The sequence below is a fragment of the Pantherophis guttatus genome, chromosome 4 (assembly GCF_059756535.1).
Source record: "Pantherophis guttatus breed Tessera chromosome 4, ASM5975653v1, whole genome shotgun sequence".
In the NCBI taxonomy this organism is placed as follows: domain Eukaryota; kingdom Metazoa; phylum Chordata; class Lepidosauria; order Squamata; family Colubridae; genus Pantherophis; species Pantherophis guttatus.
Window position 1 is genome coordinate 154,205,558 of NC_142066.1, and position 283,362 is coordinate 154,488,919.

General features: G+C 42.7%; 3 protein-coding genes across 6 annotated transcripts; 1 reads left to right on the plus strand and 2 right to left on the minus strand.

Moving 5' to 3' along the window:
- Positions 1-2,654: 2,654 nt before the first annotated feature.
- On the plus strand, positions 2,655-76,287 carry DLEC1 (DLEC1 cilia and flagella associated protein). 3 transcript variants are annotated; one of them, XM_034401630.3, is made up of 38 exons: positions 2,655-2,863; positions 8,810-8,950; positions 10,392-10,548; positions 12,098-12,208; positions 12,363-12,559; positions 15,565-15,788; positions 17,553-17,634; positions 18,996-19,083; positions 21,481-21,654; positions 22,561-22,697; positions 24,722-24,814; positions 27,810-27,900; positions 30,000-30,162; positions 34,724-34,916; positions 36,613-36,671; positions 39,183-39,354; positions 40,446-40,539; positions 41,895-42,025; positions 44,507-44,665; positions 45,331-45,470; positions 46,825-46,975; positions 47,069-47,179; positions 49,540-49,658; positions 52,237-52,419; positions 54,297-54,358; positions 54,536-54,687; positions 55,516-55,625; positions 56,984-57,054; positions 57,864-58,063; positions 60,077-60,226; positions 62,718-62,840; positions 65,465-65,559; positions 67,444-67,522; positions 69,175-69,369; positions 70,812-70,973; positions 72,408-72,561; positions 74,113-74,233; positions 76,061-76,287. In XM_034401630.3, exons 1-38 carry the CDS (start codon positions 2,765-2,767, stop codon positions 76,185-76,187), a joined length of 5,070 nt encoding a protein of 1,689 aa, XP_034257521.1. In that variant the 5' UTR covers positions 2,655-2,764; the 3' UTR covers positions 76,188-76,287. The 3 variants fall into 3 exon arrangements, with proteins under 3 accessions (XP_034257521.1, XP_087749245.1, XP_034257522.1); XM_034401631.3 differs by having other exon boundaries at positions 2,683-2,863; positions 15,568-15,788; XM_087893119.1 differs by lacking the exon at positions 76,061-76,287 and having other exon boundaries at positions 2,657-2,863; positions 74,113-74,368.
- A 973-nt stretch (positions 76,288-77,260) lies between these two features.
- ACAA1 (acetyl-CoA acyltransferase 1) lies at positions 77,261-93,705 on the minus strand. The gene is made up of 12 exons (XM_060683190.2): positions 93,474-93,705; positions 92,499-92,592; positions 92,244-92,301; positions 90,938-91,017; positions 90,343-90,385; positions 85,306-85,404; positions 84,581-84,661; positions 82,545-82,735; positions 81,635-81,814; positions 81,008-81,063; positions 79,032-79,177; positions 77,261-78,306 (listed from the first exon to the last, which is right to left on the minus strand). Exons 1-12 carry the CDS (start codon positions 93,633-93,635, stop codon positions 78,231-78,233), a joined length of 1,266 nt encoding a protein of 421 aa, XP_060539173.1. The 5' UTR covers positions 93,636-93,705; the 3' UTR covers positions 77,261-78,230.
- A 6,393-nt stretch (positions 93,706-100,098) lies between these two features.
- On the minus strand, positions 100,099-200,361 carry LOC117654825 (mitogen-activated protein kinase kinase kinase 3-like). Of its 2 annotated transcripts, none has more exons than XM_034401748.3 (17): positions 199,808-200,361; positions 168,275-168,354; positions 154,426-154,529; positions 146,523-146,566; positions 145,160-145,259; positions 140,613-140,726; positions 139,235-139,346; positions 132,045-132,178; positions 131,812-131,885; positions 130,082-130,149; positions 126,181-126,270; positions 117,980-118,177; positions 115,455-115,603; positions 111,063-111,194; positions 107,159-107,288; positions 104,277-104,454; positions 100,099-103,775 (listed from the first exon to the last, which is right to left on the minus strand). In XM_034401748.3, the coding sequence occupies exons 2-17, from the start codon at positions 168,276-168,278 to the stop codon at positions 103,547-103,549; spliced, it is 1,860 nt and encodes a 619-aa protein (XP_034257639.1). In that variant the 5' UTR covers positions 168,279-168,354; positions 199,808-200,361; the 3' UTR covers positions 100,099-103,546. The 2 variants fall into 2 exon arrangements, with proteins under 2 accessions (XP_034257639.1, XP_034257637.1); XM_034401746.3 differs by having other exon boundaries at positions 168,275-168,359; positions 199,808-200,343.
- Positions 200,362-283,362: the final 83,001 nt, after the last annotated feature.

The window sequence follows — 283,362 nt, forward strand, 5'->3', positions numbered from 1 at the left end:
TTTCTCAGCCGGACCTTGCTGGCAAGAGAACAAAGGAAAAAATGTGTGAAGCAAGTGAAAGAATGCGGACATGCGTAGTAAAATACTGATAAGGAACTTGGCAAACTACAGTAAGTCTATTAGTCCAAAAATAATGAAGCTCAGCTGGGAAATAAAAAAACACAGTGACAGCATAGAAATACGAAAAATAAATAAATAAATAAATAAATAAATAAATAAATAAATAAATAAATAAATAGTAACACAGTTGTTAAGGTAATCTGGCTTTCCCATTGACATTGCTTGTCAGAATGCCACAAAAGGGGGGTCACATGACCCCAGGACACTGCGACCGTCATAAATATGAACCAACTGCCAAGCATCTGAATGTAAATCACATGACGATTGGGAATGCTGCAACGGTCATAAGTGTGACTAATGGTCACTTTTTTCAGTGGTGTTGTAACTTTGAAGTGTCACTAAATGAGCTGTTGTAAGTGGAGGACTACCTGTACCTTTTCTAAAAGAGAATCCAACCAAGGTACAAAATAATAATTAAAGCTATTAATTCCTGTACATCCCATTTTGTATTATGAGTTTTGATTTTAAAGGAGATGGCTGAGGAATTCTGAGATTTTAAGTCCACATATCTTTCTGTGGCTGAGGCTGAAGAATTCTGAAATGGTGGGAACTAATGCAGTGTTCTTCAGCCTCAGTCACTTAATTAGAGAAATTTTTGAAAAGTTGGAATTCTGCAGCTAAACTGAGACCAACAATAATAGTAGAGTGTGAAAGCTTGGCATTCTGGAAGTTGTAGTCTCAATCTTTTAGGAGGCCATCAGGATGGAGAAGATGGATTTCAATACAGGTAGTCCTCAACTTACAACAGTTCACTTAGTGACCATTCAAAGTTACAGTGGCATTGAAAAAAGTGACTTAGGACCATTTTTCACATTTATGAAAAATGTTGCAGCATCCCCATGGTCATGTGATCAGAATTATAACACTTGGCAACTGGCATGTACTTATGACAGTTTAAGTGTTCCGGGGTCATGTGATCCCCTTTTGTGACCTTCTGATTAGCAAAGGTAATGGAAAAACAAGATTCATTTAACAACTAATTTTACTAATTTCATAATTGCAGTGATTCACTTAAAAAATGTGGCAAGAAAAGGCGTAAAATGGGGCAAAATGCACCTAACAAATTTCTCATTTAACAACATAAATTTTGGGCTCAATTGCAGTCATAAGTGGAGGACTACCTGTATGACCTCATTGGTGACCACCAACTTTCAATTTGAGAATACAGTGGTATCTTCGTACTTAACGGCATTGAAACTTGTCGAATTTCATACTCAACGCATTTTGATGCGAAAATTTTGTCCTAGTACTTACTCATTGTGTGTTCAGTACTCAACGCACAAGCTAGAACTTGTGTCGGCTATCTTGTGACTCACTACATTATTCCTTAAGGGAAAATATTCATAGTTTTTGGTACTCGTACACCTCCTGAACCAATTAATGATGAAGCTTGAGGCACCACTGCATTAACAGAGGGATAGAATCAAGATCACGAGAAGTGTTAATACCACTTTATAAGGCCTTGGTAAGGCCACGCTTGAAATACCACACCCTGTTTTGGTCATCACAATGTAAAAAAGATGTTGAGACTCTAGAAAGAGTGCAGAGAAGAGCAACAAAGAGGATTAGGGGACTGGAGGCTAAAATAGTCAAAGAACGGTTGCTGGAATTGGGTATATCTAGTTTAAGGAAAAGAAGGACTTGGGGTGATATGAATCCAGGACAGGGATGGAAAGAATTGTAGGTAGTTCTCTACATACAACCATAACTGAGTCTGCAATAGTTAAGAGAACCCATTGCTTAATCAATTGGAGCTGAAGGGACCTTGGAAGTCTTCTAGTCTAACACTTTGCTTATGCAGGAGTCCTGCTTTCTGGTGCTTTAGAAAATAAGTTGACTCTCCCCCCCCCCTCTTATTTGTAGCAGGCCCTCAAATGTTGGAATGCTGCTATCATATCTCCTTTTTAATAAAAATAAGTGGGAGTGACAATATCTTAGGGGCTGCAACAAAGAATAGAATAGAATAACAGAGTTGGAAGGGACCTTGGAGGTCTTCTAGTCCAACCCACTGCTTAGGCAGGAAACCCTACACCACTTCAGATACATGGTTCTCCAACATTTTCTTAAAAACTTCCAGTGTTGGAGCATTCAAAACTTCTGGAGGCAAGTTCTTCCACTGGTTAATTGTTCTGACTGTCAGGAAATTTCTTTTTAGTTCTAGGTTGGTTCTCTCCTTGATGAGTTTCCACCCATTGCTTCTTGTCCTTCTACCCTCAGGTGCTTTGGAGAACAGCTTGACTCCCTCTTCTTTGTGGCAGCCCCTGAGATATTGGAAGACTGCTATCATGTCTCCCCTAATCCCCTAGTCCTTAGAAGAAAGGGGTTCAAGCTATTCTCCAAAACACCTGAAGGCAGGACAAAAAGCAACAGATGGAAAGTAATCAAGGAGAGAAGCAACCTGGAACTAAGGAGAAATAAAACCATTTATACGACTACATTTCCCACAAGTCCTAGCGCGCTGGCTATGATTTCTGGGAATGGTAGGCAAACGACGAGATCCACCGGGCTAGATTGGAAAAAAAAAAAATCAGAGCTCGGAGGCGGGGGCTTCCGGAAGAGACCGGAAGTCGCTGTTGCTAAGGGCCCGGTTTTCGCTTCTCAGAAAGCAGGCTCTTAGCAACCGGGGAAAGGGCGCTGCGAGAAGATGCTGCCCGCCGAGGAAAGGGGCGCCCTGCGCCCCAAGGATTCTCCGGGCCCCGAGCCCTCGATGTACAGGCACAGGCCTGCCTCGGAGCTGACTCAGGTGAACGAAGAGCCGCTCCTGCTTCTGCCGCCTCGCCCTCCGGTTTTAAGTAACCTTGCAGGGCGTGTTTTTGTGTGTGTGTGTGTGTGTTTTTAGCACCTGGCCTGGGGTGACAAAACGATTCCTATCTGAGCATGGGCAGAGTGCCACCTGCAGTGTCTCTTTCCTGTGTCCAGATGCCCCCATAGACCCCGAGATGGTATTTTGGGCGCCCTAGGCACAGGATTCCTGGGCATGTGCAGAGTGCTTATTCAGCCTACCTGCAGCACAAGGGGGAAGTGGGCAGTGGAGGCACCTACCTAGTCCATTTTATTGATGATTTGATTGTATTTAACACATTTCTATCATCGGCCATTTATCTGGGCGATGGAGAGAAACGTTCTTTTTTTAAAAAAAAACATATATATATATATATATATATATATATTTTTAAAGGTGAGAAAGTATTTAAGATACAATGATTTTATAAACAGGTTCTTTCATCGAGGATTTAAACACACCCCTTTATATTCAGAATTTATTTATTTATTTATTTATTTATTGGTTCGATTTTTAATTTTTTTTAATTTGATTTATATGCCGCCCTTCTCCGGAGACTCAGGGCGGCTTACAATGCGTTAAGCAATAGCCTTCATACTTTTGTATATACCCGCTTAGTAGGGCTTTCGGCACCCCCCCCCAGCGGTCTTCTTTTTTATACAAAGTCAGATTATTGCCCCCACAATCCGGGTCCTCATTTTACCTACCTCGAAAGGATGGAAGGCTGAGTCAACCGTGAGCCTGGTGAGATTCGAACTTGCAATAATTGCAGACAGTTGGTGTTATTTTAACAGCACTTTAATCTGCTGCGCCACCAAGGCTCTTGGTGCCTTATCTGGGCGATGGAGAGAAACATTTAAAAAAAATCAACTGATTTATTTATTTTTTAAAAGGTGAGAAAGTATTTAAGATGTAACGATTTTATAAACAGGTTCTTTCATTGAGGATTTAAACACCTTTAAACACCCTTTATATTCAGAAAATGTTGTAAACACTTTTATTTCACAGGGAGAAGAACCACAACGAAGAAAACAGTAATTGCAAAACACCCTAAGCCTAACCCCTAACCCTGTGACAATATCTTTAATATTATTAAACAACATCTGTCTTATCCCAAGGACACGTGGACAAAAAAGACAAATGCAATCTGAACGTCTTAACTGATTGTATGACCAACCATAATAATATTTTCTTTCCCCTGGAAAAATTCCCTTATCTTTAACAGTATGTTTCCAGAGCTGCCTGCAAGTTTACGAAAATACAACCAGCCACCAAAAGTTGGCCCAAGTGCAGGAGAACAAAGCTTTTGTGTTCAGGATTTCCTGTATGTGTGTCAGTGTTTGTGTTTAAAAATGGAGCAAAACATTAGGAATGATCAGATGAGATTGCTTACGTTGCTGCAGGAAAAGAGGAAGGCTTGGTATGTGTTCCATTTTTAAAATTTTCCAGTACTTAACCCACTGGGGAAAATTGTTGAGGTGAGTCAATATTAGCTGAGATGAAGGACTAAATCAAAATATGGAACCTGCGTGGAGAAATATTAACTTCTTTTGATTTAGTGCTGGTGTTCTTACTCAAAAATGGAATCTACACAGCAGGCACAATATTTTTAAAAATACTATGGAGATATCTTGATTGTAGGTTTGCTTGTTGATTCAGTTGACCTTTGGCCATAGAGGAGTCTTCAATTTAAAACTGGTTGCTTAGCAACCATTAAAAATTATACTAGTTAGGTCTCGGTTTTGACGGTCAGGGCCGTTTCTGTGGTCACATGACCAAACTTTAGACACTCAATAATGAGTGCATTTATGATGTTTGCAGCATCCCACGGTCCCAGTTGATCACAGTTTACAATGATTTTGCTGAAAATTAGCATGTACTTTTGTTTTTAGCAAAACTCTGCCCATAACAAATTATTGGTATGCTTGATGACTTTGGCATTCTACAGGAGGTCTTCGACTTACGAATTGAGGCCAAAATTTCTGTCGTTATGTGAGATATTTGTTAAGTGAGTTTTGCCCCATTTTATGATCTTTCTTGCCACAGTTGTTAAATGAATCACTGCAGTTCAAAAACTTAACAAGACGGTTGTTAAGTGAATCTGGCTTCCACATTGATTTAGCCTTTCAAAGGTCGCAAAAGGTGATCACATGATCCCAGGACACTGCAACCGTCATAAGTATGAGTCAGTTGCCAAGCAGCTGAATTTTGATTACGTGATAATTGGGATGTTACAAAGTGTTAAAAACAGTCATAAGTCACTTTTTTCAGTTCTGCTGTAACTTTGAACAGTCACTAAATGAACTGTTGTAAGTAGAGTACTGCCTGTATTAACAACTGCTGCAAAAAAAAATGCTGTAACATTTTACAACCATAACAAAAAAAACAAAAAACCATAATGTGCAAACTCCATTAAAGTCATATGTTGAGGACTACATTCTTAGGCATAGACTATAGCCAGCCTGTAGAAATCTGAGCTTTCACATAAATTAGAATCTTTAGAGATGATGAGGCTAGGAATATACATTTTAGGAAATTAATAACTATTGTACTCCATATGGCCCCTATGGATTGAATTCAAAAAACCTGCTGGAGGTTTTGAGAGTCTGAAAGGTAATTTTCCCCCCTGTCCTGTTTCTCATAAAACTAATCCCTAAACTCAAATTGGAATAACCCCCAGAGAAGCCTTGGTTGCAATTATAAGAAAATCCTAATGAATACCCAGAAACACTGATTTATTAATTCACTTGCATCAGTTTTATGTTCTTCATTCTCAAAGCTTCTGAGGGCGTAAAAGAGAAGCAATAACACCCAGGAGTCTGTTCCACAGTCGACAGCACTTATATTTAGAAAATAATTCCTGATTTACAACTGAGTTATTTCTTGTTGTTACTGAGGGGCTGCCACAAAGAAGAGGGGGTCAACTTATTCTCCAAAGCAGTTGAAAGCAGGACAAAAAACAATGGATGGAACAGTCAAGGAGAGAAGCAACCTGGAATTAAGGAGAAACTTTCTAACAGTGAGAACAGCTTGCCTTCAGAAGTTGTGGGTGCTCCATCACTGGAGATTTTTAAGAAGAGACTGGACAGTCACTTGTCTGAAATGGCATAGGGCAGTGATGGCTAACCTTTTTGCCATTGTGTGCCAGGAGCAGGGGGTCGGCGGGGGATGTCATGTGCGTGTGTGCCCACACCCATAATTCTATGCACCCTGCCCCCACACATATTTATTTATTTATTTGTCAGATTTATATGCCGCTTTTCTCCTGTAGGACTCGGGGCAGCTCACAGCAATAAAAACAACCCGACAATAGATAAAATTAGATAGTGTTAAAACCAATTAAAATCCCCAAGTTAAAATCCACGGCAGATCAGGGAAGTTGCTGAAAGAGCCATGTCTTTAGGTCGGCGCAGAAGGTGTGGAGGTCGGGGGCCGTCCAGAGCCCGGTGGGCAACCCATTCCAGAAGGTCAGTGCGACCGCAGATCACATATGTGCATGACCCCCCGGTCCTGGCACACAATGGCCTGGTAGGCCCGTTTTTCTCTCTCACCAGGCTCTAGAGTTTTCCTAGGAGTCTGGGGAGGCAAAAACAGCCTTCTTCACCCCACCCCCCGGAGACCCTCTTGAGGCCAGAAATGGCCCATTTGCCAACTTCCGGTGGAACCAGAAGGCCCGTTTTTTGCTGTCTCCAGTCTCCAGAGCCTTTCTAGGAGTCTGGGGAGGGAGAAAATGGCCTCTCCCCCTCCCAGAGGCCCTCCGGAGGCCGGAAACGGCCCGTTTGCTAACCTCTGGTGGGATCTGCGTGGCGGAGCTGAGCTCACGTGCCCACCGATATGGCTACGCGTGCCATAGGTTCGCCATCACGGGTATAGGATCTCCTGCTCAAGCAATGAGTTGGAATAAGACCTCCAAGGTCCTTCCAGCTCTGTTCTGATTGATTGTAATTTAAAGCCACTGTTTCTTGACCCTAACTCTACACAATCTACACAAATATAGAAGATCCTAAATATTGAAATCATTGTAACTTTAGCATTTTATATATGAATATCTTGTACCTGGCTTGAGGCCAGTGGTGATGTTACTTTTGTTGTTGTTGTTCCGTAACAATGTAATAATTGTAGGATCCGATCTGGGTTGGTCACTGGAACCAGAGTTTTAGTCTTCTGATATTTTGGACTTGTGCTGGAGCTCATGCTCAGGGAACTTGTCTCTCACCATGTTTCACATTCACTCTTCACTCTTCACTCACCATGTTTCAGATTATGGTGAGAGAGAAGTCCGAAAGCTCGGAAGACTAAACCTCTGATCCCAGCAACCGACCCAGATTAGATCCTGCAACATTATCCTGGGACACGTTGATTCGCCTTCATTCGTAATGTAATAATTGGTTGTTCTTTTTAGGACTGCCTTGTTTGCTTATTGACTGCGACAAAAAAGGTTGTAAAAACAGGTTGGTCACATGAACAAATCATTTTAGAATAGAATAGAATTTTTTATTGGCCAAGTGTGATTGGACACACAAGGAATTTGTCTTGGTGCATACGCTCTCGAAGTACATAAAAGAAAAGATACGTTCATCAAGTATCATAAGATACAACACTTAATGATAGTCATAAGGTACAAATAAGCAATCAGGAAACAATATCAATATAAATCATAAGGATACAAGCAACAAAATTACAGTCATACAGTCATAAGTGGAAGAAGATGGGTGATAGGAACGATGAGATTAATAGTAATGCAGACTTAGTGAATAGTTTGACAGTGTTGTGGGAATTATTTGTTTAGCAGAGTGATGGCATTCAGGGAAAAACCGTTCTTGTGTCTAGTTGTTCTGGTGTGCAGTGCTCTATTGCGTCGTTTTGAGGGTAGGAGTTGAAACAATTTATGTCCAGGAAGCGAGGGGTCTGTAAATATTTTCACAGCCCTCTTTTTTTACTTGTGCAGTATACAGGTCCTCCATGGAAGGCAGGTTGGTAGTAATTGTTTTTTCTGCAGTTCTAATTATCCTCTGAAGTCTGTGTCTGTCTTGTTGGGTTGCAGAGCCAAACCAGACAGTTATTGAGGTGCAGATGACAGACTCAATAATTTTATAACCATCATGACATGCAACTGTCATAAGATTCTCTTACGGTCACTAACTGTATCATCAGAACTCAGCAATAGGAAATAAGAGCAACTGTGTAGTTTGGACTGAATTTTAAAAAAGCCTTATTAATTTCAAACACAAGTTATTTTCTGTCACTGTTATCAGTAATTAGTTAGACATAATAGCAAGAAACTCGTCTGCTAAACTTATTGTCATTATACGGGTAGTCCTTGACTTACAACAGTTCATTCAGTGACCATTCAAAGTTACAACCGCACTGAAAAAAGTGACTTATGACTGTTTTTCGCACTTAACGATCGTTGAAGCCTCCCCATGGTCACATGATCAAAATTAAAATGCTCGGCAACTGATTCATATTTATGACAGTTGCAGGGTTCTGGGGCCACCGTTTGTGATCTTCTAACGGGCAAAGACATGGAAGAAGCCAGATTCACTTAACAATCTTGTTACTAATTTAACAATTGTAGTGATTTACTTAACAACTGTGGCAAGAAAGGTCTTAAAATGGGTCAAAATTCATTTAACAAATGTTTCACTTAGCAACAGAAATTTTGGGCTCAATTGTGGTCATAAGTCGAAGACTATCTGTATTGTCAATTTAATTGGCATGCTGAAGATTTTTAACATTGAACACATATGCATTGTAATTTTCAATATGAAGGTTGCTTTATGCCAGTTCTCAAGAAGTTATTTAACTGTACTATTTATTGACGTGAAATCCGCTCTTATTGTAGGGTCACCAAATCAAATATTTCTACATCTGTTTCTAATTATTTCTCCTCCTATCCCTACTCAGGACGTTTCCCATGTTCTAACCAAAGTCTTCAAGAGCTTATATACTTCAGAGGTGATAGCAGCAGACATGGTGGATAATATGATCAAATCCCGTGGAGGAAAAAATCCCCATCATGAATACTTTGTGGAAGAATTGAGAAAGGTAAACTTTCCATTTATCTCTGTTCAGGAAAACATATAAGAATTAGGTGATTTAAACTTGCAAAGTTCTGCTTAATAACCATTCAGAATTGAATCATTTTGGAACAGTAGGAGATAGATGGAGAAGCAGGCCGGCAGACATTTTAGTTTACTTTATTGTCATTGCACCTCGTACAACGAAATTAAGTGCCATCTTCAGTGTACATTATAACTATTAAAATAAAACAAAAACACATATCCTTCACATTCTATATACAATTGAATTGAAAACTTGATATTGCATTAGTGTTGCACTCTACAGTAGAATTCAATATAGTTACTGCCCTGGGGTAGAAACTGTTTTTTCAGCCTATTTGTCCTTGTTTTTATTATCCTGTACCATCTGCCAGATGGTAAAAGTTCAAAAAAAGGGTGAGATCCAGGATGAGATGGATCTTTAAGAATGTTTTGAACTTTTCTTAAGGCAGCGGGAGCTATAAAGCTCTTCCAAAGAGAGGAGAGAGCAACCAATGATCCTCTGGGCAATGACGTTGGCCCTCTGGAGTGCTGTCGTATCTGCCAATATATCCAAAGACAGATAAACACACACAAGCATAACATTAATAAACATAAACATATGTTTATTAATTATGTACAAAATTAGAATAAATGTAATTGACTACATCAGAATCAGATCATCCTCTTCACGACCTGTTTTCCTGGTTAACTTCTGGAAGGAGACTTCGTGGTATCTGAAGCGGAATATCATGGGTGTCAAACTCGCGGCGTCACGTTGCCGTCACGTGATGTTTTGCAACATTTTCCCCCCTTTGCGGAGCTGGTGTGGCCGTAGCCGGCGCATGATACACCTGGCCTGCGGGCGGCCAGTTTGACACCCCCGATCTAGATTCAGTCACAGTTTTGTTTCATATAGTGGTATCAATCTTGTGAATTCTTAAGTTTCCTCTTTCCGCTATGTATACAAAATGGATAGCAATTGATATATGTATGTATGTGTATATCTGTGTATGTATCTGTGTTTGTGTAGGTATACATATTTATATATATAGCATGTGTATATGCATATTATATATGTAGTAGATATATACTTTTCTTTTGAGAGCAGGCAACATAATTTCATTTTTAATGTGTGCCACACAGTAGAAAAATGACAATAAATAGAATAGATTAGAATAGAATTTTTAATTGGCCAAGTGTGATTGGACAATCACACAGGAATTTGTCTTGATGCATATGCTCTTAGTGTACATAAAATAAAAGATATGTTCATCAAGAATCATAAGATAACATGTTATCTTATGTTATCTTAATCTTTATCAGAAGTCAATGGCCCATTTCTATCTTTAGCAGAATTCCTCTTTTTTGCATATAATATAAAAGATTTGTATTTTGATGTCAAATAAATTGAATCTATATTTAAATGTTAACCATGACAATAATAGCTCCGTGAAGAGTATAATCACCGGCAAATGGAGGCACAAATGTTGGAAAAACATATCATCCAAGCAAGGGCCCGGGCCATGGCAGAAGAGGAAAGGATCTTGAGTTTGTATCAGCTAGAAATTCCAGAAACCTACCGCCGAGCTGCAATGCCATCAGGTGAAGGAATGAACATTTCCTATGTTCCCTTTTACAGGTAATCCTCGACCCGCGATCACATTGGAGCCCAACATTTCTGTTGCTAAGTGAGACAGTTGTTAAGTGGGTTTTTCCCCTCCCCCCATTTTATGACCTTTCTTGCCACAGTTGAATAGCTGCAGTTGTTAAATTAGTAATATGGTTGTTAAGTGAATCTGACTTCCCAATTGACTTCGCTTGTCAGAAGGTCACAAAAAAGGATCATATGACTCCAGGGACACTGCAGCCATCATAAATACATGCCAGTTGCCAAGCATCAGAATTTTGATCATGTAACCGCAGGGATGCTGCAAAGGTTGTAAGTGTGAAAAATGATCACTTTTTTTAGTGCTGTTATAACTTTAAATGGTCCCTAAACAAATGGTTGTAAATTGAGGATTGCTTCTATTCTAATATAACTTATACCATGGAAAAGTGTCCTTTGGTTTTCTAGAAATTAGTAAGGATTTGTTTTGACCTTGTTGGTATGCGAAGGATTGATGGCAAGGAACTTCATCTTCTTCTTGTGCCATATCTGTCATTGGACGTTGGCGATCATGTTAGCGATCCTATTTTTATCAACAGCCGCATGAAAAAGAGCTGTTGAGTTTTGTCCAAAGCAGTCCCTTCGATTTTAAAGCCATGATGTTCTTCTTCTGCCTGGACCTTGTTTACCTTCAATCTTTCCCTGGAGGAGTAAGTGAAGTATGCCATATTTTTCCAGGTGTGACATCAAATGTCCAAAATATTCTAACTTTCACTTTTTGATGGTTTTGATGATTTTCCTTGGCTTACCCAGGTGGCTTATCACCTCCTCATTTCTGATTTTCTCAACCCAGTTTATACATAACAGCCGCCTATAAATCCACATTTCAAATGCACACAAATCCTATTTGGTTGGTTTACTGAAAAATTAGAAAAATTAAAATTAAGATGAAGAGACAAAAGGAAAGTCTTTTTATTTGTCTGCTCCCATTTTTCAGCCCAGGATAATTCCTGTGAAAAATAAGTGCCTCCAAAGCTATTCTTTTTTTTTCTTTTCTTTTTTTGGTGGGTGTGGAAATTGATTACAAGTAGTCCTTGACTTGCAACTATTTGTTTAGCGACTGTTGAAAGTTGGAACGATACTAAAAAACCTGATGGCTGTTGCCGCATCCCCATGGCCAGATGATCAAAATTTGGGTGCTTGGCAACCAGCATTTGTTTACAATTGTTGCAGCATCCCTGGATTGTGTGATCATCCTTTGCGACCTTCCCAGCTGGCTTGCAACAAAATCAATGGCAGACCACATGATTCATTTAACAACTGCAGTGATTCATGGCAAAAAAAAGATTGAAAAACAGGGCAGATGTTTTATGTAACATCTGTCTTATTCAGCAACGGAAATTCTGATCCCAATTATGCTTGTAAGTCAAAGATTAGCTGTCCTGGCCTGTTTCCCTTCCAAAATGTTCTATTCCCCTATATAAAGAAATAATGGGAACGATTTATTTTTAAAAACTTACCTCTCTTAAATGTGCCTTTGCCTAGTGAAGTCTACGTTCAGATGGTGTGTGGATGGCGCCCTTCTTAAAAAACACCATTTAATCTGTCCTGATGATTACATCACAGATCCGGTACTACTAACCCATGCTCCTAAAGGTAACTAGAAAGACGAAGGTGACTTTTTCCAGGACGCAATGTATAGTCATACCTGAAAGTATATGAGATTGTCATTTTAAAAAAAATACATGTATGAACGATGAACGTTCTGTTTCTAGATTTCTTTCTGAACTTAACTTTTCTCTAAATGCAGATTTCTCAGAACCGGGCTATTTGAAAGAAACTGATTGTAAACACTACGTTCCTCCTGACTCAGAGGTTCTCCAATTCAAGGAAAATTCACGTATCAAAAAGCTATGGGCAAGTCTTCCAGATGTGTCTTTGTCCAGTTTAACTCTGGACTCTTCAGATGCTGATTTTTCAGACAGATCTGTGGCATGGCTCTATAAGGTACAGCCTAGTTTTGTTTTGCTACTGCTTTGACATTGTTTTCTGATCCATCCCCACAGGGAATAAACAGATAAAACAGATAAAACAGGGACAGCCCGTTTCCTGTTTTATATATTTTAATATATTTTATTTTTTAAATGCTAACTGCTCGATGTAGAATTTGTAGGGACATTTCCCTCCCAAAACAGAGGCCATATTGTCCTTGCTTAAATGTGTCTTGGGAAACATAAGGAGCCTGGATAGCTCTGCAGACTAAGCACTGTGATTTAACACCAGCTGTCTGCAATTAAAGTAAGTTCGAATCTCGCCAGGCTCAAGGTTGACTCAGCCTTCCATCCTTTCTAAGGTAGGTAAATTGAGGACCCAGTTTGTGGGGGCAATAAGCTGACTTTGTATAAAATATACAAAAGTATTAAGGCTATTGCTTAACGCACTGTAAGCCGCCCTGAGTCTCCGGAGAAAGGCAGCATATAAATCAATTTTTTTTTTAAAAAGTGCCTGCTTCAACTGCAGAAACGATGTTGGCAGTTTTTGGTGCTCTCTGAGCTTGGCTATACATGTATAAACGTTTCATTACCCTACTAGGTGACAGCACTGATGATGCTACCTCGTTGGGTAATGAAATGTCTGCAAGCAAACAGCCAAGTTTTTTTTTTAAGTTTTTTATTTTTTAGACAAACAAACATTTAATACATCGATTATCTCTTCCCTGGGACATCTCGGTGTTATCTTCCATAATTCTTTCTTCTTCTGTATAGTTATTACTTCTTCGATTTTGATCCTTATCCAATCCATAGTATCAATTCGTCACTAATATAATATTCTACTCATCACATATTTATACATACTTATATAGTTAATCATTTATATCTCTTCTCCAACCAATAATAGAAATAATTCCAAATTTTAAAATACTCTGAGTCTTCTCTATCCTTAACCATCAAAGTTAATCTATTCATTTCAGCACAGTCTAGGATTTTTTTTATTACTTCTTCTTCCAAAGGTATTTTCTCTGCTTTTCAATTTTGTGCATAAACAATCCTTGCAGCTGTTATTACATGTATTATCAAATAAGCATTTTCCTTACTCGTTTTTTCTGGTAGGATACCCAATAGGAATAGCTCTGATTTAAATTCACTACGTTGATGTATCATTTCCTCCAACCATGTCTTAATTTTACTCCAATAGTTTTTGGCTTCCAAACATGTCCACCACATATGATAATATGATCCTGGAAGTTGATGACACTTCCAACATTTGGCTGATTTATCTTTAAACATTTTTGCTAATTTCTCAGGTGGCATGTGCCATCTATAAAACATTTTATATTGATTTTCCTTATATGCAGTGGATATTGTTAATTTATAGTTCCTTTCCCATAGTTGTTGCCATTTTTCCAAATCAATTGAATATCCAAAATTTCTTCCCCAAGCTATCATTGTTGCAAACAGCCAAGTTTAGGGGGCACAGAGGACTCTTCAATTTCAACCCTGAGCTACAAATATTCTCTTCCGTTAGAAAAGATTTTGCATAGAAGAAGGTCTGTTTGTTTGTTTGTTTATTAATTTTATATGCTGCCCATCTTCCTGACAGGGTGATTCTGGGAGGCTTACAGTTCATAAAAAGATAAATAGGAAAGGAATTAAAAATTAAAATCTAAGGATATTAAAACTATAGGCAGTTCTCAATTTACAACAGTTCATTTAGTAACCATTCAAAGTTACAACAAAAACTGACTATTTTATGACTATTTTTCACACTTGCGACTGTTGCAACATCCCCATGGTTGTGTGATCAAAATTCAATTGTCTGGCAATTGACTCATATTTATGACGGTCGCAGTCTCCCGGGGTCATGTGATCCGCTCTTGTGACCTTCTTGTGACAAGCAAAGTCAATGAGAGAAGCCAGATTCACCTAACAGTTGTGTTACTAATTTAGCAACTGCAGTGATTCACTTAACCACTGTGGCAAGAAAAGTCGTAAAATGGGGCAAAACTCACATGTCGGAACAGCTCTCAGTCTGCTAGTAGATGTTTGTGGAGATTCTCAGTCATCCAGGTCAAAGATTCTTTTTTTTTTTTCCTCTTCAAAAGGACACTGGAGTGTTTTTTCTTTAAGGAGGAAGAAGAAAAAAAAAACATTTTGCTCCTCATCCAAGAAGGATAAGTTCTGATAGGAACTTCAGGTGCAGAAAAACATACATATATGTTTCCCAGTAAGAGAAATGGAGATAGGTAGTCCTCCACTTGCGACTTCAATTGAGCCCAAAATTTCTGTTGCTAAGTGAGACATTTATTAAGTGAATTTTGCCCCTTTTTAATGACCTTTCTTGCTACAGTTGTTAAGCGAATCATTGCAGTTTTTAAGTTAGTAACAAGATGGTTAAGTGAATCTGGCTTCTCCTATTGACTTTGCTTGTTAGGAGATCGCAAAAGGTTGACCCTAGGACTCTGCAACTCAGTGGTGGGTTGCTACCAGTTTGCCCCAATTCAGGTGAACTGGTAGCAGCGGCGGTAGGAGGCTTCGCCCACCCGCCCGGACGTCATCAAATACGCTCTGCACATGCGCAGAAGTGGTGTGTGTGCGAGCGAAGTAGTAGCAAAGGTAAATGAAACCCACCCCTGTCTGTCATAAATATAAATCAGTTGCCAAGCATTTGAATTTTGACCACGTGACCATGGGGATGCTGCAAATTTTTTCAGCCCCCTTGTAACTTCAAATGGTCACTAAATGAACTATTAAGTCAAAAAAGATCAATACCGGATACTGAAACTTATTATCAAGAAAGATGTTGGGGTCCACTTTGCTGGACCAAACAGGAACTGGACAAGCTCTCTGTTGGGAGGTTTTAAATAAGATTCTTGCCCTAAGCAAAATACAGTGGCTCCTTCCGTTCTAGGGTTTTGAAAATCTCTAAATTTGTGGGATCAGTTTTTGGTGATACAGGTTGAATCTTATATAAAAGTCTATCTGAAAGCATGTTTCTTGTTTCATCTTTGATAGAAGAAAGCTAAAGCCTTGGGCAAACCCGTCTGGATGGATGAAATGTCCAGAGCTGACCGGCAGAAAGACCGTCTATATCTTCAGAGAATGAAAGAGCGCCACAATTTCCTGAAAAATCCTCGCTTTTTCCCACCTAATTCACTCCATGGAGGCAAGTCCTTGATTCTGCCTCAAAAGAAGGCGGAGCGGATAATAGGAGGAAGAAGAAAGTTTGTGACGGAAAGGTAGCTCTTTTTAAAACACTTACCCAACTGGCCCTCTTAGCTGCAGCAGTGGTATTTAACATTTATGTGCTTCTCCCTCTCCCAAACATTCCAAGACATTCTATACCTGAATGCAAAAAATCTTTATGTTGCTCAGGGAATACAGCCTGCCTGTTGCAAAAAAGGGAAGAGGAAATTTTACACAAGGTTGTTGCTTTTGATAGCAAGGTAGGGCACATCCTGCCTTCAAAGACCAGCTGATATAAACTCACTGTGAAGCACAACTGTGGGAGCATCGCCAGTTGGCACATCTTCTGCTTTGAGAAAACGAAATCGACCCCAGATGCTGAACATGGAGGAGTCGCCTAGCCTTTCAGGGCTCAGATTCAAAAAATGTCAGAATCACAATATTCTTCAGCCAGGGTGCCACTGAAATATTGACATCACCGCCTCCTCTTTCAGGAGGGCATGGGGTGGTTTATGTCTGCACCAAAAGATAATTTCTTTCATTTTGGCTAAAACAAAAGGCCATGCCTACCTTTGGAGATGCAGGGACTCAGTGGCTAAGACGCTGAGCTTGTCGATCGAAAGGTCGCCAGTTCAGCGGCTTGAATCCCTAGTGCCGCATAACAGGGTGAGCTCCCATTACTTGTCCCAGCTTCTGCCAACCCAGCAGTTAGAAAGCACGTAAAATTTGCAAGTAGAAAAACGGGGATCATCTTTGGTGGGAAGGTCACAGTATTCTGTGCATCTTTGGAGTTTAGTAATGTCGGCCACACGACCACGGAGACGTCTTCGGACAGCTTTGGGTCTTCAGTTTTGAAACGGATATGAGCACCGCCCCCTAGAGTCAGGAATGACTAGCACATATGTGCGAGGGGAACCTTTACCTTTACCTTTGGAGCAGCATGATGGCGCAGAGTTGGGAAGAAACTTAGTGGCCCTAAGGCTGAAATATATGTTTGAGAGTGCAGTGTTTCTGAACCTCCATAATTTCACAATGTCCTTCCTGGCTGGGGAAATTCTGGGAGTTGAAGCCCACACATCTTAAAAGTTGTTAAGATTGAGAAGCACTGTGAGAGATTTCAATATAATGAAGTTCACTTTACAGATGGTCCTCAGTTTACAAACACAATGGAGCCCCAAATTTCTGTTGTAAGCAAAACAGTTCTTCAGTGAATTTTGCGCCATTTTACAAGCTTTCTTGCCACAGCTGTTGAATCACTGCAGCTGTTAAGTTAATAATTTAACAGTTATTTTTATTTTTATTTACATGGTCTTTTTATATCCTTGTAAACTGCCCTGTAAACAAACAAACTCGCTTCTTGAGTGAATCTGGCTTCCCCTATTGACTTTGCTTGTCAGAAGGTCGCAAAAAGGGATCACATGACCCCGGGACCCTGCAAACCGTCATAAATACGAACCAGTTGCCAAGTGTCTGAATTTTGATCATGTGACCACAGGGCTGCCGCAGCAGTCGTAAGTGTGAAAAACGGTCCTAAGTCACTTTTTTCAGTGCCGTTGTAACTTTGAATGGCCACTAAACCAACTGTCGTAAGCCGAGGACTGCCTGTACTGAAGTCAGGAAGCCTAACCCTTTTCTCCTGTCACATTAAATACCTACAGTCATTTTTCTGGAGAAACTGTGGGGCCAGAGGCAAGCTCTGAGGAGAATGCAGAGACGTACCGTAACCCCCATTCAAGCCAAGCAGACCTGGCTGACATGCAGCCCGTCCTGATAATTCTCTTGACCATCTTTTTTTTTCTTTTTCTTTTTAATTTCAGCGATTCCCAGTCAGTACCGATCTTCCTATCAAACCCTCCTGCAGTGGTGTTTACAGAATATGAAGTTGGCCAGGTTTATGAGGTAAAAGTCACTCAGGAGAATTTCTGACATCCGCTGGTCTATTAATTTGCTTTTTTCTTCCCAACTGGATCGGAGTAAAGGGATACTTTTAATTGAATAGAGGGAGTCCTCGATTTATGACTGGTCACTTAACGATCAGTTCAAGTTTCAGTGGACCCCCTATAAAGGTGCTTAACATTCCAAAGTTCAAACAGCCATCCTCCCCCATTTATCCTCCATAAATGACTGCATTTATGGTTATTTGCTGCGTCCTGTGGTCATATGATTGTGTTTTTGCTGAAAACGGGCATTTATTTCTGGTTTCCAGCAAAAGCAGGGGTGAAATCCAGCAGGTTCTGACTGGTTCTGGAGAACTGGTAGCAGAAATTTTGAGTAGTTTGGAGAACCAGCAAATACCACCTCTGGCTGGCCCCAGAGTGGGGAGGGAATGGGGATTTTGCAGTATCCTTCCCCTGCCACGCCTGCCAAGCCACACCCATCAAGCCACACCATGCCCACCATGCCACGCCCACAGAACCGGTAGTAAAAAAATTTGGATTTCACCACTGGGCAAAAGCCACCCCATAATGAACAACGGCTTCAGTTAATGTCCGTGGCTCTTGTTTAAAGACAGCCACAAGAAAAGTTGTAAAATTGGGTTTGTCACATAACCTGACTAGGTGGCTCAGTGGCTAAGACACTGAGCTTGGCAATCAGAAAGGTCGGCAGTTCAGCGGTTCAAGTCTCCGTGAGCAGGGGGTTGGACTAGATGACCTCCAAGGTCCCTTCCAACTCTGTTACTGTTACATGGTGACTGCTTTATGTCTATGACAATTTAAAACTGCAATTCTCAGGCTCATTTACAGCCTTAAGTCAAGGACTACCTATAAATCAAACCTATGAACTCTTCTCTCCTTCAAGGATAGATCCATCACTGGAGGTTTTTAAGAAGAGACTGGACTGTCACTTGTTGGAAATGGTATAGGTTCTCGTGCTTGAGCAGGGGGATGGACTAGAAGACCTCCAAGGTCCCTTCCAGCTCTATTCTGATTCTGATTCTAATATCACAGTCAATCTTTTCACAATCAAGGGCCCTCATATGTTTTATAAATTTGTAGGCAATGAAAAATGGGTGCAATGATAACAGTGCCAAAAATGTTCTGACTGTTTTGGGCAGGAGAATAGTTGTAGGCTTTTTAAGGATAAAAATTGGCTGTGCTTGGCTTTCAGACCCTTGACATATCGATTCCCACTTATTTTTGCCTTCCCTTCATCCCCCAATTTTTTGGTGCTGAATATTGTCGTTATGCTTTGGGGGCTACTCTTTGGATTACAAACTGTCTGGGGGAGCTGCATTGGCTCTGTCCTTCCTTTCTTTGTAGATGACAATAGAGTTACAGAACATGACCTCCACATCCCAAAGTGTCAGAATTATTCCTCCAGCTACATCTGCCTTCTCAGTTGTGATGGGTGAGTTCTTGCCAGATGCTATGTCAGTTTCTAATCAGATGTTTTTTTTGGCAAAAATTGGTTTCCATGGATTGCTTCCAAAAGATGGAAATGGCCTCAAAAGAATGCTACAGCAGATGGCAGCAGCTGACTGTTTTTGAAAAATAGCTAAGCAGAGTCAGATCTGATGAATATATTTTATTTATTAATTTGTATTATTATTATTATTGTTGCAAATAATTCAAAGCAGCGAATATAGCTAGCACATCTTCCCTTTACTTTCCCAAGCCAGTAACCCTGTGAATTGGGTTGTGGGGGAGAAGGAGAGTAAGAGGGAGAGAAACTGGCCTAAGATCACTGATTAAGCTTTCATGCTTAAGGCTGGACTAGAACTCATAGCCTTCCACTTTCAAGTCTGGTGTCTTAACCAACTAGATCAAAATGGTTGGGAAAACACTCAAAGAATCTCAAGATGACAGAATAGAGCAGGGATTCCCAACCGAGGGTGCTCGCACCCTCTGTGGGGTGCAAGACAATATTCCAGGGCGTGCAAAAACGTGGGTTTAGAAGTTTCAAAATTACAGTGTATATGCATAATTATATGCACATAATTATTTTTTTAAGGGGTGCGAGAATAGATCAGAGGTGCGGGGTATAGAAAAGGTTGGGAACCCCTGGAATAGAGTATAGATAGCCTTTGAGTTACGGCCATAAAGGAGCTCGCATATTATGAACATAAATTGTGATAGTCATAAGCGGGGTTGGTCATGTGACTGGTTTCTTCTACCATGGGGCTTTGTTATCACTTTTACCAGTTGCTCCTTAACGGCTCACTTCCTCCAAGGCCAGTTCTAAAATCCTTTACACCATGGGAGAGAACTGGTGTGCCTTACACGGTGGGATTCCCTTCCCTTTCCTACCAGTTTGCAAATGTAAGCGTGCATGCACCTCTGTGTATGCGCATGGCCTCCCATGCATGTACATTGCTTGCCCATTACGTCTGGGCAGGTGGGCGGAGCCTCCTGCAGTCGCCACTACCGGTTCGCCCGAACCGGATAGAACCGGCTGAATCCCAACAGTGCTTTCACATCTACCAGGTTCACACACGCTCCTAAGCCATTTTTAAGCACATGGCTTATTAAATAAACCATAATAGGCTGGTTTCAGTCACCTGGCTAACTTAGATCAGATTATTTTATCATAATATGATTGCAAAATCTGCAGGGCGCTATATTAATGGTGTCAGACCATGCTGGCCTTCATAAAAGCCACAAAGACCTGGCTTTTTCAGCCCCTCTTGAGTGTGTGGAGCTGGGTTGATTGATATTAATTCTCTTTCATACGATGCTATGAAATAGGGTTACAAGTCATGATTTTGTGAATCCGCTTTTTATGGTTATGTTGTTCTCCAACATGGTAACTGACTTTTATCGTGTTTCTGTTTTTACTATGTTTCTTACAAATAATTACACAATTAGATACATATACAGGCAGTCCTCAACTTACAACCACAATTGAGACCAGAATTTCCATTGCTAAGCAAGACAGTTGTTAAGTGAGTTTTGCCCCATTTTATTACCTTTTTATGCCACAGTTGCTAAGTGAATCATGCTTTTATTAAGCAAATCTGGATTCCCTCATTGACTTTGTTCATTGGAACCAGCTGGGAAGCTTACAAACTCTAGTCACATGACTCCAGGAGATGCAACCATCATAAATAACCCGCCAGTTGCCAAGTGCTGGAATTTTGACCATGTGACAATGGGGATGGCTGCAATGGTCATAAGTATGAAAAATAGTTTGCAAGTCACTTTTCCCAGTGCCGTTGTAATTTTGAACTGTTGCTAAATGAATGGTTGTAAGTCGAGGGCTATCTGTATACTATTATAAAGAGTTCCCACCAGTGGTGGGATTCAAATAATTTAACAACCGGTTCTCTGCCCTAATGATCAGCTGGATGGGTGTGGCCATGGTGGGTGTGGCCAGAGGGTGTGACAGGTAGAACTTGGCCTCCTGCACCCCCCTGGGAGAAAAAAATGGGCTGTGGGGGGATGTGCCCCCCCCGCACCCTGTTTTGGGCCTAGTAGGCCTCTATACACCGCCCTGGGAGTGAAAATGGGCCCAGGAAGCCTTCCTGAAGCCTTCTGGGAGCGAAAACGGGCCATGGGGGGTATTGCGCCACCTCCCTACACCCCGTTTTGGGTCTAGGAGGCCTCACTGCATTTTCCTGGGGGACAAAATGGGGTATGTAGGGAGTCCTGGAAGGGGCGGGGCAGAGTGAGGCCAGCCAGCAATTTAACTACCAGTTTGCCCGAACCGGCTGAATCCCACCACTGGTTCCCACCATTGTGGTGTTATGTGACAAGCACAAGCGACCCATGCAGTCAGAATTTTCTAACGAAAGTCCTTCCTTTCCAGGGAAGTTTCCAGGTGAAGGTGGACTCGTTGCTCCTGGGATGAGCTGTTTCTACATCATCCAGTTTATTCCTGAATATCTTGCAGAGTATGATGATTATCTACTGGTGGAATCACAGGCAGCCTATCCGCTCCTGGTCCCTCTGCAAGGCAGAAGGCCACCTCCCATCTTAACACGTGAGCTGATTATGTGACAATCACCCAAGGGAGAGTTTTTCTTTTAGTGCTTTGCTTTTCCACTTAATAAGGCTTCATTAGCAAAATGAAATGTCAGTGCAAGTAGTCTTCAACTATCAATTGAGTCCAACATTTCCGTTGCTAAATGAGGCAGTTGTTCAGTGAGCTTTGCACCATTTTACGGCCTTTCTTCCCACCGTTGTTAAGTGAATCTCTGCACCTGCTAAGTGAGTAACTGGCTTCCCCATTAACTTTGCTTGTCAGAAGGTAGCAAAAGGGGATCCCATGACCCCGGGACACTGCCACTGTCATAAATACGAGTCAGTTGCCAGGTGTCATGATCTTATGACCATGGGGATGCTGCAAGGGTCGTAAGTCTGAAAAACGGTCATGAGTCACTTTTTTTCAGTCCCATCGTAACTTTGAATGGTCATTATGATTGTAAGTCAAGGACTACCTGTAATGATGTCATGAAAACCTTCAATGAATGAGATTAGGCCAAAGGCCCAGCATCTATGACCAGCTATCTTTAGATATCTGTGCCTGCTTCATCTTTAAGTATGGCAGCTTCTGCCTAGTCTCACTGCTGGAGACTTGAGAATAGTCATAAAGGAGAATATTTGTAGCTCAGGGTTGACATGAGGGGTCCTTGTTGCTCTAGTTTGGGGAAATGAAACTTCTGCAAGAAAACAAGCAAGTTCAGAGAGCACCAAGGACTCCTCACTTGAGAACACAAATCTGCAGGGCCTTGTCTCCCGCAAGTCATTTCCTCCTTACCCTTCCTAGTCTCCTGTGTACTGTGGAAGCCACTCTTCCAGATTCATTCACCATTTTTCAACTTTAAATAATCAAAATGTGATTCTCGCCCATTTTCGTTTGCTACTTTTTCATCTGTCCTTCTTTCAGTGCCACAGATCCTGGATTGTGGAGCCTGCTTGGTGGGCGGAGTAAAATTTGTAGAGTTTGAGTGCAAAAACGAAGGGCTCAGTGTTGGAAAGTTTTGCATCATGCCGAAGGAAATGTGGCCACCGCCTAACTTTCGGGTAAGTGTTGCAGAGCCCGATGCTCTTTCTTTACCGCACCAGTCCTATTGAAAAAGGGCCCTTGTGGCTCAGCAGACTGATAGCATTGTGATTAACACCAGCTGTCTGCAATTACTATAAGTTAGAATCTCACCAGGCTCAAGGTTGACTCAGCCTTCCATCCTTTCTAAGGTAGGTGAAATGAGGACCCAGATTGTGGGGGCAATAAGCTGACTTTGTATAAATATACAAAAGTATGAAGGCTATTGCTTAATGCATTGTAAGCCACCCTGAGTCTCCGGAGAAGGGCGGCATATAAATCAAATTAAAAAAGAAAAAAAAAAGAAGTAGAACCGAAAGGGGACGATTTCTGGCCACATATGTTTGTATTCTGGGTTTCTGAGGGACCAGAAAGGATGTAGATAGTCCTTGACTTTAAGAAATCTCTTTTTGAATATCCACCACTTCTTCCGCTTTGTCCACTGCGATAGCCAGGTGAATTCATCCCTTGGTTGGTGGATTCCCCTGATTCATTAGCTTCCTGTTCCAGTAAAAAAAGGAAAGGGAAAAAAAACCCCCACCCACTTGAAGTTTCAGATCCTGGAATGTAGATGGTGAAAGTGCAAAACTTTTGCCACTTTCACTTTGTTAAAAAAAACTGTGCAAGGCGGGACAGCTCCATCTTTTCTCTCCACTTCTCTGTGAATTTACCTGTTCACCATGTGCAGAGAAGAGCAATAAAGATAGAATAGAGTAGAATAGAATATAGTAGAGTTGAATAGAATAGAGTAGAATAGAATAGAATAGAATAGAATAGAATAGAATAGAATAGAATAGAATAGAATATGGAATAGAATGGAATGGAATGGAATAGAATAGAATAGAATAGAATAGAATAGAATAGAATAGAATAGAATATGGAATAGAATGGAATAGAAAATGGAATGGAATAGAATAGAAAATGGAATAGAATGGAATGGAATGGAATAGAATAGAATAGAATAGAATAGAATAGAATAGAATAGAATAGAATAGAATAGAATAGAATAGCAGAGTTGATGATGTTACTGGTGGCTAAATTGTAGGATGGACATTTGAGGAAGCTAGCTATGGTCTAGCCTATCAAGGAGAAGGATTTGGGGTGGGGCCATGATAGCAGGGTTCCAATATCTAAGGGGCTGTCCCAGAGAAGAGGGGGCCAATCTATTCTCCAAAGCACCAGAGGGTAGGGCAAGAAGCAATGGATGGAACCTAATGACGGAAAGAAGCAACCTAGAAACAAGGAGCAATTTCCTGACAGTGAGAACAATTAAGCAGTGGACCAGCAGTTAATATAAGTGCTCCATCACTGGAGGATTTTAAGAAGAGATTGGACAGCCATTTGAGGGGGATATTATAAGGGATATTATAATCTCCTGCCTTGAGCAGGGGGTGGGGGGTTGGATTAGAAGACTTCCAAGGTCTCTTCCAGCTCTATGATCTTCTATGTTCTTATTTAAAAAATGAGGGCTGTGAAAAGCAGGAACTAGGAGGGGAGATTGTGTGTCAATGCATAGGAGCAAATTGGTGAGTAGGAGTTTGCCTAAAATAAAATAAATTGCATCACTGCCTCAGCTGGCACAGGTCCGAAAAGCCAATTTTTGGGGGGAGGAATAGCAAAAACAGCCACGGTGGCACAGTGGTTAGAGTGCAGTACTGCAGGCTACTTCTGCTGCCTGCCGGTTGCCTGCAATTTGGCAGATCGAATCTCACCAGGCTCAAGGTTGACTCAGCCTTCCATCCTTCCGAGGTGGGTAGAACGAGGACCCAGATTGTTGGGGGCCATAGGCTGATTCTGTAAAACTGCTTAGAGAGGGCTGTAAAAACACTGTGAAGCGGTACATAAGTCTAAGTGCTATTGCTAACAGACGAGTGGAAGCTGCCTGGGTTGAATAGTAGGAAGAATTCACCCATTTGGAAAATAGGGTTCTCTCCTTCTCCTGGGGCAAACTGGTCATGCGAATCAGCTCTTAATCGGATTCATTTTTTCCCCTCTTGATTTGAAGTCTGTCGCCACTCTGGGTTACGTGGAACAATATCCATTTGGAATTTGTCCGGCTGTCTTCGAACTTGCTCCGGGTCAGTCTATCCCAATTGAGGTCAGTTCCTGGCAATATCGCTCATGCTTCCAGCCTACTTGCAAACTTAATAATGCCATTTTCATTTTATTTTCATTTCGGTCATTCTCTAAGCCGGATGTAGCCGATGCTCCCTTCATTTGACTAGGGAATTTATATTAGGATCAGCTGCTCTCAAAGTCCCAGGAGGATTTTATGTAGAACTGTTATCAGGTAGTTATTTTTTTGTTTAGTTATTTGTATCCTGCCTTTATTATTTTCACCAATAGATCAAGGCAGTGAACATGTCCAACACATCATCTTCCTCCTATTTTACCTCACAACAACAACCTTGTAAGGTGGGCTGAGAGAGAATGACTGGCCCACAGTCATCTAGCCAGTTTTCATGTCTAAGGCAGGACTAGAATTCAGAGTCTTCTTGTGATTGGCCCAAAGTCACTCAACTTTCAAGGCTAAAGTGCAACTAGACCAAATTTTATAGTGAGTTATAGTTATAGCGAGTATGCTTTGTTCACAGTTTGTTCTCACACTGAAAGATAAGAAAAGTTTCACAGCGTCACGATTTTCTCAGATTTTTCAAGTACAAGTAGTCCTTGACTTACAACAGTTCATTTAGTGACTGTTCAAAGTTACAATGGCACTGAAAAAAAGTTACTTATGATCATTTTTCACACTTACAAACTTTGTAGCATCCCATGATCATGTAATCAACATGCTTGGCAACCGACTCATACTTATGACCATTGCTGTGTTTCCAAGGTCATGTGATCCCCTTTTGCAACCTTTTGACAAGCAAAAACAACTGGGAAGCCAGATTCACTTAACAACCATGTTACTAACTTAGCAACTGCGGTGATTCAGTTAACAACTGTGGTAAGAAAGTAGTAAAATGGGGCTAAACTCACTTAACATCTCTCTCATGTAGCAACAGAAATTTGGGGTTCAATTGTGGTCGTAAATCAAGGACTACCTGTATGATATTTTGATTTACAGATGATAAGCAAATTTGATGAATAAAATAAAAAAGAGAAGAAAATAGAAAAATTTCCCCCTTCTTTTTTCCATGCTAGAAGTAGTTTTACTACACTTATTTCTGACTTTTCTTTGATATTAGAAGCTTACCATTAGGAAGAAAATAGCTTAACGCTTCTTGACTAAATGAGGAGGAGGAGGAGGAGGAGGAGGAAGAAATACAGGCAGTTGTCAATTAAAAACCATTCATTTAGCGACCATTCAATGTCATTACAGCATTGAACAAAGAGACTTAATGATCAGTCCTCAAAGTTGTGGCAGTTGTTGTGATCATACGGTTGCAATTTTGGTGCTTGGTTAACAGGCTTGCAGTTACAACAATCACAGGGTCCCATTTATCATGTGATCTGTAGGGTCTGTTTGGGCAGGGGGTTGGACTAGATGACCTACAAGATCCCTTCCAACTCTGTTAATCTGTTAACTTCTGATCGCCAATTTCAACCTTCGTTGCTAGCTTCTGACAAGCAGAGTCAATGGTAAAGCTAGCAGGAGGTCACAAATGGCGATCACGTGATGTCAGATTTAACGACCAAGCAGGTTTCACTGAACCGTAAGGGGAAGCGCTGGAACTGCTATTGTGAGTTGGGGTGGTCACATGACCTTGTACTTTACAACAATAACCAGTTTTCCTGGTCTCAATTACCGTAGTTAACAGAAGACTATCTGTATATATATAAAAAAAATCTCCTTGATAGCCGATTCTAAAGCATTAGATTGATAATCTGGAAATGTAAGTTCTGGCATTACATTTTGAAAGGAGAAATGGTACAGGTAGTCCTCGATTTACAACCACTTAATGACCGTGCAGAATTATAACAGCACTGAAAAAAGTGACTTATGACCATTTTTTTTTATAAAATAATTTTTATTGAGTATTTTACATTTTAAAACCAAACACACAATACCAAAAGAAATCAAGAAATAAAAACAAAAAACAAAAACACACATACACCAGACGTTAAAATACAATACTAACAACAGATATATACAATATGCATCAACTTTTATCTTTACTCTTAGCTTTTATCCTCCTGCTCCTTCTCTTTATTTTTAAATATTCATAATTAGCTGTTTTGTTAGCAGGATCCTTATTTACATTTATATCCAGTATGTTAATATTTAATTTCTCTTTATATTCTTATTTCTTAATTTGATTTCTGTTTTCCAGCCATGTATAAAACCTATTCCACACTTTATAATAATCCAAGTCTTCTCTTTCTTTGATCTCCATCGTTAATTTATCCATTTCGGCGCATTCGAGGATTTTCTTTATTATTGTTTCTTCCGATGGTGTATTGGTCGACTTCCACATTTGCGCTAGAGTAATTCTAGCTGCCATTAGAATATGCAATATAATATAATAGAGACTTTTTTCAATTTTTCTATCAATCATTCCTAGGAGGAACATCTCTGGTTTAAAATCTATCTTTTGGAGTGTAAGACTTATGACCATTTTTCAGACTTATGACCGTTGCAGCATCCCCATGGTCACATAATTTACATTCGCATGCTTGATAATTGACTCACATTTATGACAGTTGCAGTGGGTCCCGGGGTCATGTGATCCCTTTTGCGACCTTCTGACCAGCAAAATCAATGGGGGAAGCCAGATTCATTTAACAACAGTATTACTAATTTAACAACTGCAGTGATTCACTTAACAAATGTGTCAAGAAAAGTCATAAAATGGGGCAAAACTCACCGAACCAATTTCTTACTTAGCAACATAAATTTTGGACTCAATTATGGTCATAAGTTGAGGATTACCTGTAGTAAGGACAGTTGCAGCAAAACATATTTATTTTTTTAAAAAACGTTTATAAAATAAGAATTAGATCAGTAACTGGGATTCTCAGAGAATTGCTAGACTACATCCTGGAGAAAATTCACGATGACATTTGCCATTTTTAGTTTCTTACGTCTTTAAAAAAAAAAATTCTTAAAATTGCTGGTGTTTTGATGATGCAGAAATGTTTATTTTCAGGTAGTGTTTATGCCCATTTCTGCTGAAATCCTAACAGTGACATACATCACCGTTTGTGACAACTGCCATATCAACGAGATAACCGTGACAGGTTTGCCACTAACATCTCTTTGTTTGTTTTTCCGTTAAATGTAAAATGCCTGAGGTTTGGGCTAGAGATTGGGCATCACTAATAGCAATAGCATTTAGATTTATATACCACTTCACAGTGCTTTACAACCTTCTCTAAGCAGTTTACAGAGTCAGGCTTCCCCCCCACCCCCAACAATCTGGGTCCTCATTTTACTGACCTCAGAAAGATGGAAGGCTGAATCAACCTTGAGCTGGTCAGGGTCGAACTGCTGGCAGTCGGCAGAGTTAGCTTGCAATACTGCATTCTAACCACCACGTCACCACAGCTTGAATAAGATCCTTTAACTGGCAGCATCATGTTTGCAGCTGGAGTTCTCAAGGTGCAAATTCACAAAACTGCAAGCCAAGCTGAGTAGATTCTTAGAGATTTCATTCTTTAACCGTAGCATTAGAGAGCCAGGATAATGTACGAGTAGTCTTTGAGTTATGACCATAAATGAAACCAGAGTTTCCTTTGCTAAGCAAGGCAATTATTAAGAGAATTGTGCTTGATTTTATAACCTTTTTTGCCATATTAAGCAAATCTACTGCAGTTGTTAAGTGAATTTGGGTCAATTATGAGCTGCGGTGGCGCATTAGTTAAGAGTGCAGTACTGCAGGCTATTTCTGCTGATCACCAGCTGCCAGCAGTTTGGCAGATTGAATCTCACCAGGCTCAAGGCTGACTCTGCCTTCCATCCTTCCAAGGTTGGTAAAATGAGGACCCAGATTGTTGGGGTAATAGGCTGGCTCTGTAAACCGCTTAGGGAGGGCTGTAAAAGCTCTGTGAAGCGGTATATAAGTCTAAGTGCTATTGCTATTATCAGGCGATAGGGAATTCTAGTCTTAGGCATGAAAGCCAGCTGGATGACTTTAGTCCCACTCTCTCAGCCCAATCCACCTCACAAGGTTGATGTTGGGGGAAAATAGGAAGAGGAAGGAGAATTAGGTATGTTTGCCACCATGAGTTATTTATAACTTGATATGGGTGAATGTTAAGGAAAGCTTCCTAATGGTAATTGCAACCTGAAACTGAGATCAGTGACCTGGTGAGGGGATGAGATTTTCCTGGTGCAGGGGTCGGCAACTTTAAACACTCAAAGACCCACAAAGGTCCTAACCAGAAACCTCCCATTCAATTCTGGAACCAACTGGAAGTCCAGTTCCCCCACCATAAAGTCTCCTCCTAGTGCGGTGTCCTTTTTTCCTCTGCCGGCAGGAAGTCCAGTTCCCCCACCATAGAGTCTGCTCCTAGCGCGGCATCCTTTTTCCTCTATTTGTCCTAACCGAAAGCCCTATCAATTGTGGAGCCGACTGGCGACAGGAAGCTGCAGCAGAGGGATGAAAAAGCCACATGTGGCTCCAGAGCTGCAGGTTGCTGACCCCTGTCCTGATGGGATGTACTTAAGCAGAAATGAGCGCACCAGTGGTGGGTTCCTCCCAGTTCTTCCCGGTTCCGCCAAGCCGGTAGCTGTGACGATATGATGTCACCGAACCGGTTCTACGCACACCCCCCATTATTCTTACCTTTTATTTGGCCCCACCCCCAATCTATTGCTGCGTCCTGAGTCTCAGCTGATGGCTAGAGGGAAAAAACCTGTTTAAACTCTTGCCGCGGGGCTTCAAAGGGCCGTCCTACACCTGATCAGTGTTAAAAGGAAACAAATGAGTAGACTGGTGCCTGCAAAAATACATGAGTAGATCGGTGCCTGCAAAAATAAATGGGTAGATCAGTACAGCTCTGCAAGCAGTTAAAAGCCTGGTAGACCAGTATCTGCTGAATCCTAAATAATTGTCACATGACCATCAAGCCACACCCACAAAATAAACCACGCCCACAGAACCGGTAGTAAAAAAATTTAGAACCCACCCCTGGAGCGCACCCTCTGTGGGAATAATTTAATCAGAAGTCCTGCAGTGAGGAACTCCCCCACTGATGGTTAGACATGGTGCCTTCTTGTGGCACCTTTCAACTCCAAGATGTTATGATAGAGTGCATGGTGAGCTAATCATCTCATCCCTATATGTTGGTTGCAAGATTTTTTTAAAAAAAGACTCTTGTATTCTGTTCTTTCCCAGGACGTGGAGAGCTGATAGCATTGGAACTTTTGTCCGTTTCTGGTGGAGAGAGCAATCCTCTGCCCGGCGAGCTTATAGACATGACCTCGCAGCATCTTATACGCTTCAAGCCACTGAATCCACATTCTACGGCAGAGAAAACACTGATTCTGAGAAATATAACGTATGTATGATGCTTACATTGTAGTGCAGGAATGGGGGAGATTTGGGCAGGTCTGCAGGTGGGGAACAGGTCCAGTTGCATTTCCCCCCCATGAGTGAGATTTAAATCATGACTCATTTTCATTTAATGACCCCATAATTCCTTGTGGGGTGGAGTCTGGGCAACTGATTAGAGTTGAGTGTTTACTGGCCGGATGCCCTTCCTGTCGCCAATATGGAATTATATTCAGCAGATATATTCTCATCGTGGCCAGAGAGAGAAATATTTGCCTCTACCTAGGATCGAACTCAGGGCCTCCTGATTGTGAGGCGAGAGCTCCACCTCTAAGCCACTGCGCCACTCAGATTTCAATCATGACTATCTTCCAATAAATCACACTGACCCACACTGAGAACCAGTTTGATGTAGTGGATAAGGCATTAGGCTAGAAAGCAAGAGACTGTGAATTCTAGTTCTGCCTTAGGCATGAAAGCCCACTGGGTGACTTTGGGCCAATCGCCAGGAGACTCTGAGTTCCAGTTTTAGTTCTGCCTTAGGCACGAAAGCTGGTGGGTGACTTTGGATCAATCACCAGGAGACTGTGAGTTCTAATCTCATCTTAGACACAAGAGCCGACTAGGTGACTTTGGGGCAGTCATTCTCTATCAACTAACTCACTTTGCAGCCATATTGTTGTGGGGAAATAAGAGGAGAAAAGAGTATTTGCCATCTTGAGTTCTTTATAAAAATAAAAAAGGTAGGATTAAAATAATCTAAACAAAATGTTCTGAGTCACTGTGAAGAACTTAGTTCATAATCCCCATCAAAAATGGAGCTTGAAATATTTGCCTATCTTGTCACAAAGGTGCTTTTCCCAAAAGATATTTGGACTTGCTTTGTTTTTCCTTGAAGAAATTTCTCATCCAAGAAGCTTCTTCAGTTTTGACACTAGGCCAGGGGTGTCAAACTCGATTTCATTGAGGGCCTCATCAGGGTTGTATTTCACCTTGGGGGGCTGGGGTGGGTGTGGCCAGCTCGAAGTCACTCATGTCCGAGGCGCCTGTGGCAGCCGGAGCGCTTTGCCAGCGAAAACGGGCTCCCAAGCTCTGTTTCGGCTGCAATGACCTGCCACCCTCTGCCAGTGAAAGCAGAGCTCGGGATGGCCACCTCAGATCTAGCCCCTGGGCCTTGAGTTTGGCACCCCTGCTCTAGGTGGTTTATAACAGTAAAAACAGAAATGAAAAGAAGTGTAAATATAGCAGTAGCAAAATTGTGAAACAATAAACAGTGAAATAATAATAACAAGGAAAAATGAGATTAAAAGATGGGCAGAGGGAAGCAGGGAATGCAAAGGAGGGAGGTGGCTTTTGATACCAATCTGATGTCCACCTCCAGTGTGGTGCTCTCCCATTGGGTCCCCAGGCCAGACCTGGCAGAACCAGGTCTTGTGGAAGGATAGAAGGGTGGTGGCAGATCTCATCCTGAAGGGTAAAATAATAGCAGAACTTGCTTTCCAGTTTCTCAAACTCTTTTTCTTGAAGGCTTAAATAGGTGAAAGGGTTTAATTATCTGGATTTAGACATCCCTATATGACAACTGCATGGATGGAGTTCGTCCACTTCGATGTCCGATTGGATCTGGTTTTCACTCCATTTAATCTCTTGAGAATTAATTGACTGGATATATTGGTTTCTTTTTGATATTCTCATAAGGGAGTCACTTTTCTATTGACCTAGGTCATAGTGTTGTGTGAACAGGGCCAATGTGGAGCTCCTTGAATATCCCAGGCCAAATTTCTCCATTACAGTTGATCAGTTTTGCTTTTCAGAGAGGAGAGGAGAACGGTCCATAATCAAAGAACACAGAAAGCACAAAGAAACCCTGATTGTGGCCTATCAGGGTGAGGTTAAGTGCAGACTCTGTGGCTTGATTTCCATAGAAAACAAAAAACTTCCTGTCTACTCTCTGCTAGATCAAGTATGGTCCAGCCGATTAAGCTTGACAATGTCCAGATTTCCATGGGACAAACAGATAGAGGAACAAAAGAGTCCATGGGAACCGTCCCATAATGATTTAACTGATGGCACTATCTGGACATGCAATGACTGCTTTTAAGACTCCAGTCTTGTACGTTGATTGATTAGGGTGTGTTGGGAAGGCAATTGCTAGCAGTTGTCACTGATTTCTTGATTTATTTTAATGATGAATTGCATTGCAACCCACTGTAGTTGCAAGGCTCTACGTGGTTGTCAGGAATAAAGTCAATGAAAAACAAAAATAAAATATGCACACTAAAATGAAAATCAGTTATATAATTGCACATTGCTATGAAAAAAAAATCAGAAGCCAGTGTTTTCGTATTTGTGTGATTGAATTACCCTGAAGGATATACAAGCCATGTGCATGAGGGCGAGTACAGGTAGTCCTCGACTTACGACCACAATTGAGCCCCAAATTTCTGTTGCTAAGTGAGACAGTGAATTAAGTGAATTTTTCCCCATTTTATGACCTTTCTGGCCACAATTGTTAAGTGAATCACTGCAGTTAAGTTAGTAATGTGGTTGTTAAATGAGTCTGGCCTTCCCATTGACTTTGCTTGGCAGAAGCTCACAAAAGGTGACCACATGACCCCAACACACTGCAACCGTCATAAATATGAGTCAGTTGCCAAGCGCCTGAATTCTGATCTACAACGATAATGAGTGTGAGAAATGGTCATAAGGAGGGGCGGGCTGCTGCCGGTTCGGACCGGTTTGCCTGAACCGTTTTTTCCAATTCTGTGAGGTTCGGAGAACCGGCAAATCGGACCACTGGATAGCCCTGCCCCCCGCCCGTTTTTTGAGCTGTTTTCAGGCCCTTTTTCCAGCCAAAATCAGCCCGAAAAACAGCCTGAATACCCCAGAATAGGTAGGGTTTTTTGGCCCATTTTCAGGCCATTTTTCTGGCCAAAATTGGCCTGAAAATGGCCCGAAATATATCCCGAAATATAGCCAAAAAATGGCCCAAAAAAGCTGGCTGCGATAGGAATTTGGAGTCCACCACTGGTCATAAGCCACTTTTTTCAGTGCTTTTGTAACTTCAAATGGTCACTAAAGGAACTGTTGTAAGTCAAGGACTCTTTGTAAATGTGACTAACTTAGCACTCTTGTCATCAGAATTTCTCCTCTCCTAGTCTCCCTGAGTCCCTTGCCCAGGCAGGCTTTTCTCAAAGAAAAATAAGATGCCAGGTGGTATTTAAATTGTAGGGCAATCTGATTAGTTAATAACTGTCCTCTCAGCCAGTGTAAGATGTGTAGATTTCACATTCCAGAATTCTCCAGCCAGCATGCTGTTCTAAAGCCTCAGACCAAGGTATTTCCTGGCCTTACTGCTTGCATTCTGGAACCTGAGACCTTCTATAATCAGAACATGAGCATATTGTTGTCACTGTTCCTCTCTTTCCAACGTGGGTGAATCATAGCTTGGTGATGGATCTAACAGATTTTTGAGCCATATCTCAGTGGCATAGCTTGTGGAAGGCCACTGAATCAACACTTGGCAAAGCCAGCCAAAGGGGATAGGTAAAAGGGGAGAATCAAGCCTTATGTCTCACCTGCTTTGCTGTGAGACATTTGCATCAAGTTAGGTGACCAACTTGGAGCCCTGGAATGCAACTTTCTGGATTCGTTTGGAGGAGCAGATGCTGCTCACACAACCACTATCCTGGTCCCACATCCCCATAGTTACAGGACACATGTGGATAGTTAAATGTCAAACACATGGTCCAAAGTAGCTTAAAGGTAAAGGTTCCCCTTGCACATATGTGCTAGTTGTTCCCGACTCTAGGGGGCGGTGCTCATCTCCGTTTCAAAGCCGAAGAGCCAGCGCTGTCCAGAGATATCTCTGTGGTCCTCTGGCTGGCATGACTCAACGCCAAAGGCGCACGGAACGCTGTTCCCTTCCCACCAAAGGTGGTCCCTATTTTTCTACTTGCATTTTTTACCTGCTTTCGAACTGCTGGGTTGGCAGAAGCTGGGACAAGTAACGGGAGCTCACCCCCATTACGCAGCACTAGGGATTCGAACCGCTGAACTGCCAACCTTTCGATCGACAAGCTCAGCGTTTTAGCCACTGAGCCATTGCGTTCCTTAGATAGATGATAGAGAGATACAGATAGAGAGGTAGAGAGATAAGTTGATTGATAGAGAGAGAGGGGGGGACAGAAAGATAGAGCTAGATGATAGAGAGATATAAATAGAAGAGATTTTATACATATCTTTCATTCGGAGAGGTTTATAATTTTGAATGAAGCAGATCCTCTTTCCTATTTATAACTGTGATGGTTGGGAAATTCAGTCTCACTGGGGCTAGCTGTTCCCTCCCCCCCCCCTTTTATCCTCTTTGGATGCATCAGTGACTACCAAGTCTACAAAGAAAGCAGTCAGCTCAGAGAGCACCAGGGATCCCTCATTTCATCCCTGAGCTACAAATATTCTCCTTTATCGACATTTAAACTTAAGAGTTTTCTTCCATTTCTTACCTTGCAGGTTTGCAGGAAAAAGGACAGCTGTCAATGGATTTCTTTCTTATTGTCTTTATACAGCCACGTAGAACTTCCTTTCTTCTGGCAGATAGTGAAGCCCAACCTGCAGTCACTAACACTGGAAGGAAAAATGGACATTTCAAATATAAAGTACAACCTGGATACAGAGACCGCTTTCTCTGTCATTCCTAATTCTGGGACTCTGCAGCCCCATTCCGATCATCCATTCACCCTCTGTTTCTCTCCACAGCAGGTATGTTTCCAGGGGTGGGTGCTACTTACTTTTACTACCAGTTCGCATCGTGCCCGCGCATCCACAGATCACGTCCGGGTCAGTGGGCAGAGCCTCCCACCGGTTTTACTACAGGTTCTTGTGAACCGGTCTGAACCGGGGGCAACCCACCACTGTATGGTTCCCTACCAGGCCTTTTTAAAAGACCCCGGCCTGCATTGACTTTTTGCAATAAGGAAATAAATATTTTTGCAAAATTATGTAATTCAAAATAAACTTGAATTTACCCAATTTTTCGGAGTATAAGATGCACTTCCCCCCCCCAAAAAGAGTGTGGAAATGTTGGTGCGTCTTATCCACTGAATACAGCCATTTTTGGCCTCCCAAAGCCCCACCCTGCTCATCCCATTTTTGCGAAAAATGGGCCTGTTTTTGCGAAAAACGGGGCACACAGAGGGTTTGGGAGGCCTGCAGAGTGCTCCTGGGGACTGGGGAGGGCAAAAATGGGGGGTTTTTTTATTACTTACTTCTTCAAAATCTTGTTGCATCTTATACACTGGTGCGTCTTACAGTCCAAAAAATACGGTAAATGCTAAATATATGTACATATAGAGATGAACCCACCCATCATTCTTTTCCAAACAGTTTCCACCTCCTCTTTCCTTATGCTTGCTTTTTATTCATTTTGTTGGAAAGTTCAATTCGTTAATTTGTTGATAACTTTTACAGAAAGAACTCTCGCAAGAGTCAGGTCCTTCCCATAACACTTCCCGTTAAACCTGTCGTGGCTGTTCATTTGCAAAGCTTCACACTCCCCAGATCCAGCACTTTATTGACCTATTTTGAAGAAGTGGGGAGGGAGGGGGTGAAGTAGCTGCAGAATCTAGAGGTCCATTGTCCTTCGCAGCCAGAACGGACCGCAGGGGTGGACAAAGGGAGCAGATAAAGGAGGATAGAGCAGAAACAATCGGAGCCATAAGGTTTTATGGGGCAGAGCACGTCCGCCAATATTGTGAGGCAGAATAATTAAAGGAAATACACTTCCACTTCCACAGCTGTTTGGATTGCCTTAGTTGTGGGAAGTCATAGATATTACCCAGGGGTAGGCTGCTGGGAGTTCACGGTGATTCGGGAGAACCTCTAGCTAAGATTCTGTGCAGTTTGAAGAACCCCCCAAATTCCACTCCTGGCTGGCCCTGCCCACTCCACCCTGCCCTTCCCAGGAGTCCCCACGTGGCCCGTTTTGGATGCAGGTAAGTGCAGGGTGCATGTGGAGGCTCAGGGAGGGCGAAAAACGGGCCTACCAGAGAGTCTCCGGAGCCTGGGGAGGCTGTTTTTGCCCTCCTGGAGGCTCGAGGAAAGCCTCCTGAGCCTGGAGAGGGCAAAAACGCCTCCCCCCCGCCGCCATGGTGCAGGAGGCTGACTAGGCCACACCCACCATGGCCACACCCACTCAGCAACCAGGCAGAGAACCCCTTGCTAAAATTTTTGAAGTGCACCCCTGAAATTAGCAAGACAGGTGGACGAGTGCTCAGAATTAAGGGGTGCTGTGTGGATTTACCCCCAGTCTTAAATCCCAACTTCAGAGATAAACTTCAATCGTGATAAACATTTACTGCTCTATCTCTGTGATGAGTACCCTTAAAAAGTAAGAAATATGTATATTTTTGAAAGTTCTTTGTATATAAACTAACCACTATTTTTTCCTCTCTCATAGCTGGAGAATTATCACAGTGTGCTTCAAATAGTGCTGGAGGATATCCCAGCATCACATTGGTAAGTTTTCATGATGCTCTTCTGATCTGGATAGCTACCTATTTTGATATTCTTGGCCAATTAGACTACAGGTAGTCCTCAATTTATGACTGCAGTTGAGCCTGGAATTATGGTTGCAACTCCTGCTGGTTGTCCCAAAGGTGCTTTTTCAAGAGGCAACTGGGCTTTCCGGCTTTTCTCTGAAGATGTTTCGCTTCTCATTCAAAGAAGCTTCTTCAGCTCTGACTGGATGGTGGGGAACGGAAGGATTTGAAGAGGAATATAAATCTTCCCATTAACCACCATCCAGTCAGAGCTGAAGAAGCTTCTTGGATGAGAAGCAAAATGTCTTCAGAGAAAAACCCGGAAAGTCCAGTTGCCTCTTGAGAAAGCACCTTTGAGACAGCCATGACCTGGATGACTGAGAATCTCCATGGACAACTCGTGCTGGTTGTTAGTAACTGTGATTGCCTTTTTATTGTGGCTGTTAAATGAGCCTATTTTCTACAATGGTTTTACTGGAAACTGGAAGTAAACCCCGGTTTCCGGCAAAAAAACGTAAATCACAGCCATGTGATTGCTGGACACTGCAAACAGTCCCTCTCTCTCTCTCAGCCCAACCTACCTCACAGGGTTGTTGTTGTGAGGAAAACAGGAGGAAGAAGGTGTGTTGCATATGTTTGCCGCCTTGAGTCATTTGTATAGTAATAAAAGTGGGGTAAAAATCAAAGGAACAAATGTGTTTGTCCTCAGCTTTTGAACTAGTATCAAAAGTGATTTTTACTTTTGAAAAATTAAAAGCCACTTTTTGATACAACTATGATCTGGATGACTGAGAATCTTCATAGACCTTTGAATCTATGGTTACAATGGAAAAAGTGAGCAGCGCAATTCTCCGTAGGCAATTGTTATCTGGAAAGAGCTCCTTTTATACATCTGCTCAGGGGTGAAATGCTCCTGGTTCGGACCGGATGGCCCGATCCGGTAGCGATAGAGGCGGGTGGTTTGGAGAACCGGTAGCAAAAATCCCTCCCCCCCCCATGCCCAGCTGAGCTGCCTGATCATCAGAGGCTTTTTTTCTTTTAAGTGCCTCTGACGATCCAAGCTGAGTTGCCTGATTGGCAGAGGGTTTTTTAAAAAGCCTCTGATGATCAGGCAACTCAGCTGGGATCGTCAAAGGCTTTTGAAAGCATTTTTTTACAACCTCTTCGCCGAAGAGGTTGTAGAAAAAATGGTTTTAAAAGTTAAAAAAAAAAAAAAAAGTTGGCCACGCCTACCCAGTCACATTACTACCACCACCCCGCAAGCCAGGCCCACAGAACCGGTAGTAACAAATTTTAGATTTCACCACTGCATCTGCTGCAATATATTTACATATGTCGCTTTGTTTATTTTTGTTTGGGTACATAAACATAGCTTTGTGTTTCTATGAAGGTTTTCTTATTTTCCTCCTCCTTTCAAGTTTAGTACATTATAGCAATAAAAATAAACCGAAAAAGAGTGGCCACACATGCAAATACAACTGAGATATGAGAAAGATATTAAAACATATGGTTATTATAAAGAGCCAACAACACTAGATCAGATATTATTAGTGGCAGATGAAAAATTAATAAAGAAAACATATAGTTTTTTACTAAGCCTAAAAATGGGAGATGAACAGGTAAAAGAAACGATGATAGTATGGGCTAAAAACTCCCATATACTATAGAATTAGACAAATGGCAAAAACTTTGGGATAGGAATTATAAATTGACAATGGCAACTATTTATAAGGAAAACCTGTACAAAATAGGTTTTATAGGTGGCATCTACCAATGGCAAGGTTAGCAAAGATGTTCCAAAACATGTCCGCCAAATGTTGGAAATGCAATCAGACACCGGGCACATATTATCACACGTGGTGGACATATGCAAAGTCAAAAAAGTTTTGGACGAAAATGCACACATAGTTAGAAAAAATGTTAAAGCAACACATAGATTATAAGGCAGAAATATTTTTGTTAGGTATAGTACCAGAAAAGTATGATAAAGGGTATATATACTTAATATTGCATGTCTTGGCAGCAGCAAGAATTGTATTTGTACAGCACTGGAAAAATGAGGAAATACCTACAGGGGAGAGAGTAATTAAAAAAATAGTAGATTATGCAGAAATGAATAGGCTGACATTAAAGATAAAGGATAAAGAAGACACAGAATTTTTTTAAAACATGGAATTTGTTTTATCAATGGCTTAATAATAGACATAGAGATTAGAAATTGGATAAATATTATTATGTGTAAGCAAATTGACCCAGACAATACACTCTTCACAAAGCACTTATGCATATAAAGAAACATGTATAAATAATTTTTTTAAAAAAAACCTCCCGAAAAAGATCATATTTGGGCTGTATCATTTTAACATTTGCTAGTATATCAGTGAAGCAACTGTGCAAGCATAGTTTCTGTTAAAGGAAAAATTACCCTGGTGGATGTTCCTTTTGGGATATCTTTCCAAGAGCCATTTTAAGCCTATTCTTTATGCAGTCTTCAGAATTCAGAGTGCTACGAAAGTGGAGAACGGAGAAAGGAAGACGTGATTGTCATAGAAATTGACACCAAAGGCTCCACGGAAGCATATCAAATCATGCTGGAACCTACTGCTATAATCATTCCAGGAGAAAACTACATTAGTGTGAATATTAGGAGAACATTTAAGGTAAAAAAATGTCTGCATCCACGTTGAGTTTAGGGATTGACCGTGAAACTTCATCTGTAAAAGAATGGTACCTCTGTATAATAAGGACAATCAGTCCTCAACTTACGACCACAATGGAGCCCCAAATTTCTGTTGCTAAGTGGGACACTTGTTGAGTGGATTTTGCCCCGTTGTGTGACCTTTCTGCCACTTTTGTTAAGTAAATCCCTGCAGTTGTTAATTTAGGAACAAGGTTGTTAAGTGAATCTGGCTTCCCCATTGACTTCGCTTGGAAGAAGGTCTCAAAAAGTGATCACATGACCCCTGGACACCGCAATCATCGTAAGTATGAGTCATTTGCCAAGCGTGTGGATTTTTATCACATGACCACGGGGATGCCGCAATGGTCTTGTGTGAAAAATGGTATTAAGCCACTTTTCTCAGTGCCGTTGTAACTTTGAACGGTCACTTAACAAATGTCTCAATTAACAACATAAATTTTGAGCTCAATTGTGATCGTAAGTCAAGGACTACCTATACTCCATATTTAATGGAGTGGAGTGTAGGCCACAATAGCTTATGCAAAATGTTTATTTGTTGTGGTTGCAGCAGAGTGGACATGGCTGTCTTGTGGGAAAGTATGTTTTACCTACAGGTAGTTCCCAACTTAAAACCATTGATTTAGTGACAGTTTGAAGTAACTTATTCTTTGCCTCTTGTACTTATAACCACCACAACATCCACATGGTTACGTGATCAAAATTTGGGTGCTTGGCAACTGGTATGTATTTATGATTATTGCAATGTCTTGGGGTCACGTGGTCCCCCTTCCCAGCTGGCTTCCAAAAAGCAGACTGAAAGGGGGAAGCTGGATTCGCTTAATGACTGCATGCTTCACTTAACAACTGCAGAGATTCATTTAACAACCATGGCAAACAAGTTGATAAAATTGGGCACAACTCATTTAGCAACCGCCTTGCTTAGTTAGCCATGGAAACTCTGGTCCTAATGGTGATCGTAACTCAAGTACTATCTATGTTTTAATTAAATGAAAATGAAGACTTTTATCCTGTATGAGGGGATTAACTGCTCCTTCATTTCTGGAATTGTAGATGCTTAATAATAGCAACTCTGCCGTCACATTTAGATGGGGGAAAATCTTTGACTGCGATATAGTGGAAGTTGAACCTTCTACCGGAAAGTTAGGTAAAATATCTTTTTATTGTTGGCTGTAATAAAGAGAATATTGTTGCATCTCTTTCTGGATCAGGACACATTAAATACGGTCACTCATGCCCTCGTCACTTCCCGCATGGACTACTGCAATGCTCTCTACATGGGGCTCCCCTTGAGGAGCACCCGGAGGCTCCAGCTGGTCCAGAATGCGGCTGCGCGGGTGGTTATGGGAGTGACGTGGTGCTCCCATGTGACTCCGCTCCTGCGAGAGCTGCACTGGCTCCCGGTGGTCTTCTGGGTGCGCTTCAAGGTTTTGGTTACCACCTTTAGAGCGCTCCATGGCCTAGGACCGGGGTATCTACGAGACCGCCTTCTGCCACCAGTAGCCTCTCACCAACCAGTACGCTCCCATAGAGAGGGGCTTCTTAGAGTGCCGTCGGTCAAACAGTGTCGACTGGCGGCCCCCAGGGGGAGAGCCTTCTCTGTGGGAGCACCTGCCATCTGGAACGAGCTCCCCCCGGAGATACAGAGGATTACAGCTTTCCGCCATGCCCTCAAAACATTCCTATTTCAGCAGGCCGGCCTGGCCTAACCTCTTTTTAAACTGTTTTTAAATTTTTTAAATTTTAAATTTGTCTTATAAATTTGGGGTATTTTAAATTTTGTTTTTCTGGGCCAAATTATTTAATCGTATTTTAATCGTTTTTTTAACATTTGTATTATATGTATTTTATCTTTTGGCTGTTCACCGCCCTGAGTCCTTTGGGAGTAGGGCGGTATATAAATTTAATTTATTATTATTATTATTATTATTATTATTATTATTATTAATATTAATATTAATATTAATATTAAAATAAGGAAACTTGGTAAGACCACACTTGGAATTTGGGTCGCCCCGATATAAAAAAGATGTGGGAACTCTAGAAAGAGTTCAGAGAAGAGCAAAAAAGATGATTAGAGGCCTGGAAGTTAAACCACATGATGGATAATTAAGGGAACTGGGAATGTCTAATGGTAGCAGTCTGACCACAACACAGTCTTCCAATATTTGAGGGGCTGTTATAGAGAAGAGGGGGGTCCATCTATTCTCCAAAGCAACTGAAGGCAGGAGAAAAAGCAATGGATGGAACCTATTCAAGGAGAGAACCAACCTAGAACGAAGGAGAAATTTCCTGACAGTGAGAACAATTAATCAGTAGAACGGATTGCTTCCAGGAGTTGTGGATGCTCCATCACAAGGTTTTCAAGAAGAGATTGGACAACCCAAATGATACAGGGTTTCCTCCTGATTTTAGTTTGGGTATAATTGTTGACTTTAAAAAAAATGGTATCATCCCCCTCCCCCCCGCCAGATAAGCATTTAAGAGACTTGTCTTTTCTAGGTGCAGGCGGAAGTCATATTTTTGAGTTTGTGATCACAGGAGGGAAACCAGGCCATTCCTGCCACAAGCTAGAATGTGAAATCACTCACTCACAGGAGTCTGTCTTTTTGTACATCGAGGCTGACTTTAAGGTAGGTGTTGTTCTCCGCCAGCAGCCTGCAGGGCTGGCAGTGAAGTCAGACAGTGAGGAGGCTGGGGAGGACAATGGGCGGGTCCTGGAGTCAGGGGAGGGCCCGGATGGGGGCTCTGTTTCGGAGCAGAGATGGAGCCAGGGCCATTTGGGAGTGATGTGCAGACTCCGGAGCCTCCAGAGGCGGATAGCAGAGAGGCAGAGGAACAGGAAGAGCCTGTTCCTAGTGCACACATCTGAAGAGCTGCCAGAAGGCAAGAGCAGCTAAAGCAAAAAGGATGACTTGGGAGTAAGGCTAGGAGATGACAAGGCCCTCCCAGAAGGCTTAAAAGAGCAGCAAAGGCTCTTGGGATCTTTGTAGGAAAGCAACGTTGCTACATTTTATTTCTTGTCTTGCTACCGAGTCTCTTGCTTCTGAACTTTTGCCAAGAAAAGTCTTTGGCAGAGTGCCAAAGAAGACAAAGGCTGGTGATAAGGCCGAAGGACTATTTATGAAGAATTTGTTTTGGACTTAATTTGGACTAAGCTGAGAATGAAGTAATGAAGAATGAAATAATTCTCAACTGTTCTAATAAAATATGTTTGTTTAGGACTGATTGTGCCTGCTAATAACTACTTGGGCCTAGGTCACAACAATAGGAATGTCTTCACCAGGTTTTGCCTTTTTCAGGTGAATTTTCACAACATTTTCCCTATGATTAACCTTGACTAGCAATTCTGAGAGTTGTCATTCTGCTTTATCGGACCAGGAGGAATGGATTATGTATAAAGATACCAGATTTAAATATATGAAATGTCTTATAATTTTGCTGATATTGAGCAGAGAGTAGCAATTCCCACTGTAAGGGAAAAAAATGAGGGAACAGAATTGAGAGTGACTGTCATTCCTGCATTCTTCAATCTTGTTGACATCTGGCTATTTCAGGAGGCTTCAGGGATTGAGTATTTCTGGTCCTGATGGATGTTTGGTTTCATGTTAGTGGATAATGTTTAGGAACAGATTGTCCTGGAGAAAATCTGTTCACTGTATCTGTTTACAAGTGTGGATAAACATATGAACTAAGGCAGAACACCAATAAATAGCCTGAACTTGCAAAGATGAACTCATGAAAACTAAGGCTCAGAACGAAGTAAGACTTGCAACAAATATCAAAAACAATAAAAAAGTTTCTTTCAACATATAAATAGCAAGAAAAAAGTCAAGGAAATGATCAGTCCACAAAAGAGAGAAGATGGCAAGGAAGTAACAGGCAGTAGAGAGAAAGCAGAGCTGCTTAACTCGTTCTTTGCATCGGTCTTCACGCAAAAAGAAATCATAGCCCAACCTACCAAAAACCTATTTACAGTTGTAAAAGACAGACTAGAAATAAAAAAAAATTAAAGTAAGCAAAGAAATGATAAGAGAACACCTGTCTGACCTTGATGAATATAAATCACCGGGACCTCATGGATTACATCCCAGAGTTCTGAAGGAGCTGGCAGATATCATCTCAGAACCCTTGTACCAGAGGTGGGTTTCAGCAGGTTCTGACCAGTTCTGGAGAACCGGTAGTGGAAATTTTGAGTAGTTCGGAGAACCGGTAGTAAAAATTCTGACTGGCCCTGCCCCCATCTATTCTCTGCCTCCCAAGTCCCAGCTGATTGGGATGAAATGGGGATTTTGCAGTAACCTTCCCCTGGAGTGGGGTGGGAATAGAGATTTTACAGTATCTTTCCCCTGCTATGCCCACCAAGCCATGCCCACCAAGCCACATCCACAGAACCGGTAGTAAAAAAATTTGAAACCCACCACTGCATTGTACCATATCTTTCAAAGATCCTGAGAAACCGGGAAACTACCTGAAGACTGGAAAAAGACAACAACTTGATAGCACATAATCCGTTTTAAGATATTTGCACTAGAATTTCATTTTTAAAGTTTGTGTTTATTTTTATCTTTATTTGCTCTTTATGTACATAGCTTTGTTGTTGTTAGTTGCGAAGTCGTGTCCGACTCATCGTGACCCTGTGGACAACTTTCCTCCAGGCCTTCCTGTCCTCTACCATCCCCCGGAGACATTTTAAGCTCAATATATCTTAGAACCTTTTAGATCAAAGCAGAATTCAGAAACCATGTGCCCATTCACAATTATTGCAGAGTAGAGTGTGTTTTCTTAAACCTGAACCTCTCTGCAGTCCTGGCTAAGAATGGTCTGCTTCTCTGGCCAGCCTCCAAGTCCCATGGCATGCCAAGAAATGGAGGGTAGGGTAAATCTCAGGGGCAGAGTTGTCCTCAAGTTTTGTTCCCAAAAAGTAAAGATGACAGGGACGCACATTAAAAAACAGTCAGAGCTTTGATTGTGGCAACCATCTTGATTTCCCCCCCTACCCTGCAGAAAAGCTCTGAAAGTGATTGTATCCTTCGCATGAGGAAAGAAAGAAATGTCAAAAATAATAATAAAAGAAGTTTCTTTCAACATGTAATTGACGTAATTTTTCCTAGGGGCCTCTTCTTTCCTTTGACGTGACATCCATCGATATGGGTCTGATTAAACTGGGAGAAAAAGTGACGTGTGCTTTGGAAATAGAAAACTTAAGTCAGCTGCCAGGAAAATGGAAAATTCAGGAAAGACCTACCTGCATAACAGAAAGAGGCGAGGAGGTAATGTTGCTTCTCATCTCATTTCCCTAATTCTGTCATCTGTTTCACTGACCAATTGGTTGTCAGGTCACAGCCAAGAGATTCCACCTTAACTTTGCCTTCTTCATTTCGATACCCTGTGGCTGGACATGGGTTTAAATTGAAAAGCTCTCTAATGCAGAACACAAGTCGAGCTATCCTCATCCTGAGACAGGCAGTCCTTGACATACAACAGTTCATTTAGTGACCATTCGAAGTTACAACTGAAAAAAAGTGACATATGACTGTTTTTCACACTTATGACCTTTGCGATATCCCCATGATCACGTGATCCGTGACGTGATCCGTGGTCAAACTTGTGATCCAAGCTCAGATGATTGCTGTGTCCCTGGAGTCATGTGATCATCTTTTGCGACCTTCTTGACAGGCAAAGTCAGATTCACTTAACCGTGTTACCAACTTAACAAATTGCAATGATTCACTTAACAACTGTGGCAAGAAAGGATATAAAATGGGGCAAAACTCACTTAACAAATGTCTCACTTAGCAATAGAAATTTTGGACTTAGTTGTGGTCATAAGTCGAGGATTACCTGTACTCTGGATTGTTTGAACAACGTATCCCATTGTTTCCCACCCGGCCTCGAGGGTTCTGGATTAAATGAGCATTCAATTTTCTTTCTGCAGGTTTCTGCATTCAAAATTCAGCCTTCTAGTGGGGAATTGTGTCCTCTTGGCAAATGCCGTGTCTCGGTATTGTTTACATCATATACATGTCATCATCTCCAAACTGCATTAGAGATGGACGTGGAAAACGGAGTTGGAAGGTAAAGATGGGAAAAGGAAGAGAAGTCATTCCAATTTCTGGGAATCAAATTTTCCCTGCAAATACAGTTGATCAAAATCTTTGAGCCACTCTAGAAAAAGAAAGGTAGAAGTTAGCTGCCACGTTGAAAGTGGGCCAATAAAATAAGTGATCCATTTATTATATATATATTGTATTCTTATGATTGTATCAGATATGGGAATTGCGTTATACATGTATTTTATATTTTTTATAGGCCACCAGAATCCCAAATGACTCTTAAGTGGTTTATAACTCCCAAAAAATAACTTATTAATATAAAATAGAAAACAGTAAAAGAACAGAAACAAAATTATTTATTTTATTCCCAGCTTGCTTGCTAGAATTTTAACATAGGGCATTTTGTTTGACATTCATTGCTGAGCTGCTGTGATATCACAAAATGTTTAGGAATATTCTCTCCACTGAATGAAATAAATGGTCAACAGCAAAAGTCAGCCAATCGGTTCACTTGATCTATCAGCCTTTTGGGCAACAGGAGTCCCATAAATAACTCAACTATGAGTTGCCTTGAAGGATGAGACGGGGAATGAATGAAAAAAAAGGCTGAAGAGACAAAAAACAGAGGAAAGAATTGAAAAAGAAAGCAGGCAAAATGCTAAATTGGTAAACTGGATTTTGGAGAAATGTAGATAAAAGACAGGGGGGAAAGTGCAGCGATAGCAACAAAAGAATGAAAGGAGGGTTATATATACAGGTAGTTCTCCACTTAAGACCACAGTTGAGCCCAAACTTTATGTTGTAAACTGAGAATTTGTTAAGTGAGTTTTGCCCATTTTACGACATTTCTTGGTTGTTAAGCGAATCACTGCAGCAGATAAGTTAAGTAACCTGGTTGTTAAGTGAATCAGCTTCCCCATTGACTTTGCTCATCAGAAGGTTGCAAAAAGTGATCACATGACCCCGGGGCGCTGCAAAGGTCATAAGTATGAGCCATTTCTGAATTTTGATCACATGATCATGGGGATGCTGCAGAGGTTGTAACTGTGAAAAACGGTCCTAAGTCACTATTTTCAGTGCCCTTGTAACTTTGAATGGTCACTAAATAAACTGCTGTAGGTCCAGGACTACCTGTATATTCAGGCTGGGCAGAATGTAACCCTTCCCGAAAGCCTTCGGTTTGTCCTGAGTCAGAGTTTCTCAACCTTGGCCCCTTGAAGATGTGAGAACTCCAACTCCCAGAATTCCCCAGCCAACCATGCAGAAGTTCACACATCTTCAGGTGGCCAGGATTCAGAAACATTGGTCCTGTTGCTTATCAACAGAGGCTTGTAAACCAGCATTGATGGTGACTGAGCACCTCCCTCTCTTTCCAGCCACATCCCTGTATCTGTGGAGGTGCAGGTGCCCCAGGTGTGTCTGCTGCCGAGTCACTTACACTTCGAACTTTCCATTGGGATCCCCGCCGAAGCAACAGCCCACCTCTTCAACCAGACGTTGCTCCCCACGCCCTTTAAATGGGGAGAGGTAAGCGGGTGGGTCGTGGCGTTCACAACCAATCTAAAGAATCCCATCTTTGTCCTCCTGTTAAATGATCTGACACTCTGATTGCCTCAACAGCTGCTTGGAGGCCAGGCATCTTCGTGTGTGCTGAGCATCTCTCCAGACACGGGTGTTTTGGGCCCAAATGAGAAGAAGGAGTTGCGTGTGGTGATGACGTATAATAGGAAGGTTAGTTTGCTTGGAAATCCTTGCCTCTCAACACGCAGAGGTGTATCATGGTTGCTTGTTTCAATCATTGCCAGCCAACCCACTTCTCTTTCACTCTGTTTTGATGTGCTGCACCCGTCTCTGTTTCTAAACTCCTTTTTGTATTTTTTTTTTTTACAAATAAATTTTATTAATTTTCTATTAATTACACTTCTTATGGCTTAATAAACATCGTGTTGTCTGGGTTTGCTTAACAATACAGATTCCATTTTTAATCTCCACCCCTTTTTTCTAACTATTGGTAGGATAAGTTCCATGTTTGATAATTCCATGTCTCTATCTTCTTTCTGTTTGATTTTCAATGTAAGTCTATCCATTTCTGCACAATCTAATATCTTCTTAATTATCTCTTCAACTTGCGGTGTTTCTTCATTTTTCCAATATTGTGTGAAGATAATCCTCGCTGCTGTTAAGACATGTAATACTAATTACATTCTTTCTGTATGTTATTGTTCTGTTTATAGGTAGTCCTCAACTTGAACCCAGTATTTACGTTGCTAAGTGAGGAATCTTTTAAATGAATTTTGCCCCATTTTACTATTTTCCTTTCCCCCTTTGTTAAGCGAACCCCTACAGTTAAGTTAGGAACATGGTTGTTAAGTGAATCTGGTTTCCCCATTGACTTTGCTTGTAAGAAGGTCGCAAAAGGGGATCACAGGACCCAGGGACACTGCAGTGGTCATAAGTATGAACCAGTTGCCAAGCATCCGAATATAAATCATGTGGCCAAGAGGATGTCATAAGTGTGAAAAATGATCATAAGTCACTTTTTTCAGTGCCGTTGTAACTTTGACCAGTCACTAAACAAACTGTTGTAAGTTGAGGACTACCTGTACATCCTTAAATATTAACATTAAAATTAGCAAAAATTAGCTACAATACGAACCAGTATGCCATGGGATGGAAGTGAGGTATTTTTAATCCACTAACCACTCCACTATAGAACGCCCCCTTTGGGACCCTTGGACAATAGGCAGAACCAGGTTTTGAGACCCTCCCAGAAGGCCAAGAGATTGGGGACAAAATGTTACTTTGAAGGGCATGATGTTCCAGAAGGTGGAAGTTACAGCAGAGAAGGCTATTCTCAATCCCACCAGGCATAATTCTTTGACAGACAGAGTCCGCAGCTTGCTGCTTTTGCTGGCGCAAGGGGGGCAGACCCATTCCATTGGGGTGAGACGGTTCCTCAGCTCAGCCCAGTTCCTTGATGCTTCCGAGTTAACAGAATAACAGAGTTGGAAAGGACCTTGGAGGTCTTCTAGTCCAACCCCCTGCCCAGGCAGGAAACCCTACACCACTTCAGACAAATGGTTATCCAACCTCTTCTTAAAAACTTCCAATGTTGGAGTATTTACAACTTTTGGAGGCAAGTCGTTCCACTGATTAATTGTTCTAACTGTCAAGAAATTTCTCCTTAGTTCTAAGTTGCTTCTCTCCTTGATTAGTTTCTATCCGTTGCTTCTTGTCCTGCCTCCAGGTGCTTTGGAGAGTAGCTTGAGTCCCTCTTCTTTGGGGCAGCCCCTGAGATACTGGAAGACTGTTATCATGTCTCCCCTAGTCCTTCTTTTCATTAAACTATACATACCCAGTTCCTGCAACCATTTTTCATATGTTTTAGCCTCCAGTCCCCTAATCCTCTTTTCCATGTGATGTTCTTAGAAAGTTAAAATGGCAAAAACTTACAGTCCAAGGCCTTGTTTGGAAGGTTGCATCTCTCCCCAGGAAAAAGAACAAGTGAGTGGAAATGAGAAGCAGTAAACTTGGGAAGATGAAGGAGGTTGCCAAGGAGTGCTGAATATTATCAGCCTGCCTTCTGAGAAATGGGCATTTTTTTAGCTGTTGCAATGTATTTTCAAATGTAGAGAGATGAGTAGCTTGTGGGGCTTGTGCAAAAACTGGGTGACATGCACTTCATATTTTTTTTTAATTTGATTTATCTGCCGCCCTTCTCCGGAGACTCAGGGCGGCTTACAATGCGTTAAGCAATAGCCTTCATACTTTTGTATATTTATACAAAGTCATCTTATTGCCCCCACAATCTGGGTCCTCAATTTACCCACCTTAGAAAGGATGGAAGGCTGAGTTGACCTTGAGCCTGGGGAGAATTGAACTCACAGTAATTGCAGGCAGCTGGATGTTAAATGCTGCCTTAGGAGGCATTAGCCTCCTACGCCACTCAGGCTCCTTCATATTCTTCATGAGGAGGGCCAAGGGTTCTCTAGTTAAGCTGTTGAGCTAATTCAGCAGGTTTATCCTGATCTTTCAATAGTGCTGTGTTGAATGTTGTTTCTGCTGAAACCAAATGTTCTTCTTCTTCTTAGGATAAGCTGAAGGACCTTATCTTGTGCTGTAGCATTGAAGATATGTCAGAACCACTCTTTCTGTCTATTTCTGGTGAAGTAAAAGGGCTGTGTGTCACTTACTTGATTCCCTTTGACAGGTAAAGAAAGGAGATATAGGTATAATGAAAAATGAGTAATGTAATTTATATGAATGATGTTTTTTCCTTTCTGCTTTAATTCCACTTCATTCATTCATTTATTGATTCATTCATTCAAAATCACACGTGAAATGTCAATACCACTTTATAAATTGTTAGTAAGACCACACCTGGAATACTGCGTCTAGTTTTGGTCACCACATTACAAAAAAGTTGTTGAGACTTTGGAAAAAGTGCAGAGAAGAGCAACTAAGATGATTAAGGGCCTGGAGACTAAAAGTTGCAGGATTTGGGAATGGCCAGTCTAGAGAAAAGAAGACTAGGGGTTACATGATAGCAGTTTTTCAGTATTTGAGGGGCTGCCACAAAGAGGAGGGGGTCTATTTATTTTCCAAAGCCCCAGAGGGCAGAACAAGAAGCAACGGATAGAAATTAATCAAGGAGAGAAGCAACATGGAATTAAGGAGAAACTTCCTAACAGTGAGGACAATTAACCAGTGGAATGGCTTGCCTTCAGAAATTGTGGGTGCTCCATTAGTGGAGGTTTTTAAGAAGAGACTGGACAGCCACTTGTCTGAGATGTGTAGGGTCTCCTGCTTGAGCAGGGGGTTGGTCTAGAAGACCTCCAAGGTCCTTTCCAGGTCTTTCTATTCTGATGCTTGCTAGGAACCATTTTGAATTTGATTTTTGCTTCCTGTTGACATCACTAGAATGGGAGACCAAATGTGTTATATGGTCTGATCCTGCAGGATGCTTTTTTATGTTCTTGATATGGTCACACTTTATTTATTTATTTTATTTTATTTTATTAAATTTATTTTACTTAGAAATAAATTTATAAAGTAAAATAAATAAATTCTTACTAGGAAGTTTACTTTCTATAAACTTCCACATTCTTTGGAGATCATATCATCTGCAACATAAAACAATACCTTATTCCATTTTTGTGAACGTAGTACAGCTGGTCCTTGGCTTATAATCGTAATTGAGCCCAGAATTACGGTTGTAAGTCATCCTGATCATTAAATGGGTTACCACATTGACCACACCTGATTTTACAACCTTTTTAATGCTGATTCATAAATGTATCACTGCGGTCATAAAGCAAATGTGGCAGTCGTTAAGCAGATCCATTGTCCACAGTTATCAAGGACAAGCAACCACGCAAGTAGAGTTCAAGGTAACTACTTAAAAAACAAAGCAGTCCCTATCGATTTTACTCTGCTAGTCGTTGCCAACTGTAGGAGACAGAGCTTATCACTGTTTCAAGCATGGGTGAAATGTAAAATTTGTTACTACCAGTTCTGTGGGCATGGCTTGGTGGTGGGGGTAATGTGACTGGGTGGGCGTGGCCAACTTTTTTCTAAAAAAACTTTTCAAAGCATTTTTTCTGCAAATGCAAAAAATCCTTTGAAAAGCCTCTGCTGATCAGGCAACACAGCTGGGATCGTCAGAGCCTTTTCAAAGCATTTTTAAAACCACCTCTTCATTGGAAGAGGTTGCAGAAAAAAATGCTTTGAAAAGCCTCTGATGATCCCAGCTGAGCCGCGCGATCATCAGAGGCTTTTTTTTATTCTTAAAAGCATTTTTTTGGCGGAAGAAGTTGTAGAAAAAATGCTTTTAAAAGTAAAAAAAAAAAAAGCCTCTGATGATCGTGCAGCTCAGCTGAGCATGGTGGAGGGGGGGGGGGCGCAGGGATTTTTGCTACCAGTTCTCCAAACCACCCGTCGCCATCACTACCAGATCGGGCGATCCGGTCCGAACCGGGAGCATTTCACCCCTGGTTTCAAGGCCATTGAGCCAGTGCTGTCCAGAGACATTTCCGAAGTCATGTGGCCAGCATGACATCATAGGGTGCTGTTAACTTCCCACCGAAGTGGTACCTATTTATTTACTCGCAGTTGCATGCTTTTGAACCGCTAGGTTGGCAGTGCTGGGGCAAGGACGGGAACTTACCCCATTGCATGGCACTCGAGTCTCATGTCTTTCCAGCCGACAAGCCAAGTGTCTTAACCACTGAGCCCACCACTCTGCCCAACTACTTTTCTATATTCTACTATAATATAGGAATCTCCCAGACTGCTTGCTTTCCCTTGGGAATAGATAGATAATGTTCCATGGAGCTTGGCTGTGGTCGGTCTTAGATCTCTTGTAGTTGTGCAATGATTCCAGGCTAATTCCCTGTTTGAGCTCTCCTCTCTGCAACAAATGGATGCTTTGTGCCAGAAGCAGGAACTAATTACTGCTTTCTGCAAAAAGTCATAAATCATGGCCACGTTAGCATAGGACATTGCAAAGGGTCATAAATGCAGCCTGGTTGCCAAGTTATCCAAATACGATCAAGTGACCGGGGGGGGGGGTTACTGGTCATCAGAACTTCTAATCTGGGTCGCAAGTAGCCTGGGGAAGTCCATTGTAACTTTGAACAGTCCCTAAGCAACCAGTTGTAAGTCGAGGACTACCTGTAAAGAAATCTTTCATTGCCCTTTACGGCCTGGTATCTTAATCGTCCCTTTCTGGGCACTCATCTCCAAAAGGAAAGGCGGCTTGCTTAACCTCTGTTCTTCTTGTTCTGCAGTGATGAGGAACAAAACGTAGCGGATTCAGAAGACTTAAAACTCAACTTTGGCTCTGAGGTGGCTTTGAAGAGCGTGATAAAGCGTCAGCTGATCATTACCAATCATTCCGAATCAATTGCTCTCTTCACCATAGAAGTTGATTATTTCAGCAGCCCTCCGCGGCCGCCTGAGGATCAAGAAGGGTACGTTTTGTTTCCTTCCGTTTAACCTTGGGCGGGAAGGCAAAACTCAAGTTAACTCTTGTTTAGTAGAATTCTCATGGGCCCAAATATTTCCATGGCTGCATAGTTACAAATATTCAATTGCTCAATAATTCTAAGCACCTCCCAGGACAGGGGGGGTCAAACTGGATTGCTTTGAGGGCTGAATCAGCATTGTAGTTCTCCTCCATAAGCCAGCTGGGAGTTGGGGGGGGGAAGACAGGACGGCCTCCTGCAGTGTCCTACCGGCCAAAACGGGGTGCAGGGTGGTTCCGCGCACTGCCCCCTGTGCCCTGTTTTGGGCAGCAGAGTGCTGCAGGAGGCCATCCAGGCCAAAAACGGGGTGTGTGCAGCCCCCCCTCAGTCTGTTTTGGCCATCAGAGGCACTGTGGGCCGGTCCTTTGCTATTTTCAAGCCGGCCCCATGGACCAGATTTAAGCACCCCATGAGTCAGATCCTGCTTGTGGGCCTTGAGTTTGACACCCCTGTTTTAGGGTATCCAGAAACAGGGATGGGACAACTCACCGCAGGACAATTTAACAATTCAACTTAATTATTTAAATAAATAAATATTTTACTTTTTTGCCATTCACATTTCATTCTGTCCTTCCTTTTGCATCCTTTCTTTAGTGATTCTTTCCCCCTATTTCTTTGATATTAGTGTAACACTTGTCCTGTGGTAAACTGTCCCACAGTGAGTTGGCTGTGGGAAATTATCATAGACCCTCCAGAGATGGGCTTTGAAAAGGTTGACTGTCCTTTCTCTCTCTCTAATGAATTCTTCCCCAGGCAAGATGGAATCTCAAATAAATGCCCCCATTCAGCTAATCCCACCAATGTTTCTGCAGCAAGGTCCACATTCTTCCTTCCTAATAATTTTTCCAACTGCTGGCTCAGTGGGATGTTACCAAATGGGACACAGGATACTGTAGGTGAAGAAAGGTGTATTACTCAGTTTTTAGACCTAGAATAACTTTATTGTCAGTTTGAATGTACATCAGTTGGCATGCATTAAAATGAAATTATGTTGCACACAGCTCTCAAAGGGTTTTCACCTCTAACGTAAACATAAACATGACAAGATAGGTAGATAGACAGACAGACAGATAGATACAAAGTTATGCAGGTACCTTCATATATTATATGACACGGAGAAACAATATAGTCTGCTTCGGATGTGTGCATGTACCTGACGAGAGAAATGAATCTTGCTGAGTTTTCTAGATGGATGGCACAGGGAACAAAGCTGTTACAGAATCTGGCAATCCTGCTAGAAATACTTCGAAACCTCCTCCCAGAGGGGAGCAACAGAAACAGAGACTGTGAAGTGGGTGTGTGGGGTCTCTAATAATTCTCTGAGCTCTAAGCACATAGTGCTTGTAAGCAGTATCCTGAATAAATAACTTATTCAGTTATTCCTGAATAACAAGAAGCGAGCTTCCTATACTCTTCTCCACTGTCCTTACCACTCTCTTTATGGACTTTCTATCTGAGGCTTTGCTGTTCCCAGAGTGATCTATCTCTCTCATCTATCCTTGTCCGTCCGTCCACCCATTATCTATCTATCTATCTATCTATCTATCTATCTATCTATCTATCATCTTCTATTGAACCAATGTTTACACTGTTTACTTAAGGGAAATGGCTTCCTGCTGTGCTTGGTGATGATGGGGATTGTAGTGCCAGTACCCTGAAAAGGACATTGTGTCCCTTACCTAACAGATCAGTATTGCCAGGAGAAGAAAGCAGCTGTTGTCACATCTGCAGTGTTTTTAAGTACATTTTTGAAGCATGCATCATGCCTGCAGATAACCAAGGCATCTTTATGAGTTCTCAGATACTCGATTTCCTCTATCCAGGGACATGATGGTGGAGAAAACCAGACGGGTAACAAGACGATTTGCAAAGAGGAAGCAGTCAGGTAAGAAGAAAAAAAATGTGTTTTCGTAGACAGGAAGTTTGTGAGGCTGAAGATTTATTTGGATGGGAAAATGCAGCTGGACAAGAGACTCCGGCCAGTCCCTTTCAGACAACAGGAAGTCCGGCAGCTGTACTGTCACAGAAAGGGCATGCCGTTTGTGTTTTTCTCCCTTTCTAGCCTTCCGAGCGGCCATGCTGTCCCACGGGAAAGGAGCGGCTTTCCATGTGCATCCGTCGGAGGGGACCCTGAACGCTTTCCAGGAACTAACTGTAGAAATCACCGCCTACAACAATATGTGGGGACATTATAAGGATGTTCTCGTCTGTAAGGTAGGCGGCCTGTCTGAGCCAGCGGAGGGAACGTTGACCTAACATCAGAGCAATTGGTGGCAAATCCACAACACGTGTTTCGAAGGTGACATGCCACAATGTTTTGAGTGACACGCTAGCGTTCACCAACATCTGGTAAGAACCATTCCTCCAAAGCACGCCCTTCTTTAGCTTCCAGATCAGCCTGGTATAATAAAGGAGAATATTTTCAAATTTCAAATTCAGAATAGAGCTGGAAGAAACCTTGGAGGTCTTCTAGTCCAACCCCCTGCTCAAGCAGAAAACCTTATACCATTTCAGACAAGTGGCTGTCCAGTTTCTTCTTAAATGCCTCCAATGATGGAACATCCACTACTTCTGGAGGCAAACTGTTCCACTTGTTAATTGTCCTCACTGTTAGGAAGTTTCTCATTAATTCCAAGTTGCTTCTTTCCTTGATGAGTTTCCATCTGTTGTTCCTTGTCTGGCCTTCTGGTGCTTTGGAAAATAAGTTGACCCTCTCTTCTTTGTGGCAGCCCCTCAAATACTGGAAGACTGCTATCATGTCACCCCTAGTCCTTCTTTTCTCTAGACTGGCCATACTCAGTCCCTGCAACTTTTAGTCTCCAGGCCCTTAATCATCTTAGTTGCTCTTCTTTACACTTTTTCCAAAGTCTCAACATCTTTTTCGTAGTGTGGTGATCAAAATTGGATGCAGTATTCCAGATGTGGTTTTACTAAGGTTTTATAATGTGGCACTTTGTAGTACTGCTTTAAAACAACCTTAAAAAAATTGTAGTTCAAGGTTGAAATGAGTTGGATACCAAAATTACTCTTTTTTTTGTGCAGTTGGGTGAATTAGAGCCGAAGCTGATCCCCATAGAAATGTCTGTGAAAGGCTGCCCCATCTTCCTGCAGATGACTGGACCAAGCCATCCGATAGCAATACCCATCATCAGGTAGATGCCTGAAACTTTTAACAAGACTACCGGGAACTCCCAATTACAAGGCAGCGGGGATTTCAGAGACCTGTAGCTAGACCAGAATGAACTTGTATTTTTCCCTTTGGGATACAATCCTGTCCTGGCCACAGCTCTCCTGGGCCACGGAGCCCCCTTTTCTTCCTCTTCCATGTTGAAGGACTGACCCAGTCCTTCAACATGAAGGACTGACCCAGCAACAGATCTCCCCAAAGGCTGCAGCCTAGATCTTTTTCAAGAGATGGGGATGAAGCTGTTTGATTTTGACTCTCCCAGAGCTCCTGCCTGAAAAACTAGTGCTTGTTTTTATCCAGCTCTGTCTTGTGTTTTGGTTCCCACATTTGGTCTAGTGGTCCTATTCAGTCTAGAAAGCAGGGGACTGTGAATTCTAGTCCTGCCTTAGACATGAAAACCGGCTGGGTGACTTTGGGCCAGTCATCAGGAAATGGAGAGTTCTAGTCTGACCTTAGGCATGACAGCTGGCAGGATGACTTTGGACCAATCACCAGGAGATTGTGAATTCTAGTTCTTCCTCAGGCATGATAGCCAGTTGGGTGAGTATGGGCCAATCACACTCTCAGCCCAAGCTACTCACTAGGTTGTTGTGGGGAAAATAAGAGGAGGAAGGTGTGTTGGACATGTTTACAGCCTTGAGTTATTTGTAAAAATAATAAAGGCAAAATGCAAACAAATAAATAAACATCATTCCTCTGGTACAAATAGTTTTGCATTCCTCCAGAAAGTTCCTGTCAGCTTCTGGCTGGATTAATTAGCAGGAGGGATCCCGGGAAATATACGTTCCCCATCCCATTTTCCTACATCATTGTTCTTACTAGTTAAATAATTAGCATTCCCTTAGTAATCATTGTTATTTCAGGTAGTTCTCAACTTACAGCCATTCTTTTAGTGACCTTTTCAACATTGCAATGGTGCTGAAAAAATGGCTCGTGATCAGTCCTCACACTAATGACCATTGCAACATCCCTGTGGTCACGTTTGTCAGGTCACAAGTTTCAGTCATGTGGTGTCTTGCCTAACAAGCGAAGTATCTCACTTAACGACCATGGCAGAAATAGTTGTTAAGTCAGGTGCAGGTATGTGACGCCTCACTTAATGACAGTACCACTTAACAAATGAGTTTTCTGGTCTCAATTGTGGTCATAAATTGAGAACAATCTGTTTAATAGGTCTCTGAAGAGAGTCAACAGTGAAACGAAGTGCTGAAATGTCTTTTTGTTGTGTTGATGGAACACATTTACTTCCTTTCCCCCTTTCTTTCCTAGGAAACACCAAAAATACAGATACAGATTGTACATAATGTCTTCTTTTCTTCCAAGGTTTGGAGCCCATATCTCTGGAGGGGACACCGTCTCACGGTACATCCGTCTCAATAACCCCACTCCCTTTGGTAAGTGTTTGTTGTCAGGGTTCCGATGGATGCCCTAAATAAGTTATGAGCCTCGAGACAAGTTTCAAAAGAAATCCAGTTATTTATTAGGAGCAACATGTCGACAGTACCTAAGTGAAGTCAGCTCTGGCCCACATAATTTAAGGCCCAACTATGACCCTGTTTCCCCCCTCCTCCCAGGGTGTGTCATAAATCACATTCTCCAATGGAGCACTTTTGCAGGCTGTAGAAATCACGCCTTTCTGACTTGTTCCCATAACCTGGGATACAGCCTTGAGAAAGGTATGCGTGGAATGTGCTTCTGGTTGTGGCTGCCGTGCTGCTCCGTCACTTTCCCCCCCTTCTGCCTATGGCAACTCGAGAGCAGGCCAGGAATGTTTTACAAGTTGACATTTGTACTGGCCAGTGTCGTTTTTCCCAAGAACAGGCAAGACAACCTCCCCTCCCCCCCCCGGCCGAAAATGAAAAGTCAAGATCTTTCCAAGTTTGGAAAGCACCTAAGAATATGTCTCCTCTTGACTCCTCCTTGCCCCCAAATATCCATGGATTCTGAGATTTTCTCCAAGCAACATTCAAAATATCTCCCAATCTTGAGGATGAGAATTTTTGAACAAACTGCGAGATTTTAGCCCAACTGGCTGGGGGATTCTGGGAGATGAAGTCCACAAGTTGAGCTTAAAAGTTGCCACGTTTGAGAAACGCTGTTTCAGGCCATGATCTCCTGAGGCTGCAGTCAACCTCAGACTCAGTTGCAAATCTTTAGCCACCCTGATTTTGATTTCACCTTTTCCCCCACTTCTTCAATTCAGACATTCGAATGGACTGGGAAAGTTACAACCAAGATAAAGACGATGACAAACTGATTGATCTCTTGGTGTTTTATGGTGCACCATTTCCAATCAAGGATGCCGATGGCAATGAGATCAATGTCCTGTGGGAATCAGACACCTCCTCTAAGAATATATCTTTCACTTCTGACTCTACCTGGTCGCCAACCAGGGAGAACCCGGTAAGTATGCGGACTGTTTAAAAAGTGTCATTTTCCTCCTTTTAAAGGATTATTCCAAAATAAAGTTTTTTTAGAATACATGGCATTTCTACAATACTATTACAGTCAGCAAGACATCTACAATTCTCTGCGATTCTACTTACGGTATAGTAAGGGTAGGGAGAAAAATGATTTGGCCTTTTAGCCCAGGTACACAAAGGGTAGATTTTTGCTATTTTTAGCAGCTGGGACAAATAAAGCAGCATTTCTTCTGATAATTGTGCAGGGCACTTGGAATGTCTGAAAACAGAAATTTTGGAACCACTGCAAGTCGTGGGATTGCCTTTATTTAAATAAAGACTCTAGACTGAGACTCTAGAAAGAGCGCAGAGAAGAGCAACAAAGATGATTAGGGGACCGGAGGCTAAACATATAAAGAACGGCTGCAGGAACTGGGTATGTCCAGTTGAATGAAAAGAAGAACCCAGAAGTGACATGATAGCAGTCTTCCAGTATCTCAGGGGCTGCCCATAGAAGAGGGAGTCAAGCTATTCTCCAAAGCACCTGAGGGCAGGACAAGAAGCAATGGGTGGAAACTAATCAAGGGGAGAAGCAACTCAGAACTAAGGAGGAATTTCCTGACAGTGAGAACAATTAATCAGTGGAACAACTGGCCTCCAGAAGTTGTGAATGCTCCAACACTGGGAAGTTTTTAAGAAGAGATTGGACAACCATTTGTCTGAAATTGCATAGGGCCGTGATGGCAAACCTATGGCACGTGTGCCCGAAGTGGACTAGAAGACCTCCAAGGTCCCTTCCAACTCAGTTGTTCTGTTCGGTTCTGTTCCGTTCCGTCCCGTCCCGCCCAGTCCTGTCCCATCCCATCCCATCATAAATCAGATGACTTCCCTTCCAAGTGGGGGGCAGAACTTCCTGTGCCATATTTCCTTCATCCTCAGTTGGCTTTGCTTTCAGAGTTGCCATCATTCATAAGCAGCCGATAAAGAACAAAACACTGGAGTGTTTCTCCTCTTGCTGTTTTTCTTGTCTATATCAGGTTCTTTTCTGTCAAATCACATGACTGTCAGAAGAGCCATTCGTACCCTACAGAACCTCTAGCGCAGTGTTTCTCATCCTTAACAAATTTAAGATGGGTGCATGTCAACTCCCAGAATTCCCCAATCAGCATGTTGGCTAGGGGATTCTGGGAATTGATGTCCACCCATCTTAAAAGTTGTCAAAGCTGAAAATCACTGCTCCACTCTTTCACTATAACAGAAAGTTTTAATCCTTACCAAGTAAAATTGCAGCAGTCAAAGAGATTAGCATGACTTGCTTTTTGTCCCTTAACAGACACTATATGGACATTGCTTGTTCCATTCTGGCCAGTGGAGTGTGGGGAATCACTATGCAGCTGTATCAGTAGACAGAGGATTTAAGGGTGAGCAAGTGTAAGAGGGTTGGTCCCTAACAGGAGTGGGTTCTACTTACCTTTATTACCAGTTTGCAGAGGGGCTGCGCGCGCGCACTTGATTTGTGCTCTTCTGTGTATGCACAGAAGAGTTTTGATGACATCAGGGTCGGTGGGCGGAGCCTCCTGCCAATTTTACTACCAATTCTATAGAACCGGTGCAAACCGGGGGCAACCCACCACTGGTCCTTACACATAATCTACTAAGAAAAGTCTTCGGAGACTGTTTTATAGTAGCTTTCAGTTAGGAATAGGAGGAATAGGAATGTGGTTTCTCTATTTGACGTACCATAAAAAGTTGAAAAACTGTTTCCACGTTCAAAGCTGAGTTTTGCTTCCTTCTGCTCCCACTGTGATTGTGATGTTCAAAATGCAAAATTTGATCCACTTAAATTACATCTATACCGTTTCCAGCAGAGAGTCCAAACAATTATGCTGAACCACCTTTTTAAAATATAGTGCACGCTTAATATTTATGTAACGAAACTTTGCCCCTGTTTCTATTGAATCAAGTACCAGTCTTGGCAGGATTTTTTTTTACTTCTTCCCCACTTTCACTGCAGAATTTGGAGACACTCTTTGAGGATGATGAAGGAAGTTCTGATGACTCCCTCTGGGAACCACTGACGCTCAAGCCAATAGTCTCGGTGGTCCTTCGACCTCATGAGGGCGTTCCCTCGGATTATCCTTTCTGCATCACTCCCAAACAGATTGTAAGTTGCAGCTCCCTTAGCCCAGGCTGGCATGGAATGGGAGGTACGCAGGGGTGAAATCCAGCAGGTTCTGACAGGATCTGGAGAACCGGTAGTGGAAATTTTGAGTAGTTCGGAGAACCGGCAAATGCCACCTCTGGCTGGCCCCAGAGTGGGATGGGAATGGAGATTTTGCAATATCCTTCCCCCAGGAGTGGGGAGGGAATGGGGATTTTGCAGTATCCTTCCCCTGCCACACCCACCAAGCCACATCTATCAAGCCACACCCACAGAACTGGTAGTAAAAAAAATTGGATTTCACCACTGGAGGTACGTAATGGGAGAACTCGCCACAGCCAACTTGCCCTGATGAGATGATGTGATGAGTTTGGAAAATTCTACAATTAATCTAATTGTTTAAATAATTTAAAAAATATTTTTAATTTTTGCCACCACATTTCATTCTGCCTCTCCTTATGGCATCCTTTCTTAAATGATTCTATTCCACCATTTCTTTGATATTAGTATAACTCTTGTCCCTCAGAGAGCTGTCTGGTGGATGAATGGCTGTGGGAGTTGTCCTGGACCCCTCTAGCAGGGGTGGGTTCTAAATTTTTTTACTACCGGTTCTGTGGGCGTGGCTTATTTTGTGGGTGTGGCATGGAGGTCATGTGACTAGGTGGGCGTGGCTAGCTGGTCAGAGTCATTTCTGGAAGGTCCTCGCACTTACGACCCGACTCATTTGTTTGCTTTTAACACTGATCAGCTGTAGGGCGGCCCTTTGAAGCCCCGCGGCAAGAGTTTAAACAGTTTTTTTCCCTCTAGTCATCAGCTGGGACTCAGGAGGCAGCAACAGATTGGGGGTGGGACCAAATAAAAGGTAAGAATAACGTGGGGGGTGGGAGGGGTGGGGAGAACCGGTTCGGTGACGTCAAATCGTCACCGCTACCAGCTCGGCCAAACCAGACCGAACCGGGAGGAACCCACCACTGCCCTCTAGGTAGGAAATGGTGTGGAGGGAAACTGAGAATGTCAACATCTTAGGAAGAAAAAGGGGTTCTTTTCACTCTGTTATGTCCACCGTCCTATTTTTGCTGTCTCCAGAGAGTTCCACGGAGTGGTGTGACACTCCGTTTCCTGACAGTTTCCCAGATTTCAGTAAAAAAAAAATCAGAAGTCTGGTAGTACATTTTCCGACTATTTTTTTTTTTTTTAAATCCGTAGACTAACCCAACTATCTGTCTACCAAACTTGGGTAGGGTAATACTTTCTCCACCATGGCAGGTTTTTTTTAAAAAAAAATATTTATACATTTTTCTTTTAACATACACAAGTACCATATTTTTCAGAGTATAAGACACACTTCCCCCCATCCCCAAAAGAGGGTGGAAATGTTGGTGTGTCTTATACACTGAATACAGCCATTTTTGGCCACCTGAAGCTCCGCCCTGCTCGTTCCATTTTTCGCAAAAACAGGGTGCGCAGAGGGTTTGAGAGGCCTGTAGAGTGCTCCTTGGGGGCTGGGGAAGGCAAAATCCTTTTTTTACTTACTTACCTCTTCGAAATCTTGGTGCGTCTTATCCACTGGTGCGTCTTATAGTCTGAAAAATATGGGTATTTAGTAAACAGTGTATTCTCTGGGTCATTTTACATATACATAATAATAGTAGTAATAATATTCTTTACTTGTATATAATAGTATTCTTCCGACTTCTAATTTCTACTTTATTATCTAACCATTGATAAAACAAATCCCAAGTTTAAAAATATTCTGTGTTTTTTTAGTCCTTTATCTTTAATGTTAACCTATCCATTTCCGCACAATCTAATACTTTTTTAAATATATTTTCATCTGTAGGAGTATCCTTATTTTTCCAGTGTTGTGCAAATACAATTCTTGCTGCATGTAATTATTAAATATACATTCCCTTTATCATATTTTTCTGGCAATATACCTAACAAAAATATTTCTGGTTTTAAATCTATGTGTTGCTTTGTCATTTTCTCTAATAATGTATGTATTTTCATCCAAGAGTTTTGCACCCTGGCAGTTTTAAGCTGGGTGGATTTCAAGTCCCAGAATTCCCTATCCAAGAAGGGAAAGTTAGGTTGACTGGGGAATTCTGGGAGATTCACTAGATCAGAGTTTCTCAACCTTGGCAGTTTGAAGACGTGTGGACTTCAACTCCCACAATTCCCCAGCCAGCGTTGCTGGCTGGGGAATTCTGGGAGTTGAAGTCCACACGTCTTCAAACTGCCAAGGTTGAGAAACTCTGCACTAGATGGTCAAAAATAATGAAAGTTTTATGTATCTCTGTTATCTTTTGATGCTTGTGCAAAATTTGCAGGCTAGGGCAGCGTGCTTGCTGGGGGATTTTGGGAGTTGAAGTCGACTCATCTTAAAATTTTGCTAAAGTTGAGAATACTGATCTAGTGGTTGGCTGTATTCCTTCAATCCAGCTGTCCGTTTCTTTTGATGCATCCTTTGAATAGACCCGACTGTTGTTTCCAGGTTATCCCTGCAGGTGGCGCTGCTGCTATTCACATCTCCTTCACTCCTCTGATGCTCCCGGAAATCATCCATAAATTCGAATGTGAAGGTTTTGCACTCGGCTTCATAAGTCTGGACAATGAGGTACTTAAAGCAAGGTTAATTTGCGTTCTTCAGGGAGTTCTTATTTTTCCCCCCCTTTCCCTTTTGCTCTCCAGGGAATCAGGCTTTTCTGCAGAATGAATTAGCCTTGATGCTGAGCCTTAAATATCAGGCAGTCTTATTGTGTGGGTGTGATGTACAAGATATCTGAATCCCCCTTGGATGAGTTTCCCTCTCTGTCCCACAGCCAAATACATTCACCAGGGCTTCTCAACCATTTACGAAACATTTTCAGGGAAGGGGGAGAGTTTTTATTCCATTTTTTCCCTCCAACTCAGTTACATGTGCCTCTATCAGGATCCAATCTAGAAGCTGGGGAAGTCACTTCTCGCCATCTGCACGTCATTTTGTCAATCAAATGGTAATAACAGACATGGGTTTTACTCCAGTACTCCAAAGGGGGCTGCCAAAGAAGTGGCAGCTGTGTTGGCCAATCTGCTGACATTTTGATACAGCCCTTAAAGTTCTCCCCTTTATTGATGGGGTTCACTCCAAATTTAGGTTGAACAATTGCTTGCTAACTAAACTCCACCACTCACTCAGCCTTTTACTTACAGTCAGTTGCCAGGATTTATTTATTTAAGAACCAAATGTATATGGCTGCCCATCTCACAAGAAGGGAGATCTTCTTGTTATGGACCCCAAAGAATTCCAACTGGCCGGGTCCAAGAAGAGGGTCTTCTCTCCTGTTGACCCCACTTGGTGGAATATTCTGCCCCCGATGATGATGAAGGATTCCACCAGTCTGGTCTTCTGTAAAGGTGTAAAAGCTTTGCTTGGGGCTTACAGAAGAACAGCATACAAACATGGGGCTGATTACATTCTGAAAACCTTCCCCTCACCTTCTAGTTAACTTTTAGTATTAATTTACAATCCATCCTTGCTTTGTCTATGGAGATTCTCCATAGTCATCCAGGTCATTGGTTGTCCCAAAAGTGCTTTTTCAAAAGGCAACTGCTTCTTCAGTCGCTTTTTGGATTGTTTCCGGGAGGCAGGGTGAGTACCAAAAACCATGAGTAGAGAACGCATTTTTCCCATAAGGAGTAAGGTAGTGAGTCACAAGGCCACTGACACCAAAAGGTTCCATCTAGTTTGTGAGTTGAGTACCAAACAAATGAAGAGTACTGGGACAGAATTTTCACGTCAAAACACATTGGGTTCAGGTAGTCCTCAATTTATGACCACAACTGAGCCCAACATTTTTGTTCTGAAGTGAGACATTTGTTACGTGAATTTGAGTCCATTTATGACATCCCTTGCCACAGTTGTTAAGTGAATCCCTGCAGTTGTTAAAGTTAATAACACAGTTGTTAAGTGAATCTGGCTTCCCCATTGACACTGCTGATCAGAAGGTCACAAAAGGGGATCACAAAAACCTGGGACATTACAACCGTCATAAGTATGAATCATTTGCCAAGTGTTCGAATTTTTATCATGCGACTCTAGGAATGCTGCAGTGATTGTAAGTGTTAAAAAATGGTCATAAGTCATTTTTTTCAATTCCGTTGTAACTTCGAGTGGTCACTAAATGAACTGTTGTAGGTCACCTATATATGAGACTAGAGATGATTATGCAATATGGCAACTTAACTCTGAATGATAAAACTCTGCCTTTCAAATGAGCTGGATGAATTTGGGGGGGGGAGGGGGAAATCAAGGAAAACTCCCCTTTTCCATAACTACAGTATATACAGGTAGCCCTCAAGTTACAACAGTTTATTTAGTGACTGTTACAAAGTTACAATGGCTCTGAAAAAGTGATGTGGCCATTTTTCACACTTACGACCATTGCCACATCTCCATGGCCACCTGATCAAAATTAGACGCTTGGCAATTGACTCAAAATTATGACAGTTGCAGGGTCATGCGATCCTATTTTGCGACCTTTGGACAAGCAAAGTCAATGGGGAAGCCAGATTCACTTAACAACCGTGTTACTAACTAAACAACTGCAATTCACTTAACAACTGTGGCAATGGAGGTCATAAAACGGGACAAAATTCACTTAAGAACAGTCTCGCTTAGCACTGGAACCTTTGGGCTTACCGTATTTTTCAGAGTATAAGATGTAGCTTTTTCCCCAAAAAAAGAGGGTGAAAATCTGGGTGCGTCTTATACTCTGAATGTAGTGCTGCCTGGCTTCTCAAACGGGAGGTTTCAGGGGCTGAAAAAAGCATCAGAAAGGAAGCTTCAGAAAAGAAGTCTCCAAACAGAGCTTCAGAGGATTTTTTTCTGAAGCGCTGTTATAGAGGCTTTCAGAGGCAGGAAAAAAAGTTTTGAAGTTTCAGAGGCAGGAAAAAAAAAAGCAAGGCACAGAGCTCACAACCAAGAAACCTGTTGCTAAAATTCACCTCTGGGAACAGCTGATTGGGGGTATTCCAGGAGGCTGATCCACCCGCCAATCAGCTTTTTTCTTATTTTCTTCCCCAAAAACTAAAGTGTGTCTTATGCTCTGAAAAATACGGTAATTGTGGTCATAAATCAAGGAGAACAGTAGAATAATAATATTTATATGTTGAGGTTATTGAAGTAAATTGTATGCTGAAAGTGAAACTATTGCCATTCCCAAACTAGTTTCATCCCTTTTGACTTTTTCTCTCCCTCAGGTTATCCGGAATGTCCCTGGGAAAGTAACTCGTGAAGATGGACACTCACTTGCCCCTCTCAGGCTCGATTTGCAAGCATTTGTCAAACCTGCTTTGTAAGCCAATACTGGGTGTGAATGGGGCATATTCCAAAATACAACTGTGTGTCTTATTTATTTTATTTATCTATTTGATTTTTATCCTGTCTTTGTTACTTTATAAGCACAGGCAGTCCTTGACTTACAACAGTTCATTTAGTGACTATTCAAAGTTAACAACGTCACTGAAAATAATGACTTATTATCGTTTTTCACGCTTATGACGGTTATAGCATCCCCATGGTCACGTGATCAAAATTCAGGCACTAGGCAACTGACTCGTATTTATATCGGTTGCAATGTCCTGGGGTCATGCTTTGTGACTTCCTGAAAATCAAAGTCAAAGGGGAAACCAGATTCACTTAACAACCGTGTTACTAATGTGAGAACTGCGGTGACTCACTTAATAAATGTTTCACTTAGCAGCATAAATTTTGGGCTCAATTATAAGGGCTACCTGTAACTCAAAATGGCGAGCATACGTAAGTGTCAGGCCTGTCCCAGCCTGGATCTTCAGGAAAGAAAGACCCTCGACTCCATCTGTAGTGAAAAGTGGTTACAATGTAGCAAAGCCAGATCAGAATATTCCCGTGTGAACCTAGTTATTTTCACTTCTCCTGAGCCCTTCCCCCTTGGTCATCCTGTTAATGTCCAATGGTATTCAAACTAGGCATTTTCGTAACAATCCCAAAGTTCGGTGCCTCTTTGGTGGGCTTTCACATTGCTTTTCTCACCACCTTGTGTCCTTGGATATGCCAGGCTCTGTTCCAGGCTGGCACCTCTGGTTCCTCTCATCCTGTCATCCCCACTCCCTATATTCCCTTACTCCTCCTCCCCCCTTTTATGGCAGGATGCCATCGAAGGGAAGCAGGGCTGAAGCAATGTGATGGCAGACTTGACACAAAATTCTACCTCTTCCTGTCTCCTTCACAACAACCCTGTGAGGTATGTTGGTTGAAAGAGAGGTCCTGGACCAAAGTCACCTTGTCAACACTGGGACTAGGACTCATGGTCTCTTGATGATTGGCCCAGAATCCCCCAGCTGTCTAAAGCAGAACTAGAACTCATGTCTTCTGGTTTCTAGACTAGCCCCTTAACCAGTACACCAAACTACCTCTTGTGTCTTTGGCCAGTGATGACATGTGAGTAAATTTGGGCTCTTATTTGGCACTGTTGAGACCTCAGCTGTACAGGTAGTCCTTGACTTAATGACCACAATTTAGCCCAATATTTCTGTTGCTAAGCGAAACATTTGTTAAGTGTGTTTTGCTCCATTTTATGACCTCTCTTGCCACAGTTGTTAAGTGAATCACTGGAGTTGTTAAGCTAGCAACAGGGTTGTTAAGTGAATCTGGCTTCTCCCATTGACTTTGCTTCTCAGAAGGTCGCAAAAGGGGATCACGTGACCCTGGAACACTGCAACCGTCATAAATACAAGTCAGTTGCCAAGTGTCTGAATTTTGATCATGTGACCATTGAGATACTGCAATAGTCACGAGTGTGAAAAGTGATCATAAATCATTTTTTTCAATGCTGTTGTAACTTTGAATGGTCACTAAACAAACTGTTTTAAGTAGAGGACTGCTCGTATACCCTTATGATTCTGGGCATCCCATTTTCACAATGTCATAGAAAAATTAGGGTGGGTACAGAGGAGGGAAACAAGGATGACACAGGGAAAGAGAGGACTTGCCCCATGAGGAACAGTTAAATTTGTCAGGTTTGGGGACCCCTGACCTAGAGCACTGATCATCCAGACATTGGTGTATGATTTCCATCTTTATTTTCATTTTTTCCATCATTTTCTGGAATTTGGAAAACCGTTCTTCAGCGTTTTAAATTTTCCTGCTATATTTGTTTTCATTTTCCGGTAAGTCACAATATTCTGCTTTCTTGCTGCAGGTTGACAGTTGAAACGGATCATGAGAAAGGGCTGGTGTTCCATGCAGCGGCCAGCAGTTTAATCCCCGTTAACAAGGATGTAAGTTATGGTTTTTCTGCTTCTGAAATCGCCAAAATCAGAGGTGGGTTTCAGCAGGTTCTGACCAGTTCTGGAGAACCGGAAGCGGAAATTTTGAGTAATTCGGAGAACGCGGAAATATCACCTCTGGATGGCCACACCCCCATCTATTCTCAGCCTCCCAAGTCCCAGCTGATCGGGAGGGAATGGAGATTTTACAGTATCCTTCCCCTGCTACGCCCACCAAGCAATACCACGCCCACCAAGCCACACCCACAGAACCAGTAGTAAAAAAATTTGAATCCCACCACTGGTCAAAATGCTTGCATTTTGCGGAGGGAAAAAAGTATGTAATTTTCATAATGTATTTGTTATTTGGAAAAAATCATTTTGGAAGAAGCAAACCCAGCTTGGTCCAAGAATAATTAGATGGGAGATAGGGAGAACTGTATAAGCGAACACGAGGCCACTACTTTATATGGAACAACCCTGATTTTGTTCCTAAAATCAGTTGATTGTTCACAACACATTAGCCATAAAATAATAACTGAAGATGTAAGTGATGTTGGGAAAAACTGTTGAGTTTGCTTTCTGGAATTCTTTCCAGCCCCCTTACCAGCAGTAGCCAGAAAAGGTTTCTGTACAGATAGTTTTTGACTTACAACCGTTCTTTTAATGACTGTTCAAAGTTGGCAAGGAAGATTTTAAAATGGGACAAACTCACTTAACAACTGCCTTGGACCCCAGCCCAGTTATCCTCCAAATGGTTCCCATTGTGATGCCATCTCAGATTCAAATTACTTCAGAAATTCCAATAACTTTTACAATAAAATATTTTTTTTACAATTTTTAATGTTTGTCTGCTCATTCTGATACTGCAGAAGGTTTTCTACCATAGGAACTGTCTGCCTATATCCAAGTAAGAGTTAGTCCTTGACTTATGACTACAATTGATCCCAACATTTCTGTTGCTAAGCAAGACACTTGTTAAGTGAGTTTTTCCCCCTTTACGAACTTTCCTGCCACAGTTGTTAAGTGAATCACTGCAATTGTTAAATTAGTAACATGGTTGTGAAGTGAATCTGGCTTCTCCCATTGACTTTGCTTGTTCAGAAGGTTGCAAAAGGAGGATCACATGACCCTGGAACACTGCAACCGTCATAAATATGAGCCAGTTGCCAGAATTTTGATGATGTAACAATGGGGGATGCTGCAAGTCATGTGAAAAATGTCTTGTAATTTTTTTTCAGTGCCGCTGTAATTTCTAAACAATCACTAAACAAATGGTTGTAAGTTGAGGATTACCTGTAGATGCCAAATTGCAGTAGCAATAGTGCTTAGACTTATATACCGCTTCACAGCCCTCTAAGGCTGTTTACAGAGTCAGCCTCTTGCCCCCAACTATCTGGGTCCTCATTTTTCCGACCTCGGAAGGTGGATGGAAGGCGAGTCAACCTTGAGCCTGGTGAGATTTGAACTGCCAAATTGCAGGCAGCCAGCAATCAGCAGAAGTAGCCTGCAGTACTGCACTCTAACCACTGCGCCACCTCGTCTCTTCATTTGGGGTATTGGAAGTCCTAGAAGGGGGCCAGGCGAAGGAAGGGTGTCTGTCCTAGAAATTGCATGTCTGAAACGCAATGATGTAACCGGATTCTGTATATTTTATCCTTCAGGTGCTGACGTACTCAGCCACCACTCTGAATGTGAAACTCACCAACAACACGGAGACCCCTCTGGCCTTCAACCTTATTTTATCAACTCCCTTCTCCATATCCAGTGTGGACCCTGCAAAGAGCCTGAAAACATCTCAGAGTGAAAGAGAGGAAGGAGGAGCACACCTGTTGCTCTACACGTTAGAAAATATGCTGGTACAGTCTTGTTCAAGGGGCGTTGGGCCGCTCAGGATCACAGTGGGTTAGATCCAGGTGGATTTAAACATGAACCAGCCGTGTGCGGCAGCAGCCAAAAAAGCTAGCACAGTCCTTGGTTGTATAAACAGAGGCATAGAATGAAAATCAATATCAGTACCGCTTAGTAAGGCCACACGTGGAATACTGCATCCAGTTTTGTTCACCATATTATAAAAAAGATGTTGAGACTTTGGGAAGAGCGCAGAGAAGAGCAACTAGTTTGATTAAAGACCTGGAGACTAAAACATACGAAGAACGGTTGCAGGATTTGAGTATGGCCAGTCTAGAGAAAAGAAGGATTAGGGGTCATATAATAGCAGTGTTCCAGTATTTGAGAGGCTGCCACAAAGATGAGGGGGGTCAACTTATTTTTCAAAGCACCTGAAGGCAGGACAAGAAGCAATGGATGGAAACTAGGAGAGAAGCAACCTAGAACTAAGGAGAAATTTCCTGAGAGCTAGAACAATTAACCAGTGGAACTACTTGCCTCCAGAAGTTGTGGGTGCTCCATCACTGGAGGCTTGTATGAAGAGACTGGACAGCCATTCATGTGGGGTGGTATAAGGTTTCCTGCATGGAAAGTTAGACTGGAACACCTCCAAGGTACCTTGCAGCTCTGTTCTGATTAATTTAAATAAATCAATAAATCAAAATGAGTTTAAATTTAGAAGGAATTGATTGCTGAGAGAGAGATTTCCAGTGCTCCTCAAACGTCTGATGTGACTAGAGAAAGCCTCTTGTTGCTCTGGTCTGTTTTTCTCTCCCAGTGGCCTCCTTGTAGCTTGAATGAAAACGTTAAATCATCTCACTGTTTTCATAGACCAATCAATTCTAATCAAAGGATTTGCCTGGAAAACATCTTTCTGCATAAGTAACATAGTCCGTTTGCACGGTACAGTTGTTGAAATTGGCTAAATCAGCAATACAGGCAGTCCTCAACTTACAATTCATTTAGTGACCGTTCAAAGTTACAACAGCACTGAAAAAGTGACTTATGACTGTTTTTCCCACAACCATTGCGGCATCCCCATGGGCACGCGATCAAAATTCAGACACTTGGCAACTAGTTCATATTTATGACAACTGCAGTGTCCTGGGGTGTTATGTGATTCCCCTTTTGTGACTTTCTGACAAGCAAAGTTGATGGGGAAGCCAGATTCACTTAACAACCGTGTTACTAGCTTAACAGTTAGTGATTCACTTAACCACTGTGGCAAGAAAGATGGTAAAATGGAGCAAAATTCACTTAACAAATGTCTCATTTAGCAATAAAAAAATGTTGGCCTCAATTGTGGTCGTGAGTTGAGGACTGCCTATAATCCAGTTGCCTGTTTCTTCAACTCTTGGCCACCCTGACGACTTACCTCTGTGCTTTGCCCTTTCTATCTGGTTCTTCATAGGTGAAAGTGTCATTTCTCACAACCCTTGAGTTACTCACCTACCAACATCTCCCAGAGGACCTTCAGCCAACAGGGCTTCAAGTGATCCAGGAGGACAGCGGGGAGAAAATCCTGGAGTTTAAACAAGATCTTATCGTCGAGTACAGCAACAAAGCTACACAGGTAAGCGGAAGCGGGAAAAATAGGGGCTGCCATTTTTATTTGCCCAAGTTCACGCAGCAGGACATACAGTGCTCCCTTGGGGTGAATCCCATCATTGTTTTACTTTCTTGCACATCTTCAGCGCCATGGTGGCCCAGTGGTTAGAATTGTGTATTGCAGGCTGACTCTGCCCACCGCCAGCAGTTCGAATCTCACCAGGCTCAAGGTTGACTTAGTGTTCCAACCTTCCGAGGTCGGTTAAATGAGGACCCAGATTGTTAGGGGCAAGACGCTGACTCTGTAAACTGCTTAGAGAAGGCTGCAAAGCACTGTAAAGTGGTATATAAATCTAAGTACTATTGCTATTCTACCATGCATGGGAATTTTGGAAGGCTTGAATGGGAACATAGTCTCTATCAGAATGGACTATTAAACCATTTTTAGCTGCAGGTCCTCCACGGCCTTTCGTAATACATTTTTCTTGGTATATCCAGAGCTGAGCCTTTGCTCAGCACCAAGCAGCTGATTCTGAATTTTCTCCCTTCTTTTTTTTAATTTTTAAATCAAAATGTCATCGGTTTAATTACGTTTCTTGCCTCTATCCAGAAAACTGTTGGTATTGAAGGTAATAAATGTTCAATATTAAATTGTAGTTATAGAATACTGTTTACTGGACTATGAGAGAAAGAGATATCTATTTTCCGGAGGCCATTGTACATAGTTGGACTGGGTTTTGCCAAGCATTTGGGTGGGGTGGGTTTTGCCAAAAATGTATTTTTGGAAAATACTTCCTGCGTCTTACTTTGGTTTCTGATATTCATCTAGTTTGCTTGAAGCAGAGACTAATAACTCTCTCCCAACCATCATATTGTATTAAAAGCTTTGAGAAGTGCAAGACCATTTATCAGATGCATGAAGTGGTTTACACTGAAACAAAACCAGCCACTGGAGCGTGTAACAATTATCGCACATAACGCATAAGTGCAAGTGAAGCAAAATATCCATTTGTCGGTTGGTTGTTTTAATACAATTTAGAGTCCCCCTGACTCAAAAACAATTCTGGTTAGTTTATACTTTAAAAAGGTAAGAAGAATAAAAAATGAAGAACAGATTTTAGAACAGTGTTTTCTCAACCTTGGCAACTTTCAAACGTGCTGTCTTCAACTCCCAGAAGGCTGGCTCGAGAATTCTGGGAATTGAAGTCCACACCCTATAGAGCTCAACTCCAAGGCCTGGAAGGGCAGACGTTCTTCATTTAATTTGTGGCGTGGTATGATGACGTCACAATATACAGGACAACGATGCCATTATGGTTTCTTCCAGAGGCCTTTGCCCTCAAAGCTCACACCCAGATCCCGCCTAGGATATTTCTTTTTCCATCCCACAAAGGACAGCCAGGGAGGAAATATTTTTCATGGTCCCCTCAAAAGCCTCTGGCGCTTGATCTCGTTGCAGGTGCTCCCCCTGACTGCGTACCTGACCATCCCAGTACTTGAACTCGCTTGCGAAACGATTAATTTCAAAACCTGCCTCGTTAACCAAACCAGGTCTGAAGGGGCACTTCTGATGAACCGCAGTGGATGCAGAAGCTACTGGGCAGTTTTCTTGCGTAAGAGAAACGGTTGGACCGGTTTTCCTCGTACTGATGCAGACGGAGTTCCTTACAGGGAGAACCTTCTCTTAAATTCCACATCATTATTATTTTTGTTTGGTTTTTTTTGCAAATTCTGAAATAAGAGCTGGTCTAGAATCAGAATCGAAGAAATTATCTGCATTTTGATACAGAGAATTTTTAGGAGTTTGGGTTATTTTTAGATAGATGATAGATAGATAAATAGATAATAGATAGATAGAAACATGGATGGATGATAGATAGATAGATAGATAGATAGATAGATAGATAGATAGATAGATAGATGATAGATAGATAGATAGATAGATAGATAGATAGATAGATAGATAATAAGGTAAAGGTTCCCCTCACACGTATGTGCTAGTCGTTCCCGACTCTAGGGGGCGGTGCTCATCTCCGTTTCAAACCTGAAGAGCCAGCATTGTCCGAAGACGTCTCCATGGTCATGTTGCCAGCATGACTAAATGCCAAAGGTGCACTGAACCCTGTTACCTTCCCACCAAAGGTGGTCTCCATTTTTCTACTTGCATTTTTTATGTGCTTTTGAACTACTAGGTTGGCAGAAGCTGGGGCAAGTAACGGGAGCTCACCCCATTACACGGCACTAGGGATTTGAACTGCTGAACTGCCGACCTTTCGATCGACAAGCTCAGCGTCTTAGCCACTGAGCCACCGCATCCCTTAGATAGATGATAGATATAGATAGAGAGGTAGAGAGATAAATTGATTGATAGAGAGAGAGAGAGAGAGGGAGATAGAGAGAGCTACATGATAGAGATGATAGAGAGATATAAATAGAGATAGCTTATAGTTGTAGATGATATAGATACAGATAGAATAAATCTGTAATGTAAATTCAGTGACAGCCAGCTTGGTGTAATTGTTAAAAACATTGGGATAGAAATCAGAAGCCTGTGAGTTCTAGTCCTGCTTTAGTCATAAAGCCAACTGGGTGAGTTGGAACCAAGTCTCAGTCCTAGAAAGAAGGAAAATGCTTCCAACACTGTTGCTAAAGACTGCAGGGCTTTGTAGATGTAGTTTTCAGGAGTCAAGGCTGACTCAGAGGCTCTTAAAAAAATAAGAAGATCATCAGCAATTTCCACTGAGATTTGAGCTAGTTTGGAGAAGTGGTGAAGATGCTGGCCTAGATGCCAGGAGGTGGTGAATTCTAGTCCTACTTTAGGCATGAAGCCAGCTGGGTGACTTTGGGCTAATCATCAGGAGGCTGGGAGTTCTAGTTCCGCTTTAGGCACAAAAGTCATTTGGATAACCTTGGGCTTTCTTGCAAGCTCAGTTCAATCCACCTCACAGGGTTGTTGTTGGGAAAATAGGAGAAACAAGAAAGAGTATTAGATATGTTTGCTTCCCTAAATTACTTATAAATTAATAAAGGCAGATTAAAAAAAACCCCACAAATCAATAAATATCCTTAGCAGCAGCCAAGGATTAGTCGAGGATGATAGATTATCTTTCTTTTAAGAATATCTGTTGAAACGTGAACCAGCACTTCTTAATTTCATTTTAAAGCGGAAGATGAAAGACATAAGGATCCTGAAGTGTTTTCCATCTCTCCAATTAGCGGCATCCTTGAGGCCCGCAAAGGTAGCACAGCTACCAAAACCCAACTGGTGGTCCGTTTCACCCCAAGGTAAGGTCAGGAGAAGCCCCTCGTTGTTCTTCTGCACGTCCCAAGCCCCAGACAAGATCTGCCTGATCTGGCCGAGGGATGGTAACTGCGTTATCCTTGTTAATTGCACAATAGGGAACACAATTGTACCACACCCATGGGAATTTGGTGGCGAGAATGATTTTGGCACAGCATGGGCTAACTCCACCTCATGAAAATAAGGTGGGAAGGACACTTTCCCCCACTTTTGAAATTTCCCAAGATCCAAAATGGCATCACTTGGGGAATTTGCATGGAGGAATAGAATTTTTTTTTGCTTTCCAAAGCCATAGCGCTCCCATTCCCATTTAAAAACTCTTGGGCCGGGTGGGGGAAATGATGTATTTCAGTCTTACCACTTCTGAAATGGGATAGGGCTTCCTGCCTGAGCAGGGGGTTGGACTAGAAGACCTCCAAGATCCCTTCCAACCCTCCTCTCCTCTCCTCCGCTGAGCTTTGCTGCTGTTCTGTTGACACTGAATTGCCATTGAAGATAGTGGGGATCTCTCATTCAGCAGGTGTTCAACACTGACAAAGTCATCTGCTTGGACTTTACACCAAGTTAGACTTGATGGTCTCAGACATTCCCCTTGACTCTAGAACCGTGAGTGAGTTGAGTCCCCAAACCAGGCAGGTTGCCCAGGAACTGTTCTAGAACATTTGGGGCAGCATGCCTTCATGTCTTCTTCTGCAGCATGCCACATAGTTCATGAAGATGGCAGTTTTTTCACTGTCAGAATACAGGTGGTCCTCGACTTAACGACGATTCATTTAGTTACCATTCAAAGACACTACAACATTGTAAAAAAGTGACATATGACCATTTTTCACACAACTGTTGCAGCATCCCCAGGGTCAGAGGTGGGATTCAGCCAGTTCAGGCAAACCAGTAGTTCCGACAACCATCTGGCCCCGCCCACCTGCTCCCGCCCTATCCTGTCCTTTATTTCCTTTCTGGCTCAGCTGATTCGCACGGCACAGCTGATTTCCGCATCTCCACTGTCCTACTTACCAGGGCTGCCTTAGAAGATAAGCAGCTGAGCTTCAAATTTCTGTATTTTGAACGCCGCACGCAAGCGCGTTAGTTGTGTGCACGCGCAAAGCGCACGCTAACCAAACCGGTTGTTAAACTGGTTGCATCCCGCCACTGCCCATGGTCATGTGATCAAAATTCAGGCCGTTGTCAACTGGCTCATATTTATGCAGTGTCCTGGGGTCATGTGATCCCATTTTGCAACCTCCTGACAAGTCAGTGGGGAAGAAGCCAGATTCACTTAAGGACTGTGTTATGAAAGGCCATGAAATGGGGCAAAACTCACTTATCCAACGTCTTACTTAGCAACAGAAATGCTGGGCTCAGTTGTGATCATAATTCAAGGACTACCTGGATCTTCAGGCTCTTAACCTGGCTTGGACTGAGAAGAGTAGATGAAGGAGCAGCAGCAGGCCAACTGAACCAGAACAGGACAACTTCCCTCAGCCAATTCGCCATGGCCAACTCGCCACGAGACAACTTGTTGGAAGACAGTTCAATTTAATTACTTAAAATAATTTAAAAAAAAAAATATTTTGATGTTTTGGTCATTCACATTTTATTTCGTCCCTCCTTTGGCATCCTTTCTTTATTGGTTCTATCTGACAACGTCTTTGCTATTAGTGTAACTCTTGTCCTGCAGCGAGTTGTTCCGCAGCAAGTTGCCAATGGTAGAGTCGTCCTGTGGGGACTTTCCAGTTGCATGGTAGGAGGGGCCCTTCCATGGTGTTTCTGTCGAAGGGGAGACTCACTTCTTAGCCCTTCTCTCATTTCAGAGACAACGTGGACTATGAAACCATAGTGACAGTTGTCGGCATGCTGGGAGAGAAGCCGTGCCTGCTGTTTGTGCAAGGAAAGGGCTCCTACGACGAGAGGTATGAAGACCTCCTCATGGGCACCTGAAGAACAAGCCACGGGGGCCGCCTTGCAAGCAGCTTAACGGCAGCTGGATTTTTTTTTTTTTTTGTAATGCTAGAGAAAAATAAAATATTTCTATACCCTTGGCAAGCTTGTCTTTTCATGTTTTAGCCTCCAGTCCCCTAATGGTCTTTATGCACTTCTCTGCACTCTTTCTAGAGCAGGCATGTCAAACACACGGCTCACGCGCTGGATACGGCCCACGCAGGCCACGTCCACCCCAGCCCTGCGATGACAAAAATGTCACGATACAGCCCACAATGCGATCAGATTTGACACCCGTTCTAGAGTGGCAACATGTTATGGCAACCAAAACTGCAATATTCTAAGTTTGATTTTACTAAATCTTTGTAAAGCGGTATTAACACTTCATGTGATCTTGATTCTATCCCTCTGTTAACGCAGCCTAGGATTGTCTTGGCTTTTTTGGTGGCTGCAGCACACGGCTGGCTCATATTTAAGCGACTGTCCATTAAGACTCCAAGATCCCTCTCACAGTCACTACTATTGAGCCAGGTATCACCTATTTAAATGTTGGCAAACCTTTTTGGCACCGAGTGTCGAAACAGGAGCGTGCGTGGGCACGCAGGGGAGCACTTGAAACTGGAAGAGCAGCTCCCCGGCACACATGCGCACGCCAGGAAGCTGAGCTTCTGGTTTCCAATATGCACATGCGTGCCAGGGAGCTGCTCCTCCAGTTTCTGGCGCTCCCATGTGCTCAAAGACCACCATGCATGCTGGAACCTGGGAGAGCAATGGACGACAGCTGGCATGCTCGGAGAGATGGCTCTGCATGCCACTTCTGGCACGCGTGCCATAGGTCCACTATCACTGACCTATTCTATATCTGCGCATTTGGTTTTTCTTGCCTAAATGTAAAACCTTACTTTCCTCCACAAAAAATGGGGAAAAACTCACTTAACTAATGTCTCACTTAGCAACATAAACTTTTGAGTTCAATGGTGGTTGTAAGCTGAGGACTACCTTTAGCATCTAACTTGGTGCCAACCATCGTTCTATGCTAGGAAAATTGGCTTTCCAGGAATTAAATGACTCAGAACCATTCAAAGGCTTTATTAAAGTAATTTAATCCATTAACAGAAATTTAATTAGTTGATTAAAACATCTTTTAAGAATTGGTTTAGCTCCTTAGAACACCAGCAAAGCAATTACCAGCTATTTCTTGCTAGGACCAGCCGCTGAATCGTGTGATTTCTTAACCTGCTTATTTTGCTGCTTTTCCTTTTAAGGATTTAAAAATAATTTTTCATGGTAACAGTAATATTTTCTTTTTTTAAAAAACCATACCTGGTCCCAGTTCATCTTCAAAAATAATGTGTGATAAACTAAAATTACCTTAAGGTAATTTTAAGGAGAGAGAGAGAAAAAAGAAGAAACCAAATCAGCAATAACAGCTTATGAGTTTCTAGAAAACTTTGAAAATGGGAGCCCAGCAGCAATAAATGCTGTGCTATGTTTTTTTTTTTAATTGTTCCCAAGTGGACTGGCGCCCCATTTTCTAGCTGATTCTAATAATCATTATTCTCCCCTCCACACAAAAGCAGGATATTGGCTACGTTAGGGAATTTACTCATTGGAGTAAGGATTCTTGAGGGGGGGGGGAGAGAGAGAGAAAAGCACCCTGTTCCAATTGCACATTAATCCCGGCACTGCAGATAAATCTATCTATTTCAGACTGCTGATCAGTCAAGTTCCTCAGGTATCCCTATCTCCCTCCGCCAACCCCAAGCCACCTCCACCGGACAGGTAGATCCCTCACACCCTAGTGATTAATTCATACAAAAAGGACCTATTTTTAATAGGTTTCCTTAAAGACCAGAAGCCAAAGATCCTTGCTACACCCCGTTTCCCAAATTCACTCCCGTGGCAACGGACTTCAAAAGCTCTGCCCGCCGAGGAGGGTTCCCATCGAACGAACAGTCATGAAGCCGGATTGCACATCAGGACGGATAGCGGGTTATTTTCCAGGCCTTGAGGGCAGGTTGTGTGATGAGCCTGAAGTTCTGCTCACTTCCCTGGATATTCAAATACCGCAGCTGCTCCCATCCCGGTGCCAATGCACATTGAAACCACGCCATAGCCTCTGGAACAAGAAGGCACGTGAGGGCTAAGCTCCCTAGGCAGAGGGTCTTCTTGGGGAGTTTGGAAGACACGAAGGTACAGGGGGGGAGAGAAGACCTTATGACACAGAATGACTGGCTAAAAAAGAGTGCCATTTTGGCCTAATTCTGAAGGTGCAGGTCTAGAAATCAGGACATGGGGCATTCTAGTCCCACCTTAGGCATGAAAGCCAGCTGGTCGACTTTGGACCAATCACCAGGAGACGGTGAGTTCTAGTCCCACTTTAAGCATGAAAGTCGGCTGGGTAACTTTGGGCCAATCACCAGGAGATGGTGAGTTCCAGTCCCGCCTTAGGCATGAAAGCCGGCTGGGTGACTTTGGGCCAATCACTGTCTCTCAGCTCAATCCACCCCATAGGGTCGTTATTGTGGGGAAAATAAGAGGACGAAAGAGTACGCAATATGTTTGCTGCCTCAAACTATTTATAAATATAATAAAGGTGGGACATAAATAAAATAAGCACAAACAAAAAGCCAAACCTTAGCCTCAAGAGCAATAAAATTTAAAGCAGAGCTACCGCAAGGCGTCTTTCTCACTTTCGTTTACGTGAATTAGAACTTGCGGGAGATCCGGTTTTACATGTCCGACCTCCCGAGCAGGTTGAGAAATTCCTTGGTGGCGCCCTTTAAAAGCCAAGCAGCGTTAAGCCACGTACTCGGGGGGATAGTTCACGCCTTCCGCACTCACCTCTTTCCTCTGCGCTTCAGTTCGTTGAGCAAAGTGACAACTTGCCGAGCCCCGGTGCACCCCAGAGGATGTCCCAAAGCAATGGCGCCCCCCAGGGGGTTCACCTTCTCCATGGGGATGCCAAGTTTCTCCACGCAGTAGACAGCCTGGAGAAACAAGACAATCAAAGGCTTTTTCAGGAACCAATTTCACTCAGTTGGGACAAAACATCTGGAATAAGTGACCTCATGGTTAACTCTTTCCGGTTTTTCTTTTGAGATGCCACGTTTGGTAACAACTCTCTTGTTACCATACATTTACTGAGACCAAAAGTACAGGTAATCCTCGACTTACAACAGTTTGTTTGGTGACCACTCGGTTACAATAGCACGACCATTTTTCATTTAGTTAGGACCTTTGCAGCATCCCCACCATCACATGATCAAAATTCGGACACTTAGCAACTGACTCGTCTTTATGACGGTTTCAGTGTCCTGGGGTCCCGTGATCCCTTTTTGCGACCTTCTGACAAGCAAAGTCAATGTGGAAGCCTGATTCATTTAACAACCGGGTTGCTAACTTATCAGTTGCAGTGATTCACTTAACAACTGCGGCAAGGAAGCAGAATGGAGCAAAACCCGCTTAACAAATGTCTCACTTAACAACAGAAATTTTGGGCTCAACTGTGGTCGTTAAGTCAAGAACTACTTATCCTGAATTTCCCATTTGTTGAAAGTGTTTGAAATATGCCTGGTTATATCTGGCAGACTGCAATGTAAGCGAGGGAGATTAGAAAAAAAAATGAACAGCCTGGTATTAAAATGCAGAAGAGAAAAGAAAGAATGGAACGGAAGAGCAGCTGGAGGTGTGTTTGGGTTCACAGGCAGAACCAAGTAGAGGTAGTTCTTGACTTACAACCATGTGTAACTGTGGGAGTCCAGAATTTCCATTGTATGTCACAACAGTTATTAAGTTGAGTTGCCCACATTCCCAATCTGAGTTTATGACATATTTGGAGTTGTTACGTGAAATTGTTAAACGGACACTGCAGTTATCAAAGTGAACCCATTGCTGCGATGGGCGTCTTATTTGCAGAAACTGGAAGTAGTTTCCAGCAAAAGAAAAAAAAATGCCATTAATGCAGTCATGTGATTATGGGATGTTGCAAATGCCTCTAAATGTGTCCTGGTTGTTGAGCATCTAAAGTGTGGTCACATGATAATAGGGGGTGGGGAAAAGTCGTTGGAACTTCGAATCCGGTTTCTTAGTATCTTTGGGAGCGGGCAATCTGTCATAACTTTGAACAGTCGCTAAGCAATCCGGTCGTAAGTTGAAGACTACCTATAATACCATTTTGGGTAGGAGGGACACATATAGTTAGTCCTCGATTTATGACAACTGAACCCAACATTTATGTTGCTCACTTAACATTTGTTAGGTTTTGCCCCATTTTACGACTTTTCTTGCCACAGTTGTTAAAGCGAATTATCGTAGTTGTTAAGTTAGTAATTCGATTGTTAAAGTGAATCTGGCTTCCCCCGATTTTGCGTGTGAGGTCGCAAAAGGGGATCATGTGACTCCAGGATCCTACAACTGTCCCAAATGCGAATCACGTGACCACGGGGATGCTGCAATGGTTGTAAGCTGGAAAAACGGTCATAAGTTCCTTTTTTACAGTGCCGTTGTAAACTTTGAACAGTCACTAAACGAACTGTTTGTAAGTCGAGGACTACCTGTACTGCATTTGGAGACTTCAGAGGCCACACTCCCCCCAAATGTGGGCAGGACCAGGACAAACCTGGCTTGATGAAATGTGGAATTTATAGAGCTGGTCAATGACCTCGGAGCCTCCGTCCCAAAGGCCGCCTGCCTGCCTGCCATGGATGATGAAAGAGGGCAGAGAGTCAGGGCGGCTTAAATCTCTTGTTAACCCTCCCAATTCGGAACGTATTTTCTTTACGGTGTCTTCATTCCAACTCCCCCTTCAAAAACCTTACCTGACTTGCAAAGGCCTCGTTGATTTCAAACACATCGATATCATTCACTGTCAAACCTGCAGGTGAGAGATGGGCACAATTGAATAGTGTAAAACCTACCTTTTTAAAGGATATTACTATTACTATTATTACTATTATTATTATTATTATTATTGGTGAGGCACCAAGAGGTTTCGGTGCCCTTCTGCCCCAAAGACGCAGTCCTAAAAATCACTCCAGGAAGACCTCCCACCTAAAGGTCACTGAGCAAATACTGGCTTGCAAAGGATTGCGGGGGAAACAATCCCCTCCCAGCTCCTCGATTAGCTGTGTAGATTTCTGCCTGGCCCTCTCCCTCTCAGATTATACAAGAGCCTTGGTAGTACAGTGGTCTAAAGCACCCTGTTATTAAGACCAGCTGCCTGCAATTACTGCAGGTTCGAATCTCACCAGGCTCAAGGTTGACTCAGCCTTCCATCCTTTCTAAGGTAGGTAAAATGAGGACCCAGTTTGTGGGGGCAATAAGCTGACTTTGTATAAATATACAAAAGAATGAAGGCTATTGCTTAACGCATTGTAAGCCGCCCTGAGTCTCCGGAGAAGGGCGGCATATAAATCAAATTAAAAAAAAAAAATTATGCTGCTCACCGGCTTTTTTCAATGCCGCTGGGATAGCATAGGCTGGCCCTATGCCCATAACATCTGGTGGGACTCCAACCACAGCGTACGATTTCAGCACCCCAAGGACAGGAAGCCCCAGCCGTGCAGCTGAGGAGCGTCTGGCCAGCAGCACCGCAGCAGCACCGTCACTGACTTGGCTGGAGTTACCTGAGGGAAGCCATTTCATGAAGACTTAAGTTATGAGATGCCGGCAAAGTGATAGAACAGCACAACTGAGTTAATTACATCACCATCCTCCAGGACCAACGATAGGAAAGATTCCTACAATGAAAATCACTTTCACACATAAAGAGGATTGCCAATTTTTTATTTATTTTATTTTAAATCTAATGCAGTGTAAAAATTGTGTACTCTGGAAATAACTTCTTCTTTTTTTCATAATAATGCAATTTTGTAAACCTTGGGAAATGTATTTAAGGGGTTTTGTGTATTCTTGGGGGGAGGGGCTGTGTTCTAGGTGGCCAACATGGCATAAAATGAGCAACAAGGCACTCCACTCTGTGAGATAATCTGAGCGGCCAAAACATGGCCTGAAGTCACTATGCGAACTTTGTCGCTAAATAGGAACCTGAACCCAGATCCTCTAATCTCCATCTATTATACCTATTAGTGAAAGCAAGCTGGCACATATTTTACTGACTTATTTTTTAATTTATTTTTATCTTTGAGAGGGACTGGCCCAAAGTTTCACCCACCAAGTTTCATGCCTAAAGCAGGACTAGAATTCACTGTCTCCCAGTGATTGGGCCAAAGTCACCCAGCTGGCTTTCATGCCTAAAGTGGCACTAGAACTCACCATTTCCTGGTTTCTTAACCAAACTGGCTCTATGGCACAAAGTCAACCCCCTCCACTTTGTCTCTTGCTTCCGAGCCTTACCAGCTGTGGTAGTCCCATTCTCCTGGAAGGCCGGCTTCAGCCTGGCCAATCCCTCCAGCGAGGTGTTGGGCCTGATCCCTTCATCCTGCAGCACAGTGATCGTTTTCTCAGTGCCCTGGTCATCGGTGCAGGTGGTCTTCACGGGGACAATCTCATTTTTAAACCACCCCAACTTCTGAGCTCGAGTTGCTCTGGAAACACACCACACCCAAATAATTACCTTTATGGTATATGTTTGAAAATATATATATATATCCCCAGATGTATTTTACAACTTTCATGAGAAACATATTCAGCCAAGGGCATTGTTGTTATTATTCCTGGAAATAATCTAAACTATTCTCTTGAAAAATGGCCCTTAAGCAGCACCAACCTTGATCAAACTGTAATTTATCTTGCACGATACAAGCAGTCCTCAACTTATGACAGGGTCGCTAATAACCATTCAAAGTTATGACGGACTTTCCCAGGGCTACATATTCAGATTCAGTTCCGAAGTTCTGATGCCCTCCAGTCACATGACTTGTACAATGACGTTGGCAACTCGCTCGCATTTTTGGCCGTCTGCAGCATCCTGCGGTTAAGGGACCCCCCTTTTACATCTTTGCTGTCAAGCCCACATTCTGCTCTGCTCGCCATACTCACTGGAGAGAGAGGCAGTTCGATGGAGCCTCACTTCTGATTTTTTCCCCCCAAAATTTGATCTATAGCAAACAATCAGTTCGGCATGGGCCACGATGTTTGCTTCAACTTCTGCAAAAAAGATTGTTAACATTGGATTGGCCAAACATGGTGACCTACTTTATAACCATCATGATTTAGTACTGTAATGGACATGCTCCGTTACTATCATAAGTTGAGGACTACCTGTATCTTATAATAGCAATGAAGAGGATTCCTACAGCTCTAATGCTTAGCAGAATAACAGAGTTGGAGGGGGCCTTGTCCAAGACAGTTTATAACATGAAACACAGATTCCCTATTTCTGTAAATACAAATGAGACTGTATTCTCAAGTTAATAGTGATACAATGCTAATTTTTTTTTAAAAAAAAAAACATGTTTGTGTTTGACAAAGCTTGACGGGTGTGGGTGTGGGTGTGTTTAAAAGCCGGTGAGTAATCTAGGACAGGGGTCTCCGAACTTGGCAACTTTTAAGACTTGTGAACTTCAACTTCCAGAATTTCTCAGCTAGCATGGCTGGATAAGGAATTCTGGGAGCTGAAGTCTACACGCCTTTAAAGTTGCCAAGTTTGGAGACCCCTGGTCTAGGAGAACAAGAACCTCCTCTTCCTAGACTTGCTACCTTGCAAGTCCAGTGCTTGTAGTTTTGTTGGGCCTTGACTCTGGGGGTGAGAATCAGAAGTGAAAACAGTTTCAGCTTTCCCACCACAGGTCCTATTTGCTTTCAAATGACCCTTGGCCCCAGTCTGTGATAAGCAACTGAGTCAACTCTTAGCTTCAGCAAATCTTGTAACCTTAACCTAGGTTACTTGCCCCAGATAGATTGTGATTGTGCACAATTCTTCTCCAATATGCATAGAGGCAACAGGGCTGGGTACTCCACCACAATTAGGAGTTAATATCTGAACAGAACTCTGGCTGCAAATCCACCTGCACCCTCTGGATCACAGCAGGCTACATTGGGGAAAGGGTACAGTACATCCAAGGGTCTTTGAGACCCCTTGCCTTTATCAGGCCAATTAAGCTGTGCAAAATTGTTAGCCGGCCTGGAGGATAATGGGAATTGCAACTGGCGCTTACTTCTATTTTTGGCAAAACCACAATCATAGCGAATCCTAGGTTTGCTTAATAATTTCAATATATATATTTAAAAAAAACGTACAGGAACAAAATGGATGCTCTAAGTATGTAGCTCTAGTAAATGAAGTCAAACAGTGGCCAGAACTTTTTAAAAACCTAAGGCCTGGTCCATCTTTATGATTCTGGTGTTTGCTCTGAAAAATGAGAACTGCAAGCAACATAAATGTGGGGAAAAGCACACACAACAGCAAAAAGCCAGTCCTTTCTGCTTACTTTTGTTGAGAAGCAAGGGCAAAAGCATCTTGCTTTTCTCTGGAGATACCAAATCTTTCTGCCACATTCTCGGAAGTTATTCTGAAAAACAATATTAAAAGCACGCGGATCAGTTCATTGGTCCTAAAGCATCTTTATCTCTTTATGAAGAAGGAAAAAAAAGAAAGGACAAATGGGAATAATGTGCTTCCCGAATATTCTAACTCACAAGTCACCATAAACTAATTCAATGACTGCAACCGCCACATCCATCTCAAAAGTAACTTTTCAGCAGCTAAGAAAGACGGTGAAAGTGGAAGTACTACTAAGCTCATCTTCTAATTATCAAAGCATCTTATCCTGTTTTGTTTTGTTTTTCAAATATGCAAAATCGGGTGAATTTGTTCCACTTCACAATGACTGCAACTTTTGCTTTTATAATGCAGGATGTTTTATAACAATGCTGGGCGTGACAGGATGATATTCCAAAATTAATGAACCGGGAGGTATTGCATCCACCCACTCATTACTCACTTTCCCAGAATCTTTAACAAGGAACAACTGGTATTGTGCGTTTAATCTAGCAGTGGCTAGATTTAGGGCTGTTGCTGAATCAACGACGTTCGTTTGTGTTTGTGTAGCACAAAACCAAACAGTCGACATCGTGTCCCAGGACAACATGGGAGCCCAGACTGTACCAAGCTTTTACTGTCAGGAACAGAGAAATTAAAGCCGCAGCCTCTTACCCCATTGGGATCAGGCAGTCCCTTGCTTTGCTGAAGTCCATGATGCGAGAGCTGATGTCCCCGGGATTGGAAGCGCTGCGGAGAGACATGCTCTCCACTCTGGGGGGAGGGCAAAAAAGGGGGCTGTGAGTATCTCTCATTTAAAGGTAGTCCTTGACTTAAAACCACCCATTTAACGACAGTTTGAAGTCCCAACAGTGACTTATGACCGTTTTTAACACTTACAACCGTTGTAGCATTCCCATGGCCACGTGATCAAAATTTGGATGCTTGGCAACTGGTCCCTATTTATGACGGTTGCACAGTCCTGGGGTGGGGGTGTGGAGGGGTGACGTGATTCCCCTTTTGTGACCTTCTAACAAGCAGTCAACGAGGAAGCAGATTTGACAGCTGTTTTCCTAACTTAACAGCTGCAGGGATTCACTTAAAAGCAAGAAAGGTTGTAAAATTGGGGCAAAACTCACTTAACAACTGCCTCACTTAACAATAGAAATTTTGGGCTCTATTGTTCGGGTGTTCAATTTCACCCTATTGTTTCAATTTCCAAACATTAGGGGGCTGCTCAAAAGTGGTGACATGCCTTGGGGATTTTTTAGATATTTTGGTTACTTTAATATAATTTAGATGTGCTTGGTAAGTATAAATATTGTAATTTTTTAAACATTTTTTTTTTTGGGTTTCATTTGTCGTTGAGGGCTATTTGTGTACAAGCCATGCATGGATTCCTCAAAAACCAAATGGGTAAGTAAGCATTTTTATAGAACTAAATACATGGACGTTATTGTACAACAAAAATGTAAATCAATGTGAACCATGGATGGCTGGAAAATATTTAATTAAGACCCCAAAACTTCTGTACCCTAGAAGAAAGTTCATTTGGACTTGTTTCTTGGGAAACTCATAAAAAAGTTCACTGTCAGCACCATTTCAAGGAATTTGCAGGTTCCATATTTGGCTCACCACCACCAGATCCAGATTCAGGAGGATTCTGTGCTTCAGGAGGCAATCCCTACTTTCACTTCAAAATGACCCAATGAATTGTATTTCTTCAAGACTGACCTATCCTAGCCCTTGAAGGAAGAGCCAACTGTTCAAGATCTTCCAAAGGCTATGACAATAGGGGCCAGGCCAGCTGAATCTCAGGGGAAGGGTACTCCAAAGGGCAGGGGTTGCAGTGGGGAAGGATCTCCCCACTAGATCTCAGATGTTTTCAAGCAGTTGTACAAATTTGAAGTCAGTAGTGATACAGCAGTGATGCTTTGGAATTTTAAAAGTAGAGCCTGCTGTATGACACAGGATATAGATCTATTTGTGAATGTACTTGAAATGGCCTCTCTTATTAAAATTTAATATATTTATTATTAAAGAAGCAATTGCAAATCCCAAAGGTGCTTTTTCAAGAAACAAAACAACTTCAGAAATGCATGGCACAACATATGAGAATGAGCCAATCAGGACAAGATTCAGAAGTCCACCTGCATTCGAAAGACAAAGTCCACTCTTTTGAAGATAACAAAGTCCACATTTTGAATAGAGAGGACTGCTGGTTTTAAAGAGGGGTCAAAGAGGGCATCTGTGTCAAAAGTGAGCAGCCCTCTCTCAGCAGAGGGGGGGGATATGACATCACCTCTCTCCAATCGACAACACAAGTCCTTTCAGCAGCTCCAATAAGGCTCCACACTCAGGTGATCCTGAGGACACGGGTAAACCTCCAAGTGGCCTCAACAATTATCTAAAAGGATGCAAATGTCCAGCTATCTGCGAGGAGTATAAATCCTTCCATTCCCCACCATCCAGTCAGAGCTGAAGAAGCTTCTTGGATGAAGAAGTGAAACATCTTTAAAAAACAAAAACCAAAGAAAGTCCAGTGGCCTCTTGAAAAAACACCTTTGAGACAACCATGACCTGGATGATTGAGAATCTCCATTATGCAAGGACATTATGCAATTGCAAATATTCCTGTTGCTCAGCTTTCACAGAGCCACCAATCTCAGACATTATAGAGATGAATGGAAACCCTGTGACTTAACGGCTGTTTGCCAAAATGTTCTTCTCAAAATGTTCCTTACTAGGTGCCTCCTAGTGAGGCACCAGCTAAAGCCACAAGTTCACGAGAACTGGTTGAGATATCTCTGGAGACATCCAAGAGAACAAAACAACTGGGGATTTGTCATCTTCAAAGTCTATCCTGAGTAATGTTAAATTTTAAATGTTTATGCATCTAAAGAAGCAGGGTGCTACCAACTGAGCTCCACCGGTGAAACTGATCATTTTTTGAGGTTGGACCTTTCTGATGTGTGTGAAACAAACCATCCAGAAATCAGAACATTTCAGCCACAAGTTTATACACCTCTAGATTCTGGCCTATGATGAACACTTTGTAGCAGCAGTTATGAAGAGCTAGCAGAAGTTTGTGGAGAGGAGAATATTAAGTTTTTGAGCTTTTTTGAGGTCAATGTTTCTCCACATCAGTTATCGTACAACTGCAGGAATGTGGCAAGGCAAACTTAGCGTTGCACAACGTTCAGCCTTCACAAGAGTATTCAACTTTGTTCTTGGATTATTCCAGGAGTTAATTTAGCAACCAAGCTTTGCGGTGCCCACAGGCACAATTGCACAATTTAAACCAGGCTACGGAGGTGTAAGGCAACATGTGCAGGCATATATTTCACTACAGCATGGATGGGTTCCGTTACAGCATGGGAATATTGAAGGAGGCCTATAGCTCATTTTCACAAGGCCCGTGAAGCAACTTTTTCGTTTGGAGGGATCAAGAGGCAACACCAAACAACACAGCCATTTGACTAACCCAACCTAGTTTCTAAGTGGATTACTTAAATCGCTTGCTTTTGCATTTATGCAACGTGCCGCACTTCAAGAGATCATTGCGAAGAGAATGAACAGCATTGATGATGTTTTTGCAAGCACAGGTACCTCTGTCATACTGAGACACCTGTTCCTTTCAATTCAGTTTTACAGAGGTGGAATTGGGGATGGAATGCTAACTTGCCAAGGCGCTGGCTGAAGATTTTGAACCAAAGCACATACCAAACTTCGCACTGTAATCTTATGTCCAGCACCAGCTGCTGTGGAAAGGGCTAGTCTGCAACAGAGGATAAAATCTTTTTTTTTTGTCTGAGAAGTTCTTTACCCAACTTCAATGAGAAAACCGGCCACTCTCATAGCTGCACAGGGAATATCACAGCTGAGGAAAGTCTATGGAGGTTCCCAGTTCACTGAAGAACTGAGAACTAAAGAAGCTTCTTGGATGAGAAGCGAAACGTCTTCAAGGAAAGACAAAGAAAGTCCAGTTGCCTCTTGAAAAAGCACTTTTGGCACAGCTGAGGAGTTTAAGCTGGCCTGTGTTTTGATATTTGCATGTGAAAATACAGAAAGGGGCTTTTGACAGTGACCTGATGCCACAGACATTTCAGCCTTTGGTAACTTCTGACAATATCTGCTCTTGACTTTCAGAAATCTATTGCGCTTGTTGCTTATCCCATTTTATACAGATAGTCAGTCCTTGCTTAATCATTTGGTTATGATGGACCTGCTCAAATGCTATTTATGACCCAGTTCCAGAGTTTCAAAGGGTGCGCACACACACACAAAGTGTGTCACATGACTGCATTTCAGGCAGGCCTGGGAACTGGCTCACCTTTATGGCGAGTTATAGTGCTCTCAAGTCATGTGACTGAGATTTTTTTTGGGGGGGGGGCAATTTCTGATCTTTCGGATCCATTTCTGGCAAAAAAACAAACGGAAAAAAAAAACACCCAACCTCCACCCATAGGAATACATTCATTTGCTTAATGACAACGGCAAAAAAGTCATTAAAAAAAGTCCGGAGGTGTGGATGACTCGACACAACAGAAATTCTGAGCTCCCGCCATTACGGTTATATATTGAGGACTACCTGTATATCCAGGGATGTAGGTTAGACAGGGAAATCAAAATCCCAGAAAAAAAGCAGCAGAAATCTACTCCATGTTGCCACCAAGGCAACTGTGTGGATGTAGCAGTAGTGGGGATCTGTGTTACGAAGTAACAGGTGCACAGAATTGGTAAAGAAGTTATCTTTTTTAACCCAAAGTATCAATTAACAGCTGTGTGCCAGAAAAAGCAGGGGACCTTAATTCTAATAATGGTATTGATGAATGCATAGGGTTTGCATTTTACAATGCCTTCATTTGCTTTAGTTAAGCACACAGCACAAAATGGATACCTATCATAAACAAGATCTAAACTATCACTCACAGCAAATCATCTTCACTATTTATCTCAACATAGTCACCCTAACTTTACTAATAATCCCAACATAATCATCTTTATTTATCACAGCACATATATTTATATTTTTAAGATACATTCATCTAAACAAAAAGAAAAGATAATGAAATTATATTGAGTTAGGATTTAAAGATTTAAGTAACGAGTTTTTGGATAATGGTATTATAAAATAGATAGAATTTAGGAAAACAATTGTGTAAAACATTAAGTTGTGGTATTTGGAAATTAAGATCTGAGGTGAAATAATAGAAAGGTAATTGTTTTGTGTGAGTTATTCTGAGTTGGTCTTTTTTTCTCTGTTTTATTTATTATTTTTTATAAGATGATAATTAGTGGAGATGAGTTGTTGTTAAAGACGAATTAGTGATTGTACCAATTTATGACCGGATCAATGATTCGTTCTAAAAAAAGATGTATTTTATGTTTATGTTTTAAAAAATATAAAAAAATTAAAAACAAAATGGATACCTACAAGGTGATTCAAATATTAACTTCAACACCTCAGTTGCTTTTTTAAAAAAATCTGCAAGGCTGTTACACAAACAAACCCACCACTGGAGGGCTTGAGGCTGGTATCGTGCTTGCTCTCTCACACTCCTGCAAAACGCTAGTCCCCCAGAAATCTTCAAAATATAGATTTTCATAATCTGCTTAAAAATGTCACACAGTGGGGTAATCAACAGACAAAAGGGCTGCTATTGGTAAGCAGTGAACAATTATGAGGGGAGAAAAAAAAAACAAGCTTACCCACAGGCCAAACCAATATCATAGGAGCCATTTCTAATGCCACCTGTAAGTAAAGCAAATCTGTCAGTGAACTTCACACGTATCCTTCTTGAAGGGCTGCTGGGGGAAGTTGGGTGGGAGGGGGAATCAGCACATTCACTCACTAAGATGGTGTTTTTTTCAGAAAGGAATAAAAAAAAAGTATATTACCTTTTTTTTTCTTAACTAGAAAAAAAAATATTCCTAGAACTCTATAGAATGTACTGGTACCAGGATTGTAACTTCCTCTAATACAGTGTTTCTCAACCTTGGTAGCTTGAAGATGGGTGGACTTCAACTCCCAGAATCCCCCAGCCAGCGCTGCTGGCTGGGGGACTCTGGGAGTTGAAGTCCACCCATCTTCAAGCTTCCAAGGTTGAGAAACACTGCTCTAATAGAAAGTATTACCAGGCAATCTACAATGTTAACCAGGCAATCTACAATGTTTAACTTCTAGCAGTTAAAATCTCCTAGTATTTCAGGTCTTTGAAAATGCCTGTGGTTCAATGATTGACATTCTACATTTACTCCATGCATGGAATTTGACCATCACAAGAGAGAGACCCAACCTTCTTACCTGCAATATTAATCAGGGCTTGCAATCCAGATGAACACTGCCTGTTAACGCATGATAATGGGACAGTCTCCGGGATACCACTGAAATAGAAAAGACAAAATACTTCATCGGTATAAAAGGGGGAATTGGAAAAAACCCTTAGACCTCAGTGGACTGATTTTAAGGTTTTGTTATGCCTCAATGGCCTTGGTTTGTGCAACTAGGACCTGATCGTACAGCACTCTGCAATCCTCAAGCAAGCTTAGGTAGGGCAGTACTCCATAACTCACTGAAAAACCGCCAGAGAAACCTGTGAGATGCAAAGGATCAAACAGCAAACATATTGCTATGTCACTCTTTCCAAAACTATGCGGTAAATATCAAGACGGAGAATCCTAAATACAGCCGGAGTGACTTGGGACTGGATCTGAAAGTGGATTCCCTCATGGCAATTCGGCCTGCACAGCAATCCTTTGGATCCCCACAGAAGGCACAAAGTCCAAGTGTTTTTCTCAAACAAGTGATAAGCACAGGAAGCTCTAGGGTCATAACAAAATGTAGAAGGCAACCTCCAAGGTCTCAAAAACTGTCCAGAGTTGTTTGGAGCTGGTCCAGCACATACATTTAATAAATTGTCACTATTAAAAATGTTATTTTTTTATCCGACAGTGGTGGCCAGCAGCAAACCACAATGATACTGTATAAACAGTGTGGAGAGAAAAGAGGAATATAAATAAAAGCAACGAATAAAAAAACCAAATAGAAAGCCCAGTTTGGTGCAGAGGTTAAGGTGCTGGCTGAAAAACCAGACTTGAATTTGAGACCCGCCTTAGGCATGGAAGTCAGCTGGTTGATTTTGGGCCAATCAAGTCTCACTCAGGCCAACATACCTCATAGGGCTGTTGTTGAGGGGAAACAGGAGGAGGAAGGAGTATTAGGCCTGTCTGCCATCTTGGAATTCTTATAAAGGCAGGATAAAAATGAATAACTGCTCTTCCTTCTGCAGAATCTCACCTCCACCTGCTACATTAGGGGTATCCAACCTTGTCCACTTTAAGACTCATGGACTTCAACTCCCCGAATTCCCAGCGTGGGAAATTCTGGGAGTTGAAGTGCACGAGTCTTAAAGAGGCCAAGGTTGGATACCCCTGAGCTATACAATGAAAACAGCAAATGAGAAACAGGAGTACAAGTGCCTAATATCAAATTGGACATGACTTTTCTTTGCACCCAGCCAGTATTAACCAAACCAGATCCCTGTTTCACCTCCGCCATGGTGTTTTGTGCCCATGATCTCACTTCTAGATGGTTCAGTCGCAAAGTTCACCTTATAAACTGCCCAACTCTTGCTATCATGGCTCCAGCACCAGGTTGAAGTACATTCCCTAAGTAGAAAGAGATGAATTTGCTTCAGTTATCAGGGTTTGGTTGCCCTTCCAGATATGCTGCAGCAGCCATTGCTTAAAAAGGGGAGGAAAGGGGTGTGTGTGTGTGACCACAGCCCGTTCCCCTCCCTGGTAGTTTGGCCACCCATCCATAGGAGAAGAAAGGAAACCAGGGGCTGCCACTCAAAAAGGCTCACCCACGCAGATATCGCCCAGTTGCTCAGGGTTTAGCTTTACATCATTCAGGACAGCAGTCATGACCACAGCCAGGAGTTCGTCTGGTGTAGTTTCCTGGAAAAGGAGGGGGAGAAAGAGAGAAAGAGAGAGGAAGGAAGGAAGGAAAAGGAAAAGAAAAAAGAGGAAGGAAGGAAAGAAAAGGAAAAGAAAAAAGAGGAAGGAAGGAAGGAAGGAAAAGAAAAAAGAGGAAAGAAGGAAGGAAGGAAAAGGAAAAGGAAAAGAAGAGGAAGGAAGGAAAAGGAAAAGGAAAAGAAAAAAGAGGAAAGAAGGAAGGAAGGAAAAGAAAAAGAAAAAAGAGGAAGGAAGGAAGGAAAAGGAAAAGAAAAAAGAGGAAGGAAGGAAGGAAGGAAAAGAAAAAAGAGGAAAGAAGGAAGGAAGGAAAAGGAAAAGGAAAAGAAAAAAGAGGAAGGAAGGAAGGAAGGAAAAGAAAAAAGAGGAAGGAAGGAAGGAAGGAAAAGGAAAAGGAAAAAGAGGAAGGAAGAAAGGAAAGAAGGAAGGAAGGCAAAGAAAAAAGAGGAAGGAAGGCAGGAATGAAAGGAAAAGAGAGAGAAAGAAAATTACTTTTACTTACTTTACTTACCTTACTTACCTACTTACTTACTTACCTGGATAATTTTGCACCCTCTTTCTGCTTCAGGTGCTGGTGTGGGGATGATGGGAACTGCAGTCCATAAGGCACTCCAGGACAGCTTCCTCTTTTACCCCCCCCTCCGCCCCTCCCCAAAACACCCAAACTCTTTTCGGTGGGACCAGGGCCCATAATCCCCTGGACTACAACTCCCATATCAAGAGAAGGACCTTCCCACCCCCCACTATCTATCCGCGCCCCTTCCAGAGGTGCTGGGCTGCCGCTCCCAGGGCGGGGCCGAGAGGCCGGGGACGATGGGTTTTGTAGTCTAAAGGCCTCTAAAGGAGCCCAGTTTGGGGGTTTTTACCTTGAAGCCGCCCCGTTTGCTTTTGGTGATGGCGGTCCGTCTTCCGTGCACCACCACCACATCGTCCGGGCCGGATAGCGAGGCCCGGCAAGGGGAAGGCGCCCAGAGCCGCTGTTGCCGGGAGCCGCTCAGATGCCCGAGAACCACTTTCATCCGCTCCATTTTCGCCTCCTCAGCAAAACCTCCGCCACCACCGAAGCACGCATGCGCAGGCGCACGGCATGCCGGGATGTCTCGTGCAGTGGCCCCGCCTCCCCCCCGCCCAGCCATCTTTTCATAGGCTGAAAGGCGGGCTCCGTAGACTTTGAAAAAAAGGAAGAGTAGCCTTCCCCCTCCTCCCAACTCCGCTTCGTTCTCAACGCCGCCTTTATCCTATCCAAAACAGTCGAAGGCTCTCATGGTTAGGAATCCTTCTTTCGAACTACACCCCCTGGAGTTCTCCAAGGCTTATTGTCAAAGGCCCAACGGGAACGGAGCTCCTCTTTCGCCCGAAGGAAAGCCAAGCTACAGAAACATCCCTCTTCACTTTCCTATCTCTACATTTTTTTTTAAAAAAAAATATTTAAATTTTGCACAATTTAATGTTTGTAAATAATGCACGAATTATCGTCACAGGAAAAACACCACAAATAGCTGTTGTTGAGGGAAATAATTTTTTTATGTTTTTAATGTAATAAAAGCTTAATAAAGTGTATTGGGGGAAAAAAAGAAATACCCCTCTTCGCTTTCCTATCTCTACAGACCTACGGCCGCCGACGTGGAGGAGTGGCCGCTTGCCATAGAGGGCGGGGCCTCGCTAGGCATCCTGGGACGTGTAGTTCTTTGTAGTTCTTCGTCTCTCTCTCTCTCCCAGGCATGTCCCTTACAGGGGATTCCAACAGTGAATGCTTCAAGCAGAGGAATTCCTGGGATGAGCTTTTGCCAAACTTGGAACTGCGGAGAAGTGTATTAACCTGCCAATCTGGGCGGTTTGGGTGCCATAGTTTGCAAAACTGCTCTAATCAACCCATTAAATACCATTACAGTGGTCCTCGACTTACAGCCATTCGTTTAGTGACCATTTGAAGTTACAATTGAAAAAAAAGGTGATTTATGATGCTTTTCCCACACTTAACATCATAATAACATCATAACTATGTAGTACGATGGACTGCAGGGCGGGTGCAATGTGTAACATGTTCACACTGGTGCTATAGGATTGGGTGTTTTGTTAATATGATTTATTGGGTTAGGGACAGAGGTGGGTTTCAGCAGGTTCTGACCAATTCTGGAGAGCCGGTAGCAGAAATTTTGAGTAGTTCAGAAGAACCGGTAGTAAAAATTCTGACTGCCCCCCCTCCCCCATCTATTCTCTGCCTCCCAAGTCCCAGCTGATTGGGAGGAAATTGGGATTTTGCAGTAATCTTCCCCTGCCACGCCCACCAAGCCACACCCACCAAGCCACACCCACAGAACCGGTAGTAAAAATTTTTGAAACTCACCATTGGTTAGGGATTTTCTGTTTTCACTGTGAGTTGTATTGTGTTGGGGGCGGGGGTGCACTGACAATAAAGATTTGAATTGAAGAACCGTTAGAGCACACAATCAAAATTCAGACACTTGGCAACTTGGCATTTATGACGGTTGCAGTGTCCCAGGTCATGTGATCACCTTTTGCGGCCAGTCGTAAGCCGAGGACTATCCGTAAACTAGTATTTTGCAACCTCAGCAGCTTTAAGTTGTTGAGACAATTCCCAGAACTGCTGACTAAGGAGTTCTGGGAGTTGAAGTCCACATAATTTAAAGCAGCTACAGGACACACATTTCTATCCCTTCTGCTGTAAATGCTCGACTGTTTCCTTATCAGGTTTATGGAATTGCACAGGCAGAGGTAATATTTAGGGGGGAAAAAATAAAACAGAAACATACCAACAGACAGTTTTAAGGATTCATTTCCCGTTTTTACATTTAGCCAGCAGCTGCCAAATATTTGAATACTATGCCAAACTCTATTCCTCTTCCGAAATGATCCAATTTATATAATACATCAACTAAACCCAGATCAGAATAAAACTTATTTTCTCTTTACCCTCCCCCCTTTAAAGATAAACTTTTTAGTTCTGGAATAACACAGCTTTGAGAAGCATTTTATTTTATCCAACTCCAACGGGGGTGGGGAATGGATGATGAAGCATTTATAGCACTTAATAAAAATATATTTAACTATGTCTCCCACATGCCATAAACAGCAATACAGGTAGTCCTCGACTTGTGACCATAGAATATCTGTTGTTAAGCAAGCAGTTAAGTGAGCTGTGCCCAATTTTACTAGTTAATTAATTTATTTATTTATTTGTTTGTTTGTTTGTTTCAATTTCTATACCGCCCTTCTCCAAATAGGACTCAGGGCGGTGAACAGCCAAAGTAAAAAACAGGACATACAAAATTTAAAAACAATTTAAAATAATTAGATATTTTGGCCGTAAATTAAAACAACCCAATTTAAAATCAATTTAAAATTTAACTCAAGCCAGCCCAGCTAGTTGAAATAAATAGGTTTTCAATTGCAGCTGTTAAATGAATCATGCAGTCATTAAATGAATCAGGCTTCCCGCATTGACCCAGCATGATGGATGCTGGCTGGGAAGATTGCAAATAGCGATTATAATGATCTCGGGATGCTACAATCCTTGTAAATATCTGTCAGTTACCGAACAACTGAATATGTGACTGTGGGAATCTTGGTTCATGTGGCTCTGGAGATATTAGTTGTAAGCGTGAGTACCAGTTGTATATCATGTCTTTTAATGCTGCTGTAATTTAAAATAGTTGCTAAATGAATTGTAAATTGAGGTCTACCTGTAAATTGCTTTTTTGAGGTCTACCTGTAAATTGCTTTTTTTTTTTAGATTGACTGATCAGGGCTGCATCCTAAATCCACTGTTGTTCACCCTGTTGACTCATGGCTGTTGTGCAAGGTTTGTCACCAACCATATTGTGAAGTATGCCAACGACAGAACAGTAGTGGGCCTTACTCAAGATGACAATGAGGGAGCTTACCGCAAGGAGATAGAGGGTGAACTGGTGTAATAAGAACATCCTTGTTTTAAACTAGAGAGATCATGGTCGATTTCAGAAGAGGCTGGCACAGCCACGTTCCTCTGTCTATAAACGATTCCCCTGTGGAGATGGTTAGCAGCATCAAACTTCTGGGTGTGCAGCTAACGAGTAGGCTGGCTTAGTTGCTCAACAGCGAGACACCGGTGAAGCGGGCATAGCAGTGCCTGCATTTTTTGCGTCGCATGATAAAAGTACATCTGGAGGAAGTACCCTGTCCTCACCACTTTCTATAGAGGGATGATTGAGAGCATCCTGTCATATTGCATCATGTCTGGTTTGGAAGCATCACTGCTTCAAACAGGAAGGTGTTGCAGAGTGGTGAGGATGGCAGAAAAGATCATTGGTAATTCACTTCTTCCTATCCAGGACGAGGCCTATGAGCGATGCTTGAGCAGGGTCCCCAGGATTATCTGGGACCCTACATGTCCTCCTCACCACTGCTTTCCTTGCTACCTTCCGGGAGGAGAGGGTCCGTGCAGTGGTGAAATCCAAATTTTTTTACTATCGGTTCTGTGGGCGTGGCTTGGTGGGCGTGGTGTGGCTTGGTGGGCGTGGCATGGGAAGGATACTGCAGAATCTCCATTCCCATCCCACTCTAGGGAAAGGATACTGCAAAATCCCCATTCCCTCTCCACTCTTGGGGAGAAGGATATTACAAAATCTCCATTCCTACTCCACTCTGGGGCCAGCCAGAGATGGCATTTTCTAGTTCTCCGAACCAGTCAAAATTTCCGCTACCGGTTCTTCAGAACTTGTCAGAACCTGCTGAATTTCACTCCTGGCTTTGTGGTATCCGAAGCAGAACATCCAGATTCGGCCACAGTTTTGTTCCATGCAGCATCAACCTTGTGAACTTGCAAGCTTCCTCTTCCCGCTATGTATTCGAGATGGACAGGGGTTAACATTAATATGTATTTATATGTAAGGGTGTAGGTATATACATACGTATGTAAGTCTTTGGTTATTCGGGTTTTCTCCCGCGTAAAATTGGAAGTGTCTTGGCGACGTTTCGACGAAGTCTCATTCGTCATCTTCAGGCTGGTGTTTTCAGCTCGAAGCCGAAAACACCAGCCTGAAGATGACGAATGAGACTTCGTCGAAACGTCGCCAAGATACTTCCAATTTTACGCGGGAGAAAACCCGAATAACCAAAGACCTACATACAAATACCCACAAAAACCTCAGAAAACAAATATATACGTATGTATATAGCATGTCTACCTGTGTGTTATATACACTTTTGAGCAACAGAATTTCATTTTTAATGTGTGCCAGCGTGACCATAGGGGGGGAAAAATGACTATAAAGGTCATACCTTATTCCTCTAAACTTGTAATAAGGCATGGACATTACCCCAAGAATTAACAGTGGCATTTGACAAGGGAATTGTAAAGACAGCGTTAGTCTAAAACTAGACTTTGGCATACCACCTATGCATCGTTCAACATTATAAACTAAAATCCAATTGTTAGTTGGCATGAACAGTCTATTTCAGGGGTCCTCAACCTGTGGTCCATGGACCGGCACTGGTCAGAAACTGAGCCACACAAACAAGCTAAGCCCCATCCGCGGGATGCAGGAAGCAAACGAAACCACGCCCCCTCTGTCCGCGGAAAAACCTTTCTCCACAGAACTCGTCCCTGGTGCCCAAAAGATTGGGGATCCTTGGTCTGTTTAACATAATGCCTTCATGTAGTATTGTGTGAACAGGACATTGGTGTGTTGCATTCTGAAAACAAGTGAAACTCCTACATTTGAAGCCTCCTTCTACCTTCAAGCCGAGAAGCAAACACAACACACAAATAAAGGAGAATATTTGTAGCTCAGGGTTGAAATGAGCTTGGTTATTTTCTTGCAGAGCGTTTAGTAATGAACTTATGATGTTACCTGCTTTGGGCAGTGGTAGGCTGCAACCGGTTTAATCATTTGTTTTGTGAGCGTGCACAGCGTTCAACATACAGCAATTTGAAGCTCAGCTGCTTACCTTCTAAGGCAGCCCCAGCAGTGATGGGTTTCAAATTTTTTACCATCAATTCTGTGGGCGTGGCTTGGTGGGCGTGGCAGGGGAAGGATACTGTAAAATCTCCATTCCCACCCCACTCCAGGGGAAAGATTACTGCAAAATCCCCATTTCCTCCCAATCAGCTGGGACCTGGGAGGCAGAGAATAGATGGGGGCGGGACCAGTCAGGCGGTATTTACCGGTTCTCCGAACTACTCAAAATTTCCGCTACCGGTTCTCCAGAACTGGTCAGAACCTGCTGAAACCTACCTCTGAGCCTGGGTAAGTAGAACAAGTGGAGGTGTGGAAATCAGCTGTGCTGTGCGAATCAGCTGAGCCAGAAAGAAGCAAATATAGGACAGGATAAAGCGGGGCCAGCTGATAGTCAGAACTACCGGTTCGCTAGAACCGGTCCGAATCGGCAGCAGCCTACCACTGGCTTTGGGTAATGAAATGTCTGCAAGAAAACAACCAAGTTGAGAGAGCACCAAGGACCCCTCAGAAAAACACAAAATAAGAAGGATTCTTCTAACAGGGATAGAACTATTTCTGAGTGTATCTACAGAATTTATTTCAATCACTTCTGAGTTCGTTTTAATAGCCAATTGATGGAGTGTCTATTTAAGGCACTCTATGAATTAGTGGTCAGTGAGCAGCAAAGAACTCTTAACTTTTTCCAAACCTCTTAGGTCAGTAATGGTGAACCTTTTAGGCACAGAGTGCCCAAACCAGAGCCTTGGTAGTACAGGGGTTTAAGGCACCCTGTTATTAAGCTTATTAAGACCAGCTGCCTGCAATTACTGCAGGGTTCGAATCTCGCCAAGGCTCAAGGTTGACTCAGCCTTCCATCCTTTCTAAGGTAGGTGAAATGAGGACCCAGTTTGTGGGGGCAATAAGCTGACTTTGTATAAATATACAAAAGGATGAAGGCTATTGCTTAGCGCATTGTAAGCCGCCCTGAGTCTTCGGAGAAGGGCGGCATATAAATCAAATTTAAAAAAAAAAAAAAAACAAAAAACAGAAGGTGCATCCACGCCAGAAACCCAACGACCAGCTGGCTGAGCTGGGGCAACAGCGCGTGTGCCCACAGAGAGGCTCTGTGTGCCACCTCTGGCATGTGTGCGATAGGTTCGCCGTCATGGTCTTAGGCTAATCCAGGTTTAGGCCAATTTAAATTAAAAGATAGTAAGTCGATGTAGTTGTAGATCCTGAGATCTGCTTGTGATCCTTAGACAATGTGCGATCTTAACCCTATTTTCCCTGGTAGGAAAAAAATTGAATTCATGTGCGTACAGATATGAATGAACTTGCTTTTTTTTTTTTAAAAAAAAAAGCAGAGTTCCTAGTACCAGTACTTCTTTCTTAATAGGCTATGTATTTTCTTTTGTCTTTTTAAACAAATTGTATAGAATACATAAATTAGTATGGAAACTTCCACTGTATTTGGAATAGGCACACCAAAAGCAACATATTCCAGTTAGCTAAGCCGCGTTTGATTTCCATAGATCTAAAGTCAACATATTCCTTTTCTTTTTCATGTTTTTGGTCTGTTTTATTCTCTTTTGTGCATATAAATCACAGCCAGAGAAATCAGCAAAAATGAAATCAAGGCACCTGAGGAATAATTCACATCTATTTACATATCAACATAGATGGAGAAAGAGCACAAGAGAACACAATAATATATTGATGGCAAAAGCTGTGCATAATTGTCACAAAGACTGCCAAGGTACAAACATCATTTCTGAAGGCATTCAAGAAACAATGGAAACTACAAGGCAGGAACTCCAGTTCAACTTAAGGAGAAGTACAAGAGAAAAACTGAGAAAGGAAATTCTCCAAAATGGGCTGAGATGAACAAGTAACAATTTACACCTTCAAATATTCTTTACACATATTACTGGAATGCAAGTAAACTTTGATCCAAATACAAAGTAGAAAAATGATTATTTAAAAAAAGTTGGGGACATTGAGGACTTCTCCTTATCATCTTTGGATAAACAATGTTCTTAAAACAATAACAGAGTTGTTCTTTCTTAGAGATTGTAATTCATAGCACCAGAATGTCCAGTAATTTGTAAGTTTGGCTCAGAAGAACCAACAGAAGGAATAAGATGGCGGTAGCCAAGACGTAAGATTATTGGCACACCCTGCTGAACACATAGGGAAGGACTTCAGTCACCACCATAAAACAAATTTTCAAACTTGCTTTCTAAAACTCTATTGCATTCCATAGTTCTGCCCATCAAAAGCATCAGTTTACTAAAATTTCTATCTTACAGCATTAATAGATAGAGAATTCAGTCTGGAAGGCAAGGGTTGGAACTAATTAATGACAATTGAGCCCAGAATTGCTGTTGTTAAGTAAGACATTTGTTAAGTGAATTTTGCCCCCCTTTTTACAACCATTCATGCCACCGTTGTTAAGTAAGTCACCGCAGTTGTTAAGCTAGTAATACGGTTGTTAAATGAATCTGGCTTCCCCATTGACTTTGCTTGTCAGAAGGTCGCAAAAAGGGATCATGTGACCCCAGGACATTGCACCCGTCATAAACATGAATTAATTGCCAATTATCTGAATTTTACCATGTGATCATGATTGTGTGAAAAAACTTTGCAAGTCATTTTTTTACATGCCATTGGTAACTCTGAAAAGTCACTAAATGAATGGTTGTAGGTCAAAGGCTACATGTACTACACAATCACCAAAAAAGGCATAAATTCTTCAAGCAATCTCTGCTTGTTTTACTTTTTAATCACTGTAAAAGTAGCCCATAAAATGTATTTTTTAAAATCTGTCTTAAGGATCTTGTGCTGGAAGCACTAGGGAGTGAAAAATTAAACGAAGCAAAACAAATCAAAAACAAAATCACCCTTATTTTCTGAGGATGAAATTTATAATTAGGTTTCTCATCAGCACAGAATGTAAATTAAGTGAAATATGTGCTAGATATACACATTTGTTTAAAGTACCCAAGGACTTCAATCTCAGGCATTTCAGCTCAAAAACTAGATCACTGGCAGAGGAAATATAAATTATACCACCACAGGAATTTTAACTTTCTGAGAAATATTCAAACCAACAATTTGCAGAATGAATGAAGAAAAAATGGCAGAGAATGATTTGGTTCTGGGTGCTTAGTAGCCTTGTACAGGAAGTCCTTGACTTATGACCATTTGTTTAACCAAAGTTATAATACCTTCGGGGGAAAAAAAATTATGACCTGCCTTTCCATTTACTACTTTGCAATTTCGTGATCACTATTCAGATGTTTGGCAAGATGGCTGAAGTCCTGCAATCATTAAGATTTGAGATCTATCCAGCTGGTTTCTGACAAAAATAAATAAAATCAATCTGGGAAGATAGATTTCTTTAATGACCATGGTAAAAATGACCCAGTCATGTAATGACTTGTTTTATGACCGCACCAACATACAATGGAAATTCCAGTCTCAAATATGGTTGTAAGTTGAAGATTACATATATATTGTTTCCTTTTAGCACTGACCCAAACCTACGTTCCTTGATGAATCTGATTCTCTTTTTGCCTTGAAAGCCTAATTGTCCACATGGAAAATTATCTCTTCCAAGGCTGAAAACATTTTAATCTTGTTTATTCCGTCCTTTCCACTGTTCTACAGTATTTATATGCTTGATTTGAATGGGATTTGGGGGGTATTTGGTAAACCTCTTTCACTAAATTAAACTGAGTCAGTTGTCATTATTAGATTGAACAGTTCTCATCAAGCTGAGATAAATTGACATTTTTTCCCCACATGATGCATTCGACTAACCTAGCAGAGAAAATTATTCTGCCCTGGAAAATGTTTTCTTTTGTTGTTGTTGTTTTTAATAAGTGTCTACTTTATTTAAAAATAAATAAATAAATAAGTTGATCACAAATTAATTTGCGGGAAAGAGCAACGTTTCATTCGATAACAGAATCCGTCTCTTCGCCCAGCCCATTGACAAAGTTAATGCCGATATCTTATAATTAAAATAATTGCTCAATGCTATTTGGTGGAAGAATTTTGTGTGATACCCACAGACCTCAAGCCTGAGGATATTTAATTTATCCTTTTGCAACAATGGTGGGTGAAACAAGGAACAGCTCTGCCATCTTTTAATAACTTTGTGATTTTAGAAGAAAACTAAATATAAGCCATGAAATTTAGCAATGGCAGACAACTGCCCTCTGCGGTTTTAACAAAATATTTAACATGTGATTGGGATATAACTTTTTTCCTTCCTTTTTTTTAGGGTCAAAGGTTTGGAGAAGCCCTCTATGCTCTTAAATTTCTCTAGTGTTTTTTTTTTTTTTTAATTCAAGGCGATTATTTTGTAAGCGCATGAATGAATCACAGCTTTTCCTTTTTCAAAGGTTTCTGGAAATGGGGTTCTTCTAAGGTCCCCTTTCAAAGCTACCTATTGGCAGACAACAACTAAGCTGGTCCTGAAAAGCAGTTTTACTCAAGTGTTCTAGTCAAGAATCTTATCAAATTCCTTCATCTTGTTCCTTAGTGGCGGATCCAACCCATTCAATTCTCATCGGAAAGCTACCTAAGCAGAGCATCTGCCAATATTCACAAGGCACACACAGCTCTATTAATGGCACCAACGGTTTGCCAAAACCTCATTTTCACTGATCATCCAGAACAAGGGGTCTTCAACCTTGGCAACTTTAAGACTTGTGGACTTCAACTCCCAGAGTTCTGGGAGTTGAAGTCCACAAGTCTTAAAGTTGCCAAGGTTGGAGACCCCTGATCCAGAAGGATCAAGACGGATGGAGGTTCAGCTTAAAGGCACGACAAGATCCAGACAAGGGAGGCCTGATAAGAAAAGTACACAGACCAGGGAGAAGCAACTCAAGTGAAGTTGAATGGAGCCTCACACAGGTCTCCGTTGTCATTCACACCTTTTCTTTAGGCATGAAGTCTTTGGTTTCTTCCTTCTCTTCCAACAGGAACTCCTGCTAGAGGCTGAAGGTCACAAACGCATGCCTCAAAAGATCTTCGGCGGTGGGCCTACGCTTTTCTTCGACGAAGATCAGCTTGAGAAAGTTGCGGCAGTACTCCGAAACCCCGTCGGGAAGCTGAGGCTTGGTTGGCTGAGTTGCAATCTTGAAGATGGCCGCCATGGCTTCATATTCTGCCCACGGTGGTTTTTCAGTCAGCATTTCTACCACAGTACAGCCCAAGCTCCTGAGAAAGATCACGGAGGGGGGGAAAAAACCCACCTCAAAATGTTTATTTCTGCAACGCTTTTTTGGAAGGCAAAGAGGACTCCGCCCTCCTCCTTGGTTTCCCATCGTATCAAACCTGTTGTCAGGTTTCGGCTATCTGTCAGGTTTCAATGTCATCTCAAATAAATTGCACTCCCAAACAATTAATCTTTGCTGAAATATTCCATTTATTGAGTACGACAGATCTGGCCCCGACTTCGTTGTAGCCGATACTAACCCTCTGACCTGCAAACCCTTCCCTTTCCGTTCCCCAATTCTCATCTTCCCATTGGCCATTTTCCAAGTCAGTCTCCCCAGCTTCTGACCTAAGCCCACAGGAATGTCCCCCTCCCATCCCATCTCCTAGGGGATATTATCTACAGAGAAAATAAGTAGGTGAAAAGTCAAGCCTCGTCTTTTTATGGCAGCATCAGAATGCTGACACCTGTAAATGAAGTTGGATTGGGAAAATGGTTCTTACCACACGTCAGCCTTCCTTCCGTAGCCTTCTCCGCTGATCACCTCTGGGCTCATCCAGTAGGGAGTTCCCGTGACAGATTTTATGCCCGTTCCAGACATGCAGATCGTCTGAATGCGTTTGCTGGCCCCGAAGTCTCCTAGTTTTATGTTCCCGACAGAATCTCTCAAAATGTTGGCACCTAGTTTGGGAAAAAGAAAACAACGAAGGGAAGGGAGACAAAGAAGGAGAAGAAAGATGAAGGAGAAGGTGACGAGGAGAATTAAAAAAGACAAAGAGGAGAAGGAAAAGACAGAAGAGGAGGAGGAGGAGGAGACGGAGAGGAGAATAAGACAGATAAAAAGAAAAAGGGAAAGATAAACGAGGAGGAGGAAAAGACAAGGAGGAGGAGAATAAGATAGACAAAGAGGAAAAGATACGCGAAGAGGAGGTGGAGGCGAGGGCAAATGAGGAGAAGACAATATAACAGAGAGTCAGCAGTAAATTGGCAAGATATTGCTGTAAATCTTGAATTCCATCTCCCTTAGTTAAGTGCCTAGAGCTTAGCATTTGATTGCATACAATGAAGATTGAGATAATCACAAGACAACATATTTGCTTATATTCAGGGCCATACTTTTACCTCTAGGGAGTCACATGAACATGCAATGCAGCCCTTGGAAAGCGAAGTCTTATCAGCCTCCAAAACAAATCTCACATATTTTCTCTAGCAGCTTCAATTTGTGTGTGTGTGTGTATTTGTCCACGATTATGCGGATAACTCCTGCTCCTCGACAATTGCAACCTTCCTCATATTGTAAGAATCTTTGTGTGCGTGCACCAATGTATTAAAAAATTTGTATTGTAATAAAATAGTATGTGTATGAGTCCATATTTTAAAAATGCACGATGTTAAATAATATAGAGTATGTGTGTGCCTATCTCTTTACCTTTATATCAATGTTGTACAATGTTGTACAATGCCCCAATGATGGTCCTACTTTTATTGGCAAGTCATGTTTTAATTAGCATATCCTTTCTGGTATAAAATTCCTGGCTTTTTTGGTTGCTAAAGTTCTTACATTAATCTGGAGCGGCATTCCCCCCTTTTTGTTCCAATTCAATTTGATAAAAGAGAAAAAAGAGAATTTGCTTTAAATACGACTTAAAGGAGGGGGTGATTTCAATGAGATTCTAATAAATAGGAACAGGTCAATGGTGAAATGTAAAATTTGTTACTACTGGTTCTGTGGGCGTGGCTTGGTGGGGGGGTGGGTGTAATATGACCGAGTGGGCATGGTCAACTTTTTTTCTTTTTAAACCATTTTTTCTACAACCTCTTTGGCTGAAGAGGTTGTAAAAAAAATGCTTTTAAAAGCCTCTGATGATCCCAGCTGAGCCGCGCGATCATCAGAGGCTTTTGTTTTTACATTTAAAAGCATTTTTTTCGGCCAAAGAGGTTGCAGAAAAAATGCTTTTAAAATTTTTTTAAAAAGTCTCTGATGATTGAGCGGCTCAGCTGGGCAATGGGGGGGGGGTGCAGGAATTTTTGCTACCGGTTCTCCGAACCACCTGCCTCCATCACTACCAGATCGGGTGATCCGGTCCAAACTGGGAGCATTTCACCCCTGATACAGGTAGTCCTTGACTTACAACAGTTCGCTTAGTGACCATTCAAAGTTACAATGATCAAGAGCCTTGGTGGCGCAGCAGACTAAAGCACTGTTAAGTAACACCAGCTGCCTGCAATTACTGCAAGTTCAAATCTCACCAAGGCTCAAGGTTGACTCAGCCTTCCATCCTTTCGAGGTAGGTAAAATGAGGACCCGGTTTGTGGGGGCAATAAGATGATTTTGTATAAAAAAGAACACTGCTTGGGGGGGGGGGCGCGAAAGCCCTACTAAGCAGGTATATACAAAAGTATGAAGGCTATTGCTTAACGCATTGTAAGCCACCCTGTGTCTCCGGAAAAGGGCAGCATATAAATCGAACCAATAAAATTTATCACACTTATGACCATTGCAGCATCCTCATGGTCACATGGTTTTATATTTGGATGCTTGACAACTGTCTCACATGTATGACGGTTGCAGTGTCCCAGAGTCAGATGATCACCTTTTTCGACCTTCTGACAAGCAAACTCGATGGGGAAGTCAGATTCACTTAACAACCGTGTGACTAATTTAACAACTGCAGCGATTCACTTAACAAATGTGGCAAGAAACGTCATAAAATGGGGCAAACCTCACTGAACTAATTTCTCACTTAGCTATATAAATCCTGGGCTCAATTATGGTCGTAAGTTGAGGACTACCTGTATTGAGATGGCCTTGCCTTAATTTAGTGACAAGGTGGGCGAAAGACGTACGGTATGTGAGAAGATTCTCTTAAATGCCTCTAGTTCCCCTTAAATGCCAAAGAAAGATGTTAAAAGGGTTTTTTCAACCTCAACAATTTTAAAATCAGTGGACTTCAACTCCCAGAATTCCCCAGCCAATGTGGGGGAAATCCACCATCTTGAAGTCGCTGAGGTTGATATTTTCTGCCTGTTGTTTTTTTCTTGCTTGTTCCTCAGATTGGGAAACTGGACCCCAAAGGACGATTCAGAAGTATATAATGCAGAATCCTCCCGAATCCTTTTCACTTCCAACAATACAATCAGCTCAGGGGATTAACAAGAACCTATCTTAGAAGAATTCTAAACGTCCTGCAAATAAAGTAGGAAAATAAAAGCCATTTTCATGGTGGGATTAAAACCTGTGAGAAACTGCACTGAAGATTTCATCACAACTTCGATTTTCATTCCAGGCTCCGTCAAGTTGGGAGAACTTTTTTTTTTTTTCATTTGGTCCTTGAAGCCTCTGGGCTGACTTAAAATGTCACCTGAGATGGCATGTTGTGCCTACCTTTAATGTCCCTGTGTACAATCATGTTGCTATGGAGGTAGGAAACTCCTTGTAGGATCTGCCTTGTGTATTTACGAGTCACATTCTCTGTCAAGGCGCCATAGGATTTTAGCTGATCTTTGATTGAACCCTAAAAACACACACACACAAGAGATGAATTACTGATTAGTTTTTGGCTTCCTGAAACTCTACACCTTCTGAAAAGTTTCTAAACTCCTGGGGTGCCAGCTGTAGTTTAAAGGCACAAATAATCATATTTGAGTCAGCCGCACCTCCACCAAGTGCTGACAGTACAGAAGGAAATTACAGATAGTTTTTGAGTTATAACCATGATGGGCAGTGTCCACTACAGTTCCCTGTAATGGAGCCTGTTCATCACTGCCATAATTCATGACTGTCATTAATCAAGACACCCTTGTGATGGATCCAATTTTACCTAGAACTAAGGAGAAATTTCCTGACAGTCAGTGGAACAGCTTGCCTCAAGAAATTGTGGGTGCTCCATCAGTGAAGGTTTTTAAGAAGAGATTGGACAACCATTTGTCTGAAATGGTCTAGAGCCGTGATGGCGAACCTATGGCACGCGTGCCACAGGTGGCATATGGAGTCATGTCGCCTGGCACACCAACTCAGCTAGGGCGCGCATGCATGCACCAGCCAGCTAATTTTTGGGCTTTCTGCGCCCATCAGAAGTAGGGAAACAGACTGTTTCCTGCCTCTGGAGGGCCTGGGGGTAAGGTGGGGAAGACTGTTTTCGCCCTCCCCAGATGCATAGAGAGGATCTGGAGCCAGGTGAGACAGAAAAACGGGCCTACCGGGATATCGCATGCCAGGAGCGGGGTGGAGGGGGGGGTCATGTACACATGCACGGGGGGGCGCATAGAATTATGGGTGTGTGGGCACACTCGCGCATGAACCTCCCCCACACACCCCGTTCCTGGCACGTGATGGCAAAAAGATTAGCTATCACTGGTCTAGAGTTTCCTGCCTGAGTAGGGGTTGGACTAGAAGACCTCCAAGGTCCCTTCTCGCTCTGTTATTCTTTTATCACTTCTTTTGTGGTCAATCAACACCGTCGCCAAGTGAACACCATGGTTGTTAAGTGAATCAAGAGTTTGTTATGGGCTGAAATACAAAGTAAATGCCAGTTGTTGGCAAAAAAGTTGTAAAATGCAGTCACCTGACCACAGAACATTGGAAATGACTAGCAACACAGACTTCTGACTACATGAAGTGCAGTCATGTGACTGTGTAGGGAAAAACCATCTGAATTTTGAATGCAGGTCGTAAGGGAGGCACTGAATGGCCATTAAACGAGGGTAAGTCGAGAACTACCTATACAGTATTAGCTATTAGAGCAGACGTTTTGTGTTGGCCACAATGGGAAAGAGAGAAAAAAATATTTCTTATCCATTCTGTTTGCAAGCTGCCAGAAAGTTCACAGAACAGCCAAATGGCACCAACGTGAATATTTTTTAGTGTTTTCCCTCATAAATACAGGTAGTCCTCAACTTACAACCATTCATTTAGTGACGGTTGCAACAGCACTGAAAAAAAGTGACTTTAGACCAATTTCCATACTTACGACGGTTACAGCATCCCCATGGTCAGGCGAGTAAAACTTGGGTATTTGGCAACCGGTTTATATTTATGACAGTGGCAGTGTTCTGGGATCGGTTGTGCGATCAGTTTTTGCGACCTTCTGGCAAGCAAAGTCCATGGGTACGTTTAACAACCGTGTTTCTAACTGAACAACTGCAGCGATTCACTTAACAACTGTGGCAAGGAATGGTAAAATGGGGCAAAACTCACTTTAAGCCTCGCTTAACAACAGAAATTTTGGGCTCAATAGTGGCCATAAGTCGAGGCCCATACCCAACTCCTCTGATTCACTGAATGGTGGGTTTAGGATATGGGGCCGACACGGTCCGCCCAGTTCTTTTGAAATTGCTTCCAAACAAAATGAGGTCTGGCCAAAGCGCTTGTATTTTGGGGTAAGAAACAAAGAAAAGCGAATATTAGCATCTGTGTTATTCGGAAACCTTTGTTCTCAGGCCCTCATGCTTCCTGGTTGGAAAAAGCCCTTTGTTTCCTTTTTCCTTTTTTCATTCTTTTGTGGTGACTCTCCATCCAGCCATTTCCAAACGAGGATTTCAGCTCTTCCTCTTCCCAGGTTTAGACTGAGTTGGTGCAAATTGTACAAGGGAACTCAGTTTAAAGCAGCTAGCTGGAATCGGCACTCAGACAGTCCTACGCAGATATTCCTTAATTCATAACTTACAATTTAGTGACTATTTAGACGGCACTGAAAAAAAATGGCCGTGCCCATTACAACCACGACAGCATCCGCATGGTCATGTGGTCAAAATTTGGGCACTTGGCATGTATTTAAGATAGTTTCACTGTCCTGAGGTCACATCATTGCCTTTTGTGACATCTAAGCCAGCTTCTGACAATCCAAGTTAATGAGAGAAGCAGGATTCATTTAAAAATGTGCGACTCACTTAATAACTGCAGTAACTTGGCGAACAATCAATTCAAACAGGTCACACAATCCGGTGCGACTCACCTCACAACTGTCTTATTTAGCCATGGAAATTCTTCTCCCAACTGTGGTCATAAGTCAAGGACTAACTGTATTGTTCCCCTGGAATAGTGTTTTTCCTCAACCTCAGAAAACTTTAAGATGTTTTAATTTCAACTCCTAGATTTCCCCAGCAACATGCTGGCTGATGAATTCTGGGAGTGAAATCCACTATGGCTCCCTTTATTAGCAATAGCACTTATACCGCTTCACAGTGATCTGCAGCCCTCTCTAAGCGGTTTACAGAGTCAGCTTATTGCCCCCAACAATCTGGGTCCTCATTTTACCCACCTCGGAAGAATGGAAGGCTGAGTCAACCTTGAGCCTGTCAGGATTGATCTCCTGGCTGTGGGCAGAGTTAGCAATACTGCAGTCTAACCACCACACCATCAGTTTAGACAGCAATAGCGCATAGACTTATATACTGCTTTACAGCCCTCTCTAAGCGGTTTACAGAGTCAGCCATTTGCCCCCAACAATCTGGGTCCTCATTTTACCCACCTCAGAAGACTGGAAGGCTGAGTCAACCTTGAGCCTGGTGAGATTTGAACTGCCAAATTGCAGTCAGCAGAAATAGCCTGCAGTACTGCACTCTAACCACTGCGCCACCATGACTCATTGTTAATTTATTAGTTTATTTTATTATTGTTAATTTATTTTTGAAAACTCCTGAAAAGTGAATTATTTCAGAGATGGGATGTTGCCATTTTATTTTCTAACTTTCATTCTTACGGTAATGCGGTGGGTTTTGTTTTTAATGTTGTAGAGGTAGTCCTCGACTTACAACCAAAATTTGACCCCGAAACAACTTTTGTTAAGTGAGACATTTGTTAAGTGAGTTTCGCCTCATTTTATAACCTTTCTTGCTACAATTGTTAAGTGAATCACTGCAGTTGTTAAGTCAGTAACACGGTTGTTAAGTGAATCTGGCTTCCCCATTGACTTTGCTTGTCAGAAGGTCGCAAAAGTTGACCACATGATCCCAGGACATTGCAACCTGTCATAAATATGAGTCAGCTCCGCAAACATCTCAATTTTGATCACATGACCATGGGGATGCTGCAACGGTCATAAGCGTGAAAAACGGTCATAAATCACTTTTTTTCAGTGCTGTTGTAACTTTCAATGGTCCCTAAGTGAACTGTTGTAAGTGGAGGACTACCAATGGATGGCTGTGGGGTTTTAGAATTATACCATGAATATTTTCCATATATTCTTTTTATCCATATGTAAGCTGTGAAGAATCTCTTCGATCACAATGGGATAGAAATATACTTTAAAAAAATCAATAAATAAAATGGCCTAATCAGGATGGCTTACCCCAGGCATATATTCCACGAAGATAGATAGTTTCCTCTCTTCTGGATCGCGGAGACAGCCGTAATATTGGACTATCCTCTCGTGACGGAGGGTTTTAAGCAGCTGGATCTCACATTCTAAGGCATTCACTTCCTGAAATAAATCCAAATTCATTACTGAGCAAAAAGAAGGTTGGTTGGATACAGCCAGATATCGGATACAATGAACGGTGCGAAAAAAAATATTGGAAATAAAATTTAGTTTCTTTTTTGTTTCCTAGTTCCAATCTTGCAAGGAATAAGCAATGAGTTTATTGAGCTGGATTTCGGGGATTTTTCCTGGCCTGCTTAAAAGAAGGCCAGAGCTGTGCAATTATTTTGTCCTAAGGATGCAAAATGATGATCCAGAAATGTGAAATCAACCAGTTTGTAGGAAAAGAACACTTAAATAAAGCCAACACCTTCCTGCTTTCAATGGTGGCCTCCAAGATGCATTAAAGAAGCTCAGAAGAAGCGTGAAGATAAGGATGGAAAGATTTGACAATAGAGGTAATCCTAGACTTACGGCCACAATGGAGCCCTACACTTCTGTTGCTAAGCAAGACGGTTGTTAAGTGAATTTTGCCCCCATTTTACGACCTGTCTTGTCACAGTTAAGTGAATCATTGCAGCTGTTGCCTTAGTCACACGGTTATTAAATGAATCACCATTGACTTCGTTTGTCAAAAGGTCCCAAAAGGGGATTAAATGACCCCGGGACGCTGCAACGGTCATAAATATGAGTCAGTTGCCAAGCAACTAGAATTTTGAGCATGTGGTCCTGGGGATGCTGCAACGGTCATAAGCGTGAAAAACGATCATAAGTAACTTTTTTCAGTGCCATTGTAACTTTGAACGGTCACTAAATGAATTGTCGTAAGTGGAGGACTACCTGCTCCCACAATGGTGGAATCTTGTTAAAGATGATGGGAGATAGTTAAATTGACTTTTTCGATTAGAGAAAAGATAATATCTGTTTATTGTTGATTGGAATCCCTTTATGGACTAAATAGAAAATAATGAACTTATGATTTATAGTTTTGCTGATGGATTATAGAAAGAAGAGAGTTATCTTTTAACTATAAAGAGGCAACTTCATAATTCTGGTTACAATTGCAACAAAGAAAACCAGAAAATACTACTTTATCTCGTTTTTCTTCCTTCTCTATTTTTCCCTCTTTCTTGCATTGTCAGCTTTCTCTTTCGTTTCTTCCCCTTAATTTTGCATTAGTTTTTAACTTCCTTTTTAAAAACACTTACTAAAAATTAAAGCGCATAAAGATACTGACCAACCTTACTGTTCATCCCCAGCATAGATAGACCTCGACTTACAACCACAATGGAGCCCCAAATTTCTGTTGTTAAGCGAGGCGGTTGTTAAGTGAGTACTGCCCCCGTTTTATGACCTTTGGGCCACACTGTGAATCACTGCAGTTAACAAGTGACTCATGCAGTCATTAAGTAAATAAAGGCAAATATACAGTACATGTTCCAGGATAATGTTGCAGGATCCAATCTGGGTGACCGACCCAGATTGGATCCTGCAGTCCTTAAGTGAATCTAACGTCTCCCATTGACTTTGCCTGTCGGAAGCTAAATGGGAAGATTATAAATGGTGATATGATCTGGAAGGCAGCAGACATGGTAAATACATGCCAGTTGCCAAGAGCCCAGATTTTGTTGATATGACCACAGGGTCATATCTGTCATATCTAACTGTATCGAGCGTTTGCTCTTAGCAAGATCGAATGTGTGAAAAGCAGACATAAGTCACTTTTTTCAGTGCCGTTGTAACTTCAAACCTTCACTAACTGAATGGCTGTAAATCAAGGATTATCTGTAGTGAGAGCTACTCTGTTTCTAAAGCCAGCAAATTTGCATAGCCTAAAATTCCTTGATAAATCTCCTTTCACTATTCAGTGAATTCAAACTGGGAACCAATGCAAGCTTCCAAATTCCTTTTTTTCAAAAAATTGCCAGTGAAACGTGGAAGAAGAATCAGCAAGATGACTCGACTGAACATTTCCAACTACTGACTTACTAAATTACTTACTTACTGCCAATGGCCAAACAATTCCCAAAACATTTATTCGCTCCTGAGCTTGGGCATTAAGCAACCAAAATTGCTTTATAAGGTCATTTCTCATAAATGATATGGACTCCCACGGATTTCTGTCGGTTTTTAATTTCCTGAGAAATATTATATAAACATAGCACATGCATTTTTTAAATTCCCTTTTCAGGGTAATACAACCTGGATATTTAAAGGCACCCACATATTTAAAAGGATGGTGTTTCTTGCAACTACAGATAGTCCTTAACTTACAATCATTCATCTAGTAACCTTTCGAACTTAAAATGGCACTGGAAAAACTTTTGACTATTTTTCACTTACAACCCTTGCAGGATTCCCCATGGTGACGTCATCAAAATTTAGGTACTTGGCAACTGGCATGTACTTATGATGGTGTCCTGGGGTCATATGATCACCTTTTGAGACTTTCTGACAAGCAAAGTCAGATTCATTTAACAACTGTGTTACTAACTTTTAACAACTGCAATGATTCGCTTAACAACTGTGGCGAGAAAGGTCGTAAAATGGGGCCAAACTTACTTAACAAATCTCTCACTTAGCAACATAAATTTTGGGCTCAGTTGTGGTCGCAAGTCAAGGACTAACTGTATCGAGCGTTTGCTCTTAGCAAGATCTGGCATCCAAATTTAAAACTTCAAAGTGGACTGTTTCTTCCTTTGCAAACCGACAGCCCAAACAAGATGTTACTACAGCTTTAAGTTAGCATCATGCAGATCTGAAGGCTTTTCCAGGAAACTGACTCCACTTCTAAACAATATTTGGCCAGTAATGTTTCCTGTCTGAATCCCAAAAAACGACAGGAATTGAAACGGAAGAACTGTGTAGCTGTGGAATAGCCTAGAATTGTAACTGGAAATGTGGGGGTTTTCTAAAGCAGCACAACTGCAGGAAGCCCACTTAAGGGTGAGCAGAATGAGACCCCAATTTACTGGCCCGACTGGGGGGTGGGTGAGGGGGACCTGTGCCTCCCTCGAGTCCATAAAATGGCCCATTTGTGATGATTGCGATGCACGATGATACCACTGCGTGGCTTAAGGAAATTGAATCTATTTGGGTAAAAACATCCAAGGGATGGATGGTTAGATGGAGATATAGATAGATAGATAGATAAAGACAGACGGACAGACAGACAGAAATAGATGGATGGATAGATAGATAGATAGATAGATAGATAGATAGATAAGATAGATAATCAGACAGAGATAGAGAGATAGAGATAGAGATAGAAAGAATAAGAATCAGGTAGAATAAGAATCAGGTAGAATAAGAAAAGAAAGAAAGAAAGAAAGAAAGAAAGAAAGAAAGAAAGAAAGAGAAAGAAAGGAAAGATGGATGGATAGATAGATAGATAAGCAGATAGAGAGAGATAGAAACAATAAGAATCAGATAGAAAGAAAGGAAGGAAGGAAAGAAAGAAAGAAAGATAGATAGATAGAGATAGAGATAGAAAGAATAAGAATCAGGTAGAATACGAATCAGGTAGAAATAGAAAGGAAGGAAGGAAGGAAGGAAGAAAGAAAAGATAGATAGATGGATAGATAGAGATAGAGAAATAGAGATAGAAAGAATAAGAATCAGATAGGAAGGAAGGAAGGAAGGAAGGAAGGAAGGAAGGAAGGAAAGATATAGATAGATAGATAAATAAATAGATAAACAGATAGTAGAGATAGAGAGATAGAGATAGAAAGAATAAGAATCAGATAGAAAGAAAGGAAGGAAGGAAGGAAGGAAGGAAGGAAAGATATAGATAGATAGATAAATAAATAGATAAACAGATAGTAGAGATAGAGAGATAGAGATAGAAAGAATAAGAATCAGGTAGAATAAGAATCAGGTAGAAAAAGAAAGAAAGAAAGAAAGGAAGGAAGGAAGAAAAGATGGATAGATAGATAGATAGATAGATAGATAGATAGATATAAAGACAGAGGGGGAGATACACAGATGAATAGGGAGAGAGAAAAACAAAAGTGGTCTTAATTTATCACCGAGCGTTGTATTTCAAGATTTACAATGATTGTATTTTATGATTATGATTTAATCACTTGCTGTTTACATGCACCATAAGACCTTATGCACCCTAGACAAACTCCTTGTGTGTGGCCAATCTCACTTGGTCAATAAAATCATGTTCTATTCCAGTGTTTCTCAACCTTGGAAGCTTGAAGATGGGTGAATTTGCTGGCTGGGGAATCCTGGGAGTTGAAGTCCACCCATCTTCAAGCTACCAAGGTTGAGAAACACTGTTCTATTCTATTCCATTCTATCTGACTGAACACTCACTTTGCTGGTCTCTTTACTGTCGGGGTCAAAGGGCACCTGCTTCACAGAGAGCTCTCGTCCGATGTCAACATCATAGCAGAGGTAGACTTCCCCAAAAGCTCCTCGGCCCAGCAGCTTCCCAAGCCTCCAATTCACCGGGGCCTGCAGTGCTAAAAGAGGGCAGAAGCAAGAAAATTCAGGTGAACAAACTCCCCACAACTCCAGCTCCTCAGACGTTCACATCTCCAACTATGCATGGATCATGTACAATGCTGAGAAAACCCATTCCCCCCCCCCAGGTGGAATCTACAGGTAGTCCTCGATTTACGACTATAATGGAGCCCAAAATCTCTGTTGTTAAGCGAGGCAGTTGCTAGGTGAGCTTTGTCCCATTTTATGACCTTTCTCGCCACAGTTGTTAAGTGAACCACTGCAGCTGATATATTAGGTAATCTGGCTGTTAAGTGAATCCTCATTGGTTTCCTCATTGGTTTTATTCGTCAGAAGGTCGCAAAAGGGGATCACATGACCTTGGGAGACAACAACGGTCATAAATGCGAACCTGTTTCCAGGCGTCTGAATTTTGATCACATGACCCTGGGAATGCTACAAAAGTCGTAACTGTGAAAAACAGTCATAAGTCACTTTTTCAGCCCCGTTGTAATTTTGATTGGTTATACTAAATGAAGTGTTGTAAGTCAAGGACAACCTGTAGTGATTTCATCTAAATCTGAATGCCACCTAGTACTTCTGGTTTCTACCCTTAGTTGCTAAGACGTCTAAAATACAGGTTGGCATTTGAAGCTAGGAAGCCCCTACCAATCTACAATTAACTTGATTTCTTTTCTTGTGGGTCCCCTGGAGAAGCTTAGAGAGCACCAAGAACTCCCCAGTAGTTCAACCCTGAGCTACAAATATTCTCTTCTATTGGTACCCTGGTTCCATACGTGTCCAAAACCACGGAGGAACATATGAAGAACGGTTGCAGGAACTGGGTATGTCTAATTTAATGAAGAGAAGGACTAGGGGAGACATGATGGCAGTCTTCCAATATCTCAGGGGCAGCCCCAAAGAAGAGGGAGTCAAGCTATTCTCCAAAGCACCTGAAGTCCAGAAGAAGGAATAATGGAGGGAAACTAATCAAGGAGAGAAGCATTTTAGAACTAAGGAGAAATTTCCTGAAAGTTAGAACAATTAATCAGTGGAACAACTGGCCTCCAGAAGTTGTGAATGCTCCAATACTGGGAATTTTTAAGAAGATGTTGGATAACCATTTGTCTGAAGTGGTGTAGGGTTTCCTGCCTGGGCAGGGGGTTGGACTAGAAGACCTCCAAGGTCCCTTCCAACTCTGTTTATTCCATTCCATTCCTATTTTCTATTCTATTCTATTCTATTCTATTCTATTCTATTCTATTCTATTCTATTCTATTCTATTCCATTCCTATTTCTATTCTTAGTCAATTCCATTCCATTCCATTCCATTCCATTCCATTCCATTCCATTCCATTCCATTCCTATTTTCTATTCTATTCTATTCTATTCTATTCTATTCTATTCTATTCTATTCTATTCCATTCCATTCCTATTTCTATTCTTAGTCAATTCCATTCCATTCCATTCCATTCCATTCCATTCCATTCCATTCCATTCCATTCCAATTTTCTATTCTATTCTATTCTATTCTATTCTATTCTATTCTATTCTATTCCATTCCATTCCTATTTCTATTCTTAGTCAATTCCATTCCATTCCATTCCATTCCTATTTTCTATTCTATTCTATTCTATTCTATTCTATTCTATTCTATTCTATTCTATTCCATTCCTATTTCTATTCTTAGTCAATTCCATTCCATTCCATTCCTATTTTCTATTCTATTCTATTCTATTCTATTCTATTCTATTCTATTCTATTCTTATTCTATTCCATTCCATTCCCATTCCTATTTCTATTCTTAGTCAATTCCATTCCATTCCATTCCATTCCATTCCATTCCATTCCATTCCATTCCTATTTTCTATTCTATTCTATTCTATTCTATTCTATTCTATTCTATTCTATTCTATTCTATTCTATTCTATTCTATTCTATTCTTATTCTATTGAGGTAGTTATAAGGAAGTCTTGCAATGGAAATCGGGGAGACGGTGCAGTTGTGAGCCATTTGGTTTTTGTTTTAACTCTGCACCATCAACTATGGAAGATGTCCAAATGTCCAAATTTCCTCAAGGCTTTTTAAGTCAAAATAGAAGCCTTGTTTTGCTAGACCTGCTCTCGTCCTGTCCTTGGAACTATCACCTTATCTCTGAAAACGGAAAACAATGGATGGTTTGTCCGCCATTCAAGGGTGTCCTCCCCCTCCCACTCAACGCAAATAGCACCCTCTAAAGTCACCCATCCCACACAACTTCTATGTTATCAGCCAACCTTGAAGTTCTTCCTCCGAGTGAAGACCCAAGGGGTGCAAGATAGCATTGAACATGACCAATGAATTCCCAACTACGAATTCCACATAACCCACCAGACATTCACTCTGAAACGACTTACTGTTCCTGGCCTTGGGAGAAGGAGAACTAAAGCCTTCAAAGATCTTGTCGCAATTGTGCCACCACTTGTTGTTCCCCCGTTCCTCGTACCGCATGGTGATCAGCTTGCTGTCTCCGTTGAAGCTCTTGGTTCGGCTGGAAGGCAGAAGCTGGAATAGGTTCTCGGGAGGAGCGTAACTTCTGGGGAACGTTCTGCGGCCTTGGAAAGCAATAAAGACAGAACAAGAAAAAAATAAAATAAAAATTGAGACCACGAGGCTTTCATTGAAGTGGTCCTCAACTTATGGCCACAATGGAGCCCAGGAGTTCTGTTGTTATGGGAGACATTTGTTAAGTGATTTTTGCCCCGTTGTACGACCTTTCTTGCCTCAGCTGTTAAGTGAATCACTGCAGTTGATAAGTTAGTAACCAGGTTGTTAAATGAATCTGGTTTCCCCATTCTGACTTTGCTTGTCAGAAGGTCGCAAAACGGGATCACCTTACCCTGGGACACAGCCACCGTCATAAATATGAACCAATGGCTGAGCATCTGGATTTTGATCACATGACCATGGGGGAATGATACAAAGGAAAAATAGTCATAAGTCACTTTTTTCAGTGACTTTGTAACTTTGAATGGTCACTAATCGTTGTTAGTCAAGGCCTACCTGTACATTAACCGAGCTTGTCCTAAAAGTTTCTTACATTTATGTGCAGTGTCCCTCCATGTGTGTGTTGACTGAACAGGAATATAGCTTATTTTTTAAAGATGGGTGTCCTTCAAACTGTTCAAGTCTTCAAGTGTTTTGCTTGAGCAAAATCATCTTGTCCAATTTTTGAATCATCTTGATGTATCCTTCTAACTTAATTTCTTAAATCAAATAATCCCATGATTCACAGGACAGCTGAGATCCCAATGAAAGTGGTATGGGAATCCCAATGAAAGTAATTCCCCCCCAAATTTATTTAACCTCTCCTGAAATGAAGGCTCTATGGAACTATCTCTTCTTCCATGTTCTCTTTTCTACTAGAAATTTTTTGTGATGTTCAACAAGGATCAAGAAATGGTCTGAAGTTAGTGGAAGATACCACTTTCCAATCATTTGAGAACACTATTCCATGTCCTGAATTCTGAGGTAATACCGTGTTTCCCCGAAAATAAGACCCTGTCTTATATATTTTTTTGAACCCTGAAATAAGCGCTTGGCCTTATTGCCATGCGCTCAAAAGCCTGATTGAGCTTATTATCAGGGGATGTTTTATTTTGGGGGAAACAGGGTATCTATCTATCTATCTATCTATCTATCTATCTATCTATCTATCAATCATCTATCTATCTATCATCTATTGCTTAACGCATTGTAAGCCGCCCTGAATCTCCGGAGAAGGGCGGCATATAAATCAATTTTTTTTAAAAAAAAAATCTATCTATCTATCTATCTACCATGTTTCCCCAAAATTAAGACCCTGTCTTATATTTGTTTGAACCCTGAAATAAGCGCTTGGCCTTATGCACTCAAAAACCCAATTGGTCTTATTATCAGGGGATGTCTTATTTTGGGGGAAACAGGGTATCTATCTATCATCTATCTATCTATCTATCTATCTATCTATCTATCTATCTATCTATCATCTATCTATCTATCTATCATCTATTGCTTAACGCATTGTAAGCCGCCCTGAATCTCCGGAGAAGGGCGGCATATAAATCAATTTTTTTTTTAAAAAAATCTATCTATCTATCTATCTACCATGTTTCCCCAAAATTAAGACCCTGTCTTATATTTGTTTGAACCCTGAAATAAGCGCTTGGCCTTATGCACTCAAAAACCCAATTGGTCTTATTATCAGGGGATGTCTTATTTTGGGGGAAACAGGGTATCTATCTATCATCTATCTATCTATCTATCTATCTATCTATCATCTATCTATCTATCATCTATTGCTTAACGCATTGTAAGCCGCCCTGAATCTCCGGAGAAGGGCGGCATATAAATCAATTTTTTTTTTTTAAAAAAAATCTATCTATCTATCTATCTATCTATCCCGGGGGGATTTGGACTCTGACTGGGTAGATCAGGGCAGGGTGACGAGGAATAGTCTTGAGAATGTTATCTGGGAGGAGTTTGATGCTGTGACTCCTGATGATGTGGACAGGATTTTGGGGAGACTTAGTGCGGCCACATGTTTACTGGACCCGTGTCCCTCCTGGTTGGTACTGGCTTCCCGGGAGGTTACACGAGGCTGGCTCCAGGGTGTTATCAACGCTTCGTTGAGTGAGGGTTACTTCCCCACCGCCTTGAAAGAGGCGGTGGTGAGGCCTCTCCTCAAGAAGCCGTCCCTGGATCCGGCAATATTGGCCAACTATCGTCCTGTCTCCAACCTTCGCTTTATGGCGAAGGTTGTTGAGAGTGTGGTCGCACGACAGTTTCCGCAATTCCTGGAGGAAACATCTTATCTAGATCCGTTCCAGTCGGGTTTCAGGTCTGGGCACAGCACAGAAACGGCATTGGTCGCGTTGGTTGATGATCTCTGGAGGGCTCGGGACAGGGGTTGTTCCTCTGTTCTGGTCCTGTTAGACCTCTCAGCGGCTTTTGATACCATCGACCATGGTATCATGCTGCACCGGCTGGAAGAGTTGGGGGTGGGAGGCACCGTGTTGCGGTGGTTCTCCTCCTTTCTCTCCGACCGGTCGCAGTTTGTGTTGGCAGGGGGGCAGAGGTCGACCTCGAGGCCTCTCATTTGTGGAGTGCCGCAGGGATCGGTCCTCTCGCCCCTTCTGTTCAACATTTATGTGAAGCCGCTGGGTGAGATCATCCGTGGCTTTGGGGTGAGATACCACCAGTACGCTGATGACACCCAGCTGTACATCTCCACCCCAGGCCACCCCAACGATGCCCTTGAAGTGATGTCCCAGCGCCTGGAGGCTGTACGGGTCTGGATGGGGAGGAACAGGCTCAAGCTCAACCCTTCCAAGACTGAGTGGCTGTGGCTCCCGGCATCCCGATATAGTCAGTTGACTCCATCACTGACTATTGGGGGCGAGTCATTGGCCCCCACAGAGAGGGCTCGCAATCTGGGAGTCCTCCTGGATATGCAGCTGTCCTTGGAGGAACATCTGACGGCTGTAACCAGGGGGACCTTTTGTCAGGTTCGCCTGATTCGCCAGTTGCGGCCCTTTCTTGATCGGGATTCCCTGTGCACAGTCACTCACGCCCTCGTCACCTCTCGCCTTGACTATTGCAACGCTCTCTACATGGGGCTCCCCTTGAGGAGCACCCGGAGGCTCCAGCTGGTCCAGAACGCAGCAGCGCGGGTAGTGACGGGAGCAGCATGGCGCTCCCATGTAACACCGCTCCTGCGCGAGCTGCACTGGCTCCCAGTTGTCTTCCGGGTGCGCTTCAAGGTGTTGGTTATCACCTTTAAAGCGCTCCATGGCATAGGGCCTAGCTATCTTCGAGACCGCCTGCTGCTACCAACGACCTCCCATCGACCCGTGCGCTCCCACAGAGAGGGCCTCCTTGGGGTGCCATCAGCCAGACAATGTAGGCTGGTGACCCCCAGGGGGAGAGCCTTCTCTGTGGGGGCACCTACCCTCTGGAATCAGCTCCCCCCAGAGATAAGGAGAATCCAAGACCTCAGTGCCTTCCGTCGCGCCCTTAAAACCCATTTATTTAAACAAGCCGGGCTGGCTTAAGATGAAATTTTTAACTGTTTTTAAATGTTTTAAACGTTTTTAATTGGTAAATGAGTTTTAATTGGGCCAAATTTATATATCTTTTAATTGTTTTTAATATTTGTTCTGCATGTTTTTTTTAATTTGGCTGTACACCGCCCTGAGTCCTTAGGGAGAAGGGCGGTATAGAAATCCAATATAAAATAAAAATAAAATAAATATCTATCTACCATGTTTTCCCAAAATTAAGACCCTGTCTTATATTTGTTTGAACCCTGAAATAAGCGCTTGGCCTTATGCACTCAAAAACCCAATTGGTCTTATTATCAGGGGATGTCTTATTTTGGGGGAAACAGGGTATCTATCTATCTATCTATCTATCTATCTATCTATCTATCTATCTATCAATCATCTATCTATCTATCATCTATTGCTTAACGCATTGTAAGCCGCCCTGAATCTCCGGAGAAGGGCGGCATATAAATCAATTTTTTTTAAAAAAAATCTATCTATCTATCTATCTATCTATCTATCTATCTATCTATCTATCTACCATGTTTCCCCAAAATTAAGACCCTGTCTTATATTTGTTTGAACCCTGAAATAAGCGCTTGGCCTTATGCACTCAAAAACCCAATTGGTCTTATTATCAGGGGATGTCTTATTTTGGGGGAAACAGGGTATCTATCTATCATCTATCTATCTATCTATCAATCATCTATCTATCTATCTATCTATCTATCTATCTATCTATCTATCATCTATCTATCTATCTATCATCTATTGCTTAACGCATTGTAAGCCGCCCTGAATCTCCGGAGAAGGGCGGCATATAAATCATTTTTTTTTTAAAAAAAATCTATCTATCTATCTATCTACCATGTTTCCCCAAAATTAAGACCCTGTCTTATATTTGTTTGAACCCTGAAATAAGCGCTTGGCCTTATGCACTCAAAAACCCAATTGGTCTTATTATCAGGGGATGTCTTATTTTGGGGGAAACAGGGTATCTATCTATCATCTATCTATCTATCTATCTATCTATCTATCTATCTATCTATCTATCTATCAATCATCTATCTATCTATCATCTATTGCTTAACGCATTGTAAGCCGCCCTGAATCTCCGGAGAAGGGCGGCATATAAATCAATTTTTTTTTTAAAAAAAAATCTATCTATCTATCTATCTATCTACCATGTTTTCCCAAAATTAAGACCCTGTCTTATATTTGTTTGAACCCTGAAATAAGCGCTTGGCCTTATGCACTCAAAAACCCAATTGGTCTTATTATCAGGGGATGTCTTATTTTGGGGGAAACAGGGTATCTATCTATCTATCTATCTATCTATCTATCTATCTATCTATCAATCATCTATCTATCTATCATCTATTGCTTAACGCATTGTAAGCCGCCCTGAATCTCCGGAGAAGGGCGGCATATAAATCAATTTTTTTTTAAAAAAAATCTATCTATCTATCTATCTATCTATCTATCTATCTATCTATCTACCATGTTTCCCCAAAATTAAGACCCTGTCTTATATTTGTTTGAACCCTGAAATAAGCGCTTGGCCTTATGCACTCAAAAACCCAATTGGTCTTATTATCAGGGGATGTCTTATTTTGGGGGAAACAGGGTATCTATCTATCATCTATCTATCTATCTATCTATCTATCTATCTATCTATCAATCATCTATCTATCTATCATCTATTGCTTAACGCATTGTAAGCCGCCCTGAATCTCCGGAGAAGGGCGGCATATAAATCAATTTTTTTTTTTTAAAAAAAATCTATCTATCTATCTATCTATCTATCTACCATGTTTTCCCAAAATTAAGACCCTGTCTTATATTTGTTTGAACCCTGAAATAAGCGCTTGGCCTTATGCACTCAAAAACCCAATTGGTCTTATTATCAGGGGATGTCTTATTTTGGGGGAAACAGGGTATCTATCTATCTATCTATCTATCTATCTATCTATCTATCTATCTATCAATCATCTATCTATCTATCATCTATTGCTTAACGCATTGTAAGCCGCCCTGAATCTCCGGAGAAGGGCGGCATATAAATCAATTTTTTTTTAAAAAAAATCTATCTATCTATCTATCTATCTATCTATCTATCTATCTATCTATCTATCTATCTACCATGTTTCCCCAAAATTAAGACCCTGTCTTATATTTGTTTGAACCCTGAAATAAGCGCTTGGCCTTATGCACTCAAAAACCCAATTGGTCTTATTATCAGGGGATGTCTTATTTTGGGGGAAACAGGGTATCTATCTATCATCTATCTATCTATCTATCAATCATCTATCTATCTATCATCTATTGCTTAACGCATTGTAAGCCGCCCTGAATCTCCGGAGAAGGGCGGCATATAAATCAATTTTTTTAAAAAAAAAATCTATCTATCTATCTATCTACCATGTTTCCGCAAAATTAAGACCCTGTCTTATATTTGTTTGAACCCTGAAATAAGCGCTTGGCCTTATGCACTCAAAAACCCAATTGGTCTTATTATCAGGGGATGTCTTATTTTGGGGGAAACAGGGTATCTATCTATCATCTATCTATCTATCTATCAATCATCTATCTATCTATCATCTATTGCTTAACGCATTGTAAGCCGCCCTGAATCTCCGGAGAAGGGCGGCATATAAATCAATTTTTTTTAAAAAAAAATCTATCTATCTATCTATCTATCTATCTATCTATCTATCTATCTATCTACCATGTTTCCCCAAAATTAAGACCCTGTCTTATATTTGTTTGAACCCTGAAATAAGCGCTTGGCCTTATGCACTCAAAAACCCAATTGGTCTTATTATCAGGGGATGTCTTATTTTGGGGGAAACAGGGTATCTATCTATCTATCTATCTATCTATCTATCTATCTATCTATCTATCTATCAATCATCTATCTATCTATCATCTATTGCTTAACGCATTGTAAGCCGCCCTGAATCTCCGGAGAAGGGCGGCATATAAATCAATTTTTTTTAAAAAAAAATCTATCTATCTATCTACCATGTTTCCCCAAAATTAAGACCCTGTCTTATATTTGTTTGAACCCTGAAATAAGCGCTTGGCCTTATTGCCATGCGCTCAAAAACCCAATTGGGCTTATTATCAGGGGATGTCTTATTTTGGGGGGGAACAGGGTAGAAAATAGATGCTGGATTTCTTCTGCCTTTTTTTCTTCTTCCTTTGTTTCCCACTTCATCATTTTTTGCAAATAAGGCTGTGAACATATCCCAACATCTTCTATTTATCCACCCAATAACATCTCTGAGGTGGGATGGGCTATCAGAAGAGGAAACAGGCCGAAGATCACCCAGCTGTCTTTACCGGCTAAGGCAGGATTTGAATTCAAGGTCCCTGGCTTTCTAGCTGGGTGGCTTAACCTCTAGACCAAAAAGGCTTTGTTTCTATTTCTATCTCTCTCTATCTCGTTTACATATTTGATACTCCAAAATGTGTCCTTCACATATGTTGGAATTCTGTTTTATAATGTTCAGCTACCACAGCTGTAAATGTGGAAACTGCTCTTCCAAGAAACACATGTTTAATTTGTTCTTTAACAAGGCTGATTTTAGGCTGGCTATAAAAAAATAATCTTTAAAGGAAGACGGACACAGGAAGCTGTTGCTTTCTTCAGTGTCTTTATTTTAACAGAATAACAGAGTTGAAAGGGAACCTTGGAGGTCTTCCAGTCCAACCCCCTACTCAGGCAGGAGACGCTACACCATTTTAGACAAATGGTTGTCCAGCCTCCTCTTAAAAACTTGGGACACCCACAACTTCCAGAGGCACAACTTTCATTTCCTTCCTTGCTTCCTTCTTCCTCTTTTCTTTCTTCCTTCTTTTCTTTCGGTCTCTCCCTCTCCTTTCTCCCTCCCTCCCTCTCTTTCTTTTTTTCTGATTCTTATATTTTTTCTTTCTTTCTTTCTCTATCTCCTTTTTTCTTTCATTTCCTTCCTTGCTTCCTTCTTCCTCTTTTCTTTTTCCTTCTTTTCTTTCGGTCTCTCCTTCTCCTTTCTCCCTCCCTCCCTCTCTTCTTTTTTTCTGATTCTTATATTTTTTTCTTTCTTTCTTTCTCTATCTCCTCTTTTTTCTTTCATTTTCTTCCCTGCTTCCTTCTTCCTCTTTTCTTTTTTCTTTCTTTCCATCTTTTTTCTTTCGTTCCTTTTCTTTCTCTCTTTTTCTCCTTCCCTCCTTTCTTTCTCCCTCCCTCCCTCCCCTCTTCACTTTCTCTTTTTCTCCATCCCTCTCTCCTTTCTATCTCTCTTTTTTTCTTTCTCCCTCCCTCCCTCCCCCTCCTCTCTCTTTCTTCCTCTTTTTCTCCCTCCTTCTCTCCCTCCCTCCTTTCTCTCTCTCTCTCTCTTTTCTTTCATGCCGGCCATCTCCCCTTCAAGGCGACTGTTCTCATCATACCTTCACATCCGCCATGCTGCCTTTTTTGAGACTGCTGTGCAGGCACCTCCCTTGCTTTCATACGTTCTTGTTCGAAAGCAATAAAGACTCTTGTTTGAGCTTACCATCATTGTAATCCTTGCGACTCTGAGAGAGATGATACTGCCTTGGAAAAGTGCCGCCTTTTCCTCGGTCACAAAACGGGATATTGAAATCTGTCCAAGAAAGAAGAACAAGGTAAAAAGATGGAAAATGCTGGCCTGCTTCACTCCCTCCTGCCAATGAAATCCAAGAGGAGCCCTTCCAGAGTCTAACCCCAGTTAAAAGTTGACTTAAGAGAGAGAATTAAATAATAGAGTGTTCTTTAGTTTAGTTTAGTTTAGTTTAGTTTAGTTTAGTTTAGTTTAGTTTAGTTTAGTTTAGTTTAGTTTAGTTTAGTTTAGTTTAGTTTATTTGATTTGTATACCGCCCTACTCCCGAAGGACTCAGGACGGTGAACAGCCAAACAATAAAATACATAAATACAAAAAATTTAAAAACCAGATAAAATCAAATTAAATCATTTTGGCCCAGACAAATTAAAACACCCCAATAATTTAAAAACAGATTAAAATTTACATATTAAAAGAAGGAGGAGATTAGGCCAAGCCCGCTTGATGGAATAAAAAAGACTTCATAGCGCGGCGGAAGGTGCGCAGATCTGGGATCCTCCGTATCTCTGGGGGGAGCTCATTCCAGACGGTAGGTGCCCCCACAGAGAAGGCTCTCCCCCTAGGGGTCGCCAGCCGACACTGTTTGGCTGACGGCACCCGGAGGAATCCCTCTCTATGAGAGCGTACTGGCCGGTGGGAGGCTATTGGTGGTAGTAGGTGGTCCCGTAGATAACCAGGTCCTAAGCCATGGAGCGCTCTAAAGGTGGTAACCAAAACCTTGAAGCGCACCCGGAAGACCACCGGGAGCCAGTGCAGCTCACGCAGGAGAGGTGTCACATGGGAGCGCCATGACGCTCCCATTACCACCCGCGCGGCCGCACTCTGCGCCAGTTGGAGCCTCCGGGTGCTCCTCAAGGGAAGCCCCATGTAGAGAGTCCCTCCCATTACTTTTACCCATGAAGAAAAGCATGAAAAGATTTTTTTTTTAATCACTCCAGCATGCTCATTTCATCCCTGCGGCCTAGGTTTATTCGAAAAACGTCACACGCATAATTTTTGTCTGTAATATTTACACGACAGCCCAAAATTTCCGTGGCACAGCAAGGAAGTTGCTAAGTGAGTTTTCCTCGTTTTACAACTCTTTCTGCCGCAGTCGTTAAATGAATCAGTGCAGTTCTTCTATGAATCATGCAGCCGTTAAGCAAATCTGGCCTTCCCCCATCAACTTTGCCTGTTGGAAGCCAGCTGCGGAGATTATAAAATGGGATTGCACGACTCTGCAACCGCCATAAACACCATAAAAGTCAGTTGCCAAGCGCCTGAATTTTGATCACATGACCATGGGAATGCTGCAATGGTCATAAGTGTGAAAAACAGTTGTCGCTCACTTTTTTCATTGCCGTAACTTCATTATAAACGTACAGTTGTAAGTTGAGCGCTACTTATATACTTGCAAAATGAATGGTAGAACCTGCTATTTCATCCTGAATGCAGTTTTTATTCGATTTTTAACCTGCTTTTAATATTTTTATAAATAACTCCAGGCACGAAACATACCCATTCTCCCAACCATCCTGTGAACTAGGTTTGGCTGAGAGAAAGCGATGGGCCCAATCCCCCAACTGGCTTCCATGAGGCTGGACTAGAACTCACAGGCTCCTGGTGATTGGCCCAAAGTTCCCCTGCTGGCTTTTGTGTCTGAATGGGAACTAGAATTCACAGGCTCCTGATTTCTAGCTTGGGGCCTTAACTATTACATCAAAATGGCTCTTGTTTTTCTTATTGCCAATATCTGGACATGGAAGCTCTTAGCAGCTTCTCCAAGATAAGGCACGTGACTAAGATAAATGAGAAATGGCCCACTTGTTGAAAACAATATATATTTTTTTACAAAACAAAAAGAAGATAAAGGAATCTGTTACGGAAAGCAAATGTCGCAGCCAGGAGAATAGTTACAAAAGGCTAAAATTTCATTTTGTTTCCTTATGCTGCCTTAAACAGCCCCGTTTAAGCCCAGTTATTATAAATCTTTCTCATTCTCCACATCGCTTAACCACTGGTTGACCATCCTCTCCTAAGACAATTCAGCTGTTTCTCCCTTAATGCAATGTTCTTGAAGCGAAAGATGTCGACGCAGCCCGTAATGAATATGAAAGAAACGGGGGGGCGGGGGGGGGGTAGTCGAGTGAGCAGGACACTTGGGGATCAGGCGAATGAAAGCTTAATTAAAAACTAGAACTCTACACCCTGGAGGCATATTAAAAATTCCCAAAGTCCCACAACCTAACTCTGAAATCTGCTTCCAACATTTGGTGCAACGCAATATGACCTCAAGCCAAACACTTACTTTCCTTCCTTCCTTCCTTCCTTCCTTCCTTCCTTCCTTCCTTCCTTCCTTCCCTTTTCCTTTCTTTCTTTCTCTCTCCTCCCTCCCCTCCTTCCTTTTTCTCTTTCTCTTTCTTTTTCTTCCTTCCTTCATCTATCTATCTATCTATCTATCTATCTATCTATCTATCTATCTATCTTTTTTCTCTTTCTTTCTTTCTTTCTTCTCCCTCCCCTCCTTCCTTCTTCTCTTTCCTTTTTCTTCCTTCCTTCCTTCATCTATCTATCTATCTATCTATCTATCTATCTATCTATCTATCTATCTATCTATCTATCTATCTATCTTTTTTCTCTTTCTTTCTTTCTTTCTTCTCCCTCCCCTCCTTCCTTCTTCTCTTTCCTTTTTCTTCCTTCCTTCCTTCATCTATCTATCTATCTATCTATCTATCTGTCTGTCTGTCTGTCTGTCTGTCTATCTATTTATCTATCTTCTATCTATTTTCTCTCTTTCTTTCTTTCTTTCTTTCTTTCTTTCTTTCTTTCTTTCTTCTCCCCTCCTTCCTTCCTTTTTCTCTTTCCTTTTTCTTCCTTCCTTCATCTATCTATCTATCTATCTATCTATCTATCTATCTATCTATCTATTTTCTCTCTTTCTCTTTCTTTCTTTTCTTTCTTTCTTTCTCTCTTCCTCTCTCTCCCTCCCTCTTTCTCCTTTTTTAAATCATGCCTGGGCCCTTTGCCATATATTCATTTTTTTAATAGGAGAGGTCATGATAACATTAACACTGAACAAATGTTCCACTGATTTCACCAGCTAGACAAGGGACCTTGAAGTCGAGCTGATTATCCAGAATCAACTCTGCAAGGAAAATATCAGATAATGAACACTTCGGTTCATGGAAGATCCCCGTTTTCTGGGACTGTCCGACAGAAGCGTGGGAGAGGCCTGCCATAATTCTCTTCCTCTGGCCAGATATCCTTCTAAATGTTTAGTTATGACTTCTTCTTTTTTTTACATTCTTGCATTACGGCAATTCCCACTCGTTTTTAGCCTTCTAAGATTTTGGTGAGACTTTGGGTACAGGTAATCCTCAATTTACAACCATTCATTTAGTGACTGTTCAAAGTTACTAGGGCACTGAAAAAAGTGACTTACGACCACTCCTCACACTTAAGACTGTGGCCAGCATCCCCGTGGTCACGTGATCAGGTTGCAACATCCTGGAGTCACGTGATTCCCCGTCTTGAGACCTTCCCAGCTGGCTTCCGCTAAGCAAAGTCAATAGGGGGAAGCCGGATTCACTTAGCAACTTAACGACTGCAGTGATTCGCTTAACAACTGTGGCAAAAAAGTTCAGCAGTTGCCTTGCTTAGCAATGGAAATTCTGGACCCAATTGCCGTCCTAAGCCAAGGATTATCTAAATATCCTTCTTGGTTGAAGTCAACCATGCTGTCTTATACAATAAGTATTATACAATACTTCTTATTGTGTAATAATACAATAATATTATACAATATTCACACAATACAATAACTCAGCATTCTTACCCAGGCATTCCAAGCTGTCTTTGCTTTCTCTTTTTCTTCTTGAAACTGGAGTTTTGCTGAAAGAAGGGCTACACAAAAAATAAAATAAAATTAGCTGTAGAGTGATATGCTCAGCTGCCAACATTGCTTATTCTTTATCTGCAAACTCCATTACTCAGGCTAAAAATCTTAACAATGCATAACATTTTAAAGTCCTGCATGAAATTTAAAATCAGCAATGCCTCTCTCTCCATATAAAAATGTTAGGCATCTTGCCCTAATAAACACAACCAGGGGCATGATGTGTAACAGATGATTTAAATCACGGAAGTGCTTTTTCCAACAGGCAAATGGAATTTCTTGGATTTTTTTTTCCCTCCCCTTGAAAACATTTTGCTTCTCATCCAGGAAGCTTCTTCCGTTCTAACCGAAGAATTTTAGAACTGGAGAGCTGAGGTTAGAACTGAAGAAGTTTCCTGGATGAGAAGCAAAACGTCTTCAAGGAAAAACCAAGGAAGTCCAATTGCCTTTTTGCAAATGCACTTTTGGAACAGCCATGATCTGGACTCCGTAGACCCGTGATGGCGAACCTATGGAATGGATGCCACAGGTGGCACATGGAGCCATATTTGTGGGCACGCGAGTGTTGCCTTAGCTCAGCTCCAGCGCGCAGCACCCAACTGATTTTCAGGCCTTCCGGTCCCACCGGAAGTCGGGAAACTGTCTGTTTCCGGCCTCCGGAAGACTTCCGGGGGGGATGGAGAAGGCTGTTTTTGCCCTCCCCAGGCTCCTAGAAAGACTCTGGAGTCTGGAGAGGGGGAAAAACGGGCCTACCAGGCCCACTGTGCCAAAAGCAGGGGGAAGTGTGTGTGGGGGGGGAGGTCACGTGCGCATGCGCGGGAGGGCGGGGCGCATTGAATTATGGATGTGGGCACCCGCACCCGCGACACCCCCCGCACTTGGCACACGATGGCAAAAAGGTTAGCCATCAGTACCATAGACTGATGACCTATAACTACCCACAGAGTAAACAGAGCCCTTTAAAAATCAGCAGCTCCATCTTAATAGAGGTAGTCATCAACCTACGACGTTTCATTTAGTGACTGCTCGAAGTTCCAACAGCACTGAAAAAAGTGACTTATGACCGCTTTTCACACTTACAACCATTAACAGCATCCCCCATGGACATGTGTCCAAAATTCAGACGATTGAGAACTGGCTCATTTTTAATGACGGTTGCAGGGGTCATGTGATCCGACTCATATGTATGACGGTTGCAGTGTCCCGGAGTCATGCGATCCCCCTTTTGCGACCTTTGGACAAAGTCAATTGGGGGGGGGGGGAGGAGGAAGCCAGATTTGCTTAACAACCGTGTTATTAATTTAATCACTGCAGTGATTCATGTTCAGTGGCAAGAACGGTCGTAGGTCACAGCAAAACTCACTTAACAAATGTCTCACTTAGCAACAGTCACGGTCGTAAGTCGGGGACTAACTGTTGTTCTTCATTCTTTATACTTAATAATTATTCATTTAATAAAAAGAGCTTTCTTTGAGAAATCGAATAGACAGGAAAAGCACCAGGCGAATTACTCCAGCGGAAGGGGGGGATATTTTTGAAGCCAAAACACCACCCCTGAGACAGACCCCCCCCAAAAAATCTCTTGTGACTACCCACAATAACTTGTTCTGAAGATGCCCTCAAGGAATAAGAAAGAAGATATGGAAACGGTTAAACTTTCTGGTTCTTACCTGTCTACCGATCGCTCCAGGGACTGACAACTGTTAGAAAGCGAGCTGTTTGGGCTGATAAATGGGTCCATCAACTTTTGAGAGAAAACAGAAGAAGAGAAATAAGAGTGAGGGTTTCAGAAAACATTTGAAACATTTGAAAATTTTAAAGTATATTGAGCAGGGAATTCTGGGAGTTGAAATCCACCCATTTTAAATCCGATTCACTTTCGGAGCTTTCCCAGGAAACTTACATTTTGGTCCATCGTTTCGGGAATAAATTCTCCCTCGCTGTTGATGCTGGTGTACGATCCCTGGCGGGCAATCTGCTGTTGCTCTTCGGGAACACTCCCGGGAGGCGGAGAACTCCTGCCGGTGTGCAGGGATCCTGCAAAACAGGCAGAGGTTATCATGGAGAGACCGAGATGGTGCATCCCAACCACGGGGAAGAGAGATTGGCCTTAAAAAGGAACAAATCCGGCAAACGAGTCACTAAGCGAGGGATGTCGGGCACCAAGGAAAATAAAAGAATTATGAGAAAGCAGAACACAGAATAACAGAGTTGGAAGGAGTCTTGGAGGTCTTCTAATCCAACTCCCTGCTTAGGCAGGAAACCCTACATCACTTCAGACAAATGGTTCTCCAACATCTTTTTAAAAACTTCCAGTGTTGGAGCATTCACAACTTCTGGAGGCAAGTCGTTCCACTGATTCATTGTTCTAACTGCCAGGAAATTTCTCCTTAGTTCTAGGTTGCTTCTCTCCTTTATTAGTTTCCATCCGTTGCTTCTTGTCCTGCCTTCAGGGGCTTTGGAGAATAGCTTGACTCCCTCTTCTTTTCTCAGACCCTCAAATATTAGAAGACTGCTATCATGTCATCCTTAATTCTTTTTTGCACGCCTAGTACAGCAATTTGCACGCACCATGCCAAACTGTGATGTTGGATGGATGTAAGAATCTGCCCTCAATGGGAGCAGAATAGAGACTCTGTCCTGCTAAGATTGGCTTCAGTTGGTACTCCTGCATTATGTTTTGGGCTACAACTTCCTGAAGCCTTCATACAGCATGACCAAACCCTATGGAAGGTACCAGTTTCAGATGGAAGACCTAGTTCAGAGATCTTCCATGCCAAGGAGAACATCTGGAACCTTTAACAAGTATATAAAACTTACCAAGGGATGAACTCACTACTAATAACAGAACAGAATAACCGAGTTGGAACGGAGCTTGGAAGTCTTCTAGTCTAACTCCCTACTCAAACAGAAGACTCTATACCATTCTGGACAAAAGGTTGTCCAATTTCTTCTTGAAAATCTCCAGTGATGGAGCACCCATAACTTCTGAATGCAAGTTTAATTGTTCCCACTGTCAGGAAATTTCTCCTTAGTTCTAGGTTGTTTCCCTCCTTGTTCCATCATCTACAGGATCTGCTCAACTGACTCCAGGCTCATCCTCCTGCCCAGAACAAGCGTGACTGTCCTGAAAACCCAGAGATATTTTTGAACAGGCTGAAAGTGACAGAAACTGAACTCCAGCATTAGATAGAACTTGTCACCCCCTCAGAGTTATACCTTATAGAGGAGACGGACGGCATGAAAATGTAATAAATGAATAAATAAACATCAAAGGCTGAACTCATAGTGTGAAAGGTTGGGCCACCTCAGCCCCTCTTCGTTTTGGAAATCCTCTGGGTTTTACATACCCCAGTCTACCTCCTCTGTCTTGGGAAAGCTGCTTCCTAACTCCTTTCTATCTCTTCTCTTCTTGAAGTGTTCTTCTGTTTAGAAATACAGATTCCCACACCCAGCACCAGGGTGGATAAAAATCAATAATTTTTTTTTAAAAATAAAAAAAAAATCAGATTTTTTTTATTTAAATCAGATATTTTGATTTAAATAGGATTTTTTTAAATTTTTATTCAATTTATTTTAATAAAAAACTTTTGGGGTAAAAATCTATTGTAAGATAGTTTTCTATTTAAGATACATAAATAATTTAGTTTATTCAGCATGAAATGGAGCTTAGTTATGTAGCAGGAGGCTGTATATTCTGCAACACTGGGACTATCGGTGAGTCAACAGTGGGTCAAAGGAGTAGCAGAGATGACAGTTGCTCTTTAAAAATTATGATTTACATCGAGTTGATTTAAATCAAGCCTTTTTACTAGTGATTTAAATCATGATTTAAATTGTGATTTAAATCAACTCGATTTAAATCAAACCTACCCTGCCCAGCACTGATTGTGACACACAATTATTGGAACTAGAATCATCCTTAACATCTCCCTTTAGCTTTGGCTCCTACATTCAGCCCACAATACATACTAGATCCAGCATCTGCTATCCTTTGATGGACAGGTCCTCGGAAGCATTAGATACTCCATCGGTAGTATTGTATTTCTCTTCCCTCCTTTCCTCAACTATACACGTTAGTCCTTGACTTGCAACCATTGGAATGAGAATTTTCATTGCTAAGCCAGGTGGTTGTTATGTGAGCAGGCATCCAAGTTTATAACCACGGTTGTTAAGCGACTGAAATTGTTCAGTGAATCCCATGGTGGTGAAGCAAATCTGGTTTCCTCTGTGGGCTTTGCTTGTCAGAGGAAGGTCACAAACAGCAGACGCCTAACCTTGCGGTGCTACAACTCTTGTAAATACGTTCCAGTTGCCAAGTGCCCGAATTTCGACCATGAGGATGCCACAATAGTTGCTAAGTGCAAGATTTGTTCATAAGTTATAAGTTTTTTCCCCCTCCCCTAAATGTCATTGTAACTTCACACGGTTTACTAAATGAATCATTTAAAGTCAAGGACCCACCTATATCAGCCTTCAAAACTGGAATAAACTGAGCACCTATCCACATTCCTCACTGCCTCTAGATTAATTTCCTCCCACAGAAAATGCCAGCCAAACTTTGTGATTCTTTCTTCCTCTACGATCCCAAAAGCTAAAAACCCTGATTTATTGGGAGAGAGAGGGGAGAAAAGCAAAGTTACCTCTTTTAGTCATTCTCAACCATGGTGGGAAGGAAGAGTTGCTGTCCTCCATCACTGTAAGTTTGACACCCTGCTCCCTTTCACATATTCCTCCCCGTCTGCTCATTTGACGGAGACCTCCTGCCAAGTCCTGCCTCTCCTTCTCCAAAAGAAGAGTCTTTTGGGTGTTCTGCCAGCAGCCAATATATATATATTATCTCCAAATGTCATTGGTCGGCTAATCAGCCCGGCCGGCAAGCCGAAGGACAGGACCAAAACATACACATGGTGTTCGAGCACACGATGACATCTACAGAGGCTCCATGGAACAACAGACCAAGCACATTATGTTTCTCAGACAGCTTCACCAAATACCTCCTAATATCCTGGGCAAAAGTTCAATGGCAACGTAAAGAAGAAGAAAAAAAAAACCCACCACAACAACAACGTAATTTGTTTTTAAAAAATAAAAAAAAAAACTATCTCTGCTTTGGCCTTCTAGCAATCTCACAGCGAAAGGACTAAGGCCACTCTAGTAACAGGGGTGAAAAAAATTCATTAAACTCTATTTAAGTATTAATTTAATTTAAATATTATATCTATCTATTTTGCTACCTACCTACATCTATGTATCTACCTATTTACCTACCTACTTACCTTCCTCCATCCATCCATCCATCCATCCAAATCTAATCTATCTATCCATCCATCCATCCATCCATCTAAATCTAATCTATCTATCCATCCATCCATCCATCCATCCATCCATCCATCCATCCATCCAAATGTAATCTAATCTAATCGAATCCTATCTATCTATCCATCCATCCATATAAATCTAATCTATCTATCCATCCATCCATCCAAATGTAATCTAATCGAATCAAATCGAATCCTATCTATCCATCCATCCATCCATCCATCCATCCATCCATCCATCTAAATCTAATCTATCTATCTAACCATCCATCCATCCATATCTAATCTATCTATCTAACCATCCATCCATCCATTCATCCATCCATCTAAATCTAATCTAAATCTAATCCAATCCAATCCAATCCTATCCACCCATCTAATCTAATCTAATCTAATCTAATTTAATCTAATCTAATCTAATCCAATCCATCCATCTAAATCTAATCTATCTATCTAACCATGCATCCATCCATCCATCTAGATCTAATCTAATGTAATCTAATGTAATCTAATGTAATCTAATGTAATGTAATGTAATGTAATGTAATGTAATCTAATCTAACCTAACCTAACCTAACCTAACCTAACCTAACCTAACCTAACCTAATCTAATCTAATCCAATCCAATCCATCCATCCATCTAAATCTAATCTATCTATCTAACCATCCATCCATCCATCCATTTAAATATTTGTTTAACATTCATTTGGCTGGTGTAGAGAAAAGAAGGACTACGGGAGACATGATAGCAATCTTCCAAAATTTGAGGGACTGCCACAAAGAAGAGGGAGTCAAGCTATTCTCCAAAGCACCTGAAGGCAGGACAAGAAGCAACAGATGGAAACTAATCAAGGAGAGAAGCAACCTAGAACTAAGGAGAAATTTCTGTGAGATTTGTGATTAACAGTGAGAACAATTAAGCAGTGGAACATCTTTGCCTCCAGAAGTTATGGGTGCTACAACACTGGAAGATTTTAAGAAAAGACTGTACAGCCATTTGTCTGAAATGGGGGTCCCCTGCTTGAGCAGAAGACCACCAAGGTCCCTTCCACCTTAATTCTAATTCTAATTCTGCAATAATTCTAATTCCACGCTTAGACCATTTCTGGGTATTTTATGGCCTTTTAGCTGTCCCTACCCAGCCACATGGATTGTTTTTATTTTGATAAAAGATAAAGGTTAGTGATATCCAAAGACACTTCCGTGGTCATGTGGCCAGCATGGCTATACGCCAAAGGTGCACGGGATGCTATTACTTTCCCACTGAAGTGGTACCTATTTATCTACTCACACTTGCATGGTTTTGAACTGCTAGGTGGGTAGGAGTTGGGTTAAATAACGGGAGCTCACCCTGTCGTGCGGCGCTCAGGCCTCAAACCTGGGCTGCGACCACTGCATCTGACAAGCGCGGTGTCTTTAACTGCTAAGCTGTCGCGACTCCTTTCTATCTTAAAATGACTTATTTTTTTCCCGATTTACATATGTACCTACGTGCATACCTATGCACTTTATTGGTTCAGCCCTCCACAAGAGTTTCTCATGTGGCTCCTTGAGAAAATTAATTGCCCACCCTTATTGCAGGGAAATTTGCAGGTCTTAGACAAATTTCCCTGCAAATTGGCCAGCTACAGAAGATGAGATTTCAACTCCTATCAGTGTCACTAGAACAAGGGTTTCAAACTCAAGGCCCATGGGCTGCATCTGGCCCACGATGTGGTCGGATCCGGTCCTTGGGGCCATCCTGGTTTACTCAATGCGAAGAGGAAAGTTTAGGCCAGCATAGCTTCGGCCCGGTCTACCCAGTGTGAAGAGGAAACATGCCAGCAGTTTGGGGAGTGGTGTCAAGCTGGCCACGCCCACCGAGTTGGCCACACCCACCCAGCCTCCTGAGGTCAACCAAAGTCCTCAATGAAATTGAGTTGGGCACTCCTGCACTAGAACATACCAAGGAACTGTGGAAGTATCAGCTATGGATCTACACTGGCCTATCTTTGGCTGGGTCTGCATTGCATCCTGCAGCAGTGAGATGTGCAATCACAAAACATGTGGAAAACAGCAGCGGAGGTCAAGCTGCCTTGCTGATGGAGCACAATGGCTGACAGAAACAAGGGACATAGAATAATAGAGTTGGAAGGGACCTTGGAGGTCTTCTAGTCCAGCCTCCCTGCTCGAGTAGGAGACCCTAAATCTGTGATGGCGAACCTATGGCACACATGCCAGAGGTGGCACGCAGAGCAGTGGTGGGTTGCTACCGGTCTGCCCCGGTTCGGGGGAACCGGTAGCAGTGGCGGCGGGAGGCTCCGCCCACCTGTCTGGTTCGCTTGCGCATGCGAGCTAACCAGTAGCAAAGGGAAGTGAAACCCACCACTGACACAGAGCCTCTCTGTGGGCAGGTGCACCATCACCAGCTGCTCTTCTGGTTTCCAGCGTGCACATGCGTGCCGGCCAGCTGGTCTTCGCGAGTGCAGAGCCCCAAAAACGGGCCAAAAAAACAGGCCATTTTTCAGGCCGTTTTGGGGCCATTTTTTGGGCTGTTTTCAGGCCGTTTTCTGGGCTGGTTTTGAGCCATTTGTTGGGCTGTTTTCAGGCTGTTTTTTGGGCCATTTTCTGGGCTGTTTTGGGGGCTGTTTTCAGGCCATGTTTTGGGGGCTGTTTTCAGGCCATTTTTCGGGCCGTTTTGGGGGCATTTTTGGGCTGTTTTCAGGCCGTTTTGGGGGCATTTTCTGGGCTGTTTTGGGGGCTGTTTTCAGGCCATTTTTCGGGCCGACAAACAGCCCTCAACAACAGCTCGAAAAACGGCACAAAAAATGGCCTGAAAGCAGGCCCAAAAAAAACAGGCACGTGCACGCCGACCAGCTGGGTTTTGGGTTTCCAGTGCTCCAGCGTGCACACATGCATGTGCAGAGTTCCGGTTTGCCATCCCTGCCCTAAATCATTTCAGACGAATGGTTGTCCAGTCTCTTTTTTAAAAGTCTTGAGGAATGGAGCACATACAACTTATTTATTGGTTCAATTTATATGCCGCCCTTCTCTGGAGACTCAGGGCGGCTTACAATGTGTTAAGCAACAGCCTTCATACTTTTGTATATACCTGCTTAGTAGGGCTTCTTCATATGTTTAGTCTCTAGCCCCCCTCATTGTTTTAGGGGTTCGAGGGGTTAACTTCAAAGAAGAGATTTTATTGGTGGGAGCTTTACCTTAGATAAAAGTTTCAACTCTAGGTAGCAGGGGCTTAAATTTGCTCTACTAGCTTCTGACAACAATCCTAGGCATGGAACACTCTTGGTTGTCTATGTTATTCTTCATGGAAGGTAACATTATTAGACAGGATATTACTTATAGAAAAGAGTATTTGTACCTCAAGGTTGTGGCACATGATGTTCCCTAGTTTAGTAATTAAACATCTGCAAAAAAAAAAAAAAAAAAAAAGGCCACCAAGCTCACAGAGTACCAAGGACCCCACAGATAGGGAATTTCAAGGGGTAAAGATTTTCCACGGGTCTGGGAGTTGAGTTTATGGGTCGCCAGTAGACCTGTGTTTCTTTAGACCGGTGTTTCTCAACCTTAGAGTCTTTGAGAGGACTTCAACTCCCAGAATTCATAGCTGGCTGGGGAACTCTGGAAGTTGAAGTCCACTCGGCTTAAAGTTGCCAAGTCGAGAAACACTGAAAGTTTAGGCTGAAGAGCAGCAGTGTGTATTCAGATACAAGAATGGGATTTATTGGACTTCCTCAGTGGAACGTGGTCTACTGCACAACTTCATCTCACTAACCTGTTGAATGCTTCCGTGTCCTCTCGGTGTCTTTATACAGAGATCCCAATATATCTCCCATGGATTTAGATATCCTCATTTCATGCTGCTTGGTGTTGTTGGGTTGCAGAAGCTAGAAACAGAACAAAAGTTGTTGGTAGTTCCCACCGAACAACTCAACAACTCAACTGTCTTGGTTGTTGCAAGGAATACCACATCTCAGGGGGCTTCCAGCGCTCAATTAGTGAGGGAATCAAGTGGAATCTAGGGATCTATTAAGGCAGAGGTCTTCAAACTTAGCAGCTTTAAGACTTGTGGACTTCAACTTCCAGAATTCTCCAATCAGCATAGCTGGCTGGAGAATTCTGGAAGTTGAAGTCCACAAGTCTTAAAGCTGCCAAGTTTGAAGACCTTTGATTTAAGGTGACATCACTGGACAGTGAGGGAAAAGCTGTGTAGCCCCTGCCTCACGTCCGCTTTGTACAGGTAGCCTGAGGGAGAGAAGTGGGATAGGATAGCGGAGGCTTCTGTGGGGCAAGCCTGAGGGAGAGAAGTGGGATAGGATAAGAAAGGCTTCTGTGGGGCAAGCCTGAGGGAGAGAAGTGGAATAGGATAGCGGAGGCTTCTGTGGGGCAAGCCTGAGGGAGAGAAGGGAATAGTAGAGGATCAATGGGGCAAGCCTGAGGGAGAGAAGGGGACAGAAGAGTATTCTGTGGGGCAAGCAGAGGAATCCACGAAGGTGGATCTAGAGGTGGTGGAAGGAGAGAGAGAGAGAGAGAGAAAGGAAGAAGGGCTGACCAGCCACCTGAATATCATCTCATCATGTGACCCACCGGCTGGAAAAAGAATGATCATCACCCCACCAAGTGACCTGCCTGCTGAGAGGAGACTGACCACCACTCCAGTACGTGGCTCAGGTGTATGAGCAAGGTACCAGTGGTATGGGCGGCGACCATACCAAGAGGGCCAGGAGAACCCGGACTCCAGCGGCCCTTTTGGGGGGTAGTGCTACAGTTGCAATAGGGGATCACATAATCTCAGGACACTGCCGCCGTTGCCAAACATTTGAATTTTGATCACATGACCACCAGGATACTGCAACTGGTCATAAATGTGAAAAACGGTCGTACGTCACTTTTTTCAGTGCCGCTGTAACTAAACGGTCACTCAACGAGTGTTTGCAAGTTGAGGGCTACCTGCAAAAAAAAATAAAATAAAAAAAACAAATTTCCCGTACAAATAAAAGTTTGGAAAAGTGAGATTGCCAAATACCGATTCCCAGAGGGGGTTTGCTTCTAACTTCGCAATCATCAAAATATAGAAGGGTTTCCGCTCTTTTGGATAGCCTTTGTACACAAATAAAATCGGACGAATTAAAAAAAAAAGGAACAGGTCTCACATTTGTTTCCTTTGGAGTTTTCACAAACACCCTCAAGCTTTTCAGAGAAGGGCTAAGATCCAAATGTTCCACCGCTCGATCCAAATCTTCCTGTGATTTCAGAGGAATCAGGAGCTGGAAAAAGATTTGAACAAACACGGCAGCTGAGTCGCAAACAAGAGAAAAGACAGGAAGTGGCTGAAGGCCGGTGTGGTGGGGGTGGGGGGGGGAGCTTGGGAACGGCAGGGGTTTGGGGCCGCGGAACCCAGAACGGTGCAAAGCCATTGGAGCATTCTACTGGAAAACAGAAACAAACACCAGAACCTATAACCTTTTATTCCATCATAACATTCCCTCAAGGAAGAACTGAATAAAAGTTATCTAAACAATTACTTAGGAAAGGATGGCCACCAAGTGGTCTCTCATTCTGCTGGAAAGAAAAAACCTGGATTAAATAAATCCAGGTAAACCCTTGACCTATCACCCCAAAATTTCCGTTCCTAAGTGAGACAGTTGTTCGGGGAGGTTCGCCCCGTTTTACGAACTTTCTTCCACAGTTGCTGAGTGAATCGCTGAAGCGGCTAAGTTAGTCGCACGGTTATGGTTAAAGCGCGAATCCGGCTTCCACGTTGACTCTGCTTGTCGGAAGGTCGCAAAAGGGTCGTGCGACCCCCCCCTCTTACAACCGTCATAAATATGAGTCGGTTGCCAAGCCTCCGATTTTTTTTGATCATGTGACTGCGGGGATGCTGCAATAGTACGTTAAGTGCAAACATCAGTCATAAGTCACTTTTTTCCGATGCCGTTGTAACTTTGAGTGGTCACTAAATGAAGGGTTGCAAGTCAAGGACTGTCAGTACTCCCAATACAATGCAATTCTCTACAATTGTCGGCTGATCCAGAGGCCTTTTTTATTTAGCCTGGTTTAGAAACACGCGGGATCCTCGGGAAAAATACAGAAAGGGAACTGCAATGGCTTCACAGATAGTCCTCAACTTATGAACAGTTCAAAGTTTTGAGAGACCTCCCTTTACGATCCAGATTTGAAGTTTCTGATAGCTTCCCGCTCTCCCTTGCAGCCATAAAACTTCAGATGATTGGCAAGAGACTACATTTACAGCCGTTGGCAAGGTCCCACAGTTACGTGACTGTTTTATGATGGTTTTGCAGAAAACTGGCAGCCGTTTCCTGGTTTTGGCAAAGGTGTGCTCATAGAAAAACCCTCGGTTCCCAGCTGCAAAAAAAGGTCATAAAATGGAGTTGAACTGTTTCGTGATCATTGCAACTGTGATGGGCAGGTTCCGTGTCAGTTGTAGTCAAGGAATGTCTGAATTTGATTTGGTTATATCATTATGGCTGTTTCATCTGGCTGCCTGGAATTATTATTTTTTTTAAATGGATTTTTGAAATTATTATTATTTTTTAGCTGTATTCCAATATCTCAGGGGCTGCCACAAAGAAGAGGCAGTCAAGCTATTCTCCAAAGCACCTGAAGAAGCACTAGGAGAAGAAGCAATGGATGGAAACTAATCAAGGAGAGAAGCAACCTAGAACTAAGGAGAAATTTCCTGACAGTTAGAACAATTTATCAGTGGAACAACTTGCCTCCAGAAGTTGTGGGTGCTTCATTACCGGACTTGTCTGGAACGGTGTAGGGTCTCCTGTTTGAGCAGGGGGTTGGACTAGAAGACCTCCAGGGTCCCTTCTGGCTCTATTCTGACACAAAGATTCTTCCTTTCAAATTGTGTCCAATTCTTGGGAGACTGCCTGGACAAATCATTGTTTGGCCAGTTTTCTTGGCCAGATTTTTCAGAAATGGTTTGCCGTTGCCTGTTTCCGAGGGCTGGGAGAAACTGACTGGCTCAACACCATCTAGCCAGCTTTGTGTGGCTAGAACTTAAAGTCTCCCATTTTCTTTGGATTATAATTTTGCAGAATAAATTTGAATTCTGAAAATTTGCACTTTCCTCCATAAGATCAAGATGTGATAAGAGCTAAGTTGCCCATAAGTCTCCATGTTTTCATTGGACCAGGGAATCTTACTGTTTACCTTTTAAAGGCTGTTGTAAGAATGATAGGAAGAAACAGGAGCAATGCAGGTAATGTTTTTAAGATTTCCTAACACTGGATGAAGTTATTAATCTGGTGGTGTTTTGGGGGTTTTTTTGCATTTTTTTTTTCTGGCGTGCATACAAATTGGCTCACTTATTGAGTCATCTAAAACTTAATAACCTGCCACCCGGTTGAAGCAGTGGCGGTAATTTTATTAGGGGTAATCTGTGAATGGTGCAGGAAAGTGTGAAACACAAAATATTAAGTCTGTGTGTGTGTATTTGTGTGTGTGCGTGTGCAGGTAGTCCTTGAACTACTACCATTCATTTAGTGACGGTTCAAAGTTACGACAACACTGAAAAAGTGACTTGCGACCATTTTTCACACTTAACACCACGGCGGCATCCCCATAGTCACATGACCAAAATCTGCCAAAGTTGCCAATGTTTGGCAACGACTCATACTTATGACGGTTGCAGTGTCCCGGGGTGACGTGATCCCCTTTTATGACCTTCTGACAAGTTATTGGGGGGTGGGGTGGAGAGCCAGATTCACTTAACAATTGTGGCAAACAAATCGGGCAAAACTCGCTTAACAATGGTCTTGCTTAGCATTGGAAATTTCAGGCTCCATTGGAGTTGTAAACCGAGGACTACCTGGATAGACCTGTAAACGTTGAAGCATGCTCGGGGGTGGTGGTGGGGCTTCTTCTGGTGGTGCAGAATGGAACAGAGCTGCCACAAATGGGGACCCCCGTTGTCTCTTTGATATCCTTCAACTTCTTCTCAAACTTCTCAAGTATCTGGCTGTACTGCTTAAGAGCCTGGTTGAAGATTTCCGTAGGAAATAGAAATTAAACTGAGAAGAATATCAGCTGTCCATTGATGGCCAGATTAGAATCAGTGGCAGAGTTCAGTTTAACCTGGCAAGGGAGCCCTATTCCAAAGAAGGACTTCTCCTTTTTTTTTCCAGCAAAGAGGAATCAAGAATTAAATTTACATTCTTAGACTGCCTTACAATTTATCTTCCCTCATATGCATTCCCTACTCGGAATTTGTTTTAACCACTTTCCTCTGGCAATCGCTTGCAAATCACTTCCAGGGCTGCTTCTCTCTCTCCAGTGCCTTCCCTTGGAATGCCCATTAATCTTTCAAAATCTGGAAATAAAAATATCCTACAGCTTTCCTTCTGTTTCTCAGGACTTCACGGACCCTTGCAGCCAGCCTCAAAAGACCTCGAGTTGAAACTGAGGTGCAGCCTTGACTTCTGCCTGTTGCCAAAACCTGAGAAAAGTTGGATTCTCCACGCCAATGAAACTTGAGTGTTGCACGGACAATCTCTACCAGATACTGGCCTAAATTTAGATGCATGCAAACCGGGAGTGTTTACTTGGCACGTTGCAAACTCAGGAAACAAGCACAGCTTTCCTGAATCTAAGACACTGAATAAGTACATTAATATAAGGCAGGAAGGCAACAAAAGTTGTCAAATGCTGACTCATGGCTTTGCTTCTCCCCGTTTAAACTAGGACACAAGTCCATGAAGCTAAAAGGGAGTGTATAAAGGGGCAGAAATCCAGAATAAGCTTACTCTCGCAAAAACACTCTTAGAATAAAAGGAATTTCAAAACTAAAAGCATTTGTTACTTATTTTTCATGGGTCATTCAGAACTTCTGTGCAGAACAGCTATTGGTCAAAGCAGGGGTATCCTACCACAGCAACTTTAAGAACTGTGGACTTTAAGTCCCCTGGTCAGCATGGGGAACTCTGGGAGTTGAAGTCCACCCATCTTAGAGCATGTTGACCAGGGAATTCTGGGAGTTGAAGTCCACCCATCTCAGAGCATGAATTCTGGGAGTTGAAGTCCATCCATCTTAAAGTATATTGACCAGGGAATTCTGGGAGTTGAAGTCCACCCATCTTAAAGTATGTTGATTGGGGAATTCTGGGAGTTGAAGTCCACCCATCTTAAAGTATGTTGATTGGGGAATTCTTGGAGTTGAAGTCCACCCATCTTAAAGCATGTTGACCAGGGAATTCTGGGAGTTGAGTCCACCCATCTTAAAGAATGTTGACCAGGGAATTCTGGGAATTGAGGTCCACCATCTTAAAGTATGTTGATTGGGGAATTCTGGGAGTTGAGGTCCACCCATCTTAAAGAATGTTGACCAGGGAATTCTGGGAGTTGAGGTCCACCCATCTTAAAGTATGTTGATTGGGGAATTCTGGGAGTTGAAGTCCACCCATCTTAAAGCATATTGATGGGGGAATTCTGGGAGTTGAAGTCCACCCATGTTAAAGCATATTGATTGGGGAATTCTGGGAGTTGAACTCCACAAGTCTCAAAGTTGCCTATGCTGGACATCTCTGGCTTTAGCAAGAGATATGATGCCTCTCTAAATTTTGGAAGTCCTTTTTGCAATGGCTTTTAAAACATGGGATACTGTGAGTGACAGGTGCCACCTGAAGAGCAAGAGAAGAGCAGAGACAGAGAAAGAAGCAACATAAAAAGTTACCTCGTTCTCGGCATAATGCAAATCCATCAACTGCCCAAAAGCATCCATGACTTTCTGTAAAACATCTTTGAACTTAACCGGCCTCTGGAACTGGATAATCCTGCAGGAGGAGGATGCGTTTTTGAAAACAGTTAACATCATCCTACCAATATTGTCAAGGCAGTCCTTGACTTACAACAATTCATTTAGTGATGGTTCGAAGTTACAAGGGTCACCAAAAAGTGACTTATGACCATTTTTCACGCTTACGACTGTTGCAGCATCCCCATGGACATGTGATCAAAATTCAGATGCCTGGCTGCTGATTCATATTTATGACGGTTGCTAAGGGGTCACGTGATCCCCTTTTGCGACCTTCTGACAAGCAAAGTCAATGGGAAAGCCAGATTCATTTAACAACCTGAGTTGTTAAATGAAAGAGCCCTGGTGGTGCAGCAGACTAAAGCACATCAGCTGCCTGCAATTACTGCAAGTTCAAATCTCGCCAGGCTCAAGGTTGACTCAGCCTTCCATCCTTTCAAAGGTGGGTAAAATGAGGACCCAGTTTGTGGGGGCAATAAGCTGACTTTGTATAAAATATACAAAAGTATGAAGGCTATTGCTTAATGCATTGTAAGCCGCCCTGAGTCTCCGGAGAAGGGCGGCATATAAATCAAATAAAAAAAAATAATAATGTGTTACTAACTCAACAACTGCAGCGTCTCACTTAACAAGAAAGGTTGTAAAATGGGGCAAAATTCACTTAACAACTGTCTTGCTTAGTAACAAAAACTTTGGGCACAATTGTGGTCATAAGACGAGGACTACCTATAGTAGTTGTGCCTTTTCATCCGAAGCTGAGAAATTCTGCCCTTCTGCTCAATTCTTAACAAACCAAATGCATTTAATAAATTGGCATAGCTGCATTTTAATCTTATCGCGGTTAGAATGAAGAATGTAAGCTGTTCTGAGACATCTGCTGAGTAATAATTTGGATTTTAACCGAAATGCTTTCTTTTGCTTTTGGTTCCATCTACTGTCCACCACCCAAAGTTACAAAATTGATTGGAAGGGCCACATTCAATGCTTTAAATTAAATGGAATTAATTTATTTTCAACGGGAGCGGCATGTAAGCATGAGAGAATAAATAAAAATATTACCTACATCTCAGTACTATATAATCATTTTGTACCGATACCTGAAGGAGGGCAACTTTCTGAGAAAACACCCCAATAAAGGAAAGAATGTTGGGCTTTATCTACTTAGGAGTTACGGTTTTTAAGGTTCAGCAAAAACAAGCAAAATATCTAAACTTGATAGTCTCAGGTCCCGAGTGACTTGTAAGGGGGAAATTTAATGAAATAAATAAATAAATAAATGTACCTTTTTTCTCCATCATGCTCAAACTTGATCCTAGCATTCCGCAACTACGGGAGAAAAAGAGACAGAAAACCATTAATCAGGATACCAATGGATGGATGGATACTGTATATAGACAGACAGACAGACAGATAGATACGGATGAATGGGATAGATAGATAGATAGATAGATAGATAGATAGATAGATATGGAAGGATGGATGGATACCTATGGATGGATGGATGATAGATAGATAGATAATGGATGGATGGATGGCATAGATAGATAGATAGATAGATAGATAGATAGATAGATAGATAGGGATGGATGGGGAGAGATGGATGGATGGATGGATGGCTAGACAGAGACAGATACAGATGGATGGATACCTATGGATGGATGGATGGATGGATGGATGGATAATAGATAGATAGATAGATAGATAGATAGATAGATAGATAGATATGGATGGATGGGGAGAGAGAGAGATGGATGGATGGATGAATAACCTATGGATGGATGGATGGATGGATGGATGGATAGACAGACAGATAGATACTGATGGATGGATACCTATGGATGGAAGGATGATAGATAGATAGAGATGGATGGATGGATGGATAACGGATGGATGGATAATAGATAGATAGATAGATAGATAGATATGGATGGATGGATGGATGGGGAGAGAGAGAGATGGATGGATGGATGAATAACCTATGGATGGATGGATGGATGGATGGATGGATGGATAGACAGATACTGATGGATGGATACCTATGGATGGAAGGATGATAGATAGATAGATAGATAGATAGATAGATAGATAGATAGATAGATGGATGGATAGATAGATATGGATGGATGGATAACGGATGGATGGATGGATATCTGTGGATAGGTGGATGGATAGATAGATAGATAGATGGTAAGATGATAGAGTGAGAGATAATACATAGCTGATAAAGAGATCGATAAAAACAGGCAGTCCTTCTGGTCTTTTCATGGTACCTGCTGTTAGGTATTCAGTCTCAGCTCCAATTCATCCATTGCCCCCTCTCCTTACTTGGTGTGTGCAATATCGTGAAGCGCACCCTCCCAAATTGAATAAGGATAAATGTTTGGGCAGGACCATCTTATAATTTGCATTTCTGAAGGACCCAGTGAAGACCCCTCCCGTTGGTAACCCTTAAAAACAAAACACTTCTGGTGCTGAATCAGCTGGTTGAGTGCTCCCATAACATAATGCAACAAACCAGAGTGTGATTTAGCATGCTGTGTGAATTCGCTTTCTCTCCACGAGGCCTAGAACTGCAGTTCTGCAAACTAATGCACTAGTGCAAGTCTTAACATTTTGCTGTTCCCTACACAGTAAGTTTTGGAAACGTGTGTCCAGGGTGGATTTGATTTAAATCGAGTTGATTTAAATCATGATTTAAATCACTAGTAAAAAGGCTTGATTTAAATCAACTCGATTTAAATCATAATTTTTAAAGAGCAACTGTCATCTCTGCTACTCCTTTGACCCGCTGTTGACTCACCGATAGTCCCAGTGTTGCAGAATATACAGCCTCGTGCTACATAACTAAGCTCCATTTCATGCTGAATAAACTAAATTATTTATGTATCTTAAATAGAAAACTATCTTACGATAGATTTTTACCCCAAAAGTTTTTTATTAAAATAAATTCAATAAAAATCAAAAAAATCCTATTTAAATAAAAAAAATCCAATTTAAATAAAAAAAATCTGATTTTTTTGATTTTTTAAAAAAAATCATTGATTTTTATCCACCCTGCGTGTGTCCATTTCTTGCAAACCAGGAACGTAAAACTGCTCCGTAAAATCCACAACTGGTTGGAGAATTAGGTGGGGCCACTATTCTTAAAGTTCTTTTTTTATGCCGAAATAAATTACAACCTTATCTCTCTCTCTCTCTCTCTCCTTTTTCTCCCTCTGGTTTCTTTTCGGAATGGAAAAAGGGCATCCTATATTTGGGAGTGCGCATCCTTTGGAAAGATCAGCTACACACTGCTGGTATCTAAACAGGAGAATTCCTAGAGGGGCGAACAGATGACGCCTTTTCCTGAAAACTCTTCTTATCTCTCACTTGAGGTTTATCCAGAACGTGATTAGCAGTTTCCATGCTCCCATTCTATGCGCCCGAAAATATGTCGCGGCAGTGAGAAAGATTCAGTTCGACGGCTGTTTATGTGGAACTGTGTGTGTTAAAAAGATCACGTCCTAATGTGGCCTGCATCAAGAACTGACTGAAGTTGATTGATTTCAGAATAACAGAGTAGGAAGGGACCTCGGAGGTCTTCTAGTCCAACCCCCTGCTCAAGCAGGAGACCCTACACCATTTTTGATAAGTAGCTGTCCAGTCTTTTCTTAAAAATCTTCATGTTGGAGCACCCACAACTTGTGAAATCAAGCTGTTCCACTGCTTAATTGCTCTCACTGTCAGGAGATTTCTCTTTATTAATAGGTTGATTCTTTCCTTGATTAGTTTCCATCCGTTGCTTCTTGTCCTGCCTTCAGGGGTTTTGGAGAATAGCTTGACCCCCTCTTCTTTGTGGCAGCCTCTCAAATGTTAGAACACTGCTATCATGTCTCCCCTAGTCCTTCTTTTCATTGAATTACCCATGAACAGTTCTTGCAACCGTTCTTCATATTTTTAGCTTCCAGCTATTTATTTGCTGCTCTTCTCTGCACTCTTTCCAGAGTCTCATACATCTTTTTTTTTTTAATAATTTGTGACCAAAACTGGATGCAGTATTCCAAGTGTGGCCTTACTAAGACTTTGTAGGGCGCTACTAGTACCTCATGTGATCTTGATTCTATCCCTCTATTAATGTAACACGGACAAGAGAAGAAACAATGGTTGGAAACTAATCAAAGAGAGAAACAACCTGGAATTAAGGAGAAACTTCCTAACAGGGGGGACAATTAACAAGTGGAACAGCTTGCCTGCAGAAATCATGGGAGCTCCATCACTGGAGGTTTTTAAGAAGAGACTTGACAGTCACTTATCTGAGATGGTATAGGTTTTCCTGCTTGAGCAGAGGACTGGACTAGAAGATCTCTAAGGTCCCTTCTGGCTTATTCTATTCTATTCTATTCTATTCTATTCTATTCTATTCTATTCTATTCTATTCTATTCTATTCTATTCTATTCCATTCCATTCCATTCCATTCCATTCCATTCTTCTTCTCTTCTCTTCTCTTCTCTTCTCTTCTCTTCTCTTCTCTCTTCCATTCCATTCCATTCCATTCCATTCCATTCCATTCCACTCCACTCCACTCCATACTCTACTCTACTCTTATACCTTGAAATAAAAGACCCCAAACTTTCCCCTTGCAAGTCATCTGCGATAGTCTTCACCTGTGGCCTTCCTCATCTTAATCTACTCCTAAGAGCTTTCCTGAAAAGACACTGAGAGTCTAAATCAGAGGAGGGTAACTAAGGCTCCTTTATGATTTGTGGACTTCAGCTCCCATAGCTGGCTCAGGAATTCTGCATGTTGAAGACCGCAGCTCATAAACAGGCCATAGTTCCCCATCTTTGGTCTAAATAAAGAGATGTTCTGGGCTGCATAAACAGAGGCATAGAATCAAGATCACATGAAGTGTTAATAACACTTTATAACGCCTTGGTAAGGCCACACTTGGAATATTGCATTCAGTTTTGGTCGCCACGATGTAAAAAAGATGTGGAGACTCTAGAAAGTGTGCAGAGAAGAGCAACAAAGATGATTAGGGGACTGGAGGCCAAAACATATGAAGAACAGTTGCAGGAATTTTGGTATGTCTAGTTTAATGAAAAGAAGGATTAGAGGAGACATGATAGCAGTCTTCCAATACCTCAAGGGTTGCCACCAAGAAGAGGGGGTCCACCTATTCTCCAAAGCACTTGAGGGTAGAACAAGAAGAAATGGGTAGAAACTAATCAAGGAGAGAAGCAACTTAGAACTAAGGAGAAATTTCCTGACAGGAAGAACAATTAATCAGTGGAACAACTTGCCTGCAGAAGTTGTCAATGCTCCAACACTGGAAGTTTTTAAGAAGATGTTGGATAACCATTTGTCTGAAGTGGTGTAGGGTTTCCTGCCTAAGCAAGGGGTTGGACTAGAAGACCTCCAAGGTCCCTTCCAACTCTGTTATCCTGCCGGTATTCTCCGCCCAGTTGGACAACCGAGGGAAGACAGTCCTTAAGAACCAATGCTATTTATTTGTTGAGCAGAACAACTCAACTGTTAGGAACAATTTGTTGATGGAAATGGACAAAGCACTTGTTTAAAGCAGACCCAGAAGAGAGGAAACATAAGAGCTGCATCCTCTTTCTTCACTGTGAAACAATAACAATGACCTCCTTTCGTTAAGGGCCAAGGGAAACACACCACACAACGCACACAACAGCAGTTGGCCGGGCGAGAAGAGAAATATGAGCGAGGCTTCAGGAAAACTGTGCTGGGTAAAACTTCCCCCACGACTTGCTAGGAAAACAAGCATGGGCAAAAGAGGCCTCAACGAGAAAGGGAAACAAAAATCATTTTGTATCCTGGTCCTTTTTGGACCAGCATTGAACAGAAGCCAGCTTCATTAGCAGAGTTAGCTTTGAATATTTCCTAGAATATAGTGCTAGAGATTCCGAGAGAGAAAATTACCACTGTGTCGGAGTGATATGGTTTTTCTCCTTAGTATTTCCTTGGTTAAGCTGAAATTCTGGTCTGTTTCTATTTTTTTAAAAACCCTTTTTATTGTTCTTTTGAACGGTGTGCAAATGTTGTTTTTCTTGATGTGCCCGATGATGGCTGTTTTGTCCGAGTGCCAGGCTTCAAGGCGTTCTCTAGTGTTTTTGGGACCTGGCTTGGTCTACGATACTGACAGTTTCCCTGCAGAAACTTTGGTTAATTAGACCTATGTGTCATGAAGTTCACCATGTGTTCCAAAAGCTAACCGGTATTCATGGATGTCCTCTGCCTGTTGTTTTTCTGTAATTTTATAACTTGATTGATTTTTTTAAAAAAAACAAAAGAATAAAAGATAAACAGACAAGAAAAAAAATTGAAGAAGAAAATCAAGATAGAGAGAGGAATGGAATGGAATGGAATAGAATAGAATAGAATAGAATATTAGGATGGAATGGAATGGAATGGAATGGAATGGAATGGAATGGAATAGAATAGAATAGAATAGAATAGAATAGAATAGAATAGAATATTAGAATAGAAAATTGGAATAGAAGAATAGAATAGAATAGAATAGAATAGAATAGAATAGAATAGAATAGAATAGAATATTAGGATGGAATGGAATGGAATGGAATAAAATAGAATAGAATAGAATGATGGGATGGGATGGGATGGGATGGGATGGAGGAGAGGGGAGGGGAGAAGAGGGGAGGGGATAAACAGACAAGAAAAAAATTGAAGAAGAAAATCAAGAAAGAGAGGGGAATGGAATGGAATGGAATGGAATGGAATAGAATAGAATATTAGAATAGAAAATTGGAATAGAAGAATAGAATAGAATAGAATAGAATAGAATAGAATAGAATAGAATAGAATAGAATAGAATAGAATATTAGGATGGAATGGAATGGAATGGAATGGAATGGAATGGAATAGAATAGAATAGAATAGAATAGAATAGAATAGAATAGAATAGAATAGAATAATGGGATGGGATGGGATGGAGGAGAGGGGAGGGGAGAAGAGGGGAGGGGATAAACAGACAAGAAAAAAAATTGAAGAAGAAAATCAAGAAAGAGAGGGGAATGGAATGGAATGGAACAGAATAGAATAGAATAGAATATTAGAATAGAAAATTGGAATAGAATAGAATAGAATAGAATAGAATAGAATAGAATAGAATAGAATAGAATAGAATAATGGGATGGGATGGGAGGGAAGGGAAGGGAGGGGAGGGGAGAAGAGAAGTGAAGAAGGATTGAATAGAGTTGAATAGAGTAGAACAGACTAGAAGAGAAGGGAGAAGAATAAGAAAATTAATCTGTACTCCCCAACTTTTCTCAAGTTATCCCAAGGTGGTGCTTGCCAAGTTCTGCCTGCTCCCCACCCCACTGGTGCATTGGTTTCCATAAAAAAATTAATTCAACTGTCAATCAAAGCCTTATTGGCTCATTGGACAGCACAACAGCTGCTAGCGACCTCGTGAATATCCTAAACATCTTGAATCATTTTTCAGCACAGGCTGCTATAGGGTTGAATTCAACTCAGAGCGCTGTTACACCCTGGAGCACAGCCACGTGTTTGTTTTCATCAACAAGCAGATGTTGTTATAGTGATGGGAAGAGAAGGATGGGGGTTTTGGTTTGGAATCTGCATTATTCAATCCCGAATCTATAATTCAGTGTTGTTGGTTTTTTAATGCGCCTTGGTCCTTGCTGACCATAGGGGTTAACAGCAGGATTTTATAGACCCAAGGGCATTCAGAAATGCAAATTAAAACCAACTGGATTTAATCCCCAAATCAAAGATTTTCCAGACTGGATTATTGGTTTGGGTCAAATTAAAGCAGTTGTCTCAAAATCAATGCGATAATCGACTTCCTTTTTGCACATGTCAGCAAGGGTTTTTCTGTAGGTAGCTGTCTAACACTAAAGTTGACCATATGTTCCTCTACTCAGCTATCTTTCCTTTTTAATCAACTTTATTATATTTCAAAGGAAGATAAAACACAAAATAACAGAAATGGAAAAATTGGGAGGGAGGGGATCCAAAAATTAAAAAGCAAAAGCTTTTATTCCCCTTGCCACTTTCCAAATAGAGTATCACCATTTCTATTATCTACAAAAGTCAACCTTGGTCATTTTAAGATGGGTGGAATTCAACTCCCAGAATTCTGGGTGTTTATTTATTTATTATTGCGATTTATATGCCGCCTTTCTCCCTGGGGACTCAAGGCGGCTTACAAAATGACAAATTCCAATACAAATCACAATGAAATAAAATGAAAATCAGCAACCCTATTAAAATAGTTTAAAATTATGACAGTGTTCCCCCAAACGGATCAGTTGAGTTGACGGAAGAGCCACATCTTCAGCTTGCGACGGAAGGAAAGGAGGTCGGGGGCTGTCCTGAGCTCGGTGGCAAATCCATTCCAAAGGGTCGGGGTTCCCACAGAAATCCACCCATCTTAAAATGGCCAACGCTCACCGAAATTGATCTACAAAACTGAAGTCCACCTATCTTAAAAGTGGCCGAAGTTCATCAAAATTTATCAAAGAAGAGGGGGTTAGCTTATTTTCCAAGGCACCAGAAGGCCAGAGAAGAAACTATGGATGGAAACGAATCAAGGAGAGAAGCAATCTGGAATTAAAGAAAAACTTCCTATCAGTCAGGATAATTAAACAGTGGAATGAATTTTCTCCAGAAATTGTGAGTAGTCCAAGACTGGATGTTTTTAAGAAGAAACTGGACAACCATTTGTCTGAAATGGAATAAAGTTTCCTGCTTGAGTAGGGGGCTGGACCTCCAAGATCCCTTCCAGCTCTATTCTGATTCAAAACTGAAGTCCACCCCTCTTAAAATGCCCAACGTTGACCAAAACTGAAGCCTACCCCTCTTAAAGTGGACAAAAAGTTGAGCAAAATTCATTTACAACGAACTGTCCTGTGTATTTCATAGTCCACCCAGAATGGCTTTCAATAGTGAGATGCGAAGTATATAAATGTAATGAATAAATGAAATAAATATTCTGCTTTTTCGGCTGTAAGCCCCATGCTATCAACTTCCAACTCATTCTTTTTCAACCTTGGTATCAAGGCTGGCTGGAGAATTCTGGGAAATGACACATACACTCATTAAAGCCACCAAGGTTGGAAAACACCATTCTAATCCCTTTTATATTGAGAAGGAACAGTGAGAACTATAGAACAGAATCTGAAAGTCCAATTCTAACCTGTTTGTTCGAATGATTCTTATTCCTGTTGCTGTCTAAAAATCCACCGCATTTGCCAAGGGCGGCAAGATCCTTCATAATAGAATTAAGAACTTCTTCCTCATCTGTAAACAGAAAAAGAATTAGGTTAGACCTCTGAAACTTTGGGGCGTCTTCTCAAGGCCCATATAATATACTGCAAAGATATATACAGTAGTGGCAAAATTGTGGAAATCTTTTGGGGAAAGTGTATTTTTGAGGTTTGATGGCTAATAACACCATTTTTTGTGGGGGAGTTTCAAGATAATCCTATTCCACAGCTGGAATAGCCTGGGAATAGCCCAGAGCTTAACCTAATTGAAAATCTATGGAGCCGACTAAAGAAACTTGTTAGTCAGAAGCGACCCAGCAATAAAACCCAGTTAATTGAAGCCATCATTCAATCTTGATTTCACCTGATAACAGCTGCAGAACTAAAAGACTTGGTTCACTCCATGGGAAGACATTGTAAGGCCGTAATTCATTCTAAAGGTTACCCAACTAAGTATTAACTGACATGGGGATAATTTTTGTATATCTCATTTTTCTATGGTGATAATTTTTATATATCTTGTATGTGATTCACTTTTCTTCTTTTTACTGTAACTGCTATTCTAATAGCAAATCCGTCATAAAAGTTATTGCATTACATTATTGATTAAATAATCTTTCCATTGATATATAATTTTATGGGATTTCTCCAAAAAAAAAAAAAGTGGTGTTATTAGCTAGTTTTAGAAAATAAACTTTTTCCCAAAAGGTTTCCACAATTTTGGCCACCACTGTAGGTAGTCCTCAGCTTACAACAGTTCACTTAGTGACCATTCAAAGTTACGACACTGAAAAAAGGGACTTACGACCATCTTTAACACTTACAACCAATCCAGATCCTTGGCAACAGACTTGGATGTATGATTGTTGCAGTGTCCCATTTGACCCCTTTTTGTGACCTTGAAGCCCGATTCACTTAACAACGGTGTTACTAACTTAAAAACTATGGTGATTCAACAACTGTGTGCAAGAAAGGTCGTAAAATGGGGCAAAGCTCACTTAACTGTCTTGCTTAGCAAGAGAAATTTTGGGCTTAATTGTGGTTGTAAGTCGAGGACTACCTGTATTGCAGCTTTATCTTGGTGTCTCGGAGAGCTACCTATTCATCAGTGGGTTTAGCTACAGCAGTGTTTCTCAACCTTGGAAGCTTGAAAATGGGTGGACTTCAACTCCCAAAATCCTCCAGCCAGTGCTGCTGGCGGGGGGATTCTGGGAGTTGAAGTCCACCCATCTTCAAGCTACCAAGGCTGAGAAACACTGAGCTACAGGGAGAACTAAAATCAGGAAGAAAGAGGAAGACACAAAGACACGGAGAGCTAAAACAATCCCCTCCCTAAATTCGTTTCTAATATTCCTGGAGAGCAATCAATATTCCTTTCCTAAGGAAGGAACCCTATAATTTGGAACGAAGTTGCGACTGAATGAATAAAGTTGTACCGAAAAGTAAATGTATTCATTCAGAAGCTTCAGCTGCCGAAACACCCAAATTGGGGGGGGGTTATTTACTTCCCCCCCCCACGAAGAAAATATGTATAGGTACTCCCTCTATTTACTACCATTCATTTAGTGACCATTTGACATTACAATGGCACTGAAAAAAGTAATTTATGGCCATTTTTCATCCTTTAGATCTTTGTAATGTCCCCATGGTCATAGAGTCATGGCCATAAATGTTGGCACCCCTGAAAATTTTTCCAGAAAATGAGGTATTTCTCACAGAAAAGTATTGCAGTAACACACGTTCTGCTATACACATTTATTCCCTTTGTGTGTGTTGGAACAAAACCAAAAAAGGGAGGGGAAAAAAGCAAATTAGACATAATGTCACACAAAACTCCAAAAATGGACTGGACAAAATCATTGGCACCCTTTCCAAATTGTGGATAAATAAGATTGTTTCAAGCATGTGATGCTCTTTTAAACTCACCTGGGGCAAGTAAACAGGTGTGGGCAATATAAAACTCACACCTGAAAGCAGATAAAAAGGAGAGAAGTTCACTTAGTCTTTGCATTGTGTGTCTGTGTGTGCCACACTAAGCATGGACAACAGAAAGAGGAGAAGAGAACTGTCTGAGGACTTGAGAACCAAAATTGTGGAAAAATATCACCAATCTCAAGGTTACAAGTCCATCTCCAGAGATCTAGATTTGCCTTTGTCCACAGTGCGCAATATTATCAAGAAGTTTGCAACCCATGGCACTGTAGCTAATCTCCCTGGGCGTGGACGGAAGAGAAAAATTGACGAAAGGTGCCAACGCATGATAGTCCAGATGATGGATAAGCAGCCCCAAACAAATTGCAAAGCAATTCAAACTGTCCTGCAGGCTCAGGGAGCATCAGTGTCAGCGCGAACTATCCGTCGACATTTAAATGAAATGAAACGCTATGGCAGGAGACCCAGGAGGACCCCACTGCTGACACAGAGACATAAAAAAGCAAGACTACAGTTTGCCAACATGTACTTGAGTAAGCCAAAATCTTTCTGGGCAAACGTCTTGTGGACAGATGAGACCAAGATAGAGCTTTTTGGTAAAGCACATCATTCTACTGTTGACCACGAACGGAATGAGGCCTAGAAAGAAAAGAACACAGTACCTACAGTGAAATATGGTGGAGGTTCGCTGATGTTTTGGGGTTGTTTTGCTGCCTCTGGCACTGGGTGCCTTGAATGTGTGCAAGGCATCATGAAATCTGAGGATTACCAATGTCAGACTTCGATGCTATCTCAAAATAAATGAATTTCCAAACTGCCAATCTTTAAGGAAATCTTTTCTTTATTTGAGCACAGCAACCGGATCATGACTCAATGCGGACAAGACTGACCTTTTGCCCCCCAATCCCTCCCTTTCCGATCCCCAATTCTCTGCTTCTCATTGGCTATCTTCTAAGTCGCTCTCCAGACTTTTTGTCTCGTCATTTCACAGGAATGTCTCCCCCCTCCTCATTTCCACGACGACCGGGCTTCAAAGGGATTTAGCAGGCAAAAGTTCAGAGCTTATCTCTCCTCTCTATGCCAGCGCTGAGGTGCTGACAACCAACAGATTTTGGGTTGCACTGTAGAGCCCAGTGTCAGAAAGCTGGGTTTGCGTCGGAGATCTTGGGTCTTCCAGCAGGACAATGGCCCCAAACATACGTCAAAAAGCACCCAGAAATGGATGGCAACAAAGCGCTGGAGAGTTCTGAAGTGGCCAGCAATGAGTCCAGATCTCAATCCCATTGAACACCTGTGGAAAGATCTTAAAATTGCTGTTGGGAAGAGGCGCCCTTCCAATAAGAGAGACCTGGAGCAGAGTTTGCAAAGGAAGAGTGGTCCAAAATTCCGGGTGAGAGGTGTAAGAAGCTTATTGATGGTTATTGGAAGTGACTGATTTCAGTTATTTATTCCAAAGGGTATGCAACCAAATATTAAGTAAAGGGTGCCAATGATTTTGTCCAGCCCATTTTTGGAGTTTTGTGTGACATTATGTCCAATTTGCTTTTTTTCCTCCCTTTTTATGGTTTTGTTCCAATACACACAAAGGGAATAAACATGTGTATAGCAAAACATGTGCTACTGCAATACTTTTCTGTGAGAAATACTTCATTTTCTGGAAAAAATTCAGGGGTGCCAACATTTACAGCCATGACTGTACGTTCAAAATTCAGATACTTGGCAACTGACTCATTATTTATGACAGTTGCAAGTGTCCCGGGATCACGTGATCCTCTTTTGTGACCTTCTAACAATTCACTTAACAACCATGTTACTAACGTAACAATTGCAGTGATTCACTTAACAACTGTGGCAAGGAAGGTAAGTAAGTGACTCTTGTAAGTCAAGGACTATCTGCATTGTGGATTTAATTTAGTCTGGTGGGTTTAATCTTGTTTGGGAAACTTTCAAGTGCCTTGTGGACTCTTCAGCCATTGCTCTGTGGATTACAATAGTGCTGCTTTTGGCTGGACTTAATTGGGAAATTAATTAATTAATTAATTAATTTAGTGGAAATAAAACCACTAAACACTATTACGCTACACAGCACACTAATGCATCCTTGATTCACTTAATAATGGTGGTGATGAATAATTATGGCAAAAAAGGGTCATAAAATCTGGCCCAACATACTTAACGACTACCTTAAGAAATAGAAATTTCTACCTTAGAAATTTTGATTTCTGCTTAGAAATAGAAATTCTGGTCCAAATTGTGGTCATAAGTCTTTGAATATTCCTATCCATTCACAAAAGTATCCTCATGCACTCAAAGAGCATTAATACGTAAGATCACAGGGAGCTAATCTTTTTCTCCATAATTTTATTAATTATACATTAATCAATAAAATTTAAGAACAAAACAAAATTTAAGAACAAAAATCATTAAAAATGAAAAAAGGAGGTATATCACGAAGTACAACAAAACAGGAAATCTGGGGGTAAGTAGATTCGTGGGCTTACTAAAAGACCATTTTTTCTCTTTATGGTAATAATATAAATATGTTATATTGCATTACTTCAATGCAGATTTGAACGTAATACAGTAAAGTTTATAAACCATGATCAAAAATAATCAGCACCAAAAATAAAAATATGAAAGTAAAAATTCTATCAGTACAAATTGCCATTTAGGATTCCTTCAGCTACCAGAATTTAAGACAGAATAGGAAAATTGAGGGCTTCACATACATTAATGAATGCAAAGGCATCAATTAAAGCATAATAGATATTCTTCTTTATTTTTCTTTCTCCATGCACTCAAATTCAAATTGCAACAGGTGTCTTTGCTCCTTGAAACTCTGCCCTTTAAGAGTAGTGATTTTAAAATATGTGGTTTTCAGCTCCCAGAATTCTAGAAGTAGTATGGCTGGGAATTCTGGGTGTTGAAGTCCACACAGGTTAGCTGTGGAATTCTGGGAGTTGAAGTCCATGCAAAGTTGCTGAGGTAGAGAAATATTGCTCTTCTTTCTAAGACTGAGGGACAGGGCCTGGCCAAAGCCTCACCTGTTGGTTTTGTGCCTAAGGCAGAACTACAACTTACTCTCCCCCAGTTTCTACATCCTGTCCAGACTCCGCAGCACTACAAGCCCTAGGCCAGTGATGGCTAACCTTTTTGCCATCGCTTGCCAAAAGCGGGGGGAGCAGGGGGGTTACACGCACACGTGCCCACACCCATAATTCAATGTCCCCACGTCCCGCCACCACCACGCATGCGCGCAACCCCCTGCTTTCCCCCTGCTTTTGGCACACAACGGCAAAAAGGTTACCAGTGGGCCCAGTAGGCCCATTTTCCTCTCTCCCCAGGCTCCAGAGGCTCTCTAGGAGCCTGGGGAGGGCAAAAACTGCCTTCCCCACCTCCCCGGAGGCCCTCTGGAGGCCGGAAACAGCCCATTTCCTGACTTCCGGTGGGCTCGGAAGGCCCAAAAATCAGATGGCTGGCGCGTGCATGCGCACTGGAGCAGAGCTCGGGCAATGCTCGCGTGCCCATAGATATGGCTCCGCATGTCACCTGTGGCACGTGCCATAGGTTCACCATCAGGGCCCTAGGCTAAAATTTAGACTATATGCCCTGCAAAGACACTATGCCGCCACAATGTGTACAGGTAGTGCTCAACTTACGACCACAATTGAGCCCAAAATTCTTGTTGTTAAGTTGGTTTTGCCTCGTACAACCTTTCTTGCCACAATTGTTAAGTGAATGACTGCAGTTCTTAAGCTAGTCACACGGTTGTTAAGTAAATCTGGCTTCCTCGATGACTTTGCTTGTCAGAAGGTCACAAAAGGGGATCACGTGACTTCAGTACTCTGCAACCGTCATAAATATGAATCAATTGCCAAGTGTCCGAATTTTGATCATGTGACCTTGGGGATGTGCAACGGTCATAAATGAGAAAAATGTCACAAGTCACTTCTTTCAGTGCTGCTGTAACTTCAAACAGTCACTAAATGAACTGTTGTAAGTTGAGGACTATCTGCCCAACATTCACAGTGAAAAAAAATGTGATATTTTAAAAGTGGCTGCAAACTTTTACTTGGTGCCAGATCTGCATGCTTAACAGGGTGGCTAAAAATCAATGCTTTTTTTAAAAAAATCAAAAAAATCAGATTTTTTTGATTTACATCGGATTTTTTTTATTTTTATCGAATTTATTTTAATAAAAAACTTTTGGGGTAAAAATCTATTGTAAGATAGTTTTCTATTTAAGATACATAAATAATTTAGTTTATTGAGCATGAAATGGAGCTTAGTTATGTAGCATGAGGCTGTATATTCTGCAACACTGGGACTATCGGTGAGTCAACAGTGGGTCAAAGGAGTAGCAGAGATGACAGTTGCTCTTTAAAAATTATGATTTAAATCGAGTTGATTTAAATCAAGCCTTTTTACTAGTGATTTAAATCATGATTTAAATTGTGATTTAAATCAACTCGATTTAAATCAAATCCACCCTGATGCTTAATATGGATTCTATCAACAAAAACTTTGTCCAGTTATCCATTTTTACATTCTCCATGGCTTTCAATACTCTTAAACAGAATAGATTAGCTGGAAGGGACCTTGGAAGTCTTCTAGTCCAACCCCCTGCTCAAGCAGATTTATTTATTTATTGGTTTGATTTATATGCCACCCTTATCCGGAGACTCAGGGCGGCTTACAATGCGTTAAGCAACAGCCTTCATACTTTTGTATAAACCTGCTTAGTAGGGATTTTGGCCCACCCTAAGCGGTGTTCTTTTTTATACAAAGTCAGCTTATTGCCCCCACAATCCGGTCCTTATTTTACCTACCTCGAAAGGATGGAAGGCTGAGTCAACCTTGAGCCTGGTGAGATTTGAACTTGCAGTAATTGCAGGCAGCTGGTGTTACTTAACAGTGCTCTTAGTCTGCTGCGCCACCAAGGCTCATGATCCTCTATCATTTCAGACAAATGGCTGCCAGTCTTTTTTTAAAAACCTCCAGTATGAAGTACCTACAACTTTTGTTGGCAAGTTGTTCCACTGGTTAATTGTGCTCAGTGTTAGGAACTCTCTCCTTAATTCCAGGTTGCTTCCCTCTTTGATCAGTTTCCACCCATTGCTTCTTGTCCTGCCTTCAGGTGCTTTGGAGAAGAGCTTGACTCCCTCTTCTTTGGGGCAGCCTCTGAGATATTGGAACACTGCTATCATGTCTCCCCTACTCCTTCTTTTCTCCAGACTAACCATAATTCCTACAAACATTCTTCATAAAGTTTTAGTCTCCAGAACTTTAATCATCTTAGTTGCTCTTCTCTGCACTTTTTCCAAAGTCTCAACATCTTTTTTTGTAATGTGGTGACCAAAACTAATGCAAGTATTCCAGGTGTGGCCTTACTAAAGCTTTGTAAAGTGGTAGTAATACTACAAAATGTGATTTTGACTCAGGTTGTCAGAAAAATCTGCCACCTTTACAGCTATGCATTATATCTATATCTATATCTATATCTATATCTATATCTATATCTATATCTATATCTATATCTATCTATCTATCTATCTATCTATCTATCTATCTATCTATCTATCTATCTATCTATCATCTTAAAAAGATGCAAAATTATTTTTAAAGGTATTTAAGTGTGCTGCCATTATCTAATTAACACTGTGCAGCGGCAAACCCTGGCTGGAAAATTGTGCTACTAGTTTTGTAGAGCACATTTCCAGAGAGGAAAAAGTATATGATGTGCAGCTCGAAAAATGTGGAGTGGGCCGAGAGCCAAAGAACTGAAATAATATCAGCTTTAAGTGAGCAAATATCTACACTGCTCTTCCTCAACCGTCCTCTGGAGGGCTAAAGATCTTTATTACAGAGAGTGAGGTGGGGAAGGGGGGGGGGATCATTTCCTTTAGTTCTCTTGATTTCCCAAAGCTTTTGCGTTTTGAGAAATCCTTTTCTCAGGATTTCTCAAAACCAAAATAATCAGCAGTCTTGCATGGCTGCACTTTAAACAGCAAATGGAATACATCCTTTTGTGCAAAAAAAAAAAAGTTAAAACAGGGGTGAAATCCAGCAGGTTCCGACAGGTTCTGGAGAACCGGTAGCGGAAATTTTAAGCAGTTCGGAGAACCGGCAAATGCCACTTCTGGCTGGCCCCCGAGTGGGATGGGAATGGAGATTTTGCAATATCCTTCCCCCTGGAGTGGGGTGGGAATGAAAATTTTGCAGTATCCTTCCCCTGCCACGCCCACCAAGCTACACCACGGCCACTAAACCACGCCCATAGAATCGGTACTAAAAAAAAATTGGATTTCACCACTGGGTAGATCATATGATGATTCGCTTAAAGACCGCATTGGTTAGTGACTAAAATCCCAGTCCTAACTGTAGTTGTAAGTCAAGGACTATCTATAAATACATAAAGTTCCTAAGGCTCTCTTTATAATATATCTGTCAGCTAAATATTTTAGGGCAGAATTGACCAAATTAATTTGTGGCGATAATTTAATCATCTTTAGAAAACAGGGTTAATGCAAGATGCTTAAAATAGGTCAGCAGGAAGATGGCCTCATTAATTTGTTGCCAAAAAACCCCCAAAACTATTTTTTTAACCCCCATGCCCATTGTCTGTGATTTCAAAGCTCTGTTGAGGAAGAGGGGAATTTTAAAAACCATCCTTTGCAAAATTCAAATTAGGAAATGTGGAGCCCTTTTAGCTGTCTATTGTCCACATGCATTCTCTCCACAAAATATGAGGAAAATTCTGTGCCTCCACAACAGAACCATTTTGGCATTAATAAATATAAATATAATAAATTTTTGGTAAAGCTCTGTTTTCTTTTTTAAAAAATAGTTATGGCATTTAAATCTATTGTTTCCTCTGGAATAGAAGTATAATATAGGTAGTTCTGGACTTGCATTCTTTTATTTAGTGGCTGTTTGAAATTACGACGACACTGAAAAAAATGACTTACGGCCAGTTCTCACATTATAGCATCCATGTGGTCACATGATCAAATTCGGATGCTTGGCAAGTGGTATGTATTTATGACAGTTATACTGTCCTACAGTCATGTGATTTTCATTTGGCCAGCCTTTGACCAGCAAAATCAAAGAGAGAAGCCAGATTCGTTTAATGACCACATGATTCACTTAACAACTTGTGATTCATTTAACAACTGTGCCAAAAAGGCTGTAAAATTGGGCAAAACTCATTTAACAACTCCCTTGCTTAGCAATTAAAATTTTGAGCTCAATTGTTAGTCGCAAGTTGAGAACTTCCTGTAAAACAATCTTACAAAGAGTCAAACAATAAATATGCAAATTTCAGAATATTGCAATTGATCAATTGAAACAAAATATATTAATTGAATGGATTGCTTTTTGGAAGGAAATACGCTTCTGAATCAGCTCTTATTCTAAAAATCACTAGGTCTGTGTGGGCAGTTTTCCTAGAAAGCGACAATTACAACACATAAATACCGGTAAATACATATTTTCCTCTGTGTCATCCCTAATTTCTAAGTAGAATTTTCCCACTGCTTATTTTAATCCTTCAGCTTCCCTTTTTATACTGTTCTTAAGAATTCAGTTGCTTCTCACACAAATATCTCTGAATTTAAATATTCAGGTGGAGGGGGTTGTTTTTAAAAAGAGGAAATAAGAGGCTTTGAAAAACAGAAGAAAAGTCAGAAACACAATTGCCTGGTTAGGCAAAACATTTATTTTGGTTCAAGTTAAAAAAAATGAAAACTGTAAAAACTTCTACGCCTGGGTTAACTTTTAATGCGAAAGAGAAATACAGTGAAAGGAATTAACTGGATGACAATGAACAGTTTGACTCGAGAAGTTGTGGGAGCTTCATCACTGGAGGCTTCCATGAAGAGACTAGACCGCCATCTGTCAGAAATGGTGTAGGGCTGTGATGGCGTCAGCTCCACCGTGCATACGCACATGCCTCCTGCCGGCCAGCTGAATGGTCTGCGGAGATGCGCATCCATGTGCGGGGAGGACTGGGCAGGGGGGTCGTGTACACATGTGCGGGGGGTCAGGGAGGTCGTGTGCGCATCCACGGGGGGGCGAGGGGATGTGGCACACCCCCCATGCCCCATTTTGGGCCTAGCAGGCCTCCCTGAAGCCTCCTGGGACCAAAAATGGGCCGGAGGGGTGCGGAGGGCGCGCACATTTGTGGAGGGGGTGAGGGGAGGGTGGGGGGTGAGAGGTCACACGCGCATGCATACGGGGACAGGGAAACACGGAGGGGGGGTTTCGCATGCATGCGCAGGGGGCAGGGCACATGGGAGGCATTGCATTATGGGTGTGGGCACATGCTCGTGCACTGTCGCACACACGCGCACAGTTTTGGCACCCGAGGAAAAAAAGGTTAGCCATCCTTGGTGTAGGGTCTCCTGCTTGGGCAGGGGGTTGGACTAGATGACCTACAAGGTCCCTTCCAACCCTGTTAATCTGTTAATTTTGTCTATTTGGCAATTTACATATTTATTAATCCTATATATAGAATCATAGAGCAGGAAAGGACCTTGGAACACCCCCTGTTCCAGATGCAGCCACACAGTTTAATTTCTACAAAGGCATTAAGAGTATGTAACACTTGATGACAATTGTGGTTAGTTGGATTAGTGAAACTAGAAATTACCAGATCAGAAAAGGGAAGAGTTCAAGAGATGGACTCAAGAGTGTTCAAGAGTTCATAGACCTTCATTTGTGGGGGAATGGTTGTGTGAAAGTATGTATGTATGTATGTATGTATGTATTTATTTATTTTTATTTATTTATTTATTGGTTCGATTTATATGCCGCCCTTATTCGGAAACTCAGGGCGGCTTACAATGCGTTAAGCAACAGCCTTCATACTTTTGTATATACCTGCTTAGTAGGGCTTTCGCCCCCTCCCCCAGCGGTGTTCTTTTTTATACAAAGTCAGCTTATTGCCCCCACAATCCAGGTCCTCATTTTACCTACCTCGGAAGGATGGAAGGCTGAGTCAACCTTGAGCCTGGTGAGATTTGAACTTGCAATAATTGCAGGCAGCTGGTGTTACTTAACAGCACTTTAGTCTGCTGCGCCACCAAGGCTCATAGAAGTACACAGCTAACAACTTAATTAAAAAAGTTGAGATGCCAACCAGGTTCTTGTCAAAAAAGCCAACAAAGCATTATGATGGTCAGTGAATTAGGCAAACTTTAGGGGTTTCCTTCAAGCAGATCTGAGTCAGAAGATAAAACTCCCACTTTCTTCATATACAGAAAGTCCTCAACTTACAACCATTCGTTTAATTTGAAATTACAACAGCACTGAAAAAGTAAGTTCTGACCATTTTCACACTTACGACCATTGCAGTACCCTCTTAGTTACATGATGAAAATTCAGATGCTTGGCAACTGACTCATATATTTATGACGGTTGCAGTGTCCATGGACCAAGCATCTGAATTTTGATCACGTAGCCAAGGGAATGGCTGTGGTAATAGTCGTAAGTGTGAAAAGGGATCATAATTCACGTTTTTCAGTGTCGTTGTAACTTTGAATGGTCACTAAATGAATTTTTGTAAGTCGAGGATTATCTGTACTTCCTATGAGGCCGTAAGCAAACACAGCCCACTGCAATTGCCTTCCATTCAATGAATGAACCAAAGACAAATTCCTTGTCTGTCCAATCACACTTGGCCAATAAAGAATTCTTTCTTTCTTTCTTTCTTTCTTTCTTTCTTTCTTTCTTTCTTTCTTTCTTTCTTTCTTTCTTTCCCTTTCTCTTTCTTTCCTTCCTTCCTTCCTTCCTTCCTTCCTTCCTTCCTTCCTTCCTTCCTTCCGTCCTTCCTTCCCTCCCTCCCTCCATCTATCTATCATACAACTGAAAAATTGGGAAGGACCACAAGGTTCGTCTTGTCCCGATTTTATGCAAGTTGCCGAAAAAACAATTCTACCTCCATGAGAGGTATTTTCTTAAAAAGTCTACAGGTAGTCCTATACGACCAGAATTGAGCCCGAAACTTAAGTTGTTAAGTGAGAAATTTGTTAAGTGTGTTTTGCCCAATTTTACGACATTTTGATATATTTGTTAAGTGAATCAATGCAGTTGTTAAGTTGCTGCAATGGTCCTAACACAGGGGTGGGCAAATGTGGCCCTCTTACATCCTGTGGACTTCAACTCCCAGAATTCCTGAGACAGCTTAGCTGTCTCAGGAATTCTGGGAGTTGAAATCCACAGGATGTAAGAGGGCCATATTTGCCCACCCCTGTCCTAATGTATGAAAAATGATCATGTCGCTTTTTTCAGTGCTATTGAATGGTCACTAAATGAACTGTTGTAAGTCGAGGACTACCTATACTTCTCAAAACGTTGAAACCGTCTGATGGGTTGCCTATCAACAAGACAAGAGCTGTGACCAACCTCGGAAAATTGAAATAGACTATTAATGGAAGATTAGGCTGAAAGTCTAATTAGGATAGTCCTCCACTTATGACCATAGTTGAGCCCAAATTTTATGTTGCTAAGGGAAACATTTGTTGAATGAGTTTTGCCCCATTTTACGACCTGTCTTGCAAGCGTTGTTAAGTGAATCACTGCAGTTGTTAAGTTAGTCACATGGTTCTTAAGCGAATCCAGCTTCCCCCATTGAGTTTGCTTGTCAGAGGGTCGCAAAAGGAGACCACATGACCTCGGGAAACTACAACTGTCATAAGTAGGAGTCAGTTGCCAAGCGTCTGGTACATTTTTTCCCATTTTGTTTAATTAGTTCACAATATAAAATACAAAAATATGAAAAAAAGCATTGTAGGAAAGATAAGGAAGGAAAAAGGGAAGGGAAAAATGTTTGGCATTGGGAAAATAGCAAGAAAAGGCATTGACTTCCGACTCCCTTTGGTGCAATAGATAAATAGTATCCTCCACTTTTTACTTTTTCATAATAATATAAACTAGCCATTTCTATAACAATAAGTCCATGAATTGGTAAAACCCAAAATCAAAGTTTCATTTTTTTCCCCACCTCAAGCACAAAGTGCAGAAGTGGTTTCCAAGCAGAAACAAAAGTAATTGTGTGCTTTTCTCTTTCATCAAAGCAGTCAATTTTAACCATCTCTGCTAACTCCATCAACTTTTGCTACCATTTATCCATTGTGGGAATCAAAGTGTCCTTCCATTTTTGTGTGTAAAGTGTGCAAAGTAATCAAAGTTCCAAATTTTCCCCCATCCCAACTCTTTTTCCATTAAACAAAACAAAGAAGAGGGAGTCAAGCTGTTCTCCAAAGCACCTGAGGGCAGGACAAGAAGCAATGGGTGGAAACTAATCAAGGAGAGAAGCAACCTAGAACTAAGGAGAAATTTCCTGACAGTGAGAACAATTAATCAATGGAACAACTTGCCTCCAACAAGTTGTAAATGCTCCAACACTGGAAGTGTTTAAGAAGAGGTTGGATAATCATTTGTCTGGTGTAGGGTTTCCTGCCTGGACAGGGGGTTGGACTAGAAGACCTCCAAGGTCCCTTCCAACTCTGTTATTCTATTCTATTCTATTCTATTCTATTCTATTCTATTCTATTCTATTCTATTCTATTCTATTCTATTCTATTCTATTAATTTTACATTTCACCACTCAACAAGCTGAACATCAGTCAGAAGTGGGAGACATCTGATAGGAGGACTAACACAATTCTAGGCTAGATGAGAAGAACCATTGTATCAAAGACACACAACTTCATTATTACTCTTTGTTAAATTGCTTTTCTTGTACATACTTACACTTCATCAATTCCATAAGAATTGAAAGACTACCTTTGATATAGGATCAGCCCAAAAAAAGTAAAAAAAAAAAAAAAAAGGTAAAAGACTCACCCATGATTGTATCGTCATTAGGTCTGTGTCCTGCTCTTGATTTAGTGCACTTGCCCTGTTAAGGTCTTCAGTAGTAATATCTGTCCTGCCAAAAAAAGAAAAGAAGTTAATTGGAGGGCATATCTTGCCTAGGTGGCACCAGCTACATGACTTTGGATGATCTCTGAAGCTAAGCAGGGTCAGTCTGGGTCAGGTCTTGGATGGGAAGTCATTTTTTGGAATCCGGGAATTAAGAGTGAGATGTTGAAAAACATCCTGGAACAAACCATTAGGGATCACTTTATAACGCAGTCAGAAAATGATACGGATGAATCAGGAGCCCAACTGGACTTTAAAGCAACTCCTACTTTGAGATGCTAGTCAAAATTTGGATTTAGCATTAAAAAAAAAAAAAGCATCCTGCTCCAGCATTCCCAGAGAATTCTTGTTCCACCAGAGACAGCTTACAAAAACTTGTTTAGCAACTGTTCAAAGTTACAGTGGCAATAAAAGAAGAATTTAGAACCAATCCTCATACTTATGACTGTCATAATATCTCCAAGATCACCTAATCAAAATTTGGGCACTTGGCAACTGGGATATATTTATGACATCCCAAACCTGAAAGCCAGCTGGATGACTTTGGGCCAGGAGACGGTGAGTTCTAGCCCCACCTTAGGCTGAAAGTTGGTTGGGTGACTTTTGGGCCAATCACCAGGAGACGGTGAGTTCTAGCCCCACCTTAGGCTGAAAGTTGGTTGGGCGACTTTTGGGCCAATCACCAGGAGACGATGAGTTCTAGTCCCGCCTTAGGCATGAAAGCCAGTTGGAGGACTTTGGGCCAATCACTAGGGGACAGTGAGTTCTAGCCCCACCTAGGCTGAAAGTTGGTTGGGTGACTTTTGGGCCAATCACCAGGAGACGGTGAGTTCTAGTCCCGCCTTAGGCATGAAAGCCAGTTGGAGGACTTTGGACCAATCACCAGGAGACAGTGAGTTCTAGCCCCACCTTAGGCTGAAAGTTGGTTGGGTGACTTTGGGCCAATCACCAGGAGACGGTGAGTTCTAGTCCCGCCTTAGGCATGAAAGCCAGTTGGAGGACTTTGGGCCAATCACCAGGAGACAGTGAGTTCTAGCCCCACCTTAGGCTGAAAGTTGGTTGGGCAACTTTGGGCCAATCACCAGGAGACGGTGAGTTCTAGTCCCGCCTTAGGCATGAAAGCCAGTTGGAGGACTTTGGGCCAATCACCAGGAGACAGTGAGTTCTAGCCCCACCTTAGGCTGAAAGTTGGTTGGGCAACTTTGGGCCAATCACCAGGAGACGGTGAGTTCTAGCCTCACCTTAGGCTGAAAGTTGGTTGGGCAACTTTGGGCCAATCACCAGGAGACGGTGAGTTCTAGTCCTGCCTTAGGCATGAAAACTGGCTGGGTGACTTTGGGCCAGTCATTCTTTCTCACCTGCCTCAGAGGGCTGTTGTCAAGAAAATAGGAGGAGGAAGAAGCATTAGAGTCTTGAGATATTTATAAAAAGAAAATAACGGTAGGGTTTAAATTTTTTTTTAAACAAACCCTCTTCCCAGCAAATGCCAAGCCAATCAGCTATCAAATTCTTGGCTCAACACCCATCCTATCCCAATGATTGGGGGAAGAATCATCATCAAACTAAAGAGTCACATGGAAAAGAATATATGATATTTTAGAAAAAGATTCCACCAGGCTTACTTTCAGCAAATTTCCAGGACGCCTGACAGACAAAGCGTGGGATGTTATAAGTGTGTTTGTGTCTGTTTTGCATGAATGAGTGTGTTGATGAATGAATGTGTTGATTTTTTTAATGCAGTACAGAACTGTTTAAAAATATTATTATTATTTTTTGAGAAATTTGGGATAGCAACTGGACTACTCCTAGAAAAAACAACAACAACAACAAAAAACCACCCAATTGTGATTTCTTATACCCTGGAAAATCAAACAGTAACAAGAATAGAGATGGAAAACAGAAGTTTCAATCATGCTGCCATTATATCAATACCCGTCCTCGACTTACGTCCACAATTGAGCCCAACATTTCTGTTGTCAAGTGAGACCTAGGTTAAACGAGTTTTGCCCCGTTTTACAACCTTTCTTGCCACAGCCGTTAAGTGAATCACTGCAGTTGATAGCTTAAGTAACATGGTTGTGAAGCGAATCTGGCTTCCCTACTGATCTTGCCTGTCAGGAGGTCGCAAAAGGGGATCACATGATCTTGGGACACAGCAAATGGCCAGAATAATGTGCTTAACATCTATGACCTTCGCAGCTGGCTTCCAACAAGGAAAGTCAAAGGGGGAAACTTGATTCATTTAATGATCACGTGATTCATTTAACTGCAGTGATTTGCTTAACAACCGTGGCAAAATGTCATAAAATAGGGCATGATTCATTTAACGATCACTTCACTTAACAATGGAAGTTCTGGCCCCAATTGCCTCCAACAATCTGGGTCCTCATTTTAGAGACCTCGGAGAGACGGAAGGCTGAGTCAATCTTGAGCCAGTCAGGATCGAACTGCTGGCAGTCGGCAGAGTTAGTCTGCAATACTGCATTCTAACCACTGGGTCACCATACTCCGTAAAGGTCTGTAATATTAAGTATGTGTTATGAAGTTAGCAATGCCTTGTGATCGCATGGATAGACCTTCTCTAGGATGATCTGATCTCCACCTGATCCTTCAGATCTTCTAATAGTGAACACATGACTTCTTGTAACAGAGTCCTTGTTTCTCGTCATTTTCTTTCCTTCCGTCTTCCCCAGGATTATGGATTTCCCAAGAAAAGTTGGCTTTTTGCATTGGCTCACTCGATAGGCCATCAAGTTGTTGTCATTCCCCAGATGGGATATTTACTCTCTATCCTACTTTCAGAAAGGGGAAAAAGGGAGATGTGGGAAGTCGCTGGATCAAAACCACATGTGATGACTTGAGGCAAGGCACGGAGGCTGATAGTTCAAACTCCCTTTTATTGCCCCAACTTTTCCCCAAGCGCTCCCATGTTTATGGCAAGTCTCGTTTATGGCCTCACACACATCTCTAGCAGCCTCTGGCTGCAAGTAGTCCAGCAAAACGCTGTTGGCATGACGACTTCAAGGCAAGAAGTTGGCCTGCACTGCTTCCGCCTCCTCTCCACTCTCCATGCTCGGGGATCAGGAGGGGGCGGTTCTTGCTTGTCGCCTGAGCTCTGTCGCTCCTCCTCTCCACTGCCTGCCCTCTTTTCTCCCCTCTCTCGGTCATCCTGCCGCCTTCTTCCCTGCTGGCAATACATCCCAGGCCCAAGGGACCTGGGGCTGCCTTGTCCTGCTCAGCCCCATGTTCCTCCGGAGCCAATGAGGCCGCACCCTCGACGTCCATCGGCCCCAGTTCCGGCTCGTCCTCCTCCGCAGACTCAGACTCCAACGGGGCCATGACACCAAAAGTAGGCTTGGAACAATCGCTCTTAAACCCTTCTGGATATTTCACAATAGGGGGGACAGCACTTGGTTGAAAAAAAATCACATACTGAAGCATTGCATCCTGCCTTAATAACACTGGATGTTTCATCCATCTAGCTCAGAATTTATTTTACTTTGGATAATGGTAGCACTTCTCTGTTTCTTAAGCCAAGAGGATGTAGAACAGGAGTACCCAACCCCCGGACTATGGTTCATTACCGGACTGCAGCCTGCTCAAAACTGGGAGAAATGGGAAAGTGTGCATTTGTGATGCTCCACTCGCGTGACCAGTGGGCACTTCTGTGGGAAGCTCCAGAGTGGAAGGCACTAGCTCTGGAGTGGAGCTTCGTGTGTGATCACAAGCACTTTCCGCTCACACACGAAGGATGAGTGGAGGGCGCGCACGCTGCTTACACAAGGGGAGCTGACCCTGCGCACATTTGCCTGCCATTCACACACGTACACACACTGGCTGAGCCACCAAGCTGGAAAGGTTGGGTACCGCTGATGTAGAAGATGACTAGGGTGAACCTGAAGGAGGAGTCAAACACGTCATAAGTCATGAGTCCCTGCGTGCCCGCAAGAGATCTAAGTACAACCCACTTTGAATTCCTTTCTTATCTCCCGCTCATTTCCCTTGACTGTTAGTTGATCAGATTCTTCTAAGTTTGCAATAAATCTGTATACTCATTTGAACTGCCTCAATCTCCTGATTTCTCCCGATTTCTCTCAATCTCCTGATTTCTCACATTACATTTTTAAAATTAATTAACTAATTTATTTATTCATTAAATTTCACTGCCCACCCTACCTAGGGGGTAGTCCTTGACTTATGACCACAGCTGAGCCCAAAATTTTTGTTGCTAAGCGAGGCAGTTGTTAAAGTGAGCTTTGTTCCCTTTTACGACCTTTCTTGACACAGTTGTTAAGTGAATCGCTGCCATTGTTAAATAAGTAGCACGGTTGTAATCCCGTGTTACTAAGCGAATCTGGCTTCCCCATTGACTTTACTTGCCAGAAGGTCAAAAAAAGGGGATCATGTGACCATGGGACACTTCAATTGTTATAACTGTCTAGGGAATTCTGGGAGTTGAAGTCCACCTATCTTAAAACATGGAGGCTGGGGAATTCTGGGAGTTGAAGTCCACCTATCTTAAAACATGGAGGCTGGGGAATTCTGGGAGCTGAAGTCCACTCATCTTAAAAGATGGAGGCTGGAGGATTCTGGGAGGTGAAGTCCACTCATCTTAAAAGATGGAGGCTGGGGAATTCTGGGAGTTGAAGTCCACCCATCTTAAAACATGGAGGCTGGGGAATTCTGGGAGTTGAAGTCCACCCATCTTAAAACATGGAGGCTGGGGGATTCTGGGAGCTGAAGTCCACCCATCTTAAAACATGGAGGCTGGGGGATTCTGGGAGCTGAAGTCCACCCATCTTAAAACATGGAGGCTGGGGAATTCTGGGAGTTGAAGTCCACCTATCTTAAAACATGGAGGCTGGGGGATTCTGGGAGTTGAAGTCCACCCATCTTAAAGTTGCTAAGGGTGAGATGCGCAAGAGATTCAATAAGATTGGGCATCTTTTTACAACTCTTTTCCCCTTTTCCCAGCTTTTAAACGTGGAGATGTTTTCTGAGGGGCTTCTGCCACACATTCTCAGCACATTCTAGTTCCGTGTGAGGCGACGGCTGCTTCAAGCCCTGCCCAGCCTCCCCCCCCCCGCCCTCAGAACAACACAGGAAATTTTGAAAAGCTATGACTGAGTCAGCTCCTGCAGGAGAAATCCCTGTGAGAAAACTCAGCGTAGGCGAAAGAGTCAGACGAGGCACTCCTGTAAACCCTCTAGGCCAGATGCCTGCCCCCAAGCTAGACTTGCCTAACCAAGATTTCTGATAAAATATAAACCTGATGTTCCATTTGTTTGGTGGCTTCACATGGGCCAACTTGCCTGTATTTCCTTCCTGCTTTACCTCTGGTTTAGTATTATAACAACAGAATGAGTTGGAAGGGACCTTGGAGGTCTTCTAGTCTAACCCCCTGCTCAGGCAAGAAACCCTACACTACACCAGATAAATGGCTGATCAAACTCTTCGGGAAAGCTTCTTGGAGCATCCACAATTTCTGGAGCCCATTCGTTCCATTGTTCTGATTTATAATAAATATTAAATTTAACATGTAAAACTATTCATTCTCCCCAAAGAAGGAATGGTTAATAAAAGTAAGAAAACAATATGTGAATGCGGCTGAGAACAAAGCGGAAACATTTGTGTTCTGGAGCGCCGCAGAAGTGACTCAAAGGGAATGGGAAGTATGAAAATTAGTGCTTCGTGGAAGAAGGAAGTGAAAGTGACTGAGGATAAGTCCAAAATACATGTTAAAACATGATTGCTGCAAAAAGAAAAAGAAAAAAAAAACTGAGGGAAGATATTATATCCAGGTAGACCTCGCTTCAGGAGGTCCCTGTTTAAGAGCCATTTGAAGCAACTTTAAGGCTGGTTCTCAGACTTATGACCGCCACATAGGAATGGCAATAGCACTTAGACTTGCAGACAGCTTCATACTGCTTTATAGCCCTCTCTAAGTCAGCCTTTTGCCCCCAACAATCTGGGTCCTCATTTTACCCACCTCGGAAGGACAGAAGGCTGAGCCAGACATATGATCAATCTTCAGATCGTTCAAAACCAATGGGCATTTGCAACCACTGAAGTGACCCATCGTTGAGCCAGCATCATTTCTGACAAGCAGAATCCATAAAGACACAGCAGTAAAATCACAAACCATGGTGACATGATTTAACCCTGTAACACCTGCAGGTGATTCACTTAACGACTGTGGTAGAAGTGAAGCTGTAAGTCCATCATAGTCACACAACATTCCGCTTAACGACCATGGATTATTTTCTTAACAAGCACAGCGGAAGTTGGGTTGTTGCGGTCAGAAATAGTGGGTAACCTAAAAGGAAAAAAAAAAATCGAAATATTTCTCGATTTTGCCTGAAGATAGTCCTCACTTAATGACCATTAGAACTGTTGACAGAATTGAAAAAAGAGACTCACTCTTGCAACCTCCCTGTGTAATTGTAATTCAGGCCCTAGGCAACCATTGCACATTTATAATAGTCCTATAGTTGTGTGATCATTAGTCACTGGAGAAGCCAGCAGGAAATTGCAAATTGTTTGGTTCTGCAACCCAACAAGACAGACACAGACTTCAGAGGACAATTAGAACTGCAGAAAAAACAATTACTACCAACCTGATTTCCACTGAGGACCTGTATACTGCACGAGTCAAAATGAGGGCTGTGAAAATATTTACAGACCCCTCGCATCCTGGACATAAACTGTTTCAACTCCTACCCTCAAAACGACGCTATAGAGCACTGCACACCAGAACATCTAGACACAAGAACAGTTTTTTCCCCAATGCCATCACTCTGCTAACCAAATAATTCCCTCGACACTGTCAAACTATTCACTAAGTCTGCATTACTATTAATCTTCTCATCGTTCTTATCACCCATCTCCTCCCACTTATGACTGTATGACTGTAACTTTGTTGCTGTATTCTTACGATTTATATTGATTGTTTCCTAGTATGATTCAATTGCTTATTTGTAACCTATGACTATCAGTAAGTGTTGTACCTTTTGATTCTTGACGAATGTATCTTGTCTTTTTATGTACACGGAGAGCTTATGCATCAAAGACAAATTCCTTGTGTGTCCAATCACACTTGGCCAATAAAGAATTCTGTTCTGTTCTATTCTATTCATAACTACAACACTTAAGATGAATTTTCTGATCTTTTGTGGTCATAAATCCAGGACTACCTGTAATATAAATTGGGACAGGAAGAAATTTGGACAGGCTTGCAAGATTCTGTTATTCTACTTTATTACAATGGGTAGCATTTCAGGAATCTCTGCTGCTGAATCTCTGGCCTACCTCAAAGGGCTGGTGGTACTAAAGAAGGGTATACGTTAGCAACAATAAGGTAAGGAACTAATAGGTATGAAATTAATGTGGGTCATTAGTAAAGTACGGAAGAATTACATCGAGGTGGTTTAATCATAGATAGAGAATTAATGAGAGTCAAATTTAAAAATAAATATAAAAGATGGTGAATGGGTCAGAAGTAAGGGGTAGATTGAATTTAAGAATAGAATAGAATGAAATGGAATAGAATAACAGAGTTGGAGACAAATGGTTGTCCAATCTTTTTTTAAAAAACTTCCAGGATGGCAGTTTCTGGAGGCAAGTTGTTCCACCGGTTAATTGTTCTAACTGTCAGGAAATTTCTCCTTAGTTCTAAGCTGCTTCTCTCCTTGATTAGTTTCCACCCATTGCTTCTTGTCCTGCCCTCAGGGGCTTTGGAGAATAGCTTGAACCCACTTCGTTCTTTGGGGCAATCCCTGTGGTTAGAAGGAGTGAACTAAATCCTGAATCAGGGAGGGGAAAGATGTTTCAAGAAAATAAAGAAATATAGGTAGTCCTCGACTTACAACAGTTCATTTAGTGACCATTCAAAATTACAACAGCACTGAAGAAAGTGACTGATGATCGTTTTTCACACGACCGTTGCAGCCATCCTCATGGTCAAAATTCAGACACTCGAGAACTGACTCGTATTTATGACGGGTTGCTGTTTCCCGGGGTCATGTGATCCTCTTTTGCGACCTTCTGACAAGCAAAGTCAACGGGGAAGCCAGATTCACTTAACAACCAGGTTATTAACTTATCAACTGCAGTAATTCGCAACCGTGGCAAGAAAGTTCATAAAATGGGGCAAAATTCAATTCGCAAATGTCTCACTTAACAAAATAAATTTTGGGCTCAATTGTGGTCATAAGTCAAGGACTACCTGTATTTGAAGCAGCGTTTAGACATGGTGAAAGCAAGGATCACCAAGTTTGAAAAGTATAAAATAAAATAAAAATAAATTTTTTTAAAAAATGAATTAGTTTTTCTTTCCTTACCTTCTACCTTAATTTCTTTACTACTTTTTTTGCATGCTTTGCATAATATTGCTTTCTCTGAGAGGATTGTAAGTGGATGAATAAAAGCCAACTGTGCATGCAGCTTTTTTAATAGAACTCTTGCATGCTGAATTAAAAATTCAAATTTCTTCTCAGCCTCTATAAACTTTTTGAAGTTATGTTCTACTAAAGATGCTGTTTTACCTTAAGTATTTATATAGGAAGACGTTGGAGACAATTGTACACTTGCTGTATTACAATCAGTATTTTTGAACCTTGGCAACTTTTAAAGGTGTGGACTTCAAATCCCAGAATTCCCCAAACCAGCCATGCTGTCTACCATACCACTGCCTATGTTTTGCCTCCAATTATGCTCGTAAGTCAAAGAAAACCTGTACTAGTAGGCCTACTCAGTTGTCTTTCCTGTCTATCAATTACTGGTCACTGTGATGGAATATCGTTTCCGTGTTGCAAAGAAAGCCAGAAGCGAAAATGCCTGAAAAATCCTTCATTCTTGAAAACTGCAAATCTTTTGAGTTGTTTTCTAAACCTTCAGTTGGCCTGTGTGCTATTCTAATGTGATGCACTTTTTCCCCTCTTTTTAAAGGCAGGTGGGTGGAAGGCATCCATGCAAGACACATAGAGGTATTTTCACGGAGTTCTCTCGGGCCGTCAGCAGACTGACAACTGAAGCTCCAATTGCTTGCTGTCAACTTTAACAGAATAACAGAGGTGGAAGGGACCTTCGAGGTCTTCTAGTCCAACCCCTTCCTCGAGCAGGAGACCTATACCATTTCAGACAAATGGTTCTCCAATCTTTGCTGAGTTGGAACACCTATAACCTCTAGAGGCAAGTTGTACCACTGATTTAAGTGTCAGGAAATTTCTCCTTAGTTCTAGGTTGCTTCTCTCCTTGATTAGTTTCCATCCATTGCTTCTTGTTCTACCCTCAGGAGCTTTGGAGAATAGGTCAACCCCCTCTTCTTTGGGGCAGCCCCTGAGATATTGGAAGACTGCTCTCATGTTCCGTCTAGTCCTTCTTTTAATTAAACTAGGCATACCCAGTTCCTGCAACCGTTCTTCATATGTTTTAGTTTCCAGGCCCCTAATGACCTTTGTTGTTCTTCTCTGCACTCTTTTCAGAGTCTCAACATCTTTCTTTCCATCCTCCTCCTCCTCCTCCTCAGTTTCCTGGCCTTATAACTTTAGCCTTTGGCTAATTCTCTCCAAGTTGGAAGCAGGTAATTCCTTTTACTTAAATCTAAAAGAATAAGAAACAGGCCTTGCCAATTCTGTCTTATTCTTTTTGAACAAAGCCACACCGTGTGCTGGATTTCAAGATAAGCCCGAAATAAACAATTTAAACACATCAGGCAACAGAACTTTTTGGAAATTCCCTTCTGGACCATCAGCCAGCTTTGTCCAGCCATCCCCCAAAGCAACCAGATGCTCAATGATCTCATTTATTCTTGGCTGTTTCTGGGATGGCATCGTATGAGTCACCCCAAACAAGAGTTTGGTCGCTGGGTAACTGCAGAGCCAGCATCAACTCCGGCCCCGTGAAGTCAGTCGCCATTCAACATGCCCCGAAAATGAATAAAGGGAAGGGAAGAAGCATTTCCGTATAAGCTCTCTTTTGAAAGGGAGAGTAGGAAACGAAGCAGATTGCTTGGAGCCGTGAGAGGAGATCGATTCAGCAGAATTTGGGATCCTGGTTTAGAACTCTGAGCCAGAAACGAAGCAAGAACCCAAAACATGATGAATGACAAAGGATGGGCCTCAAAGGTGACCAGCCATGAGGTGGAGAGGATTTCTCCATGGAAACTGGTCTTCATTGGGCCTTTCATTAATAGTGGAAAAGGTAGAGGCAGGAAGCCAGTGTCTCAAAAATGATGATTTCATATTCTACTGGAGATGCAGAGGCCCAGCAATGCAATCTCTCTCTGTTTGTCTCTCTCTTTCTCTGTTTCTCACTGTCTCTCTGTCTCTTTCTATGACTCTCTCTCTCTCTCTCAGCATCCATCTCCCCATTTTGCAAAACCGCACTGCCAGTTTAATCATATCCCCTCAGAATTAGCACTTCTTCCAGTCTCCCCATCCTGATTGCGGCCGGTCACAGAGAAGAGCGGGACAACCTGTTCTCCAAAACACCTGAAGGCAGGAGAAGAAGCGATGGATGGAAACTGATCAAGGAGAGAAGCAACTTAGAACTAAGGAGAAATTTCCTGACAGTCAGAACAATTAATCGGTGGAACAACCTGCCTCCAGAAGTTGCGAATGCTCCAACACTGGAGGCTTTAAAGAAGAGACTCGACAACTGTTTGTCTGAAATGGTATAGGGCCGTGATGGCGAGCCTATGGCACACGTGCCACAGGTGGCATGTGGAACCATATTTGTGGGCACATGAGTGTTGCCCTAACTGGGCTCCAGCGCGCATATGCGCACCGGCCAGCTGATACTTGGGCCTTCCAGGCCCACTAGATGTTAGGAAACGAGCCGTTTCTGGCCTCCGGAGGGTGGTGGCCATTTTTGCCCTCCCCAGGCTCCAAGAAAGCCTCTGGAGCCTGGAGAGGGCAAAAATCGGGCCTACTAAGCCCATCTTTTTGCCATCACGTGCCAAAAGCGGGGGGAGGGTGGGGTTGCGTGCGCATGCGCAGGGCCATTGAATTATGGGTGCGGGCACGCGTGCGTGTGACCCCCCTGCGCTCCCCCTGCTTTTGGCACACAACGGCAAAACGGTTAGCTATCACCGGTATAGGGTTTCCTGCCCAAGCAGGGGGCTGGACTAGAAGATCTCCAAGGCCCATTCCAACTCTGTTATTCTGTTAAGGTACAGGTAAAGGTTCCTGTCGCACATAGGTGCTAGTCGTTCCCGACTCTAGGGGGCGGTGCTCATCTCCGTTTCAAAGCCGAAGAGCCAGCGCTGTCCAAGGACGTCTCCATGGTCATGTGGCCGGCTTGACTCAATGTCAAAGGCGCACGGAACGCTGTTCCCTTCCCACCAAAGGTGGTCCCTATTTTTCTACTTGCATTTTTTTTACGCGCTTTCGAACTGCTGGGTTGGCAGAAGCTGGGACAAGTAATGGGAGCTCACCTCGTTACGCGGCACCAGGGATTCGAACCGCTGAACTGCCGACCTTTCGATTGACAAGCTCAGCGTCTTAGTCACTGAGCCACCGCGTCCCCTTGTTATTCTGTTAGTACTGAACTAAGCATAGGAAGCCACAGGTAACACAATTTGCCGACTCACAATCAAGATCCCCCACCAAAGGTACATATGACCCAGTTATGAAGTTCCAATGATGCCTCCACCATGGTCACATGACTGCATTTTGGGTGCCTGGCATCTGGCCCGCATCTACGGCCATTTGCAGCATCCTGAAGTCATATAAGTACAATTGATGATGCTTTTGGCAGAAAACAAAATTCGCTACCAGTTTCTGGCAAAAAAAAAAAAAAAAAAAACCTCCTACTGAACAATGGGTTTGGTTTTATGACTACAACATTCACTTCATGTCCATTGCAAAAAAAGATTTTGTTCAGTCATGTGATGATCCGCTTTATGACTGTCACAATTTATGACCATAATAGTCAGGTTCAATTACAGTCATAAATCAAGGATTACTTTTGCACTCTACAAGAGCACCATCGGAACCAAAATTGAATAGAAAAGTAATCTAGATTTTGAACCCATTTCACATTCACAGGCTCCACAGCTGCTCCTTCCTCAAAATAAAACTAGCCAGCATAATCTTTTAAAAGGATTTTAATGGACATTAAAAGGATTTTAATGGACATTAACATTTGAACCACTATAAGTCCATATATTTGCCATTCGCTAAATAAAAATAAATTTTAGAAGGATGACTAACAGAATGGGCTCACCCCTAAGAACGGGGGATGGGTAGTCCTCAACTTACGACCACAATTGAGCCCAGAATTTATGTTGCTAAGTGAAGTTATTTATTAAGTGAGTTTTGCCACATTTTATGACTTTTCTTGCCACATTTGTTAAGTGAATCACTGCAGTTGTTAAATTAGTAACTCGGTTGTTAAGGGAATCTGATTTCCTCATTGATTTTTCTTATTAGAACGCAAAATGTGATGACATATCCTGGGACACTGCAACCGTCATAAATATGAGTCAGTTGCCAAACATCTGAATTTTGATCACGTGAGGCTGCAACGCTCGTGTGAAAAATGGCTACAAGTTACTTTTTTCAGTGCTATTGTAAGTTTGAATGGTCACTAAATGGACTGTTGTAAGTCGAGGACTACCTATAATTTTGTTGCCACCTCAGGAGCTAGAAACTTAGTGTCTATGAACTGATCTGCTGCTAGAATCTTGTTTTGTGGATTTCAGAATTTCTACACTGAAAATGTTTTATCTCTTACCAGGACACACACATACATATACAACCACATACACACCATGCGCATACACACACACACCTCTTATGACCAGAATTTACATTTTTGTGTATTTTGCATGGTTTGCAAACCAAGGCAGTTGTTAAATGAGTCACACATGATTTTACGACTTTTTGCCATAAGCAAAAATATATCCTTTATCCTATATATATCCTTTGGCAGTGAGGTTGAAATAAATGAATAATTAGGTGAATAATTAGCCTTTGCACAACTGCGGATTGTGCACCAGTTACGCCTCTTCCTGGACCCCTACTCATGGTCACTCATGCCCTAGTCCAACGATGGCTAACCTTTTTGCCATCGCGTGCCGAGAAGGGGGGGTGGGGAGGTCGCACATGCATGTGCCCACACCCATAATTCTATACACCTTGCCCCTGCGCAACCCCCCCTCCCGCTCTTGGCATACAATGGCCCGATAGGCCCATTTTTCTCTCTCACCTGGCTCCAGAGCCTCTCTAGGAGTCTGGGGAGGGCAAAAACGGCCTCCCCCCTCCTCCCAGAGGCCCTCCAGAGGCCAGAAATGGCCTGTTTGCCAACTTCCAGTGAGACCGGAAGGCCCGTTTTTTGCTGTCTCCAGCCTCCAGAGCCTCTCTAGGAGTCTGGGGAGGGCAAAAACAGCCTTACCCCCCCCCCAAGGCCCTCTGGAGGCAGGAAACAACCTGTTTCCCTACGTCTGGCGGGCCCAGAAGGCCTGAAAATCAGCTGGCCAACGCGTGCATGCGCGCTGGAGCTGAGCTCGAATGCCCATTGATATGGCTACGCGTATAGGTTCACCATTACGGCCATAGTCACTTCCCGTCTTGACTATTCCAATGCACTCTACATGGGGCTGCGCTTGAAGAGCATCCGGAAACTCCAGTTGGTGCAATTCAAGGTGCTGGTTGTCACCTTTAAAGCCCTTCATGGCTTGGGACCAGGTTATCTGAGGGATCGTCTATTGCTGGTCACATCTACCCAACCCACCAGAGGGGGGAGGCAAGGAATGTTGTAGGTCCCATCCTTGAGGGAGATATACCTGGTGGGATCCAGAAGAAGGGCCTTCTCCGTGGTGGCTCCCTCTCTCTGGAACATCATCCCCCCAGAGATTAGAACGGCCCCCAATCTAACACTCTTCCGGAAGGCGCTAAAGACCTGGTTCTGTCAGCGGGCCTGGGGAACCCAGAGCTGGATGGACCCCTTTAGATGGCTCATGTGATGTGCTATCAACGGGTTGGGGAAGTTATTATTTTTTTTTAATTTGATTTATATGCCGCCCTTCTCCGGAGACTCAGGGCGGCTTACAATGCGTTAAGTAATAGCCTTCATACTTTTGTATATTTTATACAAAGTCATCTTATTGCCCCCACAAACTGGGTCCTCATTTCACCTACCTTAGAAAGGATGGAAGGCTGAGTCAACCTTGAGCCTTGGAGAGATTCGAACCAGCAGAAATTGCAGGCAGCTGTGTTAATAACAGGGTGCGTAGACCACTGTACTATCAAGGCTCTTTTATTTTATTTTATTTTATTTTATTTTTAATTTATTATATGATTATTCTCTTGTATTAGTTTTATTGTTTTATATATGAGGTTTTTATACTATTGTAAGCCGCCTTGAGTTCCCATGTGCGAATAGGCAGCAATATAAATTTCCTAAAATAAATAAATAAATAAATAAATTAATTAATTTAAAAAAAATATTGATGATGCTAACATGAATGAGGAAGAGGAGGAAATGATTATTTAATCAATCAAAGTGTATTCACAGACCAAGAGCATAGACGGAAAAGATGACTAAATCAGCATTGTTCATGATTAATTATTCCAGTAATTTATTTGAGTTTTGCCTTGGGCTTTAATTGGAATGATTTTGTGTTTATACACATTTAAAAAAACCCAATTTGCATGTCAGCTTGAATGCTGCTCTCAGTAAAAAGCAAGGTATATGTTTAATCATAAATAAATCCGTAAAAAATGAATTAGGGAGTAAAACAGCCAGATTTTAAAAAGATCTTCTTGAGCCATGGGGGATATTAAGAATTATTGGGGAAAGTTGTCTGTGAAATGCATTACACACACTTAAAGCATCCACAAAAGTCATAAAAGTTCAACTAGATAAAGTTGCTAGTCCACATTGTTTAGTGACATCCTGGGGCCCTTCAAAAGATTAATTTCAGGCTCTGAACTTCCAAGTATCAGTCACTGCTATCTTGAGGAGGATGGGGGTGGGGAAGTGACATAAAAATGACCACCTAAAACAAACAAGGTTGAAAGTGCAGGATGGAATCAGAGATATACAAAAATTATAATAGTATGTCAGAATTGAAGGAGTCTTTCTGATTTCCTTGTTTTGCCTAATTGGAGTTCTGGAACTGCCAAGTTTTATCTTTCTCTGGGCTGAATTTCAACTCTTATGTTTTATGTTCTTATGAAAAGCAGAAAGGAAAGGAAAGGAAAGGAAAGGAAAGGAAAGGAAAGGAAAGGAAAGGAAGGAAACGAAAGAAAGAATAAGAAAACATACTTTATTTCTCGTGCATGCTTTTAAAAACAACCTTTCTAAACCAAAAGAGTTTCATTTCCTAGATATCTACTAAAAATTATTCATGAGAAGTTCCGCCCTGAGCTAAAGTTGTCACAGGCAATTTTACATCCTCCAAATATCAAGAAATGTCATTCTTAGCAGCTTTCAATATTTTTGTCTGCTGTCCTGGAGATTCTCCAGCCTTGATATTATGACCTCATCACTATCTGGCTTTTACGTACCAGTGCATCTGAAATTTAGCAACTTTAAAACGTGTAGACTTCAATCCCCAGCATGCTGACTGGGGAATCCTGGGAGCTAAAATCCACTTATTTAAAATAGCCAAGTTTGAGAAACCTTGACTTAAATGCATTGCTGCCACCCAGAGTCACTGTACAGGCAGTCCTCGAGTTTATGACAATTGAGCCCAAAATGTATATTGTTCACTGGGGCATTAGTTAATTTTGCTCCATTTTACGACCTTTCTTGCCACAATTAAGTGAATCATTACAGCGGTTAAATTAATCACACAATCGTTAAGTGAATCTGGCTTTCCCGTTGACCTTCGCTTGTCAGAAGGTCGCAAAAGGGGATCACATGACTTGGGGACACTGCAACCGTCATAAATACGAACCAATTGCCAAGCGTCTGAATTTTGATCACGTGACCATTGGGATGATGCAACGGTCGTTAAGTGTGAAAAAAAGGTCATAACTCTCTTTTTTCAGTGCCGTGGTAACTTCAAACGATCACTTAAATGAACCGTTGGAAGTGGAGGGTTTTCTCTACGGTATTGTTGTGGCCCGCCAGCGGCCTGTGCGGCTGGTGGCTGATTCGGACAGCAAGGAGGCTGGTGTGGTGCTGCGCCAGCAGCCTGTGCAGCTGGCACTCGAGTCAGACAGTGAGGAGGCTGGAGAAGATGTGGTGCCAGAGGCGGGGATTCAGCCAGGGCCTTCAGAACCTCCAGAAGCTCCCATAAGTGAAGAGGACGAAGAGGAGGAGCCTCTTCTCGATGCACGGGCGCACAGAGCTGCCAAAAGGCAGGAGTGGCTCCTCAGGAGGAGGTCTCCTCGAGAGTAAGGCTTGGGGTTAATTGGCCACTCCTTTAGCCTATTTAAGGAGGAACGCCGACTGAAGCAATTTGCAGGGAATAACTTCGTTCACTCTCCTTCATGCCTTGATCTTAGTTCTCTGCAAATTACTTCTGGGCTTTCTGCCAACCATAGTAAGATTAAGATTATTTATTCTTTGGATTCTTACAGGCTGTTAAGGAAGTTCATTAACAGCCTTTGTTTGTAAAAAACAGAAAACTGATTTTATTTTAGTAAACTAAGGTTTGTACAGACTTTGTGTGTGCTGCGTTCTTTGGGGTCCGTAGTTGGGTCAGAACAGGTATCAGTGAGATGGGTGGCATAGAAATTTTTAATAAATAAATGAATTGGGATCACCACTCACGTTCTATTGTCAAAACTGCTCTCAATTTCATTACATTACAAAGACAAAGAAAGCCTCAAATAATAAGCAAACAACCGTATGCCCATTTAGCAGAGAATACTGCAATCCAATTCTTATAAAAACTCACATCTAATGGAGCATTTTGTCCTTCCTTTGGGTGGATATGACCGAAAGGCTTAACAACCAAGGTGGTTTTCTGGATTAATCTGCAAATTAACTCTGCCTGGGCTCAGTTTGAGATGGCCTCATTTTTCCATTTCCACCCACAGAGATTGCAAATGACAATAAACAAGTAAGAGACAAATCAGAGGTTTTATTATCATACACCGGTATATGCTTACGATTATGTCAAGAAATAGTATTTGTCATGCCCGATGACATATTAAATAATAAGTAATCCGATACAGGGGCAAAACCGGTTTCACTGCGGATCTTTTTCTTCGTGGTTAAAATGCGATTTGCTTGTTTATTTGTAAGAATGGGGTCATATGAGGCCATGGTGATGCTCCTTTTAAAAATGACATGCATCTCCAAAAGAATTGCAAAACGGATCCTAAGTCTTGGAGCTGCTTTGGCATGATCAGATGCCTTGAGTAACGGGGACGTCCTTTAGCAGGCACTTACCAGCAAAAGACCACGCCAGACATTTATTTGAAAACCTCCAGGGGATTCATTCATTTTCTTTCTTCTTTCTTTCTTTCTTTCTTTCTTTCTTTCTTTTTCTTTCTTTCTCTTTCTTTCCTTCCTTCCTTATTTTTGTCTCCCTCTCTCCCTTAATCCTTCCTTCTTCCCTTTGTTTATCCTTTTTTCCTTCCTTCCTCCTTCCTTTCTCCCTATTTATCCTTCCTCCCTCCCTTCCTCCCTCAATTTGAGTTTGGATCAATCTCTGTAAGATTCCAACTTTCAGATTCTGTCCTCTGGAGATTAAATTATGGCATTGGAAGATGGCTTTTAAGTAGTGGTGGAATTCAAATAATTTAACAACCGATTCTCTGCCCTAATGACCGCCTGAGTGGGAGTGGCCATGGTGGGCGTGTCCAGGGGTGAGTGACAGGCAACACTCGGCCTCCTGCAGCCTCATGGGAGGAAAAAAGGGCCGCGGGGTGTGTGTGTGTGTGTGTGGTCTGCACCACAGCTCCCTGAGCCCTGTTTTGGGCCTAGTAGGCCTCCCTGCACTTACCTGGGAGCCAAAACAGGCTGCGTAGGGACTCCTGGAAGGGGAGGGGAGAGGTCAGCCAGCAATTTAACCGGTTCACCCAAACCGGCCCGAACTGGCTGAATCCCACCATTGCTTTTAAGTCTCCCTTCTGCCTTCTCTTCTTTAAGCAAAACATAGAGGAAGTCCTTGACTTACAACCATTCGTTATAGTGACTATTCGAAGACATAACGGCACTGAAAAAAGTGCCATTTTTCACACAATCATTGCAGCATGCCCATTGTCACGTGATCAAAATTTGGACCCTTGGAAACCGGCATGTATTTGTTTATAGTTGCAGTGTGAAGTGGGCTCAATTGCGGTCATAAATCGAGGACTACAAACCATCCTTTGTAAGATGTAGCTGCCAAGGGTCATGGTCTTAGATGACTACTCTGCCTTCCTTCCTAGTCAATTTTCTTCTTATGAGGTGGCTTTTCAAACTGGACACAGTCTCCCGATGGTCAGCATTTTTCCAAACTGCCAAAATTTCATCTCCAAGACTGGGAAACGAAGAGGCACTTTTGTGTTTTAGTCTGATTACTTACAGCCACAATTGAACCCAAAATTTCCGTTGCTAAACGAGGCAGCTGTTAAGTGAGTTTTGCCCCATTTCTTTCTTACCACAGTTGTTAAATAAATCTTTGAATTTAAGTTAGTAATGATTGTCATTAAGTCAGTGTTTCTCAACCTTGGTCGCTGGACGATGTGCGGACTTCAACTCCCAGAATTGGGGAGAATTGGGGAATTCTGGGAGTTGAAGTCCACACATCGTCCAGCGACCAAGGTTGAGAAACACTGCATTAACTGAATCTGGCTTCCCCCGTTGAATGTACTTCTTAGAAGATTGCAAAACACGATCACACAACTCCAGGACACTGCAATCGTCATGAGTCAGCTGCCAAGCATCTGAATTTTGATCACAGGGATGCTGCAACGGTCATAAGTGTGAAAAATGATCATAAGTCACTTTCATTGTTCACATCCACATTCATCTCCAAAACTTGAAGAAAAGCAGCAGGGTGGATTTGATTTAAAAATCAAGCCGATTTAAATCACGATTTAAATCACTAGTAAAATGGCTTGATTTAAATCAACTCGATTTAAATCATAATTTTTAAAGAGCAAATGTCATCTCTGTCCCCCAGCAGCTCCTCCTCTGATCTGCTGTTGACTCATCAACAGTCCCAATATTGCAGAATATACACAGCCTCGTACTACATAACTAAGCTCCATTTCATGCTGAATAAATTAAATTATTAATGTATCTTAAATAGGAAACTATCTTTAGATAGATTTTTACTCCAAAAGTATTTTATTAAAATAAATTCGATAAAAATAAAAAAAAAATCCAATTTGAATTTTAAAAAATCCAATTTAAATTTAAAAAAACAGATTTTTTTAATTTTTAAAATTTTTTTATCCACCCTGAAAAGCAGCAACATCTCAACCAGAGCCACCAAAGTTATAGGAACGAGGCTACCCAATACAAGAAAAACCCACCGACATAAATAATTCTACTTTGGAAGCTAGCTCATTCTTTGCAGTCCAACAACACACCTTCTCCCTTTGATTTTTCCCTGAAGCACTTCTAAATGAAGCGCGTTTCATAATTTTGGGCCCTGTTTTTTTTTTGGAAAAATAAATGGGACTTTAGTGGGGAACTCGTACAAGGCCTAGTAGGCGATCTCACATACTGCTATCACTTCATGGGAAAACGTAAATATGCATGTCTGAAGTTTCTGAGCAAAGAAAATAACCCAAACGAACTCCATATTTCCTTTTCAGGCTCCAATAATCTATTTTCCGTACATGTGGTACACAGAAAAGGCATTCAGTCAGATTATTCTGGACCGGGAAGGCATGTAATTGTAGAGCACGCAAGAATTTCGTTGCTACAAATACCTCAGAAATAAAAGCTGTAAAGTCAAATTCCAAAGTGAAGGTTCTTAAACTTCTCCTAACAAAGCTGTTCGTTTTTTCGATGTTTTTAATTCCCATTTTTTCGTCTGCGGAGTGTTTTTCTAAGACATCTAACTTTCAAGAGGGGTTGAATCTGTCAAGTGTTATTATTTTTCTAATCTTAAATTTAGCTCCCTCTCTTGCAAACTTTTTTTTTTAAAAGCTTGCTTTAAAAGCTCAATATAGTATATTTTTGTATTAATTTTTTCTCACAACCCAGAGTTTTATTGGTAATTTTGCCAATATTGGGCATATTTCTTGCAAAGGCACATATAGTGGAAGTTCCTCTACAGGTAGCCCTCAATTTACAATCTTGTTTAGCGACCGTTCGAAATTACATCGGCACTGAAAAAAGTGACTTATGGCCGTTTTTCACACTTTAATTTAATTTAATTTAATTTAATATTTAAATTTATACACCGCCCTTCTCCCGAAGGACTCAGGGCGGTGAACAGCCATAGATAAAAAACATAGAATACAAAATTTAAAAACAATTTAAAAATATATTAAGCAATTTGGCCCGACAGTTAAAATCCCCCATTTAAAATTAAAATTAAAATTACACCATTGGAGAGTTAGGCCAGCCTGGCTTAATGAAATAAAAAAGTTTTGAGGGCCCGACGGAAAGTACGTAGATCCGCAAGCATCCGTATCTCTGGGGGGAGCTCGTTCCAGAGGGCAGGTGCTCCCACAGAGATAGCTCTCCCCCTGGGGGCCGCCAGTCGACATTGTTTGGCCGATGGCACCCGGAGGAGCCCCTCTCTGTGGGAGCTTACTGGCTGGTGGGAGGCTCTCAGTGGCAGAAGGCGGTCTCGTAAGTAACCAGGTCCTAAGCCATGGAGCGCTCTAAAGGTGGTCACCAACACCTTGAATCGCACCCGGAGGACCACCGGGAGCCAGTGCAGCTCACGCAGGAGAGGTGTTACATGGGAGCGCCATGACGCTCCCATAATCACCCGCGCGGCTGCATTCTGGACCACTTGGAGCCTCCGGGTGCTCTTCAAGGGGAGCCCCATGTAGAGAGCATTACAGTAGTCCAGGCAGGAAGTGACGAGAGCATGAGTGACCATGCGCAAGGAGTCCCGATCCAGAAAGGATCTTACAACCGTTGCAGCATCCCCAGGGTCACGTGATCAAAATTCGGACACTGGGCAACTGATTATGTCTGTTGCAGTATCCTGGGGTCATGTGATCCCCTTTTGCGACCTTCTGACAAGCAAAATCAATGGGGAAGCCAGATTCGCTTAACAACCGTGTCACGGATTTAACAACTACACTGATTCATTTAACAACGGTGGCAAGGAAGATTGTAAAATGGGGCAAAATTATGGTTGCAATCTGTAGTTGGCTATCTGTAGTTGATCGCGAAACTCAGACAATGCCCAAGAATACCAATTTAACTCTTCTTTTAGAGTTGGAAGGTGAGGAGAAGCAGATGTTAGCAAGGAAATTCTGAACAACGTGGGAATCATGACAAAACTGGTGGGTCACCAAAAGTCAATGGACTTATGTTTCAAACTGTAGTTTGCACACCCACTTTTTGGAGTTTACTTGGTGGAAAGACCCACAGCCTCCACAAAGAGTGCCCCCCAAAGCTGCATTTTTAAAGGAATTCAGAAAAATAGGAAGATTGAAGGTATAAAAACCAAAGAATGGGCTGCATTCTCTTATCTAAGAAGGCTTCATCCTCCCATCCACAATTTGTCCACTGAGGAACCCAAAACAACCTCAGGGCTGCAAGATGGAAACTGTACCCATAATGCACAAAGACTTGCTTTGCACACTGGACTTACAAATACATGTAAACTATTTTAATTCAACGCTTCACACATGTTCTAGGCCTGTGATAGCGAACCTATGGCACGGGTGCCACAGTTGGCACGTGGAGCCATATCGGTGGGCACGCGAGCTCAGCTCCGGTACGCATGTATGCGCCAGCCAGCTGATTTTCGGGCCTTCTGGGCCCACCAGAAGTCAGAAAACACACTGTTTCTGGCCTCCGGAGGGCCTCTGGGGGGTGGCTGGGGAAGGCTGTTTTTGCCCTCCCCAGGCTCCTAGAAAGGCTCTGGAGCCTGGGGAGAGCAAAAAACGGGCCTACCGGGCTCATCATGCCATCACATGCCAAAAGCGGGGGGAGCACGGGGGGCGGGGTGCATAGAATTATGGATGTGGGCACGCGTGTGTGTGACCCCACCGCACTCCCCCCACTTTTGGCACGCGATGGCAAAAAGGTTAGCCATCACTGTTCTAGGTTATGGGCAATTTTAGCTCAGATGAGTAGATGAGAGCCATTCTGTTATTATCCGTGCATCATATGAAGCTGCCCAATCTCTTGCTTCAAGAAATCAAATTATTTCCATGACATTTACGTCTATCTCTTCTTAAAACGCTCCGATATTGCAACACCCACAACGTCGGGAAGCAAGCTGTTCCGCTAATTAATTTTTCTCACTGTTAAGAAATTTCTCCTTAGTTGTAGGTTAGTTTTCTCCTTGATTAGTTTCCATCCACTGCTTGTCTGCCTTGAGGTGCTTTGGAGAATAGCTTGACTCCCTCTTCTTTGTGGCAGTCCTTCAAATTTATTTATTTATTTATTTAATCATATTTATATACCGCCCTACTCTCAGGGGACTCAGGGCAGTGAACAACCAAGATAAAAATACAAATAACATACAAAAGTTAAAAGCTATTAAAAATAGATTAAATAATTTGGGCTCAAAAACAAAATTAAAAACATCCAATTTATGTAAAACATTTAAAACCAAATTTAAAAGGGAGAGTTAGGCCAGACCAGCCTGTTGGAATAAAAACATTTTTAGGGCGCGGCGGAAAGTGCGTAAATCTTAGATCCTTCGTATCTCCGGGGGGAGCTCGTTCCAGATGGGAGGTGCCCCCACAGAGAAGGCTCTCCCCCTGGGGGCCGCCAGTCGACACTGTTTGGCCAACGGCACCCTGAGGAGCCCCTCTCTATGGGAGCGAACTGGTCGGTGGGGGTCTGCTAATATGTCCCAGTTCTTCTCTTTCTTAGACTAGACTGGGTGTCAGCAACCTGCAGCTCTGGAGCCGCATGTAGTTCTTTGGGCCCTCTGCTGTGGCTCCTTGTTGGGTGATCCCACCGCTGGCTGGCCCCGTCCCTCACCTTCCCCTCCCAGTCACTCCTTGCCTGGCCTGAGAAGGTAAAGGCGACAACGGGGGATGGAGAAGCAGCCAGGGCAGAGACAGAGAGATACAGAGAGAGGGGGAGAGAAAGAGACACAGAGAGATACAGAGAGTGGGAGGGAGGGAGGGAGAGATGTCAAAAGGGTTTTGTGGTTCCCCGTGTTTTTTAACAACCGGTTCTCTGCTCTAATGACCGGCTGGGTAGGCGTGACGGGAGTGTGTGTGTCATGTGACTGATTGAAGTAAGTGATGTCAAGTTGGCCATGCCCAACCAAGTTTTGTGGCTCCTGGTGTTTTCTGTGGGAAACGGATCCAAATGGCTCTTTTGAGTGTTTAAGGTTGCAGATCCCTGGACTAGACGTACCCAACTCCTGCTACACCTGATACTATGGATATATTTATAAATAAATACATCTGAAAATACCTCACTAATTACATGAGAAATGTTTCCACAGCAATTAAAGGAGTTAGCTGTCCTATCTGAACATCTAAAGCGGTGGCATTTTGATTTCATCTGTTCAAACCACAGACCTTTTCTTTAATAAAAACTGGTATTTTGGAAGCTGCAAGGAGAAATCTTAATTGTTGGATTGTGTGGGTTTGTGCTTCATTATTACTGAGCCAGACTCATAGGGGAACATTTCCAAAGAGAAACTAAGCCATATTATTGTTCATCTCTCATCTCTACAGAGCGATTAAGTAATTTAGAGCATCACTATTTACAGGGAAAAATGAATCAGCAACCTAATTTGAACTCTGAAATACCAAAGGTTTAATTTCCTTGGCCCTATATATTTTTCCTATTTTAATATGAGGTTTATGGCAAAAAAATGAAACATTCACGACAAGAAAACCTAACTCTGGTTAAATAAAGAGGACAAAAATCAGGAAACACATAAGGACTCTTAAGTAGGCTTAGAAAATTCTTTCTAAACAGGGCATGTCCAAATTTGCTAGTTTTTCCTCCTACGCAACCCAGCCTCCTGACTAATGTCTGTTCTGCAGAAGATCTTGGTTATTAGAGGTTACAAGCTAGAAGCATTAGAAATGGCTTTGTAAAACAGAAAGCAGGAAGAATAGTGAAGACTATACTGGTGTGTTTGAAACTAGAAATACAGGTAGTTCTTGAGTTATGACCACAATTTAGCCCAAAATTTCTGCTGCTAAGCAAGACCATTGTTAAGTGAGTGTTGTCCCATTTTACGTCCCACAGTTGTTAATCACTGCAGTTATTAAGTTAGTAACACGGTTGATAGGGAAACAGGAACTGCTAAAAATATGAGCCTCTGAATTTTAATCATGTGACCATGAGAATGCTGCAACAGTTATGTGAAAGATGGGTCATACTTAAGTCACTTTTTCAGTGCCCCTTGTAACTTCGAACGGTCACTAAACAAACGGTTGTAAGTCAAGGATTACCTGTGCAAATCTAGGAAGTGAAAATCCAGCTACGTTAGGTAAATTCGTAAGAAAGATCATAAGGTATCTCCTTCTTAAATCATTTAGGACAGGGGTGGGCAACTGTGGCCCTTTTACAACTTGTGGACTTCAACTCCCAGAATTGACAGCCAAGCTGTCTCAGGAATTCTGGGAGTTGAAGTCCACAGGTTGTAAAAGGGCCACAGTTGCCCACCCCTGATTTAGGATATTGGAGACTTTGTTAGGCAAACAGAGCTGGATCGTAGATCCTTCTGAAATGGTTTATTTTGAACTATGTGTGAGATGTTTTGAGCAATCCATAACTGATCCAACTTGGAACTGATCCATTACAAGGGTGGGATCATAAAACATGCCCAGAACAATGGGAACAGCCCCACTAAGTTTCTACTAAATGACTTCTCTTCCAAAATATGGTTTTTTAAATGCTATTTCTTTAACTCCAGAGCAATATTTTCCCAATTATGGATCTGCGCTTAACATTTGAGGTCAGAACCTCATTGTTGGTTCCTTTCAGTTGGACAGTGAACAAGGAGATATAGTCAATGATCTGAAGGTATTGGCCAAGTTGGATGGGTGATTATAATAATAATCACCATAATAAGGCAGTTGTATTAACAATGAAGGATTTATCATATTAAAAGGAAGGCTTCTGCTATGATACAGTAGTGGCCAAAATTGAGATTCAAGGTGCTGGTGATTACCTATAAGGCCCTACATGGCTTAGGCCCGGGATATTTGGGGGACCATCTACAGCCAGCAACAGCTTCCCATCGCCCGGTGCGTTCCCACAGAGAGGGCCTCCTCAGGGTGCCGTCGGCCAGACAGTGTCGGCCGGCGACCGCCAGGGGGAGGGCGTTCTCTGTGGGCGCACCTACCCTTTGGAATCAACTGTCCCTGGAGCTCCGGGTGGCCCCCGACCTCCGCTCTTTCCACCGCGACCTGAAAAAATGGCTGTTTCGTTTGGCTGGCCTGGACTGATGGGGTTTTAATTCTAATTTAATTTTAACTTGTTAGTCTTAATTGTACTTTTAACTGTTAAATTATGAGATTTGGATTTTATTTTTTAACTTTTTATTAGATGTTTCTTAACTGTTGTGAGCCGCCCTGAGTCCGGCTGGAGATAGGGCGGCATATAAATCTTAATAATAATAATAATAATAATAATAATAATAATAATAATAATAATAATAATAATAATAGTGGAAACCTTTTGGGAAAAGTGTATTTTTGAGGTTTGATGGCTAATAACCAGTGGTAAAATGCAGCCGGTTATCTGGCTCAAGCGAACCGGTAATGCCAGTGGCGGGAGGCTCTGCCCACCCACCCGGACGTCATCACGTCCCATTTTTGCATGCACAGAGGTGTCACGCACAAGCGAAGCGAGCGCATATCTTTCCATTTGCAAACCAGTAGGGAAGGTAAGTGGATTTCACCCCTGCTAATAATATCACTTTCTTTTGGAGTATATCAAATTATATATCAATGGAAAGATAATTGAATCAAGAATGTAATGCAACAAAGTTTGTTCAATTATCTGTATTCGATGAAAAGTTATAGCCAAATAACCAGAAAAAGGAAGCAGAATTTGCTTAGGTTGATATCAGGTAGCTTTCCTTCATCTGATTGTAGCCAATGAGCATCAGTGTTTAGAGAGCCGATCAGGTGTCATCTTGTTTTGGCAATGAGCCCATCAGATCACAGTAGGTTTCAGTTATTGATATCACGTATTGAAGCTGAGAGGAGGACATTTGTCAGTGTGTTATATGATCTCTATCAAGTTGGTTGGGTTTTTTTGTGTTCTTTCATTTAGTGAGCTTGTAAAACATAATAAAATTAAAGTAATGGTGCTAAGAGTTGACTGGTTGCTCAGAAAGCAATGTAAAATAGTATTATTAAGTGAACAAGGCTACAGTTATAAAGAAATTAGAAGAAAAATTGGTGGAAGCTTAACCAAAGGTGGCATTTCTAAATTTTTGAAGTGGTATAAGGAGACTTAGTTACTACAAAACCACTTTTATCTCTCAAACAACGGTTGAAAAGCATTACATTCTTGATTAAATTATCTTTCCATTGATATATAATTTTATGGTACTACTCCCAAAAAAAGTGGTCTTATTAGCCATCAAACTGCTGGTGGCTCAGCAGACTGATAGCATTGTGATTAACACCAGCTGTCTGCAATTACTTAAGTTCGAATCTCACCAGGCTCAAGGTTGACTCAGCCTTCCATCCTTTCTAAGGTACGTAAATTGAGGACCCAGTTTGTGGGGACAATAAGCTGACTTTGTATAAATATACAAAAGTATGAAAGCTATTGCTTAACGCATTGTAAGCCGCCCTGAGTCTCCGGAGAAGGGCGGCATATAAATCAAATTAAAAAAAAAAAAACCCCGCAAAAATACACTTTTCCTAAAACGTTTCCACAATTTTGGCCACTACTGTATGATGTTCCTTTGAATGACAATTAGATTCATGTTCCTTTTTGCAGATGGTGCTATTGGGTATCTCACTCCATTAATGTTTCAGTACACATCTAAATAGAGGTGTGAATTGGAGAACAAATTCAAAATTCCTGTCCTTAAGTCTAAATATAAAGGTTGCAACAGCAACCAGAGGAAACAGTCAAAATCCATAATACGGCAGAAGAATTTTTCTGATGCTACCACCTCTTCTTTTGAAAGTATCTGCAACATCAATACAAACAAGAGATGTACCACAATGCTCCATCTGCCATCATTTTGGTCTTGATCACAGCCTGACGATACCTCTGAGAGGCAACATGGTATAGTGGTTAAAACAGTGTTTCTCAACCATGACAATTTGAAGTTGTGTGGACTTCAACTCCCAGAATTCCCCAGCTAACACAGTCCAAATTCTGGGAGTTGAAGCCTATCCATGCTGGCTGGGGAATTCTGGGAGTTGGTTTGTGCCAGTTAGGGAGTTCTGGGAATTGAAGTCCAATGCATGATGGCTGGGGAATTCTGGGAGTTGAAGTTCATACATCTTCAAGTTGTCAAGACTGAGAACCACTGAGTTAAAGTGATGGAGGAGAATAGAGAAAACCAAGGTTCAAATCCATCCTCAATTATGGAAATTCCCAAAAGGGAATCAGTCCACTCTTATCTTCTTGGATTGTGGAAAAACAAAACAAAAATAAACAACAACAACAACAACAACAAAACAAATATCCCCCAGAATCCTGTTTATGTTGCTTTGACTCTCAGGTGAAATACAAATCTAGCAAGTCCCGTATAGGAATAGGAAAGTTGAGATATGATTACAACTCCACAGGCCATTAATTGCTCCTCTGAGGGCCAGAGGATTCCAAAAGAAAATCTCAGCTCCGTTTCATATCCAAGAAACAATTTGTCCTGCGAAGGAACAAACAACTTCAGCATGTCCCTGACGCAAGTTAGAAGGAGTTGCATTCTGTGTCATTTTTCAAGTCTAACATGCAAGTTTCAAGTTCCGTCAGCCTCCCAATCCTGGTCTCCGGTGGCCGGCTCCAATCGCTGGAGTTAGAAAGCACTTCTTTTCACCATTTATGAACGTGGCACAGTTGTGGGTTTCTGTCTACTGAAAATTAAAGCACGTTCGTTCGGGAAACGGGAAATCCTGAGACTTCAGGACTATATGGAGGACGGAGGGCATAAAAGGGTCTTTCAACAGAACAGAAGTGCTTTCAACTTCCAAATGAAGTCCCGGAAGATCTGCACAAGTTTCCCAGAAAAATCCCAGCTCTTACCAGCAATTTTTTTTTCTTTTTTTGCTTTGCTTTTCCATACTTTTCCCCAAAACTCATCCAATCCTGATTGGATGCAAAGTAGACAGATGCATGGTATTCAACTCCCAGAATTCCCTATTCAGCATAGACAGGTTTAAATTCCCAGAATTCCGGAGCTGGCATGCTCAACAGGCCTCAACTCTCACAATTCTTCAGCCAGTATGCACAGGTCTCAACTCCCAGAATACACAAGTGCATGTACAGGTCTCCCAGAATTCCTCAGCCGGCACACAAGGGTTTTAACTTCCAAAATTCCACAACTGGCATGCAGGAATATCAATTCCCAGAATCCCCAAGCTGTGGAATTTTGTGATCCAAATTTGTATGCTTGCCAGGTGGAATGTATTTTTGACATTTGCAGCAATCCAGGGTGATTTGATCATCATTAGTGACCTTCTGAGCCAAACTCCAACAAGTGGAGGAAGCGGAGTTCGTTTAATGACTGTGTGATTCACTTAGCAATTTCAGTGATTTGTGTAACAATCGTGGCAAAAAAAGATGTAAAATCAGGTGCGACTTACGCCCGTCCTTAGCAATGTAAGCCTTTGGGGAAATGCAAAAGAAATATCCTATTCAAATTCAAGGTTTTTTTTTTGTTTTTTTTTAAAGAAAGCAAATCCCAACATATCAAGAACATCTCTTTGTCCCCTGCTGAAAGAGCTGGTAACTCAAGAGAACCATCGCTGCATACAATCCAGTTTATCCTGAAGAAATCCCAAAATTGTGAAGTTGAAAAACATTCTGGAATAAGGCAATGCTTGGAATACTGCATGGAAATGCCCGCCAGTTCACCCAATGATTTTGGCTCGCCAGAAAAGAAAAGGCAGTGATCGTAACCTGAAATAGGCAGCTAATTATTTCCAGCGTCCACAATGGTCTAGTTTCATCTCATCTGCACATCAACCAGATTCATGCATTATTCATTTTGCTGGACCAAGCCACGGTTCTGAGTTGTGGCTGTTGTTCTTTTCTGGGTGTCAGAAAAGCCCAGAGGTTGCCCATCTTGAATCCAACATCCTGTGTGACACAGCAGGTCATCCGATGCGTTGAGGAACTTTCCAGTAGCAAGCTGTGAAACATTTACATTTATATTATTATTATTAAATTAATGTGCTGCGCATCTTGTCCAGAGATGACTCTTGGTAGTCGATAACACCATAGTTATATTATGGTTGCCTCTTTTCTATGTTTTATTCCAATTCTGCGATATATATAGATATATATATTTCCTCAGATGTAGCGAACACAGCTGTTTGCAAACTTCCTTATTTGTTCTAATGGTTGATTGATATAAAACCACGACCAATTACATGGTTCATTTAGTGACTGTTCAAAGTTACAACAGCACTGAAAAAGTGACTTACGACCGTTTTTCACACTTACGACCGTTGCAGCATTCCCATGGTCATGTGATCAAAATTCAGATGCTTGGCAACTGGCTCATATTTATGGGGGGGGGTCGCAATGACCCAGGCTCTTATGATCTCTTCTTGCGACCTTCCAACAAGCAAAGTCAATGGGGAAGCCAGATTGTTACTAACTTAACATCTGCAAATCATTCATTTTAAAACAGAGGCAAGCAAAATCATAAAATCAGATAAAACTCACTTAATGAACGTCTCACTTTGGGCTCAGTTGTGATCGTAATTCGACGAGTAGGTGTACCTCCTATGATTTTTCAATTCTTCCCAGAGGCTTTTTAGCAACTTCTAAAGGTTGTTTTATTAACAGCATACACAGGTTTCGTATTTGCATTCAAATGATATTTTCCTGCCAAGTTCTCTTTCCTGGTCAGCTTGTAAACAAAGCAATGTTGACCTTTCCATTAAGCTACCTTCATATTAAAGCCAACAAGTCCATAAACTATAGTTTCTTTAACCAAGGTTGAATGCAGAAGGTAGGATGGCCTAATTACCTATTCCATGAAACTGAAACAAACTCGCCCTTCCGGTGTTGTATCTCTAGCACTGTTGAACTTGATATACACTTTGACCTTATTTATTCCAGATACCTGCTGCAATTGACTATAAAAAAGCAAAAAGCAAAAATGGTGCTTGTTCAGAGTTGCTATTCCCACCCCAGCATCAAGCTCAAAGGTTGAAATTGAGCCCTCAAATCCGTCATTATGATACAGGGGGGGGGGGAACCCTGTATTACCGCTAAGTTATTTTCTTTTCTTTCATCATCCAGGGAATTGTTTTCTGAGCATTGCAAAGCCACAAGATAAAGCAGAAGTTTTGGTTTTGTTTTTTTTTAAATCACTCCATCCAATGAAAAAATAGTAAGTCCAGTAAAATATTTTTCTTGGCAAGGCTGATTTTCAAGAAGTGCCAGTTCTTAATTTTTCCTATGCAGATTTGTTCCCCTAAATCTCAGCAGCCACGGTCACCTATGTAAAAAACTCTCTCTCTCTCTCTCTCTCTGTATTTACGTCATGAATAAAAACTGCTAGGGCAGTCCGCAAAGTGCTATATTGGATACGGTGGCCTGAAACAGCTGGAATTAGTTGGGTTTTTTGGAGAGAGAAGATGTTCAATTTATTCGTTCTCTCTTCCAAAACAGGAAGAATCCTACCTGAGGCTTAAATAAAAATAAAAGCAAATTCTCCATGCAAAAACTCTGTTGCTGTCAACATCTATCTTTTTTGCAGGGCCCAAACTCTAACTTGCCAACTTTTTAACTCTCTGCACTCCAGATATTATTTAAAGGCGTCGCTTATTTTACCTTTCCCCCCAACCTCTTCCATTCCCTTTACAAAACCAGCAGATGATTATTTGGACAGGAGGCAGAAAGGGAGGGGGAATAATAAATCAAGGAAAGTTTTTTTCTTCTTCTTCCCAAGAAGTGGCAGCGTGAGGAAAAGTGACAAGGCAATTCGCCAACATGTCCATCCACCCCAGAGATTTCTGAAGCACCGGTTCACACGACTCGCTAGTCTCAAATGAGGAAAGATAAGCTTTAACCCCCTCCCCCACCTCGGCCGGTCTTGTGAATGCATGCAAGAGTCAAGAATGATGGGCAAGAAGCACTGAATGGTGGGAACCACAGTGCAAAACCTGCGCACTGAATAATCCAGCAACAAGGCGAAAAAAGGAGGGAGAAAAGAGATCGCGCGAATCGACTTAAGAGTGGAGGAGGAATTTCCCAGGATTAAGCCTGAAACTCCCGTCAAAGCCCATCACGACTTACCTTTCTTTCTTGCAGGGAAAAAACACCAAGCTCAGAGTTTCTCCTTTCCCTCCGTCAGCTGCGCGGTGACTCCGTGTCCCGTAGCCAAACACTCGGGATGGGGGATGATGGGGCGCAGAATCAATCAACAAGGCCCCCCTCCCCTGGCAGAGGCAAGTGGGGGCGGGGGAGGAGGAGGAGAAGGAGAAGGGGAGGGGGCAACTGCCCCGCCAGAGTGGCACCGGGACGTGTTTCCTGGACGGGGGTCTCTTCCTCCCCTCAACCAGCAGAAAAGAAAGAAAACTTTCCAGCTATAAAACTCTTCCTGGGCTCACGGCAAGGGAGGAGGGTGGAGAAGTAGCAAATGCCCCAGTTTCCTGCTTTCCAAAAAGAAAAAAAAAAGAGGATTTGCAAAAGGAGGCGAGGGACAGAAAAGGGGAAAGTTGGGAGACAGGAGTTCGGAAGCCAAAAAAAAAAAAAAAGTATAAAATGTTGCAGAGAAAAAGAAACAAGGAAAAACTTTCCGCCCGCGACGTCCCAGCGCAGCTGCAGAGCGCGGAGCGCAGAAGGAAGGGGACCCGGGCAGCAGGAAAGGGTGACGTCAAAGGCGGCGGCAGCCAATGGGGGCCCAGCACGCTTTGGCATCGCCTTCGGAGGCTTCGTTCGGTTTGGGTTGCCTGCGGGGTGGATTGGGGACCACGAGGACCGGTGCATCCCTCTTGGGACAGGTTTTGGCGTTTGGAAGACAGGGAGGTCGGTTAGTTCTTCAAGAGGATCCCGAAGGAAAAGAGCAGCGTTGATTCGGATTATAAAGGCTGGCTGTAAACAAGAGTCGATCCGGAGTGAAAGTGGAGGGGGAGCTGGTGGGTGTGAAATAGTATTCTGTATTGGTCCAGGGTGATGGAATTTGTCTCCGGTGCATAAGCTCTCAGTGTACATAAATCATTACTATAATCATTATAATATTCTCAACGGTTGCCCCAAAGAAGGAGTCATATCTATTCTCCAAAGCCCCTGAAGGCAGGACAAGAAGCAATGGATGGAAATTAATCAAGGAGAGAAACAACCTAGAATTTAAGAAATTTCCTGATACTGAGAACAATTAATTAGTGGAACGACTTGCATCCAAAAGTTGTAATGTAAATACTCCAAACACTAAGTTTTTAAGAAAAAATTGGGCAGTCATCTGTCTGGAGTGGTATAGGGTTTCCTTCCTAAGCAGGGGGTTGGGCTAGAAGACCTCTAAAGTCCCTTCCAACTCTACTATTCTATATTCTATTCTATTCTATATTCTATTCTAAATCTTATTCTTTTCCAATTCCATTCCATATTCTATTCTATTCTGTTCTGTTCTATTCTTCTTCATTCCAATATTCTATTCTATTCTTTCTACTCTATTCTATTCAATACATTCATCGTAGTCAGAAACAACACTAAGAGATACTCATAGGATACTAAATAAACAATCAACGTAAACCAGGGTACTAAATAAGGACTTCTCCAATGTAATGTTGACCAGTAGTTTCAAAGTAGTATTTTTCTACATCTGTTTGGCACAGTCTATAGCAGATCTTCAGCAGTGAGGAGGGGATGCCCATTAATATACAGGTAGTCCTGAGCTTATCAGTCAAAAAGTCGGCAGTTCAGTGGTTCGAATCCCTAGTGCCGCGTAACGGGGTGAGCTCCCGTGACTTGTCCCAGCTTCTGCCAACCTAGCAGTTCGAAAGCACATAAAAATGCAAGTAGAAAAATAGGGACCACCTTTGGTGGGAAGGGAACAGCATTCTGTGCACCTTTGGCGTTGAGTCATGCTGGCCACATGACCATGGAGACGTCTTCGGACAGCGCTGACGCTTCGGCTTTGAAACGGAGATGAGCACTGCCCCCTAGAGTCAGGAACGACTAGCACATATGTGCGAGGGGAACCTTTACCTTTACTCCTAGACTTATGACAGTTCATTTAGTGACTGTTCAAAGTTACAGCACTGAAAAAGTGACTTAAGATCTGTTTTCACATTTAATGACCTTTGTAGAAAATCCCTACAGTCATGTGATTAAAATTTAGACGCTTGACTGATATTTATGACAGTTGCAGTGTCCCGGGGTCTGACAAGCAAAGTCCATGGGGAAGCCAGATTCACTTAACAACAGTTTGACTAATTTAACCACTAGTCATTCCCTTAACAACTTCAGCAAGAAAAGTCGTAAAATGGAGGAAGCTCACTAAACGAATGTTTCACTTAGTAACAGAAATGTTGGCTTCAATTGTGGTCGTAAGTTGAGGACTTCGTGTATATGATGAGGATCTATAAAGATTAATAAGTACAAACAGAAATATTGATTATTTCCCACAGCAAAAAAAAAAAAAAGGAGAGATAGTTAAATTGATTACTTTATTCACAGAAAAGAACATGTCCAATCTTGTTTCCATGTGCAAATTGCTTCTGGATTTTGGGCTTGTGATGGGAAAAAAAAAACAAAGTTTTGATTTTGCCAATTAGATAGGCTTGTTATAGAAATGGCTAGTTGATATTATTGTATAAAAGTAAAGTGTTGTGCCTTTAATGTTATTTTCTTCTATGCTAAAAAGAGTGGGAAGTCAATGCTTTTTTTTTCTTTTTCCCCTTCTACCTCACACTTTCTCTTCTATTTTTTCGTTCCCTTGTTTCGCATTATTTTCATTTCCTTTGCATTTTATATTTTAATTTTATAAGTGCAGAAGGGGAGGACGGCTGGCTCCTATTGGCCCGTCTGGGGCTGCAGTGGGGATCCCATTTTCTAATCCTAAAAGTCTCTGGTTTTTATGGCTTTTGGGGTTAGATTAAAGTAAGGTTCTATATTTAGGCAAGAAAAAACAAATTGAAAGGGTTTGGGTTCCTGGCTCAATAGCAGTAACTGCGAGAAAGATCTTGGAGTCCTAGTGGGCAATACTTAAATAGGAGCCAGCAGTTGGGGTACAGATGCCAAAAAAGGCCAACATAATCCTAGGCTGCATTAACAGAGAGATAGAATACAGATCACGTGAAGTGTTAGTACCACTTTATAAGGCCTTGGTAAAACCACACTGCACTGGAATACTGCATCCAGTTTGGTCGCCACGATGTAACAAACAATGCTGAGACCCTACTACACAGAGGTATCAAACTCAAGGTCCGTGGGCCGCATCCGATCCTCGGAGTTCTTAGATCCTGGAAATAACGGCCCACGGTGCCTCTGCCAGCGAAAACGGAGCTTGGGACAGCCGTATGCGGCCCTCCCGGGTTCCATTTTTGGCCGCAACAGCCTCCTGCAACCGTCTGCCAGTGAAAATAGAACTCGGGGTGAAGGGGGACATGCAGACACCCCCCCGAGCTCTGTTTTCACTGGCAGGGGGCTAGCAAAACAAAACAAAAGGAGAAATGTTTCCCCTTTTGCATTTGAGCATCCAAGAAGGGATAGGAAAGGAGAAAGGGAAAGAGGAAAGGAAAAGAAGGAAAGGTGGGAAAAGAGCAAGGAAGGAAAGAGTAAGGAAGAAGAATGAAGAGGGAGGGAGGGAGGGATTATAATGAAAGGGAGCGAGTGTCTGAAGGGAAGTCCTGCCTTAGCACTTGGTCGCCAGCAGCCCTACTGCCCTTTTGCCATCCCCTTGTCTCCTCCTCCTGACATCCTATCACTGAGGATGCTTTGATTACAAATCTGGGTCTCCTTGCGTGGAGAGGGAGTGGGCCTCCGTCTGACCCACACACTTTGCCCTCCCGCACACACCATGAGCAACCTGGTTAAGGAGAGTGAGAACAGCAGCAGCAGCCTCGAAGGTAAGCGCAGCTGGGCACCCCCTCAGGAAGCAGGGCTGGGCTGGGGTGTGTGGCCCTGGTTCCCTGGGAGCTCAAGGGCTGGGCCGGGCGCTTGTGCTTTGGACAGTGTGCGCCATCAGGCGGTCCTCCACGTGGGTTTGGCACTCTCCCTGGCATCCCCTTTCTCCACTGGAGTCAATGGATCACCCAGCCCCACGTGGGACACCACATGTGCCCCCGACACGAGTGATGTTAAGCTGGCCATGCCCCCCCCCTCCAAGGTCAAACACAACCGATGCGGCCCTCAACGAAATAGAGCTTGACACCCTTGTTCTAGAAAGAGCACAGAGAAGAGCCAGAGATTTGCTTTTAAAATATGTATTTTTAATATAAATTTTATTTAAAGTTTTAAAAGAAGATTAAAAACTAACAAGTGGCAATACAAAATAATAAAAAGAGATAGAGAGCCTCCAGTTTTGCAGCAAGCAACTAGATAATAGAAAAAAAGAAAATCCTTGTAAGCATAGAGTAAGAGATAATTTTATAATCGTGCCTTGCATATGTTGAACATTTTAACTGTGAAACCTCTTTGTTGTCAGACGCTCCACTCTCTCTGGAGTTCAGCTTGCAGAGATACACAGACATAACTCATGTTTCCTTTCCTGCTGCTTTGGTAGAATTATTTTTCCGGTATTATTTCAGATCTCTGTTAGCGGACAAAACATGGTCGGTTTGTTGTGTGCCTGTGACAACCTCGTCCTATTCCGCCACAGCCCCACTGATCTTCTGTTCCACTTCTGCACTTTCAGGCTAATCTGAATGAGAATTCGTCAAAAAATCATTTTGCAAAAGAACAATGGTGACTTCCTCTGACCGCATTTACACTAAACTGCGATTTACTTGCAGAGGCCTAGATGGGGTACAGCAGGCTTCGCTTCGCAATCAAGGAAGACTGAGTGGCACCATCTGGATGGGGTGGTGGCACTGCCCCAAACAGACTTGGCGCACAATCTGGGGATCCTTCCTGGACCTGTGGCTCCTGCTCGAGGAGGAAGTTGCTTTGGCTAAGCAGGGCTTTTGTGCAATTCCGAGTTGTGCATCTGGTGTGCCTGTTGCTGGCCAAGTGGGGGGTGGGGCACTTTGTCAGGGAATTGCACAGCCGGTGTCCAAATGAAGCTGACACAAACTTGTAGCTTTATATAAATAAATATATTTTACATTTATATTTACAGCAAACAAGATAGTCAGGCACATCAGTACATCATGAGGTAAATTGTGAGGTAAATCACAGAACAGCAGAGAACAGGGGTGTCAAACTGGATTTCTTGGAGGGCCAGATCAGCATTGTAGTTGTCCTCTGCGGGGTGGGGCGGGGGGGAGATGGGATGGACGCCTCCTGCAGCACACTGCCAGCTAAAATGGGGCACAGTGAGGGCCGCCCATGGCCCCCCACATTCCATTTTTGGCCTGGACAGCCTCCTGCAGCACCGTCAGCCAAAACGGGGCAGAGAGGACACCCACAACCCTCCTAAGCCTGTTTTTGGCCTGGATGGCCTCTTGCAGCACCCTGACGGCCAAAACGCTTGAAGGAAGGAATAGCAATAACAATAGGACTTATATACCTCTTCATAGTGCTTTACAAACCCTCTCTAAGCGGTTTACAGAATCATCTTATTGCCCCCAACAATCTGGGTCCTCATTTTACCCACCTCGGAAAGATGGAAGGCTGAGTCAACCTTGAGCCAGTCAGGATCGTACTCCAGACAATGGGCCGAGTCAGCCTGCAATACTGCATTCTAACCACTAGGAGGGAGGGAAGGAAAGACGGAAGGAGAAAAGGAAGGGCAATAGCACTTAGACTTATATACCGCTTCACAGTGCTTTTACAGCTCTCTCTAAGCAGTTTACAGAATCAGCCTATTGCCCCCAACAATCTGGCTCCTCATTTTACCCACCTCAGAAGGATGGAAGGATGAGTCAACCTTAAGCCAATCAGGATCGAACTCCTGGCTATACTATTTCAGAGAAATGGTTATCCAATCTTCTCTTAAAAACTTCCATAGGTTTGGAGCATCCACAACTTTTGGAGGCCAATTCAAGTTGACTCTTCCTACACAGAGCTTGGAAGAGTTGCCTTCTGCTGAGGGGGTATGATTTTTCGCCTCAGTTTCCAAGAAAACTCAAACTTGAGGGGTCTTGGTGCTCTCTGAGATTGGCAGTTTTCTTGCAGACATTTTAGGCAAGGGTGGTATTCACTTACCTTCGCTACCGGTTCGCAAATGTGAGCACGTGCCACCTCCGCGCATGCTCAGGACCTTTCACGCATGTGCAGAATGTAAAAAACGGGACGTGATGACAGGTGGGTGGAGCCTCCCTCAGCTGCCGCTACCGGCTCAGTCGAACCGGATAGAACCAGCTGAATATCAACACTGATTTTAGGGACTAGCACTGGTGAGGTTACTCAGCTTGGGTAACGAAACAGCTGCAAGAAAACGTACAATCTCAGAGAGCTCTGGGACTCCACAGTTCTACCCTGAACTACAAATACTCTCCTTTATCAAACTCAAGCTTGTAAACATAAACCAGATTTTCCTCCCAAATTTGAGAAACAGGATGAGCATTAACAGGATGGCCTGTCTGCAATGTAGATTCGTCCCTCTTTGTTGCTACGTACACCACAGATTTGGATGCATTATATATAGCCGGAGAGGTGATTTTTGTATGGTTTCACAACCGTCTCTTTCTCTCTTCCGCTTCCCCCCCCCCCCGCCGCCCATCGGCTGCCTTTTCTTTTCTTTTGTGTGACACACAACACAGAGACAATCTCTTGCCTTGTGTTCTCATTGGTCCTGCATGAAAGCCGGGCTGCCCACACGGTCTTCTTGGCCATGTTTTGGTCTCTTGCTTTCCAATTACAGCGAGTCTTATTTTACCTCCATCACGGAAGTGGGGAGCATATGGTTTCAGAGATAAGAGCTTTATGCTGGCTCTCCGTCGAGCTCCGTAGCTACTTTCCACACTGACCCATTTATAAATGAAGCGGTGCGTAAGTGGCCTGTCAGATTGTGATTGTTGCTGTGATTTTTTCCGTCTCCTGATTTAGTCCCTTCCCCCCCCCTCGCTACCCCTCTCTGTCCCTTTTGCAAGGAAGAAACAGCCAATTTCCTACAGGAAGATGGCTTTTGAGCGAGGAAGGGGGAGCAGATCGTAGGACGTCGGCTGCTGGCGTCACGTGCTTAAATTAGAGAAGTTGGTTTTAGTTCCACATATTGTGCAACAAATAATAATTCTGAAGGCTGCAGGTAGCCCTGAACTTACAAACATTCGTTTAGTGAACAAAGTTACAATAGCACTGAAAAAAGTGAGTTTCAACTGGTCTTGGTTCTTATGATTGTCGGTGCATCCCTTCTATCACATGATCAAAATTTGGACACTTGGCAACTGGCCTGTCTTGCAACAAGATTTGTGGCATCCTGGAGTTACGTGATCACTCTATGCAATCTTCCCAGCTGGCTTCCGATAAGCAAGTCAATGAGGAAAGCCGGATTCACTTAATGACTGTGATTTGCAGTGAATGGCAAAAAAAAGGAGTAAAATCAGATACAACTCACCTTAACAACTGTATTTCTTAGCAAGAGAAATACTGGTTCCAGTTGTGACCGTAACTAGACAACTGCCTGCATGTAAGTGAACTGGATTTGGAATTGTTTATAGGACTATTAGTAGAACAATAAAGATAAAGGTAAAGGTTTCCCTCGCACATATGTGCTAGTCGTTCCTGACTCTAAGGGGCGGGTGCTAATCTCCGTTTCAAAACCAAAGAGCCAGCGCTGTCCAAGGATGTCTCTGTGGTCATTATGGCTGGCATGACTAAATGCCAAAGGCGCATGGAACGCTGTTATCTTCCCACCAATGGTGGTACCTATTTTTCTACTTGCTCTTTTACGGGCTTTCGAACTGCTAGTTTGGCAGAAGCTGGGACAACTAACGGGAGCTCACCCCATTACGCGGCACAAGGGATTCGAACCGCTGAAATGCCGACCTTTCGATCGACAAGCTCAGTGTCTTAGCCATCGTGTCTCTTTTAGCAGAACAATAGAAACAGTTTTCTGCCTCCAGCAGTCATTTTGAGTTTTTTTTGCAGCTCAATGATTCTCAAATTTGGGCTCTGAGTTGCAAATCAATATGTCATTCGTGAGTAAGGCAATGCTTTCCTCAATCCACAGAGATATCTCCTGATTCCACCCCACCCCACCCCACCCCACCTTGCCCGATCGGGTCACTTACCTTAGTGACCTCAAAGATCTCGATGATCAACGGAGCTGTTTCGTCTCCAGCCTCTCTGCGGTGGTTTTGCCTTGAGCTAAGGCGTGCCAAGACCTGCAGGGATGAGAGATTGTGTCCCTATAGGCTCCGGTCATTTTTGCAAAACCTTTGCCGATGAGAACAGAGCCCAGGAGGGGCGCACGCCTCCCTCAAGTCCGCTGCTGATGAGAACAGAGCTCGGGCATGCATCCCTCTGGACCTCATCAGCAAAGGCTTCCTCAAGTAGGCAAACCCTACTGATTCTTGTCAGCAAAGAACTTGAGGAGGAAAGTCCTTTACCAACGAGAATGGATGCAATTTACGTGCTGCTCCCAGGCTCCGTTCTCATCGGCAACAGACTTAAGGAGGCCTTTACCAACGAGAACGGAGGTTCGGAGGGACCCTTCTTGGGCTCCAGTCTCATCAGCAAAGGGAAAGGCCTTTGCTGACGAGAACGGAGGTCCAAAGGGACGCCCGCACCTTTCCTGGCCTCCATTCTTGGCGGCAAAGCATTTTTGCAAATACAGCTTCCCTCCGTTTGCAAAGTCTTGTTCTGCAGATCTCATCCAGACCTCTATTTGCAGAGAACAGATGGCTAAAAGTACCGTGAAGTCAGGAGAGATCATTAGCGCAAGATCTCACTCTACTGATCTTGCGTGATTTTGTGGTAGTTTAGGCCTCCATTCTCTGCGAACTGAAGGCTTGAAGCACCAAACAGGCCAAGAAACCGAAGGCTTGCTAGATCTTCGCAAGGTGAAGGCCTAGTCCCTGCAGAGACCCGTCGGAGCAGGGAATAGGCAGGGCAAATGTTGCAGAGCTGATGCGACCATTCGTGTGAATGTTGCCATGGTGCTGCATCATTTGTAATTTTGGTACTTGGTCATAAGTACTTGGGGAGGGGGCGTTATGTTGTAACTTCGAAGGTCATTAAGTGAACTGTCGTAACTCAGGAATTAACTGTATACTCAGTGGTGGGATTCAAGTAATTTAACTACTGGTTCTCTGCTCTAATGATTTCGTCCAACAACCAGTTTCACCAAACTGCTCAGAAAGTAAACTCAACCCATCCAAGACTGAGTGGCTGTGGATGCCAGCATCTCGGGATCTAGAGGTACCATCTTTAATGATAGGAGGAGAGACTCTTACCCCTCTAATAGGGCTTGCAATCTGGGTGTCCTCCTGGATTCTCGGCTGTCCATGGATGACTATCTGATGGCCGTAACCAGGGGGGTCTTCGCACAAGTACGTCTTGTGCGCCAGTTGAGCCTTTTCCTAGACCGAGATGCCCTCGCCACGGTCACCCACGCCCTTGTTACTTCTCGGTTGGATTACTGCAATGCCCCCTACATGGGGCTGCCCTTGGGATGCATCCGGAGGCTCCAGCTGGTCCAGAATGTGGCCGCACGGGTAGTTACAGGAGTTCCTTGTTACTCCCATGCAACACCTCTCCTGCGCGAGCTGCACTGGCTGCCGGTTGCTCTCCAGGTCCATTTCAAGGTGCTGGTACTTACCTATAAAGCCCTACATGGCTTAGGTCCGGGGTACTTGCAGGACCATCTTCTGCCTTCCTCCCACCGTCCCGTGCGCTCCCACAGAGCAGGCCTCCTCAGGGTGCCGTCAGCCAAACAATGTCGACTGGCGGCCCCCAGGGGGAGACCGTTCTCTGTCGGAGCGCCGACCCTCTGGAATGATTTGCCCACCGAGTTCAGGATAGCCCCGGACCTCCTCTCCTTTCGCCACGAACTGAAGACGTGGCTCTTCCATCAAATAAATTTATCTGCTAGGGGTTGCACAAACTATAATAATTTTAAATATGGTTTTTAAGGGGTTTTTAACTTATTTTGTTATTTTGTGATTTGTATTGTTGATTGTTGTTGTAAGCCGCCCTGAGTCCTTCAGGAGAATGGCGGCATATAAATCGCAAAACTAAACAAACAAACAAACAAACAAACAAACAAACAAACAAACAAACAGTTCTCCCGAAGTGGTGCGAACTGGCTGAATCCCACTACTGTGTATACTACAGGTCACCCACCAAGCAGAAGAATGGGGGATTGGACTAGAAGACCTTCAAGGTCCCTTCCAACTCTTGTCATTTTTCCTCCCCAGCCTCTCCCTCTTTTTCCTTCGACCTCTAAATCTGAAAAATTGGTGCAGAATTTTGACCTAAGGTTGCAAACTTTCTCTGTTATTGCTTTCAAAGTACATCTTTCAACTTCTTCCTTTAGGCCAGCCACAGTGTCATTATTCTTACTGGAGCTGAAGAAGTGACATCTATAGGGGAGCTCCCCAAAAAAACATCTGAAAAATAATAAAATATGCATAATCACACCAGGAACAGAATCTTGCAAAACTATGCAAGGTAACAACATCGGCAAAAAGGCATTAAGAGTTGTTAACCTAATCTTGCGTAGTTTCTTCTCTGGTAATATTCTACTGCTAACTAGAACATACAAAACATTTGCTAGACCAGTTCTCGAATACAGCTCATCTGCCTGGAACCCGCACTGCATATCGGACATTAATACAATTGAGCAAATCCAGAGATATTTCACGAGAAGAGTCCTCTACTCCTCTGCTCACAACAGAATCCCTTATGCCACCTGGCTTGAAATTTTGGGCGTAGACAATTTAGAACTACGCTGCCTTCGGTCTGACCTAAGTGTAGTACACAAAATTATCTGCTACAATGTCCTACCTGTCAATGACTTCTTCAGCTTCAACCGCAATAATACACGAGCACACAATCGATACAAACTCAAGGTAAACCGCTCCAAACTCAATTGCAGAAAATATGACTTCAACAACAGAGTGGTCAATGCCTGGAATGCACTACCTGACTCTGTGGTTTCTTCCCCAAACCCCCAAAACTTTAACCTTAAACTGTCTACTGTTGACCTCACTCCATTCCTAAGAGGTCTGTAAGGGGTATACATAAGTGCACCAGCGTACCTACCGTCCTTGTCCTACTGTCCCCATTTATTCATATCCATTTCATGTATATCTGTTATCTTATACATGCTCGACAATATAAATAAATAAATTAAATAAATAAAATGTTGTTTGGAAATTAGCATCTTTGAATTCAGCTGTAGGGGGATGGATGGATGGAAGGAAGGAAGGAAAAGGAAGGAAGGATGGAATAACCAATTTGGAAGGGACCTTGGAGATCTTCTAATAGTCTAACCTTCCTGCTCAAACAGGTAACCCTGTACCACTCCAGACAAGTGATTATCCAGCCTCTTCTTAAAAGCCACTAATGGAGCACCCACAACTTCTGAAGGCAAGCGATTCCACTGGTTAATTGTTCTGTCAGGAAATTTCTCCTTAATTGCTTCCCTTCTTGATTAGTTTCTATCCATTGCTTCTTGTCTTGCCTTCTGGTGCTTTGGAAAAGAAGCGGGAGAGACAGGAAGGAAGGGGAAGGAGAAGAGAAAAAAGTAGATTTTGGCAGTTGGAGCAGGATGGTTTTGAAAAAAAAAGGATTAATTAATCAGATCCTTTAGCAACATCTGTGTGTGGTTGTTTTCTGGTAGTCTCCCATCCAAATATTAATCAAGACTGCATCTGCTTAGCTTCCAAGCCAAACAGAATCCAGTCAGGTAAGAAGAGGTATCATCCCCCTTTCTGCTTCTGAAAGGCATGTTGCCAAGCTAAGAGAATTATGATACCACTCAGCAGGACTGGCACTGCCATGAAATGCCCACTACTTTTATTTTTAACCCATCAAGCTGAAACCTTTGCAAAACTATTGTAACCACTTGTCCCAATATCACGAATATCCAGTAAATTAAAAATGCGCTCTCCAGCACCACCTACTGGTTCTTAATATATTCTCCAACTTGGGAAAATGATTCTGCAGAGGGTGTAGGTATAAAATACCTGACAAAGTACCAAGAAGTGATTTATTGAATTGCAGCATGTTACATAAATTGAAGCACCGTATTAAACCAAAATATTTTGGGTGATGGTTGGAATATTAGGGTTAGTCCCTTGTTTGCTAAAATGCCCTCTGTGGTGATCCCACTAATCTTTTGTTTAACTCTTGTCTTCTGAACTTCAGCGCTCAGTTTCTGGAATTTTTCAACTTAACAAAACAGGAAGGTAGCAAATTGCAAAGCAAACAATTGCATTTTAAATTGTCATTTTTATTTACAGCTTTGTGGAAACCTGAGAGGCATCAAAAAGAGTTAGTTTTTCAGTTCAGGAATCAGTTGGGAAGCTCTCCCACCCATACTCCACTACCGTCCGAATAACAGAGTTGGAAGGGACTTTGGAGACCTTATAGTCCAGGGGTCTCCAACCTTGGCAACTTTAAGACTTGTGGACTTTGCTGGCTGAGGAACTCTGGGAATTGAAGTCCACAAGTCTTAAAGTTGCCAAGGTTGGGGTCCCCTGTTCTAGTCCAACCCCCTGCTCAAGCAGGAAACTTTAAACCAGATCAGTAGCTCTCCAGTCTTCTTTTTGAAAACCTCCAGTGTTGGGGCATTCACAACATTTTGTAGGAACAAATATCCTTCTGGCTTCTGCTCCAAGTGGGGAAAAAGACACTGGAAACATGGAGACTGCTTGGAAAGATGGTTTAATGGTGGACAGGATCACATGGTTTGAGTTCCTGAACAGAAAAGGGCAGATACAGTGAGTCTCCGGGTTTTATGCTCTCTCTCTGGCTTTGAATTTCCTGGGGCCCAGAAAGAGTATCCTGATTGGTTGTCAGACTCCCAGGGGGTGGGGGTCTTAGCTAGCGTTGCTGGCTGATGTAATCTTCCCAGGTGCCGTGTGGTGAGTTTCTGTCCTAGATGGGTCCCACTTTGTTGCAGATGAAGGTCCATTGACAAAGACTGAGTTTCTGCCTCTGGCCCATTAACAAAAGGGTGTGGGCATGAAGGTGGGAGCTGCTTTGTCTTTAAAACATGCTTCTCCATTTCTCATCCAGGGAAACATAATATTCTGCCTTTTTAATATTTCCCAAAATATTTCAATCTTCTAGGAAAGGGGTGGGTGCTAACTTCCTACAATTTGGAGGCAAGTTGTTCCACTGATTAATTATTCTAACTGCCAGGAAATTTCTTCTCTTCTCACCAACATAGCTGAAACTCCCGTTTTCCCCAATTCCACAACATAAAGTTTGGAAAAGTGGTTTTAAGTTACAGAAAGTGGATTCCTGCTGAATATTTGAAAGGGGAAAAAAGGAAGGAAGGGAGGGAGGGAAGGAAGGAAGGAAGGTTGGAAGAAAAATCTGGTCCGGTTCTCATCCCAAGCTAGGAAAAAGACACAAAAGAACTGAATTGAAAGCAGGCAGCAATTGGAAAGGAGGTCTCCATTTATTTGGTAGCCAGAAACTACAGTGACAGCAGCATGTTTCTGGGGTGGCTGACAAAATGGGGTTTTAGAACAGGTGGCTTTTATACATTCTTTGGGGCTTTGTGTTTGAGATGTCTTCCTGTGCAAGAATATGTCCTTTAATATTTTAATGGCTGTTGCCAGATTCCTATCAAACTCGCGGCGTCACATGACATATTGCGACTTCCCCCCCTTCGCTAAACCAGGGGTGGGCATGGTCAGAGCGTGACGCATCTGGCCCAAGGGCCGCGAGTTTGACACTCCTACTCTACAGGCAAAAGGGCAAATTCAAATTCTAGGTCTTTTGTTTGTTTGAGCTAATCTTGTCAGTTTCGGTTCCTTGCCTTTTCTATTGCTTATTTGGAGTTTGACACTCCTGGGCTAGTTGAACTCAATGGATCCTTCCAATTCTAGACTTCTAACCCTATCATTTTGCCTTTGGGTCAACAAGTCAGCCCTGGTGAGAGCCATTTTAGGAAAGTAGCAGGTTTGCAAGATTTTAGAAGTGCCTGTTTTCCTCGAAGGTTTTAGTATGATGTCCTCGACTTACAACAGTTCACTTAGTGACTGTTCAAAGTTACAACGGCACTGAAAAAAAATGATTTTTCACACTTATGAACCGTTGCAGCAGCCCCATGTTCATGTGCTTTTGGATGTGTCAGCCTTGGAAGCCATATTAGGTTGGAAGCTTCAATGCTGCCACCTCATCTGTGGGAAAGTAGGCAGGGGGATTTAGGAGAGGGGATTAGTAGACATAGTAGCATTCTTCCTATTGGTCAAGGTCAGGGCGATCCAGCATCTGGAGGAGGAGTGGTCAGGGGGCTGGGTCGAGGAGGAACGGACGTTGATTGGAGCATGTGATCGATTGGGGAGAAAGGGGATAGTTGTGGGAGCTTTGAGTTACTGAAGGAAAGCCCGGCTTTTCAGATTCGGGATTTCCCAGATGTGCCAGTTTACCTATTCTAGTAAAGAGAACTTTGGAAAATGCGTGCTTCCGCGTCTTTACTGGGAGTTGGAGGTTTTCCGGAACGCTGACAGGATGCTTGACAACTGATTCACATTTAAGACAGTTGCAGTGTCCTGGGGTCATGTAATTGCTTTTTGCAACCTTCTGTCACACAAAGTCAATGGAAAAACCAGATTCACTTAACAATTGTGTTACTAACTTAATAACTGAAGAAATTCACTTAACGGTGGCAAGAAAAGTTGTAAAATGGGGCAAAACTCACTTAACAAATTTCTCACTTAGCAATATAAATTTTGGGCTCAATTTGTGGTTAAGATGAGGACTGATTGTTCTTGTAAGAAAATGAATGCTGTTGCTTTTCTAATGGCTATGCCCTTTGTTAACAACTAATCTTAAACAAGCCAGGGATCAGGGGTGAAATACTTCCGGTTCGGACCGGATCGTCTGATCCGGTAGCGATGGCAGCGGGTGGTTCTGAGAACCGGTAGCAAAAATCCCTGCGGCCCCCTCACATGCCCAGCTGTGATCATCAGAGGCTTTTTTTCTACAACCTCTTTGGCTGAAAAAATGCTTTTAAAAGTTAAAAAAAAAAAGCCTCTGATGATCGTGCGGCTCAGCTGGGATCGTCAGAAGCTTCTAAAAGCATTTTTTTCTGCAACTTCTTTGGCCGAAGAGGTTGTAGAAAAAATGCTTTTAAAAGTAAAAAAAAAAAAAAAAAAAAAAAAAGTTGGCCACACCCACCCAGACACATTATCCCCACCACCAAGCCACGCCCACAGAACCGGTAGTAACTAATTTTAGATTTCACCCCTGCCAGGGATACTTGCTTTGCCTGCCTGCCCCTTCCCCCCCCCCGCCAGTGTACCTATAGGAGCTCTTTTATCCCTTTCTCTCCTAGCAATACAGTTTCTTTTCATTTGATGTAATTGGCTTGTATATTCTTGGTATCCATTGGACAAGGCCAAATGCATATGTTTACTGACATGTATGAGACTATCTGCAGAAAATTTGATGCCCTGGGTGTTCCTGGGAAGGTCTACATCCGTGTTTCACAAAACTAGCAATTTTAAAAGAGCACACTTCAACTCTGGAGAAATTCCAGAAATTGAAGTTCCCCACCTGAGGAGTTCTGGGAGGTGAAGTCCACTTGTCTTACAATTGCCAAGTTTCAGAAACACTGGTCTGCGGTTGATATTTGAAGTTTTGTGAGTACATTTCATAGGTGAATTGCTCTTCACTTTACACCATTTTACACAAAACTGTGATTTGTTTAATAAGCCACAATTGGTTATATTCTCACAACCCGTTAAGTCATAAGATGGTTTGGTTCAGACTCACATGAATTTTGCATTGAAGTTTAAGGGATGCCTAAACCTATTCATGTGGCTTGTAGAACCATATTACCATAGAACCATATTTAACCATGGTTAAATAAACTCCAGTTTATACAACTCACAGTAACTGGCCCGTTTTTCTGGACTGTGCAGGAGGTTGTTTGCTTACTGGTACTGGAAAAATGAAATCCTACAGAGTATGGACTCTTTCCATGAGCAATTGTGGTTTATGATGCTTAAAGACCCCAAGCATAGCAGTTGTTAATCTTGAGATAGACCAGTTTATGGTCAGCTAGAAAAATGCCTTTTCCCCCCAAAGGTTTCCTGTGTACGTCGCTTTGGCCAAAGAAGATCAGGGTCCCTTGTGGGCCAGACATGGATTTTTATTTTTATTTTTAATTTGATTTATATGCCGCCCTTCTCTGAAGACTCAGGGCAGCTTACAATGTACTCAGCAATATTGAATGAAATCTTTATTTATAAGGAGCCTCCTCTTTATTTAAATGAAGCATCTTGGGATTTTTGCCACATTAGCTGGGGCAAATGGGCAAGGAAGCCTGATCAGATGAGTATCTCCCTTTCAAACAATGGGAATGGAGAAAGCAGGGTTAAAAATAGCTGGATGGCAAAAAGGAAGCCCAAAGACCAACAGGGGAGAAAGGAAACATGAGTCATGTAAAAACTGACCAGAGAAGTCAGTGTTTCATTTTTGCACTGTTTGATCCTGAAGAAAAGTAGGGAAACGGCAGGCTGAGCAGAAATTTATCTCGCATTTCGACAGATATCTTCAGTTGATGATCTGCTGTTTTGAAATATCTGCTCATGAAGGACACATTTTGGAACAAAAGTGTTTTGGCTAGTAGGACACTGATTATAGGTGGTCCACAATTTATTGAGTTCAAAATTTGTTACTAAGCGAGACATTAAATTAACTGAGCTTTGTCTCATTTTATGATCTTTCTTTCCACATTTGTTAAGGGAATTACTGCAGTTGTTAGTGACACAGTTTTTAAAGTCAGTTTTGCTTTCCTGGACTTCGCTTATCAGCAAGTTGCAAAAGGTGATCACATGATCCCAAGACAAATGCAAATGTTACAAATATGAGTCAATTGTCAAATATATATATATATATATATATACACATATATATACACACATATATATATATATACACACACACACATATATATATATACACACACACACACACACGTATGTATATATATTTGGAGCTACAAAAAAACCTTGGCTACGTAGGGAAAACCTGGCTAGAAGAAAAACACACATAAACCCTACGAAGAAGTAAGAAAATTGATACTGTGCCTTTACAGGGAGGATATGGGTGTGGCCTACTGATGACAGCTAACGAGCTAGAAATGGATCTATTTAGGTCTCCCACCTAGCAGTTAGAGCTTGCTAGGTGTTAGAAAGGAAAAAAGCCCAGAACCGAGTAGATGTGATTCTACTGAGCTGGAGCTACAAAAAAACCTTGGCTACGTAGGGAAAACCTGGCTAGAAGAAAAACACACACACACACACACACACACACACACATATATACACACACACACACACACATACTGCCTACACCCCAAAATACAGTTCACCACGGAAACAGAAGCTAATAACCAACTTCCCTTCCTGGATGTCTTAGTCTACAAGAAATCCAATGGCTCCCTAGGACACACCATCTACCAGAAGAAAACACACACAAACCGCTATCTGCACGCACTCTCACACCACCACCCAGCACAGATCAACTCCGTAGCCAAGACACTCATCTCCAGAACAAAACGCTTAGCTGACGAACAACACCTAAAAACCGAACTACACACTCTCACTAACGTACTAACATCCAACGGATTCCAAAGAAATAAGATTACCAACCTAACCCAAAAAGAAACCCCCACTAAAATCCAAGACAGAGAACAAGAAAATGGTAAAGCCCTCCTCCCATACATAAAAGGCACCACAGACAGAATCAGCAAGATCCTCCACAAACACAACATCAAGACAGCATTCTGCACAAACTGAAAAATATCCACCATCCTAAGAAACCCCAAAGACAAAATTGAGTTAGAAAATCAAGGAGTATATGAAATCCCATGCACCGCCTGCCCCACCACATACATCGGACAAACCAACAGAAGAATAAGTGCAGGCATTCCTGGTCCAACACCTTAAAGCCACAGGACATGAAATTGACTTTAAAAAGACCAGAACTATCGCCAAAACTGAACACCTTAACAACAGAATAATCACAGAAGCCATTGAGAAAGAAAAACGCCCACACAGCATGAATAAACGAAATACCTCCCGCCTATCAGCCATTTGGAAACCCGCCCTCATTGACAAACGAGTCCCTAACACAAAGAATGACACCAGACCCACACTCACGAAAACCACACAGGATGCCAGCACCACACATCTACGCAAAAAGCAAACCCACACTGATGAGGCACGACCACAAACCAGAAGCCAGACCACAGCTGCATCATTAGCCACTTTAAACCCCTCCAATCCATACATGAAGCAAACTGACACCCACCATGAACATGTGGCACGACCACGAACGCGAAGCCAAACAGCTCAAATCCCCCTGCAACTCAGACTAACCCGAGCACAACCAAGCCCCATCCATTCAGAGCACAGCCAAACCCCCAACCAATCAGAACACATCTCCACCCAATCAGAACACAGCCAAGCTCCCACCTGATCAGTTCACACCCCCACTGGCAGTTAAAAGGAAGAAACAGCTGCGATCATACATTGCTCCTAGAAGCACGAAGCCGAAAACACCAGCCTGAAGATGACGAATGAGACTTTTTCGAAACGTCGCCAAGACACTTCCAATTTTACGCGGGAGAAAACCCGAATAACCAAAGACCTACATACATACATACATACATACACACACACACACAACTGATCATATATATATCAGTGATCAACCATCATCACTGATTAGCCATTACTGATAGATAAGTGATAGCTAACCTTTTTCTTGTCATGTGCCAAAAGCACACAAGTGCGCATGCAACAGCGTGGGTATGTGCCGGCACCCATATTGCCCCTCCCCGTGTATGTACGCACGACCCCCCACACCTCCCCCGTGCATGACCTCCCACATTCCCCCCCACAAATCCTGCATGCACATGTGACCCCCCGTCCCCGTTTTGGGACTAGCAGGCCTCCCTGCAGCCTCCTGGGCCCAAAAATGGACCATGGGGGGGCACCACCCCCCGTGCTCCCTCCCACCCCGTGCATGTGCGTGTGAACCTCCTTGCGCATGCGTGCGCGTCTCCCACATGAGCCCCGCCCTCTGCGCATTCCAAAAATCAGCTAGCCAACAAGAGGCACGTGTGTGCATGTGTGGTGGAGCTGAGCTAGGCTCGTGTGCCCGCAGACAGAGCTCTGCGTGCCAGCTGTGGCATGCGTGCCATTGGTTCGCCATCACTGATATATAATGTGGTATGCAAAAGGCAGAAGTTTCTCCTAATACAATCTGTAAGTGTTCAGGGTAAGGCATCCACCAAAAGCAGAACTCTGAGGTGGGTAGATTCCTCAAAAAACATATTTGTTGGATACATCATATCAGCATAGTCTGTAAAAATCAACTTTCCCCCTAATTAAAAGAACAATTGTCCTCCTCCCAAGTGTCACTGGTCACATTGTCTAATGAGCATAGCCAGCTGGCTACTTGGTCACTTCCTCTTTTCCTTCAACTGCCACCTGTTGAGATGACCTTGGTTCCCACAACAGTTTTGACTGTTAGCCAGTCTATTTATTTCCCCCTCTTGGGGTTCATGGCAACTATATGGCAGCAAAAGACGACTTCAGCCAGGTTCGCTTCAGAGTTGACAGTTAGACCATCCCCCTTAACTCAAGAGAAGTTTCTGGAAAATTCAAAGAGAAAATGATTAGTCTTCCATCAGCCCTTCTCCCACCCCCCAGATGTTCCTTTGGCTTTTGAGGGAATTTCTTAGTCAATCTATCTGCTTTTACATCCCAACGTTTTCTCCAGGTGGCCCCGGATAATGGGTATCCCTTCTGTTGCACTAGGTAAAAGAGTCTAGGATTCTTTTTATCTCGTAATACTTCTCTCCCTGCACTACAATCGGCTTTGGGGCTGACTGGTCCACTAGCCTCAGCTGAGACCCTATTACTGGCTTTAACAAGTTACTGTGGACTTTCCCTAGTAGGTGGGGGAGTTTCAGCTCCACCTTGACAGGGCTAATAATCTTCACAATGGGGAACGGCCCTATAAATGTTGGTCTTAGCTTTTTACAGGGTAGCTTTAACTTTAAATATTTAGTGGAGAGGAAAACCCTGCCCCTTATTTGGAAGGGTGTGTGGGGAGATCATGATTACCCAGCCAGTCATCAGGGCAGAAAGCTGGTTGTTAAATTATTTGAATCCCACCACTGCTCATTCCCCTCTTTAATACTCACTCGATAATATGCTTCTCCAGTGTGCTGCTAGGAGAATCCAAGCATGGGTTGACTTCTGTCTTTCTGCCCAGAGGCTGAGTTGTCAAAGTTTTGGCCACACCTCCTCTGCTCAGCTGAGCCCGTTTTTTGACTCAGTCTAGCCTAGAGAGACGTGACAACTTTACTCTGATACTCAGATTTGAGCAAGAGTTCTTCTTAGCTTGGATTCTCTTAACACATTGAATTTAAAGATAGATTTCCATAGAGAGCAGGTACAGGGAAGGCTTTTGCCGCTTCGCAGCCTTCGGGTGCTGATCTCGGCGCCGCAAGCTGCCAGTGATTGCGCTGGTCCCCCAGGGCCCGTCCACCACTGCCCCAAGACCCTCAGATTGGAGACAGCGAATCCAGAGTTCAACCCAGTTATTCGGGGCTCCTCTGTGAGTTGTGGGTGCCTGCCTCCTCCAACAGAATTGCCACCGGTGTGTGCTCTAGTCCACCTGGTCCACCGGCACAATTGCCACCACCTGAACATTTAGCCTTCTTCAGTGGCGGCTCCTGAGTCACTGACCGATTTGTCAAGTCATACTCCAAGGATCACAGATTTTTGCCTCATGGTGCTTGGCAAGTCGGCTCTGCCACTTTTGCGCTGCTTTTGACTCTTGCAGCCGCGACAAGGATCCCACTGTGCCGGCATTGCTGTCCTTTTGTGCTTTAGGCTTCCCTAGCCACTGAGAGTGTGCTGGCCCTCCCTGGTCTGTCCGGCACAGCCGCCACCACCCTATTGCCTTCTGAGGACATCAGGACCAGATTGTGGTCTGGTAGTCTCCGCAGCACTTTTCCAGCCAGCATGACATCGGGCCGGATGGTAACGGCCAGAATTGTCTCCAAGATGGTGGAGCGAACCCTCCCTGAGAGTAATGGTGAGGCAGATTGTCCCCCCAGGCTCCAACTGACAAAGGAGCCTAGTTATAAGGAAGCCAAATCGACTGTTAGGGGTGCTGCAGAAAAAAGCAAAACAAGGGTCCCTCTGTCCAAAAAGGCTTTCTCAGCCTCAGACAAAGACGCCAAAAGGCTCTGGAGAAGCAATTCTCCAAAGCCCTGAAACAAGCAGAGACTGGCACTGAAACAAGGCCTGAAACAAGCAGAGACTCTCTCACTAGCAGAGATCTTTTTTCCCATACTTTACAGCCTGAGCTGTCACCTCAGAGCATTGAGGCTGGGCAGGAAGACTGGTCACCAGATGGCACTAGTGAGCTGCAGCTCTCTCAACTCTTTTCCTGACTAGCAACTGCAGGATTGGAGTCAACCTTTACTGGCAGAGGTTCAGCCCCTGAAGCAACCTTAACCCCTACAGCAGTGGGGCCCTGCTCAAGGGAAGACTAGGGGCCCGGGCTATCTCAGGATGTAAGAAATATATTGCAAGGGATAACGGCAGGACAGAGTGGGCCACTCTCACTGCCTGCCACCCAGCCTGCTTATTTAGGCCCTCCCTTGGCAAGAGGCGTTATTTTTTAACGGTAGTCGATGATTACTCTTGTTATGGCCATGTATTTATTTTAAAGGACAAAACTGAAGTCTTTACCAACTTCAAATATCTTTACAACCAGATCCAAACGCAACACAAGGTGTGTATCGCTCAGGTGCAGAGCAATAGGGGGACTGAGTTTACATCCAGGAATTTTGAACACTGGATGAAGGAGAGAGGTATCCTCCATTTTAAATCATCGCCTCAAACTCCTTCGGAGAATGGCATTGTAGAAAGGAGAAATGGCGTGCTGCAGAATGTCATGAACTGCTTACTCGCAAATGCCGACATGAGCCAAGTTTTTTGGGCAGAAGCAGTCAAAATGGCTAATTATCTAGTCAACAGGACATGGAGCAGTGCCATTAACCAAACCCAATACTTCCTGGTCCACGGAAGGAAACCTAGCCTCACACCTGAGAATTTTTGGTTCCTATGCCTGGGTCCATATTCCCAAGCACCTCAGAAGAAAGGGGGGCAAGACATCGAGGAGGCTCAGATTTATAGGTTATGCAACCGGCAGCAAGGCCTCTAGATTTGTAGACAAAAATAACCTTGTAATTGTCTCAAGATCAGCTTCCTTTGAGGAGGGGTCAAATTGGTCAAGAATTCATTCCAATGAACCCAGTTATTCCCCTATTAGAAATGACACTGAACTACCAGCACCACCTAAAGAGGATGAACCAACGTACTCCAAACTACAGACCAGCGAAGATCCAGATGGTGATGAATCCTTACCTGACTGACGATTTGGACAAGCAATCCCTGGGTGACTTCACACCTCCTGCCTCACCAAAAGGTCCATATATTTGCAGCGCCTGGGACAGAGGCCCGCCTCATTTTAATTGGAAAGATGCATCCAGCAGCTCCAATTCTGACACCGATGCTCCGGATGACAATGATGATTGTGAGTGGCAATTCCCCAGGAGGTCAAAATGCTCCAATAAAGGGGTGCCACCCAAAAGATTGGACATTGGCTGCGTGGCCTCGGTCAACAGCGTTACCATGGCCCCTAAATCATACACAGATGTCCTCCAGCTTCCCGAGGAAGAACAGCGCAGGTGGAGGGTGGCAATGGAGCGAGAAATGGACAGTCTCAAAAAATTGAAAGTCTTCATCCCCATGGAAGTCCCCAAAAAGAGGAAGGCAATTGGCACCCGTTGGGTCTACAAGGTCAAACCAATGCCCAACAACAAACTCCTTTATAAGGCCCGGCTAGTAGCACAAGGCTACGCACAGCGCTACTTACAGGACTTTAATGAAACCTACTCCCCCACCGTGAGAGCAGAAAGTGTGAGGGCTGCTTTGGTCACCGCAGCAGCACATGGGGAACACATTTTTCAATTCGACATGCAAACTGTTTATTTACACGCACATCTAAAACAAAAAAAATTACGTCAGAGGTGCCCCCAGATTCCAGCAGCAGGAAGGCCACACCTGGCTTCTGAAGAAAAGTTTGTACAGCCTCAAACTATCAGGCAGAATATGGTACAAATGCCTGACTACCACACTCAAATCACTGGGTTTCCATCCATCTCCAGCTGATAAATGTACCTTCACAAGGGATACCAAAGGGGGGGGGGGCTGGAGAAAGTCCTAGTGTATGTTGATGACCTTTTATATATAGGGCCTGACAAGTTGGGATGTAATATATTTGCCAGGACTCTACAAAAAAGGTTCACTCTAAAGTCTTTAGGATATGTGGACAAGTACCTAGATGTACAAATCATCACTACACCAAAAGGTTTTGCTCTCTCCCAAAAGGAGAAGATAGAGGAACTTTTGGTGAAATGTAAAATGGAAGATAGCAAGCCAACTACTATCCCAATGCAGACCGAATATTATGGTTTGGCACACAAGGATAGCCCAGAGTTCCAAAATAATACTCTATTTAGGTCAGTGGTCAGCTCATTATTATATATAAGTAATTGGAGCCGTCCAGACATTGCCCTGTCCATGAACCTGCTATCCAGACAAGTGGAACATCCTACCCAGTTCCACTGGTTGGCCATTAAAAAGCTATTAAGGTATCTCAAGACCACAGCAGATTACGTGCTTCGCTTGGAACCTGAGAATAGAGACAAGGCCCAATTAGAATGCTTCGCAGATGTGGACTGGGCTGGAGATATCAAGACCCGTAGGAGTACTTCGGGCTTCTTGGTACTGTTAAATGGGGCACCCATCCATTGGCATGTGGGGCAACAGAAATTTGTTTCGTGCTCCACCGCTGAGACCAAATTTGCATGCCTATCAGAGGAGGCACAGAGCTTCCCCCACCGTCCCAGGCATCCAGGTGGATATTACTGATGCTCCGACTTCCCCAGACAGCTGGGGCTCGCCATCACTGGGGGTTTTCCTCCGCCTGACAGGCTGTTATTTAAGCAGCTGTCAGTCAGCCACCTGTTGTCAATTGTGTGCCTTATTAAAAGTTAGTTTGTTGTTAATAAAGAGTTGTGTTACGCTGTCCTGCTTTGTTCTCTGAATAGAACAGGTTCATACAGTATAGAACCAGTACATACAGTACAGTATACAAATGGCTAACAGTCATCATGGCTCCACTAGCAAGAAGAAAGAAATATGAAGCCAGTTTTAAACTTAAAGTTTTAAACTTTGCCATGGAACATAACTGTGCTGCTGCAAGACAATATGGAGCAACAGAAAAGATGGTTCGGGACTGGAAAGCAAATGTAAAAGCATTAAAGAGTATGCCAAGGGGTAAGTGTGCATTAAGAAGAGGCACCCCACATTGGCCAGAACTCGAAAAACATGTAGCAGACATGGTGAATGAGCATCGCCAAAACGGTTATGTAGTGACACGAAATAAAATACGTTTGTTTGCACTTCAGTGGGCCAAATCTAACCCAGATCACAGCAACAGATTTAAGGCCACTGTATCCTGGTGTACTAGATTCTTGGAAAGGCATAATATGGTACTGAAGCAAAAGATGAAAATTGCACAAAAATTACCTGCAGATCTTGATGCCAAAGTAAATAGTTTCCATCGATACGTAATACAACAGCGCAATAAACATGGCTATGCGTTAAGTAGTATCGGAAATATGGATGAAACTCCAATGAATTTTGATATGATTGGAAATAAAACTGTCCATCCAAAAGGTGAAAAAACAATTTTAATTAAAACAACAGGACATGAGAAGTCCAGTTTTACAGTGTACTAGCATGCACAACTGATGGCTCCAAACTGAGATCAATGATTATTTTTAAAAGAAAAACAATGCAGAAACTCAAGTTCCCTGTTGGTTGTTTTGTACATGTGAATGAAAAAAGCTGGATGGATGAAGAAGGGGTAAAGCTATGGCTTGATAATGTATGGAGCAGGCGACCAGGTGGACTTATTCAAAAACGTAGTCTACTGGTGTGGGATATGTTCAGGGCTCATTTAACTCCCAACACCAAGCAAAGGCTTGCAAGAATAAACACAGATGTGGCAGTTATTCCTGCAGGATTGACATTGTTGGTACAGCCACTGGATGTGTGCCTAAACAAGCCATTTAAAGATCACATTCGAGAACAGTGGAATGAGTGGTTAGCGGCAAAAAGTCATTCACAAAAGGGGTAAACATGCGTGCTCCACAGTTGGATGTTTTGTGCAAGTTTGTCATAAAAGCCTGGAATGATATTGATGCAGAAACAGTAATCAAGTCTTTCAAGAAGTGTGGCATATCAAATTCATTAGATGGTATGGAGGATGACTACTTGTGTCAAGATGAAGAGGAAGCCGAAGCTAAGACCACACCATTTGATACGGAATTAGATCCATACAATGACTGCCTTACAAATGTATCACAAGATGTCACTGATGTACTTAGGATATCAGATGATGAACAGGAGGATTTTGAAGGCTTTTAAAGGGAAACTGTCACGCAACAAAACCTGGAAAAATAGCTTGCAGTTATGATGGGCGTTGCTGACTCGCCAGAGACTTGCCCGGCACTTGCTCTCTCTCTATTGTTTGTTATCTTCCTCCTATCATCATCAATTCCAGTTTGGTTAACAGCTTAGAAAACAAACAGCATGGCAGCTCCCATGGGTTTATTGTCTTATCCTTCCTTTCAGGTTTAGAGTGAATTAGGAAAAGTTTAATCCAATTGCACTGTTTTATGTTATTTTTCACATAACCCAGGGGCTTTTCCAGCAGATTTCATAAAATTAAAATTAGACGGATCAAATTTATTGGAATGGAGTCAGCAGCTCCAAGTTATATATTTAAGAGAAAACATGTTATTTTTTATTAATGACCCTCCTAGCAAACCCTGGACTTTTGAACTGGACTGTATACATCATAAGGCTTATTATATTCTTATTGCCACCATATCACCTAGCATTTATCCTAGCATTGACCTTAACTGTTTCTGAAATATTTCAAAAATTGTTTAACTTGTTTTACAGTAAGAGTACAACAACTAGCTACAACAACCAGGATTTCTAGGGAGTTTCACTCTGCTAGACTAAAAAGTGGAACACCCATGAGTGAACATATTTTAAATTTAAATGCTACCAGGGCTGAACTTATTCAAAGAGGGGAAATTATTTCTGAAGGAAGCATGAAGAGTATAATAATCAATTCACTGGATTCTAGTTGGGATAATTACATAACTCTATTAGACAGTCTCAGTTTAGATCATCTCACATTGGAAACCCTCACAAACAAACTCATAGCAGAGGATAATCTTAGAAGGAAGCGTTCCATATGTCACAGTGAGAGTAGAACCACAAAGAAGGTAGAGTTCCAAAGCAGAGGTCGATATGCACCAGAATGTCACACATGCAGTTCCAGGAACCATTATAGGAGAGACTGCCCTAAAAATACAAGGAATAGGGACCAGTCATATCACAGGGAAAGGTCAGATAGAAAAACAGATTTCTCAGATAGACATTCACCGGATTATAGATACAAACGTAGAGACTCCCTCAATTCAAAGGATAGAAAAGGGTACAGAGACAGTTCTAGGGAGAATAAATATGGGTCACCATACGGACTAGGAGACAACAAAATCACAAACAGAATCAAGCAATACATGGCTCATTGACTCTGGAGCCGCTAACCATACCACTCATGATAGGAAACTCCTCAGTAATTTCACAGAAAAGAATTACCATGTCAAGGTGGCTAATCAGGATAAAGTCTTAGTGAAAGGAAGAGGTAATACACACATTAAAGGCATAGGAAAAATAGAGGGGGTATTGTTTATCTCTGAAATCCCACATAACATATTGGCTACACTCAAATTAAGTGAAGAAAAGGTAATAGAAATCACATTCAAGAATGGAAAAGTATATATGACTAAAAACAAAAAGAATATAGGCAAAATCATTACTAAAGAGGGACTAACATACCTCCAGCCAGAAGGTGATGAATTAGGATATGCAACCAAACAATTAGAAAACAAAAAATATAAGACTGATATTCACAAGAAGATTGAGAATGACATGAGGGATGAACAAACTAGTGACACTGCTTCCATTGAAAAAATATCCAATGGTAAACCAATGCATGATGAATGCGCCCATTTACCCTATAGGAAACTGGGACACGCCAGTTTCCCTGTTATTCAAAAAATGTTAGAATGTTCTGATGATATAAAAGTAAAAAATTGCAAAAATTATTTAGAATGTTCTGTGTGCAAATCTTCAAAACTCAAAAACAAACCTAGGCCAAGAAAAGCCACACGCACCACATATTCAATCTTCCAACTGGTACACATGGACTTGGTTGGTCCCATGAAGCCATCAATTAAGTACAGAAAAAGGTATTTCTTGACCATAGTAGATGACTTCAGCAGATATGGCTTCGTATACACACTCAATCATAAAAATGAAGTATTTAAAAAATTTAAGGAATTCCACAAAAGAGTAGAAACACAACATAATGTAAAAATCAAACAAATAATGACAGATAGGGGGTCAGAATTTTTATCAAAAGAATTCTCCAATTGGCTAAGGATGCAGGGGATACTACATTTTAAATCTTCACCTTTTTCCGCATTCCAGAATGGGGTTGTAGAATGCAAAAATGGTTTATTACAAACCATGGTTAGATGTGTATTAGATGATGCTGGATTAGGACAAATTTTCTGGGCTGAAGCATTTACATACTCAAATTATACTATAAACAGATTGTGGTCTAGCGTGATTGGCAAAACTCCTTACGAGATCATGTACAACAGAAAACCAAAAATTGGTCATCTACACATATTCGGTGTCACTGCAGATGTTTATGTACCAAAACAATTAAGACGCAAAGGTGAAAAAGTGTCAAAAAGATTAAAATTCATGGAATATGAATCCGGGACCAAAGGATACCGATTCATAGACAAAAATAATAAATTCATCATATCTATAACGGCAGTATTCCACGAGCATGCAAATTGGTCCAAAATACATCTTAATGAATTAATTACTTAATTATTATTAATTATTATTAATTATAATTAATTAATTATCCTGAAATAGAAAACACAATGGATGTATATAGAGAACACAAACCAAATGTGACTGAGTCCAAAACACAAAAAATTAACAAACCCAGACACCAAGAGATAACAACTAGAGAATGGAAAAGGAATCACCCCATCATACAGGTAGATACACTAACTGAGAGGGAAGCAAGATATATGCATGATGCAGAGTCACCTCCCGATAGACCCATCAGATCTAATAGAAATACAGTACCAAAAAAATTAGAAGACTACATACTATCCATCAATGCAAACAAAAAAACACCCAACACATATGAAGAAATATTAAAATTACCACAGGAAGAGAGGGTCAAGTGGGAACAAGCAATGGAACGGGAGATGAATAGCTTAAAGGAATTAAATGTATACACACCCGCAAAACCACCAGCAGGTAAGACACCCTTTGGAAGTAAATGGATATTCAAAATTAAGGAATTAGAAGATAACAAATTTTTATATAAAGCTAAATTAGTAGCGCAAGGGTTTGCACAACGGTTCCCTGATGATTATGTAGATACGTATTCACCCAGTTAGATCAGAGAGTGTCAAGAGCGCACTGATAATAGCATCCATTCTGAACTAAGATGTATACCAGTTTGACGTACAAACTGCATATTTGCATGCTAACCTTGACAAAGAAATATATGTGAGGGCACCCCCTGGAAAAAACACACAAAGAGGAGAAACATGGTTATTAAATAAGAGTTTATATGGGTTGAAACAATCCGGAAAAAGGTGGTACGAATGTTTAGCAAGAATACTTAAATAGGTTTTTCGGCCACATCCGCAGATTTATGTTTTTTCACCAGAAAGACAGATAATTCCATAGAGTATGTACTCATTTATGTTGATGACATTTTATATTTTGGGCAACACAAACATAGATGTGATGAATTCGCTGAGAAGTTAAGCAAACATTTCACACTGAAGACTTTGGGAAAAGTGAATAAATACCTGGGTGTTCAAATTGATAAGACCAAAGGAAGATTCAAATTATCTCAAAAAGAAAAGATATTAAAACTTCTGCAAAAATGTAACATGATGAACTCAAAACCATGTGAGACTCCCATGCAAACCGATTTTACAAAAAACATGAATAACGAAGGTGAACCATTTAAAGACAATACTTTATACAGATCTGTCATTGGCTCATTATTATACATTTCTAACTGGACCAGACCGGACATTACTCTCGCCGTCAATCTTCTGTCTAGGCATGTAAGCAACCCAAATACTTATCATTGGGAAGGGATAAAAAGGATCCTCAGATATCTAAAGTTCAGTTTGCTTGTACTTGGAACCAGTTCATTCAGAAAGACCTATCTTAACATGCTATGCTGATGCAGATTGGGCTGGGGACACAAAAAGTAGAAAAAGCACTTCTGGCTATGTCTTTCTCATAAACAATTGTCCTGTATGGTACACTGGTAAACAAAATTTGATCGCGACCTCCACAGCTGAAGCTGAATATATTTGTCTATTAAAAGCAGCCAACAATTTGGCATGGTTTGATGATCTACTATCTAACATCTGGACTGAACCCATTTACCCTATAATCATCCATGAAGACAGCTATATACATCTCAACATCTGAGGCAGTAGGTCAAAGGTCGCGTCATATAGATATTAAATATAAACATGTCAGACAGTTATCTAATATAGGGTTTATTAAAGCTATACATTGTGAAACTAATTGTCATGTATGTATCTCTTTTGTGCGGGAAATTCAAATGCAAGTATGCTTGTGATTGGTTAACGGTTATTTCTGAACTGTATATAAGAAGGGCTGTTGCCTGTGTTTCTTTGCTGAAGTCTCACCCTGAATTAAAGAGCTGTTGTCACTAGCTTGCTTGTGCCTCTCGTTATTCCCGCGCTATAACATTGGCGACGAAGGTGGGATAGAGGCCACAAGAAGCAAAGCAAAAAGAGCTCTGAGTTTCAGCCAGGGTGACGAGCGGGCTACGGAGACATACTGTGATGCCTGCCTACCTTCCGCCAAAACTCTTTGACCCGACCCGAGAGAAGTGGGGGCCGTATTTGACCAGGTTCGAGTGTTTCCTGGAAGCAAGCGAGATGCAAGGGCTCTCAGCGAACCGAAAAAGAGCTCTATTCCTGAGCCACTGCGGGCCAGATGTTTTCGAGATGGCCGAATCTCTCTGTGAACCAACCCTGGTTCAGACGGAACCCTGGGACGTCTTGCAAGCAAACCTGGGAGTCCACTATGCTCCCGTTCCTTCAAAGTTTGTACAACGCTACGAGTTCCGGCAACGAGTACAAAGAGAAGGAGAACCGGTCAGCGCATATGTGGCTGCCCTTCGAAAAGCCGCAACGCATTGCGACTACCACGACGACACACTCCTGGAACAGTTGATTTGTGGCGTGAGAGACACTTGGTTACAGAGGCACCTGCTCGCGAAGCCAGACTTGACATTAGCTGGCGCGCTTGATGAAGCAAGAGCGCACGAAGCATCCACTAAGGCTTCCGAAGTGCTGCAACGTCCACAGTCGGGCAAAGAAGGCCCAAAGTCAACACCTGTTCATTGAGAGGAGGTGTGGACCAGTACGGAAGAAGAGTCAGATGAGGACGTCTTCCACACTGATAAAAAGAAGGGCGAGCAAGGTTGTCGCTGAGAAAACTGCTCGAGTTGCGGTGGAGCTCACGAGAGACAATCCTGTAAATACCGAGACGCCATTTGCAGGTGTTGTGAAAAGAAGGGCCATTTGGAGTCTGTAGAGCTCAATTTCCTAGAAATAACAAGTCACGCGACCATCACGACCAACCAGAACCGACACGTTCAAATCAGCCAACTACAGATGGCAGTGCGAGAAAATGGCACGAGAATCAAAAGCGAGAGACCTACAGCACGAGAATCGGCCAAGCCAGCACATCTGTAGAGGAAATGGTCTACACGAGAGTAGAAATTGAAGCAAGACCATGCGACATAGAAATCGACACTGGGTCTGCCCTGTCAATCATGTCCTGGGCAACGCTTAAATCACTTTTACCGAAGTTCCAGAGAAACCAGCTTTCATGGCAACGAGTTCGCCTCCTCGACTACCAAGGAAATCGAGTTCCTGTGGAAGGCATGGGCATGTTCTGGGTCACCTACGGCGAGTTCCAGAAAGAACTTCCCCTGACCTTCGTCAGCAAGTCACTGCCAAGCCTCCTGGGCCTAAACTTGGTTCCGAACCCTCGGCATGGGCTTCACGGGTGTCCACAGCCTCGGCGGACCGTCTCTAAAGGACAGCCTCCTGCATGAGTTCCAGGACGTTTTTGAAGAGACGCTAGGCAAGTACGTGGGGATCCCTATTTCTTTTCATCTGGACCCTAATGTACCCCAGATTAGGTTAAAGGCAAGACGAGTACCATTTGCCCTAAAACCAAAAATAGACGCAGAACTTGACAAACTGATCAAGCAAGGGGTGCTAATTCCTGTAGATCACGCTAAGTGGGAAACCCCAATAGCCACGCCAGTCAAGTCAGACGGATCGATCAGAATCTGCACTGATTATAAATGCACGATCAATAAGGCGCTTCAACAGAGCGCGTACCTAGTCCCGATCGTCCACCATTTACTTCATTTCCTGGGCCCTGGCAAAATATTCGCTAAGTTAGACCTTGTGCAGGCATAACAGCAGCTGCTGGTAGATGACGCTACGGCAGAATCGCAAACTATAGTAACGCACAGAGGTGTGTTCAAATGCACTAGACTGCAGTTTGGGGTTAGCATTGCACCAGGGCTCTTCCAAAGCACTATGGAGCACCTACTACAAGGATTCCGGGGGTCGTACCCTATTTTGACGATGTCCTCATTAGTGGCCAGAATGAGGCTCAACTTGGAGAGCGAGTTAGGCTAGTGTTCACCAGATTTAGAGAAGCGGGACTAAAGCTCAAAAAATCCAAATGTAAAATTGCGGTACCGTCTGTAGAATTTCTGGGCTATCAAATTGACGGCATGGGCATTCACCCAACAGAGAGCAAAGTAAAGGCCATCCAAAATGTACCCAACCAAAGTCAAAGGCCGATTTACAGGCATTCCTGGGACTCCTGTATTTTTATACCATGTTCCTCAAAGAGAAGGCCACCATTGTGGAACCATTACACAGATTGCTAGGAAAAAATGTTCCTTGAGTTTGGGGCAAGACTGAAGCAGCCGTGTTTAAGGCTGTCAAAAAACTTTTGTCAGAAGACAGTTTTCTGATCCAATACAATTCGGAATTGCCGCTTGTCTGCGATGCGTCCCCTTTTGGAGTGGGCGCTGTATTGAGCCATAGACTACCCAATTGGGTTAGAGGCGCCCATTGCATATTACTCTCGCACCCTGTCCAGTGCGGAATGAAATTACACCCAGCTGGACAGGGAAGCATTAGCGGCTGTGGTGGGGGTCAAAAAATTTCACGAATATTTGTTTGGACAGACTTTTGAATTTATAACTCACCACCAGCCATTGTTGGGACTTTTGGCTGGCGACAAACCAACCCCAGCTGCTCTTTCCCCCAGGATGACCAGGTGGTCTATTTTCCTGGCCGCTTATTCGTATCAACTAATCCACCAACCGGGCCAGACCTTGGGCAATGCTGATGTCCTCAGCCAATGCCCCTTGCCCGAGCTGTTGGAAAACCTGACACCGGAAGCCCCTGTCTTGTTGCTCGATGTTGGGGCCTCTCTCGACTGGCGAAGTGGCAAGAGCATCTACCAAAGACACTGTTTTACGAACTGTTATGGGCTGGGTCATGAGGGGTTGGCCAACTACGGTGGACAGTGGGGATTTTCAAGTGTTCTTTACCAAAAAGAATGAGTTGTCTATGCTGGGGGGCTGTTTATTGTGGGGCGATAGGGTGGTTATTCCCTCACGATTACGGCATAGGATGTTGGAATTGCTACATGAGGAGCACCCTGGTATAGTCAAAATGAAGGGTCTGGCTCGGAGTTATGTGTGGTGGCCACAACTTGACTGGGACGTCACAGAATGGGTAGGGAAATGCAGGTCTTGCCAGGAATCCCGGGCAGATCCCCCTGTAGCTCCCGTTAGAGAGTGAGTGAAGCCTAAGTAACCATGGGGGAGGATTCGTATAGATTTTGCAGGGCCGTTCCACTGGCAGAATTTTCTAATAATTGTCGACGCCTTTTCCAAATGGCTGGAAATAGCTTTAATGCCATCAATCACTTCCGAGGCAGTAATCATGCCTCAGGAAGGGGAAATGTTTGTAAAACTTTTTAAAACTTTTCAATAAAAAAAAAAGATGGGGGAACATTTGGCAATGCTTAAAATCATGAGGAATGAGCTTATACAGAGCGGGGAGCCTGTTCCTGAATCCACTTTAATTAGTGTAATGTTGAACTCCCTAGACAAATCCTGAAGTCCCTTCATTATTTCTCTAGAAGGGGTTTCTAGGGAACAAAGAAATATAGAATACTTTTCTGGTTGCTTTATTGAGGAAGATTTAAGGCGCAGAGATGAGGAACAACAAGAAATGAAGGAGGCATACCACAGGCCTAGGCCTCAGAGGAGGTGCCAGGACACAAGTGAAAGGATTAATACCCTTCCCACCTGCTTTGACTGTGGCATGCAAGGTCACTTTAAAAGGGAGTGCCCTCGCTCTAGGGTCAACACGGCGGGACCTAAGCATAATAAAAATAAAAGAGGCCGTGGAAGAGGGGTGAGGTGGTCATAAAGGATACCAATTCTGTAGTGTCACAGGTGACAATCCCACCTCCCAGGTACAAGATGCTGAGGGGCTGTGGCTTCTTGATTCAGGTGCATCAACGCATATAGCTAACAAGAAGCAATGATTTAAGATTTTACACCCACTCAAGTCCACAGTAAAAGCAGCCACTGGGGACATGGCAGAGGTAACTGGGGAAGGCGTGATCAATGTGCCTGGTATAGGAGATGTTACTGGGGCACTGTATGTTCCCTCAATCAAGAACAACCTTTTAAGTATTTTAAAATTGACTGAGGATAAAAATGTAAAACTGGTATTTGAGAAGGGTGGAGGTTATATTTTCGAAAGTGGGGATGTTGTTGACGATATTGTAAAAATCAACAATTTGCCTTATTTTTCCCCAAAAGCAGAGGTCAAAAGGCACAAGACACCTAATAAGAGGGCACAGGGGGCTAGTGCCCAGATAGAGCAGAATGCTCCTGTGCCAACCCCCAGGTTGTCCACACTCAAGGATGCTGCCCCTAATACCAATGAAGCTCCTAAACCGGCTCCTAGGACATCCAAAGCCATTAAGGCTGAGCCCATTAAGATCACAACTTCTCAGCCAACCCTGAGAAAGTCTAAGGTGACCATTAATCCAGTGCCTACTGTCATTACTGCACAGACCAAGACTGGTAATGATAAAATACATAAGGTTGACACAATTTGGACAAGCAATCCCTGGGTGACTTCACACCTCTTGCCTCACCAAAACATCCATATCTTCGCTGTGCCTGGGACAGAGGCCCGCCTTATTTCGATTGGAAAGATGCATCCGGCAGCTCCAATTCTGATACCGATGCTCCGGATGACAGTAATGATGGTGAGTGGCAATTCCCCAGGAGGTCAAAACGCTCCAATAAAGGGGTCCCACCCAAAAGGTTGGACATTGGCTGTGTGGCCTTGGTCAACAGCGTTACCATGGCCCCTAAAACATACACAGATGTCCTCCAGCTTCCCAAGGAAGAACAGTGCAGGTGGAGGGTGGCAATGGAGCGAGAAATGGACAGTCTCAAAAAATTGAAAGTCTTCATCCCGATGGATGAAGGCTATTATGAATTGAATTATTTCCATATGGTCTCTGTATGCTTGCATTTGCTGTAGCTGGCCCTCTTCCTCAGCTCTAATTTGGAGGGAGAGGGGGATTTGTCTGACCTGGGCAGCCTGCCTGCTGCATGGAAAAGACACTGGTTGCAGCCTCCTTCTGATGGGTGGAGAAGGGGGGCTGTGTTCCTGTCTGCTTCTCCTCACTTCAAAGGGATCCACTGCTTCTCCCCTCTCCTTTGGCCTGCATGATGGCTCCTCATCGGGAAGTGTGGCCCGGTCAAATTCCTCCCTCGGCTGTTCTCTGGAACTCCCCAGGGGCTTTGGGAACCTGGCTTGTTAGAAAATCGGCCTCGGAGTTGGTCCAAGTGCAGACGCCACAATCTTCCGTCCTCTAACTCAATTTGATAGGAACGAGGACCAGATATTCCTATGACCGTGCCAGGAATCCAAAGGGCGCCCCCAGCATAATTGTGGGCATAGACCTTGTCCCCAATCTCGAATTTTTGAATTTTTCCTGCTGAATCGGGAGGAGTATCTGCAATGTAATTTGGGTACAATCAATCCAATTGTGATCGGAGTATCCTTCCCATGAGGAGTTCCAAGGGGTTTCTGTTGGTGGCGGCACACAGAGTAATGTGCTGTACTAATAAGAATTTATCAATTCTGACCTGCCAATCCCCTGGTCCCATTCTAGCTAAGGCTTCCTTAGTAAATCTCATTAATTGTTCGGCCTGCCCATTACTGGCCAGATAAAATGGTGCTACCAGGACATGTGTGATGTCCAAGTCGGCTAAAAATGTTTCAAATGGGATGGCCATCAATTGTGGACTGTTATCTGAGACTAGCACATCAGGGAGGCCATGTGTGGCAAACAGCTTTCTAAATGCCTTGGTTACGGCCTCGGCAGTGGTCGATGTCATTAGAATTATTTCTAACCACTTAGAGTAAGCGTCCACCACAATTAGAAACATTTGCCTTTTAGCTGGTCCTGCAAAATCAATGTGCACTCTGGCCCAAGGTGCCTGGGGGATCTCCCATGTTTTTGGTGGGGCAATGGGTGGAGCCAGTTGGGATTCCTGGCACAGGGAGCAGGTGGTGACCCATTCTGCTACACCTTGATACATTGTAGGACTTGCAAAATTTCTAACACCTCCTTTCTTAATAATAAACACCCTTTTAAACACAGAAAATTCATTTTGGTGCGAAAAATAAGGCTGTGCTGACTCCGACAACGGTTTGCTGGGCCAGAACCTCCACACGTAGTTTAAAATTTGCAATAGAGTCCTTAGCAGTTAAGTTGACCAATTTCAGCCACGGTGTTGGGCCCCGCAGCAATGTCCTCAAGCAGGAGGACCTGGCAGACTGGCACAGGGTCCTCAACCAAAGCAGGCAGAGGGCAACGGCTAAGGGCATCTGCATGCCCTAGGGACTTTCTGGGACGGTGAACAAGCCGGTAGCTGTAGGCAGTGCGAAACAGCCTACAACCAGTGCACCATCTGGGGGTGGGGTAGTATGTTCGGGGTCAGGCGGTCGCTAGCCAAAAAACCCAGCAGGGGCTTGTGGTCTGTCATGAGGGTGAAATGTCTGCCATACAAATAGTCATGGAAACACCAGACCCCAGTGACTGCAGGAAGCGCTTCTGTGTCCAGCTGGCTGTAATTTTGCTCAGCGGCAGACAATGTATGAGAATAGAAAACAAGAGGAGCCTCTCAGCCACTAGGAAGCTGGGGACTGTGGTCAGCCCCAACCCTGAAAGAGAAAGCATCACAAGTCAAAATCAGGGGCAGGGAGTCACTCTAATGCACCAATACACTGTCAGAAATCAGCAGGTTCTTTATGGTGGTGAAAGCAGCTGCCTTGGCCCCGGGCCCCATACCTAGGAAGCCTTCTTTCCCAGCAGCCTGTGTGGCCATATGCCTCAAAAATATGCTATAAAAATTTAGCAACCCTAGAAAAGCTTGTAGCTTCCGCTTATTTGGGGGGGGGGCATCCCTAATGGTGGCAATTTTGGGTGAATCCCTGAGCTGTCAATCATGTATCCCAGGAATTCCATCCTGGGCACGGGAAGCTAAAGCGCACAAAGCCAATTGCTGCAATCGCGCCACACCCCACAGTACTGTATCCAACAAAGGAGGTAGGCTCGCTGCAATCTGCTTCGGAATTGGTGGAATCGGAAGCTTCTGATCCACTTCTGAAGGAACCGATGTATGGGAGCCATTCAACACCTTCTTGACATCTGGGCCATAGAGCCGGTGCCTCTGGAGCAGCAAGGACAAGGATTTTATTCTCGTCTGTTCGTGATCCAGAAACCCTCAGGGGGATGGAGACCAATCCTCGACCTCAAGTCCTTGAACCGCCAACTCATTTACCAACGGTTCAAGATGCAGTCCCTCCAATTCATCCTAGAGAACATCAGGGTCGGAGATTTCCTCACGCCAGTCAACCTGATGAAGGCTTATCTCCATGTCCCAATTCATCATTCCTTTCGCAAATCTCTCAGGTTTTGCCATGCGAGTCGTCAATTCCAGTACCTGGCTCTTCCTTTCGGCCTCTCCTCGGCCCCTCAGGTTTTTACCAAATTGATGGCTGCGCTAGTGGGCCACCTTCGAACGCTGCCGATAAGGATCCAAGTATACTTGGACGACCTCCTTATCCAATCTGGTTCAGAGAGGCTGGCGCACCAGGATCTGGACACAACCGTCCGGGTCTTGAAAGCCACAGATTTTCCGTCAATTCTGCCAAGTGCCACCTGGATCTGACTACTCGCATCCAACACCTGGGAGCCATAATCGACACACTAGAGAGCAAAGTCTATCTCTCCCAGGACTGCCAGACCAGCTTATGGTCCCTGGTCAGGTCAGTCACATCAGGGGGACCCATTCCCCTGGCATCACTGTCCCAACTCCTCGGGAAGATGGTCTCTTGCATAGGGATTGTCCCATGGGTGCGGTTCCACTGCAGGGCTCTGCAGTGGTTCCTGCTTCCATACCAGAAGCGGCATCTAGATTCGTCCTGAAGAAAGGCCGTCCTCCCCCCCAAGGTTCATTGCTCTCTACTTTGGTGGGTGACAGAGTCAATCTTCAAGGGGCGGGAGTTAGGGAACCCCATTGCCTCATCCTGACCATGGATGCCAGCCTTCAGGGTTGGGGAGCTCATCTTGTTTCATCACTGGCTCAGGGCCTTTGGACCCAGGCCGACTGGGATCACGGCATCAATTGGTTGGAGCTCCGGGCCATCCATCTAGCCCTTCATGTTTTTCAGGACAGGGTTCAGGACAGACATGTCTTAATCTGGGCAGACAATGTGGCCACAAAGGCCCATGTGAACCTCCTGGGGGGGACCACTCTTGGCATCTCATGGAGGAGGCAGAGAGGTTGGGAGCCTGGGCGGAGACTCATCTAAGGTCCCTTCGGGCCTCACACATCTCGGGGTGGGGAACACTCAGGCCAATTGGCTCAGTCAGACCACAGTGGACCCAGGGGAATGGAGTCTGGACCCAGCGCTGTTTCAGCGGATTGCGGTTCGCTTCAGCTCCCCAGCAGTGGATCTTTTCACCACCCGGACCAACCGCCAAAGCGGTTCTTTTCACGGTTTTCTGAACCGGAGGCAGAGGCAGTGGACGCTCTGTTCAGCAGCTGGCCTCCTGTACGCCTTCCCTCCCCTTCCCCTCATTCCCAGGATTCTCAGAAAGCTGCTGACGGAACGGGTGGAGCTTCTTCTGATCGCCCCCCCCACTGGCCTTGCTGTCCCTGGTTCGCGGACCTCCTCACCTTGCTGGTACAATGACCATGGCTCCTTCCTCAGGACGAGGTTCTCCTCGTCATGTAGCAAGGGTCATTGCTACATCCGAACCCCAGCTGGTTACAGCTGACTCTATGGAGGTTGAGCGGCGCCTGTTGAGGGAAACCAGGCTGTCCTCGAGGGTCATCTCCACAATCCAGGCTACACGCTGCCCCTCGACTACCTGCATCTATAACTCTACCTGGAGGTCTTTCGCGGGCTGGTGCGACAGACGAGGCATCGCCTCCGTTACGGCTTCCACCGAGCAAGTGTTGGAGTTCCTCCAGGATGGCTTGGATGCAGATTGGCACCCAATACCCTCCACATCTCCACTATCTTATGTTGTGGGAATATGGGCTCCATAGCCAGCCATTCCTTGATTAGACAATTCCTCAGGGGGGATTCCAACCTTCATCCCCCTGTGATCCATAGGTACCACACATGGGATCTGCCTAGGATCCTTAAGGCTCTGACCCGGGGTCCTTTTGAATGCCTTCGGGAGGTTAGCTTACGGTTCCTGTCCTACAAGGAAGGTTTCCTTCTGGCCATTACTTCTTCCAGACGGATTTTGGAGCTGGCGGCTCTGTCCATCAGAGCTGACCTCTGCATATTTCATCCCTATTGGGTCGTCCTGAAGCTGGACCCGACCTTCCTCCCTAAGTTAAATACACCTTTTCATAGGGCCCAGGAGTTAATACTCCCTAATTTTTGCCCATCTTCTTCCCACCCGCTAGAACTAATTTGGCACACATTAGATGTCCAGTGGGATCTCCGCATTTATCTCCGGAGGACTGTGTCTCTGCGATGGACAGAGTCTCTCTTTGTCTCGTTCCAACAAGGGACCATTGGACAGAAGGTGTCATCATCCACATTGGGACATTGGTTTCAGACGAGTATCGCTAAGGCCTACGAAGTGAAGGCCTTGCCGGTCCCTTGCCGTATCATAGCCCACTCCACAAGGTGCGCCTCGACCTCTGCGGCCTGGGCTACCCAGACTTCCCTTCTGGAGGTCTGCAGGGCCGCCACCTGGACTTCTCCAGTCCCCTTTATCCGTCATTACAAGATTGACAGTTATGCCTCAGCGGAAGCGCCTTTTGGCCATAGGATGCTCCAGCAGGTACATACCAGTTTGAACTCACCGGCTCGGGCGGGTCCTTCCCAATAGGACTACTGCTTTGGCATGTCCCATACCTAACCGCTAGCCCCCACACTTAATAAGGGCGTTGTCTTACCTGAACGCCGGTTCTGATTTGTGGGAGGGCCAGTGGTCAGCCCCACCCAGTTGGTCGCCCATTTCCGATTCGCCGTGTGTACCCTTTCCTTTCTCCTTTCATCTCGGCGTGTGAGTCTGTTACATCATCCCTCATCAGAAAGGTGGCAAGCAAGTGGTAGAGGAGGAGCTTAAACAGCTTGCAGACTCAGTCTAAGGACATCAGACAAAGGATTAACCCATACCTGACCACTGCCCCCCACCACAAATCAAAACGGACATTCAGGTAAGACAACACCCTATCTAGTTCCTTATTGATTTTAGGCCTAATTGCAAGGGGTACCCTTCTTGGTTTAATCCTAATTGGAGCCATCTGAGGATCTAGGCTGAAGGAAATAAGCGTTCTCTTGTACTTGCCTAGGCCGTTGCTGAAGACGTCCTCAAACTCCTTGACAAGGTCGTTGGCACCATCATCTGAAATGGTGTTTTTCTCCCTTGCGCTGCTTAGAGTCCATTGACTGGGTTATTCCTCGTCTGATAGGCCAGAGTCAGTCTCTGTAAGAACTTGACTAAACACACTTCCTCTTCTTATTTCGCCCCAGTTCCTTACTCAGTCCGGCCTTTCAAGACTTGGTTTCTTTAGCTCCATTCACTGGACTCTAAACTTGGAAAAATTTCTGCAGTTTCTTTCTATTTCATCTTGTCAAGAGCACTTGTAGCTGCAGGCAATTTGGGAAGCAGTTTGGAAATTCCCGATCGTCGGACCGCCGCTCAGCTGAGCTGTGGCTTTGCCAGCAGCGGCTTGGATTCCTTTCACTGCTTGCTGCCTTTTGACTGCGATTGTTACCTGATCTGCTGTTCGTAAGTTACCAGAGAAGCGCATGGGAAGCTGTGTTTTCATCCTTGCACCGTGGGGATCGAGAAAAGCTCCGTGTTGCCGGAGCTCAGCTCTCCCTCGCCTTGCCTGCCTTGCCATTAATCCAGGGGGCTGTATTGTCAGCTTCGGCTCTCTGTGGGCTTGATTTAGGCGGGAAAAGGGCAATGTTGTCTGCCCTACGCCTCTTGGACATACGGATCTCCAGGCGCTTCAGGAGCTGTGTTGTTGGCTCCGCGCCATCCTACAGGTCCTTTTTCCAGCAATTTCGGAGCTGTGTTGTCAACTCCCAGTCTGGCGGCCGCTATTTTGTGACTATTAAAGGGCTGTGTTGCCAGTCCTGCGCCATTTTGTCTGACATCATGTGAGGTGGTTCTGTAGTGGGTCTCTCTCTTTTTGCTGCTTTCCCAACATATTGCCCCTTCTGGACTTCTATTACAGAGTGACTTGCAGCATTTCTTTTATTTGTCTACCTATTTTACTGGCTACCACCATCTGTTCAGTTCAGGAATTTTGCTCGCTAATTACACTCCTGCATACTCAGATAGCATCTCAGCCATCATTCCCTCAAAGATGCCAATCGCAGTCGCTCCACAAGGAGCTCCAAATTGCCCTCGCAACACAAGGGCAGATCCAGAAGCAGACATTCATCCAGGGCTACAACATCTCAAACTGCACCTACTTCTGCTGCAGCGGAAGAGGATGCTAAGAGACGGCACCTGGCGTTAAACAAATAATTCGATAAGGGAAAGAAGCAGGCGGAATCCATCATTCATCCTCCACCTTCCCAGTGTCAGTTCTGTCCACTCCAACCCTGGAGCAGGACACCTCCGTTCAGCCTCACCAGGATATATCTTCCTGGTCTCCAAACATCTCTACTGCCGCTCAAGAAGACCAGACCATCATGAGAGAGGTCTTTGCTCAGGGATCTGATGCCACTTGATAGACAACCTCATACCTCCCAACCATCTGCCACCTTCACTCCTACGGCGGCAGGGCTCTGCCCAGAAGAGGGCCCTACTTCTTCCATCCCTCAGGATCTCATTGCATAAACAGTGGCTAGAAGCATTGACACAGCCCTCACCCAAAGCGGAATCCTGGCCCCGTCATCTGCTCCTGTTCCAGCGCAACGGCCCTCCAGGGTGTCATCTCATCTGAACATCAATGCTTCTTCCGCCACCTATTCCCCTTCACATTCTCATCATAGTGACCAATCCCTCCTCAATGAAGAGGAGGCCTTTGATTACAGCCTTTCGGGCAACGAGGACTCCTCAGTGAGGCCCCGTTCCACGAGTCTCTTCAGGCATGAGCTCTTCAAGAACTTGTTACATAAAGCCAAAGTCACCGCCAATATGGGAGTTTCCCCAACATGCACGACGGATGCTTTGGATCCCTGTGATTCCAACAGGCTACTTTTTAGAGAAGCTGTAACTGAGCAAGAGGTTGTACCCTCTCTGAAGCTCTTGATGGATACTGTCCAATGCCAATGTACCCAGCCTGGTCTCTGCCAGTCCACCCAACTGCACTGGAAACAAGCCAACACCAGAACAGAATAAAGCAGTTGCAATCCTTTAATTAGGTTCAGCACAGCAAACACAGGCAGGAGAAAGGCACAAGCCGGAAACAAGGTTTAAAGTTAGCGCTACACGCAATCGCAGTGTAGCGCCTTTTATATACGCAGCAATAAATCAAGTGGCAATTAAACAGTTAACATCACCCCTCCTTCCCCTAGCAGGCCTGTAGGAGGAGCACAATAAATCAATTAGCAATCAAACAGTCAACATCATCCCTCCTTCCCCTAGCTGGCCTGTAGGAGGAGCGCGCCTCTGTTACATCACAAGGCAGCGTCATCTGCAAACTCCATGGCCCCCTTATCTCCGATGAAAGAGTTTGCTTCGTTTTGTATGCGAGTGGTAAAGACTTCTCAAACAGCTCATGACACGCCCCCGGAGAGTCCAGCAGCTTGCCCCCTCCTTGTCGTCCTCCCCAGTGATGGCGAGACCCAACCGAGGCTCGACAGGTGGCTCCTCTCTACCAGGAGTCCACCTGCAGGAAATAAAATAAAGATGTTAGCATAGCAATCGTTCTACCCACTGGGACCTGGTTTATTTGGATATTTACGATGATACCGACGGAGCAACCGGTCGGCATGAACGTCTGGAGCTGCCACCCAAGATGCTTGTGCTAGTGGATAACACTTCCACCGTACTAAGTACTGTAACCTGCCTCTACGTAGACGTGAATCCAATACTTTATCTATCTCATATTGATCTGAATGACTCGGTCCCGGGGAAACAGGCTGATGTGTGGGCCTTTCCTCTTTGACAGGTTTAAGGAGGCTGCTATGAAAAACAGGATGTATTTTTCCTAACAGTGAAGGTAGCTTAAGCATGACAGTGACAGGGTTGATCACACGTGTTATAGGAAAAGGACCTATGTATTTGGGACCTAGTTTCCTACTAGGTAATCGTAATTTCAAGTATTTTGTAGATAGATACACATGATCCCGTACAGAAAACGGTTTTGGGTCGGCTCTTTTTTTATCAATATAAAGTTTGTATTCATTTGCTGCTTTTTGAAGCGCCGTTTTTACCGCTGGCCACGTTTTTCGGATCTTGTCGGCCCAACCGGAATGCATAGATACCCCTGTAGCTGGAGGTTCTACCTCAGGTATGTCAGGGAATTCTCTTCCATAGATGATTTGGAAAGGAGAAAATCCCGTACTACGGTGGCTGATATTGTTGTACGCGACTTCAGCGAACGGGAGTAAGGCAGACCAATCAGTTTGCTGATACGAAACGTAGCAACGTAGATATCGTTCCACAGCGGCATTAGCCCGTTCGACTGCTCCATTTGTACTGGGATGGAAGGCTGAACTTAATCCTTGAGTAGATCCTATCCTATGAATGAAAGACCTCCAAAACTGGGCGGTGAACTGGACACCCTGATCTGATATAATACATCTGTCAATCGTCGGGCAGATGGTAATCCCCAACAGGGTATAAAATGCGCCTGCTTTGAAAATAGGTCTACTACTGTCCAAATAACGGTATGTCCATTGCTGGGCGGAAGGTCCACTATAAAATCCATCGCCACCTCCTCCCACGGACGACTAGGATCAGCCACCGATTGTAATCAACCGAGTGGTTTCCCTGACCATGGTTTTCCTGCTACGCATGTTGGGCACGTTTTTATGTAACGTTCAATTTCACCACGCATTCGTGGCCACCAAAATTGATGTCTAATCAGGTGAAGTGTTTTAAGGAAACCATAGTGATCTGCTGGTTTGGCATCATGGCACCGTCTTAAAACTGTAGCTCGAAGCGGTTCTGGAATGTATAACCGATCCCCATTCCACCCTAATCCATCTCGTAGAATTACTGACGTTTGGTTTTGATTTACCCATGTATCCTGGCTGATAGCTATCCGAAGATTCGTTAAGAAGGACGCTTCTTTCCATAACACTGCTGCAACCGCATGCCCACTCTCAATAGGTGGTATAAGAGATTCCACTACTTCCTCGCGCTTACTGTTATATTGTGGCATACGAGAAAGTGCATCGGCGAGGAAGTTCTTTCCTGCTGACACATATTTGAGTCTGAAATTGAATCATTGAAAATATTGTGCCCAGCGTAGTTGCTTTGGGGACAGACGTCTAGGCGTTTGTAATGCCTCTAAATTTTTATGGTCTGTCCATACCTCAAACGGGATAGTAGCCCCTTCCAGGATGTGACGCCATGTAAGTAGAGCCCAACGGACAGCGAAGGCCTCCTTTCCCCAGATCGCCCACCCTCGCTCTGTGGTGTTTAATCTGTGTGAGGTATAAGCACAAGGGCATATCCTATCCTGTTCATCTTTTTGCAGCAACACAGCTCCCACAGCAACGTCACTAGCATCAGCTTGAACGATGAATTCACGAGACAGATCAGGGTGTTTAAGTACCGGTTCTCTGGTGAAAAGATATTTCAACTGTTCAAACGCACTTTGACATTGAGCTGTCCATTGCAATAACTAGTTTGGTCTTGGTTTTATCACAGGGGATTTAGTGCGTAACAGGTCTGTTAATGGTAGTGCTATAGCGGCAAATGCGGGGACGAATTGGAGATAGAAATTCGCGAAACCAAGGAAACTTTGGAGTTGTTTCCTGGTTTTCGGTGCTTGCCACTCAACTATAGTTTGGACTTTACGTGGATCCATTTCTATCCCATCGCTTGAGATCCTGTACCCGAGGTAATCTATTTTTGACTTATGGAACTCACATTTCGAAAGTTTTATAAACAGTTTAGCAGCTAACAACTTCTCTAAAACCTGACGGACTAACACAACGTGTTCTTCCAAGGTGCGCGTATATATTAGAATGTCGTCTAAATAAACAAGAACTCCTCTATACAAATGTTCATGCAAAACTTCATTGATAAGCTGCATGAACACCGCTGGAGTGCCTTGAAGTCCAAACGGCATAACTCTATATTGGTAGCTACCAAGAGGGCAGTTGAAAGTGGTCTTCCATTCATCGCCCTGTCTGATACGTACTCGGTAGTACGCTTCCCGTAAATCGAGTTTTGTAAATACCCGTCCTGTAGATAGGACAGCTAACAAATCCTTCATAAGCTGAAGGGGGTATAGATGTGCTATACATACTCCATTCAAACCTTGGAAGTCAACACGTAACCGAACCCCACCGTCCTTCTCCCTGAAGAAGACTGGGGCAGCCATCCTAGATCTACTAGGGACGATGAAACCTCTAGCTAAATTTTTGTCCATATATTGTCGTAACTCGGATAATTCTTGTTGGGTCATGGAATACATTCGAAGTTTCGGTAACGTAGCCTCAGGCACCAACTTGATAGCGCAATCCGTAGTGCGATGGGGGGGTAGTACTTTGCATTCCTCTTCACTAAACACGGCTGAAAGGTCTTGGTAAACAATAGGAAAGTCCGGTGTAAGCAACACCTCTGTGGAAGCACAGCTATTGTCCTGTCCCTCACTCGACTGTCCCACTGAAGAAGCAGGGGACGGGACAGCAGGTCCCAAAGGGATTCTAAGCTTACGATAACCTCCCTCCCACCAGATGTGAGGTTGCCATTTATCTAACCATATGAGATCCAGAATAACTGGCTCTATCATTTTTTCAACCACAATGAACTGGATGGACTCTTGATGTTCACCTATCGCCAACAACACTTGTTCAGTTATGTGGTTAGCAGGCGCCCCCCCCAATAACGACCCGTCCATCTGTTCGAACTTCACAGGAACTTTTAGCTTTTTTATCTGTAGGCCCAGAGCATCCACCACACTTCTCCACATCAGACAATGGGTACATCCAGTGTCTATTAAAGCACCATACTGAAAACCCGTTGTGCTTCGGGGATTCCTCAGCACCACAGGTATGACAAAAGGGAACACAGTTTTGCTCACCATAGGGTCCTCCGGCTCGTCGTCATATCACTGTCCCCTGACACCACCAGGAATCTCCCCCCACAGTGGTTGGTGTAATATCACGAGCCTGATGGTCTACAACGGACTTTGGTCCTTGAAGTGCTTGGGTACGTTCTTGTGGCTGCCGTGGTCGGCCTCTGGTCGCTACCCCCGTAGCCAGCTTTTGGGCCTGTACTCGTAACAGAGGTACAGGGCATTCAGCTGCTCTGTGTCCTATCTGATTGCAGCGAAAACAACGAAACACCGGTCGCTGAGACCTTTCAGGTGGGACGCTGCTGGGCAGAGGTACTTGAACCCGCGTGGTTGGCGGCTTTTCTGAGGCCCTCTCCATGGGAACCCATCTCTGTCCCACATTAACTTCCAACCGAGGCCTAAACTCCCGGAGTGTAATGTCCAGTTCAATAGCGGCTTTAAACCAAACAGCCAGGCGCGGAGCCAGGCCTCGGTACGCACAGGCTTGACGTAACTCACGATCCAGCCCCATCCGAAATTGCTGGACTAGCATCCGTTCGGGCCAGTCCCTTAAGCGACTAGCAATTTTCCGGAAATCACGTACATAGTCCTTTGCAGGAACACCCCGTTGTTTGAGGGCTACAAGATCTCCTTCCGCAATTTGTACACTGGAGTCATCCTCAAAAGCAGACCGGAGAGCTTCCAAGAACCTACCCACGTCCATCAGTTCTCTAGCATGGTTGCGATGTAATCCCGCCACCCAGTCTGCTGCATCGCCGGTTAACACAGCCGTAATGGCTACCACCATGGCCCATTGTGATGGATACCAGCGACCATACTGGTCTAGATGACTAACCACCTGGCTTAAGAACAACGCCACATGGTCTGGGCTCCCGTCAAAGGTGGCTTGCAGTGCAGGAGGGCCTCAGATAGGAGGTGGTGCCCACATCCCAGGAACCGGGATCCATGCTGGGGGTGGTACAGGCGTCTGTTCTCCCCATCTCTCCTCAGGTCTTCAACGGGCCTCCGTTCCCCCACAGGACATTGTGCCCACCTTCCAGCTCCTACTTCTCTTCTGGTCGATGGTTGTTCGGAGCCCCTGGTGCTATCCTCCCTCTTAGGCAGGTGGTAGTCCCGGTCTTCGCTTTGGCCCTTTCCTTTTCCTGTTCCCTTCGGAATTTGGGGCTAGCGATGCAAAACCTGGAAAGGCCCTCATCCTGCCAAGACTTGCCTTGTAACAGCTCCGCCCCAGTGGCCCAGGGTTGCCAAGACGGGGCGTCCCGGAAACTCCCTTCTCCAAACCGATCTCTTATGGCATCCATAGCACTGGGTTCAGGCCCTGTAGTATCATAGCCCCAATCCGCCTCTTCGTCGTCTGTCCAACGTCTCTCCCGCCACACCTCTAACGGGGGGGAGGGGGTAGATGGCCATTGGGGCCCGGTATGAGTAGAACTAGGCCACCAGCCCCCACCGGAAACCTGTCCCGAAGGGTCTAGCCCTTGACTCTGCGCACCAGCCGTCTCCACACAGTCCTCCTCACGTGGCTGGCACAGCTTGGGTCTGACCACCGGTTGGTGAGGGGTTGCTGTTTGTAGCTTCTCCTCTTCCACAACCACCTCCTCCACGTCAGCCTCTAGAGGGACCTCCAACTCCAAATCACCTAGCGCCGTCCCTTCTTCCATCACTGACCGCTTTTCTTGCTGGACCGCAGCTAGGGAACGTAGGCAGTTGAAATTGGTGGGTGGGGGAGCGCTAACTTTCTCTCGGCCAGTCCACCCAACTGCACTGGAAACAAGCCAACACCAGAACGGAATAAAGCAGTTGCAATCCTTTAATTAGGTTCAGCACAGCAAACACAGGCAGGAGAAAGGCACAAGCCGGAAACAAGGTTTAAAGTTAGCGCTACACGCAATCGCAGTGTAGCGCCTTTTATATACGCAGCAATAAATCAAGTGGCAATTAAACAGTTAACATCACCCCTCCTTCCCCTAGCAGGCCTGTAGGAGGAGCACAATAAATCAATTAGCAATCAAACAGTCAACATCATCCCTCCTTCCCCTAGCTGGCCTGTAGGAGGAGCGCGCCTCTGTTACATCACAAGGCAGCGTCATCTGCAAACTCCATGGCCGTCCTACCTCCGATGAAAGAGTTTGCTTTGTTTTTTGCGCGAGTGGTAAAAACTTCTCAAACAGCTCATGATGCCCCCGGAGAGTCCAGCAGCTTGCCCCCTCCTCGTCGTCCTCCCCAGTGATGGCGAGACCCAACCGAGGCTCGACACCTGGTTCCATATCTACTCCAAGTGGACTGGACTGGAAGTTGTACATGGTGGAACAGGAATTCGAGGATTTTCTCAAGCTCCCCATTATTGATGTTCCCATGGCCAGCCTGACCTCTCTAGCATACTACCATCCGATGCAACCGAAGGTCTTTGCACAGAGGATAGACAGGCCGAGATCTCTACCCGTAAGACCTACAAGGCCACTGCGTGGGCTATCAAATCAGCCACAGCAGCCTCCTTCTTCGCCAGGATATCCCTCATTTAGCTCCGTCAGATGCAGGCTAGAGCGTCTCCTGAGGATGCTCGTCTTCATCAGGACATCAACAAGATCATTGCCACCACGGAGTATACTGCGGATGCGACTCTCAACTCAGCCAAATTCGCTTTGCGCTCTGGATTCCAACATCACATCTCGTTGCCTGCCCTGGTTGCGTCTTTGGCAGGTGGACATGAGGACTAAATGGCATCTCACTGCGGCCCCCTTCAAGGGTGGGTCCCTTTTTGGAGAAGCCTTGGACCCTGTCCTAGTTGAACGTAAAGACAAAAGAAAGGTCCTCCCTTTCACATCCATACAATCTGACAGGCACTCTGCCTTTCCCTATCGCAGACAGTCCTTTCGGTCCACAGACCCCAGGTTCCAAGCCCCGGCCCCTCCACGACTGTTCAGTCACACGACCTACAGGTCTAGACAGCCCTTCACTCGTCAGTCCCAATCCAGACAAGCCTTTCGGGGCTCCGGGTTTCGCCCCTATCGTAGGAAATAATGATCCCTCTCTTCAGGACCCATTGGAGGTCATCTCACGTATTTTTCCAACATGTGGTGTACCACAACCACCGATGCCTGAGCCATTCAGACGGTCTCCCTAGGAGTTACTTTGGATTTCATTTCTGAACCCCCATGACGTTTCATCAATTGTTCTGTGCCTATTGACCCTTCCAAGAGAGCTCTAATGGAAGCTGAAATTCACCACCTTTTATCCATTCAGGCCATTGAAGCAGTCCCTCCGGAACATCAGGGTGCAGGCTTTTATTCGATTCTTTTCTTGGTGCAGAAGAAGTCGGGGGGCGGGGAGTAGCAGGGCCATTCTGGATTTGAAACGTCTAAACGTTCATATACGGTACAGGCATTTCAAGATGCACACCCTGCATTCTATTCTAGGTAGCATTAGACACGGAGATTATTAGTCATCTATTGATCTCCGGGAGGCTTATCTCCATGTTCCAATCAGACCAACCCACAGGAGATTCCTCAGATTTTGCTATGGGGGGGGGCTCATTTTCAATACAGCCATGCCCTTTGGACTTTCTTCCACCCCTCGTATTTTCACTAAACTCCTCGATGTAATGGCGGCTCATTTACAGGCATCACCGGTCAGATTGCAATGCTATCTGGATGACATTTTAATTCAATCTTCATCATTCCAACAGGCACAGTATGATCTCCCAGTGACTATCTCAGCTCTCCAACAACACGGTTTCACCATAAATTGGGAGAAAAGTCAACTGACCCCATCCACCAACTTGGTCCATCTTAAGGCCTGCATCGACATAGTGGCAGGTCTAGTCTTCCTATCGCAGGACCGGCGATGCAACATCCGGGCCATTGTGCAATAGGTCAGGTCGCTCTGCAGGGCACCTCTCCTCCTGCTCACTAAATTGTTGGGTCAAATGATCTCGTGTTTGACAATCGTCCCCTGGGCAAGATTACACTCACAACCCCTTCAGTGGCTTCTACTACCAAGCCAGAAGGCGGGTATCAGCAACTCCAATACCCGGGTCAGGGTCCCCCTGAAGGTACTCAAGTCCTTCAACTGTGGACGTCCACAGCTCTGGAAAAAGGGTCCCTCTTTCATGAGCCTCAACACCTAATTCTCACCATGAATGCCAGCCTCTTTGTCTGGGGCACAAACCTCAATGCCCAGATCACTCAGGGACGTTGGACGTCCGAGGACCTCCTCAATGATGTCAACTGGCTGGAGCTGCATGCCGCCCATCTGGCTCTCTGCCACTTCCAACGTCAACATCCCACCCTCTGGAATGAGTTGCCTACCGAGCTCCAGACGGCTCCTGATCTCGGCTCCTTCCGTCGGGACCTGAAGACTTGGCTGTTCAAGCAAAAAGGCTGACTCTGATTCTGGGTTTTATTATTTATTATTTAATTTGGATTAAAATGGGATTTTGTTGTACATGTTTTTAACTTGTGTTCGCCGCCCTGAGTCCTTCTGGAGAAGGGCGGCATATAAATACATGAAATAAATAAATAAATAAATAAACAAACTGTCTGGACATCACGTGCTTCTCAGGACAGACAACATCACGACAAAGGCCCACGTGAACCGGCAAGGTGGGATGGGCTCCAGCTTCACGCTCATGAGTGAAGCCACACAACTGCAGCTTTGGGTGGAGAGGCATCTACTTTCTCTACAAGTAGAACACATAGCAGGTACCTCCAACTTCCGAGTGGACTGGCTGAGCAGGACTGCCATCGACCCAGTGGAGTGGCAACTACATCCTGCTCTTTTCCATCAAATTGTGTCCCGCTTTGGTCAGCCTCAAATCGATTTGTTCGCCACTCCGAGCAATGCCCAGGTGCTAAAAAGTATATTGCCAGGACAGCTCCCTTCCGTAAATCTGAATCATTATTTGTCTCCTTTCAACCCACTTCTCTTGATTCAAAGGTATCCTCTCCCACTATTGCTCGCTGGCTCAAGGTCTGCATTTCCCTGGCCTATGAACGAAGGAACAAGCCACTTCCTGACCATGCCACGGCTCATTCAATGCATAGCACAGCTACCACCGCAGCCTGGGCCACCCAGGCTCCTCTTGAGATCTGCAGGGCGGCCACTTGGACGTCACCGACACCTTTCATTCATAATTACAAGTTGGACAAGTTTGCATTGGCTGAGGCTGCCTTCAGTCACAGAGTTCTCCAGCAAGTCCTTCCTCTGGAGGTTGGCCTGCCTCCTCCTCCAGGTTGCGGTTTAGTCCTGAGTGCAGATGGCATACTTGCAGGGCAGACTCTAGTTAGATGCCCCTTACGGTTGCATCTATGGCACGCAGTGTCTTTAAATCTGCATGCTGCTCTGGAAAGGGGCCCTCCGCACCCTGCACATAGGGGTTGCCTCCTATCTGCATTGTGGTAGGCTTTTTCCTTTCCATTTTGAGAATCGGTAAATGTCATTTTCGTCTTCAGACAACTCGATCAGCTTGGTGCTCTCCTGATGCAGCACTGCGGCATTTGAGTGCAAAGTCAGCACATTTCCCGCTCTTTGCAGGGTTGCACATGATTTCTGTTTGTAGAGTGAGGGCTGGCTTGGCTAACAACCGCCATTGTAAACTAACAACCCTCACTCCGCTGATAAGTTGTTTCAACAACACATCCTCCAACTCTTGGAACTCGCAATATGCGGTGGCTTTTCTGGGTGCCACTACATAGTGGTTCACTGATTCCCCCTCTTCCTGCAGTCTGCGATGGAATTCGCACCTTTGTACAAATTTCAACTGCACCGGAGCATAATGAGCGGTAGTGTGGCCCATGGTACCGCTTGAACCACGACAAATGCCTTCGCCATGTCAAATACATCCATTCTGCAGTAGCTAAGGAACAGTGCTCGCTTTCGGTTGTCGGACAGACCCAGGAGGTCATTTACCTCCACGAAGCACTCAAAGCGATTCATATAGGAATCCCAATTTTCGAGCACTGGGTTGAACGGAGCAGGTGGTGCATATGCGGTCATCATGCTGGCAGATGCTGGTTCTGCAGGCAGCAGGCGATGCCGGTCGCGCTTCTGCTCTGCTGGGACTCTGATCTACTTGTCCTGCTTCTTCCAATCCCACCTTTGTCGCCAGTGTTTGATTTGGTGATAGAAGAGACGGACACAGTTCTTCAGTAACAACCGTTCTTTAATAGTAGACCAGTACAACCCAACAACCTGTTTGTCTGGCAGTGTCCTCATTTATAGAGGGCTGCCAGATGGCTTAGCCAATGAGATTCAAGTATTTTCCCGCCTAACACCCTCGCGCATGCCCAAGATGGCGACTCCCGATGAAACTCTGATTTTGTGGGGGTAATGTCCTGGCAGTTGGGGGGTCCTTAGGGCCAACTACCCACCTATGGCCCATGGTGTGATGAGAGGGCTAACTTGCTGATCCGATGGGAGCATTTTTAGCTCCGGAAGACCTTTTAGGAGAGCAGTTTGTGGATTCGCTCTCCAGAACAGCTTGTGATGAGACGGGCGGTGCTGGCAGGATGTGAGAAGGCGAGTTAGGCCAAGAGCTCCATAACGGACGGCCCTGTATTCAATCGGAGGCTGCCGGAGGGATGGCGGTGCGCGGCTGCGGAGTCGGCGCAGAAGAGGCCGATGGTAATAGCAGCAGTGATGACAGCGCCCAATATGGCGCCCGAAATGGCAGTTACAGGCAGCGGAAATCAGAGCAATGGAGATCAAAGAGGCCACAAACGAGAGATTAGGGACCTGCCTATCTATTTTTTCAACCGAATCTCCTGGGGGACGGAGGGATGCCGACCCTTTCATTATCGGGCCAGCCCTGGATTGCCTCCCAGAGGCCTCCCCCTCTCTTTCTATGGGGGGGGGGTTAAATCTTCATGCATAAAAGACCTGAAGAAGGCTAAAGAGAATAAAAAAGGATTGTTGTATCTATCATGGGGGGCTTTGCTTCTGCAAAGTGACTGCCTTATTCCATCTCCCCTCCTGTATTTTTATCTCCTGTGCCCCTTTTGTGGCCAGATATTCGGCTTTTTGTGATCATTTGCTATCCAGGTTTGTTGTTTCCTGTATGTCAGGATGAGAATTTCCCTACTTTTATGTCATCTGAATCTCTCTGGATTTTCGCCTACTATATATTTCCCACAGACTATCCGTATCTCTAAACTCAAGGATTGGCTATTCCATCTGTGCCTAGGTACATCATTGAAAGAACAGGACTATAACTGCTGTTTTTCTCCCTTATATCTGATTGCCGTGAGAGGATGATTGATGTTTACATCTGAGTTCAAAATGGCTTAAGTCTTTCTACTGCTGATGTGAGAGATCAGTGGGACTAAAATGACCTGTACCTCTCTCCACAGGACCCTGGATAACTAGGACATGCCTACCAGCTATAGACTATCTAGCTACAAAATGTACTCATTGGGAGAACTCCTCAAACTGCGAGATGCCCCCCTCTTGCAGGTCTGGTTCTTTATCGAGGGCCTATCTCGATGACGGTCTTTGGAGTCCAGAGAGATGGCATACAGCAAAAAGAGGGTTATGGGGTTTTTTAGGGAAATTTTTTAATAAGATTTTAAGGGATTCTGGGAGGGGGATAGGTTGCGGGGGTTCGGGGGAAGACCCGCGGGGGAGGGTATCTGGGCCAGCCGATGAGCGTGGCATGGGAGGTGCGGACTCAGGGGTCAAGGAGAGGATTAGACCTTACGATACAGATGGCCATAACATCGATACTGTAGGTGGGAGGGGCAGATATGGCGGGAGCAGGGGGCCACATCATCTTGCGGGAGTGCGTCCTCGCTGGTTGCAAGCAGTGGCACGCTCCGACCCTCAAAGCTCTTCTCGTTCCCCAGGTTGTACGGAATCTCGGAACCCAGGCCTTCAGCTGATGCTATGCAACGCCAGGTCCGTAGTAAATAAAGCCCCCCTCATTTGTGATCTTATTCAGGAGGGGGGTGCGGACCTGGCGGGTATTACGGAGACCTGGTTGAGCCAGAAAGGGGGAGCCCCCCTTGTTGATATGTGCCCACCAGGTTTCCGTGCTTTCCATCATCCAAGGTCACAGGGGAGGGGCGGAGGGGTAGCGGTTGTTATTAACGAAGGTCTTGGACCGAGGGAAGCCATTGTTCCTCAGACGGCTGGATGTGAGTCCCTCCTTGTGAAGTGGGGTCATAGGGTGCAGTTGGGCTTGCTAGTCACGTACCTGGCTCCCTGCCACGTGGCAACAGCCCTGCCTGAGCTGCTTGATGTTATAGCCGCGGTGGCAGTTGACACCCCCAGGCTTATGGTCATGGGGGATTTTAACCTGTCATCAGTCGGCGAGACGTCTGAGGTGCTCGGGAGTTCATGGCTTCCATGACGGCTATGGACCTGACCCAGTTAATTTATGGCTCTACTCACATGGGGGGGACACACACTGGACCTTGTTTTTGTCTCTGGACAGTGGTCGAGTGATCTAGAGATAGGGGATATAGCGATTGAACCCTTGTCATGGTCAGATCACTCCCTCCTTCGCCTGGACCTCCGAACCGCCACACCCCGCCGCAGGGAGGCGGAACCGACCAGGTGGTTCTGCCCCAGGCGCCTGATGGATCCTGAGAGATTCCAGATGGAGCTTGGGCCATTTCCTGAGGTTTTGGCACACGACTCGGCTGAGGACTTAGTGGCCGCCTGGGATAGGGCGGCTGCTGGAGCTTTAGACCGAGTCGTGCCTTTGTGGCCTCTGACCCGGCGCCGGTCTCACCTGGCTCCTTGGTATACTGAGGAGCTGAGGGAGATGAAGTGCCGGAAAAGACACCTAGAGAGCAGTTGGAGGGCTAGTCGTTCTGAATCCGACCGAACACTGGTAAGATCTCATATTAAGAATTACCTAGTGGCGATAAGAGTAGAGAAGAGTAACTACTTTTCTGCTCTTATTGCGTCATCAGATAATCGCCCAGACACCCTGTTTAGGGTGACCCGCTCCCTGCTCCACCAAGGGGCGCGGGAAGATCCCTTGGAGGGTAGAGCTGAGGATTTTGTACAATATCTGTATGACAAAATCGCTCAAATTCGGGAACAGCTGGACTCTGATTGGGTTGATCCAGGGGAGATGACAGGGGCAGGTCCTGAGAATATTATTTGGGAAGAGTTTGATCCTGTGACTCCCGAAAGCGTGGACAGGATACTGAACAGACTAAATGCGACCACATGTTTATTGGACCCATGTCCCTCCTGGTTGGTACTGGCCTCCCGCGAGGTGACACGAGGCTGGCTCCAGGAGATTATAAATGCTTCTTTGAGTGAGGGTGTCTTTCCCGCCGCCTTGAAAGAGGCGGTGCTGAGGCCCCTCCTCAAGAAGCCCTCCCTAGACCCAGCTGTGTTAGCAAATTATCGTCCTGTCTCCAACCTTCGCTTTGTTGCGAAGGTTGTTGAGAGTGTGGTTGCACCACAACTGCCTCAGTACCTGGATGAATCGAATTATCTAGATCCGTTCCAGTCGGGCTTCAGGCCCGGGTACAGCACAGAGACAGCATTGGTCGCATTGGTTGATGATCTCTGGAGGGCTCGGGACAGGGGTTGCTCCTCTGTCCTGGTCCTATTAGACCTCTCAGCGGCTTTTGATACCATCGATCATGATATCATGCTGCACCGGTTGGAAGGGTTGGGGGTGGGGGGCACTGTTTTACAGTGGTTCTCCTCCTTTCTCTCTGACCGGTCGCAGTCTGTGTTGACAGGGGGACAGAGGTCGACCCTGAGGCCCCTTATATGTGGGGTGCCACAAGGATCGGTCCTCTCGCCCCTTCTGTTCAACACTTATGTGAAGCCAATGGGTGAGATCATCCGTGGTTTTGGGGTGAAGTACCATCAGTACGCTGATGACACCCAGCTGTACATCTCCACCCCAGGCCACCCCAACGATGCCCTCGAGGTGATGTCCTGATGCCTGGAGGCCGTACGGATCTGTGTGGGGAGGAACAGACTCAGGCTTAACCCATCCTAGACCGAGTGGCTGTGGTTTCCGTCGTCCCGATATAGTCAGTTGGCACCATCTCTGACTATTGGGGACGAGTCGTTGGCCCCCACAGATGGGGTTCGCAACTTGGGCGTCCTCCTAGACTCGCGGCTGTCTTTAGAACAACATATGACGGCCGTGGCCAGGAGGACTTTTTATCTGGTTCACCTGATTCGCCAGTTGCGTCCCTTTCTGGATCGGGACTCGTTACGCACGGTCACTCACGCCCTTGTCACCTCACGCCTGGATTATTGTAATGCTCTCTACATGGGGCTCCCCTTGAGAAGCACCCGGAGACTCCAACTGGTCCAGAATGCGGCCGCACGGGTGGTGACGGGAGCAATGTGGCGCTCTCATGTGACCCCCCTCCTGCGCGAGCTGCACTGGCTCCCGGTGGTCTTCCGGGTGCGCTTCAAGGTTTTGGTTACTACCTTTAGAGCGCTCCATGGCTCAGGACCAGGGTACTTACGAGACCGCCTCCTGCCACCAGTAGCCTCTCACCGACCAGTTCGCTCCCATAGAGAGGGGCTCCTCGGGGTGCCGTCAGCCAAACAATGTCGACTGGCGGCCCCCAGGAGGAGAGCCTTCTCTGAGGGGGCACCTGCCATCTGGAATGAGCTCCCCCCGGAGATACGGAGGATCCAAGACCTACGCATCTTCCGCCACGCCCTAAAAACGTTTTTATTCCAACAGGCTGGTCTGGCCTAACTCTCCCTTTTAAATTGGCCTTTAAATTGGGTTTTAAATCTCTTTTAGTTAAATTGGATGTTTTAATCTTTGAACCTAATCCTAAATTATTTAATATTTTTTAATAGTTTTTAACTTTTGTATGTCTTTGTATTTATTTATGGCTGTTCACCGCCCTGAGTCCCTCGGGAGTAGGGCGGTATACAAATATGAAAAATAAATAAATAAATAAATAAATATTTGGAGGACCTGGGTGAAGCCTGCAGCTTACTTCCATATATGGTATATAACACTATGAACTCGATTTGGTAAACAGATGCTCTTCTTCCCATCATCTCCACACTTCCTGTACCAGTTTTTAAGGAATAGTGTGTGCTAGGGCCTTTAATGCCAAGACATTGAAGAAGGTTGAGTTGGTTACAGACTTGTTACTTCGGTCGTTTAGAATAGCACAAAGCTTAACGGCTTTGGTCCTTTTGGCCTACTAGGTAAGACTCTGAACAAACTGATTTTGGAGCACGATCTGCCACCCACAGTTCCTTTGCAGACCTCAGCATTCTCCATTATGTCGGGGAAGAGAATCCAGGAATGGGTGGTGACTCTCTCTTCTCTGCCTGGGGACCGAATCATTGCTTTTTTTGGATATGCCTCCCTTCTCTGGTTCCTCCCCAGTTCGACTCGGTCTTCTGCCATGTAGAGACACAGAGAAATTAGGCTCAGACACCATTTCTGAATTCTCTTTCTAACAGTAAGGCAATATCGGATATCTTTAATGAGCAAGGCTCAGCGCCAGTATCGGGGCTGCCACTTCCAGTACAAGGCCCATTCGACCTATCATCAGTGCCAAGGGCGTTTACGAAGCTACTGGCTGCATTGGCCGCTCATCTCCGGGCTCTTCCCATGTGTGTTCTGTGTTACCTGCACGATATTGTGATCCAGTCCTCCTCTAGCCACCAGGCAAGGGAGGATCTACAGGTCACTATCCAGGTGCTTCAACACCACGGGCTCTTGAGAAATATAGAAAAAAGCAATTTGTCACCTACAAACTGCCTGCTCCATCTAGGAGATATCATAGATACTGTTGCATGCAGGGTCTATCTCTCCCAGGAGCGACAGACCAGCCTCAAAGACTTGGCGGATCAAGTCATGAGAGAGCCAACAGTACCCTTGGTCCTGCTCTCACAGCTCCTGGGCAAGATGGTGTCCAGTATTTCCATTATTCCATGCGCATGCCTGCACACCAGAGATCTACAATGGTTTCTTTTACCCTTCCAGAGGTCAGGCAGGAGCAGGTCACTGGCCAAGGTCCGCGTTCTGATGGAGGTAATCCGATCCTTCAGGTGGTGGATGTCCCTGGCCCTCACCATGGGATGCCAGTTTAAGGAACCCAAACGTCTGACTGTCACGACAGATGCCAGCCTCTTCAGTTAGGGGGCTCACCTCCAATCACAGATGGCTCAAGGGCAGTGGGTCCATGCAGACTGGAGCAACAATATCAACTGGCTGGAACTCAGGGCAGTCCACCTAGCCCTCTTGCACTTCCAGCAGTCATTCACGGGCAGACACATCCTGGTATTGACGGACAACATGGCCATCAAAGCACATATCAACCACCAAGGGGTCACCTGCTCCAGGTCTGCCATGCTGAAGGCCAAGGTTTGGGCCTCTAGGTGGAGAGCCCTTGTCCTTGTCACCTCCCGGCTGGACTATTGTAATGCTCTCTACATGGGGCTCCCCTTGAAGAGCACTCGGAGGCTCCAGCTGGTCCAGAATGCGGCCGCGCGGGTGGTTATGGGCGCACCTCATTGTGCCCGCATGACACCCCTCCTGCGCGAGCTGCACTGGCTCCCAGTGGTCTTCCGGGTGCGATTCAAGGTGTTGGTTACCACCTTTAAAGCGCTCCATGGCACAGGACCCGGATACCTTCGAGACCGTCTTCTGCCACCAATAGCCTCCCACCGACCAGTCCGTTCCCACAGAGAGGGTCTCTTCAGGGTGCCATCAGCCAAGTTATGTCGGCTGGCGACACCCAGGGGGAGGGCCTTCTCTGTGGGAGCCCCAACCCTGTGGAATGAACTGCCCCCGGAAATACGTAAGATCTCCGACCTCCGGGTGTTCCGCTGCGCACTGAAGACCCTGTTGTTCCGCCAGGCAGGGCTGTCAATATAATAATTTTAAATTGGGGTATTGTAATTTTTGGGGTTTTAAATCGGCCAAATCTATTTAATTATTTTAATTTTTAATTATTGTTGTGTCTTGTGTTTTTAAATTGGCTGTACACCGCCCTGAGTCCTTCGGGAGAAGGGCGGTATAGAAATAGAAATAAATAGAAATAGAAATAGAGAGGCACATTATGTCCATCACAGCAGAACATATTTCAGGGGTGTCAAACGTGCAGGCAGACTGGGTCAGCACAGCCTCAAATGATCACGCAGAGTGGTGCCTGCACCTGTCCCTATTCTGGGAACTAACAGACCGATTCAGCCTCCTGGTGGTGGATCTGTTTTCCACCCCAGACAACAGCCAGATACCCAGGTTCTACACCAGATTTCTGGCCCGGGGTGGAGGCAGTCAATGCGCTCCGCAGTCTGTGGTCTCCAGGGCTGCTGTACACCTTCCCACCCCTTCCCCTTATCCCAAGGGTGATCAGGAAGGTACTGACAGAGAAGGTGGAGATCCTACTCCTGGCTCCCCACTGGCCCTAAAGAACATGATTTGCCAACCTGGTCAACCTGTCATTAGCTTGACCTTGGAGGATCCCTCAGAACAAGATCTCCCTCAGCTAGGGAGACTTGATCCATCTAGAACCACAGTGGCTCCAACTGACCCCCTGGGCACTTGAGCCGAGTGTTCTGAGAGGGGACAATTTTTCCTCCAGGGTCATTCAGACAATACAAGCTTCTAGGAGGCCTTCCACTGACCAAATATATAATGCCACTTGGAAAGACTGGCATGTTGGAAACTGCAGTCTCTTGCTCAGCATCCCACTGTGCACAGGTTCCTAATTATGCTCTAGGCACATTTACCTCAGAAATAAATAAAGACCAAGATACAATGTTCTGTGAGTTAAAATGTAAATAGTTTATTGATTTTAAATAAATAAAGTTTTTCTTGATAAAAGAAATCTGGCTTAATTGTAGCTGCTGGGACATTCCAAGATCTTATTGACCTCTACAACCTAAACTAAAAACTTTTCTAACAGGGACATTGTGAATGGAGCTTGTTAAAGAAATGTAAGCAATTGTATCTATCTATGATCGGATTGAGACTTCGTTCTTTAAAGATATATTTTATGTTTATGTTTGAAAAAATAAACAAATATTTTATATATATATATATATATATATAAAAGATTCATGAATATTGAACTTTTTGAGAAGTGACTTTAGGTTTGAATATATGGTTTTTCGATTATTGGACAAAAGAGGGACAAAATAAAACTAAGCAAGATGCTCCACCAGCAAGAAAGAAGTGGAATTTGGGGAGAAACGGCATCGATAATCCAAAGTATTAAAGATACTTTGACAAGAAGCTACAAGGATATTATAAATAAAATGCAGAACGTAGATGGAGATCTGGAAAACATGATAGAAAGGACAAGGAGTGACCAAGACGCCCAGGAAGAGGAGGAGCCAATTGCCAGAATAGATAAAAAAACAGAACAGAAAAACCAAGAAATAAAACGCGATGACAAGGAGATAACCACAAAAACGACTGATGAAATAAGCCGAGGGGAGAGTATTTTAAGGGAATTAAAAAGGGAACTGGAGTTGCAGGAAGATTTTTTTTTGAAAGAGAGATAGGGGCAAGAGTAGATATTTTTAAAATTAGACAATGGAATAGGGTAGAGAAGGGAGAAATGTTTAAAATGATTGGTCAAGATAGAGACAAAGATCCAAGAGAGGAATATGGGAGACAAGCTAAGAAATAAACAATTAAAGCTTTAAAGCGAGCAAGAGATGATAGATAGAAAAGGAATATTTTTAAATATAATAGTGGCATAATTAAAAATTAGAATAGGGATGCAAACTAGAGAGTGGGATTAATGGAATACACATTTTTATATAACAAGGTGAAGTAATAACAAGAGGGGAAATCAGAATTTTAATTATGGTATTATCAACTTTGCTTGAATAATGTGATTGGCAAAAAAATAACATATTGAAATACTGAATAATGAAATAATGGAAGATTATAACAACATAAATACTGTATTTTCCGGCATATACTGTAAGATAACTTTTTAACACATGAAAATCTTCTCAAAAGTCGGGGGTCGTCTTATACGCCGGGTGTCGTTTTATAAGCCGGTATACGGCATGCTGAAACTTACTTCTGAGCCGGACTGGAGAAGCTGTCCTTCTCCAGCTTCAGGGACAGGCGCCCTCTAGCTGAGCCACCGTGCGCTGCATCCGGCCAGCTGCTCCTGGAGCAGGTCTCTCTCCCTGCTCTCAGTGGTTTTCTCATGCCAGCAGTATCACATTGCGTACTACTGCTCGGATCGTCTTGGAGACAGGGAGGGCTAGGCAGGCAGGGAGAGCTGACCCACCCAATCCAAGTAGGCTTTGTATGCAGTGTGCACAGAAAATACATCGCTTGCCATGATTGGCTGGTTATTGTATACTGGGTTGGATTGGCGATTCTGAGGGAAGGCAGGGGGAAGCAGGACCATCTGCACTTCAGCCAATTCTAATGTTGGAACGGTGGATCTCTAATGAAGTTTGGTGTGCATCTTATCTGTGGTGAAAAAACAGAGTCTATCTGGTGAGCAGATACATGTGGTGGCGAATATAGTACAGCACCAGTACATACAGTACAGTATACAAATGGCTAACAGTCAAGACCCCATCATGGCTCCACCAGCAAGAAGAAAGAAATATGAAGCCAGTTTCAAACTTAAAGTTGTAAACTTTGCCACGGAACATAATAACTGTGCTGCTGCAAGACAATATGGAGTAACAGAAAAGATGGTTCGGGACTGGAAAGCAAATGAAAAAGCATTAAAGAGTATACCAAGGGGTAAGTGTGCATTAAGAAGAGGCATCCCACATTGGCCAGAACTCGAAAAACATGTAGCAGACATGGTGAATGAGCATCGCCAAAACGGTTATGTAGTGACACGAAATAAAATACATTTGTTTGCACTTCAGTGGGCCAAATCTAACCCAGATCACAGCAACAGATTTAAGGCCACTGTATCCTGGTGTACTAGATTCTTGCATGGTTTATGACAAACAGCCTTATGTTTATAGGTGATAGTTTTCCTGCCAAGTACCTGCATGTCATAAGCATTTGAATTAAAATTACCATATTGAAATCAAATCTGATGTTTTTAAATTTTTATTTGGTGTGTGTTGGAAGAGGAGTAGTCTTATACTGCAAGTATAGCCCAAACCGTATATTTTAACAGGAAAAGTAGGGGGGTGTCTTATATGCCCAGTCATCTTATACGCCAGAAAATATGGTATGTGTATTATTATTAGAACCATATAAGCTTGCTAAATGTAACAAATATAATTAATATTTTATTTGTAGTAAAAAGAATATGGTGATTGGCATAAAAATAACATATTGAAATACTGAATAACTAAATAATGAAAGATTATAACTTAACATAAATGTGTACTATTACCAGAATTATATGTTTGTCAAATGTAGTAAATATGATGTTATTTTATTTGTTCTAAAATTTAAGACACTCAGGTGCCGCATTGTTCACACATTGATGTTTGTAAAAAAATAAAAAAACTTGAAAAAAAAAAAAGAAGTAGCCCACAGTACTGCACTTTAACCACTGCACCACCACGGCTCATGACTAGCTGTCTGCAAGAAGTATAAATCCTTCCATTTCCCACCAGCCAGCCAGAGCTGAAGAAGCTTCTTGGATGAGAAGCAAAACATCTTCAAAGAAAAAACAAAGTGCAGTTGCCTCTTGAAAAAGCACCTTTGAGGGACTGATGAGCAGCCCTTGTAGCAAATGTTTTCTTTCAGGAAAGCTTTGCAGTCTTCCATGGATTTCTCTCTGAAGGCTCTATATTTTAGGAGAGGATATGAGGTGGGTTTGACCAGTTCTGGAGAACCGGTAGCAAAAATTTTGATTAGTTCGGAGAACTAGTAGTAAAAATTCTGAGTGGCCCCACCCCATCTATACTGTCTCCCAAGTCTCAGCTGATCAGGAGAAAATGGGGATTTTGCAGTAACCTTCCGCTGGAGTGGGGTGGAAATGGGTATTTTACAGTATCTTTCCCTTGCCATGCCCACCAAGCCATACCCACAGAACCGGTAGTAAAAAAATTTCAAACCCACCACTGGAGAGGATGTGGCTTCTAGAGTGGAAGACTGTCAACTGTCCCAATGGTTGAGACAGCAAAGGAGACTCCTGGGACATCTTTTACCACTGAAAATTCCATGTGAATACAGAAATGGAAAAGCCAGTTCTAACATTTTTGCGTGCAAACAACATAGGAAAACATTCCCTTTTCCGCTGGTCCTCCCACTGTCCATTGTCTAGCCCAGTGTTTCCCAAAGTGTGGTACACATACCCCCAGGGGTACGGGAAGAGTTTGGTGGGGGTACGCGTTGCACCGGAGTTTGGTGGGGATCACGTGGAAATATCCACTGCACCGTGCTTAGCTGCGCCCACAGAACAAGGAAAGAAATAGACGCGTATCGCAGTTTTTACACGGGAACTGGGGCCATCGTACATCGTATCGCAACTCATTATGGCGGGAACTTCTGCGCATCCTTCGCGTAGCTCGGGTTCGGCCATTTTTAAACTGCGGGAACATTAACAGTTGACGTTGAGCCGTGGAGCTGTTTAAACGCCGGAGAATTGCAGTGTTATCTAACGGTTAGACAGTCTTGTGAGGCGTGACACGGCATGAATATACTGCACTTCGTTACAGAGACAACTTACTTCTTTAATAGTTAGTTCTGGGCACCTGTTATCATGCTTTAGTAAGTTCCACTGATTTTGATTATTTTTATAAAATACAATTTTTATCCCTAACAGAGATTATGGATCGCTGGTTGGAATCTGGAACTACTAAACCGAAAGAAAGTAATGATTGTAGTAGCAATCAACGAACAGGAAATAATGAAATTAATGACGAATCAATTTCAATTCTGAAAGAACCTGTTAAGAAAAAAGCAAGGAAAACTCGCAAGTACGACAAAGAATATCTTAAATTTGGATTCTCATGGACTGGAGATGAAAATGAGCCTATTCCACTTTGCGTCATTTGTTTTGAAAATCTAACAAATGAAAGCATGAAACCATCCAACTTAAAGCGCCATTTTGAGACAAACCATAATCAGTACAAAGATAAACCCATAGATTTTTTTGAAAATAAACTTAAGGGTTTAAATCAGTCTCGAAAAGTAATGCGGGGTTTGACGGGAGGTGACAATTAAAAAATACTAGAAGCTTCGTATCGCGTGTCGCTTTTAATTGCCAAATGTAGTGCAGCGGAAACTATTGGCGAAATTTTAATCAAGCCTGCAGCCAAGATAATGGCAGAAGTAATGATAGGAGATAGAGTGAAACAAACTTTTGACCGCGTTCCTCTCAAATAATACAGTTCATTGACGAATCATTGATATGTCTAATAATGTAAAACAGATGTTATTATCTGATATTTCTCAAAGTCGTTATTATGCATTGCAAGTCGATGAGTCCACCGACATTGCGAATTTTGCAAATCTTATGGCGTTTGTTAGATACGAAAAAAATCAAGAAATTCATGACGACTTTTTATTTTGCCAGCCTTTATTAGGTCACACAACAGGAGAAGATATCTTTAATGTTATGAATATATTTATGCAAGAGAACAAAATTGATTGGAATAGATGTGTTGGAATAATCACAGATGGAGCAAAAAGTATGGTCGGAATTAATAAAGGACTCGTTGCAAGAGTTCAAAATGTTGCTCCAAATGTCATATCCACACATTGTTGCATACACAGAGAGGCTTTGGCAACACATAAGATGCCTGCTGATCTACAGAAAGTTCTGGATGAAAGCGTGAAAATCATTAACTACATTAAAAGCTGTCCTTTGAATGCACGACTTTTTTCGCAAATATGTGAAGAAATGGGAAGTAGTCATACCCAGCTGCTTTTTCATACCGATGTTCGTTGGCTATCTCGGGGAAAAATTCTAAACTGATTGTTCGAACTTAGACATGAACTTCAATGCTTTCTTAATGATAGATTTGAGTTGAGAAATTGTTTACATGACTGGAAATGGCTTTGTAAACTAGCATACTTAGCAGATATATTCTCTGTTTTAAATTGCCTCAACTTATCGTTACAAGGCAAAGAAATTTCATTGTTTCACGTTATCTTGAACGCTACCATCACAAAACTAAATTTATGGCAAAAGACAGTTGGTAATGGAGAAGTAGACTCGTTTCCCTCTCTTCGTGAGTTTATAACAAGTTCGGCTACTAAAATTGAGGCTGATACTCTGAAATGCATAATACAGCATTTGGAGAGTTTGCAAGTTGGCTTGAAAAACTATTTCCCTGATTTAAACAAAAATATTGAATGGATAAGATATCCGTTCAACATTAACACAACATCCATGCCAGAAGGTTTGTCGCATGCGGAAGAAGAGTAATTGTTGGAGTTAGCTTCGGACGGATTCTTGAGAAATAAACATAAGGAGTGTACTTTAACATCATTCTGGTTACAAATGCAACATGTGTATCCAGTTTTAATAGAAAAAGTCCTGAAATACATCTTGCATTTTCCAACTTCATATTTATGCGAAGTTGCTTTTTCTGCATTTGTAGACATTAAGTTGGAAAAAAGGAACAGACTATTGAACGTGGAACCGCATCTCAGATTAAAATTAACAACCAGGGAACCAAATTATGATGATCTGTCATCTCAACATAAACAATTTCATCCTTATCATTGAATCAAATAAATGTTCTTTATAATAAAACTTTCGTTTATTTTGTGTATGTACCAAAAAAATAAAAAAATAAAAATATTTTGATTTTTATTAAAGCATATGTTTTTTATGAGGGGTACTCAGCGTTACGAAAATTATAGAAGGGGTACACATATGTCAAAAGTTTGGGAAACACTGGTCTAGCCCAGTGGTAGTCAACCTGGTCCCTACCACCCACTAGTGGGCATTCCAGCTTTCATGGTGGATGGTAGGGGTTTTGTCCGATACTGAAACACTTTCAGTGAGGAATGAAGCCAAGTAGATTGAGAGAACATCTTTCTACAAAGCATCCAAATGATAAGGACAAGCCCATTGAATATTTTCAGGAAATATATAAAAAATTCAAAATCGTTCAACAATCGTTGCATCATTTAAGAAACAACATGCTGCGAACGAAGATGGATTAATTGCCGCTTATCACATTTCACAATTAATTGCAGAAAGTGGTAAAAGCTATAATATTGGAGAAACTGTAATAATACCCTCTATAAAAGAATTTATCTCAACAGTAATGCGTCAGAATATACCTGAAATTTTAAAAACGTTGCCCCTAAGCGATAGCACAGTAAAGCGACGAATTGAAGAAATGGCAGTTAATGTTGAAAAAAACCTTCTTTGTATTCTCCAAAACTCTTCATTTTCCATGCAATTAGACGAGTCTACCATTGCAGATAATGCTTTATTGATGGCATATGTACGTTATTTTCATAAAAACAATACATTACGAAAAGAAATGCTATTTGCAATAAATCTCATTACAGATACAAGAGGATTATATTTAATACTGTGAAATCATACTTTACAAAAAATATTCCTTTGAATAATATTGTTGCATGTGCTACTGATGGAGCACCATCAATGGTGCTGATGGTACTGATGGTGCACCATCAACGGCCGCGCAGGGGATTATGGGAGCGATGGGGCGCTCCCATGTGATACCTCTCCTGCGCGAGCTGCACTGGCTCCTGGTGGTCTTCCGGGTGCGCTTCAAGGTGTTGGTGACCACCTTTAAAGCACTCCATGGCTTAGGGCCGGGGTATTTACGAGACCGCCTTCTGCCACCAATAGCCTCCCACCGGCCAGTACGCTCGCAGAGAGGGCCTCCTCAGGGTGCCGTCCGCCAGACAGTGTCAGCTGGCGACCCCCAGGGGGAGAGCCTTCTCTGTGGCGGCGCCCGCCCTCTGGAACAACCTCCCCCCAGAGATAAGTACAATACCAGACCTCCGGACTTTTCATCAGGCCCTGAAAACTTATTTATTTCACCTAGCCGGGCTGGCTTGATCCCACTGTTTTGGTTAAATTTAATTGATTTTAATTGGGTTGTTTTAAATTGCGGCCAAAAATATTTAATTATTTTAAAACTGTTTTTAAATTTTGTATGTTCTGTTTTATTTTGGCTGTTCACCGCCCTGATTCCTGCTGGAGAAGGGCGGTATACAAATTAAAACAAATAAATAATAAATGGTAGGTCGCTATCATGGATTTGTTGCTTATTTGAAGGAAGAAGTGCCAAATGTTTTATGTATTCATTGTATGGTGCGCACACAACATCTTGTAGGAAAACATCTAAGTACAAGTCTCCATTCATCATTAACTATAATAATTCAAGCCATAAACAAGATCAAATCCAATGCAAAAAATGATAGAATGTTTCGACAACTTTGCCAGGATAATAATGAAGATTTTATTACATTACTTTTGCACACAGAAGTTCGGTGGCTGTCAAAGGGTACATCTTTGGCTCGTTTTGTAGCATTATATGATAGTGTCATACAATTTTTTGAAAGTAATGAGACCAATCTGTGTCAACAGTTAAAAACAGTAAAGAATGATGCCTTTTATTTGGCAGATATTTTCAAGATATTTAATGATGTCAATTTGCAGCTTCAAGGAGCTAATAAAACTCTTATAGGTTGCCAAAGTATTGTGTCATTACTTATTGATAAACTTGAACTACTTCGTTATAATCTATTGAAGAGAGAATTTCATCAGTTTCCTGAATTATCATCTATAAAAGCTGATGTAACTCTAGAAGATATTGACAGATTCAGTCGCCACCTTAACGAACTTAAATTGGACATGGAATAACAATTTGAAGATATTTTGAAATTGAAGGTGTATGACTGGATGAAAAATCCTTTTACCGCAAATATTGAAGAGGCTGATACAACTTGCCAAGAAGAACTGTTAGAAATTAGATATGCTGAAATAAACATAAATTTGATAGTGGTGGATATGAAAACCTATGGCAAAATAAAAAAATGCCTGTCTTATTCAGTTTATTGATACCTTTCCCTACCTCATATCTTGTGGAATTACGCTTTGGTGCTGTTAATCATATTAGAAAGAAAGAAAGAAAGAAACCGCCTGAATATTTCCGAAAGAGGAGACCTTTGTTTATTCCTTACAAAAATTGATCCAGATATCCAGTATTTAGTTTCGCAGCATCAGCCTCAGGGATCTCATTAATAATTTAATTAATTAAATGTAATTTCATCAGACTTTATGCTTCTATGTATGCAAAGTATAAGTAAAAAGATAGATTTAACTACAGTAAGTTATTTTATAAAGATTTATTCTGCCAAACTTAGCGAAAGTCTGACATAACGTATTTGGTAAGTAATTATTATTAAATGCTTTAACGTGCTGTAACTCTGCTTTATAAATTTTATAAGGTAAAGTTACTTCCCTACTTTATAAATCACCATTACTGTGAAATGGTTGGGCAGCTAGAAAATTTTACTACTAACAGAGATACAAAAGTGGGTGGTAGGTATAAAAAAGTTGACTACCCCTGGTTTAGAGTATTTTATTAATTCATTATTTTAATTTTTATGCCTTCCATCTTCCCTACAAGATGACTCTGGAAGCTTGATTGTCCTTAACTACCAGCCATTGCTGAATATCTAGACAGGAATTTCAGCCCTCTCCTGTTCAAGGTTCTTTATAGATACTTTTATTTGCCCCACATATAATCTTTCGCAGAATCCTGGGGGTAAAATTCTCTCCATCTCAACACTCCTTACCAAATGAGGAAGGGTCATTTCTTAATGAAATTTTTCACTAAGTTTCCTAATACCTCGTCCCACCAGTTTGGAGTTGGGGATATGGTGCATTAACCCCTACATGAGTTCTGCTAGTCATGCACATCATCCAGCAGGACAAAATCACTCCACCACCTCTACATTTAATTTCTTATGTGGCCAATGTTTCCAAAGTGGGCTTAAGAGTAAGTAAGTCTACAGGCAGCCACCAAACATCTTCCAAAAAAAAAGAAAAAAGAAAAAAGAATTTGGAGTTCTTTCCATGTTGGCTAAAGTATGTTTAATTAGTAACTTTATTAGTGTGAACAACTTCTAACAGTCTACATCTTCCTTCCTTCCCTAAAGGATGAGAAGCAGGGATAAAATCCAGCAGGTTCTGGAGCACCGGTAGTGGAAATTTTGAGCAGTTCGAAGAACTGGCAAATACCACCTCTGGCTGGCCCTAGAGTGGAGTGGGAATGGAGATTTTGCAGTATCCTTCCCCTGCCACGCCCACCAAGCCACACCCACAGAACCGCTAGTAAAAAAATTTGGATTTCACCATTGATGAGAAGGAGCTTAAAGAAGAGTCGCCCAACTGGCATTTTAAAAGAGAGAAATCCCAGGATTGGGGGGTGGCATCTTTGAGGACATACTGTATATTGTAGAATTGTTTTAAGGTTGAAAGGAACCTCTAAGTGCATAGGTCCAGGGAATAGGAAGCCTAAAAAATTCAAAACAGAAATAAAATGGTTCAGGAATCCCCACATTCTTCCACAAGATACCCAGTCAAAAGACGAAATGAGTGATCCTGAAGGGAAAAATCTCTCTACCCCCTCCTGTGATTGGCTGGCAAAGAGTGGCCTGATTACACTCTTTTCTGATTGAGTATCAGGCCTGTCACTCATTGAAGTCCAGGTCCCTCCTCCTCCCGCCTCACAAAAGGCCTCTGAAAATGTCAAAGCATAAAACTCAAAATGGTTCCTCAATTTCCTATTTGGCTGCAAACACTATATTTAAAGGGGGGAAAAATTAAAAAAGAGAAAAAAGAAACGAAACTGTCATTTTGATAGTTATAACCATCCCTAGTAACAAAAAGTTTTTTATAAAATAATCCTAAACTTGCATTCCTTTTCACTGTCATTTACTGTACTTAAGGGATAAGGGTGCAGACTGATAGCAGGAATTTGGTGCAAACCAGATGTAGGTTAGTTCGCTGTAAGTTCTTCCCCATAATTAACTATGGTTGTGAAAATTATATTTAGAAAAAGACAGGAAGAAAAATGGCTGGTTTGAGCTATGGTGTTGGAGAAGGTTCAGGCATTCCTTAGACCAAGGGTGCCAAACTCAAGGCTCATGGGCCATATCCAACCCAGGTGGTGCTTAGATCTGGCCAGCGGGACCGCCCTGGAAACAGTGAAGGACCGGCCCCGGGTTCCTCTGCCAGCAAAAATGGCGCTCCAGAGGACCGCTTGTGGCCTCCCAAGCTCAGTTTTCACTGGCAAAGGATTGCAGGAGGTTGTCCCAGCCGAAAATGGAGATTGAGAGCCTGTTTTCACTGGCAGAGCATTCAGGCCACTATAGGCACCCCCAACACGAGTGACGCCAAACTGGCCATGCCCATCCTGGCCCGAGGTCAAATGCAACCCTGATTCTGCCCTCAGTGAAATCGAGTTAGACACCCCTAGAAATCGAGTTAGACAGCCTTGGACTAACAAGCAAATATTGTATATTATTAAATATACTTAATATACAATATTAAATATTGTAGCGCATAACTCCAGACATGTCCCCAGATAGCAAATCACAAAACTACATAATTGTTTTAAAAAGGAAGAGATCTGGGAAAATGTTTATTAAATTGATACGCTGCCCATCTCACTCCGCAAAATGTCTCTGGGCAGCTATACAGGACTGCATATGATAGTCAGCCTGTCTTTCCCAGGAATTTTAAATCATTCAAAATGTGTCTGAAATTGATATCCCAATGGTCCCCTAAATAGCCTCCAATGTCAGGAATCCTTTGTTTCCCAGACAATAACAATAGAGATTATTTTATTTCTCATGAAGAATTTAAATTTATCTTTAGTTTTCTGTAGGGCTGATTATTCAACTTTGGAAACAATTGTATGCATGCCAGATCTCGACCCACAATGCTTAGAAAGCTCAGTGCTGCCATTATTTGTAAAAACTTAAAAAAGGGGCACAAGAAGGCCAATTTCTTAATGAAGTTTTTCATTAAGCTTCATAAAGATATTATGAACCCCATTTTGGAGATGGGGACACCAGACATTTGTTGTCTCCAATTCGGGTCTGAGCCTGGTGCCAAGGCCCAGACACAAGATGCAGGTTTTGATTGCTTTTTATTGGGGTGTCCCAAGGAAAAGGCTCCTGGACAAAATGCCAAGAACAAAGGATTAAGAAAGATTTATACATCTTCACTGAAGGAGAAGGCGGGACAAGGCGGGATAATAAGAAATATCATCTAATAAACATTTTAGTAATAATTCTACAATTTGTTCTATTGGTCTTGAGCTGTCCCTATTCCTAAGACTTGGCTAATGAATGCCCCAGGAGTTATCTAACACATTTTATTTGCTGCAGGCCAACTTTTAGCTGAAATCTGCAAGTTGCCTAACTCTGTTACTTTTATCATCTTTCTAACTACCCAGATTTATTACAAGCTTCACGTGCTTGTATTTCTACTTCTTGTGAAAAAGCAGTCTTTGTTCTTGCCAGATTCCACAATTACAGGCTTCCTGGTTTACTTTCAAGTATACACATGACCTTGCTTCATTTTAGCAGACAGCCTATCATATTAATATTTCTAGGAGTTTTGCTGGTCATGTGTAGCAAATCATCCTGGTGGACAAAATAAGCCCACCATACTTTTATTATTACATGGTCAATATTTCCAAAGTGGGCTTAGAAATAATACAGAAACTCAACAGGCAGCCATCAAGTATCTTCCAAAAAGCAGGATGTGGAGCTCTTTCCATATTGGCTATATTTAATTAGTAACTTGATTAGCATGCTCAGCTTCTAATACTGCCTAAATCTTTTGTTTTACTCAGGTTTTGCTAAAAGGGAAGGATGAGAAAGAGCTTAATTTCTATTTGGGGCTCCGAATTTCTGTCTTTAGAAACATGTTTCTCCTTTATAGAAAATATAATATTCTGCCTTTTTAATATTTCCTAAAATACCTCATTCTTCTAAGGGTACTTTCTTTATTAATTACCTCAGAGGATTAACAAGCTTCTTTTCTCCCTTAGCTATCCCAAAATAATTCCTGAAAGGGTCAATGTGTTTTTGCTAGGCAAAAAGTTATGGTTATGGAGGTTAAAGGCTTTAGAGCAGGAAGAGGGAAAGGACGAAATTCCCAGTCCCTCTGGCTCAGGCCTGGCAAGCCCCTTCTGAAAACCTGCCAGGAATGAAGATTGAGTCTAAGCATTAAATAGAAAGATAAGGAAAGGAATCTCTAACTATATAAATCTGGGATGTGGGAAGCCTAAAGAATTCAAAACAGAAATAAAACGCTTCAGAAATCCCCCTCATTCTCCCACAACCTCCCCAGACAAAAGACTGAAAGAAGTGAGGTAAATCTTGAGGGGAAAAAAAATTTCTCCACCCCAAGATCTCTCCACCCTCTCCTGTGATTGGCTGGCTCAGCGTGGCCTGATTACACTGTTCCCTCTGATTGAGCATCAGGCCTGTCACTCATGGAAGTCTGGGTCCCACCTCCTCCCACCTCACAAAAGGGCCCTGAAAACGTCAAGGCATAAAACTCAAAATGGTTCCTACAGTATTTTCAATGGCCTATTTAGGGCCACACAGCATGGACTCTGTAATACTTGCAATATGGTTTTTGTAGTACTGCTGCACTGCAAATTAACATGGGTTTTCTTGTATTTTAAATTTGACTTTTTAAAATGTATTGCTGATAATTCACCATAAGCCTCAACTTTCAAGAAAAGCCTCCCTTTTAGAAAAACAAGGAGTGGCAGATAAAAATTTTGTTTTCTCAGTAAATAAAACTCAAGGTGGCACACACCGAAAATGTGTCTTACCCATGGCCATTCTGCCATTTGTTCTGTTGCAAATACTTAGTTTACTTTCATTCAGAATGCAGTGCTTTTTTTAATGCTAAATGCTCACACATTATTGGATATTTTAATTCTTACAATGTAACTGGAGAGGTGACTTTTGCTTACAAATAAAAATGTTCTTTTGTATTTTTTTATTATGCAAAATATACAGGTGGACTTAGCGACAGAATAACAACAATACAATTATTCTTAAATGAGATCCTCTGGTATGCATATGGCTTACATTGTTATATTAAATTTGTCTACCATAATTCTAAAATAGGTTGACAGCCGCACCGTTGAAACTCTTTGCAAAATCTTATTTGTTAAACAAACAGTAACTCTTTTTGCTGAATTGAGTAAAGGAGCTGGAGGTTCTGAGACTACCCCAAGCATATAAACTGCCCAGATACCGCTGGATATTTATTTATTGTTTAAATTTATATTAATGGAGAGAGAGCATCTGCACTTCCAGCCTGAAGCTCCATGATTCCTAGAAATGCCGTTCCCAATGGCCTCAGGAAATTGTGCACAAGGAATGTTGGAGAGAAGAGAAATAAAGCAGATTTTATTTATGGCCAAAAACAAAATATTGGGTGGAACTATATCCAGAACATACAGATACAATGCATGCGAGGAAACAGCCACACCTTGGGGAAGGTATGGCGTCGTTTTATATCCTCAGAGATGTCAGCTTAGTACCCAATTCTGGCCTCCTAATTTAGGTTTATGTATTCCTTGTTGCCCTGCAAGGGGGAATAGAAACTTCCCAATTAGTCATCTTGAGCATTTCTTTGTTTACTCAATTGGCCACTTTGCCCCCTGGCTCTGGAAGACCCAGGAGTTTATCCAGATCAAACATAAATTAGGACTGAGGTGTAAATTATCCCTTGGAGATACGTACCATGCTTTTAGATGGCACAAGAAAAAACAGGGAGAAGATTGATATGGGTTCAGATCAAATGGCAGGGACATATGTTTGACAAATACCAGATACATTACAGAGGCCTAATAACAGAATATGTTTGTTACAGGAGAAACAAATATAAAGGCATAATATATGTGATAGAAATACAAAGGCATATATGTATTACAGGAATCTAATGGTTACAGAATCTAGTGTACCAGTATATCATATTCTAGTATTATTTATTATATCCTTATTGTTTCCCTTCAGCTTCTTCCTTGTAGCAGAAAATCTGTCTATTATGAAAGAAAATTTCACACTAATACAATGACTTTCTCATAACATTCAAGTATTGTAACTGTGATATGATCTAATGAATGAACTTGTCAGATGTAAATGCCTTATTCTCTAATGTGTAAATAATATATGAATGGGGTATCAGGGGTTAACTTATTCTTCACTTCTTAATGTATTCATAATTCACCACTCCCACTTATAGCTCCACCCATTGTATATATAAGGAGCCACCTACACCCTTTTCCTCGCTTCTATCTGTGAATATTCAGTGAATATAGAATGCCTATTGTAAATAAAAGGAAATATATTTAAACCTTTAACTCTTACTAATATTATTGAGTCTGATCCTGAAAATATTGCAACAAGCTGGTAGCAGAGGATGGTTAATTGACTCAATAAAAAACTTTAAAATGTCTAAGAAAGATAGGCCCAACACCAGGGCCTACAGCAAAGAAATGGAAACAGAACAAGAAATAATCAACGAATCCACAAACACAATTTCGAGAGAATCCGAAGAATACACCACTGAAGACGAAGAAATAATAGATGAAATTGATGACCAGAAGGAAATCGAAATAGAGAATAACGAACTCAGGTCAGAGATATTAAAACTATTAAAGAGCCAGAAGAATGATGAAAGCCTCATCGCGAAACTCCAAGATATGCTGAAGAACAGCGGAGCAGCGAGAGAGAAAAACATCACTAATGAAAAATCTAAAGACCCAAAAATAGTGAGTGATATGACTGCAGAGAAAGTCATTACGAAGAAGAAAAACGGTGATCCCGCGCGAAATTTTGAATGGCAGCCATCTTGGTTTCAACAGGCCTCCAGGGTGAGCGAAGCAGAGCCAATCAAAATGCTCAATTCAAAATTTCTGGCGCGAAAAACGTTATCAAACAACGAAAATGAAAAAGAAGATTCAAACTCCTCAGAAGAATCAGAATCAGAAAGTGAAGATGATTCAACAAACTCCCAAATAAAATCAGCAATGAAAACGCTTTTTGCTGCATTTGGGCCAAAACTAAAAATTAACAAACAGCTACCAAAGAAGCGAGTGAGCAAGCCGATGCCTCAAGACCTGCCCGCTCCCATCCTGACTACGAGGACGCCGACGCCCGAACCCAGAGAGCCCTGCCGGTACCGTCCTACGCCACAGACCGAAGCAAGCATCAAAGCCCTCAGGGGAAGAGGAAGAGCAGCCGCCGTCGTCAAGACTCCCAAAATCGAACCAGAGACCGATTCATCTGAAGAGGAGCAGAACGAGCGAGCCACAATGGAGAGAACCTTCCACGATGACTCCAAAGAAGAAATGGACAACGCGCATGCGCAAAACTACGCAGACGGTCCGGGAAGACATGAACTGGCGAGGAGACCATGCAGACTCGTTGCGAGCATCCCCATGCCGTTTTGCAATTTTCTACACTTGCGAGACCACGGACTACCTCAGGTTGTAAGTAATGGACACAATAATGTCGGAAATTTACCCAGTGACTTCCCAAAACTAAGGGTTGATGGCGTTAATTTGCAAGAATGGTATCAACAGCTCCAGGTTGTCTTTATGAAGGAAAACTTATTATTTTTTATCACTAGTCCCCCTAAAAGACCTTGGACTCTAAAAATAGATTGTTTACACCATAGAGCATTTTTCTTAATAATATCTAGTGTGTCTCCTGCAATGTATCATAGCATTAAGTCAAATCTGACTGTTTCAGAAATCATTCAATACATGTTTAATTTGTTTCACAGTGACAGTGTAGCTACCACCACAAGGATGTCTAAAGATTTCTTTTCATCTAGGGTAAAACCAGGGGTTTCCATAAGTGAGCATTTAATATATTTAAACAAAATAAGAGCTGAGCTGCATTTGAGGGGGGAGGTGATTTCAGACCAAACAATGAAAAGTGTTATTATCAACTCACTTGATTCATCATGGGACAATTTTATGTCACATTTAGACACTATCAATCTAGGATATTTATCCATAGAAAGTCTATCCAATAAATTGATAGCAGAAGACAATTCAAGAAGGAATCGTTCTAGAAATCACACAGAACACAAACCATATAGGAAAGTAGCTTTCCAAGAAAAATATAATGAAACATTCAAATGCCACAATTGTGGATCCAGGGAACACAATAGAAGAGACTGTCCCAAAATTTCAAGAGAAAGGCATAGGTCAGAATATAGAAACAAATACAATTATAGACAGTCTTCCATAGATAGACATAGATATAGGAGCCCACCAAATTACAAAGAGAATAGAGGGGGCAGAGATAATCCAAAGGATAGAAAATCTGGCTCACTGAACGGGCTAAATAAACAAGACAACACTAACATACAGCAAAATGAGAACAATAATTGGCTTATTGATTCTGGAGCAACCAATCACACCACTAATAACAAAAATATATTGTCTTCATTTGCAGAAGATAAATTTGTAATAAAGGTAGCTAACCAAGAAAAGGTGCAAGTATTAGGTAGAGGGAATGTAACCTTGCCTGGTCTAGGAAAAATAGAGGGGGTATTGCTAATACCTGAGATACCTCATAACATACTAAGTGCTATAAAACTAAGTAGAGATTCTGACATTAACATTGTTTTTTCAAAAGGAAAAGCGATTTTGGAGAAGAATAAAATAAATATAGGCACAGTGATGATTAAAGGAGGCCTACCTTATCTGATAACTAAGGAAAAATGGTTGCATAACATTGACTCAAATATGGAAGATTGTATTGAAGTAGATGATGAAAATATTAGCAATAGTGACAATGATGAGTGTAAAACAACTCATGATCACAAAGATGCACACAATGAAAAAAAACCAAAAATAGGTAAGCCAATTCATGATGAGTGTGCTCACATCTTACATAGGAAGTTAGGACATGCCAGTTTTCCTGTAGTACAAAAAATGACTGAACACGCAGAAGGTGTTAAAATAAAAAATTGTGAAAACTATTTGGAATGCTCAGTATGTAAATCTACAAAACTAAAAACTAGCCCCAGGCCAAGAAAATCTACTAGATCAACCAACAAAATTTTTGATTTAGTACACATGGATTTAGTTGGTCCATTAACTCCATCAATCACTTATAGAAAACGTTACTTCCTGACAATAGTGGACGATTATAGCCGCTATGGGTTTGTTTATACATTAAAACACAAAGATGAAACATTTCAAAAATTTAAAGAATTTTACAAACGCATAGAAACACAACACAACATCAAAATAAAACAAATTATGACAGATAGGGGATGCGAATTCATGTCTAAAGAATTCTCCCAATGGTTAAAAGACAAAGGAATGTTACATTACACATCTAGTCCATTTTCTGCGTTCCAGAACGGGATTGCAGAGAGGAAAAATTCCACATTACAAACCATGATTAGATGCACATTGGAAGATGCTGGCTTAAGCAAACAATTCTGGTCAGAAGCCTTACATTATTCAAATTACACACAAAATAGAACATGGTCCAGCATTGTAAATAAGACACCATATGAAGTGATGTATAATAGAAAACCAAAATTAACACACATGCATATATTTGGAGTCACTGCAGACGTACACATACCTAAACAATTAAGAAGAAAGGGAGAAAACGTATCCAGAAGACTCAGATTTATGGGATATGAAACCGGTACTAAAGGGTACAGATTCATTGATAACAATAACAAATTTATAGTCTCCAGAACAGCTGTGTTCCATGAACAGGCTAACTGGTCTAAATTACATCTTAATGAAATATTTCCAAATAAATATAAAGGTACAAAATCTCATGAAGAAGGGATCATAGAAAAGCAAAATATCAACAAAAATAAGAACAAAACTAAAATTTGGACAAATAGCCAACACAAAATTAAGACAGACACATTAACAAAAAAGGAAGCAAGATATTTGCATGATAACGATAGTAAACCTGAAAAAACCATTAGAAACACCAGAAATCAAATGCCAAATAAATACAAGGATTACATAATGCATATGGATGGTGAGCCAACAACACCCAATACATATGAGGAAGTGTTAAAACTCCCTCGTGAAGAAAAGGAAAAATGGGAATTAGCGATGAAAAAAGAGATGGAAAGTTTACAAGGATTAAATGTATTTACACCTGCAATTGCACCTAAGGATAAAACAATTATTGGTACCAGGTGGATATATAAAATTAAGAACTTAGAGGGAGGCAATACTCTATACAAAGCTAGACTAGTTGCACAAGGTTATGCACAGAAATATCCGGAGGACTATACTGACACGTATTCCCCCACAGTAAGAACAGAGAGTGTCAAAACAGCTCTAGTGGTAGCATCAGCACTCAACCTTGATGTATTTCAATACGACATACAGACTGCGTATCTACACGCTAAACTAGATAAAGAAATATACGTAAGAGCACCTCACAGTCAATACACAAACAAAAATGAAATTTGGTTGTTAAACAAGAGTTTATACGGGTTAAAACAATCTGGTAAACGATGGTATGATTGTTTAGTGAAAGTACTTAGAACCATGGACTTCAACGCTACAACTGCTGATAACTGTTTTTTTGTCAAAAAGGATGATGATTACATTGAATTTGTATTGATTTATGTGGATGACATTTTATACATAGGAAAACATAAAGAGAGAAGAGAAACCTTTGTAACCAAACTAAATGAACATTTCTCGTTAAAATCTCTAGGTAAAGTAAACAAATATCTTGGTGTCCAAATTAATAAGACTAGAAGGGGATTCAAACTTACTCAGAGAGATAAGATTGTAGAACTTTTAAATAAATGCAATTTAAACAATGCCAAACCTTGTGATACTCCTATGCAAACTGATTTTCTAAGAAATACTGATGAATCTTCCCCCGAATTCAAGGATAACACATTTTATAGATCAATCATAGGTTCACTTCTTTATATATCTAATTGGACTAGACCAGATATCGCCTTACCACTCAATCTGTTATCCAGACATGTCAGCAAACCAACAATGTATCACTGGGAAGCTGTTAAAAGAATTTTAAGATATCTGAAAAGTACACTAGACTTTTGCTTAATATTAGAACCTAAAGACAATAAAGAACCAAAGCTTACATGTTATGCAGATGCAGACTGGGCTGGAGACACCTCATGTAGAAAAAGTACATCTGGTTATATATTTCTCTTAAATGACTGTCCAGTTTACTGGTACACTGGTAAACAAGAACTAGTGGCCACTTCAACGACAGAAGCGGAATATGTTTGTTTATCCAAAGCTGCAAATAACCTTGTATGGTTTAATGATTTAATTTCAGATGTTTGGAAAAAACCTGTTTTGCCTTTTGTTATGCATGAAGATAATAAAGCAGCCATTGAAATATCTAGATCTGATGCCATTGGACAAAGGTCCAGACATATAGATATAAAATTTAAACATGTGAGACAATTATCTCAGGATGGATTTATTAAAGCAGTGCATTGTGATACCTCAGAACAGTTAGCTGACATATTGACAAAGCCATTACCTTCTAAGCAACACAAATATTTAACTTCTAAGTTGTATGTATTGTATTGTCCTGAATCTGAGTGTAATTGGTGTTGTATAACGAATCGGCATTTAGAGGGGGATTTGTCAGATGTAAATGCCTTATTCTCTAATGTGTAAATAATATATGAACGGGGTATCAGGGGTTAACTTATTCTTCACTTCTTAATGTATTCATAATTCACCACTCCCACTTATAGCTCCACCCATTGTATATATAAGGAGCAACCTACACCCTTTTCCTCGCTTCTATCTGTGAATATTCAGTGAATATAGAATGCCTATTGTAAATAAAAGGAAATATATTTAAACCTTTAACTCTTACTAATATTATTGAGTCTGATCCTGAAAATATTGCAACAGAACTAATGTCTCCCACTTTATTCCATGTCATGTTGTCTGTCTCTGAGAGATTCTTTTTTTCTTCTTTTCCTTTAACAGGAACTCAAGCTAACAAGAATGGGCATCATTGGCATTATTAGTTATGCAAGGGAACATAGCAAATTCTTTGCTGACCTGCAGCTGAGAAATGCAAAATTAATAATTGATGGAAATAACTTGTATCATCACCTTTACTTTGCCTCAAATATGGACATCCAGCATGTGAGGATTAGAGGTTTTTTTATTAGGCATCATAAGTGTGGTTTTTGCATCGTTGCCTGTGTGCCACATACAGCCTTAATGTTGTGTTGGATGGAGGTGGTGACGCATCTGATGAAATCCTCAGAATTAAAAGGAAGAAAAGATGGCAAAAGATCCAGGCACCTCCTTTTCTCTTTGTGGCAGTGATGGTGGAAGTCTGTTACCTTTGCTTGTTCCAGAGGTCTACAAGCCAATCTTAACTCAATAATAACTGCTTTCTGTACAGTCCTTTCGAGAGGTAGGCAGAGATATGGGATCTCTGGCCAATCTCTTCAGTCGTCCTGCATTAACTTTAGATAGTGACTTTTTCATTTCTGAGTTCAAAATGGAATATTGTTCTCTAAATTACTTTCACTGGAGAAGTCTCTAAAGAGATGTCTCTACCCACACAACTGACATACCCCAACACAATATTTCTCCTTAAAAAGATTTTGTAGACATTTTAGCAAAAGGAGCAAAACCTGCCTCTTTTTGCAGAGATGAGTAGCAATGATTACATTAATCTGCCAGATATAAAAATCTTCTCTAGTAAGATTTATTTAGCATTTATTATTATTTCTTCTTCTTATTTCTGGCATTCCTACTCTGAATGTCAGAGAAACTATAACCAAAGAGGCTTGGGGGCCTGAAAAAAAAGTGACAGCAAAAACACTACTCAATGGTCTAAAAAATAGTCTAGAAAATAAACAGCAGCAGTAGAAGCCTTGACATATTCAAAACAATCAAGATCAGCAGCTCCTTTTAAAGAAATAATCTAGAAACTTTGCCAGCTAGGACCATCACTGCCTTGTTTGTCTTTTTCGGGTGGCTTGGAGCCTAGCAAATGATTGTCAGGGTATACAAACCGTTCTAAATCATGAACTGAATTAGCATCACAACTGGACCAGCAGAGTTTGTATTGACAATCCAGTGTTCAGGAATACTGGAGGCAGGGAGCCTGATCAACCGTGTTCCTCAGATGAGCAAGAATATCCTGCACAAAATGTCCATGGAGTGCTATTGACGAATGGCGGATCGTGAAACCTGCTACCAAATATCTTAGATGCCACCTGAGACTCTTAGGATCTCTGTTTTTAGCTTCCAAACCTTTCATATTTAAAGCTACCCAAAGCTACTGTGTGGGTTCTGGGGGTGCACACCCAGGATCTGTCCTTAGCTAGATCAAAGATCATGTCATAATACAAACTGTCATGAAAGATTTCCTGTGCTGTCATTGGACTGTGCTATATATATTGTCACCCATCTTTGAGTGCAGGCCAGCTTCTGGAGTGAAGGTGTCTATCCTTGCAAAGGCCTTGAGTATCCCGGTAAGGAAACAGCTCTGAAGAGAAGATTCAGTGGCTCACAAGTTCTCTAATAGACATTTAAAATGGAGTTTAATGATAGCAGAGATTCTCTTTAGGTATATTTATTTTGTTTTATCATAAAAGGTAAAATACAAAAAAGAAAAACGAACAAAACAAAAATTTACACCCAGCATTAACAACAACAACAAAGGGAAAAAATTGGTGTACAAAAAGAGAGAGAGAGAGAGAGAGAAAATGTGATCCAAATACCAAATAAATTAACATATAGAATCTACCCTGGCTGGACTCTGAAAAAAAAATATAGAAAAGAGTAGTCAACAAGTTAAGCTAAACATTACACTAATTTTCAAATCCTTCCATTAACCATCTGTTATTGTAAACAAACGGTTTCCAGGCTCTTATAAAGCTGTCTAGTCCATTATCTCTGATCAAAGCAGTTCATCTCTCCATCTTTGCTAATTCAGTCAATTTTAAAATCCATTTTTCAACAGTCGTCTTTCTTTCCAGTGCCTGGCAAGTACAATCCTTGCAGCCCTCATCAAGCGAATGAATAGCACCCCAAGTTCATAATTATAATCATAAGTTTATTAGTTAAGCATATACAGTATAAGATAACAGGTAAAAGTATAAACATAGTTTGAATACATGAAAAGAGTAAGTAAAAAGGAATATTAGGACAGGGACGGTAGGCACATTGGGACGCTTATGCATGCCCCTTACAGACCTCTTAGGAATGGGGTGAGGTCAACAGTAGAAAGTTTAAGGTTAAAGTTTTGGGGATTTGGGGAAGAAACTACAGAGTCAGGTAGTGCATTCCAGGCATTGACCACTCTGTTGCTGAAGTCATATTTTCTGCAATCAAGTTTGGAACAGTTTAACTTGAGTTTGTATCTATTATTTGCTCGTGTATTGTTGTGGTTGAAGCTGAAGTAGTCATTGACAGGAAGTACATTGTGGCAGATAATTTTATGTACTATGCTTAGGTGAGACTGAAGTCGGCGTAATTCTAAGTTGTCTAAGCCCAAAATTTGAAGTCTGGTGGCATAAGGTATTTTATTGCAGTTAGAGGAATGGAGGACTCTTCTCGTAAAATATCTCTGGACTCTTGATTGCATTTATGTCCGATATGCAGTGTGGGTTCCAGGCAGATGAGCTGTATTCAAGAATTGGTCTAGCAAATGTTTTGTATGCCATAGATCCTTTGTCTTGGCGGGGGGGGGGGATCTCACTTCTAAATAAACCACTGAGACAACCACATCCCTTCCCAAAAACTCCTGGATGTTGATGGGCAATATCATACCTCCAACAGTATCTCCCTAGGTTATTAGGGGAGGCAAAGGGGAACTGCCTTTTTAAAGATCCTGGCTGCCCAAGAGAAGGTGTTGCAGCAGATGTCAAAATCTGGCTTTTTGAGTCTGGTGGTATTAGGCAGGTAGAAGATGGCCTTTTCCTGCATTATTCCCAGAGTTTGGAAGGCTCTCGTGAAGCCGTTGCCTTTGGCTACTGCTCTCTCTGTCTTTATACAATACATTTAAAAACACTTATTTTTAGTCTGGACTTTAGGGGCCAATGATTTTATTGTTTGTATTTTAATTTACCAATCACATTTTTCATTATTGTGACTTATTGTGAAATTATAAATTGGCCTGGCTGTCGAACTCCTGTCCTGAAGGATCATTCAGAACTGGAGGACAAATACATTTAAATTATTATGGGCTATTCTGGATACTGTCTCTGAAAACCTATATTCTGATTTTCCAAAATAATTGTTAATATTATTGTGCTTTTTCACCTACTATTTTATCTTTTAGCCATCTATCATTGTTATAGAATGATGGAGGGAAGTTTCAAGCGAAGAATGAGGAACGCTATGAAGCGTCTTCAAGAAGAGGTAGGGAAAATGCTTTGTTCACACATCATATTAAATGCTATTGTCACCCAAGTAGACAGTCTATTCATTGTGGTTTCTGTTTGCTGTTATAGGTTTTGGTTCTG

Bases quoted from the DNA above. Each gene is read 5' to 3' on its own strand.
- DLEC1 (XM_034401630.3), top strand. From the start codon at position 2,765: ATGCTGCCCGCCGAGGAAAGGGGCGCCCTGCGCCCCAAGGATTCTCCG. The intron at 27,901-29,999 runs GTTTGCCACTAA...GTTCTTTCCCAG, and splicing joins CAACGAGATAACCGTGACAG to GACGTGGAGAGCTGATAGCA. The intron at 70,974-72,407 runs GTAAGCGGAAGC...ATCTCGTTGCAG, and splicing joins ACAGCAACAAAGCTACACAG to GTGCTCCCCCTGACTGCGTA.
- ACAA1 (XM_060683190.2), bottom strand. From the start codon at position 93,635: ATGGAGCGGATGAAAGTGGTTCTCGGGCATCTGAGCGGCTCCCGGCAA. The intron at 92,302-92,498 runs GTGAGCCTTTTT...CTTTCTACTTAG, and splicing joins ACTGGGCGATATCTGCGTGG to GGAATGTACTTCAACCTGGT. The intron at 81,064-81,634 runs GTGAGCAGCATA...TCTCACCTGCAG, and splicing joins AGCGGCATTGAAAAAAGCCG to GTTTGACAGTGAATGATATC.
- LOC117654825 (XM_034401748.3), bottom strand. The intron at 139,347-140,612 runs GTGAGACCTGTT...TTCTGTTTCTAG, and splicing joins AAACTCCAAAGGAAACAAAT to CTTCTGCAACCCAACAACAC. The intron at 118,178-126,180 runs GTAAGCTCAAAC...TTGCTTTCCAAG, and splicing joins TCGCAAGGATTACAATGATG to GCCGCAGAACGTTCCCCAGA.